The 288,358-nt window shown below is 38.2% G+C and overlaps 4 protein-coding genes across 4 annotated transcripts; all 4 read left to right on the top strand.

Annotated features, from left to right (window-relative positions):
- The first annotated feature begins 27,550 nt into the window (after nucleotides 1-27,550).
- Nucleotides 27,551-40,043, top strand: RBM24 (RNA binding motif protein 24). Its single transcript, XM_054591862.1, has 4 exons — nucleotides 27,551-28,530; nucleotides 29,666-29,789; nucleotides 31,284-31,338; nucleotides 37,907-40,043. The coding sequence occupies exons 1-4, from the start codon at nucleotides 28,363-28,365 to the stop codon at nucleotides 38,265-38,267; spliced, it is 708 nt and encodes a 235-aa protein (XP_054447837.1). The 5' UTR covers nucleotides 27,551-28,362; the 3' UTR covers nucleotides 38,268-40,043.
- Nucleotides 40,044-114,686: 74,643 nt separating this feature from the next.
- CAP2 (cyclase associated actin cytoskeleton regulatory protein 2) lies at nucleotides 114,687-246,561 on the top strand. The gene is made up of 13 exons (XM_054591859.1): nucleotides 114,687-114,984; nucleotides 136,208-136,329; nucleotides 140,106-140,206; nucleotides 163,857-163,934; nucleotides 209,551-209,694; nucleotides 210,025-210,110; nucleotides 213,641-213,746; nucleotides 234,400-234,589; nucleotides 235,853-236,028; nucleotides 237,111-237,234; nucleotides 237,315-237,397; nucleotides 241,857-241,997; nucleotides 245,238-246,561. Exons 2-13 carry the CDS (start codon nucleotides 136,209-136,211, stop codon nucleotides 245,319-245,321), a joined length of 1,434 nt encoding a protein of 477 aa, XP_054447834.1. The 5' UTR covers nucleotides 114,687-114,984; nucleotide 136,208; the 3' UTR covers nucleotides 245,322-246,561.
- LOC129085487 (phosphoserine aminotransferase-like) lies at nucleotides 203,191-203,876 on the top strand. Its single transcript, XM_054591860.1, has one exon. It carries the CDS (start codon nucleotides 203,311-203,313, stop codon nucleotides 203,656-203,658), a length of 348 nt encoding a protein of 115 aa, XP_054447835.1. The 5' UTR covers nucleotides 203,191-203,310; the 3' UTR covers nucleotides 203,659-203,876.
- Nucleotides 246,562-275,488: 28,927 nt separating the features above from the next.
- On the top strand, nucleotides 275,489-285,002 carry FAM8A1 (family with sequence similarity 8 member A1). The gene is made up of 5 exons (XM_054591858.1): nucleotides 275,489-276,275; nucleotides 277,516-277,636; nucleotides 279,182-279,305; nucleotides 279,977-280,116; nucleotides 281,601-285,002. The coding sequence occupies exons 1-5, from the start codon at nucleotides 275,588-275,590 to the stop codon at nucleotides 281,743-281,745; spliced, it is 1,218 nt and encodes a 405-aa protein (XP_054447833.1). The 5' UTR covers nucleotides 275,489-275,587; the 3' UTR covers nucleotides 281,746-285,002.
- The last annotated feature ends 3,356 nt before the right edge of the window (nucleotides 285,003-288,358 follow it).

The raw sequence follows: 288,358 nt of genomic DNA, 5'->3' as shown, positions 1-288,358 counted from the left end.
GATCTCAGGGTCTTAACACATTGAAATTTGAATTATTTTTATGTCTTTTCTGCTACATTCTTTCTGGACTATAGGTAGAATGTAGCATTCCTGGGAATATAGTATTCCTGGGAAGGAATAACATATATATTGCCTGCTCTCCTGCCTATATATACATATATATAGTCTTCTGATTTAATTCTACATAGTATTTTTGTTAGTTTGGGTAACACAGGTGTTACCCAAATCCACATCTAATTGTTTTCCTTCATTGCAATTTACTATTGCTCCCATTTTTAAAAAGTAAACACAGCTCTTTCCTTTCACTTAATTACCTCCTGTCCTGCAAAAAAAGTTGCTCTTCGAGTTTAGTCAAAGCACGTGTGGGATCAAGCATCTGTTTTCTGAGAGTATAAACTGAGAACATTCGAACACTTTTCATACCCCTTACCAAATCTCTTTAGATTTGGTCAAAACAACAGCTAGAATTAGTTAGGTAGTTATTCTTGATTCAGTTTTCTCCAGAGGAACAGGTTACAAAAATTCTTCTATATAGGTCTTTTTCAATAGTTACCTGCGGAGCATTGCACTGACAGCTCCAATTCTTCATTCCTTCCTTTAGCTGTGCCCTTTCCCACATGACTTTACAGTTCTTCCTATCAAGCGCAGAATGCGCGTACTTCCCTGTTCCGTGACTGGGAGTTCAGCCATGTGGCTTGCTTTGGCCGATGGGATCTTAGTGGATGTGGCATGAGCAGAAGCTTAAAAGGTGCTTTTATGCATCTGCTTACTCTCTTATGTTTCTATCACTACCATGAGAAGAACATTTTCAAGTGAGCCTGCTAAACCCCGGAACAGAATGAGAGACATGGGGATAGAGCCAACTCCAGTCAGCGCCACTGTCCCCTGAGTCCAGCCCAAACCAGCAGTTGGTTATTTTATTTGAGAATTTTGAAAATATCATCCTACTGGGTCCTGGCTTTCACTCTTTTGTTGAAAATGCAACTGTTACTGTTTCCCCTCTGGCTACCTGCAAGATTTTTTCTCTCTTCTTGCTTTTCAGCATTTTTCTGTGATATGCTTGGATATGGTTGGATATGGTTTTCTTTAGATTTATCCTTCCAGAAATTTTTAAGTGTTTCTTAAATTTGTGGCTTCATGCCTTCAGGGTTTTAAAAAAAGTTCTCAGCCAGTATCTCCTCATATATTGCTTCTGCCCATCGTGTCTCTCTTCTTCTCTCATAATTCCAATAATACCTATTTTGACATTTTTACTCTACATCCTATGTCTCATACACTTTTTGTGTTTTTTGTTTTTGCTACTGATATTGCTCTGGGATTTGGTATGTATTTTTTTTTAATTTGTCTTCCATTTGTTAAATCTCTTTCTATTGGAGCCTAATCTGCTAATAAACTTATCCATTGAATTGTTAATATCAGCTATTGTGTTTTTTTTACTTCTGGTATTATCATTTGGTTCTTTATATGTTTCCCACTCACCTGTCAAAAATTCTCTGCTTTGTAAAAATTTCCTGAACTTTAAAAACTTTATCCATTATCTATAGATTTATTTCTGTATTTATTACTTGTGTTGTGTTTTTGCCATGTTATGTTGTTTCCCCATGTAATTGATTAATTTTTATTGAGTGTAGAGCATTACATTTAAGAGATGGCAAAGACAATTTTAGGTTTTGGATCATGTTATATTCTTCCAGAGAGACTTACCATATTTTGCTGTGTATAACGCATACTTTTTTGCCCAAATTTTTTAGGGAAAAATAAGGGTGTGCATTATACATGGGTATAATGATTACATACCATAGATATAATAATGGGCATAATAATCTCATGTATAATTAGCACAAAAACATGGGTGTACATTATACATGGCAAGATACGTATATTTGCTTTATACAGGCTAGGCTAAAACATTAGCAATCCCAGGTCACCTTAGCTCAACTATTGAGTTAATTCAAAACTGGTCTATTTCTGGTTTATCCTTTCTCTTTGGATAGTTCTTCAGGGTGCCAACACAAAGCCTAATTGAGAGTAACCAGGCTATTGCCCATCCTTGACAGGCCATGATCTCCATTTTTTTGTGTGGTCTTTTTTAGATTTATGAATCAGTGGAGAGCTCTTCTCGGATTCTCAGCTGCCTCTGTGACCATCAACAGATACCTTGAAGACAAAGCAGTCACAAATACTGAGTTTAAACTTCTGGGTTTCTTTTTTCTTCCAGATTTTTGCCCTATAATTCTTCAATGTCTTGGTATTTATCTTATATCTTCAAAAAGATTTGCTGATATTCTGTATTTGTGTTCAGTGGTAGAAAAAGAGAAAAATTATCTCAGAAAGAATATTAAGCTGCTTCAGAAAATTGAAAACCAGAAAACAATGTGGTGATATTTTTCAAGTAATAAAAGAAAATAACTGCTAACCTAAAGTTTTATAGCTGTAAAAATATTATTTAAGGAGGAAAGATGAAATAAACAGATTTCTAGAGTGCAAATGGAGAGAAGTTGTCACAAAAAAAAACCAAAACCCAAAATATAAAAAATATTGAGCTGCAGCAATCCCATTCCTGGGTATTTATCCAAAGAAAAATGCTACCTCAAAGATATAGATATAGATAGATATATATATATATACACACACACACACACTCCCATGTTTATAACAGTATTATTTACAATATCTAAGCTATGGAACAAACTAAGTGTCCATCAAATAATAAATGATAGAGAAAATGTGATATATTTAATGAAATATTATTCAACCATAATAAAACAATAGATTTTTTTTCTTTTTGCCATTTGTGATGACATGGATGTACCTTGATGGCATTATGCTAAGTGAAATGAGTCAGACAGAGAAAGACAAATACAATATACAATATGATCTCATGTAACAGGGAACAGATGGATGAAGATGGGCAAAATGGGTAAAGGATGTCAAAAGGTACAAACTTCCAGTTATAAAATAAACAAGTCATGAGAATGTAATGTACAGCATAGTGATCTTAGTTAATAATACTGTGTTGCATATTTCTAGTTGCTAGGAGAGTAGATCTTAAAATTTCTCTCCGCAACAAAGAGAAAAATTTTGCAGTTATGTACAATAATGGATATTAACTAAACTTACTGTGGTGATTATTTCATAATATATATGAATAGTAAATCATTATGTTGTACACCTGGAACTATTATAATGTTATATGTCAATATAACTTAGTTAAAAACAGATAAGAATACTGAAGAAAATTCTTCTTCAGGTGGAAGGAAAATAATCCCACGTAGATACACATAAATGTAAGTAGAAATGAAGAAAAACAGAAGTGGGAAAATGTGGGTCAATCTAGGTAAACATTTAATGTGCAAAACAATAATTATAACAACATTTAATAGGACACACATATATACAGAACTAAAATGCATGACAACAATAACACAAAAAGCAGAGAGTGTAAGTGGAGTTAAAGAGCTCTAAGTCCTATCGTTGTCTTATGCAGAGGTGCAAATACCACTTGATGTTAGTACTATGTAAGTGGGTGGTGGTGGTGACGGAAGCCAGAAAGATGGAAGAAATACTAGATGAGTTGGAAAAAATGAAAGAAAGGAGAGAGTGGAGACCATAGAACAGGTATAGGATAAAGAGAAAACAAGTAATAATGTGGTGAATATAAACCTCAATATATCTGCATCTGTAATCACATTTAATGTAAAGAGACTACTCAATTAAAAATATTTTCAAACTGAATTAAAATAAAAGAAATCCAACCATATGCAACTTATAAGAGGCACACTCTAAATATAAGAATGTAAATGAGTTAAGTGTAAAAGATGTGAAAAGTAATATCATAAAACACTAAGCAAAGAAAGCTGGTACAGTTATACCAATATCTGGCAAAGTAGACTTTAAAGTAAGAAATATTAATAGAAATAAATAGGGACAAAAATATAATAATTATAAATATTTATGTATTCATTAACATGATTTCAGAATATATAAAGAAAATTTGACAGAAATAAGGGGGAAAGAGATAAATCCACAATCATAAGAAGAGGATTTAACCCCTCTCTTGGTAACTGAAAGATCAAACAGAAAAAAATGTTAATAAGGATATAGAAAGCCTGAACAACATGATTAACACACTTCAATCATTTGAGATATATAGAGCACTACAGCCAACACCAGCTGAACACATAACTCATGCATACATTCAAACATATAAGGAACATGGATCAAAATTAGCTATCTGCTGTTCCATAAATCAAGTCTCATCAAAATTCAGAGATTTTAGTCAGCAGGGTATGTTTCCTGACCACAGTGAAATTAAACAGGAAATAATAAAAATATAACTAAAAATGTTTTAATTTTCAAATAATTAATTTGGAAATTAATTTCAAAATTTGAAAACCCACTAACATAATTTACAGAAAAGGGAGAAAAATTATATAATTATGTCACAGATGCAGAGAAAATTAGTAAAATTCAATACACATGCAAGATTCTTAACAAAAACAAAAACAGAAAACCTTCTCGAGATGATAACGACTACAAAAAAAAAAAAACAACACAGCAAATATTATGCTTAAAGTGGAATAATGAATATTTTCTCTCTGAGATCAAGATAGAGATACAGATTTCTTCTATCAGTACCTACTTAACATTGTGTTATATTTCCCAGCCAGTGCAAGAAAAAAAAAAGGGCATAAATACTGCAGTAATAATCAGTTCAAGCAAGGAGTATTAATAGAAGGTAAAATCTTTGGGTAAACAATTGTTGGGGGACAGAATATTCACAGTGTCAAAGTATTGACCCCCAGACTCCTTTATTACTTATAAAAAAAGAAAAATATACAATGGAGAAATTTGGCAAATATCATCTTAACCAAGTGATCAGAATTAATATCACCAACAATAAATCAAAATGACATCATGTGCCTCCTGTTGTAATGCCTGAAATAGGCATATCATCACATAAAAATTATTCTGCCAAGCATATTGATTCTGAATATAAACATCAGGAATCCCTCAGATAAATCCATAGTAAATGACATTCTGCTTAACAAATGATCTTAAAATTGTGAATGTCATGAAAGATGAAAAATAGAAGGCTGGGAAACTGAATTTAGAGGTGAAGTGTCATAATGTATGCACCCAATAAAACTTTACTCAAATGATTCATTAAAATATAGGCACATATATACTCTATCTATCTATCTATCTACCTATCTATCTATTTGAAAGAGAGCAAAAGTGTGTAACCAAAAAGAAAATTGTCAAAATGTTAACAATTGAAGCACATAGGTCACAGGTCAGCAAACTACAACTCATAGGTCAAAGCAGTCTGAAACCTGCTTTGCAAATAAAATTTTATTGGAACACAGCCATGCCTATTCATTTATATATTGTATATTGTGGCTTTCACTATATAATGGCAGTATTGAATGGTTGCAACAGAGACTGTCTGGCTCATAAAGGCTAAAATATTTACTATCTGGTCTTTTACAGTAAAAATTTGTCAAGCCCTGTTTTAAAAGATTGCATAGACAAATATCTTCATGACTTTGTGGTAGTTCGAAATTTCTTACAGAAGACACAGAAAGTACCAACCATAAATTGAGGTACAATTAGAAATTAAGAACTTCTGTTCATGAAAAGATATCACTAAGAGAGAGAACAGAACTGGAGACGATATTTATAATACACACATACAGAAGCAGACACATGCCTGCTAGATATAAAGAGCTTTCTAGGAGGCAGTCTCTGAAATGGCTCCCAGTAACCCCAGACTCCTGGTGTCCATGGCCTTGTGTAATCCTCCATCCTGGACTCCGAACTGGTTTTATTGTTTACTTCTAAAAAATAGAATACAGAAGAAATGATGGATGTCATTTCTGCAAGTCAAATAAAAGACTGGCTTCCATCTTAGTGTCTCTCCCCGCCCCCCACAGCTCCCCGCCCCGCCCCGCCCATATTTGCTCACTCAGTGGAAGAGAACCTAACCACGCTGTGGATGACCCTATTGAGAGGTCAATAGCCTATGAGGACCCAAAGTCTGACAACAATCATATAAATGAGCTCAGAAGCAGGTTTTCAATATCAGTCAGATTTTGAGATGACTATAACCCTGGCCAAAGCCTAACTACAACCTCATGGAAGATCATGAACAAGAGGCACCCAACTAAGTGGCACCCAGATTCTTAACCCACATCAACTGTATGATAGTAAGTGCTGTTTTAAACTAGTAAGTTTTGGGGAAATGTGGTATGCCACAATATATAATTAATATATATTCTTTCAAATGAATAAGAAAAAATGAACCAACTAGAAGAATGGGCAAAAGTGAATAAAACATTTGCAAAAGAGACTATTCAGTGGCCAATAAATAATTTTTTAAAGCCTAATTTATTAATAACCAGGAAAACGCAGTTTAAAGCCATAAAGGCTCATCCCTATCTACTCACCAGTACAGATATTGTTTTAAAAGGTTAATTACACCAATGTTGGTGAGGATGTGGAGCTACCAGAACTCTCATGCACTGCTAGTAGGAGTGTAACTTGGTGCAACAACTCTGGAAAACTGTTTGGCAGTGTCTACTAAAGTTAAACATATGGGTACTCTATGACTCCCAGGTAAATGCATTCACACCTATTACAAGTACACACATACACACACACACACACCCCCAGAATTCAGTGGAAAAAATTACATTTACCAAAAACTCAACATTCTAGACTACAGAGCTTCAATAAATAACAAAGAATCAACATAAGCAAATTCTCTGACAAGCTTTCTGATCACAATGCAATAAAAACAGAATTCAAGAATAAAAAGATAGCCAGGCTCTCCACCAACCCATTGCATGTTTGTAACAAAAGAGAAAAAGAAATCTTTAAGTAATTCATTGGACAAGAAGAATTCAAACATAAATTAGATGTTTCAAAGTGAATGACAGTGAGAGCACTATATATCATAATTTCTAAGATGCAACTACAATGGAACTTAGAGGGAAGTTCATTATCTTAGATGCATTTATTAGAAAAGAAAAAAAGGTTTATATTCAGTAACTTAAGTGTTCAACATAGAAAGTTTGAAAAAGATTAGGAGAGTAAACCCAACATAAATAGAAGGAAGAATATAATTTATGATCCAAATTTAATTTAAAAAAATAAAATGGAGTTAACAATGGCAAATTAATTAATCCAGTTTAATTAATTAAATTTAAGAACTTTATACTCCTCCGAAAATCTTCAAATACTGAATTATTTTTGTCCTATTTTTCACATTGTTACCTAGTATGTTGTTTTCATCTTGCCAACAATCAAATCTCCAATGAATCAATGCTTACTTAGAATTATCAATGTTATCAATTTCTTTGCTTACTATCGTTTCTTGTATGTCACTTTTTCCTTTTGCATTCAATTTTATTGTTACTATTTAGGCTGTGTGCACACTGATAGCCTATTGTGTGTGTGTGTGTTTCTGAATATGCCTTCATTTCAGCCTTGGTCTTGGAGGATGGTGCAGTTGGAAGTAGAGTTCTTTTATATCCCCCACTCTCCTAACTTCTAATTTTCTCATGAAGAGCCTGCTATTAGTCTAATTATCATATATTTATAAAGAGTCTCTTCATAACAAGTACGTTGACAGAACAGAATGATATGGTACAGGCAGAAAATTACTTCATTAATATCCTCTTGGTCATTCAAAGCCACTCTGTGGAGCCAGTTCTTTCCATACCCCTCAGATGAAATCCTGAGAAGGTACTATGACTTTTTTCATCATCCTTAATTAATAAGCTTTTCTGGCTATTTTCAATTAATAACCTAGACAATCTCATTTCAGTAAATAAAATGTCCTCCTGTGCTGGTAAACTATTGCAAATTTATTAGAAGGCAAAGCCTTCCAGCTTCACACTAGATGCTTGCAGAAGGAAAGGGAGGGGTGACTTCTCTATTTTTCCTCCTTAAGCTTCTCTAATACTTGTCCCTGCTTCCTGATTTCCAGATCCTTGGGGTAGAGTCAGGGACTCAGTGCTAGTTTGCTAGGAAAAGAAGGAAAGTCTGGTAGGAAATATTTCACTTTATTGATTGTGTCATGATCTGGTTTGCATGCTTTCTGGGATTTGTGGATTTCAATACTGATTCTTTTACAGGGCATTTTGGGTCTTTGAGCCCCCCAGTGAGACTTCACATTGCATTTCTGACTTAGGCAATACACCAGTCAACCTCTTGCAACCTGTAGTAGCCTACTGCCTCAGCAGCTTATCACAGTCCTTTGATGCTGGGGTTTCCCTCAGCTGGCAGGCTTCCATCTTGAGCACGTTCCCTTCAAGATGGTTTCAGTTCAAGGGTCCAGACTGTCTATTTAGACCTTAGAAACCAATATATATTTCTCAAGCCAAACAGAGAAGTGTTCCAACTACCTCCACCTTTTTGCCTCACCTCGTCCTGTAAATGGTTACAGCCAAAGCCTTTCATTTACATTAAGGCTTCTTGAGACTGAGTGAGAAAACTAGTTCATTCTTGCAAATTCTTGGGGAACAATATTAGACTCTCCAAGTGATCTTATCAAAGCCCCTTTAGAAGACTTAAGATGAGTGTGCTTCTCCCCACCCCAATACTCAATTGCTAGGCATGGAAATTGTCACAATCCTTCACTAATTTTTCCTGAGAAATATTCTCCTGGTTTCTTCAACTTGAACCTTTATATTCTTGAAGTGAGTTTGGGCTGTTATAGTGGTTTTTAACACTCTCTTCCCACATCCTGCATAGGTAGGTTAGTATCTCTCTTTGTAGAAAGGGAGTACTTGCTCCTTATTTTACCATTGGCCTGAAGTGGCCTCTGCAAAAATTGAGACAGAAAGAGTCCCATTATGTTTTATTACATATCTTTTCTGTTTGTTTTTAAGATTTTCTATTTTTCTTTGGTGTGCTGCACCTTACTCTGATGTGTTTGTGTGGATTCATTTGTATTTTTTCTATTCATACCTTGGTATGAATCTGCGTGTCTTTCTTCAATGTAAGAAGTATATGTTTATTATCTCTTCAAATATTTCCCCTCCTCAGACAATGTTTCTTATATCTGGAACTCCTGTTAGTCATATGTTGGGCCTTCTGACTCAATCCTTCATGTTTCTTAACCTTCTCATTTTTCATTTCTTTACCTCCGAGAATTGCCCCTGCAATATCTTTTCTCTTTAGAAGAATTTCTGCTGTTTCTACTGGAACATTACTCCTCCATTCATCTGTATCAAACCTCATCTTTACTTATCTGCTGAGTTTTTATTTTAATTTTTTTCATTTTCTGAAGTTCTACTTGGTTCTTTTAAAAGTCCATTTTTTAATTCACAGTATCCTGTCTTTTAATGCATTCTTTTTTTGTAATGTCTCTTTAATAAGTTTAAACATACTTATAACATTTTTCCAACTATTTCTTATGTCCAGTACCTGGAGCACTACTTGTTTTATCTCTTGACTCATCCTTATATAGTTCATTTCTTTGTAGTCTGTAATTTTTTAGTAGGAGTTCACAGTCAGTTTCCCTCCCACCCCCAAGGGTACCCTGAAGGTGGAACTGCCCTGAGGAGCCATTTGCATTTCCTTCCGTCAGAGCCCCAGAGTTTTCACTGACTGTGGACTAATTTTTATATTTATTTGTAAGCTTCATGTTTGCTTACACAGTGGGCAATGACAATGTGGACTTCATATCTGCATTTGACACAGGTTTGGAATTTTGTGGGGTTTTTTTCTTATTTGGATTTGCTCATTTATTTACAAATGTCTTTGTTCACCATTGCTCTAAGAAGACAACAACCTCCCCTTTAGCTTTCGGGGTTGTTGGACAAAGTTTTTCTGGTGACTTTCACACACCAGGCAAACCTCCAACATTCCCAGCTTTAATAAGGAGATTCATTCCAAGCTCCCTCCCTGCACAGGTCCAAATTTATGTATCCAGTTCCCATGCAGACATTAAAGTCCTGCCCAGTTCTTAAGGTCTATATTTGGGTCTTATATTCCCTGGGGCTTTACTTCTTTAGTTTCTTCTTATGATTCCAATTTTGAGTTTCTTCCCTGTTCTGGTACCTAGGCTTTTCCCTTTCTATCATGCTAAGCAATGTATTATATCTTATTATGGTTATTTTTATATAATTTAATATCATATAGAAATTAAAAGTGTGAAATCAAACTACATGGATTCAAATCCCAGCTCTGCCACTTAAGGGCTATTTGACCTCGAGCTAGTTATGTATCCTCTTTAAACATCAGTTTTCTCATTTGTAAAATGTGAGTAATAATTTACAAACCTCATATGAGGACTGTAAGGCTTAAATAAGTAGAGTACCTAAAGTAATATGTGACAGCTATTAAAAGTTCAATAAGTTATTATCTATTATTGTTATTTTCTTGTTATCATCTCATGTATTCCTGTGTGTTTATACCAAACATAGGGCTGCTTTTTACGATATATTTTCCTTTCAAGCCTATTTGTTAAACTAAAAAGACTTCTGCATTTCTAGCTCACAAAGACTTAGAGGATGCAAAGCAATTTAAATTTAGTCTGTGTAAACTATAATTAGGAAGAGTAGGATGTTTCAAGAATTACATATATATTTCTGAGCTAATTATAAATAATTTTCATCTCCTCTATCTCTCTCTCTTGAATTATCTGAATCATGGCTTCCCCCACATCAGAGCAAGTAATTGAAAGAAGAGAGTTGCATATTAGTGATACCACCAATGGCTCACCTATCAAAGACATGCTGTTTTAGTTGAATACCCTGTTGTGAATCCCCTAGAGACAGAGTTCATCAGAAGTGAAGGCTTAGCAAAAATGAATGAAGTGGAGCATAATGAGTGAGGCTTTGTAGTAGATTCTAATGAGCGACTCCTTGACATTCTCTAATCTCTGACATGACAAGCATATGGTGTTTATCAATAAATAAAAAGGATATAATTACGGTGAGCCTGAAGCATTCAGGGCTTGGTAACATTTGGCGAGCTGGAAGGCAGTCTGCCCTGCTCTTTTTCCTGACAGGTGGAATAAAATAAAATGTCTCCATAAAAATCTATTCATAGTACATGATAGTGTTTCGTTGTCTTTAGTTTCCCCAAAGAAGCAGTAGGTCATGCTCTAATTTGTGTCCATAGATGTATGTTAATATATTATTTAAATGACACTTCAAGGAATCACCAATAGTTCTTAAAGCTTTCAATACATACCTCCTGACAAATACACTCCCATCCTGAAGATCAGAGCTTTTCATTGTTAGTAATTGTCTGGTAGTTGACACAACTAGTGTGTTACTTTTGTTAGGTGGACTCTACAAAATCCTAATGACAGGAACAGCTTTGTGCATCTCCCACCTGTGGCAAAGGTGAGAGATATGTCAACAAGGAAACTCCAGAGAGAAGGGCAAATGAAACAGGCTTTCTAGCTGCTTATTTTCTACATTTGGCTGTACTGCAAAAAACATTTTGTCAGGAAACAACTGCTGCAACTCAATCAATAGCACCAAATGAACTTTTAACTTATTTGTAGTTCACAAATTTGCCAGTTTCTTTGAGAGGAGCTACTGATAAAGCACTGGCTTAGGGTAAATTCCTTGCTATCACCCTTATCTTTTCTTTCTGTCATATCCCATATTCAATCTCCAGAAAATCTTACTGGTTCAACCTTCAATATATCTTCACGATCTTCAACATATCTTCAACCTTCAACTTCCATCACTTCTACCACCATACCGTAGTCTGAGCCCCATCCCCTCTCACCATGATGATTGCAATCACTTCCTAATAGTCTCCCTGCTTTTATACTTACTGCCCTACAGTCTAGAGCGATCCTTTAAATAGGTGAGCGAGGTCCCAATCACACCTCTGCTCAAAATCCTGCAATGACTCTAAAGTTCTTATAATGGCTTGCCAGGCCCTATGATCTGGCTTCCAGTTTCTCTCCTATACCTTGCTATCCCTCAAATATTTTAGACACTGTCCCTCAGCCAGGAACACTCTTGCCCTGAATTCTGGAGGGAGGCTTCAAGTCTTGCCCTTGATGACCTTTATCTCACCAGCAATCCCATTTAATGTAGGACCCGCCCTCCATATATATTCTCACCCACAGCTTAAGGGATACTACTCTCTTCTTTATTCCAAAACATTTATCTTCTAATGTATTATTATTAATTATGCTTATTGTCTCATCAAAACCTTCCCTCTAAAATATAAGCTCTATAAGAGTATGAATCTTCTATTAAGTGATGTGCCTTAAGCACCTAAGATTGCCAGATAAAATAAAGGATGTCCAGTAAAACTTGAATTTCAGGTAGACAACGAAAAATTTGATTTAGTATCAGCATGTCCTATGTAAATTCAAATTTACCTGGGCATGGTATATTTTTATTCACTGAACCTGGCAACCTTATAGAACAGTGCCTGACATCACCATCACGAGAAACATTACATATGGTCTATTTTTTAATTAACTTAATTTGGTTTTTCAATTTTAATGGTATTTTGAGCTAACTGGAGATACCCTGGACTGTCACGAGAAAGGTTTTATATTATCATTAAAAGTATTTTTAGGAAGAATACATTGTCAAAAATAAAACCACTCAAATGAAACAAGCTAAGTATACCATCTACAATTTAATAAAGCAGCGATGCAGTAAGCCAGTTTCAAGCATTAGGTTTTATAATATCGCGAAAAAGAAAATAGGAAGTCTCAAAACCAAAAGCTGAAAAATACGTTGGAGAAATTGTAAATTGTATTGAGTGGAATGCTAGAGTTTGAGATCAAGTGTAGTCTATCATTGAAGAAGTACCACATGGAGAATGGGAACAAGACCCAGATTACCCACATATCTGACCTCTAGTTGTCCTTTCCAATTAACTGTTGGCACTACATGTGTGACCTTGGGAGAGTCAAAGAATGACTCAGTGTCAGATATCTCGCTTTTGTAATAAGATCTATAAGATCCATTCTATTTCTAAAACATCTGTGATCCTATATAAAAGCATGACCACAAAGATACTATTTTTACAAATGTACAAGTCATGTATGATAATAAATATGATCAGAGAAATCACCATAATAAGCTACTCACTTCTCCCAATGATGCTACCAATGCTCAAAATATTTTTGGCATTTTATTTTGAATGTCTTTTGTAGCAGGATACTATGTAAGAAATATTAACAAATGTTTTTATTCCATCCAGTGATAGGCAGAGCTAGAACTTGAACCCAGGCAGCCTGGCAGCACCAACTATGCTATATGTTGGTGAAGTTTGCATTCCTTTTACACCTGAGTTTGTGGACTGGGATTGATCTACTACAGCTTTACAAGTCATGTTATAAATCATAAAAAAAATTGCCATTAAATTTCATTTTAAACATAAAATAGTTTTTTTTTCAACTTGATCATTTTCATCTCTCACTGTATTAATTAAACTGGCTATGAATAAAATTTGACTTGGTTGTAGAAAAACTAGTCAATGAAATGTTTTACAATACTGATGAAGACCTAAAGAATGTCCAACTGGCTCCTAGGCAACTACAAAAAAAAAAAAGAAAAGAAAGAAAGAAAAAGATGTTAAGAAATGTTGTTGGTAATGGCAACAACACTCAAATAAGCATATTGTTCGCTATCAAAGTGATGCTGTGATGGTTAAATTTGAGTGTAAACTTGACTGGGCTATGAGGTACTCAGATTAAATGTTATTTCTGGCTATGTCTCTGAGGGCATTTCCAGACCAGTTTAAGATTTGAATTGGACTCAGTAAAGTAGATTACCCTTCCCAACATGGGTGGACATTATTTAATTAATTGAGGGCCTAAATAGAACAAAAAAAAATAGAGAAAGGAAGAGTTCATTCTCTTCCTGCTGGACCACTGGCGTGGGAACTTTGGTCTTCTGCCCTTGTTCTGGAATTTACACCATTGGCTCTCTGGTTTCCTGGTCTTCAGATTCAGACTAAATTACACTAGTGGCTCTCCTTGGGTTTCCAGCTTGCCAGTGGCAGAAGGTGGAACTTCTCAGCCTCCATAATTATATGGGGCAATTACCCATAACACATTTTTTCAGCCCTGACTGGTGTAGCTTAGTGGATTGGGCGTCAGGCAACAAACTCAAAGATTACCAGTTCAACTCCTGGTCAGGACACATACCTGGGTTGCAGGCCGGGTCCTGAGCTGGAGGCATGCAAGAGGCATCCAATTGATGTTTCCCTTGCACATCGATGTTTCTACCCCTCTCTTTCTCCCTCCCTTCTCCTCTCTCTAAAAATAAATAAATAAATAATTTAACAATTTTTTTCTTTGGTATATGATATACATAGATGCATTTCTTATTGGTTCTAATTCTCTGGAGAACCCTGACTGATACAGGTTTCTGTGGGGACAATACATTCTTTTCTGTAAAATATTTTCAATTTCTTGTTTAAAAGAGCCACCTGAGGCTGTCAGTTCTGATTGTTATCCGAATCTCAACAACCCAAGTGGATCCCTTCCAAACAGTGGTCACGCTCATGAGGGTATCACTCTCTCAATATAATATTTTTTAAATAACAGATTAATCAAGGTACAATTTATATATCATACAATTCACCCCTTTAAAGTGTACCGTTAAATTGTGTTTAATATATTCACAGAGTTGTACAACTATCACCATTATCATATTTGTGAATATTATTTTTTATGCAAAGGGAACCTCAAAACCACTAGCAATCACTCTCCATTTCCCTCCTGCTAGCAACCCTTAATTTACTTTCTATTTCTATGGATTTGTCTCTTCTGCCTATTTCATATAAAGGGAATTGTACAACATGTAAGCTTTTACCTCTCACTTCCTTCACTTAGTTTAATTTTTTCAAGGTTCATCCATTGCACGTATAAGCAATTTATTCCATTAAAAAATTTTTTTTAAATCCTTACCCGAGGATATGTTCTTATTGATTTTGAGGGAGAGACAAAGGGTTGGGGGAGGAGAGAGGGAGAGAGAAAGAGAGAGAGAGAGATCGATATGAGAGAGAAACATTGATCAGTTGACTCCTCTACATGCCCCAACTTGGGATCAAACCAGCAACCAGGGCAGGCATCTGCCCTGATGGGAATCAAACCCACTACCTTTTGGTGTATGGGACCATGCTCCAACCGAGCCACCTGGACAGGGCAGTTCATTATATTTTATTGCTAAATATTTTCCATTATACAGAAATACAACATTTCTTTATTGTTCATTTAGTTGATAGACATGTGGATCATTTCCATGTTTTGGCTATCATAAATAATGCTGTTAAAAGTATGCATGTACAGGTTTTTTTCTTACAACTTATATTTCAGTTCTCTTGGATATATGCTTAAAAGTGAAATTGCTGGATCATATAGTAACTCTATGTTTAACTTTTGAAGAACTATCAAACTTTTCTAAAGTGGTTGCTTTGTTTTATATTACCACCAGCAATATGTGAGAGTTTAAGTTTCTCCACATCTTTGCTTACACAGGTTATTGTCTGTCTTTTTTATTTTAGCCACTTTAATGAGTTCAAAGTAGTATCTTATTGTGATTTTGAGTACATCTCCTAAGGACTTATGGTAAACATCTTTTCATGTGTTTTTTCTTCATTTGTATACCTTTTTTTTTTGTGAGAAATGTCCAAGTCCTTCTCCCATTTTTAAAGTTATGTTATTTGTCTTTTTGTTGCTGAGTTTTTAGAGTTCTTTATATATTCTCAGTGCAAATTTTTAATAACTATGTGATTTGCAAATATTTCCCCATTCTGTGAGTTGTCTTCTTACTCTGTTGATTGTGTTCTTTGAAGCACAAAAGTTTTTAATTTTGATGAAGTCCAATTTATCCATATTTCCTTTTGGTACTGTATATTTGGTGTTATAGCTAAGAAACTATTTCCTAATCTAAGATCATGAAGATTTACTCCTGTTTCCTTCTAAGAGTTTTATGCTTTTTCATTTTATGCTTAGAACTTTGACATATTTTGAGTTGATTTTAGTATATGATGTGAGATAGAAATCCTTTTTTTTTCTTTTTTTGCATTTTGCATTTTGCTATTCAGTTGTCTCAGCATATTTGTGAAAAGACCATACTTTTCCCACTTAATTTTATTGGCACACTTGTCAAAAAACAATTGACTTTAAATGTATAGGTTTATTTCAGAATTCTATTCTATTGATCTATATGTCTAGCTTTATGCCAATACCAAACTGTCTTAATTAGTATAGTTTTGTAGTAAGTTTTGAAATGAGGAAGTATGAGTCCTCGTGCTTTGTTTTCTTTTTCCATACAGTTTCGGTTATGCTGGGTCTTTTGCAATTCCATATGAATTTTAAAATCAGTTTATCAACTTACACAAAAAAGATAGCTGGTATTTTTAAAGAGATTGCATTGAATCTGTAGATCAATTAAGAAAGTATTGCTTTCTTGTCTCCCAATTTGTGAACATAGGATGTGTTTCCATTTATGTAGGTCTCTTTTAAGTTCTGTCAATGATGTTTTATAGTTTTCCATGTTTATCTCTTGCAGTAGCTTTGTTAAATTTATTCACAAGTATTTTATTTTTGATATTGTAAATGAAATTGTTTTCTTAGTTTTATTTTTAGACTGTTCATTGCAGTTGACTTTGTATTTTATTTGTCCTATATCACAATTGGCTTTGGCATTTGCAGTCTAACTATGAGATATGTATAGGTGTGGATTTCATTGAGTTCTCCTACTTGAAGTTTATCGAGTTACTTAAATGTGTAGATGAAAATACTTCACTAAATTTGGGAAGTTTTCAGCCATAATTTTTAGCAATATTCTTTCTATTCTTTTCTTTCTTTTTTCTTGGATTGTTATTATGCATATATTTGTATATCTGTGTTATCCACAGGTCTCTCAGTCTCTGTTCACTTTTTCTTATTTCATGATTCCTTCTGTTTCCCCAACTGAACAATCTGAATTTTAGTCTCAAGTTCAGTAGATTCTGTTGTTGAGACCTTTAGCAAATTTTAATTGCAGTTATTTAATTCTCAACTTCAGAATTACTTTTTGATCCTTCTAAAACAATTTACATCTTTTTATTGATAATCTATTATTTGGTGAGACTTTTATTTATTTATTTTTTTAGTTATGGTTTCTTTTAGTTCTTTGAAAATATTTATAATAGCTGACTTTAAGTACTTGTCTAGTAAGTTCAACTTCCCAGGGACAGTTTTCTTTTGACTGCTTTTACCCTTATGCATGAGCTTTCTTGTTTTTTTTTTTTAATGACTTTTTTTTTTAGAAATTTGCTAAAATTGGACTTTTAAGATAATATAATGTGGCAACTCTGGAATTCATGTTTCCCCTTTCCTCAGTGTTGCTGTTGTTGCTACTGTTCGTTTAGTGTCTTGCTGAACTATTTCTGTAGAGTGTGTTTCCCTTGTTATGAGTAATCACTAAAGTCTCTGCCTGGTTAGCTCATTTGTTATCTGACAATTGGACATAAATTTCCCATAATGCCTTGAACAAATACACATTCAGTGCTTCAGCTGTTTAAAACTCTGTTTAGCCTTTACTTCCTGCTTACACAAAACCTCACAGTGAGAGATTAGGGTCTTCTCAGGCCTCTCCTGGGCATGTGCATAGTCTTACATATGCAATGTGGCCTCCTGCATTCTCAGAAATATGATAGAATTATTCAAAGCTCCCAGTGACCATCTTATGCTCAGATCTTTCTTTTAAGTCTCCTGGTCACCGCTGGTTATCATGACCTCAAGCAACTACAATGTTAAACAATTGCCACTGAAAGTTTTTGACAAGTGCCCCAGGAAAAAGGTGGTTTGCATTGAGTTATGTGTAAGGTCAAATAAAGACAAACTGTATGAGTCGAGATTTTCAGGGAGCTGTCAGACAGGTCAAATAATGAGAATTCTCTGGGAAGTACACTTTTTGGAAATGCTCCAACCCTCTTTTTCTCCTCCAGTGGCTGCTAAGCTGCTGCTTTTCACACCTACTGTGATTGCAAGCCTTGCAAGTCTATAGGTTTCCAAGGCTACTATGAACGGGGAAGAAACAGATATCAGGTAAGGTAGAATGTCACAAACCTAATGGTTCTTATCAAGAGTCATTTTTTTCCGATAAACACTGCTCAAATTTTTGCAAGTGTTTGATTAATTTCCAGAACTCTGAAAACACCAATTTTGACAATATTTTTTTACAAATATTTTCATTACTCTTATGTAAGAGCAAATTGTCAAAGATCTATATCCTGCCATTCCTGAAGTACTTCTCTTCTTGTATGTTCTTAAACTAGGTGTTTAGAAACTTTGATTCCTATTGACCGCCCCCCTCAAAAAAATAGATCACATTTTAGAAGTTCTATTTATTTATTTTTTAAATACATGGCACCTTTTATATGGTTTACACTATCATAGGCAACTTGTCCAAATAGAATCGTTTTATAAGAGACCCATCCTTTGGTTTGACATGCGCAAATGGGTAATGCTGAGCAGGTTATTGTTTTCCAGCTTAGGAAAAAGCAATCCTTTCTTCCTACATTTTAGCTGCTCTTTATAATTAATTAAAATATTATTTCTTTCTGAAATCTTCACATTCTCACTCATTCCTCCTGGTTATATAGTTTAATAAGGTTTTGTTGTGGTAAAAAATAACTCAGGTATGTCCACCTAACTATTATTAATAAAAAAGTGGCAGAGAAATCAGAATACTGATACATGTCATATACACAATTATTTCTCAGAAAAGTTCTTCTCTGCCTTAAACCAAAAAGAAAAAAAATAGAATAATCTTTCCTCTTAACTCATCTTATCTATAGATCAATGTGATCTGAATATAATTTTGAAAATCTTTAACTAATAAGTTTTGGCATTTAGAGGGATTATGACAGAAGTATTCAAGATGGTTCCTGGAAAATAATGAGATTTGAGTTTTCTAACATTTCAAATAATCTCCAAACCTACAATATTTTACTAGTTTTAAATATTATATTCTTTCCAAACTTACCAATATGGCTGAGATGATAACGTCTCAACACCAACGGGGAAAAAAATACACACATACACAAAAACATATTTTCAAGAAAAAGTAAACATTTAATGCTCGTCTATGTAATATTTGGACCTGGTTTAATTTATTTTCATATCTTGTATTATGATATTTCTTGCAAAAAATAAGGCATCCAAAGAAAGTGTTTATTTGTTTTTTTATGTGAAATATTTGCTGGTTTTATTTTTCTAAGGATAAAAAGTGATAGATTTCTTTTCCCCTGTATGTAACACAAAGCAAAGGAAAAATAAATTGGAAGAAAAATACAACTGGCAAAAATCTGTTTTTAATGTTTTGAGGAAAAATATTTTATAAATGTCTTCCAAAAATTATAAAAATAACCAATTGTACAGCTAGTTAATGAAATTAAATAACTTACATACCACTGAATTCGTATTTCCAATTGTTTTAAGTTAAAAGAAAACTGCTTTAATTATGATAATCTGTATTGAGATGGATTCTTGATGCAAGCTGAAAATGACAACGTTCCATATGCAAATGTGGGCTAAGTACTTTCACAAAGTGTAATATAAATAAAAACAGAACAGATAAACCCCAATAAATTATTTTCATAAAATGTTTGGGTTGTTTCACTGTGTTTTTGTGGGTGTAATTAGATAAATCATTTTGCTTTGTAAAGAGAAATAGATATCTTAACAATTATATACATCTACATGTATATTAATCTTTATGACATTACTTTTTCACTGTTTATGTGATTTAAAATGCGGTGCAAAAAGGATTCTTGATTTATACAAAGTTCCCTTCAGAATCGCTGCCAGAGCCTGACAGATACCCTGACTGTGTTCGCCTCCTCAGTGTGCACTGTAGCTAATTTATTGGCACTTGTCTTCTTGGCAAAGCCTGATGAATTACTTTCTAATCGGAATACTTGAAGTATAGAGATAGACTGCCTGCCTTCTTTAATTGACACTCTGCAACTCCATCAACTGGTCGCTATGCTGTCTCTTTATTTCTCCTTCTACACTCTAAATTTCTTGAGTTACCTTTCACAACAAGGACAGATACCTGGTGTTATGCAAAAATATTGCTGGGTGAGGAAAAATCAATATTCCAGTATCAGAGAAAACAACTGGAATGGCATTTTCAGGTACAGAAATTTTCACCTAGCAACATAAAACCACGCCAGTATTAAGCATTATGATTTTCTGGCAAAACCACACATCTAGAAACAGATATATCCCCATTTTCATGCCCCTTCTCTGTGCAGTGGTTGTGCATGGTCTTGCCAAACACTTCTGTTTCCTCCTCCCTCCCATGCCCTTATAAAAAAAATCACATATGTACGCCTAGACAATGGTTGCAAGTGCTTACATCAATAAGCATAAAGTTCTTATGCTTGTAGGCCAAGAACTACATTTTTAAAGAACAAACCCACATATCCATGGAGAAAGAAGAAAGAATTCTGAGCAAGTGAAGATTTACATGCTGAGCCCATGGATCTCTTGAAAGATATATTTGAGTTATAATTTTGTTTATGCTGATCTTAAGTTATTTACACTCTCTCTGAGCATTGTGATTAATGCAAACATTTTCTAGGCTAAACTTTGAGATATTTTACACAATTTGCCCAGAAATTGATGGATAATGAAGTCGATCTGGAAGCTAACTTTGATGAACCCATGATTTTAAAATTTCTTCTGTATTCCAAAATCTTGTTTAAAATGAACAGTTTGTCTTTTGGTTAAGACAAAATTTTAGTGTAAAGAAGGCATTTACTCTAATAGATTTTCCTGCATGAAAGTGTACCTTACAAACAAAGAAAAATCTGCATTTTTGGTAAATGTTTGCTGATAATCCAGGTGTTGGTTGTTTTGTAGCAACTAACACTAGTTGCTACATAGTATGCCTAAAGATGAATTTTTTAAATGAATACATAAATATTTTTAGTGTAAAGAGGTTTTTACCACACCTCAGCACTCCAAGCTCCTTATGTCCAGGAACCAACAGAGAAGAAAAGGAGTCACCATCCTGACAGAGATAATTGACCACAATCGTCAGGAAGAAATAGGGCTTGTTTATACTATAGGGACAGGAATAAGTTTGGCACTCACATGGTCTACTTGGATGCTTCTTGGTACTTCCTTGCCCTATTTTGATAATAAATGGTCAAGAGTGGCAACCGTGTCATGAGAGAGCATCGTGACCAGGAACTCAACCCCTTGGGGTTGAGGGTCTTCATCACAGCCTGTAATGGTTAAGTTTATATGTCAATTTGGCTAAGCTCTGCTCCCCAGTTTTTGGACAAATGCTAGCCTAGACGTTACAGCAAAGGTATTTTGTAGAATGATTAACATTTACAATCACTTGACCTTAAGTAAAGGAGATTATTCTCAATGTTATGGGTGGACTTTAAGGCGTTGAAAGCCTTAAGAGCACACTTTGAGGTTTCCTAGAGAAGCAGCAATTCTGCCTCGAGACTGTAACATAGAAGCCTTGCCTGAGTTTCCAGCCTTCCACCTGTATGAGCCAATTTCTTAAAATCAGCCTATCTCTCCATCCATCCATCTATATGATTTTTACATGTCCTATGCTTTCTGTTTCTCTGGAGAACTCTAGAAGGCAAACCACCTAGACTAAGCAGCATGTTAGCTGAGGATGAACGGAATCTAGAATAGCAAAGAAAGTGAAGGTGAGAATTAGCGAAACTGAAGGCAAAACTAAACCATGATAATGAAAGTTAGAATAGTGGTTATGATTGTAATATGCGGGGTGGAGAAAAGTGTTATTGTTTGGGAAAGGGCACAAGGGGATCTTCTGAGTTGGAAATGTTCTATATCGTCATGTAGGTAGTGATTACATGGGTGAATATGTGTATACATTTAGATTGTGCAATTGAGTAGATCTAAGTTATATATAAATTTAGCAAATATTTTTCAAAGGTAAAATACAATTAATTTGAATCCCAGCTGAGTCTTTTGCTAGATGTGTGACCTTTTAGAAGCCATTTTTCTCTAGGCCTCAGTCTCCTCAACTCCAAAATGAGGGACTAGACTGGATGATCTGAGTTACATGGCATGGGTCTATCAAAATAGCTCTTTAAAGTGTTCTTAAAAATTGAAATAAAAAACAAACACCTTATTTGTTTTAAAAAAGGACAATTCTCACAAGAAAAACAAATGGTCTATTGTCTTATGGGAAAAAATGAACAAGTCAGCATTTTTACCCTAGAAAATACACATTTTAAAATTAAATGCAAGCCCCAGCCTGTGAACCAAAGTGTCGCCAGTTTGATTCCCAGTCAGGGCACATGCCTGGGTTGCGGGCCAGGTCCCCAGGAGGGTCCATGAGAGAGGCAACCACATACTGATGTTTCTCTCTCTTCCTTTCTTGCTTCCTTCCCCTCTCTCAAAAAATACAATAAATAAAATATTTTTAAAAATAAATAAATGCTAATATTCAACGTAGCTATTTATTGTTTCCAAGCATTCACTCTACCATTTCTTCTTCCCAAGAGAACTCAGAATCTCCCAACCACATTCGGTAGGGTTTACCAGTTCCAGGGATGGGCCATAATGGGACTGAGCAAATCAGCGTCTCATCCCTGCGCCCTAGTGATCTGTCCCATGATAGGAAAACAGAATGAAACCCAGGCCTAAGCAAACCTACAAATCGCATTACTTGGCCCCTAAGAGTAGTTCAAAGATGAGCTTGCAACCTAAGATGATACAATCAAAAGGAAGATCGGACTTTCTTTTTGATAGTTGGGGGTGGGGGGAATCTATTTTCCCCTGCATGCAAACAGGGAGACTCTGGCGGCTGCTGGCAGCCACCTTGTTACCTTGAAGGAGTGAACCAGCAGAAGCCAACCAGCAGCAGAGGACAAAGGCGGGACAGCCTCAGCAGATGGAGTCAGAGTCTCGGTGACACGACCCTTGTGGTCAAACCACGTAGGAAGCCTTTCCTGCCTCTGGACTTTTCAATTATAAGTGACCAAGAATTCCTTTTTATTACTGAAGTCTGGGTGAGTAAGGGTTTCTCTTACTTGCAAACAAAATTATTCTATCTTAGCAGCATCGATGAGACTTCTGGCGAACTGACATCAGTATGCTGCTGGTAGAAATAAAATCTGATATCACCTTTTGAAAGGCAATTTGATAATGTGTATCACAAGATCTAAGTATGGGCATAACCTTCAACCTAATATATAAACTTGTAAGATATTGTTCATTCATTAAATAAGTATTAAAGCACTTTTTATGTACCAAACACTATTCTAGGAGTCCCTCATCAAACCAACCTTAAGAAATAATCATGTGTAAAAAGATTTATCTATAGGGATGTTACTCTCACAACCCTTCATAATAGAGAACAATTAGATATAATTGCCCAACAAAAGGCAATTGCTTAAATAAATTTGCGGGCATTGGCATAATAAAATGCTATTTAGGCATTTAAAATGAATTGTAGAAACTACTTAATAATAGGAAAACATATTCACCTTATACCATTAGGTGAAAAAAGCTGGTAGTAAAAATGCAAAGGGTAGCTCATGTTTGTGTACTTACATGTGTGTATTTATGTTCAAGAAACACTTGCTATTAGAGACTCTAAAATGTTATGTTATTCTGAGTAAAATTGTGGGTGTTTCTGATTTTCTCCTTAATACATCTTTATGGTTTTTTTAATAATTTTCTGTTATTAAAATGTTTTCCCTTTATTAGCAGAAAAAAATATCAATCTTATAGAATGATCCCAAGTAGTTTAAGTTAAAAAGTAAATAAATAATACTTGATTGTTAATTAACATCATGCTGTCTCATTAATCCAAGATGACCATCTAAACACATCTGTAAATACAGTGTCAGACAAGCACCCTCCATTCTAGGTTCTGTCTATTCAAGGACGACTGTCGCAGGTTTTTCTTACCCCATTCCTACTTTTTCATGGAATCCAGCAAACAAGGTCTTGGAGCTGGTTAATGACCGCCTGGGCTGGGCCCTAGGTCTCTTGTCTTGGGATCCAGGGCTATTTCCACCACACTGTGTCTGTCCTCTGCCCAGCATTCATGCAACATCATTAGAGTGAAACTGTCATCAACAGTCATTCAGTGCTTTCGGAGCGTATCAAAAATAGCTTGGCAGCTCTGAGGATCATTATTTAAAGGCTTAAAACCAAAGTACACCCTAAGTTTAAAATGTAAAGAAACATGCAATAGGTTTAAAATATTTTCATTCTTTTCCTCGCCTTTCAAATTTATAGAATAGAATTTAGTGTGCGTACACTTAAACCTCTTTCTACAAGGGCAGAGTAAAACTGCAGGTAGGGTACAGTTGGCAGTGAACTTTTTTTGTCCCCCCCGCTTTACTTTCATTTTTGCCCTTCATTCTCCAGGAAACTCTATTCTGCTTTCTATTTTCTGGATGTTTCATGTAAAAAAGACATTATGACTTCAGTGATTGAATAACAGTTACAAATTTCCATTTCACTTTGCTTAGCAGCTCAGATGTGGTTTAATGAAGCATGAATAGAATTTTCTCAGAGGTGGATCTGAGCTGAACTGATGAGGTTTCTGACTGCCAACTCTTCTGTATATTAAAATAGCAGCATTACCTGTTACATGTATTTGTTACCTGTTACCAAGAGAAAATTACCAACCCACCCAGAGAAACGGAAATACAGATGATCATGAGACTTCTCAAAAGGGCAGAAAACCTGTTGGTTTACAGTAGAATGCTCACACACTCTCAGAAAAAGGTAAATGTTCCCAAACAACCAAAACAATAGACTTCACTGAAGATATATTTTTGTTTTTGTTTTTAAAAAAAAGAGTGTCTGGACTAAATACTCTTCAAGTGTTCAGTTCTTATCAACAAAGTTTTTTTTTTTCCTATCAAACTTGCAGGTAGATATCGTTAAGATATCAAATCTCTTCAGTCAATATTTCTTCAGTGTTCATGTGTGTAGAACTCTGCAGAGGATCTAACGGACCTGCAGGAGATCCGGTAACATCTAAGAGATCAACCTTGCCCACAGGAGGCTTACTGTCCAAATAATACTGGCTCTGGAGCAGGCACATTAGGAGCAGGAGTAGCGCTTCTTTGCCTTCATGAAATATTATTTTTTTTCTCAAAATTCGTAATAATCCTTGGGCATGGAGTTGATTTTCATGATTAACTGACGAGAAAGGAAGAAAATAGATAAATGAATGTGAGACTGTAAATTTGGTTCTGGCCTTTAATAGTCAGATTAAGATTTTGAACAAAGTAGACAATAATTTATTGTAAGTAAAATAATATTGATCTTGCCATGGAATAGGACCCAAGGATTCCGGGCCATCCATATGTACTAATTTGGATATGACAAACTTAAAACCTATTTATAACTTTTAAAGTATTTTACGGTTCTTTCTTTCCAAAGAAGCACACATCATATTGCACAAGGTCTGTAAATATACAAGTGTTCTCTGCCAACAGCAGCTGAGAAAGCAAAAGGATTACCCAAGTATTGTTTTTCCAACCTGAATTTGTAATGGGTAATTGTACAGAAATATTTGGTACTTAATAACCTTGAATCTTTGAATTCAAAAAGATTTTATGGCTCTAAGGCTACATGGCCTGATGGCTCAGGTTCATAAATCCACCAAGAATGTGTCTGGCTATTGTAACTGTACCCACCTTTGTGCTGATGTAAAACAAAACCCAGTGTCAATAATGTCTAATGCTAGCACAGTGCCTGCCTGCGGGGGGCGCTGGATGGCTTGTCAAGCTGAACTGGATATGAATTACAGCTTCTACTTAAAGTGCCTTGGAAAATAAGGAATTTCCATTCCTCTTAACCTTCATTTTGAGAAAACCACATGACACCAGATTATTACCAATGCTTTAATTATCCCTGGAATTCAAAATCAGGAATATTCAGGCATCATTTCGTACAAAATGAACAAAGTTTCCAAAAAAAGCTATCAAATATTGACTTTTCCTAAAAGCACACCAATCGGGGGTTATGTGGGGTGGCAGGGAGGATGGCTGCTTTATTTTCTCTGGGACTATGGCAGGGAAGCATCTAATTTCCAGAAGCCAAGTTTTACAACACAGGTGTCCCTACCTGGGATCTGAATTTCCTTGTAGATCTCACGACTGTACCTAATGAACATCCAAGATGCTGGCTGCACTCCCAGACACCCCCCTCCTTGATGTTATCACAGTCCTCTCCCCCTTCTGGTGGGCTCCCCATCAAGGTAGGAAGAGAGGTGAAACTGCCAAGTCACTCTTCTCTTTAAGGTTTCTCTCTAAGTAGCCTCCCCCCACAAGAGTTTTTGCCTGAGCCTCATCCAAATACAGTAATTTTTAAGTGACATTGTAAGATGGCTGTTGAATATTTAAAAACATGCCTGCTCTGTTTCACCACCCGCTTTGGTTTTCTAATTTTTAAAAATTATCTTTCATCATAGCAGTACACACAGTCTCTTTTAAACCTGTACTTGGATAATGAGAGGGTGTTTACAATTTCACTTGCTGGTTCTCATATGACTGCAAAATGCTTTATTTTTCTTCAATTGGGTTTTAAAAACATTTTCCAAAAAACTTTAGATTTCTTATTTCTCTGTATCTCCCATTGGGAGTTCAAATGTACAGAAACTGATGCCATCAGAAGGCCAACTTTATGCCAAAGTCAGCAAGATGAAAAGCAGAACTTAACATTTTGTACAAGAATAGTTGCATTTCCATTAGTTTTCACAAATGCAATATATCTCATCCTCTTGGGCTCACTGCAAAGGTACCCTGAGAAGAGAAACAGAAGTATGTACCTCTCTAATAGGTTAACATACTAAACCACTTGAAGGGAATAAAATGGTGTGGCCCAGGGGCAATTAATGTGTGGACTTCAGTGGACACTCCTGGTGGAAAAGACTTAAAAGCAAATTGTGTGCCATCAGTGGTGGGTGAAACATTCTGCTCTCATTAAACATCTTCATCCAAACCTCAAATATGACAATGATTTTACAGCCTAATTGAATGTACTCTTAATAAAAAGAAGTTGCAACAACCTGATATAAAAAATAAATAAAATTAGAGTGTACTAAAAAGTGTATTTTCTAAAGGTCTGATGGTAGAAACCAGTGGTTATGCAACAAGTCGATTTCAAAAGATTGCACCTTTTTACAGTTGCATCCTGATAAAACAGTTGAGTTCAAGTCACTAAACATTCTCGGAATTCAAGGAGGAGATACATTAATTCTTTGCTTAGGAGAAAAAAGAAAGAGAATTTATAATGAGAAATTTGTACCAATCTTCTCCAATAGTTAGGGAGGAATAAGTTAGGGAGGAAACACAAATTTGGTTTCTGTGGGGGCTAAAGTACTAATTTATGATCCTCTGAAACAGAAGGCGGTGCCTGATAAATTTAGGTGTCTACAGTTACTTAGCTTGGCTGGGCCTTGAGCAATTAAAGCTAATGGTTTTCCTCTGCACACTCAAGCCTAGACCTTTTTTTCCTTCTGGGTCTGCGGTCCCGGCTGGGGCTGCGCTGGGTTCCTAGGACTTAGACGGGTTAGAGCAGGCGACGCAGAGCAAGGCCGCCTCCAGCCGTCCCCAGCCTCACCCCAGCTTCGGCTCCAGAGCCCAAGCCAGGCTGCCCAGCGCCTCGCCGCGCGGGGAGAGAAGCAGCTGTTCCCAACAGCTGGGGGGCGGCGGCGCCAGGCGCCCCAGGTGCGGCCGCGGCCAATCGCAGGCGCCCGGCCCGCCCCTCCCCAGCCGGGCGCCGACCCCCGGCCCGCGGGGGAAGGGAGCAGAAAGGGGGAAAGCCGTCCTCGCCACTTGTCTTCCAGCTTCCGCGGCGGAAAGGACAGAACGGGAACCGAAGCCGAGCGGAGCCCCCGATCCCCGACCCTACCGCCGCGCCCTCCCACCCACCTCCGCGCCCGTCCGTGCTCCTCGCCGACCGTACTCACTCCCCACCCGAGACACCTAATTTCTAAGACAGAAAAATCTACCTCTAAACGCACCCCGTTCGTCGCTTGAGGACCACCCTCTCTCTTTTCAATTTTTGGCCTCTGCCGGGTGAGTGGAAACCGCTTGCACATTCTATTGAACCGGATCCTAACCCAGACGATCCGGAGAATTTGTACCGTGACCGGCAGGGGGGGCGGGAGGAGAGAGGCAAGTCCAGTCTCCGGGGCTGCTGGCGACTTCGGCAGCCGCCCGCCCGGTGCCCTCGGCCGCCCCCGGCCGCCCGCCCCCGCCGCGCCGCCGCCCTCATCTCCGGACTCGCTCTCGGCCCCCGGCGGCCGCGAAAGGGTGCGGGAGACGCGGAGCCGGAGGAGGAGGCGCAGCCGGAGCCGGAGCCGGAGCCCGAGCCGCGGGGCGGGCGCGAAGATGCACACCACTCAGAAGGACACGACGTACACCAAGATCTTCGTCGGGGGGCTGCCCTACCACACCACCGACGCCAGCCTGCGCAAGTACTTCGAGGTTTTCGGCGAGATCGAGGAAGCGGTCGTCATCACCGACCGGCAGACGGGCAAGTCCCGGGGCTACGGATTTGTAAGTTGCGCGGTTGAGAGGGGGTGGCGGGGTGGGAGGGGGTCGACTAAGAGCCTCGCTGGGAAACCGATGACCACGGGGGCGGGAGGGACAGTGACGCTTAGCCGGGGAGATTGTTGTTTGGGGCTCGGCGAGGCTGTGCGAGGAACCCCGCCGGCACGAGCAGCGCTGCCTCTACGCTCCGGGCTGAAATGAAAGCTTGCGCGCGGCGGTGCTGGGGAGGGTGGGCCAGCTTTGCCACCAGGGGTTCCGAGGAGACCGAGCGGGTTGCGGTGTCAGGGGACTGGCAGAGCAGGAGTGGAAGGAGAGAGCTGTAAAGACTGTTGGATTTGGGGGTGCGGAGGATTGGGAGGGAGGGGGCGCAACCCCACAGCATTGCACTCCGGGTTGGAGGCTGGTAGTTAAGCGCGCTGTTGCTTTGTAAAATTGCGTGTGTCTTCTCGCTCGTCGGCTGGGGCCTGGAGGGCACACCCCAGGAGGTCTGGGGCTCTTCCCTTATGCCAGCCTGCTCCTCCCCTTTTCTTTTAACTGCAAATGGGTTCTTTAAAAAGAGGATCCTACGGCTCTTTGCAGACCTGAAAGAGAGCATATTAAGCTTCCTGGAGATTTAAGCGTGTAAATTCAGCTGCCCAACAGCAGGGAGCCCCAGAGTAGGACAATAGCTATTGTCGTTGGGGAGTGTTTGCGGGTGGTTGGGAGCACCGGCGGATGTGAAGCTGGACTTTTTTAAAGCAAACAGCGCCTCTCAGGCCCGGTAGAAACCTGGGGCCCTCGGGGGAAGAGAATCTAGAGGAGTTCTAAGACAATTCAGGCTTCCCAATTTTTGCTAGGCCCTACTAGCACCCTTAAGACTTTGGATTGTGTGTGCGTGTGTATGTGTGCGCGCGCGCGCCGGAGAGGTGGGGGGATATATTTTTCTTCCTTTCTGTTTTCTTCTTTTACCTTTTTTTTTTTTTTTTTTTTGGACGGGGGATCAAGCAGTTAAGTTCCAGGAAGAAAAATAAAAAAGAAAGAAAAAGTTTGAGTCTCCCTCCCCCTTAGTTTTATCAAGAATAATTTTTCCAGTGCCATTCTGGTTTTCTTCAAGGGTTGATTTAGAGCTTTGTATGTATGTCTGTGTGTGTGTGTTGCTAAGGTCACCATGGCTGACCGGGCTGCTGCGGAAAGAGCCTGCAAGGATCCCAACCCCATCATTGACGGCAGGAAGGCCAACGTGAATCTGGCATACTTGGGAGCAAAACCAAGGATCATGCAACCAGGTGAGAAACAGGGGACCCTTAGTTACCTCTCCTCCCCACTAGAAACACCCATTACTGCATAGAATGAATCCCTGATTTAGAATACATTGGTTCTATGAGAACCTATAGATGTGTTTAGAAAAGTTAAACCATGGCTGGTTATTCTACCGAGGCATTAAAGATAAATAAATGAGAGTTGTAAACACTCCTTTCAGGACTTGAAATATACCTATGTACAAAAATAGATCTTGTAGGTCTGAACAGTTGTACACACCCTGACTTGGGCTTGACTCACCTTTTTTCTTTATGACATAGTCATAGTCCAATCTCCATTTTTGAATTTTTAGCCACTTGTAGATCATTCAGATGTGGATTATATGGGCCTCATTTTTCAACTCCAGCTGTTACACTTCCTAACATAGTGTTGTCTCTCCTTTTACCACCAGTTGCCCTAGCCTCAAAACAAGCACTCTGACTTGAACACTGACTCCAGAAAAGCATAGGGGTACAGGTGAAAGTGCTTGGATGATACATTTTTAACCTAAAATCACAGAATATTAGTAATTAAAGAAGACAGTGATTTCACATACTCCAGTACCCTCGTGTTACAGATGAAGAAACTGACGCTTAGAGATGAGAAATGGTTTACTCCAAAGTTACATAGCTATTAATCTCCAAGAGGGAGCACAGTTTTGTCTATGTAAAAACATGACCTTTTGCATTATTTACAACACTGCCCTTTGCATTGGCACAAATAATTGACAGTTGACTATTGAACAAATGTGATCTTTCCTTCACCAAGCAACTTTGATTAAATAATATACTCTTCACTCTTAAGTCTTTCCATTTGAAATTTTGGAAAGAGGTTGACACTTTCATCCAAATGAATTTACTAGGAAACTAGGTTGTCAAGAAACTAGGTTGTGGGAACATATGCAAATATCCATGAATATTCTTCAGAAATGTGTGTATATACTATTCAGAAAAGGAAAGGAGAGTTTGTTTTTGTGAATTTTTATACTGTAATCAGTAAAGTCCATAATCTTCCAAATCATTGTTCAAAGCATTCCAGAATATTCCAAATCACAAGAACTTTTTATAGATCATGATTCAGAATCTTAGGAATATTTGTGACATGTAACTTCATTATCATGTCCTATTGTTCTTGGTTTTATTCCATGAGAATTTTTCCCTGGACTAATTTTCTAAGGTCTTATTAAGTATCTGTCAACTAAACTTTGCAGATAATTTTTAGTTTTCACATTTAGCCTGTTAAGATTTTTATCTGGATCAACAATTACCATTAATAAAACTGACTTTTAAAATATACATAATATTTTCTCTGAAGTATCAAAGGATGATTATCTTTTGTAAGCAAAAGTTGTGATTACTTTTTATAGCTTTATATAACTTTATACACACACACACACACACACACACATACTCTATATAATTTTAGGAGTTATAATTGTCTAATCATGCACAAATAGAGAATGTGGTATGTTTTGTTGCTAGGTTTTGCCTTTGGTGTTCAACAGCTTCATCCAGCCCTTATACAAAGACCTTTTGGGTAAGTCAATTAACCAGGCCCTCCTAACTTTCAATATGGCTTTCATTTGTCAACCTGCTTCTTATGTACAGACAAGACCATCATGTCACAGAATGTTCCTGGTTATACATATTCATATATGTTTGTGTATTTTTAATGCTGATAATGTAAATATTTTTAGATGAGTCAAGTTATCTGACCAAGTATGCAGCCTCCAAACCAGACAAATTTTGAGCTTATGATTAACAAAACAAAACAAAAATACCAGGTATGACTTGTGTACAAGACAGCTGTGTCCCAACACCATTACTACTGTTCAACTTGACTCAATTTTATTTATCTCTTTCTAACCTGACAGGGCTCGTATACAGTTAAGCTAACTGATCAGAAGGATACGATGATAAGAGGTGGAATAGTTCTGTTTGGAATTAAACTGTAACCAGTAGACTCAGACACACAAGCTCAGATGGTGATTAACGATGCATGGATGTTGGTGTTGGTGTTTTATTTTTCACAATAGTCAATAGACCTCCGTGTGCTTTATTTTATTTATTACAGTAATGAAGTGGTGTTGATAGCTAAACTGTGTGCTTTTTACTTAATTGAAAAGAGCTGTAGTGAAAGTGTTTTCTTTTCCTCGGGGAAGGGGCTCTTTGTGTTTTGGTTTTGGTGGTGGTGTTGAGGAGTGTTGACTTTTGACTTTGCCATGGGAAGCAAAGGGCCTCTTTTTTTTTCCTTGCTTTTAAGCTGTAGCCTGTGACTTCCATTTAACCATACTTTTGTAGTGAGTGCTAAATTGTGTGATTTCCTTCTGTAAGAATACAGATACATTGCTTGCATGTCCTAAGTTTCTGTTTTACTGGGGAGTTTTCTGGGAATGGGGTTCTTTCTTTTGCAATGTGTATCCACTTTTAGACCTTCTAATTTAAAGGCTCAATCAGATTTTGTTAACACTAGCCAAGTTGTTGAGTAGAGTAGCACTAACTTTCACCTTTCAGACCTAACTCAGGTGAACAGCCTGCTAATGTTTGTGTTGTAGCTCTGGGTTCTGTGATCACCAGTTTTCCTCATTTGAGCTCCCTTATTTTCTTTCCATTCAGACATGATATGGGTGGGAGATCCCCTAACACCTAACTTTATTCTGAACACTTAAGAGTCTGTTTTGACTGAATTCTACATAGTCGACATCGCTGTAACTCTAATGCCAGAGATTTAAACTTCCTTTTCAAATATTTTAGCTGTTCAAGAAGTGTTTTATCCTCAGCAATAGTTTCTTCTTTAACTTAACACATAAACATCTCCATGTGAATGTAGCCTGGAAGGTTGGCTTCTATCCATGTAGACACCTACCTTATGTGTCTTAAAAGTAGAGCCTCCCCCCCCAAAAAAGTAATACTCTGTTGACTTGGAAGAGTCAAGTTTTATCTTCCATGAATACCTTCTTACAATCCTCCCTTTAATGTATCAATACTTCGCTCTTACTGCCAACTCTTACTTTTTTTTAAATCAGGGAAGAGTCTTCTGTCCAATATCATTAAAAGGGCCTCCATATCCACAGCTGTTTGTCAATGCCCCACCCAAACTATCTTGGATGCTGACAACAGTTAGTAGTTTTATCTGTCCATCTACTTCTGTAAGCCCCTCCCCTCTCATTGGTCTAGACTATGTTGAAGGAGGGTTTGAGAAGGAAAACCTACATCTTAGGAAGTGATGGTGAACTTAGTCATGATCTCATGCTAATCTTGAAATAGTTATACTACTGACTTGATCAAAAGGTATTAGCATGTGTTTATTTTTCTCTGTGTTAGGGGTGATACAAATTAAGGACATTGCACTTTAGTTGGAGAACTAAAACCCATAGGGAACTTGGTTGCTAAATTACTTGATACAGTTTTCAGTACAAAAGGAATTCACAATAGCAAAAAAATAGATGAGTTGGAGGAGTTGAACGAGGCTTTGTGGGGTCTTGATCTAGACTTGACCAATGGCTGTATCCTAGGCAGTAAAAAGAAGAACGGACATGTGTCAAGGGTGTAGGATGAGGAGAGCATAAACAAAGGCACAGAGGAGAAGACTCCGTGCATGAAGAACCTTTATAAAAGGTCTTGAGAGCTAGACATAAAAATACGGGCTGGTTTTCAGAGTCCCATAGGTCTTTGAGAAGGAAAGCAGCATGAGGAAAATAAGAACAACCCCAGAGTAAATTATGTTATATGGAAACTTTAAATCAAGCATGTTTTGATAGTAACCTTTTGTTTTTCATCTCTTTTAAATTAGCTGTCTTTATAAAGGATGGTGATTATTACTGTTTGCATAAATTGTTTGAACTTGAGATTCTTATTAAAAATAGATAGCATTCCAGATGAAACAAGCAACCCTTCTCTTTCTTTTTTAAGGGGTTCTCAGCACTGCTCTGGTTCCCAGAGTCTGTACCTAACAAATCACACCTGGTCATCCTAAATTCTGTTTGAATGCTACATGTTCTTATTTTAGGCCTGGAAATAAGCTTGAGAATTTCTTACTGTATTTGACTTGTTTTAAATTTTAGTAACTGAACTGTTTTTTTAAAATGTTGTCCTTAAATGGCCCCCAAGTTACTTTGGGTCTTTTAAAGAGAAAACCTTGGCCTAGAGGAACTTATGATATAACAGTGGGTACATATGTAGAAACTTGTAATTGTGCTGAACAGTATATCATAAGTGTTTTATGTCTGAAAGAAGCATTTTTCTTATTAAAGTCTTGGAGAAGAGAGAATGCAGATCTCTGAGTAGAAATTTCTAGGCTAGTTTAGGTCAGGTTGAAATGCATTTAAGCATTTACTCAATATTCCTTTAAGTGCTAAGTTTTAGGCTAGTTGTGTTATCGCTATACTAGGTAGTATACTGTCTGCTTAAAAGGGCAGGAGGGACAATAACTAACATTAACTGAACACATACCACATGCCTAGTACTGATAAGAGATTTAAATAAATGATATAATTTAATTCTCACAATAATTATTAGATGAAGACACTGTTAATGTCCTTTTCATGAGTGATAAAACTGAGATGGAAAGAGGTGAATTCACTCAACACAGGCCTACTAAGTGACAGAGTCTGGTTCTCGGCTCATAATCATGGTTTGCCCAACCTCAAAAGCCATGTTCTTGCCTCTGTTTCAAGCTGTATCTAATAAGACACAACTCCATTCTCTCTTGTGATTCTGTAAGAAAACTGAAAAACACCCAGAATGGCTGTTCCTGCATCATCAGATAAGGGGGAGAGACATCAGTTTGGTGGGATCCAGAAAGGAGGTAGAAGTTGATCTAGATTTTAAAATATGGTGGATGATAAGGAGCTCTTGTATTGAGTACTTACCTATATTTTTCATTGTAGGCTCTTTGCATAATTTTATTTCATGTACAACAACTCAGGGTTAGAAATACTAGGTTCATTTCACACGGGGTAAATATATGCAACTAAAAGGTTGAAGCAAATTCCTAAAGGCTTTACAAAGAGGGAGTGCGGGAGCTGGGGGTGGATCAGATTTGAATTTCAGCCGGTAGAAATGAAATGAGGATTGGCGTCTCTGGCAAAGGATGGCACAAGTGAAGGTGAGCACATAGGAATGTGTGGGATGGCCCAGAAGCAGTGAGGAGCCCAGTTGACTTGGGCTCAAAGAAAGATGGAAAGTGATGTTGGAGCAAGTATTTTGGAGCCAGAATCATGGAAGATCTAGCATACCAAAGTTTAAGAAATTTGTACTTAGTTCAGAATGATGTTAGGGACCATCGATTACTTGAGCAAACAAATGAGATGAAGACTTTCTAGTTCTGTGATAGATTGGAAGAGGAAACCAGTTAGGATGTCAGAAGTCACAGAGAGATGACAGAGGGACCTGAAGAAATAGGAAGAAAAGGAAAACGTAAATTTTCTTTGAAAATTGCCCAGAGTGTCTGCTGTGTTCTTGTGCTTTTGTAACTGCTAGCTGTGTGTATTCTATGATTGATTGAGGGAAAGGACTTTGAGGATATTAGTAGGAGGGAGAGTCTCAAACTGCCTTAATGGGTTCCTTAGACTATTAAAAAGGACTCCTAGTACAGGAATTCCTTCAGAAGTGCCACTTTATGTTTTAGTCCAATTCTGCCCTCCTTCCTGAACTGAGATATTGTAGGCTCTCTATTGTCTTCTGGGTTCTCCTTTCTGTAATCCTTAAAGGACTCTAGGGTCTTGTTTGTCTTCCAGATGTCTTCCTAACCCTTAGTAGACTTCACGTAGGATTCTGACATTCCCAGGAACTTTATATTCTCCTAAGTTGACATTATCTAATGAAAACTGTTCATGTAAAATAAATGTAGAAACAAGAGTCCTGTTCGCAACTCTGGCTGTCTTGTAATGCATTCTTCATATGTGCACGCGCACATAAACACATACAGTTTTAACCAGCCTTGTTGCAGGCTCCAGTTATTTTCAGTTAACGCCTTTATTTGAAGATAAAAACCTAGCAACCATGGTGTTGTCTTTAGAACTTTGGGAGTACAGGGGTTAATATTTCCATATCAGTGAGCTTCATACTGGCTGGCCTTTGCAGCTGATAGATGTTTTACTTTGGCCTTATAAAGACATTTTACCCACTGGAAACCCTTGTCGCATGACAGGATCAAAAATAGCCCGGCTGCAGCCCCTGCTGTCCATCACCACATGTAAACTGGCATGAGTGTAGGCTCTCTTAGCCATGTCCGCACATTGTGGACACAGTGGCCTCCGGGGACAGTGTTTCATAAAGCCACACCTGTCACTGTGAGTGAACCAGTCACCTGACCTACAGAGAGGTTTTGAGTGTGTGCGTGACCATGCGTCTGGTTTCTGACAAGCAATTAAGAACATCACTGAGTGTCCTGAGAAACCCTTGATGACGTGGTTTCTCCTGGCACTGGGAAAGATCTGCAAGTCTAGTAAAATTGGATGTATTTTTATCATTGGGGTCAAAGTTCATTACCCTCTGTGATAAATTCATCTTTTTTATGGATGTTCGTTAATGAGGATTTTCAGTAAAACTCTGAAAAGGCAAAGCAAAATGTTTTCAAATATCTAAATGTGAATTTTTCTGTTTTTAGTTCTTTAAAATTTAAAGGTTGTTATTTGTACTTCTTATAAGTTGGCTTTGCCAACAACCAGATGGCATTATACAATAGTGTCATATTTTTAGAAATACAAGGGGTTTTGTTGGAGATTATTTTAAAGGAAGATGAAATAAACCAGATGTTCATGGTAGTATTTTAAGTGGACAGTTATGAATCCCAAGAATGAGAACTGAGATGCATGGGTTTTTAAAAATACCTCTTGTGATTTAATTTTTAACAAAATTAATGTGTAAGTACGGTCATTGGAGTGTGTTTTGTAAGTGATGTCTGAATGTATAATTTTAAAAGGTATTTGCTTGTGTTTCACTTTCTTGAACTTTTGCAGGATGATATATAACAATAGACTTGATTCATATACAATATCTACTTGTAGGCAGATTTAAAGTGAATATGCTAATCTATTTCTGTGATTTGGAGGATAAAACAAGAGCTAGTAGATGTGCAAAAGGATTGTTTCCTTATTCCATTATGTAAACCTTTTAAGTTTTATTAATTTTGGAAGTATGTAGTTGTATTGCCCTGTCCCTGCCTTTTCCCTCAACCTCATCATTTCCCCAAAACCCCTTCTGTCTGTCTTGCATAGAGATAAACAAGCTGGCTGACCTTCAGTTGCCTGATAGTCAAACAGGTTTGATTGACCCTTGTGTCCTTATGAGTTTTATGGAGAAAAATAAAGAAAGAAAGGCAAAAAGCGTGCTGCACCTCTCTTTGGGAGTCACTGCCATGAGTGTTAATAGCATTTCTGTAGCTTCCCACAACAGCCTCTTGTGACAGAGTGAGCTGCACTACAGTTCGTTTGAGAAGTGTGATTCTGCTGTGTTTACCACACTTGTGAACTTTTAAACTCCTTTTTTATTTTGTCGCCTGCTTCTTTTTCATTATTATTTTTTAATAAGGGTGACTGAGGTTGCAAAGGGATTAATGTGTGCTGAGTCTGCATAGCAATTTCAAGTAGGGTTGCCATGATAATACACATACGGATTTTGTGGAAATTTTCATTTTGACAAACCAGCCATCACCCCTTGGAACTGAATGATCATGGATTACCTTTAGAGACGACTAATCACAGCTGAGACTTTTTCTATTGGCTAAACAGTTTTGTTTTCTGAACTTACTGTAAGTTACTAAAGTCCTAATTAAGCGTTTATTAAATACCTCTTATGTTCATAGCCCTCATGAACCTCGATTTACTTTCCAAAGTTTTGCTAAATGATAATTACTGGTTTGAAATGATCATTCACAAAAATTCTAGCAGGGAGGGTATCATATTTTTGTTGTTGAATTCCTTTGGGGGCATTCCCTCCTTTTGGCTACTGCCAGAGTCCTTTCACGGACCCCTGGAAAGCAGATATTGTGGCAACCCTATGCTCATAATAACCACTAAATTTGAGTTTGTCGTATCTCTGAGCAAGCAGTGCTACAGCAAGGAGGCAACTGCTGCCTGACTTTGTTTTCCGTTTCTCAACAGGATACCCGCCCATTATGTCTACCCGCAGGCCTTCGTGCAGCCTGGAGTGGTCATTCCACACGTGCAGCCAACAGCAGCGGCGGCCTCCACCGCACCTTACATTGATTACACTGGAGCCGCATACGCGCAATATTCCGCCGCCGCGGCCGCGGCCGCCGCCGCCGCCGCCTACGACCAGTACCCCTACGCGGCCTCGCCAGCTGCGGCGGGCTACGTCACCGCCGGTGGCTACGGCTATGCGGTGCAGCAGCCCCTCGCCGCCGCACCTGGGACAGCTGCCGCCGCCGCAGCCGCAGCTGCCGCGGCCGCCGCCTTCGGCCAGTATCAGCCTCAGCAGCTGCAGACAGACCGAATGCAGTAGACCAGCCACCTTGATCAACGTTGAATTGTTTTCTCTTTCCCTCCCGATTTCCCGATTTTTAGTAGCTAATAAGAGAGTTAACATTGACTTAACAGCTTTAAAAAAAAAAAAAGCTATGCCGTTGTGAAGCAGAATTATTATTTTTATACTCCAGTAGCGTTCTTGATGAGAACGAGGTGAGCGAGAGGGAAGTGGGCGCAGTTTTGGAAACCAATCCCAAAGAGCCTGAGTAAATGAAAGGCCGCTAGGAAATGATGGCAGGAGTTAACAATGGAACTTCACTTTTATAATGGGATTTTTATTTTTGCTCTTTTTATAGTATCAGGGAAGCAACCTGCCTTTACAAGTTAGAAAATGCTATTTGAATCTAGTTGAACCAGGGAATACAGAGTGAGCAATATGTAGCTTGAATTACATTTAAAAGCAGATTTTTAAAACAAAACAAAACAAAATGGTGAAAGCACTGATTGTCATTTTTAAGTTGCTATGGCCTATAGAACTTTTTCAAGTAAGAAGGTGATGTTCTTACTCTCTCAAAAATGGGCATCGAACAATCAATCTAGGAACGTGGCAGTGGGTAAAATGGTGGACAGGCACCAAAGCTATTTTCTCATCTATCCTGTGGATGAGCGGGACTGTGGAACAAGTGATGTGGAATTAATGGGTGCAACAGCTGTATGGACAATCAGTAACACACACAGTTCTGGAAAGAACACATCACTTGTGCTTGTTTGATGAGCTTGTCACATTCTAATCCCTCTCCCCATCCTGTTTCAATTTTGGGAAACTTGTATCTGCTGGTGTCAGCAATTCTGATTCTGAAATAGGATCAGGCTTTTACTACAACAGCCTTCTCTTTCTATTTATTGTGTCGACTTGTGGCTTATGATTAAAGGCAGGCAAAGTTTGCAGACTCTAAACCCTTAAGAATTGTCTTAAGGACATTTATTTTTTTTTTCCCTTTTTGAATAATTTTACACTTTTTAGTATCTATTTCAGAGTCCTATTTAAAACTATTTATTAGTGAATACAGTACATGAGACAACAAAGTTACTGAGATTACAGTTCTTCAGAGGTTATGATAATGTGGTTTATACTGTGCCTTAATAGTAATGCTATTTAAGATATTTATTTTTAAGTTTTACTATGCTGCACTCTAAAGAAAGGAACTTTAGATGTGACACTGTAAAATTATGTATTCATCTCATGGCATAAATTATTTAGTAGGTCTAGATGTAGCATATTAAATATTAACCTGTTCAGCTAAATATGTTGAGTTGGATTTATTTAAATTCATATGTGCACTGTATAAGAGAGTACTCTTACATTAACACATTTTAGCTTATTTTAGTTTTTAGGTTTTTAAAAACAGGTTATAGTGCTAGTTTCATGCTTCTCTAATTTTTGCTCGTGTAGATCTCATTTATTGGTACTTCATTAGTTTAACACTATTCTTATGTAGTTTTTAAATGCTGCTTTACATTTTTCTTCTGAAACTGCAATACTTGCAATTTTTATTCTTAAACTAAATTGAATACTATTTTACACTGTATTGGATTTTTATACTTGAACAATTTCATACAAGGGAAGACAGGTTAGCATTTTTATGGACTTTCTCCATTATCACTGGATTTACTTTAAGTATTCCCATACTAGACAGTGTTATGTAATGTAGACATGACTCTCCTTGCAGATTATTTATTCATTATGTATATTGCTTTATAACATTTCAGATCTTCTAATCTATTCACTTGTATTAAATATAATTTTTAAAAACTCCTGTCTCATTGATTGTTTCTAATTTTGTCATAAAGGTAGAATAATTTTTCTCCTTAATTAGAATTAATGGCCATGATTTACACGTAACAGTTTCAGTGAACAAAGAGAATTTCCTGGTCATTCCAGTGGTCTATCTTCTAAGTTCATTAACTCAGTATATATCTTTTATGTAGCAAATGATATAGGGCCTTCCCTAACACCGAACTCTAAACTACTAGTCACATCACTGCAAATTGGAAGGAGTGGGCTAGAGAGGAGGCTAGTCAGTCTGAAGCTGGAGTAGCACAGTGATGCTGGAGTCAGGAAAACTGAAGTTTGGCACCAGGCTGTACCACTTTCTAGCAGTGTGAATGGAATAAGTTGGTTTTTGTATTCCACTTTTTGGGTGAGGTTTTTATTGATTTCTCATCTGTAGTATTGGGGCAGTAACGCCTATCTCATATGGTTATTAGAATATTAAATAGAGTATATCAACTACTTGGCACAGAGCCAAATATATAGGAAGTCTTTGGTAAATGATCACTGATAGCAGTTGTAATGCCCAACGGTGAAAGCTAACAAAAAAGGAAGTCATGTACTAAGATGTCATCTTTTAATTTTTTTCTGCAATGACATGGCAGCATCCTAATAAGGTGCATATGAGAACACCAAATGAATGTCATATTGTCTTAAGGTGTATATATTATGTTAATCATTTAAAATGGTAAGTAAAATAATTTCTAAGCTATTCATTTAATGCATCAATGATTATTTCAAAGGGCATGTTCTATCTACATTTAACTTTTCAGATTTATGCAAGGTCACTTTTGTTCTCAATAAGCCATATATTGATTGCTGAACTTTAATATGAAACATTATTTATCAATTAAAAATAGGTCTTACAGTTCTGGGAAAACCTTGTCAAAAATAGCCATACTCAGGAAAGCCAGAAGGCTGTACCTTTTCTTTTTTTTTTCTTCAGTATTTCCTGATCTGTATAACATCAATATTAGCAGTTGTAGAGAGGGGAACTTTTTAATTTCATGATGCTAAACTATGTATTTCTAAACGTAAGTAAAATTTCTTAATATCTAACAAAGAGGGGAAAGGAGCCGTGACGTAATGTTTACATTCGCCAGGCAGGCTAACTGTACTTGGGATTAAAAAGGCAATGGGTCTGAGATCCAAGGAGCTGGCTGAGTACTTAACGGCATGGTGATCTTGAACCCCTCTACCCTGGTAAAATGTGAGTTGATAGTACCCAACATAGTTACTCTATTTACCTCTCAGATTGTACTGGTTAAATGAATTTTATGAGAGCATTTTAGAAATTCTAAAGTATTAGGCAAATGGAAATCATAGGAAATACAATATTAATTTGGAAATTGATCTCAATTATAAGTGACTTCCAAAAAAGATCAGAATTTTACCTCTAATAGCCAAATTTGCTGTACAGCAACAGCAGCACAAAAAAACAACATTGGAATATGGAGAGAGTGCTCAGATAGGGAGAGGAAGATTATGGAATGCACTTCCCTCACGGGGGAACTATATTTAGTTCCTTCCTCACTCCTGTCAAATATTGTTCTTAATTCCCTCTGAGGCTTGAAAGCATTCATTAAGAGGCCAGCCTGAGGTTCGGAGGGGCAGAAGTGAAAAAGAACCAAAAAATAATGCATTTTCATGCTTGCTTTCGTCCTCTCTTTCGAGATTCCAGGCTGTTTCCATGGAAATTCTAACTTGATTTGCTTAAGCATTTGTTCATTTTGGGTATTTGTTCTCAGTTGAATTTTAGACAGTCAATAATGATGTATAGCTAAGTCATTTAAATTCCAGGCTTTGAAATCCCAATCATAAATCAAAATGAGAAAGAAATTGGATGATACATGTATAGGCACTTTAGAAATTTTAGGTAAAAATGACATTGATAGCTTTGATGTCAAAATTAGTTCTGTCTTATGGCACAGTATTTGACTATTCTTTACCAACTTCTTCAGAGAAAATGTCTATAAAGTCCCTTTCTCTCCAGTCAGTTGTCTCCTGGAAGATGAATGCCATTGCTTTTTAAAAATCCAAGATGCTACCACTAAGCTAGTCATATATTTTAAGTGAGTTGGGGGGGGGGGGCGGTGTGCATTGTTTTCCGTTTTGCCACTGTTAGAGGAAATTCTGAGCACATAGTAAGAGGGATTGAGTGCCAATCTTTATTTCATCTCATTTAATAGTTCAGATAATGTGCTCATAAAAGGGCAAATATCTGAAACTGCCTTACAAAATGAGCTTTGAATACAAAAACATAATTTCGCCAAGTAGAAAGTTGTGTTTTAGCTCTATGTTTAAATTATGTACATCTGACAGTCTCAACCACTTAGGAACTTGTTTACTTTCTAAATACTCTGACTCCTGGCTCTGCCACATGTATTGCAGTTACCTCAGGTGAGATGAAAGAGAGCGAGCGAGTGACTGGAGAGTCTCAGGGTATGCATTTCTGTTCCGCATTCACTTCATACATTTGGAAGTTTGAGAAAAGAAAGGGAAAGGATGGAGAAGAAAAATAATGAATAGAGGCATGAAGATCAAAATCATCTCCTAAAAATAAGTGGAAGAGGAGAAGACGGAGTAGGGCTCACGTGGGCTAGATCCCATGAGGCAAGAGCTTGCCACAAAGAGGGTCACAGAGGGAAGACCGGGAGAGGTGGCTTACTGAGTGGCAGGAGACTTCATCTGGGAATGGAATGTAGGGGGATCATGTAAAGGACACCAATTAAACACATGTTTTTCTGTTGTTTTCTAGTTACAGTAAATAAAAGACATTGAGACAACCGCTGAGGTTTTGAACTTGCGAAGGTTTAGTTAGACATCTTAGAAAATGGAGTACATCCTTTGTAACTGAAAACATTTAGAAACAGACCATTGCAGTGCCTCCTTTAGGTTTAGATGGAGCTTCATCATGGACCTTGGACCTCCAGGAACAGGGACATTGACATTTTTTCTATCTTATCTACTGTCACTTCCCATCTTAGACAAGGGAGTCAAAAGTGAGAAAGGAAAGATTACAAACAATGTATTTACATGGCTACCCTGTATACATTCCTTCACTGTATTTAAATATCATTTGTGGCATTTAACACAGGAGATCTGTGCTGCTCTTTTCTCGACACCCGTTGACTCCTGTTGATGGGCCTCTGGAAAAATAATGAAAAGTGTGTGAAGTGGTGTGAGGGAAGAGACCTACGCCACTAACCACATACCATTTACCAAGTACTTGTTTTTAATCCTCACAACAGCATGAGGTAGGTAATAGCGTTCCCATTTTTCAGAAACAGAGTACAAAGGCAGTAAGCAGCCTGCCCAAGGTCACGGGGTCAGCATGGGGAAGAACCAGGATCTCAGGATGGTCTGAAAGCAAATCCTGTGTGCACACCATCTCACCCGAACCCTCCTCTTTCCAGTGAATCCTATGAGCTTCCCCAGAGTTCATTAGATAGAGCCACTGTTCCCTGTCCTCAATTTCCTGTTACATATGAGCACGGGACCACTGAACTAGTGGAGGGGAAATTCCTGCATGTAGGTGTGAATTATTGCAAAAAAAAGTGATAGAAGATTCTAGAAGGGTTAAAGAAGCCTCCAGTGTTGTCCTCAACAAATTTGCTTCATTCCCAATTACAGGTAAATCCACTGTCTTGACCCTCAGAATGACATCTAATTGTACTTCCAGTACATGCTTATCTCTGGGGTACTGTGTTAAAAATTTTTTCTAATGCCCATTTCCCACACTATGCCTACTTCCTTAATAATATTTTCAAAACATTCCATATGCTCTGTTATTGACCATGTTCGGCAATATGCTTGTAAAACAGTGCCCGATGGGAAGATAGTACCGTAGGAGAGCGTAATGGAGCAGATGTGAAGATGTGAAGATGTGTCTGAGGTCCCAGGAGAGCTCAAAGGAGAATTTCAGTAGGAAAGCTCACCGCACAGATCTTTTGTTCGGTGCTTTCCTGCAGCCCGTGCTTTCACTATTAAAGAATAATTTTGTGTCAGGTCGATACTAGAAAAGGAATAAGGAATATTGGTAATAATCAACATTAAATTGAACACACCTCTTTACTTTAAAAATCTAGATGTTTGGCTCCCATTTACTGGGTATACATTTATGCCAGAAGCTGCACACAGTATCTGAAATCCTCACACCTCACAGTAAGCTTGGCATTATCTTCATTTGACAGAGAGGTGGGTAAGTTTGTCTAAAGTCACAACTGAAGGTGGTGGAACTGTGGAAGAAACCCAGGTCTGGCTGATGCCAAACACTGACTGCCACTGGGTCATTTTAGCAATATCTTTCTGTGTCATTAGGAATTGTCTCAGAAACTTTAAGGGAAGCTTACCAAGCATGCCTTTGGTTTTACAGACTCCAGGATCAAACACAAATCTAAGTACCCTGAGGCAAGTTATATATACATGATTAAGACCCTTAATAAAAATCTCAGCATAAATGTCCCCACGCTCATCTTCTTAATTTCATTTCTTTGGTCAACATTTGTTTAGTCATAATATTAAAGATTATAATGATTATTTAATCATCTTGACCTCCAGCTACTTGTGCCTTTATGGGAAAAATATTATACTAATAGTGCAATTTGTTATAATAAACTACTATTAAATAAGAGTGTGTCTCAATTTGTGACAGAGGATGTCAAATAATTGTACAGTTTTAATGAACACTGTCAATTTTATAATGACATTGGATTTAAATGCAGAATAGAGTTATTAAAGGTATATGGTTCAAGTCATCTGCCATTGATAGCTTACCTGTCTCAAGGAAAACTGAGAGGTGAGTGAGGAGAAATGGAGAACTTGCACAAGGAGTAATGCCAGAAACAGGAGCTGTAGCAGCTTGAGACTGGCTGAGTGAAAAGTATGTAGTGTCCTCCCTTGGAGAGAGTAAAGAGGAATGAAACTGACCGGTAAAAGAAGCCACTGTGCCTGTCTGCCAAGCACACATGTTGAATGTCTTTATGTCCCGGGCATACCAAGAATCTTGATAATTCATGCTTCTATAACAGCTGCATGTCTTATCATCTTTGGCATATTTCTTCAGTGTGCACAAAGCCTCTTATCTCCCAGTCTCTCCCTGGACTGCTGTCCCTTTCAGCTGCTTAGAGGCCACGTCCCTTAAATCTGCCAGCTGTCTTTCTTACCTCTCGGCCCTTGATTCCTTTATCTGTATATATTTTTTTAATCTTTCCCAGCTGCCACTTTTGGCCCAGCGATTGTCTTTCCGCTTTCTCGGTATGAGGCATTTCGGCATGCTGATGTGGGGAAGGAACAGAAACATTGTAACAATGCAGTGACAAAATTAGCCTTGAAATCTATCAAGAAAAAATTTCATCTCAGCTTTTGTACAACCTGCTCTCCCGGAATCAAGCTGTGCATTTCTGAAAGGATGAGACACCCCAGAGGCCTGCACAAAGAAATGCGAGAGAGAACTACAGGGTGTTTAATTGTCCAAAATAAGAGATTTCTCCCCTTAGAGTGCAGATTCTCTGTGGCTGCAGCCTTACTGAGTTTATGTAACACCCTCTCAGTTGGGTAACATGTTAACTGGCATCCTGCTATGTACAGAAATGTAAATGCTACAAGCTGGTAAGAAACTTAATTTCATACTGGAAACTATTATATTTGTCTTCACTTACCTGCTACCAATATCTCTGGTTGATTCTAAGCTTCTATAATCAATGTGATTGTCGCTCCTCAGGGTAATTCTTTCCGTGGTTCTGTGGAGTTATCAGATTTTCTAAACATGATGGATTCTGAGTATTAAAAGAATAGCATTATCTTAGTTTGGGGGTAATTTTTTTATCCTCACCCAAGGACGTGCTTATTGATTTTAGAGAGAGGGGAAGGGCAGGAGAGAGAGAGGGAGAGAATTATCAATGAGAAAAAAACATTGAGCAACTGCCTCCTATAAGCGCATCAGAACTGGGGACCAAATCCACAACCTAGTCATGTGCCCTGACCGGCAATCGAACCCTTGACCTTTCTATTTATGGGATGATACTCTAACCAACTGAGCCACCTGACAAGGTAGCGGGAGCAGATTTTTTTTAAAACGATGTAATAAATGCTCAAGGACCTTTGCAAAGCAGAAAAAAACAATTTTCAGAAATCCACAGTAGTGAGCACAGTTAAGAGTTTCTGGCTTGGCAATTCTCAGTCTATTCCCACTCAAGAAAATGCACTAGAAGCACAGATGTCTTGAGTAATATTCTACTTCCCTTTGACATTAGCCAATATTGCTCTCTTCTAATTTAACCCAGGAAATTAAAACAAACTTGTTGAAGTATCTGTGTGTTCTTATTATGCTATTAAGATTATTATTCCAAAAATGATATGAATCAATATTGAAAGGTAAGCTCTTAATGGTATAGAAATACACACCTGCTATGCTTTGAAGTAAATGGGAATTTTTATATATCTAATTAATTCCAGGTTCTTCAGATAAGGAGAAAAATCAACAGGCAAGGTCTAGCCAAGCTGGATTTGCTAATTTTGACTGTCTTCTAAGTCAGAATCAGTTCCTTCATCTGAATGTATTCTGACAAATATAAGCACCCCTATGTTCATTGCAGCATTATTTACAACCTCCAAGATATGGAAGCAGCCCAAGTGTCCATCAGTGGATGAGTGGATAAAACAACTATGGGGCATTTACACAATAGAATACTACTCAGCCATAAAAAAGAAGGAAGTATGGATGGACCTGGAGAACATTGTGCTAAGTGAAATAAGCCAGTCAGAGAAAAACAAATACCCTACGGTTTCACTCCCTGTGGAATCTAATGAACAAACTGAACTAACAGGGAAAATGCGGACAGACTCATAGAGCGTAGGATGAGAGCTGGGGGAGAGGTTAGTGGGTGGAGGGATTGAGCACAAATGAAAAGGGACTCATGGACATGGACAAATCAAAATGATTTAACCTGAAATGTAAAAAATAAAAAATAGTAATAATAAAAAGAAATTTGCATTGATTATAGTCTGCCAGAAAGAAGAGCCAGACTGATACACACACATGCACACATGCACACATCTCCAAGTTACAAAGGGCAAACTCTGTCTAGCTATTAGTAATTAGATAATAGTCTGGATCCTGATAGAAATAGTTTGTGTTAGAAGAATAGAAGCTCTATAACTGTAAATGAATAACGCAAAGGATGTAGTGAGTAGATTTCACAAATTATAACTTAAAAAGTAAAGCTGAAATTCATTTTTATTTGTAGAGTTGTTCTTAATCTTTCTTTTATCATACTAGTGTTCCACTTACCTGTTCTATTACAATGATACCAACACTAAAATCAAATCATTAGTGGGCATTACTGGACATTTCCTATGTATAAGGCATAATTCAATATATGTTTATGGGATTTTTGCTTCTGTGTAACAACCAGTACATGGCAGCTAACATTCCCTTGACATTAATAATTTTTACCAGATCTTTGAAAAAATGACTTTTAAAATCCCTGATAGAATAAAGTAGGAGTAATTAAAATGGTAGAAGCTGGTTTCTTAAAATTAAAATTTTCACTGATTTTTATAGCTCATTTATCTTATAACTATTTCAGAAGAATTATTTCCAATGGTAATCATAAAATTTTAATCATTTTCATGATTTTCATCATGTCAAGTTAGATATACCTAGAACATGCTTATAGGTTTTTTAGACAGCTACCACGGATACGAACCCAAGCATGAAAGCTATGTAAGGACTACAGGTTCATGCAAGTGCAACAGGGGCGAGGCAAAGTATTCTCCAAGGATGACAAAATGAAAATACTGTACACTATGGTGTGAAAAATGGCAAATTAGAGCAAAGAGAAGCCTTGAACTATTTAACCATTCCAGTGTCTATTGAAGGCTAATAGGCCGTCCCAAAACAGCGACGTAAAATCAAAAATAACAATTTGTTTATACTTGCTGATTGTGGGTCAGAAATCCAGAAGGGCACGGTCGGGTTAGCCCTTCTCCACAGTATCTGCTCTACAGTCTGCAGGTGTGGTTCCAGTGGCTGGGGTAACTGGAATGCCTGCTGGACAAAATGCCTGGGACTTGAAGGGTCACTTCGAAGGTGGCGTGTCCAGCATGGCAGTCTCAGGGCCACGTGACCTCTTATGCAACAGCTCAGAACTTCCCACCAATAAGATGGGAGCTGCACGACCTCTCCTGGTGCAGCCTGAGAAGCTATGTAGCATCACTTCTGCCACATTCTATACATTCCAACTGAGTCACTAAAGCCAAATTCAATGACAGGGGACTTAGACTTCCATCTCTTGATCAGAAGGATACAAATTATTTGGTGACATGTTTTAAACTGCCACATTAACAAAAACTTTTTAATATAAATTTATTTACCTTTAATGCTTTTTTTTAATCCGATATCTAGTTTGTAAAAAGTAAGTTATCTCCTCTTTTTGTGGCTATATTTACTCATTTTTTAAATGTAGGGGTCAGTATATCATCAGTGGCAGAGCACCAGGCTGTGTCTGTGTAAGAGGTTACTTCTGACATATTACTGACTAGTTTTAATAATAAAATAGAAATTCAGAGTCAGTAGGATATATGACATCGTTAGCAGATATACTTTATCTCCGAGCTTTTTAGTGCACTGATACTTTTCTAAACCTGATAACCAACTTGCCAGTTGTTAAGATGTGGGTCCAAATTCCTAGGGCTTGTATATATACCACAGGAAACATAGCCAAATCGAAGGAGCACAGAGTGAATCATGACAATATAGGGCAAGCCACCAGGCTATACAATTAGAAGGAAGCTGGACTGGAGAGTCAAAGGTTGTAGATTTAATCTATGCTCCATCAGCAATCACCCTCATGTGTTTCTGTAGTGCCTTTACTTCTTTGTCTTTAGTTTTCTTACCTGAAAACAGTTTGGCTAGGCAACCTCAGGAGTCCCTTCCTTCCAGTTATAATAAAACTGTCATTTTAGCTCAAATTCCTCCTACTATGCTTGTAACGGATCAGCTCTTAATGCATCTATGGAAAAAAGGACAAAGTTAGAGGTATCATGTTACCTGATAACAACCTATACTACAAGGCAAAAGTAAGCAAAACAGCATGGTACTGACATAAAAAAGGGCATGTAGATCAATGGAACAGAATAGAGAGCCCAGAAATAAACCTATGCCTATATGGTCAATTAATATTTGACAAAGGAGGCAAGAACATACAATGAGGTAAAGACAATCTCTAGTAAATGGCATTGAGAAAACTGGACAGGTGCATGCAAAAACAATTGAAATTAGACCACCAACTTACACCACACACAAAAATAATTTAAAATGGATTAAAGACTTAAATGTAAATTTCAAAACCATAAAAATCCTAGAAGAAAGCCTAGGCAGTAAAATCTTGGGCATTTCTTATAGCAATATTTTTTCTGATATATCATCTCAGGCAAGGGGAAAAAAAAAGAAAAAAATGGGACTACGTCAACTAAAAAGCTTTTGCACAACAAAGGAAATCATCAACAAAATGAAAAGACAACCCACTGAATGGGAGAATATATTCGCCGATACATCTGATGAGCGGTAACATCAAAAATTTATAAAGAACTTATACAACTCATCACCAAGAAAACAAACAATCCATTTTAAAAATGGGCAGAGGACATGAACAGACACTTCTCCAAAGAGGACATACAGATGGTCAATAGACATATGAAAAGATGCTCGATGTCTCTAATCCTCAGAGAAATGGAAATTAAAACTACAAAGAGGTATCACCTCACATTTGTCAGAACGGCAATGACCAATAAGTCAGCAAGCAGCAAGTGCTGATGAGGATGTGGAGAAAAGGAAACCTCATGCACTGTTGCTGGGAATGCAGACTGGTGCAGCCATTGTGGAAAAGAGTATGAAGTTTCCTTAAAAAATTAAAGATGGAACTGCCTTATGACCCAGTGATTCACTTCTGTGAATATATTTGAAGAAATCTGAAACACTAATTTGAAAGAATGTATGCACCCCTCTATTTATTGCAGCATTATTTCAACAGCCAACATTTGGAAACAGCTCTAGTGCCTGTCAGGAGTAGCTAAAAAAGCTGTGGTACATTTATACAATGGAATACTACTCAGCTGTAAAAAAGAAGGAAGTCTTAATTTTTGCAAGAGCATAGATGGACCTGGATAGTGTTATGCTACATGAAATAAGTCAGTCAGAGAAAGATAAATACCATATGATTTCACCTATATGTGGAATTTAATGAACAAAATAAACTAACAAACAAAATAGAAACATACAGATACAGAGAACAGACTTACAGCTCAGAAGGGAGGGGATCTGGGAGGCTGGATAAAAAAAGGTAAAGGGATTAAGCAATAAATAAATAAAACCAGACACAGACAACAGTATGGTGATTACCAAAGAGAAAGTGGGTAGGGAGGTTGAAAAGAGCAAAGAAGGTAAAGGGAGAATATATGATGATGGAAGGAAACTTTGACTTGAGGGGGATGAATGCATGACACAGTGCACAAATTATGAATTACACCTAATGTATGCCAGAAACCTGTGTAATTTTATCAATCAATGTCACCCCAATAAACTCAATAAAAAGTTTGTTAAAGCATGTGTGGGAAAAAAAAAGAAAGGAAAAGTAATTAAACAAGCCTTCCTTTGGTAACCTACTTTATCTTCTAGCATTTTGCATATTTCAGTGCATTTTTATAAGTAATAAAATGCCTAAACTAAAAGAAGAAAGACATGAGAAAGAGCCTGAAGAGACAGTACTTTGGTACAAATAGGTTACAATTCAGATTCTGGGTTCAGAGAGCTTCCCTGTCAACTTGAGAGACATCCAGTAATGATGTCTATCTAGGGCAGTGACAATTGCCAATGCGCCTCCCCCTCCTTTCTTTGTTTACTCAGCCAGGAAGAAGTGTTCTTCCTTTAAGACGAGCTTGATTGACAGCCACCCTTACATTGCCTTGGGCAAGTATGGGAGTGGGCTGACAGGAAGGGACATCTGTGCCTGGGGCAGGGAGGCTGAAGAGCTGTGTCCTATTTGTCCAAGGTGAGAGGGGCTTGCCTAACACTGAGATCCATCAATAATCCATGGCCCAATGGAGAAAAAACCCTATTAATAAGACATGTTGTTGTTTGCAGAAGACAGAGCCAATGATGCCCTCGTTCCAGGGAAATAGAATATGCTCAGAGTGAGGCAGCACTCCCTGAACTTTCCAGTTACGTCACCAGATAGCTTAGATCAGAAGCAATTTTAGAAGACACATTCAACATATGACTCTCCTTTCAGCCAACCTAATTTGTTAGGGTCAAAGTCTGGTCAGAAACACACACGATTGATTTGTCAACTATACCTCAATAAGAAAGAAAAAAGGAATGAAGGAAGGAAGGGAGGGAGGGAGGGAGGGAGGGAGGGAGGGAGGGAGGGAGCGACGGACCAGAAGTTTGTTTGCTTGCCTTTAAGACTGATCAAGGACATGGAGTTACTTTGGAGCCTTAGGCTTTATATCAGGTCACTGTTTAGGTATAGAAATGTTATCTGGATGGTTTTAGATTCAATGTGGAAGACTGAAAATCAACAGAATTCCCAAATCTATTTTTTTATTCCATTTAAAGCTCACATTCTTCTATGTCTGTCTAGTTCTTCTTCATGGTAACTTTTAATTATTAATCCTTCCTTATTTTAAGGTTCTAATTTAAGAGTGCATTAATAGATTGCTCACTAGAGAGTTTGCCAAAATCATGGCCGGACAAGGTCATTAACGTATTACGGCAAGGAGCATGAAGTTGGAGGCAGACAGACCTGGGACTGAGACTGGGCTCCACCAGTTTCCAACAGAGTGACCTTAGGCAACTTATCCACCCTCTGGAATTCCCTATTCCTCCTCAGCAAGAGGGGATGGTGCATGGTACAGTACAATGATGTAAAGCAGAGAACAAGACAAGGAGTAAGCACTCAATAACAGGTACTTTAATTTGTGGTTTTCTTAATTATGCATCTGACAAATATTTATTGTGTTTCATATATACTAGGTATTGTTTTAGGCAATGGGGACATAGAAGTAAAGAAAGACAGCTTTGGTACTCATGGAGCTTACATTCTAAAAACAGGGGAGGCTAAAATAAATATACTTTTGGGGAAAGGATTGAGGGAGGGAGACAGGGTAGGGGGGCATGGGAAAGTGGTGGTACGAAGGCAGAGACAAATGTATTTGAACAAAAAATAAATTAAAAAAATAAATATACTTTTCTTGTAGGACAAAAGTAATGACACAGAATAAAGGAAACTGGATTGACCTGCAAACACCCCAAGGCAAGACTGTGCCTAAAGTCTTCAAAGAAGAGCAAATGAGAAAGTGCAGCAAGAATGGAGAAAGTTAAGAGGAAAGTGGTAAGAAATGAGGCCAGGGAGGGGAAGGAACCACCCAGGACATGTAGAGGTTTATAGGCCATGATGACTTCGGATTTTCCCATAGGTGTGATGGAGAGCCGCTGACAGGTTCTGAGCCCGGGAGAATCAATGGCAGTGTTTCAGGAGTGTGACACTGCCTTTTGTGTGAAGGATGCTACAGGGAGGCAAACAGAAACCAGTTAATAGACTGTCATAATCATCCATACAAGAGATGATAGCCGTTTGCACTAGGATGGTCATAATAAAGGGATAAGAAGAGGTCACATTCTGTATATATTTTAATTAAAGAACCAACAGAACTTGCAGAGATAAAGCATGGGGTTTGCGAAATAGAAAGTAGTCAAAGATGACTCCAAGGCTTGGCCTGAGTGGCAGATAGAACAGCGTTGTTACTTAGCAGTCAGGCAGAGTCGAACAATGACAAATTTGACAATGTGAGGTGGGGGTGAGAGAGAAATTAAGAATTTTGATTTGGACATACTAAGCTTCAATTGTCTGTTAAATATCCAAGACAAGATGTCAAGTAAGCAGCAGGCAGTTTGAAACAGCAAACTAAAGTTTAGCAGAAATGTCAGGGTTGGAGATAAAACTGTTAGAACTGTTGAAATCATTAGAGTACTCACCAATATTTCTAAGTCCATGGTGGGACTGTACTTCCTGCCCCTTTAAAGTTAGACATAGACATGTGGCTTGATCTAGCTAATGAAATGAGAGCAGAAGGATTATGTCACTTCAAGCAGAAGCTTTAAGAGTCCCCTTTTTGACCTAGATGATTGTGGTTGTATGTATTAGCTTGGGTCCCTGGGTGGCCACAGTGAGCAGCTGTCCCTGCTGATTTATGATGGAAATTTAGAGTGAAAGAGAAACAAACCTTTGTTATTCTAAAACACTGAGATTTGAGGGAAGTTAGCAGGAAAATCCGGACTATTCTGACAATTGTGCATGTGATAAACATGTGTGTAACTCCATGGAACTAGATGAGATCACCTATAGCCTGAGTATTCATGAGAACAGGAAGGGGACTGAGGGCTGAGCCCTGCAGTATCCCAACCCCTAGAGGTAAGAAGGAAAGGAAGTCCCAGGAAGGAGACTGAGAAGGAGCAGCTGCTGAGGAAGATTAAAAGAGGTCACATGAAGAAAATGCCTCAAAAAGAGGAAGCAATCAATTGTGTCCAGCGATGCGGACCAGCTAAGACAGATGAGAATTAGGAAACGCGTCATGGATTTGACAACGCTGAGGTTATTGGTGACTTTGACAAGAGAGATTTTGTGAAGAGTTGGGAGCAAAAGTCTGCTTGTGTTAGAATCGAGAATGAATGTGATAAAAGGAATGGGGATAAAATGCAAGTATAGGCTACAATCAAAACAGGTGAAAATTTTTCTGTTGAAAGAAGCAAAAAAATGGAGGAGGTCAAAGCAGAATGTTTTAAGATAGATTATAGGAATAAAAAGAATTCCCCAGTAGAGAGGAAAACATTAATGCTGCAGGAGAACAATGCCATTGCTAAGCAGTGGGGGTGATCTAACATCCAAATGGTGAGGCTGGAGTATGGGCAATCATCCATGGTAGGAGAAGACAAATTGTCAAGGTACAGGTGCAGATAGGTGTGGTGGCAGTGAGGTTATTAAAGTTCTCGTTTCATTTGTTTAATTTTTTTCCATGAAACTAGAAGACAGTCATTAGCTAAGAGATGGCGAAGGTAAGGATAGTTTCCAAGGTTCTCTGTGTTGTGGCTGCTACCTGCCAGCCTCCCTGACCTCATCTCCGACCACCTTCCCCTTATTTTTTCTGCTGTAGCTACACTTTGTTCTTCGCTTTTCCGTGAACACACCAAGCACACTTCTGCCTCAGGGCCTTTGCACATGCAGCTCTCTGTGCATGGAATGATCTTCCCTTGAATGTCCACATGGTTTATTCACTTATATCCTCTTCTTTCCTGTTTAAATGTTATTTTATCAGAGAAACGTCCTAGGCTAGCCAATTGAAAGCACAACCCCCTCCTTCCCAGCTCTGTCTCTAATCTACCCTTTTTACTATACTTTATTGCTTGTCATTATCTTTATCATCTCTCTGAAAAGTATATTTGCTTGCCTGTTTTTTTTGTTTTTTGTTTTGTTTTTTTTTTTGGTCTTCGTGCCCCCAGAATTTAAGCTCCAGGAGTCCCAACACTTCATGTTTTGAGGAGAAAGGAGAGGTCTAATATAAAAATCTAGACTTAAGTGAGAGACTTAAAGAAACACAGCTCTCAAGGCCTACTAAGGTTAATGGTCATGAGTTTAAAGTTCTGTACTGTATCTTTTAAAAATATGCCAGTATTTAGAATTATCTTGTTGTTTACCTGGAAGAAGATTCTACTTCATGAGCAAACAGGAGAGGTAAATAAATAAATAAATACATAAATAAATAAATAGGAAAAAGTCATGAAATGCTTTGGGTTTTCATTCAAGTAGAGTTGCAAAAAGTGTCCCAAGACCCCCAAAGTCTGATATTGCAGCTAACTTCATTGCTCCCAAGGTACCTTTTCACATCCACATCATCTGTCTCCTATTAGACACTGTAATTTTCTTTTCAGGAAAATCAAAATTGCAATCTGGACCAGGAAGAGGTTTCTTTACTCTTACTACAAAAAGCTGAAAAACAGCAAAAAAAAAAAAACCAACCCTGCCCTTACTTACAGTTTTTGAGTCTCTCTATATAAAGCTGAGAGTTTGATTTGAGCCTTTTAAGGTGGAGCCAATTTAGAGACAGGGGAGGTCTTTGTTTATAATATGTATAATTTATGCATAAGTTTAGTTTTGCAATAGTGGTACCTACCTAAAAAGGTAATATGACAGAAATTGTTTCCTCATCTCAATGAGAAAGAGAATGTATTCTCTAGAACAAAGGTGAACTATATCAAGGTAATATGCTTTCCTTCCCAGGACATGTCTGGAGTTTCCCTGCACACAACGGATATGGTTTTGGTGTTTCTGACCCTTGACACTTTTAGCAAATTACTGCCTTGCATTTCTTTGTGTGGAACACTCAGTCCAACATCTTTGATCAGCCCTCAGAGGGGCATAGCATGTGGCTTATAAGAACAAAGCCCGAATCCCACTCCTGCTGCATCATGGTTAGATGCCACCCTCTTTCAGGCCATCTTCACTCGAGGCCCCAGGATATGGCTGTCAGTGACAGAGGGAAATGTGTGGCAAAACACAAAGGGCTCTTAAACCTTTGCATGGGCTTGATACACATCACTTCTCAAAGTCCATCAGCAGAAGCAAGCCTTGTGGCCAAGCGTGGTTTCAGTGGGTTGGGGAAGTTGAGTTTTCTCCCAAGAAGGGCAAGCAGATATTAATAAACAGTAATATAGTCTATCAAGGAAGCACACTCCAGTCTTCCTAGCTAGAGTTCATCACTACTTCCTCTGTTTCACCTCTAGAACTTCTGTATGTCTCTATTATTACAGAAGGTATTATAACTATTTACATAACTTCCTCCCCAACTAAACCATGCAGTCTTTGTGAAGATTAGAACTATCTTTTAATCATCTTGTCACTTATCCTGTGCCTGGGACATAGCAGATGAACTGTGAATAAAATTAAATAGTATTGCATTGATTGATTAGAATTTAATAGAACTGGATAGACAGGATCAGATTGATGTAAAATAAAGTACCATATTTGCCTGCAGATGTTGCTGTGTGGTGTAAATAAATAAGCCTGAATAGAATATAGCATAAGGCAAATTACCCTAGAAGGGACTTTGGATGCAGAAATCTGTTTGCTCAGTAATGAGCCTTTACTGGTGAGAAAATTAAAACCTAAGTAGAAGAGATAACTGGACTCATGGCAGAAGTGAAGTCAGTGGGAACCCAGGTCTCCCCCTTCCTAGCTTGGTTCTCTTTCTATCATAGCCAGACGCCCTTTTAGGTAAAAAAAAAAACAAAACCCCACTACAACCACAATATCCTCCTGGGTATTTAAATACTTATAAAATGCATATTCAAAGTAAAATTTAAAATAATAAAAAAGGATAAGTAAAATTCATCCTGTCCATACCTTGCTTCCACTCCACCTCTGGACAAGTAACCACTCTTGACACCAACTTACGTACCTTCCAAAAATCCCCCATCCATGCACAAGCATATATATGTAATTATGTTTTTATACAAATTGTACACTATAAATGACATTTGCTTTTTTAATTTAACAATATGTTCTGAAACCTTTAGTATCAGTCTATGTGAATCTACACCCTTGTTTAATGGTTACATGATATTCCATTATAAATACCACAATTTATATACCTAGCTAGCTATTGTATACATTTAAAGATTTCATATCTTTAATATAAAGTGTGCAATATACCACCTCTATCCTCATGACTCCCTAATTGGCATCTCAAGCCCCGAACTCTCCCCCAGACTTTCATACTATTTTTTTACTTGGTGTCTTTAATATCCAATGGATACAAAAACTCATATTTCCTTAAACATTTTAAACATTAAACATATTCTTTTGATAATTCAAATACTCTTTTAGAGATATGTTTTTTCTGCTGGTTCTCACTCATGGCCTTTTATTTTCCTTATGTTCAAAGTGATTTTTTATTATGAGCTCATTATTCTTAAAGCTTTCCCTACGAGAATCCTTTGAGCCTGGGCTAAACTAGCATTCATTTTGCATTTGTTTCTCCCTATTGCATTATCAGCACTATCGACATAGGACCATTTAAATTAAATTCTTCCCTTGGGATACTATGAATTACTTTTTGCTTTCCATCTGCCATCAAAGTCAAGACAGGCATATTTGCATACTTTCTCTTTCTTTTCTTCTTTCCTTACTTTATTATGAAAACTTTCATTTTACTACATTTATTTTATCACACATCTACCTATGTATTGATCCCATTATCTATCCATCATTCCATCATGTTTTTGATGCATTTGAAAGTACACATCACCCATAAGCAATTCAGCATACATATATATTATTAACTGAGTTAATATTTGTTTACTGTCCTTTTGTTTTAAGAATAAAATTAAAGTGAAATGAAATACACAAATTAAAGAATTCTGTTTTATGTCTTAATACCAAGATACAGAACAGGACCATAACACCTGAAAGGCTTTTCATGCCTTTTCCCAGTCAGTCCATGTCCCTTGTTTCCAGCCCTGGAGGTATCAGTTGTTCTTATTTTTCCTCCTTAAATTAGTTCAGCTTGTTCTAGAATTTTATGTAAATAAAAGCATACAGTTTGTGTTTTTCATGTGAGGTTACTTTCACTTAGCATAATGTTTTTCAGATTTACCTATGTTTTTTAAGTGTATCAATAGTATGCTCCTTTTTATTGCTAGCTGTTGTTCTATTGTATACATATACCACAATTTGTTTATCCATTCTTGTGCTGATGCACACTTGGGCTCTATCCAGTTTGGGGCAATTATAAATAAAACTTCTATGAATATTTCCATACAAGTGGTTTCCATACAAGTCTCTTGGTTAAAGACGGTAGGGGGAGAATTGTCGGGTCATAGGGTAGGATTTATGTTTAGTTTCATAAGAAATTTCCAGACCATCCTCTGAATTGGTTATATGATTTTTGACTCCCAACAGCGTTCCCTTTTTGCTTTGTGGTTTTATTTTTTGTTCACTCTTCAAGATCCATCCTTTCAGGATCCGAGCATTCTGAGGGGGTTTCCTATTACACTCCCAGCTTGGGTGGGTCTTAGTCTTCATGTCCTCCTCTGTGTTCTATCAATCAAAACAGAGATTAAAGTTCACCAGAGCTGAGCAAATTCTCTTAGGAAAAAAGTCAGTTTCAGGGACGTACTTCTAGGATCCCTGTTTTTATTTCATTTTAGCATCTGCAAATTCCTTACTTGTTTGCAAGATCTTTAAAGCATTAAAAATATAAAATTATCTAGAATTCATAGTTGTTTTTAATGGGAGAGATTCATTTCCCATTTTAATGGAATTATATTTAGTTAGGAAATCTAGTCTGCAAGGTTAACATAATTTGAAGTCTCCAGAATATACTTTTTAAAATGTAAAGCAGATCACATGATACCTTTGATTAAAATTTTTCAACGGCTTCATATGGCACTTGGAACAAACTTCAACTTCCTCTTTTGACTTCCCAGGCCCTACATGATATAAGCTGTGTTTATGATCATGATTTCATTTTACAGCATTATGCTCTGACTGTATTGGACTTCTTTCTAGTCCTCAAACACTCAGCTTCTCTCCATCTTAGGTCACCGCTGAGACTTCCCCTGGCTGCCTCTTTCTCATCTTTAAGATCTCCGACAGGTTGCCCCTGACTTCACCGTTTGGAGTAACCCCCATCACCACCAATTACTCTTTATTCCAACAGCCTGTGTTATTTTCTCATAGTTCTTATCACCACAAAAAATCATATCAATATTTATTTATTTGCTTATGGTATGTCTTGTTCTGTTAGAGAATGTAAATACCATGGAAGCAGAGGTCTCTTTTGTTTCACTTTTGTTTTCCCAATGCCCAAAATTGTACTTGTAACCTAGAAGTTAACAGTTTAAGAATTTAACAATGAGGAGTTGTTAAAGGAATGAACAAATGAAGGCATTCTGCAGGAACTATGTGATTATTAAGTATTTATTTCAAAAGTAAATTGATTTTATTTTATTGCTTCTTTACCTGGTACTATGTGGATTTTCTTGCATGCAGTTGGAATCCATAATCATCCTTCAAACAGCTCAGCATTGCTTCACCATAGAGTTTGCCTCTCATCTCACCAGGCTGAATTGCCTGGGTCTTTTCTCCCATACACCCTTGTATCATTGCATTCACTGTGCTGTATTGTAAGTCCTATGTGCATCTTCCATCGGAAATACCAACGCCTCGTAAAAATTACAACCAGCCCAGTGCTCATAAAAGACTAGACACATTAGAGCTATACAATGAACGATTCCTTGAGTAGATTAATGAATTTTGCACTTGTATGTATCTTTCTTCTAAAGAGTATCATTTTCAATCTCTGGTTTATGAGCTTGAATTACTATTTCTCCTTAGTATTTCCCCATGTTACTTTAGGCCATCGTGCTCATGCTTCTTACGTAGGTCCTTAGAGTAGAATTTCATTAAACCATACTTACCCAATAGGAGTACTGCGTATCTACCATGGCAGAGTGATCAGGGCTTAAAAACAAACCAACAACATAAAAAAGACACTCCCTGTTGCGTGCTGCTCACAATCCTATAATGACTTGATCACATCATAGAAGTTTAGAGCTGGAAGAGACTTTTGAACTTCAATCAAGGCCATCATTTTACAGAAGAGGAAACTGACTGAGGAGAGGCCTCAAAGGCAGGTTGTAGCAGAATTAGACTAGAACTAAAATTTCCTGGTAGGAATAATACCACACAAAAACACACACAAAAGAGAATGCTCTAAGTACATGAAGCATTCATGTTTAGCCAGTAAATGAAACCTATTTTAAAAGTTGGAAACACTGGTAAAGAAAATCAATGAGACCATGTATAGCCTTGGACAAATAATTTAAACTCTTCATACCTTAGCTTCCTCCTTTATAAAATAGGGGTAATAATGACTACCTCGCTGGGTATTGCAGGAATTATAAATGATGTATATAAAACTTTTTCAGCTAAGGATGATTTGGTTGTAAGCAACATATAACCCAATTTTACAGTATCTTAAACAAATAAGAGATTTTTTTTTTCATATTAAGAGTCTGGAGATAGGTGGCTGCTTGCATTTGTCTGGTGGCATGTGTTGGTGAAATTTCAGGGATTTTTCTTTTTTTTTTTTTAATTTTTATTTTTTGTACAAATACATTTGTCTCCACCTTCCTGCCACCACTTTCCCCTGCCCCCTTAACCCACGCCTCTCCTTCAGTCCTTCCCAACTTTGGCTTTGTCCATGGGTCCTTTATACATGTTCCTTGACTTGACCCTTCTCTTCCCCTTCCCCACACCCTGTCTCTCCTTCCCTCTTGTCTCTATTGATTTCTTTTTTCTTTCAGTGTTGCTGGTTACATTGTCCTTGCTTGTTTCTTTTGTTGGTTAGGTTCCACTTATAGGTGAGATCATATGGCATTTGTCTTTCGCCCTGTGGCTTATTTTACTTAGCCTAATGCTCTCCAGTTCCATCCATGCCATCGCTAAGGGTAGTAGCTCTTTCTTTCTTTCTGCTGCACAGTATTCCATTGTGTAAACGTACCACAGTTTTTTGATCCACTCATCTACTGATGGGCATTTAGGTTGCTTTCAACATGTGGCTATTGTAAATTGTGCTCCTATGAACATTGGCGTTTGGGATTCTTAGGGTATAATCCCAGCACTGGAATCGCTGGGTCAAAAGGCAGTTCCATTTTTAGCTTTCTGAGGAAATTCCAAACTGTTTTTCCACAGTGGCTGCATCAGTCTGCATTCCCACCAACGGGGTACTAGCGTTCCCTTTTCTCCACAGCCTCGCCAGCACCTGTTGTTTGTTGATCTGTTTATGATGGTCGTTCTGACCAGTGTGAAGTGGTATCTCATGGTGGTTTTAATTTGCATTTCTCTGATGGCTAGTGATGCTGAGCATCCTTTCACATGTCTCTGGGCCCTCTGTATCTCTTCCTTGGAGAAGTGTCTGCCCAGGTCCTTTGCCCACTTTTTAATAGGATTGTTTGTCTTCCTGGAGTGGAGTCGTGTGAGTTCTTTATATATTTTGGAGATAAAACCCCTGTCCAAGGTATCATTGGCAAATATATTTTCCCATACGGTTGGCTCCCTTTTCATTTTGCTGATGTTTTCTTTAGCTATGCAGAAGCTTCTTATTTTGATTGAGGTCCCACTTGTTTATTCTTCCCTTTATGTCCCTTGCTTTAGGGGACATATCAGTGAAAATATTGGTGTATGGGATATCTGAGAATTTCCTGCCTATGTTTTCCTCTAGGACTTTTATGGTGTCGTGACTTATATTTAAGTCTTTTATCCATCTTGAGTTTATTTTTGTGTATGGTGTCTGTTGGTGATCAAATTTCAATTTTTTGCATGTAGCCGTCCATCTCTCCCAACACCATTTGTTGAAGAAGCTATTTTTATTCCAATTTATGTTTCTGCCCCCTTTGTTGAATATTAATTGACCATAGAGACATGGATTTATTTCTGGGCTTTCTATTCTGTTCCACTGATCTATGTGTTTGTTCTTGTGCCAGTACCAGACTGTTTTGATTACCATGGCCTTGTAATATAGTTTGATGTCCAGCATTGTGATCCCTGCTGTTTTGTTTGTTTTTCTTTCTCAAAATTGCTGTGGCTATTCGGGCTCATTTATGGTTCCATATAAATTTTTGAAATGTCTGCTCTATGTCTGTGAAATATGTCTTTGGTATTTTAGTAGGGATTGCCTTGAATCTATAAATTCCTTTGGGTAGTATAGACATTTTGATGATATTAATTCTTCCAATCCATGAACACAGTGTATGCTTCCATTTATTTGTCTTCTTTAATTTCTTTTTTCAGTGTTATATAGTTTTCTGTGTACAGGTCTTTTACCTCCTTGGTTAAATTTATTCTTAGGTACTTGATTTTTCTTGTTGCTATAGCAAATGGTATTTTTTTTCTGATTTCTGCTTCTTCTATTTCATTGTTGGTGTACAAAAATGCCTTTAATTTTTGAATATTGACTTTGTATCCTGCTGTTTCACCAAATTCACTTATTAGGTCGAGTAGTTTTTTGATGGAGTCTATAGGGTTTTCTATGTACACTATCATGTCATCTGCAAATAATGATAGTTTTACTTCCTCCTTTCCAATTTGGATGCCTTTTATTTCTTTTTCTTGTCTGACTGCTGCGGCTAGGACTTCCAATACTATGTTGAATAGAAGTGATGAAAGTGGACATCCTTGTCTTGTTCCTGATCTTAGTGGGAAAGCTTTTAGTTTTTGCCTGTTGAGTATGATGTTGGTTGTAGGTTTTTCATATAAGGCCTTTATCATGTCAAGGTATATCCCCTTTATTCCCACTTTGCTGAGTGTTTTTATCATAAATGGGTGCTATACCTTATCCACATCTTTGCTGAGTGTTTTTTATCATAAATGGGTGGTATACCTTATCCACATCTTTGCTGAGTGTTTTTATCATAAATGGGTGCTATACCTTTTTCCACACCTTTTGAGACGATCATGTGCTTTTTGTCTTTCCTTTTGTTTATTTGATGTATTACATTAATTGATTTGCGTATATTGAACCATCCTTGCTTTCCAGGGATGAATCTCACTTGATCATGATGGATGATCTTGTTAATGTATTGCTGGATACGGTTTGCCAATATTTTGTTGAGGATTTTAGCGTCTATGTTCATCAGTGATATTGGCCTGTAGTTTTCTTTCTTTGTAGTGTCTTTATCTGGTTTTGGGATTAGGATGATGCTGGCCTCATAGAAAGAGTTTGGGAGACTTCCCTCATCTTGGAATTTTTAGAATAGTCTGAGAAGGACAGGGTTTGGCTCTTCCTTAAATGTTTGTAAAATTGTCCTGTGAATTTGTCCAGTCCAGGGCTTTTGTGTACCAGGAATTTTTGATTACTGCTTCAATTTCCCCAGCTGTTATCAGTCTGTTCAGGCTTTTTGCTTCTTCTTCATTCAGTGTTGGAAGATTATACTTTTCCAGAAATTTATCCATTTCATCAAGGTTTTCAAATTTCTTGCCATATAATTGTTCATAGTAATTTCTTACAATCCTTTGTATTTCTGTGGTATCAGTTGTAATTTCTCCTCTTTCATTTCTGATATTATTTTTTGGGTCCTCTCCCTTTTTTTCTTGATGAGTCTGCTTAAAGGCTTATCGATTTTGTTTATCTTTTCAAAGAACAAGCTCCTGGATTGGTTGATACTTTGAATTGTTCTTTTTGTCTCTATGTCATTCAGTTCTGCTCTGATCTTGATTATTTCCTTCCTTGTACTTGCTCTGGACTTTGTTTGTTGTTGTTTCTCCAGTTCTTGAAGTTGTAGGGTTAAATCATTTATTTGAAATATTTCTATCTTTTTCGGTAGGCCTGTGTTACTATGAACTCCCCTCTCAGGATTGCCTTTGCTGTGTCCCATAGGCTTTGCACTGTTGTGTGTTCATTTTCATTTGTTTCCAGAAACATTTTGATTTCTTTTCTCATTATTGACCCATTCATTGTTTAATAGTGTGCTATTCGGTCTCCGTGAGTTTGCAAGTGTTTGAGGTTTTTCCATGAGGTTGGTTTCCAGTTTCAAGCCCTTGTGGTCCGAGAAAATGCTTGTTATTCTTTCAATTTTCCTGAATTTGTTAAGGCTTGTTTTGTGTCCTATCATGTGGACTAGCTTTGAAAAAGTTCCACGTGCATTTGAAAAGAATGTGTATTTTGCTTCTTTGGGATGAAATGTGTTATATATGTCAGTTAAGTCCATTTGATCTAATGCATCATTCAGTTCAACAATATCCTTGTTGATGTTTTGTTTGGAAGATCTATCCATTTTTTAAAGTAGGGTGTTAAAATCCCCTACTATCAATATGTTGGTGTCTATATCTTTCTTAAAGTCTTCCAACATTTTCCTTATATATTTGGGTGCTCCCATGTTGGGTGCATATAAGTTTACAATGTTTATGTCTTCTTGATGGATTCTTCCTTTGAGTATTATGAAGTGTCCCTCTGGGTCTCTTTTTATGGCCTTTGTTTTGAAATCTATTTTGTCTAAGTATTGCTACCCCTGTCCATTTGCTTGTAATTTTTTTTTCTATCCCTTTACTTTCAATCTGTGTAGGTCCTTTGTTCTGAGGTGGGGCTGTTGTACACAGCATATGTGTGGGTCATGTTTTCTTATCCATCAGCTATCTTGTGTCTTTTGATTGGGGCATTTAGTCTATTTACATTTAGAGTTATTATTGACAGGTACTTATCCATTTTTTCTCTTTGTACCGGTGTTCTTCTCTTTCTCACTCTTTTTCTTCACCTTCTTAAACCAGTCCCTTTAGCATATTTTGTAGTGCTGGTTCAGTGGCAATGTATTCTTTTAGTCTTCTTTTATCTGGGAAACTCCTTATTTCACCTTCCATTTTAATTGAGTGCCTTGCTGGGTAGAGCAGTCTTGGTTGTAAGCCTTTGCTTTTCATTACTTGGACTATTTCTTGCCATTCCCTCTGGCTTGCAGTGTTTCTATTGAGAAGTCAGTGTATGTTACTACCTGTTTCTCCCTTGCTGCCTTTAGGATTCTTTCTTTGCCTTTGATATTTGCCATTTTAATGATGATGTGTCTTGGAGTGGGCTTCACTGGGTTCCTCTTGAATGGGGCCCTCTGTGCTTCCTGGACTTGTGAGACTTTTTCTCTCCTCCAATTAGGGAAGTTTTCCATCATTATTTTTTCAAACAGGTTCTCTATCTCTTCCTCATCCTCTTCTCCTTCTGGTATCCCTATTATACAGATATTATTACATTTCTGTTTTTCCTGCATTTCCTTAAATTCCTCTTCATTCTTTTTGGGTCTTTTTTCATTTTCTTGCTCTTTCTGGGAGCTTTTTTCTACCTTGTCCTCCAGCTTGCTGATTCGATCCTCTGCTTCATCTAGGATCGCCTGCTTTTGATTCCTTCTTCTGTGTTCTTCAATTCAGAAATGGTATTCTTCATTTCCTCTTGTCTCTTATTGATAGTTTCTATGTTGGAAGATTTTTCTTATGTTTGTTATCTTATGGCGGTCACACACCTATTATAGGTCCAGATGTCACGTCTGCACTGAAGGTAGGAGTGAGAGGAAAGGAGATCTGTCCTGTTAGGCACACCAATCCTTGGTTTTTGGGACAGCAAACTCACCTAGAAGTGCCCAGCAGAATTCTGCTTATCTTCTGGGCCCTGTGCCATCATATCATCATCCCTAACTAGAAAATAAACAACTACAAAAAGCAAATGCTTGGCATTTAAGCCCCTGTAGTGCAGATTTCAAGGGAAAGGGAGTTGAAAAAAACTTTTTCATAACCAATCAACAGGACCTTCCACAAGAACCTACCATATAAGAAAAGGCTTAATAAATGGTAGTTATTGGAATTTCAATTTTTTAAAAATTTCTAGCCCCTTACCTCCCACCCCTTGGACAACCATCAGTGTGTTTTCTATATCTATGAATCTGTTTCTGTTTTGTTTTACTTATTCATTTGTTTTGTTTTGTTGGATTCCGCATGTAATAATTGAAATCATATGGCATTTGCCTTTGTCTGACTTATTTCACTTAGAGGATACCCTCTAGGTCCATTCATGCTGGTGCAAATGGCAAGATTTCATTCTTTTTTACTGTTGAATGTATTGAAATTTTTTAAACTTTATTTTTATTGCTGACACTATTACAGAAGTCCGCATTTTCTTCCCCTTTGTGCACCTTCACCCAGCCCTCACCACCCTTCCCTCCAGACACCACACTGATGTCTGTGTTTATGGGTTATGCACATATATTCTTTGGCTAATCCCTTCACCTTCATCCAGTACCTGCCTCCCCTCTGACAGTTGTCAGTCTGTTCTATGTATCTATGTTTCTGTTTTGCTCTGTATCCATGCAGTCAACTTGATCTTTGTGCCCTTTAGCAATGAACTTCTTATTACAAAGAGTGAAAAAGAAAGTATTATCTGGTTTTGGTGTGTCGTTTGTGGCTCCACTGCATCACTTGCTTCTCGCATCTTCTGTATTTCTTGAGATTGTCCTGGGATTATGGGAATTTGGTGACTTGGGTCATGACTCCACTATTTTGACATTAGCCTTAAAGATAAAGACCCAGTATTAAGTTCCTCTTTTGTTTCTATTTTTAACGTTTTGGCTTTGGAAGTAAAGGAGATTAGATGAAACCCCAAAACACACTGATGTTTGTGAAATAATGAAAATATAAGTGAAAGCATGAAAAATCAATGTGTTCTTTATCATTCTTTACAGCTTAAATAAAATGACTGACTACTCTCAGAGTCAAAAATAATTTAGGATTTAATTGGCAAAAGTATTTTAAGGTTCTGTCTTTTTCTATTTTTCTCCTGCCTTGGCAGAGCTATGCATTATGTTGCAAGCACTTAGCATTTTGGAATAGTAGTTACTAAGACAACGTCTTAAAGTAAGAATTAATTGGATTTTCTAAAGTTTTTCTGCATGTGCATACAACAATGTTGGTGTTGTGCTTCTCATTTTGCCTTAGCATAATGTCTCCTTAGAGAAGTCTGTATGTTCTTTAGGTTCTGAATATTAACATTTTCATAACTCCATAAGTAAGTAGAATCCTTCAAACATACATAATACAGGATCCCCTTCCTAAGGGAAAGCTACTTATTACATATGACAGAATCATATTAAGTACTTGTTAGCAGGTCTCCAGGCTGGCTTCCACTAAATTATGACAAATAGCTATTTTTATCTAAAAGTTGATCCCAGAGTTTCCATGTTTATTTGTCAGTGATGCCTGGGCTTGTTTTCTCTATGCTTCCCTTAGTTTCTTATTATGAGCTCATGAGTTTCCTCTAAAGTGGTAAATTATACATCTCAAATTTGAGCTATGGGAACATAATCCTTCCGATAGACATAGAAGTTTAGAGGAGAAGACACTGTAAAGAACACACAACTCAACCTACTTATGTTACTTTTAGAGAATCAATGCACAGATTAGCTGGTTCACTTTCCTAAGACTGTAAACTAATGGTAGAGGCAAATTCAATCCTAGGTCTTCAGAAGTGTGAAATGCCTTCACACCTTTTTATGGAGATAATACGGCAATGGTTCTTTCCCCATTAGCTTCACTACATACCTCTTGGCCAGGTGTCAGTTACTGTGCTAAGTGTTAAGGATACAAAAAGGACTGAGACATGATCTTACTCTTAACGACCTCACCATCTTCAGATTATTCAAAAGAAATCAGAAATCAGAAGGCCTTGATTTAAGTTGAGTCATTTCTGCCCACATAAGTGAGAGATTAGAGAGGATGGTAAAGCCTTTTCTCTTCCTGAGTCTGTCTTCACTAAACAATCTTTCTCAAAATGTCATGTAATGGCTTTGTGTCTAGAAAACTAAGAAAACAAATCCTGGCTCAGCCATTTACCTGTTTGGGTCTCAATTTCTTTATCTGTAAATAAAGATGATAATAATGTTTAACCACTAGAATTGTGACAGTGTTGTAACAGAGAGCCTTTTGGTCTGGTGACTTCTAAAGCTGTTAGCAATGCAAAAAAAATCTTAAAAATAACAAGAATGAAGAGTAGGAAAGGTATGGGGGCAAGAACAGCTTAGTAAGATATGTGGAGTCAGGAGATGGGAGGAAAGTTGTAGGCAGCCACTACACGCTCCTCTGCAGTGGTTGAAGTGTGGATGCCAGCTCTTCCATCCAGCCAACTCTAGAGCAGAACAGATCAATAGAGAGCCTTCAACCTCAGTGATCAGGATTTCTGTTCCATCCCCACTTCTCATCCCATCCCCCCATATAGGCAACAACAAAGGCTAGTTTAGCATGATTTAGGTAAACATCATCCCCTCAACTGGAAATAGCTGAAACATTCCTAGATTTTTTTAAATGAAAAATGATGGTTTTCTTCATTATAAAAATACATGTCATTTATAAAAATCAGAAAAAATGTTGAAATATAAACTCTTAATATTTTGAAATTTCATCTTTTAAACACAGCATGGCAGTGAATTGTTGAAAAGGGGTTTGCTAAATAAATATCAATATTTCATGACTGTTTTATGAAAAATACTTTTCTTGGCTTAGCTTTAAGGTGTCACAGTAATAATAAATATATTCAGAGGATACATCTGCATTTATTTTAGGCATCTTGATTGGTATGTAATTATTCTATATATTTAGTATACTATGTATATTTTGTGCTTATAAATTTGGAAAACATAAGTGAATATACGTTATGTCAAGGACATCTTTGATCTGAAATTGTAATAAATTAATATCTAGTACTCTATGCTTTCTGAACATTGTGAAATACAAAAATAAATGCCCTCAAAGAGCTCAGTCTAGTTAAGGAAACAACCATTTCATTGCTAGCAGAAACTGACCTCATTGTCTTGCTAGCAGCCATTGACTATGGTCCAATATTCTAAAAAAAGACATCTCAACTCACAAATCAACTCCAAATTACTGAAGAAATATAGTTGCATACTTAACACCAGTTCTACAGTCTTCTTTTTCTATCTCTAGTGCTATACCATTCACTGCCTACTCAAGGATAAGTGTAGTGTTGCTGATTTTATCCTACTGACACAATAAAATGTAAAATAGATGAAATTATTCACATGGGTCAAACCACTTGGGATTTAAATTATTAGATTATTTATCCACAGAAATTTTTATCCTGAATTACCTAAATATCTGCCTTAGTTCTTTCATTCATTTTAGAAGTAGAAACATAGGATAAGATTGAGTCATAGTCAAAAGAATGTTTGTTTATCCACTTACCTGGTACACTAAAAAAGGAAGCATATTTATCCCAATCTGAGTTGCTTGGCAACTGCATCAACTTTCCATTCTAGTTAACCAGCTGCAGATGGAGCCTGGTAAAGACCAAGGATTGAACTGACACTCACAGATTCACAAGAGGCTTAGAGCTAAGGTCAGTGACTGAGCTAAGACCTCAATAGAATCGATGCTTATTGCATTTTCAAGATAATAGGCTCTAAGATTTGAAGTCCCAAAATGTTACTTAATCGAAGTGTCATTTTGTCTTTAACTTCTCTACAGAAGTCTGGACCAACTGCTGTATGAACACCTACCAAGTGTAGTGAACTATTAAACTTAAAACTTGGAGATCCAAGATGGCAGAGGAAGTAAGTGGAAGCTATACTAACCTCCTCCCAGGATCAATCTAAAATTACAACAAAATTGTAGATAAATCATCCTGAATAATCAGCTGAACACTAGCTGGAGACAAGCCTTATAACCAAGGACAGATAAGAAAATACTTCACCAAAACGAGACTGATAGGGAGAGCAGAGGAGGCACAAGAGGGTTGACTGAGCTCCCATGGATGGCAGCTGAAGTTCTGGAGGGATATTTCAGTGGCCAGGAGTCCCCCCTGAAAAGTGCAAGGTCTATATCCCAAGCTGCACTCCCCAGCCTATAGCACCAGAGCTGTAAAAGAATCCAGATATATCCAGCTGTGAAAAGCAGCAGGGCCCTGTCTGCCAGGGAGGAATAGCTAGAGATGCAGAGAGCCTCTTAGAGGTCCAACGTACAAAATTTCATTTGCAGCCACTTACCCTAAGCTTTGGCAGAGGAAGGCAGAGTGGACCGGGACACTACAGGAGAGTCTGGGGCTGGTGGCTTTGGAGAGGGAACTGAAGGAACAGCCTCTAGGATCCCTGTACTGAGTTATTCTCCACACTGCAGAAGCCATATTTCTCAGGGAGAGCACTCTTCTCCAAGTGGCATCAGCCTGAGGGGAAGCAATAGCTCACCTGCAGTAATTACTCTGCCCTCCCCTGTGGAGCTTAAGCTGGCTACTGGTCACAGCCTTAGTAGTTCAACAACCAATCAGTTTAACAACTGATTAGTTAAATGGCTAAGGTGGAAAATACAAAGAAGCAGCCAATGGGAAGACAAAGAAACAGACCCTACATGAGAGAACAAGAGAATTCTTCAGAAGAAGAATTAGATGAGATGGAGACAAGCAAAATATCAGATAGTTTAGAGTAATGATTGTAAGGGTACTCAACAGCGTGAAAAAAAGACGTAGAAACCATAAAAAAGGACCAGTCAGAAATAAAGAATGCAATATATAAAATAAATAATACACTGGAAGGAATAAACAGTAGATTAGATGAAGTAGAGGACTGAATCAGTGATTTGGAAGACAAGGTAGGAAAAAACACCCAGAGTAGCAAAAATAAAAATGAATTTCAAAAAATGAAACTTACGCATTTTGGACAACATGAAGCATAATAACATCTGCATCATGGGAATATGCAGAAGGATAGAGCAAGGAAGGGATTGAAACCCTATTTGAAGAAATAATGACAGAAAACTTCCTTGGTCTGGTGAAGGAAAAAGACATACAAGTCCAGGAAGCTCAGAGAGTTCCAAACAAGTTGGACCCAAAGAGGCCTACACTGAGACATATCATAATGAAAATGACAAAACAAAGATGAGGAGATGTTAAAAGCCTCAAGAGAAAAGCAGGGATTTACTACAAGGGAACACCAGTTACACTGTCATCTGATTACACAGCAGAAACATTTCAGGTCAAAATGGAGTGGTATGAAATACTCAAGGTGATAAAAAGCAAGGACCTACAATCAAGGCTACTTCACCTAGCAAGGCTATCATTTAAAATCAAAGGAGAAATAAGGAACTTCCCAGACAAGAAAGTGCTGAAGGAGTTTGTTAACACCAAACCAGTACTGCAACAAATGTTAAAGGGCTAAATGCTTTAAGAAGAAGAAGAAGAAAAAGAGAAAGAAAAAACAAATGAGGAAAATAGTTTAACAATAAAATTTCACTACATACCTACCTATCAATAATCACCTTAAATGTGATTATTTCACAAAATATCACCTTAAATAAATCACCTTAAGTGCTCCAACCATAAACATAGGGTAGCTGAATGGATAAGAAAACAAGACCCACATATATGCTGCCTCCAAGAAACTCATCTCATATTGAAAGGTACTCAAGATACACATAGACTAAAAGTAAAGTGATCAAAAAAGATATTTCATGTAAATGGAAAGGAAAACAAGCTGGGGTAGCAGTACTTATATCCAACAAAATAGACTTTAAATTCAAAGCTATATTAAGAGACAAAGAAGGACACTACATAATGATAAAAGGAGCAATCCAACAAGAGGATATAACCCTAGCAAACATGTATGCACTGAACATAGGAGCACCTAAATATGTGAAGCAAATCTTGATGGACATAAACGGATAAATACATTCATGGATATGACTGTATTTCTGTATTTAACTGTATTTCTGTATTTAACTGTATTTAAATGTCAATGGGATGTTAACTGTATTTAACACCCCACAGGCTTTAATGGATAGATCTTCCAGGCAGAAAATCAACAAGGCAGTGGCCTTTAATAACACACTAGATCAAATGGATTTAATTGATATGTTCAGAGCCTTTCACCCCAAAGCAGCAGAGTACACACATGTTTCAAGTGCACATAGAATGTTTTCTATATAGATCACATGTTAAGATACAAAACAAGTCTCAAAAAATTTAAGAAGACTAAAATCATACCAAACACCTGCTCTGACCACAATGCTATGAAACTAGAAATCAATCACAAGAACACTGAAAAACAAGGAAAGGCATGGAAGCTAAATAACATATTATTAAATAATGAATGGGTCAGCAATGAGATCAACCAAGAAATCAAAAGATACCTCGAAACAAATGGAACTGAGGACACAACAATCCAAAATCTGTGCGACAGTGGCAAAGCAATTCTAAGAAGGAAAACATACCATTACAGGCCTGTCTCAAAAAAAAATTCAAATAAACAATATAAATTTACACTTAAAGGAACCTGGAAAAGAACAACGAACAAAGCCCAAAGTGAGTAGAAGAAAGGAAATAATAAAGATCAGAGCAGAAATAAATGAAATAGAGTCTTAAAAAAAAATGATACAGAAGATCAATGAATCCAAAAACTGATTCTTTGAAAAGGAAAACATGATCGACAAACCTTTAAGCAGACTCATCAAGAAAAAAAGAGAAGGGACCCAAATAAATAAAATCAGAAATGAAAGATGAAAAATAACAACTGATACCAAAGAAATTAAAGAAACTGTAAGAAAATATTATGAAGAACTATATGCCAACAAACTGGACAACATGGACAAAATGGATAAATTCCTAGAAACATATTATCTTTCAAAACTAAATCAGAAAGAATCAGAGAGTCTGAGTAGAGAAATTACACTTAATGATATTGAAGCATTAATCAAAAAACTCCCAACAAATAAAAGCCGTGGACCAGATGGCTTCACAGGTCAATTTTACCAAACATTCCAAGAACACCTCTCCTTCTCAAACTTTGTCATAAAATTCAAGATGAGAGAAGGCTCCCAAACTCATTTTACAAGGCCAGTATTATCCTAATTCCAAAACCAGATAAAGATGCTACAGAGAAAGAAAATTATAGGCCAATATCCCTGATGAATGTAGATGTTAAAATCCTCAACAAAATATTAGTAAACCAAATACAGCAATGTATCAAAAAGATCATACACCATGACCAAGTGGGATTTATTCCAGGAATGAAAAGTTGGTACAACATTTTCAAATCAATAATTGTGATTCACCAGATAAACAAAATAAAGGATAAAAACCACCAGATCAGATCAATAGATACAGAAAAAGCATTTGATAAAATTCAGCACCAATTTATTATTAAAACTCTCAGCAAAGTGGGAATAGAGGGACCATATCTAAACATAATAAAGGCCATATATGACAAACCCATTGCCAGCATCATACTCAATGGGCAAAAAATAGTAGCATTCCTCTTAAGATCAGGAACAAGTCAGGGATGTCCGCTTTCACCTGTCTTATTCAACATAGTACTAAAAGTCCTAGCCACAGTGATCAGACATAAAGAAGAAATAAAAGACATCAAAGTCAGAAAAGAAGTAGTAAAACTGTCTTTATTTGAAGTTCACACGATATTATACATAGGGAACCACAAAGATTCCACCAAAAAACTGTTAGAATTGATAAACAAATTCAGCAAAGTAGCAGGATACAAAATTAATAGCCAGAAAACAGTTGCCTTTTTATACGCCAATAATGAACTAACAGAAAGGGAAATTAAGAAAACAATCCCATTCACAATTGCTTCAAAAAAAATAAAATACCTAGGACTAAACCTAATCATAGATATAAAAGATCTGTACTCAGAAAATTATAAGACACTAAAAGAAATTGAAGAAAGATACAAATAAATGGAAGCATATACCATGTTCATGGATAGCAAGAATTAACATCATTAAAATGTTCATACTACCCTAAACAATCAATAATTCAATGTAATTCCTGCCAAAATTCTAATGATTCACAGACCAGACCAAATATTTCAAAAATTTATGTGGAACTACAAAAGGCCCTGCATAGCAACAGTGATCATGAGAAAAAAGAACAAAGTTGTAGGAATAATACTACCTAATATCAAAGCGTACTAAAAGGTTATAGTAGTAATCATAACAGCTTGGTACTGGCATAAAAACAGATACATAGATCAATGGAACAGAACAGAGAGCCCAGAAATAAGCCCACACCTTCATAGTCAATATTTGACAGAGGAAGCAAGCATATAAAATGGGCTAAATATAGTTTATTCAATAAATGGTGTAGGGAACATTGGACAAATATGTGCAGAAAAATGAAACTAGACCTCTTTCTTATACCACAAACAAGTATAAATTCAAAATGAATTAAAGACTTAAATGTTAGACCTGAAACCATAAAAATCCTAGAAGAAAACATAGGCACCAAAGTCTCGGACATTGCTCATAGCAATTTTTTAATCAGATATATCTTACCTGGCAAGGGAAATAAAAGAAAAAGAAAACAAATGGGACTACACCAAACTAAAAAGGTTTTGCACAGCAACAGAAATCATTAACAAAATAAAAAGACAACCAACAGATTCAGAGAACATATTCCCTGATAGATCTGATAAAGGGTTAATATCCAAAATTTATGAAATACTTACAAAAGTCAACGCCAAAAACCAAACAACCCAATTAAAAAGTGGGCAAAGGACCTAAACAGACACTTCTCCAAAGATGACATCCAGATGGCCAATAGACATATGAAAAGATGCTCAACATCACTAATCATGAGAGAAATGCAAATTAAAACCACAAGATACCATCTCACACCTGTCAGAATGGCTATCATCAATAAATCAACAAACAGTAAGTGCTGACAAGGATGTGGAGAAAGATGGACCCTTTTGCACTGTTGGTGAGAATGCAGACTGGTGCAGCCACTGTGAAAAACACTATGGAGTTACCTCCCAAAATTAAAAATAGATCTGCCTTTTGATCCAGTGATCCCAGTCCTGGGAATATATATGAAGGAACCCAAAACACTAGTTTAAAGAACATAAGCACCCCTATGTTTATTGCAGCGTTATTTACTATCACCAAGGTATGGAAGCAGTCCAAGTGTCCATCAGTAGGTGAGTGGATAAAACAAATAGAGGACACTTACCCAATGGACTACTACTTGGCTGTAAAAAAGAAGAAAATTTTACCCTTTGTGACAGTATAGATGGACCTGGAGAATATTATGCTAAGTGAAATAAACCAGTCAGAGAAAGACAGAGATGATATGATTTCACTCATATGTGGAATCTAATGAACAGACTGAGCTAACAAGGAGAATGGAGACAGACTCATAGATAGAGAGCAGGATGAGAGCTAGTGAGGGGAGGTAGGGAGGTTAAGTAGTAGGGGGATTGAGCAAAAAGGAAGAAGGACTCACGGATATGGACAACATTGTGGTGCTTCCTGGAGGGAGGGGAGTATGAGGGAACTAAATGGTAATGGACAAAAAATAAAATAAAGGTTAAAAATTTAAAATTTAAAAAAATAAAATAAACTCAAAACTTTTTTCCACAATGCACTAGCATGCTTGAGTTTGAGGAGATATTGAGGTTTCTAATTATTAACAATGTGTATATTAAAATATTTTTGTTTTCCGATCTTTATAAAGGCTATGCATTCTTTTTACACTGATGAATACTGCTATTGTTTGTCCTATCTTCGGACGATTTTTACTCATATACATTTTTCCTTATGCTGAGACAAAAATCTCTCTATTAATTCTCCCCATGAAAGACAGTTTACATGCTGGTACCTTATAGATCAAACCTAATTTATTGTATTTCCCATATGACAGCCTAGCAACATTTTATTCTCACCTAAGTTTTCCCTTCAAACTAAATTTTCTATTTCTTTAATCAAACCTCATAAACATAGTACTAGTCTCTTCTATGAGATGATCCTGATCACTCATCTCTAAACTCCAAATAGTGTTCATATACTGTTTTTCAACTGGGACTCTTAAGAGTAGAATGTAGCCTTTCAGTAACCGTATGGTAAATTGAAACCACACTCTCCCTGACTAGTATGACTCAGCGGGTTGGGCTTTTTACCGAAAACTGATAGGTTGATTCCCAGTCAGGGCACATGCCTGGGTTGCAGGCCCCATCTCCCAGTTGGGGGCATGTGAGGAGCAAGTGTTGGATGTTTCTCTGAAATATCTATGGTTCTTTCACTCTCTTTCTCCTTCCCTTCTCCTCTCTTAAAAATAAATAAATAAAATCTTAATAGAGACCATGCTCCAACCTGAGTTAGTACCATGCTTATTTGACACCATGCTTCCATTAATGCAACTAAGATCGCATGACCTATTTGATACAAACAATATTAGAAGTTGGTACATACTGAGTTTATTGAAAAAAAACAACCAAACCTCCGTGGTTTGTCTACATACATAGCTATTAAACAAAGTCTCCTCTATCATGTGCATATGCTTTAGGGGATTTTGGACCCAAATGCATGATTTTAATTTATCTTGCAAAATCTCACCTTATCGCTGTCCTTGATGTTAATCAATCAAAATCTCCTGATTCTTTCCTTCAGTATATCCTTTCTTTCAGCCTGGTGTCATGCAAAATATTTGACGAGCTACACCATTTATACTCTACCCAAGTAAATGATAAAAATGTTTAATAGGTAAAAAGAACCAAGTGTCATGGTAAGTCTTCAAACGCATCACCAGACTGACCGTGATTCATTAATCCATCCTTGATTATAGTCCTTGAAGTCAGTTCCTAATCTCATAATATCCATTACACACCACAAAGAACGTTGTCAAATGCCTTGGAGCTGCCAAAAGAAGAGATCGAAGATATACTGGCCACCTCCTACTTTCAAGTAGTTTATATTCTAACTTGATTCATCTGTTTATCCGACTAGTATTTATTGAGTAAGCCAGGTACTGTTCTAGGTTCTGGCAAAATACAGAAAAACCAAGTTTTTTGCATTATCACATATATTACACGTATTATCATCCTCATTTTGCCGAGTAGGATAGCGAGGCTCAGAGATACGAACTAACTCCCTAGGTGAACACATAATGGAATCAGAGCCAGAATCCAAGCCTAATTTTGACCATAAAAATATCTTTCTCATAGCTAGATGTTATTTCTGAAGTCCACAGCCATTATAACTACTTAACCTTCACTCACTCCAATTTCATTTTTTTGTCTTCTATGCCTAATGGTTTCCTCTTCATTACAATAAAACCCCTGTCCATAGAGTCTACACTCTAACTCTGAGTGAATAATGGTGAGAATTACAGGCATCATAGTTAGACTAATAAGAAGATGTTCGGGGCAACCAGGCTATCAGCTTATAAGGAATCACTAGCTTTCTGTATTTTCTTTGTGGTAACTCACTTCTGGTTCTATTGTTATCCCCTTAACATGGACCCGCTGGTTGCAAAAATGAATGAAAAGTCCTGAGTGGGGGTGGGCAGGCTGAAGCACATTCAGCTTCACACTTACAAGTAATAAAAGGTACCTCGGTTACAGTGAATATTGGCTATGTCATGTCCCAAATCATGCCTTGGAAAAGAGAATGAGAGTGAAGAATTTCCAATGCTAGTTTTCACTTCCCAAAGAAAACATTTCAGTGTGTTTAACACAAAAGACAATAGCAAAGTAGTTCAGAATCTCTTATATTTGTTTTCATGTTTTTAGGTAACAAATTTAAGTTCATGTCCTTAATCTTTCACAGTTATGTTATTTCCCTAAATATCATAATTAATTACTTTTTTAATGAAAAATAATTACTGAAAGTGGACTAAATTTTGTAGTACAACAAAAGAGTATATAATTTAAAAAGACCACTCCTAATTCCCACATCTTTCTTTGTGTCACTCAGAAATAACTGATTTTAGTTACGGTATCTGCATGTTCTTTTAAACCTCATTTTCTATGCACATACATATATATATATGTGGATTTTCTCCTTGGAGATCTTCCCATCTTCGGGAAACTTGCCATACTCTTCTTAATATTTGCATCATATACTCCTTTATTAATGTACTATATCTGATTTAACCAGTCTCCTATTGATGGATGTTTAACTTGTTTCTAGACTTCACAATTAAAAGCAATTATTTTAATTTAATTAATTCAAAATATATATGTACCAAGTGCCAAGCTGTGTTCTAAAGCATTTTACAAAAGTGAGCTCATTTAATCTCTAAAATAACCCCCTCAAGTAGGTCCTAATCTTACCGCCTCTATTTTATAAAGGAGAAAACTGAGAATAGAGATTAATAGAGACTTCTCCCAGGTCACTTGGCTGTGAAAACTAGAGCTGGAATTCAAACTCACACCTCTCTGGTTCAAGGCTCCACGCTAAGGTTTGGTGGGCTTTGACTCCTCTCCACTGCAGAAGCACAATTGTCTGTTCCTGAAGTGGACCAGCTGCTAGGCATACGAAATGAAAGATGCTTTTAGGAGCCAACATTAGCATGTGAAAAAACTGAAGAAGAGAAAAAATAGATGGCAAAATGCGTGGAGAGCTACTTCCATTCCACTCTATCATGCTCATTTTCAATGACCTCTGTAAAGCTTTTTGAAAGGCAGACAGATCAGCCCATCCTAAGTGATAAATTCCCCTGCAAGCGTGAAGTCATGTCAACCAGACACATTGAAGGAGGGGAGGTGACAGCCCAAAGAGCATTAGCTTTTAAATCCTGCAGAAAAACAGTAGAGACACTAATTCAATTTTGTACAAAACTTCACAGGGGGCACCATTTTAAGTTAAGGATAAACAATCTAATTGAGGCATTTTAAAAGAAGAATTGGTCTCAAGGAATCTTTTTTATCAGGCATACAATTATAGCTTCTCAGTCTGAAGAGAAGCAATTTTGTTCCTCTGAAAAGCTCAAAAGCCAAAATGCACTCAGTTCTTTTTCCCACAAGCAGAACAATGTGTTCGCTGGTGCCAGTTTTTGTATTTCTAAAAGATGACAGTGCATACTGCCAGTAGTAATACCGTTTGACTCTCAAAAGACTTGAGTAGAATCTTGTTGATGCATTGGGTTTTAAACTTGACAAACCTATCCTTCTATTCCCTAGTGGTAAACATCAGAAATACCTGAAAGTTTCTTTTAATATACACAATGCTAATTTTATTTCTGGCCTTTGGTACAGCAGAAGCTTTGCTGGCATATTAGTAACGACATAAATGTTTGCACATTTTTGAAAAGGTGAGACTATGAATCACCTTGAGAGAAACTGTTTTGATCAAAACATGAGAGCTATATGTGAACAATTTCTTTACTGCTGTACATTATTGGTGGTAAAAAGGCAGTTTGAAATTTAGGATAAAAAATTATGAAGACTAAATAAAGGGAGGGGGTTCATACAAAAGTGCATGCAACTCTTGGATCAGTTGGTCAAAAGGGAAAAACTCAGAAAATTAATGGGTCACCGGGGAGTCAAATTAATTGAATGTTCTGATTTTTAAAAGATATTTTGCAAGATTTAGAATTTTCAAAATTTCCAGAAATATTGAAAATTTTTGAAATGTTTCTTGACATTTTCTTTGATAACTCTAGAGGAAAGATCCACCAAATATTAAAAGCCAGCTGCCCCTTAACTTCTACCTCCCAGTTCTAATATCACCCCTTGCATTGAGCGTGATCTCATTATAAAACCACATAAGGTGCACACTCCATGAGAGGATATGAGCTCCAAAAAACTTTTAGTTTTTTGCTTCTGCAAATAAAAGATGAACCTTCATCATCCAAATATATATATATATAATTTCTCTATTTGGAATAAAATCATATTTGATAAGATTACATCTGTGTCAGAAATACAAACTACAGTAGTCACCCTTATCTATAGGGGATACATTCCAAGACCCCAAGTGGATGCCTGAAACTGTGGATAGTACCAAACCCTTTATATAGTTATATACTATGTTTTTCTTATACATGCGTATCTACTACAAAGTTTAATGTATAAATTAAGCACAGTAAGAGATTAACAACAAAACTAAAAATAAAATAGAACGATTATAACAATACACTGTAATAAAAGTTATGTGAATGTGGTTTCTTTCTCTGATAACTAAGATGGTTGTTACTAAGTTACTACCTGGCAGGGAGCATCTGCAGCGTGGAGACACTGGACAAAGAGATGATTCGCCCCCAGGCAGGACAGAATGGGACAGTTCAAGATTTCAGCATGATGCTCAGAACAGCACAAATTTTAAAATATAAAAAGTGTTTATTTCTGGAATTTTCCAGTTGATATTTACAGACCACAGTTGACCCTAGGTAACTGAAACCACGGAGAGGGACACCATGGGTTGGGGGACACAACTATAAGAACTTTCAACAGTCTTAGGGATAATTGGGTTTGAATTTTTATCATCTATGTAGGAAAAAATTGTGAAAGACTGAAATGTATCAAAAGATGTTTTCAATGAAAAACTAGGTTTTGCTTACAGCATACTCTCCTGGATTATCTGGTTCTTCAGGGCTTGTGTTTTATTGTCTTTGAAATACTTTATAACTCTGTAAGTTGTAGATAATAACTATGATGCAAATTTTTTTTGTCACTAGACCTGCAAATATATTCTGTTAGGTGGAAATACAATTGCTTTCTGTCTCCTATTCTGCAGAAATAAACAGTTTTATATCTATTCGTGAACTTGTTTCCTGGTCTACCTATGCATGCTTCCACTTGAAACCAGTTGTGACGTTTTACTGGTTCCTTTATTAATTAATGTGTTAAATAAGCTCTTCATTTTATATGTATATAAAAGTCATGATTTTATCTTTTATGAAAATTATCTTTAACAAATCACCATACATTTGACTTTAATTAATTTATACAAGTGCTCAAGTTATCACTTCATTTGGAAAGAGAAACTCTCAGTTTTCATTCCCAATAACGTAATATGGAAATATGGTTATTTCCCCCAGCTCGCCATCCTTACCTTGGAAGTAAATTTTTTTGTGTGTAATTTAGAAGGATCCTTTGTTTTCCCTATATATATGTTTCATTCACAGACTTCCTTGGGGGTTTACATCAGGAAAATTCACCAAATAAGGGCCATTACATCTCTTCCATTAGTAGAACAGGTGTGCTTCTCCCTTTTTTTGGTACATTTTTAATATATAATTTATATATCTTTGCTCTACTTCATTTTCTCTTATTTCTCAATATCTAAGCCAATTGAGCCAACAGAGTGAAGCTAACTAATATTTGTGAAGAAAGCATGTTGGTGATAGAGTTCAAATTCAAGAAATGCCACCCAAGAAGTCCTTTAAGTAATATAGGACTTGAATAATTGGTTTAGGTTCTCCTAATGCATAAATTATTGCTGAGAGGATATGGGACATTTGAGAAAACAGAATCTCTAGCTTCCAGGAAATCTTTTAATAAATGAGTATCACAGTTCTTTGAGCAATAATTACGAAGGTCTTGTACATTCTAATACACACACACACACACACACCATTACCCTCAAAGTACTGAGGAAATACAAATCTTTCACTGAGGCTGATTTCAAAGAGGACCGCGAAGGTAAGCTAACCCCAACAGTGAATTGCGGCGGTCCTGGCATCCATAGCGATCTCTTTACAAGGGCTGAGAATCATGAGTTTGTTTTTTCTTCAACTTACTCTTTTAGGAAATCTATAAATAGGAACTGTTGTCAACTCTGAGTTTAAGCTCCCCAGGAAACAGAGTATTCATAGGAACAAATAGCCCCAGGAATGTTATTTTTGTTTATAGATAAAGCAATCTTCTTTTAGTTTATATGTACTAACGCCATAAATGGCAACACTTTCTGTCATACTCTTTACTCAATAGTTAAAGGGTGCTTTGCATAGCACCATTGAGTAAAAGTCCTCTGCCCTACTGTGTCCCTTTCTGATCTTCCCAATAGTTCTGCTGGTCACCTGCAGGAGATACAGGGTGGAATTTAACAGTCAAGTCACATCATGCCATTTACTATCATTTATTCAATCCCCCAAATTCCCATCCTGGAAGATGACTAATAATGATATCTATATTACAGGGCCGCCTTGAGGTTTAAGAAACTTCATACTTATAAACAAGGTATCTAGGATGCAGTAGGCACTCAATAAATATTTATTAGTGGCATAGAAGTCAAATAATGACTCAGAAACTGGTGCATACAAAGTCATTTCAGGCAACGATTCAGGAACAATTCACTCCAATTAACAGAACTCTGCCTTCCTTCCATAAGAAGCAGGGAGGAGCTCTTTGCTTTGAGACACTGCAGGAGGCAGAGGACAGAGGGGAAACCCTCCTGAAAGAACCAACCAACCAAATGAACGTAGATGTTCCATGAGCATTTGTTAAATGATCCCCTGAGACAGTAGTTCTCAAGTGAGGCACACATATTTCTCATGGCTCTAAAATACCCTCGAGGTGGTCTGTCAATTCCCTATCGATTTAAACCCAATGAGAAGCTAGGAGAGCACCTCACTGCTCTAAATAAATTTAGTTCTCCCAACCCAGATAAATTATGTTCCAGAAAATGGAGGCGTCCAGCCAATGAATCTGTTAAATGAATGTAAATTATCCTTAAAGAATCTTGGAAAATGAAATATATGCCAAAAAAATTAGAAAAATGAAAATATTATCTTCTTATTCATAAAGGGTATATTCTGTGAATGAGCAATCTATGCATTTAGCAGAGATCCCAGACAAAAGCCTAGGAAATGCTATTAAATAAATCGTTTTTAAGTACTTGGAAAATAAAGGGGAATGGGCAAAATTAAGAAGATTGGTAATATTTTAGTTAGAGAAAGAATATATAGTGTAGTGCTTATCAAATTTTAACGAGCATGTGAATCACTAGAACTCTTGTTAAATGGCACATCCTGATTCAGTGGGTCTGGACGGGGCTTGGGAGTCCACATTGCTCATAAGCTCCCAGACGATGCCAATTCTATTTATTGTTGGGCCACAGTTTGCATAGCTAGGATACAGAGCACTCTTGATGGAAATATAAATTGGAAAAAATTTTGTAATGTTCATTAGGATTTTAAAATGTGCATGTCTTTTATCATAGCAATTCTGTTTCTAGAAATGAATTCTTTCTCATTTGCCTGAAGGCAAAAGGATGTTCATAATTGCATTGTTTATAATAGCAAAACTGGCAACAACATAAATGTCTATCAGTAGGAGAGGAGGAAAGTAGATTGTGGTAAACTGAGCATTATTTTGAAGCCATTATAGAGAATGTTTACTGTTATGGAAGATCCTCAAGTATTTTATTAAAAGAGAGAGATTTACTATTTTTAATGAGGCTCATTTAATGGAGGGGTGGAGCCTTCAATAAATGGGAGGAATGTTCAGGATTTTTTCCGGAGTTGAAAGGGCAGAGACTTCTCAGAAGAGCCTCATCAACCATTTTGTGCCCTTATATGGGCTTGTCGATTGCAATCGTGGTGGCTCAGGGTGTGGTTTAGTATGCTAATGTATTACAATGAGCACATAATGAGGTTAGGGGTGGCTGCAAGGTGAAAGTAGTCACAAGGTTGGATCCAGCTGGTCTTCTGCTGGTTCTAAGACATAAATTTATTGGGGGCTGGCCTTACTATCTCCTTCACCGTCCCTGTAGGCTTTATTGGTTACAGCCATCTCCCCCACATATCCTATTTCAATACTACTGCTGCTTACATTATTTCTGACACCAAATGTGTGGGTTTTCCACACCAAGCAATTCTGACACTAACTGCCTGGAGCTAACACAAGTCCCACTTTAGATGCCAGTTATAAGTTTGGGCCTCCAGTACTTCTGACTATAAATCAGGGCTTCCTAAGACCCTCTCCCCAGGTTTGATAATTTGCTAGAACAGTTCATAGAACTCAGGAAAACAGTTTACTTACTATTACTTTTTATTATATGTATAAAATAAAGGACTCAACTCAGAAACAGCCAGATGGAAGTGATGCATATGGCAAGATACGGGGAAGGGGTGCAGAGGTTCCATGCCCTTCCTGGGTGCACCGCCCTCCCAAAACCTTGACGGATTCACCGGCCCGGAAGCTCTCCGAACCCCTTTCGTTAGGGTCTTTTATGGAGGCTTCATTATGTAGGCATAATTAATTGCATCATTGGACAGTAATAATTAATTCAACCTCTGGTCCCCCCTCACTCCTCCGTGGAGGTCATGAGGTGGGGCTGAAAGTTCCAGCTTTCTAATCACATGCTTGATTCCCTTGGAAACCTGCACTCATCCTTACAGACTTTCCAAAATCCACCTTATTAACATAAATTTAGGTGTGGCTGACTAGGACTTGTTATGAATACAAAAGATACATTTTTTACCCTTTATTGTTCTGTAGCAATTTCAGGAACTGGGAACAAAAACTAAATATTATAACAAAAAAAGTTCCTATCACTTTATCACTTAGGAAATTACAAGGGTATTAGGAGCTCTGTGCCAGAATTTGGGGACAAAGACCAAAAATATAAATTTTTTATTATGTTACAATATCATAATGTTATCAATGGATTGGATCCAAGGATAATGAGGTAGGTTTGTTATTATTAGAAACAACCAAATCCAGATCATCATTCATCACCAAGAGAAGTATCTTGTTGTGTGCTCCAGGACTCTGTCCCAGATCCCATTTTAAAAAATACACTAATGTATATCTTTCATAGGAAAACATAAAATGCCTTTTATTAAATTTTCAAATGATGTGAGGCTGGGAAAATAGCTAATTTGCTGGATTATAAAACTAGGAATTCAGGAACATCTTCACTGTCTGGGTGTTGATCAAATCTAAGAGAATGAAATTGATTTGGGGGATTAATATAAAGTCCTACCCTGCAATGTAGACATCAAACAACACAAGTACAAAATGAGGGAAACATGATTTAATGAAATCTAATTTAACAAGACAGGGATTCTAGCTGGCTCACACTCCAAATAAGCAAAGTATAATTTGGTTGCCATCCACATTTGATTATGTAGATGTAAGAAACATCTAAACCTGTAAAAAAAAAATTTATGAGTTAATTTGAGCCAACCTGACAATATGCTGTATTCCATATGCTAGGGAGTAAGATCTCAAATGCTCTGGAGAATAAGCTTTGCAGTTTATTTTATGCACTTGAAATTAAGGAAGAAATTTAAGGAAGCTTACATGGAGGTGGGAGAAAGCAAGGCAGGGATGGGATTATACAGGATAGTTAAGGCTATGTGTTTTCTTGAGAGTGATTAAGACCTTCTTGAAAGGTGTGTTAAACTAAATGCACACTAGAAATGAAACAGGGGTTACTTAAGGTAATCATAAACCTTTTATTTAAAAAGGTACGACTGAGCACTGGCCAGTGTGGCTCCGTTTGTTGGAGCATTGTCCCATACATTAAAATGTTGCAGGTTAGATTCCTGGTCAAAGCACATACCTAGGTTGCGGGTTTAATCCCTGGCCAGGGTGCGTGTAGGAGGCAACCAATCGATCTCTCTCTCTCTCTCTCTCTCCTCCCCCTTCTCTCTCTTTAAAACCAATAAACATACTTAAAAAAAGAAGAACTTATGGCTGAGCGATTCCTACCCACATGATCTGCCCAGTTAGGAATTTTGGATCAGATCACCTTGTGAAGTTTCTTTCTGTAGGACCCCTTTTTTCATTCACAATGACATAGCTGAAGAAAAGGTTTCTCAGGTTTCAAACTAGGACCAAAGAGGGGAAATTTCATGAAGGTAAATTTCAAGTCTCTATAAAGAAGACCTTTAGTCTGCCCAAGCATAAAATGGATTGTTTTATTAGGTATTGTATTCCCTGCTGCTGGAGATGTTCAAGCAGAGAACTACCTCTTGCTAGATGAAGTGGATAAGCATCAGTTAGAAAGACTTTAAGGCCAATTATGGGATTCTAAAAATGTACCATTTCATGACAAGATTAATAATGAACTGTGGGATTTTTTTGAGATTTTTACTATATTTTATTTTATTGTTAATCTTAATTGTATTATTTTCCATTTTTAAAGTTTAACAAATAAATATTTTTATTTATTTGATCAATTCTATCAAGGATGATAGTCTTATAGTAGGCATAGGAAGAAGTGTAGGTGTTCTAAGGAATTTCTGCCTCAGTGACTATGGGGCATATACTTCTTTATTACAGGTACCTCCTTAAATTCCAAACCTGAAAGAGATGCCGAACATCTAGTCTAGACCGATCTTGTTGAAAATGGAGTAGAATTGTGTGCCCGAAGCAGATAGAATTCTTTGTGCTCAACCTTGGCCTCATCCCAGTGGGGCTGAGTAGAGATCCTTTTCACTCCTTCACGCTTCCACCCTGGCCACCACAATCATGCAATGTCACCTAGTGTCAAGGATGGCTGCTACCATTTGAGATGCTGGCAATAGGGGTGTAGCAACTCTTCCACCAGGCTAATATACTTCTCTGATGGCAGTTTTTTATGATACTTGAGAAACAAAATCCTTCACCTCCTAGGCAACGGAGACCAAAGATGTAGATAAATTTTCTGCCCTATACTTAGCTCCATGTGAAGGGGTATACTGTGTACTATGCCTGCCAACTTTACTGATGTTAATGAAAGCTTTTTTTTTAATCCTCAGCAGAGGATATGTTTATTGATTTTAGAGAGAGGATGGGAGAGAGAAAAACATTGATAGGTTGCCTCCTGTACACACCCCAACTGGAGATCAAACCTGCAACCTAGGTCTGACCCTGACCAGGAATCGAACCCTCAACCTTTAGATGCACAGGACAACACTCCAACTGACTGAGCCACTCAGCCAGGGCAATGGAAGCTTTACTGCCAAAAGTTGTCACATTGGCCTTATACAAAACTGCTGTGCCATGAATTTACTTTTTTTTAACCATATTCCCACCAAAAATAAAATCAAATTACTCATCTTAATATTTCATAGCCTAATTTTTGTAGGCCATAAAATTGCTTCTAGCTGCTTGGATTTTAGTGTTGGTATTGGTTTGCATGCTGTTGTCAATTAGGAAAAAATAATCCTTCAAAGGAAAAAGCAAATCCATTTTGGGGATTCATGTTGTGTATGAGAGGCAGAAATTTGTGTTGTGTATGTGTGCAGTACAGTCACTCTAAAATTGATGTAGGTGGGCAGAAGTATGCTAGTAGTTGTTTACTCTCAGAAAGAAAAGCAACAACACTGGTTTTTAGCATTTGCCAATGTCCATGGTATAAATATTCCCACTGCGTTTGTCAAGCTCCCAACATAGACACCACTTAACTTGGAGTTGGAAAGAGATATGTTTAAAGCCTCTGATGAGTTAAACAAGCCTTTCTCAACTGGAAGTGGGGGAAGAAATTTAGTTGGGTATTTAGAGTAGAAAAAAATGCCTATAACACTTGACCCCTGGAGTGACTCTTCCTTCATGAAAGATTTTACAGAGGAATTTAAGGCTGGTTGGGGCCTGGTACATTAAAATAAAGGAGTATTTGTTTCTTTTTCCTGTCCTTTCGCCAACTATTTTGATCAGCTAAGTTTGCATTCTTACTGAAAAGCATTTTAAGAATGAAAATTGCAGCTATTCTAATATTTATTTTGAAGTCCTTCCCATCTTTGTAAAGTTGAATCTGTATTTTTATATCACAAAAGATATTTTCATAACAAAGGTTTGTGGTTGTGAGAAGAAACAATTAGATTTCTTTAGAACCATCTCTATACCAGTGACACCACTTCCTCCAGAAAATATCTACACAAATAATTTGATACCATTCAATATAATGAAATCTATTATTTATTCCTTGGTAGAAGAGTGTCGGAAATTCTTGGTGGAATATCTCAATACCATGCCAATATCTCTTCCTTGCCTTCCTGAACAGAGGCTATAAAACAAAATGAACCGTGTTTAACAGGTCTCTCCAATAAGATGTAAGTTAGAGCCTGCTTAGATCTTATGGGGAAAAAAGAACAGATACAACTATCAGCATTCTCTTTCCTCTCCCTCCCTTCTCTCTGAGTTGAATGTGAATATAGCACCTACATGAGCAGCATGCTAGCTCATGAGGCAATGAGCCCGAGGAGGAGAGCTAATACCATTAGAATAGCACACTTAAAAGAGAAAAACATTGGCTGAATCCTGACAACAAGGCCAAATCATTTACTAGGTGTGCAGCGCCTACAGCTAGGTGTCTTGGTATATGAGGAAACAGTCCTAATTTTTAAAATAACTTCTTTGAAGTATCTTTTACATTCTATAAAACTTATCTATACAATTAGTATACAATTCAATGAGTTTTAGTCAATTATAGAGTTGTATAACCATCAAAATCCAGTTTTCCCCTCAAGCTCATTTTCAATCAATCCCCTTTCCCAGCACTAGCCCCAGGCAGACACTGACCAGCTTCCTGACTCTAAACTTAACTTTTCTGGACACTTCAAATAAATAGAATCATATAAGATATAGTCTTTTGCATCTGGCTTCTCTCACAACAATGCTTTTGAAGTTTTTCTGTGCTGTAGCATGTACTGTATTTTCTTTTTTAATGCTGAATAGTACTTCATTTATCTACACAGACCTTAGTTTGTTTATCCATTTGTCTATTTGTTGATAACTTGGTTGTTTTCAGTTTGGAGCCATTGCAAATAATTCTGGTAAGAACATTTATGTATAAGCTTTTTGTGGACCTATATTTTCATTTCTTTTGGCTAGATACCTAGAAGTAAAATATGGGAGTCACATATGTTTGCATCTAACACTTAAACTGCTAAATTGATTTCCAGAGTGGCTGTGCCATTTTACATTCCCACCAGCAATGTATCCACACTTTTGCCAATGCTCGGTATTGTTTGTTCTGTTTTAGAATACACATTCTTACTAGGCATATAGTGGTATCTTGTGATTTTCAATTCATTTTTCTAAGGACTAATGATTTTGAGCACTTTTCCATGTGCCAATGAGCCATTCATATGTCTTCTTTGGTAAAATGTCTATCAAGGCTGTTGTCCATTTTTAACTGGATTGTTTGTCCTCTTATTTTTCTTTTGTAAGAGTTCTCTATAGACCCTATATAACAGTCTTTTATCAGATACATGATTTACAAATATTTCTCCCAAGTTTATCTTTTCATTTTCTTAATCCTGTCTTTTGAAGCAATATTTTTAATTTTAATGAAGTCCAATTTATCGATTTTTTTTAAGTTTTAGATTAGAGCTTGTGCTCTTAGTGTCATGGCTGAATTCTTTGCTAACCCAAAGGAGTGAACCTTTATTCTTATGATTTTTTTATAGAGGTCTAACCATTAGCTTCATTGCAGCAAAATTTTTAGTACAGTGTGAAGCAAGATTCTATGTTTGTTGGTTTATATTATTTATATATTCCATGCTTTCCTTTTTTGCATAAGGATATAGTAGACTCATCACTATTGAAATGACTACTCTGTTTTCGTTTAACTGTCTTGGCACCTTTGTTGAAATCAATTTACCTTAAATGAAGGGTTTATTTCTGGACTCCCAATTCTCTTCCATTGACCTATAGCAAGGGTCACAAAGTATGGTCTGTGGGCCAAATCCAGCCCACACCTTTTTTTTTTTTTTGGAAGTAAAGTTCTATTGAACACAGCAATTTTCATGTGTTTACATCTTATTTGAGCAGTTTTTACACTTGACAGCAGAGTTGAATAATGGCAGCAGAGATCACAAAATTCTCAAATATTTACTATATGGCACTTTGTAAAACCAGTTTGCCAGTCCCTGATCTCTATGCTCATCCTCATGTCAATACCATATTTTTGGTTGCTGTAGCCTTACAGTATATCATGAAATCAGGTAGTAAAAATCCTCCAACTATATTTTTTTAAATCAAAATTGTTTTGCTAGCTTAGGTACTTTCTACTTCTATATAACTTTTAAGGTCAGTTTGTTAATTTCTGAAAAATAGCATGCTAAGATTTTAATAGGGAGTGTGTTGAATCTATAGATCAACACAATTTGGGGAGAACAACCAACCATGTTGACAATATTGAGTCTTCCAATCTATTAACATGACATCGCTCCATTTATTAAATATGTAATTTTCCTCAACTATGTCATTTACTTTTCAGTGTACATGTCTGATTTCTTTTATTAAATGCATTTCTAAGTATTTTCTTATTTGTGATGTTATTATAAAGGATATTATTTTTAATTTTATTTTCAGATTTTTATTGCTTTAATAGCTATATAATTGATTTTTATATATTTATTTTGTATTCTGTGAACAAGATAAGATAGCTTATTATCTAAAACAGTTTATTATCTGTGAATTTTTAAAAGGATTTTCTACATATAGGCTCATAATATATGCAAACACAGTTTTATTTCTTCTTTTCCAATGTGAACTGAATGCTTCCCCCTGCCCTCCCAAACTTTTTACACTGATTAGAGTGTTGGACATGATGTTGAACAATGTGTTAAGAGTGGGTATCTGGCTTTTTCCCCCAATATTAGGAGGAAAGTTTTCAGCCTTTCACCCTATAAGATTTTAGCTATAGGTTTTTCACAGATGTTCTTTATCAGGTTGGGGAAATTCTCTTCTATTTCTAGTCTGTTAAGATTTTTTTAAACTATGAATCAGTGTTTGATTTTTTTCACATGCTTTTGCTGAAACAATTGAGATAATCACATGGTTTTTTATTTTTATTATTTTATTAATATGGTATTCAATAATAAGTGATTTTTAGTTGTCAAACCAACCTTGCATTGCTGAAACACATCACTCTTTTTGAGAGTATATAACTCTTTTTATTTATTTGTGAATTCTTTTTTCTAATATTTTGATGATCATTTTGCATATATGTTGATGATATTGGTTAGTTTTCTTTCCTTGTAATGTTTCTGTCCGCTTTGTTATCAGCTTAGTATTGGTTTCATAGGATGAGCCCAGAAGTGTTCCCTTCTCCTCTATTCTCTAGAGTTTGTGAAAAATTGGTATTATTTTTAATTACTTAGTGAAATCCACCAATGAAATCACCTAGACCTGAATTTCTCTCTGTGAGAGATTTCTAACTACTAACTCAATTTTTCTTCTTGTTAGAGGTTATACAAATTTTCTAGTTATTCTTAAATCGTTGTTCAGAATTAGTGTCTTTCTAGTATATTTTTTTCATTTTATTCAAGCCTTCTAATTTGTTCACATGATATTGCTTATAATATTCCTAATAATCCTTCAAGTGTTGGTAGAGTCCGTTGTAATATCCCCTCCTTTGTCCTCATTTTGGTCATTTATGCCTTCTCTCTTATTTTCTTGGTCAGTCTAGCTTAGAGTATTAGTTTTATTGTACTTCTAATTTCACCTATTTCTCTCCATATATTTTTATTTTTTATTTACTGATATTTAGAGATAAAAGGAGAGACAGGAGGAAAGAGAAAGAGAATTTTTTTGTTCTAAGTATTTATGCATTTATTGGTTTATTCTTCTATATGCCCTGGCCAGGGATTGAATCCACAACCTTCACATATCAGGACAATTGTCTAACCAATAGAGTTACTTGACTAGGGCATCTATATTTTTTCATTTCAGCGATTTTCATTCTAATCTTTATTATTTCCTTCTTTTTGTTTGCTCTGGGTTTAATTTTTTCTTCTTATTATAGTTTATTAAGTTGGAAGTTCAGGTTACAAATTTGAGATCTTTCTTTTTTTCTCAAATTAGCTTTGTTGCAGATTTGGCGATGTTTCTTAACAAATTTAATTTAAAATTACCAGGCAAACCAGCCCTTATATGTGAAACTTATGCTGTAGTAAAGTAATTTTGATAATAACTAATGTTGTTTACAAGAAATGCCAAGATGCTTAGTATACCTCCTGTTCTGGCAAAAGTTAAAACAAAAAGGAAGATCTCTATTCACCTTCCAATTTTCAGTGATATATTTTATGATTTTAAACTATAAGAGATAAATCAAATCAAATTATAAAAATGTCTTCCAATAATAAATGTGATCTATTAAAATTATATGATTATAGTTTGTTTTAAATATTATCTGTATAAAAAGACATTTTCAAAGAAAATACATAGAATTCATTACAGAGATCAGCATTGATGGATGAACATTTGTGATTGACTTTGGTGATAGGAAACACTAAATTTAAACCCCAATTAAGGAATATGTTATCCTTTAAAAATAATTCCACTCTTTTTATTACTAGACTTGTCTTACCAAAAACATTATCAATTATTATGATTATATTTTGAATTTCATCAATTAAAAATGTTTGAAAATTTATTTTCTCATTTTACAGAAATATATACATAATATGCTTGATTTTTACCTGTTGGCCTGCACTACTTAAAATGTTTACTGTCTTGCCCCTCATAAATAGAGTGTGCCAACTTCAGTGTAAGAGGATACCTGCCTAGCAGATTAAAGATTTACCCTCTCTGGAAGAAGATAGTATGTCCAGAACCTCTAGAAGTTTTCATATACAAGGTCTTGCATTCAAAGATAAATTACTAGGCATACCAAGCAACAGAGCTAAATGATTGAAAATCAAGAGGAAAGCAGGTGATAGAAACAAAATGTATGTATTTCAAATATTAGAGTTATCATGCAAGAATATGTTTAAGAAAAAAAAAGGAATGAGGGAGAATTTCATCAGATCACTGGCATATATGAGAAAATACTCCAAATGTTACAAAATCTAGGGGAAAATACAATACTTCTTAAAATTCATATGTACACATTACCAAATCCTTTTTTCCCCCTACTTTTGGGGATGCTTACTCTTTTCTTGTCTCTTAACATAATATCAATTTATATTATTTTATATTGGAAACAATTGATATATGATCTAGTTTTTCCTCTAACATGGTTGATCATTTCCTAAATTAGTAGAAATTTTGGGTTCTGTTTTCTTAGAAAGCACCAGACTCTGTCAGGGCAAACTATATGAGATATGCTAAGACATAGTCCAATATATTGATGCACATAAAATTTGTGACATCTTACACAGACATACTGTTTGTTTCAGTGCTACAGGCATGTGTTTTACAAACGCATAAATTCGTGATAAATGTTATTTTACACAATTCTCATCAGAAAAAATGCATGGTACATTTATAATTATATGTACTGTGTTACTGAGTATATTCATAACAGAAGACAACTAGTTTTAATCAGATGTCAACGGAAACTAAATCCTGTATTTGTAAGTTAACAGGTTTGATGTTTGTAAGAATTTCCACAAGCTGTCTCTGACTCCACGCTTTTTACCCTGGCTTCTTCCCTCCGCATGTGTCCTCCTAGTGTTTGGTAAATTGTGCCGTGTCCCTGGGATGGTGCAGTCTCTGGCCCTGCACCTATGTGTCCTGAGGTTGGGAAATGCAGCTCAGTGGGCAGCAGGAAAATGTCAAGAATCTATTCCTACATTGGAACAGCCATCACTAACTTAACTGTACATGAAAATAACTATAAATCATATAAATATATCCATCCAAAACTAAATAAAATAGATACCCAATGAAACTTTCCTTTGGCTGGACTCCATAATTGAATGTATCCACTGTATCGCCACTCAAATCAGGGACAGTATTAACGGTGGAAAAGCTGGAGTGGAAAGCAAGAATGGTCTTAAATTATTAGAGTTGAAAATACCTTATGTTTTGCAATATTTACAAAAATATACTACTTTGTGAATACATTGTTGGGACCGCACCAAGGGCCTTGGAAGAAATCTAGACAAATAAAGTTTCCTCAAGCTTAAGCTTCATTAGATGAAAAAACAAATGAGGAATAAGTAACAATGATTAAGCACCAGAGGTTCCAGAACTGAGCTAGGAGACAGGGTAACAGAAAGACTTTCCACTATACATGTCTTTTTATCATTTGGACATTTGCATGCCTATTTAAAATTAAATTAAAATGTTTTAATTGAGGCCAAATATTATATATTGGAAGTGAGTGGCAACTGTTTTAAGTACTAAGTTAGCACTACCAGAAGACTAACTTTCTGATTTAAAAAGAGAAGAAAAAAAAATCAATCAGGAACCATCAATGTTTGTGAATAAAACAGTTTATCCAAGGATTCTTGGGGGCTAGCCATAGACCCCAAATACTGAGCAAGTAGTGAGATGGCCACTTCTTATGAACTCTCAGTCTCTCCCCCTTAGAGGGCCTTCACAAATATTATGCTTAGATATAGCCAGGTATTGCATAATGTGAATTTCATAGGTACAAAAAGTCTGCTATTGTAAATTCAGGAGATGTGGCACTCTCAAGTTCCACTATTGCTCTAGCCACAAGTGTCTAATGAGCACTTGAAATGTGGTTAGCACAAATTGAAATGTGCTGCAAGTGGAAAATACTGTATTTCAAAGATTTAGTACAATAATGATTTCAAAAATAAATTTCATGCAAAATTAATTTGATTACATTTTGAATGCTATTCAAAATATGTTCGGTTAAATAAAATACATTAAAGTAACTTTCCCCTTTATTACTATTTAAAATGTGAATACCAGGAAAATTTAAATTACGTATGTGCTCAAGTTGTATTTTGGGTGGAGAGCACTGCTCCAAAAGCACACCTGCCCTGCCCCTCCAATGTGTAGGGCTTTTGAGGACATCACTTGACACACCTATGCCAGCTTTACCACTTTTAAAAAGAAGGTTAAATTTCAAAATAGCAAGAACTAAAAAAACTCCCAGAATGAGAAAATTACATATCTATCACTACAATCGAATAGGTTTGTTGAAGTGTTATGTAATTACATTGTTTCACAAGTTTGAAATCATCTCAAGAATTTTCTTTAATGTAATAAGTAATTTCTTCATATACTTTATTCTAATTCTTTTACCAGTTCACTTTATGCCTCTTTAAAATATCTTAAGTTATATGAAATGAGAATGATGTACTTCCATAATCCTGAAAAACAACCTTATAAGAAAGAAATTATGAGCAAGAAGAAGATATACAAAAGCTGAATGATTTCTTAAGTGGTCAAAATTATTCATTACATTATATATTGTATTGGCTCACCCTTGAATATCAGCAAGTATACAGATCAAAAACTTATGTAGGATCATTCAGTATATGAAAACCAATCAGTCTAATGCACCACCTTAACAGAACGAAGGGAAAAATCTACAAGATTGTCTAATTAATGCAGAAAAAACCATTTGACAAAATTCATCACCTTTTCATGATAAAAACATGAACAAACTAAAAATAGAAGGAAAAAACCTCAACATAATAAAGGACTGTATGAAAGTAAAAACATAACAGACTGTGTAAGAAAATATCAACAACCAACGTCATACCAAAGATGAAGGTCTGAAAGCTTTTCCTCTAGGATCTAAGGTGCCCACTTTTGTCACTTCTATGCAACATAGAACTGGAAGTCCTAACCAGAGAGATCAATGAGATGAGAGGAAAAAATAAAAGGAAACCGAATTGGAAAGAAAAGTGAATTTATCTCTGTTCACAGATTACATGATCTTAAAACCCTAATGACTACATATACACACATACACAGTGCAGGAATACAGGGGTGGGCAAATGTAGGTTCACAGTTATAATACAAATAAGTAATACACTAATTAATAAATAATAATACAAGAATAAACTGTTCTGTGTACTCACAACTGTAAACCTACTCTTTCCTACCCCTGTATTGGGACTAATAAGCAAAGTTGCAAGATACAAAATCAAGACTCAAAAATCAGTTCCATTTTTGTACACCAATAATAAGCAATCTGAAAAGAAAATTAAGAGACTAATTCCCTTTGTAATACCATTGAAAAGATTAAAATACTCAGAAATAAACTTAACCAAAGGAACAAGAGACTAATTCCCTTTGTAATACCATTGAAAAGATTAAAATACTCAGAAATAAACTTAACCAAAGAAACAATAGACTTTTACACTAAAAATTACAAAATGTTGCTGAAAGAAATTAGGGAAAACATCAATAAATAGAAAGCTATCCCATGTTCATTTGCAATGGGGCACAGAGCATGGGTCCCTGAAATCAGGGGAACCCCAAATCGTGCAAAATGTCAGTGGAATGAATATCCAAAAAGCAGGATGTACAGTATTTAAGGCACATTGCATTAATAAAGACAGATGAACAGCCCAAGGCTTCCAAAGGGAGGAGCTGCAGAAGCTACAAATGGAGTATATGACTGTAAAAACGTGGACTGGGAGAGTGATTAGGCAGAGTCACTTGTGACATGGCCAGAGGGGAAGCCCGTAGGGTGCCTCATGAGCTGCGGGGGCAGATGCCCACCCCAGATGCCTGTGCATCACTGGGAACTCTTGCCCTGATTAAAGATGGCAGCTGAAACAGGGTCAAAGCCACTGGGGAGCTGACAAAAATGGTGGACACTAATGCACCGTAGGACGAACCAGACGTTTGGCCTCACAGAAAGTTCTGAGCTCAGTATTTTATTAGCGCAGGCCAAGTAACAGGGGTCTGCCACAAGGTCTGGAGGTCAGGATAAGACAGCAACAGAGCTGGCAGAGCTGGGGGTGCCCTTCCTGGGCAAACACGCAGACACGTGAGAGATGCTTGGAGATGACCTGTGACTGGAAATGCTAAGCAGCAAACTTCTGTTTTTCTGTAAGATGGTACTCCTGAGTGGTATATTCGGAAACTCATCTGGCAAGGCTGAGAGAAGCAGGGCTATTTGTTTTGGGGTGTTTTTAAAGGGAGCAGGACTTAACAGCAGAAATCTGCCATTATTCTAAATCTGTATAACCTTTAAATAAACAATCCCTTTCTTTTTTCACCAAACTCTTGTTTTGGGAGTCACGCTTTTGGTGGTGGGCAATGGAACCCCACAGTTGTTCCAGAACACCATCGGCTGGTTCTGTAACACACTGATTGGGAGATTAAATATTGCTAAGATACCAATAATAACCAAAGTGATCTATAGATTTAATGCAAACTCCATTAAAATTCCAATGATTTTTTTTCCAGAAATAGAAAAATTCATCCTACAATTTATATAGAACCTCAAGAGACCTAGAAAAGCCAGAATAAACTTGAAGAACGTAAAGTTGAACGTCTCAAACTTCCTGACTTCAAAACTTACTACAAAGCTCTGATCATCAAAATAGTGTTACACTGGCATGGGGACAGATATATAGGCTAATGGGATAGAACAGAAGACCCATAAACACATCCTCAGCATATGGTCAAATGATTTTATAAAAGGGTACCAAGACCAATCAATGGGGAAAAGATCATTTTTTTCAACTAACGGTATTAGCAAAGCTGGATATCCACATTAAAAAGTGGAAGTTGAACTTCCATGTCATTTCATATTGAAAATTAATTCAAAACTATCTAATCTTAGAACATTTTCATCAACCCTTTAAGAACCCAAGTTCATTAACAACTGCTTCTTATTATGCTCCCCCAACAGTCCCTGGCAACCACCAATCTACTGTCTGTCTCTATGAATTTGGTTATTCTGGACATTTCACATACATGTAATTGTATAATATGTAGCTTTTTGCATCTGGCTTCTTTCACTTAGATTATATTTTCAATGTTCATCTGTTTTGTACTCGGTATCAGTATTTCATTTCTTTCTAAGTAATTTCCTGTTGTATGAATATGCCATGTTTTATTTATCCAGTCACCCATTGATGGATATTTAGGTAGTTCCCACTTTTTGGATATAATGTTATCATGAAATTAGTATGAATGTTTTTACATGATCATATGCTTTTATTTCTCTCAAGTAGATACCTAGAAGTAGGATGGTTGAGTCATAAGGAGAATCTATGCTTAACATTTTCAGAAACTACTTTTCCAAAGTGGCCACATCATTTTGCAGTCCAACAGCAATGTGTAAGAATTCCAGCTTCTAAACATCTTCACCAATATTTGTTATTATCTGTCTTTTTTTTAATTTTAGCCATTATAGTGAGTTTGAAGTGGTATTTTGTTGTGGTTTGATTTCCCTAAAGACTAATATTGTGCATCTTTCATACACTTATTGTCCATTTGTATATCTTCTTTAGAGAAATGTCTTCATTTGAGTTAATTTTAATTGAGTTACTTGTCTTTTTATTGCTGAGTTGTAACATTCCTTATACATCTGGGTACTTGGCCTTTATCAAATATATGAGCTGCAGATATTTTCTCCTACTTTCTAATTTTTCTTTTCACTTTCTCACTAGTATTCTTTGAAGCAACAAAACGCTTGAATTTTGATGAAGTCCAACTTACCTATTTTTCTTTGGTTTCTTATACTGTTGGTGTCATAGCTAAGACAAAAAAATGTTCAATCTGAGATCTTAAAGATTTACACCTATGCTTTTCTAAAAAGAGTTTTATAGTTTTATGTTTTATATTTAGTTCTTTGCCTTATCTTGACTTAATTTTTATATATGATGTAAACTAAAGGTCCAAAATCATTCTTTTGTATAAATGTATCCAGTTGCCTCAGTAATGGCCAGTTTCAACTCCTTGTTGAAGACTGTTTCACTTTTATTCAATTGTCTTGTCTCTCTAGTCACAAATCTATTGCTAATAAATGTAAGAGTTTATTTCTGGACTTTTAATTTTACTCTATTGATCTATATATCTGACCTATGCTAGTACCATATCGTCTTAATTTCTCTCACATTTTTACTAAGATTTAAAATAAAAAAGTATGAATAGTTCAAAGTTGTGTTTTTAAAGGCTTTTTAAAAGCTATTCTGGGTTTTTTAGAATTGCATAAGACTTTTACAATTCACTTGTCAATTTCTACAAAGAAAGCTGAGATTCTTATAAGGATTATGTTGAATCTGTAGATTTATTTAGAGGTATTGGCAACTTAACAATATTAAGTATTTTAACCTAGAAACATGGGATATCTTTCCAATTACTTAGATTTTTTGTATTACTTTTAATAATGTCTTATAATTTTCAAATAAATCTTGCCTTAATTTTGTTAAATTTACTTCTAAATATTTTATTGTTTTTGATACTGTAGTAAATGAAATTGTCTTCTTAATTGCAATTCAGATTTTTCATTGCTAAAAGTGAAATCTATTCTTTTGTATGTTGATGCTGTATCCTTCGTCCTTGTTGACTTATTCATTAGCTCTAATAGTTTTTTGTGTTTATTTCTTAAGATTTCTATATTCAAGATCATGTCATATTCTAATAGAGATAATTTTAATTCTTTCCAAGCTAGATGCCCTTTTAAAAAAATTGCTTATGCCCTGGTTATAACCTCTAGTATAATGGAAAACAGAAATGGTGAGAGTATCTTAGGATTTTTTTTTTCTGATCTTATAGAGAAAACTTTAAGTCTTTCATCATTAAAATTAATACTCACTGTGGTTTTTTTGTAGATGACCTTTATCAGGTTGAGGAATTTCACTTCTATTCCCACTTTGTTAAATGTTTTTATTATAAAGGGGGCTGGATTATAAATGCTGGTTCTGCATCTATAGAGAAGATCATATGCTTTTTGTCCTTTGTTGTATTTATGTGGTGTATTACACTGATTTTATTATGTTGAACCGAGCTTGTATTCCTAGGATATATCACCCATGGTTATATATGTTGTTGGATACAGTTTGTTGGGATTTATTGAGGATTTTTATATCTTTATTTGCAAGGGATATTAGTCTGAAGTTTTCTTTTAGGGAGACACGTGTCTGCTTTTGGTGTCATGGTGATACTGGTCTCATGGGATGAGTTGAAAATTGTTCTCTCCCCACCCTACTATCAAAAAGAGTTTGTGAAGAATTTGTATTATTATTGTATGTGTACTTAAAACTATTTGATATAATTCACCAATGAAATGAATTTTTCTTTTTGGGAAGATTTTTAATTAATAATTCAATATCTCTTTTTATAGATCTATTCAGATTTTCTATTTCTTTCTAAGTCAGTTTTAGCTGTTTGTGTCTTTCAAGAAATTTTTCTATTTCATCTAGGTTATCTAATTTGTTGGTGCATAATTATTTGTACTAGTTTTATATAATTCTTTTTATTTCTGTAAGATAATGATGTCCTATTTTTCTTAACTCTAGTGATTTATGTCTCTTTTTTTCTTCATCAGTCTATCTCAAGGTTTGACATATTTTTTTATCCTTCCTAGGAAATTACTTTTGGATTTGTTGATTTTCTTTATTGTTTTTATATTCACTATTTTATTTATTTCTGCTCTAATCTTTATTATTTTCTTCCCTCCTTTTGTATTGCATTTATATTGTCCTTTTTCTACTTTCTTAACATTAACATTATACTATTGATTTGAGATTTCTTTTTCTTTTTTTTAATATGGCTGATTACAGGTGTAAATTTCCTCCTAAGAACTTCTTTGGCTTACACACTTTAAGTTTACATTGTGTTTTTCTTTTCTTTGATCTCAAAGTATTTTTTAATTTCCCTCAGAATTTCTTCATTTTATTTAGTTAGGAGTGGGATGTTTAATTTCCATGCACTTGTGACATATTCCCCCTGCTATTGATTTCTGGCTTCTTCAAATTAGCATGTTATATTTATGCAAACTTTTGTTTGGCGTATCACTAGTTCATTTCTTTTTGTTGCTCAGTAGGATTTCATTATACAGTTAGACCACAGTCTATTTATCCATTTTCCAATTGAGGGAATGTTTGGGTTGTTTCCAGATTTTAGCAATTATGAATGAAGCCACAATAAACACTCGTGTATAGGTTTATATAAATATGAGCTTTGTTACCTGAGAGTAGGATTGACGGGTCATATTGTAAGTTTATGTTTAACTTTAAGAAACTGCCAGACTTTTTTTCTAAAATAACGGTGCCATTTTGTTTTCCCACCACCAATATATGGGGTTTCTAGTTGCTTCTCATCTTTGTTAGTACTTGGTATTGTCAGGTTTTTCTTTTTATTATTTTAGTCATTTTAAAGGATCATATCATTATAATTTTAATTTATATTTCCTTATGATTGACATTGAACATCTTTAACTGTGCTTATTTTATTTAAAGATATTTGAAATTCGACCACCAACTGACACCATACACAAAAATAAACTCAAGATGGATAAAAGAATTAAATATAAGTAGCAACACCATAAAAGTCCTAAAGGAGAACATAGGCAGGGAACTCTCAGATATCCCACACAGTAATATTTTCACCGATATGTTCCCTAAAGCAAGGGACATAAAGGAAAGAATAAACAAATTGCATGGCTGAAGAAAACATCAGCAAAATGAAAAGGGAGGCAACCGTATGGGAAAATATATTTGCCAATGATACCTTTGGACAGGGATTTGATCTCCAAAATATATAAAGAACTCACATGACTCCACTCCAGGAAGACAGACAATCCAATTAAAAAATGGGCAAAGGACCTGAACAGACACTTCTCCAAGAAGGATATAGACAGGGCCCAGAGACATATGAAAGGATGCTCAGCATCACTAGCCATCAGAGAAATGCAAATTAAAACCACAATGAGATATCATTTCACACCAGTCAGAAAGGCCATCATAAACAAATCAACAAACAACGGGTGCTGGTGAGGTTATAGAGAAAAGGGAACCTTAGTACACTGTTGATGGGAATGCAGACTGGTGCAGCCTGCAGCCACTCTGGAAAACAGTCTGGAATTTCCCCAGAAAGCTAAAAATGGAACTGCCTTTTGACCTAGCAATTCCAGTGCTGGGACTGTACCCTAAGAATCCCAAAATACCAATTCAAAAGAACCTATGCACCCCGATGTTCATAGCAGCACAATTTACAATAGCCAAGTACTGGAAGCAACCTAAGTGTCCATTAGTAAATGAGTGGAACAAAACTATGGTACATTTACACAATGGAATACTACACAGCAGAAAGAAAGAAAGAGCTACTACCCTTCGGGACAGCATGGATGGGAATGGAGAGTATTATGCTACTTGAAATAAGCCAGGGAGTGAAAGACAAATACCATATGATCTCCCCTATAAGTGGAACCTAATCAACAAGACAAACAAGCAAGGAAAATATAGCCAGCAACACTGAAAGAAAAAAAGAAACCAACAGGTGAGAGGGAAGGAAGGAGGGGGGTAGCAAGGAAAGGAAGGGGAAGGGTCAAATCAAGGAAAATGTATGAAGGACACATGGACAGAGCCAAGGTGGGTAGAAGGGTCAGGGGAAAGTAGTGGTGGGTAAATGGAGACAAATGTATTTGAACAATTTTTAAAAAAATAAAAAAAGACATTTTTGATAAATACACACATCTCTTCATCATGACTGTACACAGTGACACAATGAAAATTTGAAGTAGCTGAGTGGGCAGGAGACTTTTACAATTACCTTCTACTCTTAGTTATGTACTATTTAAATTTTGTTAAAAGTAAGGTTATTTAAATTTTTTAGTTATTTTTTACTTTATATAAAACCATCTCTTTGTTTTATTAACCCTTTAATAGGGTTTCATATGCAAAATACAAAAATAGTAGATTATCCACTATAAGGTAATCCAGGTTTTAAAGAAAGTTGCATCTAGACCTATAAAAAGATCTCTCTTCTATCCTTTCTTTTTTTCCCATGGTTCAGACCTTATTATAAAGTAAAAATTGATGTTTTTTCATATATTTACAAAAAATCAATAACCTATAATTTTGGCGATTTAATTTAAAAAATAACAAGAAATCAATGTCATATTCTCAAACATGCTTGTCAGATGAAAAAATAAAAGCTTAGATGGGGATCAGTGGGAGTTTTTATTAGAGATCAGAATGTCTAAAATTGGAAAGACTGAACATACCAAGTGCTGATGAGGACTCAGAACAACTGGAACTGTCATACACTGCCGGTGGGAATATAAAATGTTACGACCAATTTGGAAAGCATTTTGACTATGTCCCTAAAATTTTCAAAATACTTGTACCATATGACCTAATCAGTCCATTCCTACATATTTACCTGACAGAAACTAAAGCACATGCTCATACAAAGACTTATACACAAATGTTCACTGTGTCTTTATTTGTATAACCTTAGGCTGTCCAATCATACTTCAGCATATGGATAGATAAACAAATTGAAGGATATCCATAAAATGGAATACTACTTAATGAAAATAACAACAAAAAAAGTATGGGTGAATCTCAAAATAATTATACTGAGTGAAAAAGAAAAGCCTGATGAAAAAGAAAACAAGCTGTTTGATTCCACTTATATAAAATTCTAGAAATTGGAAACTATTCAGTAATAACCAAATGCAGATGCATGGGTGCCTGGGAGTGGCAGGAGGGGCATGGAGAGGCAAGAGAGAAGGATTACAAAAAAGGAAGCAAAAACTCTTGGCAGTGACCGATACTCTTATTATCTTGGTTGTAGTGATGGTTTCTTAGATGTATATAGATGCCAAACCTTAACAAACTATGCAATTTAAACAGGTGTAATTTATTTTTATGTCAATTATCTATCAATAAAGCTGCTAAAAAAGTTGAACATTAGGAATTCCAGCCAAGACGGAGGCATAGGTAGACACACTTCACCTCCTCGCACAACCATAAGAAGAATCACAATTAATCTCAAAACAAAATATAATGAGAACTGCCAGAAAATAGAACTGCATGAAAGTCCAACAGCCAAGGATTTAAAGAAGAAATATTCATCCAGACGGTCAGGAAGAGCAGCGACAAGGAGCCGGGGTGAAGAGAGTATGGTGTGGTGGTGAGAACAAGGCAGCAGCAATGGCAGCCATTGGATTGGACAGTCCCACATTCATGTGTGGTAGATAAAAACCAGGAGGGACACAGGGGAACAACCCATCCCAGCCCCATGCCAGACTATACAGCCCAAGGTTCCAGCACCAGGAAAATAAAGCTCCATAACTTCTGGTTATAAAAACCAGTGAGGTTTGTGGCAGCAGAAACTGCTGATCTCTCAGGAGAGTTCATTTGAAGGACCTACATGGCCCTAGAAGGTATGTAAACCCACCCACTCCTGGATTCAGCACCAGGACAACAGCTAGAAGGGCACCAGTCACATACAGGAAGTGTGAGAAGTAACTGGAAACGGGGCAAGAGCCAAGCAAGAAGCAATGTTCCCTCTCAGACCCCTTCCGCACAAAGTAGCAAAGTGGTTGCCCCACCCTGGACAATACCTAAGGCTCCGCCCCTTACAATGTAACAGGTGTGCCAAGATGGAGCCAAAGCAACTCTACCCAATGCACAGAAGCAAACATCGGGAGGCTGTAAAATTGAGGAGACAAAGAAATATGGCCCAAATGAAAGAACAGATCAAAATTCCAGAAAAAGGACTAAGCAAAATGGAGATAGCCAACCTATCAGATGCAGAATTCGAAACACTGGTGATGAAGGTGCTTAGAGATCTCATTGAGTACAGCAAACACATAAGGGAAGAAATGAAGGCTACACTAAATGAAATAAAGAAAAATCCACAGAGAACCAACAGTGAAGGGAAGGAAGCTGGGGTTCAAATCAACAATTTGGAATATAAGGAAGAAAAAAATAGTCAACCTGTACAGAATGAAAAAACAAGGATTCAAAAAGCTGAAGAGAAAATAAGAAGACTCTGGGACATCTCCAAAAGTGCCAACATCCAAATCAGGGTTGCCAGAAAAAGAAGAGGAAGAGCAAGATACTGAAAACTTACTTGCAAAAATAATGAAAGAAAACCTCCCTAAGTTGGTGAAGGAAATAGACATACAAGTCCGGGAAGCACAAAGAGTCCTAAACAAGTTGGACCCAAAGAGGGCCACACCAAGACACATCATAATTAAAATGCCAAATGTTAAAGATAAAGAGAGAATTTTAAAGCAGAGAATTACCTACCAATCAGTTCCCATAAGCCAGTCAACTCATTTCTCAAAAGAAACTTTGCTGGCAAGAAGTACTCAAAGTGATGAAAGCAAGAACCTACAGCCAAGATTACTCTACCCAGCAAAACTATCACTTAGAATTGAAAGGCAGATAAAGGCTTCCCAAACAAGGTAAAACTAATGGAGTTCATCATCACTGAGCCCTTATTATATGAAATGTTAATGGGAATTATCTAAGAAAAAGAAGATCAAAACTATGAATAGTAAAATGACAACAAACTTACAACTATCAACAACTGACTCTAAGAAAGAAAAAACAAAAATGGAAAAACAAACTAAGCAAACAGCTAGAACAGGAACAGAGTCATAGAAATGGAGATCACATGGAGGGTTATCAGCAGGGAGGGGGAAGGGAGAGAATGGGGGAAAAGCTATAGAGATTAAGAAGAATAATTGGTTGACACAAAATAGACAAAGGGATATTAAGAATGGTATTGGAAATGGACAAGCCAAAGGACTTATGTGCATGACCCATGGACATGAACTAAGGCAGGGGTATTGCTGGAAGGAAGGTGGGTACTGAGCAGAGAGGGGCAAAGGGTAAAATATGGAACAACTATAATAGCATAGTCAATAAAGTATACTTTTTAAAAAGTTGAACATTAGCAATATCTGAAAAGTGTTTGACCTCATTATCATATAAATATATTACATAAGAAGACATGCTGATTTTCAACTACAGGCTATGGTCTCTAAAACTTAGAAGCAATAGATGATGGTGATGATGATGAGGAAAGTGTGTCAGAAATGGGCCGTTTAAGGGATAGAACCTCTTTCTCCTCTCAACCCTTTTCCTCATACAACCTACTGAATTTCCAAAGCAGTCACCCCTGGCACATGTGGCTATTGAGCACTTGAAATGTATCTAGTGAGGAACTAAATTGTTCAGCTAATTTTGTTGTAATTAATTAATATATTAAATTTAAATGATTATAGCCATACATGTCTAGTGACTACAATATTGGACAGAGCAACTCTAGAGAACTTGCTAGAAATTGGTTTCGTTGTCATTCTTCCACGGGTTGCTATTTAATTTTCCTGTCCTCACCAAAGGGTAACTGTTAAAGAAGATGATTATTGGCAGTGGTGGTGGAGGCTTTTGCTCTGGGAGATGAAGCAGGGGTGGGGGTGGGGAGAATGCACCCGAACTTTTCAAAGCAAATTTAAGTAAACACCCTCATCACCCCCAGAAGTTCTTTTGGACAGCACTGCTCTCTAGAGGGTTGCTAAAGATGTTTCAACATGACAATTTTGAAATAACGTGCAAAATGGAATTTGCCGTGTTCTTACTTCCGAAGCCAGAACATGGGAACATTATTGAACTATGCCCCCTGCAAGACTTGAAATACACAGAACAAATGCTACAATGAGTTCGCCTTTATCTAGTGGGTTCAGAAGACAGCCTGGTCACCATTGCTCCAGATACCAGGCAAAGACAAGATCTGGGACTTTGGGCACTGGATTTTATGTGGATACTTGAAAACCTACCTACAGAATGGCCTCTTATATAATGAATAAGGTTCCCTTACTGATGTATGCCAATTTTCCAGTGGACCATGGAAAATTGGCTATTTTTGGCTACTCTGTGGGAGGCCGTGGAGCTCTTACTTGTGCCTTGAAGAATCCTGGAAAATGCAAATCTGTGTCAACATTTGCTCCAATTTGCAGTCTGTTGTCTGTCTTTGGATGGGTACAAGGGCAAAAATCTTTAATGAGTATTTAGAATCAGATCAAAATAAATAAAAGGCTTATGAAGTTGCTGTTCTTAGGAAGTTTTTTCATTCAGTTTCTGGTTACACGTGATCAAGGAGATGATAAATAAACATTTCAGTAAGACAGCTACTTCCTGACAATTATTTTTAGATTACAAGAGAGTTATTACTACAGTTGATTTTCATTGGAATATTTATTAATGACCACATCAGACTTTATGCAAAATCCTGAATACAGGAAAAATCAGGCACAAGAATCTGTTCTGAGTTACAAAACTTAAGGGTTTTCACTATGCTAAAAGAGCTTCATTCTGTAGTTGAATCATCTCCTAAATAAGTGTACATAACACATAAATTTTGAAAGTTCAAGTGTATAATAATTTTAGAAGGGTTATCAACAATCAAACATGTTTGAATAGCACCGTACAGTTATTCAGGCTTTTCTGTAATTTTTTTGAAAAAAATGTGGGCAGCCTGGCTTACATGTCTCTTTGATAGTTTTGATGAAATCATAGTAAATCATACAAGACTTGTCTGAAGATCAAGTTCTGTTGAATGAAGAATGAATTTTCATTGCTATATCTGTAAGAAGAAATTAATCCCTTATTTTCCCTAATAAACTTAAGATTTAAGCTCCCAATATTATTATTCCTCTTCTTCCTCGTCCTCCTCCTTCTTCATGTCAGAATCTGGAAATATAAAAGGTAGGACAAAAATAAGTTTATAGCTGTGAGTATGCAACACACAGATTTTATTCTTGTATTATCATTTATTAATTATTATATTGTTTTCCATACAAACAACTGTAAAACTTTTGTGCAGCCCTGTGAACTACACCCCATTCTGGGCTGTAGAATTCTCCTCCTTCCTGTTGAAAGCTCTCTCCCCACAAGCATTTGCAGGGGTTACATTGATATTATTTCATCTACTTCTGTTTTCTCACAACGAGGGAAATCCATCAAAGTATAGTTAGGTACTTATTAAAGTTTCAAAAATGCAGAATTTTATCCATTCATGTTTTTATTACTCTTAAAACATGAAATCAAATATGTAGCCTCTTTAGGCTCTTTCAATTGAGATTCCAGACTATGTTCCGTGTTAAATGAGACCTGCCACATGGTCATAGACTGTGGACTTGAAACTGTTTATTCCAGCCCGGCCCTGGTCCCAGAACCCCTCCCAGCCACACCCGTCTTCCTTGCACCCCGACCCCTCGCCCAAGCACACCCACCCCAACCAGCCAGGTTTCTCACCGGTCCTGGAATGGCAGGCTGGCTCTGGCTCTGGCTCTGTCTGTCCTCTGAGCCCTATAAAGTGCCCCACATCTTTCCTGCTGCCTCTTCCAGGGTCCCCCTCCACCATGCACTGCCAGATGGATCCATGGGTATCCTTGTCTTTCTCCTTTCAGTCACTGTGCCTACAGTCTCTCCAGCTTCCAGCCCTTATTGATCCCTCAAAAGTAGAAGCCTGGGAAAAGAGCCACTGCTGAGGAAGACCCCAGCTCCTCCGTCAGAGCTGCTCCCTTCCTCCCACAGCCAGCCCACTATTAACAGATTCAGTAGGACCCAGAGAATTTCTGATATGGCATAAAATGAACAAGCCATGCTTTTTCTGTTATCCATGAAACCCAGCTGCTGATGGTCTAGTCCCACGTGAGAGTTCATTCCAAAGACCAATAATGCAGAAGCTAAAAGAATAACAAAAATGCCGAGTCTACTGTAGCTTCAGGTATTCTTCAGGGAGCTCTGGTGGGTGCAGACAGAGGTACGCTATCCCCACTACTACCAGCAGAAGCCTGGATTCGAAAGGGTGCATGTAAACTCTCCTGAATTCAAGAACTTCCCCCTGCATGACCAAGTTCTTTGTTGGCAGCTGAGAAAGCCACTGACAGCTGCGGAGTTATTTTCTCCTTTAGTCACAAGATGATGGAGATAATCTAGGATGGGAAGTGTAGGGGAGAAAAGGAGGAGACAAATGCTCACTGCTCTGACCAGAGTTGGGTAAGATGGCTCATGACACCTAAATAACTCATGATTCTCTCCCCTCCATTTGATGAAAAACAACTGGATCATATCAACAAAGCTCTTGAGGTGTCAAAAATAAAGACTAAGTTTTAAAAAGAGCCTTATTGTTTTGTTTTGCTTCTTTTTAAGGGTCATTACAAAATACTGAATCCAGATTGCATTTTTTCCAGAAAAGTGAGGACTCCATAAAACTCAATAGAATATTATTTTCCAAGTATGAGATTTAGCCAAGAAAATTATTTGAAGCTAATCCTTCCTGTTTAGTTGAGGACTGTTGAACTAAAACATGCAGAAACTTGAATACCTGGAGCTGTTCATTATAAAAAGTTTTCAGGTGCCCTGACTGGGAATATATCTAATTGGAAGGAGTTACTGTTTTGGAATTTTCCACTTTCTGTCTTAAAAATCCCAGGAATTTGCAGGTCAGCCACTCTTTACTTTATATAAATTAACCATACTCTGTATTTAATATATGTTAAGTATATAATACATATATATAATATTAAATTCATAATAGACCACTGATTATTATAGTTATTGCTTTAAAATATTTTGAACAATGAAAGCTTCTTCTAGGTAATGTATATTTTCCAGATTGTTTCCTGAGTGTTATTTATCACAATATTCAGTTCAACCAGTTCAACTCAGTTCAACTGAGAGCCATCTGTGTGCCAGGTGGATGGATATTTTAGCATTTCTGCCACTTGAAAGGGGGCTGTTAATACTGGCTAAGTTCTAGGTAAACCTCTTTACATCCCTCAGTTTTTCTTTCATCGTCATCATTAATTAGCTCCCCAGCTTATAGCACTAGTATAAGCCCATATGTCTGCATGATTAAATGAGAAAAGGAGTATGACATTTAATAAACATAATTCTATTTTAAAACCTGAAATCTAAATCTTCTTTTTAGCTATATATTATAGTTTCACTTTTAACCTGAAAATACAAAGTATATGACATAGAAGAAGATATGGAAAGAAATAGATAATATACTTATTTTTATCTGTTCTATATTTCCATTATTTTAAGATACTACAGTAAAATGAAAAATATATAAGCTTGTGCTTCTTACTAATTAACTCTTGCCGAACCACTGGTCTCAGGCAATATCACGTTCTCAAGTCTCCTTTAAACTCATATTAAAAGAGTTAAATACCATATTGCATTTTTTTCCTATACTCATTATAGGTTCAAATTGACCTCTTGGTTTCTTAAATTTTCTTAGATAATCCCTCTTCTTTAAGCTGTATCTAAACATTTGACTCTGACTTTTCTTTTATTAGAAAATAATAATTCTCTTATTGGCTGTTTTTAAAGCCATTATCTTATTCCATTCCCAAAATTGGAATCTGAAAATATATATATATATTAAACACTGTGGTAATAGTTTGATTTTTCTGAATGATTTTGGGCAAACTTGTCTATTTCTCTGAGCTCTGACTTTAAATCTGGATTTGTTTCAGTAAACACACCAACGAAACTGTTTACTGACCACTGGCTGCATGTCATGCATTGTTCTTGGTTAGAGCCACTGTGTACAGCTGTGTAGGTGTGTCCAACACAAGCACACCTATTTAACTGATGAATGGAGGTAATTTGTCAATATGTGCCAAGAACAGATTCTGGGCACTCTTTCATCAACATGGCACAACAATATAAAATAAATTTGAGACATGAATGGTCCTGCTTTTAGGCACTTAAATATAGACAAGGGAGACTTGAAAAACAAAACGAAAAAATTGAGAGTAATTTATGTTCATTTTAACAAAACTAAATTTCAAAGATATTCAATGAAGGAAGGACTAGAGTGTTTAGGGATAGCTCCAACAAGTCAGTGGAATATAAAAAGTAACCTTAGGTTAAGGACCAGTGATCTTATCCATTGCTATGCGGGGATGACCTTCTCCACACAGTGGGTTATTAGGGACATGCCCTGTGGGTTGAGCGGTGTCCGCCAGCCCCCTTCACTTTCTCGAATGCCTCTGAACCTGGCCACACGTCCACCTCAGTGCCTAGATTAGTGAGTTATCCCTGTGAGTTAAGGCATGGCCATCACAAGACACCCTTTAAAAGAAGAAGATACCCCTGAAAGTTAAACACACCAAACACGATCTGTCCGGATGATTCTGCTGAGCGAGGCTGTTTGCGCCTCTGCTCTGGAGAACCAGCGCCTGTGCTCAGCTGAGGCTGGGATGCTGGCTTTGCGGAGGGGCTCAGGCAGGAACCACTTTTCTCTGTTTTGCACTTCTATAAATCATTGATATCAATCAATTTTTAGACATAGATGACTGAAAAAATATCATAAAAGCTGTGGACTTTTTTCTCAAATAAATGTACAAAACCTAAAACATTACATACAGGGTGGGACAAAAGGAGGTTTACAGTTATTCATATGGAAAATAATACAAGGATTAATAAATAATAATACAAGAATAAATTGTGTTTCACATACTCACAACTGTAAATCTCCTTTTGCCCCATCCTATAGAATTCACAGAATTCACAGATTCCTGAAGCTTGTTTAGGGATCCCAGGTTAAGCATATCTGTTCCCTGAGCAAATACAGTGTCATTTTTAGTCTCTGTAGGACTGGGGAAACTGGTGTTTACCTTCCCTTTCATCTATTTATAGTCGATCCACTCAACTTGTGCTCATCCCTTCCCCTCCCCCACACCATTTGTGGGTGGATAGAGCCATCAAAGTAATGACCAGGGATCCTCACATTGAAAAAAAAAAGAGGGCTCAGTGCTGCTACCTCCAATTTGTTCCCATGTTCTAGAACTACATATGGAAGAGCAAGAGACAGGCAAAGAAAGCCAGGGGTGCTGGTGGGAGGGGGGCTGGGGAGGTGGGCCACAGAGCTGGAGCTGCAGAGGTGGTGTGATGCAGTCAGCTCTGCCATACTTGTTGCTGTTAAGTGGAAGCTCAGTATAATGTATCGGGGAAAATCAGACCACAGAGCAGAGCCATCAAACTGTTCTCTCTCTTATAGATTCTAGGTCAGGACATATGGAAATAAATAAGATAGAAATCCTTACTCATGGCTTTGCATGGTTAAAGTTTGGGATATTTTAAACTTGTTTTCAGGGCCTTTGACTCCTCTGACACAAGGTTCCAAGGCTGCAATGGAGAGAGGAGAAGGGTCAAGATGCAGGAGATGAGCTACACTGGTTTCCTCTTTGAGAAGAAAGAATGTAAAGAATTCATCTGCCCAAAGCAACCAGTGGCTCAGGGTTACCCCTGCCAAAGGAGTTTGTATTACAGAGATGGGGCACATTTAACTTATATATCTGTGTCTATATCTTATAAACTCAAGATAGTATTACTCATCTGACCCATTCACTGAACTCTGAAGTACAATACTGTAAAGTTCTATCACATTCTTTAGTCAAGCTTATTTATTCCTATTATATCAGCTCAATGGAAGCAGGATATCAGTTTTATTCCTAGGTATTCCTGGTGATGCATAAACATCAATCCTATCACAACTGTTTAGACATCTAGTCTAAGGTATTTGTGATTTTGACTAGTAGCTTTATAGCCATTCTTATTTGTTTTTCTTTGCTCTACAAAGTGTAGGGGTTAAGTGCACAAAATCAAGCCAAAATCCCACTACCAATGTTGCTTTGTGATCTTGAGCAAATGGCTAACCCTCTCTACGCCTATTTCCTGATTTATGGAGTGAAGATAAGAACAGTACCCATGTCATAAGGCTGGTGAGTTAATACATATAAAATGCTTAGAAAAGAGTTTGGCACATGGTAAGTGTTCATTAAGTCTTAGCTATGGTTGTGAGTTTGTTTGCTGAGAGTACTGCATTCTTAGCACCTACCATGTGTGGCTCAATCACTGGTACCATTGCCATTGATAACTTTCCACTTGACAGTCATTAAAATAAAACACAAACTCCCATGGCACACTGGGAGCAGGCTTTCGAAATCTTCTGACTCCTGAGAACGCATGTTTGTGAAGGCATGCCATCATTACCCCTTCTTTCTCAGGGTCAGGGAAAAGCCCCCCAAAAGAACATTATGTTCCCCGGGTGTTTTCCATTGGTCAGTGAGAGATCATACCAATATGGTAAAGAGGGCTAAGGTAAGACAGCACAGGGGCAAGAATCTGATATCGGTTGTCTCAGCAACCATGTGGGTAGAGCAGGCTTCACAGAGACCTGGGGCACAGCATTTAGGACACAACCTGAAATCCAGCAACCCACTCTCTCTTCGTACTTCATTGGGAACATGCATAGGAAAGAGGGTATATTTGGGTTCATTGCTTCCTACGCAATACACGCTGTTGGGGGAACAAGCCAATACAGAGGTGGTTAACCTCCTGCATGTCAAACTATACACAGGTGCACTTGGACCTCAGGAGCAGAATCTGGACAGCGATCATGAAAGCCTGGGTTCCCGCTGATACATGTATAAGCTTTATGGACTATGAATTTTTAGGTCCTGAGTCACCTACTTTCTGTCAAGATTCTAGCAAAACCCCTTCACATAAAATAGTTTAAAAGTTTTACGCTATATAATGAAAGACAGAAGAACGGTAGAACCATTCCAATGCCAAGTCCCTCGTTTCCACGTGTCTACCATATGATCAGCTCTTGGTACAGCCCTGGCTGGTTGCTATTTCGAGATAATCCAGGGGGACAAAATCAGTGGAGAGAAGGAGGCTCAGGTGCAAGAGTAGGGGCCCAGCGTGGAATGAGATAAGAATATTGTTGGGTTTGGCTAGGAAGGGGAAATCAATTCAAATGAAATTTAAGGCGCAGAGGAGAGAAGTTTTAAGGTAGGAGAAGTTTTGAGAAAAGTTGAATGCATGGATGTGAACATGGCAGCAGATCCTGTACAGCAGATGAGACAATCTGCTAAGGAGAAAGGCGGGTTTGGGGTGGAATCTCAAGGAAAACTGAAAGATTTAGGGGATTTTTTTTTTTTTTGCCTCCTATCTCTTTCCAATCTTGGATAGAATCACCAAATTAACTATTATCATGATTTTGCTCCAAAACTGTCAGTAGTCCCCCACTACCTGGCCCTTAGGCTTCAAACACCTATCCTTCCTTCTCAGACCTGGTCCCATAACTCTCCATCCCAGCTAAGCTCATTGACTGTCCTTCATACATATCCATCCTTTGTCACCTATCCCATTTTTGTCCCTGCTGCTCCTTTCATCTTGCATATTCTTCCCCCACTATCCACCCTTATGGTTTTATTTCTGCTTGAAGGCTCAGCTTGCACTTCCCCAGGATACATTCTCTGATCTCTGATACTAGAAGCAACCTGCCTCTTTCAAAGCACAGCCACAGAACTTTGTTCACATTTCTCTTAGGACATTATTTTTTCCCCCTGTCTTCCTTATACTGTGGTTATTTTTATACTCTCTTTATCTTCCTACTATATTATAGCCCGAAGGGCAGGATTTTTACCTCATTCACCTTTATACTCCATAATACTTTACACTCCAATCCAAAATATACTTAGCTAAAGGAAATGCTTTATTAATTTTTGTTGAAGTTAAAGCTAAGGAAAAAAATCATATTAGACTGGACATTTGGAAGTTTCCTGTGACCCTGCACAAATTGGTCCTATGGATATATTATTTTTTATATTCTTGAAACATAAATGTTCTAAACGCGTAACACTTCATTCATTCATTCATTCATTCATTCATTCTTCTGTATCAATGTATTGAATACCTACCAAATGCAAGGCATGTGCATAATAAGGATAGCACTGATTCTGGATATATGCAGTATATACCTTTATTTCTCAAGTTTGTGTCATTTTGTTTTCCTTCTTTCTAGACAAAGGGGAGCAAAGAGGACCTCCTCATCACCACTGTTAGCCAAGAGCAATATGAAATGGGAGTGGCTTTCATTTAAGTTGTGACTTACGGGGTCAGAATAAGCTCTTGTAATGCACAGAACTAAATAAGATGCAGTTTTATCATCAGCACAGAATATTGGCTTTTTAGATACTCATCTTTGTGTTTGTTTGGAAATTTCGTTTTAAAAATATCAAACACTGCCCCCCCCCTTTTCTCTTATCTGTAATTGTTTTCCTGGAATTCATTCAACAAAGAACTTCAAGTCCACTTTTGCAGATTGAAATAAACTGATGAAAATTGAAAAATCAATACTTTCCTTCTAATATTTCAAACAAAAAAGTAAAAAGCCTCACAATTTTGTAATTATAATCAATACATAGTGGGACAATGGCCACAAATACACACTTAAAAAGTAGATTGGTTTGGGGTACATTTGTTTTAAAATAATCAGGCACATTTTTTTTCTTTTAAAGATGTTATATGTAAAATGCATTTAAAAACACATTTAAAACTGTTGTTTCAAGGTTTGAGTGCATCTGAACTTGACGCCCTGCTAAAGCGTTAGATGTTCGCTCCCTCTCCTGTCAGGGTCTTTATCTAGGGACTGGGGTTGCCGGACATGCAGGTCTGCCTCTTCCTTCCTAAAAACCCATTATTTCTCTGCACAAGTCTTTTGAGGTCCAATCTGTCTGCGGCTTGTTCAGCCAGAGCTTCCTGGGTCTTTCCAGGCTTCTTTGCCACGCTGCCTGATGCGATGACTTCATTGCTTTCACAGCCTGGAGCTAGGCAGGCTCTTTCCCTTCCTCTTGTTTCCCCACTCCCTCTCTTTTCTCCCACGGCCCATCTGCCTCTCCTTCCCTCCATCCCCCTCTCCTCTCTGCTCCCCTTTATTTCCACTCTCCACCCGCGTAGCTTTGCTCTCCCTCTCTCTCCCCCTTGGCGTGTCTGTATTTGGAGCTCCCGGAAGCTGCCGGCGACTCTCCCCAGGAGCAGCGTGACTGACACCGACTCCCATTCACGGGGGAGGAGGAGGAGGGGAGGAGGGGTAGCGGGAGGAGGTTGCGAGTGACGGAACACGGATTTGCATCGCGGAGGACAAGACCCCAGGACGTCCAAGCAGGTAATCCCGGAGCGGATGGGCCCGGCGACGGAGAGCAGGGCCCTGGGTGCAGGTGTGGGCCGGCGCTCGGAAGTTGCGCTGAATGGGTGGGATGTAGAGGGGCCGGGACGCTGCAGCGGAGCGGGAGAAAGAAAGGCTGTGCGGGCGCCGGTGGGGGCAGGACGCCCGGGACCTGGGGCGGGGACGCGGGCGGGAGCCGGGGCCTGATGCTTGAGGCCCCTGCGCGCGGGTGCGGGCGCGAGCGGCCGCCCCAGCTGGGTCCACGTAGCAGAGCGCCCTGCCCCCGCGGGCGCCCCCTGCTCTAGGCGCCCCGGGCTTCTCTGAAGGCGGGTGCGGACAGGGAGCTGGCTGGCGACTGGGCCGGCGGCGGCGCTTGGCTTGTCAAACTTTGCGGGTGTGCGCCCGCGGGGTTCTGAGCCTCATGCGGGTAAGCGTGGGGGACGGTAGGAGGCTGTCTTTGGACTGGATCTGACTACAGCCACTTTGGATCGGAAAGTGCTGGGAAAAAAACCGAACCTGGCTTCTCTGCAGAACCTGACTTGAGGCAATGAGTCACTGTAAAAAAAAAAAAGCAAAGGCAACTGAGGCATTGAGGGACAGCTTGGAAAGGGGCACCTCACGGTTGGGTCTCTGATCGCTTTGGATAAAAGGTTGTTCATGGAAGCAGAGGCGCTCTTCTCACTTTTGGGGCTGGTAATCACATTTGCTGATGACCTTTCCTTTATTGTCACCATATATAGGCTGCAAGTTTTAGCAATATTTGAATTAATGCATTATTTACAATGAGTAAATATGGGTGACTGCATTTAGGATATTGAGCTAGAATCAGAGCCAAAAGTACAAAGCGGAGATGAACACGTAGCAAAAAGATCAAGAACCTGTGGTTCTAGAGTCATGGGAAAGCAGGAGCCTATGGGACTCATGCACCTTAGTTTACCAGAATTGTTTACTGCGAATAAAGATTTATTTTAATTTAAATAGCGTGCCTTAGAATCATGGAGTAAAACACTTAAGCCCACTTAATGTAAGATACAACAGTGGGCTGTTCTTTGAGGAAATTATTCTTATAGTTACTAGGGTCTGATTAGACTGCAAACCTCTTGAGGGCAAGGATGGGTTTTGGTCATTTTTATAGCACCAAATAGTATTTGACTCAGGGAATGTGATGAGCAGGCATAAAAGTTTGTTAAAATAATTAACTCACTAGCTTGAGTGTAGCTGGATCATGACTTCTTGAAATTGCATAATTTGCAAGGAAAGACTATTTCATGAAACCCCAAATCTAAAAATCCTTAATATTATTAGAATCAAGGTGTCATATAAATACTTATTAAAAGAAAAAGAATATGACTATGAAGAATCATGAAGGTGACTCTTAAGTTGGTCTTGGCTAGTCAGTTTGTTAATGAAAAAAGTTTGGCAAACTTTTTGAGTAAGAGTAGGCTTTCCTTACCTTCTGAGTGATAGTAGGCTTTGCTGGCCACATGGTCTCTTTAGTATAATTCTCAATTATACTATGTAGCTTGAAAGCAGCCATAGGCAATACATAAAGGAATGATATAGCTGCATTTCATTTTATTTATGGACACTGAAATTTGAAGTTCATATAATGCTCACCAGTAATGAAATATTCTTCTTTTCCCCCCAGGCTTTTAAAAATATAAAAATCATTCATGGCTTGGGAGAGGAGGGAGGAAAACAGAACCGGGAAGGGAAAGAAGAGTTTTGTCCTAGTCGTAGTAGTTTGCTACTCCCATCTACCATGTGACAGAGTTTGAAGAGGAACCTTTTGAAAGGACTAAGGAGCCAGATTCTCCTAGTGCCTAACTCACACCAAGGAGTTAAGTTAAAGGGCTTTAAAGGTAGCATGAACTTATTTGGGGCATTACAGTGTTTTGTTTTGTCTTGAATATTACCTGACAGACACCTTTATGCATGAGGTTTTGTCTTTAATTCATTAATTATTTAATATTTTATACATAAAAATAATATTCTCAGCTATGTAAGCTATAAACATTACATTCAAAAGACCTCCTGTGACCCTATCACGCAGTTCTAAAAACTAGGGCTTAAGAACTAGATATTTGTAAAAAGGTAACACAAAATCGAAGAAGACATTTTAAAATCATATCTGATAAGGGACTTTTATCCAAAATACATAAAGGGCTCTTACAACTCAATAATAAAAGATAAATAACCCAATATGAAAATGGTCCAAGGACATGAATGGACATTTCTTCAAAGAAATGACCAATAAGCACATGCAAAGATGCTCAGCATCCTTGTTCATTGGTGAAGTGCACATCAAAACCACAGTGAAATACCACATTGAACCCTTTAGCATGGCTACATTCAAAAAGTCACAAGTGTAGGTGAGGATGTGGAGGAACTGGAACTCTTATACACTGCTGGTGGGAATATCAAATGGTACAACTGCTATAGAAAGCAGTCTGACAGCTTCTTAAAGGTTAAACAGAGTTACCATATAATAAAACAATTTCTTTCCAGGTACATATATCCAAGAGAAATGGAAGCATGTGTCCACACAAAATCCTATATACAAATGTTTATACTAGCACCATTCATAATAGCCAAAAGGTAGAAACAACCCAAATGTTCATCAACTGATAAATAAAATGTGGTATGTTCATACAATACATGCTACCATGTATACGAAACTTGAAAACATTATTCCAAGTGAAAGAATCTAGTCACAAAAACCCATGTATTGTATAATCCTGTTCATTTGAAGGTGTTCAGAACAGGGAAATCTATAGAGACAGAAAGTCAATTCGTAGTTGCTTAGGGTTGGGAGGTGGGGTAACAGAGGGCTCTAGTTAAAAGGTACAGAGTTTCTTTTTGAGCTGATGAAACTGTTCTAAAATTGACTGTGGTGATGGTTGCACATATCATTAAACTGTATATTTTCAAATGGGTAAATTTTATCATATGTGATTTATATCTCAGTAAGTCTGTTCAAATAAACAGAAGGCTGAGGGGAAAAGGAACTAGATTGTCACCTGTGCTGTTGCATGTTTTTTTTTGGGCTTCTCCTATGCCATTCCTCAGGTCCCTTATTGTAAAACAGTTGTATGACATATGTGTGTATCCCTAAACAATATGTTTAGGTTTGCTTATTTTTGATTTATAAAAAGGGCATATATAATATTCTCACTTTTAAAAACTCAATATTATATTTTTAAGAATTATCCATATTGTTGTATGTAGATATGTAGTATTGTTAAATGTTCCACAGTTTATTTACCCATTCTGTTATTAATGTGCTTTTGGGTTGGGTCCCATGTTTTGCTATTACAAGGAATGTGATTTGAAAACTTTTTTGTAAATGTGTCTTGACACATATGTGCAAGAGTTCTTCCGTGTAAATGTGAATATACCATGTATTTTAATGACCAAAAAGGAAGGTTGATTCTTCTTCTGACTTATAGATAAATGGTACCTACCCAGCTTATTCACTCCTCCAAACTAAGACAAAGTGACTATAACTGAGAGCCTGATTTCTCATTCTATTTAAATTCTAACTGTAGTATCTATATTCTCATATCCTAAGAGGTATGGAAAAATGCTAATCTAAACCTTTAAAACTGAATTTCACAGCGAGACTCCTTAACCCAATCACTAAGAGCATCTTCATCCCCTTAAATGGCCTGGGTTTAGGATCAGACAGAGGATAACTTTATTAAATCAAAGAACATTAAGCAAGGTACATAAGTGGTTACTAAACTTCACTAACATTTTCCTTGTATGGCGTCCTGCTGGGCACTCCAGTGTTTCTAACATGATTAGTTTGGTTATTCTGGTAACATGCCAGTGGGAAATCTGGCATTTTAGCCCTGGACACTTTCTAGGTCTGCCGTGATTCAGGCTGTGAGCATTTTCAGTTTATTCAGGATGTTTCCACTTTACTTAGGAAGGGGAGAAGCACCCTCAGGTCAAAATAGGCCATAACGGGGTATTTTTTTAAAATTTCTTTTTTTAAAAGTTTCTTTTCTATTGTGGTAAAATATTCATAACAAAATTTACCATTTTAACCATTTTAAATTGTGTGATTCAGAGGCATTGAATACATTCACGAAGTTGTGCGGTAATCAGCACCATCCTCTCCAGAACTTTTTCGTCATCCCTAACTGAACTTGTGTACCCATTAAACAATGAATTCCCATTCTCCTCTCTCCTCAGCCCGTGGTAACCACCATTCTATTTTCTGTCTGTGAGTTTGCCTATTCTAGGTACCTCATATAAGTGGAACCATACAGTATTTGTCTTTTTGTTACGTGAGCTTTTATATCCAGAGGAATTCCATCGTGTTTTGTTTTTCTACTTAGGAAACCCCTTTTCTACTAGAAGACAATGTGGCTTCTTTTACTGAAAAAAATATGCAGTAGGATCGTATTCCTTTCAATATACAGCCTTATATAGACAGGGACAAACATAGGAACTTGTCTAAAACCAGAAGAACTTTCAGTTATTACGGATGGCACCTTTATCTGCCCTATTTAGTTAATTAGGCATCTAATAATCTTGATTTCTCATTAACCACTTAGCCAAGGGAGAAGGTGCTGTGGTCCTTAATTTTTTAAATTTTACACCTATCTGGTGAATGGATGAATTAGGTAACCTTGAGGTTCCTGTGAGCCCCAGCTTCTCAGAACTTAAGGGCCATTCTACAATATGAAAGTCTGCTCTAGAATTATTCTTGTTTTGATAGAAAGGGATAACAAAGAATAGCAGGAGGGTCCCGAGAGACTGAAAGTAGCCGTGAGGTGGTCTGAATGGCAGTACTGAAGAGGAGGATGGTTCCTGGAGAAGCTAGATGCTGGAGACACCAAAGACAGACCTTGTAGTACGTAGACAATATTGGTTTCCTTATGCCTATACTTGTACTCAGTTTCATGAGAAAATAACCTGTGTTACTTTGCATCTGCCCACATTGAAATCCTGAGAAACTCTTGGATGCCTTGATTATTCATTCCCCCATGATGAATGACTATTGTGTGCCAAGCACGGTGAGAATCACATGGGATGCAAAGATGGGTATCAGCGAAGGATCTGACCTAAGAACAGCAGATGACCTAAGCTGTGAACACAGGTCTCAAAGGGTCTGCTTAGGTGGTTGTCATCATTAGGTCCAACCTTGTTTCTATTTCATTTTATTCAGAGAGGAATCACTGGATTCTTATGAGATAAATTGATTATTTTACCCTAAGGCAACAAGAAACAGTCCAGTTGGACCAGAATTGTAATTTCCAGGATGAGCTAAAATAGGCTTCTCAGTGATGAATGCACATTTCAGTCTGATTATAGTCTGATATGTACTTGGGTTTCCATTTTATGGAATCTGATTTTAGAAGTCTCTGTATTGCCCAGAATGTGTAGGTAAGAGACTTGTGTGATACAAGGGCAGTCTTTTCATCTAAGGAATACGGTATGGTATTTCTGTTCACCTCTCTCCAGTGGCAGGAAGCTCAGATATTTGGCCCAGTAGGTAGGCTGATGGAAAACTCCATGTAGTTGGTTTGCTTGGCATTAGGTTAAACACGAACAGTCTTTTTTCCTGGCACCATCTTCTGGCATATTAGGAACCGCGGCTAGGTATTTTCAGGGGTACAATCTAGAGTCACAGGTATTTGGACAAAATTTTTAAAGTTACAATTTTGATTTTTCCTCCATGTCCATCTTCTTTGGGTCTTGGCACCCTCATGGTACCCTCTGGCCGGTCAAAGTTCCTTCCAGGGACCGCGTCCACCTCCCTTATTCCAGCCTGCTTCTAACGGCCTCCTCCTTCCTTAGGCCTCCTCTACCTTCAGTGTCTCTTCTGAATTGAAGGTGAACAATCACCTAATTCAAGTTCCTCAGTAACAGAAAACTTTAAAAGGAGACTGTTAATGGAAATGAGTCTAGGTAGTCGAGAATGAGGGGCAACACTCATTTTTATGCTTCCTACTTTAGGCCAGCAATTTTCACACTGTGTACATTAACTACATGCAGAGACTTCCAAAGATACATGCACACAGGTGTCTTCCACCTTCTTTTTTATGATTACCTTCCTCTCACTTTACATAAGAAAGGCCTATCTCTAACTTATCTTATTAGTCCACTTTACTAAAAGGCCTGTCTCTAACCCATTTTATTAAATTGCATTGTCCAAAGATGTAAAAATCTAGGGAATGGGATGGGGGCCGTGGGGTGTGCAAAAAAGGGGGACATTTCAAAATATCAGTTTTAAGGGTAAGAATGTCAATGATTCTAATTCCCAGACTTTGCAGAACATGCTTTCTATGTCTGATTAAAAAAATAAGAACAAAAGTAATCTAATGAATTGTAAACTGATGTTAAAAGAAAAATTTAGAAAAGGATGAAGCATGGCTCTCATACAAATTAAAAAATGAACATTTTTAAATATTAAAAAGGGAGAGAACCAGAAAGGTCTATAATCAAAGGGGACCACTGATAGGAATGCTGAAATGAGTTTGCTTAATAGATGTAACGCTGACTTTTTTCATAGGTTGAGAGGGAAGTCAATTGAACTTCCACATGATAAAATTTATTTGCATTCCCACAAAGCACAATTTCTTGCATCACTCTAAGTTTTCTGCAAGTTAACATCTTTGTGTACGGAGCTGTGAATTGCCTAGGCCAAGACCATCACGAATGGCTGAGATAACCCAGATGGGTGAATAGATAGGGTACTCACTAAATTTCAGTGTTCCCCAACTTTTTCTTCTACTTATGATTAAAATAAATTTTAATATCTCATCACCATGTTGTTTATTATATAACTCAGAAGGAGTTCAAAGAATTGAATAACATTTCTATTACAAAATCTCATCTATTCCCATTGCCTCGTTTATGTAAATAGCTCCTCAGCATTTTCATTGATAAACACAAAAATTGAGAATTAAATTGGTTTTCAATTTTGACTCATTCTAGTAATATAAATACTCATCCACATAGGCACGAAATAATTGAAAAATAAAAATGCTTAAAAGAGGGGGTTACCAATAAATATTTACCTTTTATTTACATTTGGTAATTATTTGTCAACATTCATAATATTTGTATTATTTTGATAAGTTGCTTTCTAATAATAATTACAATGGTAAGAATCAAAAGTGCATTTTTTAGCCATTGGATTTAAAATTAAGTATATATACATATTTTGATGTAGAAAAAAGTACAATAGGATAATGAATAAAAGATATTAAAGCATAAATACATAAAGCTGGGATAAGCTTTTATAAAGAAAAAAGAATGGAAATATAAGTCCAAGGGGGAAATCTACTTATGCAAAATTTATGACTTGCAAAGAGCAACCTGTTTATGTATTCCTTTGAAATGAATGGTGATGAATTTCAGTGGACATATTTCAGTGAATGATACAAATTTCACTTTTATATGTCAGTGTTTAAAGAGTGCTGGAAGTTACGTTCTTCACAACTATTTCCATTTTGGTGAAAGTTTTTATATGTCTATCTAAAAATGCAAAAGAATTTTACAAAGTTCTTTTAGTTTAGATACAAATAAAAATTTAAAAATCTTCTCGTAGCTCATCCTGCCTCTGTTTTCTGAGCCAAAATCAAGAGTCAGTAATGTGTTAAATACTTTCTGCAAGTATAGTGTTGGTAGAGGAACTAATTTATTGATTGACATAGTTGTAATAACTCCTTGTTCTGCTAGATTTATGGGAGACATTGAGAAGTAAAGGCCTTGGTACTTGGGACACCTCTTAAGAGGAGATGATATCACACCACATTTTTATTTATTTATTTATTTATTTATTTATTTATTTATTTTTGTAAGGCAGTTATATCTTCACTTTACTCATCTTTCTTGCTCTCTCCTTTGGAGGCACTCACTGGAAGGTTTAATGTGTATATGCATATATGTGCCTAATGACTAGGTGGACAGCACTGTCATTGAATCTGTAAACATGTAGCCTTCACCATGTTTGGGAAGTTTTTGGCCATTATTTCTTCAAATATGTTTTCTACCTAAATGTTTTTGTCCTTGCTTGGAATTCCAATGATACTATAACGTTAGGCTTTTTTAATATTGTCCCACGGGTTCCTTAGGCTCTGTTCATTTTGTTGTTGTTGAGCTTTTTTTCTTCTCTGTTCTTCAGAGTAGGTAGTATTTCCATCATGAAGTTCATTGACACTTCCCTTTCTCATCTCTGTTCTGCCACTGAGCTCATCCAATACGTTTTTTATTGTTATTGTATTGGGTTGGCCAAAAAATCCATATGGTTTTTTTCTGTAAAATAAAAGACACATTTTTCATTGTTACCAATAACTTTATTGATTTGGCTATTTTGAGTACGTTGGTTATCTCCTGCATCATAGAATGGTGATTGTTCTTATTTAATGTCTCAGTTTGATCACTATAAAATTAAACTGGTCTACCTGACCATGGAGCATCGTCCAGTGAGAAATCTCCAGCACGAAACTTCACAAACCACTTTTGACACATTCGATCAGTCACAGTACCTTCTCCATACACTGCACAAATCTCTTTTGATTTCAGTTGTGCTTTTACCTTTCTTGAAATAATAAAGCATAATATGCTGAAAATGTTGTATAGTTTCTTCCGCCTTCAATATTATAATGGCTACACAAAAATTCACCAATTTTGATGTTTTTTTAATGCACGCTGATATGACAGCTGTCACAATACAACCTAACAAATTGTTTTGAATGACATTAAAAATAACTAAGCACTACTAGAGCCATCTTATGGGAATAACCAAATAAATTTTCTGGCAAGCCCAATATTTTTCAGTTCTAAAATTTTCACTTGTTTCTTTTTTATAAGTTGTGTCTCTTCTGAGAACTGCTGTCTTTCCATTCATTTCAAGAGTGTTTACCTTTATCTCCTGGAACATAGTTAAAATATCTCCTATAAATCTGATCATTTCAACATCTGTGTCATCTTGGAGTTGTTTATTGTCTTTTTTTTTTTTAAGAATTGAAAACATTTCCCCAGTCCCTTGCAATTCAACCATTTTGAGGTTGAGTTCTTCACATTTTGAGCACTGTGTTGAGACTCTGGATCTCTTTTAGGTGCTGAGTTTTTTGTCTTACCAAGCAGTCAACCCAGTTCTCTCTTGCATTCTGTGGGCGGTGGTTCCAACGTCAGTTCATTTTTCAAAGCCTTTACTGTGCTGTTTTGGGTCTCATGACAGCACAGTTCAGGGGTTGGTCTGGGATGTGAGCAGTGGCTTACATCATAGTTCAGTTCTGAAAGCCTTTGGACCTGTCCCACATCTGCACAGTCCAGGAGGGAAACCGGGGTCTGCAGTCTTTCATGCGCACACTCTGGGGATCCCCTTCTTCAATTCTCTCCTCTCTGGGATTCCTTTCACAGTCTCCTCTCCCCTAACAGCCTTTGTTCCTGGTCTTCTGGCCAGAAATATTGGGTTTCTCTGGAAGTTTTAGTTTCTCACAATGCTGCAGTATAGACTAGAGTCATCCTCAAGGCAAAGCCATGAGAGAAAAGTGAGAGGAAAAAGAAAAGAATAAGAGATTCTTCCACACTATTTGAGCCACAAGAGCCCCTTTTCCCCGTTCTTTGGCAATGAGGCCAGGTTTCCTTTGGAGAAACTTTTCAGCTGCTTATGCCATATAGTTCTGTGGCTGTGGTCACTCAAGGGAGAAAAAATCGGGAAAAAGAGAAAACCTGGTCTTTTCCTCACATTCTTCAGTTTGCAGGGGACTCCTTTCCAGGTCTTCTGGCCAAAAGAGGAGGTTCTCTGGGAGTTCTTCCTGCCTGCACCCCCTGCATGTTCCAACCTTTGGGCCAACCCTGGAGAGAAATGAAAAACCCAGAAATGCACTCCTAAATGAGCCTCTTTTTCAAGTTTTGGCTGCTCTCCTCAATTTACCCACTGTTGTTTATCTTTCAGAGAGTTGCTTTTTGTGTTTTCTTTTTAAACTGTTGTATTGAATTTGTTGGGATGGCACTGGTTAATAAAATTTAGATTTTAAGTGCACAACCAATCATTGGATACATCATACGTATATTGTATTGTTCATTCATTGCCCCACGCTGCTTTTTGCATTTTGAACGCATGCCACAGTGGGCTTATCCCTTTGTGACATCACTGGTAGCTCCCTCCTCCTCTCCATAGCTTCCCTTATTCCCCTTTCCCCTCCATTTTCCTGTTACGCCGCCATTCTTTTCCCTCCATTTTTCCCTTCATCTGTTTCCCTTTTCCTTTGGGCTCCCAGATCTGAAGAGCAAAAGCGAAGAACCTCTAGTCTTTTCGTGGCTCACAGTTCTATTTCAAAACTGATTTTGTTACAACTAATAAATCAAAGTCAAGTCTGAAAGTAGACCCAGAGGCTGGAGACACATGAAGAGGCAATAAGGGGCTGGAGGAGAGCACCTGGGCCAAATCCATCAGCCGCTCTGTTAAATCAAATGACCACAGTCACACTTGCTGAAAACGCCCATGCGTTTCCGCGTGGCCCCGCTCTTAAGAACTGATCCTTAGGGTTTTTCTTTTGAGAGAGTTGCTGAATCCATTATTCAAGTGTGTATAAATCTTACAATAAATGCCAGAACTTTAAGATTAGAGAGAATTTCAGCAAGCCTCATTGCCTTCCTTATTCCAGAGAGACACAGCATTCTTAACACTGAAGTGACAGGGCTTAATAAAGAAAACTCTTTCTAGTTATGCTGTAAGAAATAACTTCCCATATGAAATGTTTTCCCCTGTAAGCTTTTGCTCACCAGTGTTTCCGTAGTTTATTTGTTCTATTGCGTGGTCTCAGAAGAGTGGCGTGTGAGATGTTATGGGCATTGTGTTTGGGGACAGGAGAGGTGATAACACATGCAGTAATAGTTCACAGACTGAGCACTCGTGGGGACAGATCGTAATGATGAGTGCTGTGGAGTGTTCAGAGATAAATTACAACACTCAAGCATCACTTTATAGTTCACAAAGTCGTCTTTAATCTTCCAAAGAATCCTGGCGCAGTTATTATTATTAGGTGGGTAATACTTATAATTCCGTTCCGCAAGTCCCCTGAACTTTGGGTTCCTATTTGCAGCTGCGAACTATCACCTCAGTATCACCACAGGCACTTGAAACTCACAAGTCTAACACTGAGCTGCTTCTCGTCATTAGCTGCCTCCATTCCCTAGCTGTGCGTTAACAGGCGCCACCCTACCACAGAGTAAGACATCTAAGACATCCTACCTCCTCCATTTTCCTCCTGACCCCATTTAGTCCTTTCTCAGATTTTCCCTATTCTATAATCTCCCAAATCTTCCATCTGCTCTCATCTTAGTAGTAATTCCATGGGTCCCTTTCCATCCTTAGCAACCATTCTTTCTAACTACCCATCAATCCCCTTTCTCTTAGATACCTCCTGGCACATAATGAATGTTCAATGAATATTTTCTGGCTGTATTGTTTCCCTGTCTTTGCACAAACTGGCCATAGGCTCAGGAATGCCTTTACTTACCTTTTCTCCGAATAAACACTTCCTCATCCTTTGAGGTTTAATTTGCTTCCTAATCAGACTTCAGCAGCCTGCCTACTTCCCAGGGCTCAGCTGAGGTCCCCATTTCCTGACCCTTCCATTTCCATTATGCTCTCACAGCTTTCCTGTGCACTTTTCTATTATTTGGCTTCTCACAGTGTGGGGCCTCATACTGTGATGTGTACTTATTAAAAACACAGATTCCTGGCAATACCCAGGACCACTGAATTAATACTGCTGAGAGTGGGGCCCATGAATATGCATTTAGGAGGCCCAACGCCTCCCCAATTCTTTTTTTAAAAGATTTTATTTATTTATTTTTAGACAGAGAGGAAGGGAGGGAGAAAAAGAGGGAGAGAAACATCAGTGTGTGGTTGCCTCTCACACGCCCCTTACTGGGGACCTGGCCTGCAACCCAGGCATGTGCCCTGACTGGGAATCGAACTGGCCACCCTTTGGTTTGCAGGCCAGTGCTCAATCCACTGAGCCACACCAGCCAAGGCCCCTCCCCAATTCTGATGCACGGGAATGAGAAGAGTAGTAAGAACAGCTGCTCTAGTCTATCCCTTGTCTTGGCCCCAATGATGAAATCTAGGAAAGAAGAATGTGACCCCTCAGAGCAGTATCTGGCTAAGTTTAGTTTACCACCTATCACTTTGCTGGGAGATGAGAGCATCAAGTTACTTATAAAGAAGAGCAGTTATAAAGAAGAGCAGTGCTTATTTTTTATTTGTTTTTGTAATGCTTTGTTGAGCTAAAATTTTGCATACCATGACATTCACTCACTTTACGTTCACAATTCAGTAATTATTTGTGCACTACAGCATTGTGCAACAGCCACCACAATCTTCTTTTAAATCATTTCTGTCACTTCAAATAGAAACTTCATGCTCATTTAGAGTCACTCCTCATTCCTTTCCCTGTCCTAGGCAACCACTAATGTATTTTCTGGCTCTACGAATTTACTTATTTCTAGATATTCATATAAATGGAATTGTACAACACACGGTCTTCTGTCTCGGGCTCTTTCACTTAGCAGAATGTTTTGGAGGTTCATCCATCTTGTAGCATGTACCACTACTTCATTCCTCTTTATTGGCAAGTAATATTCCATTGTATGGATATACCACATTTCGTTTATTTATTCATACACTGATGGAAATGTAGGTTGTTTCCTTTTCTTGGCTATTATGAACAATGACCATTTGAATACAGTTATTGTGTGTGTACATATGTTTTTGTATCTCTCGAGTAGATAACTACAAGTGGAATGTCTAGGTCATATGGCAAATATATGCTTAACTTTTTAAGAAACTTCCAAATTGTTTTTCACAGAGGCTGCACCATTTTACATTCCCACCAGCAACATAGGAAGGTCCCAATTTCTCTTTAGCTTCATCAGCACTTGTTATTATCTGTCTTTTTGGTTGTAGCCATCCCATTGGGCTATTTGTATTACACTAATGACTATTAATGTTAAGTATCTATATATGTACTGCTGCCTATTTGTACGTCAGCTTTGGGAAAATGTTTCTACAAATATTTTGCCCATTTTTAAATTGGAGTGTTTGTCTTCCTATTATTGAGTTTAAGAGTTCTTTATATATACTGGGTACAAGGAAAGAAATGCGTTTACTCTAAGGACCAAAGGTTCATGAAAAGCCTGCGCACGCTGTGGTAACCTGCCCAACAGGGTCTCCATGGCTTTTCTTTTCCCAGTGCCAGGATGAGGCCCTTGGGGAGCTCCTAGAAGCACCTCTCTGACCTCTACCTCCTCAGTGGCCCAAACAAAGGCAGACGGGCGGTGTGGGGACAGGAAGAGAAAGAACTTCCCCAACAGCATTGGAGCCTAGAAAAGGTAATGGTGACATTTGGGGAGGAAGCTCCTTTTCCGTGAAGAGTCCTTACTTCACACTTAGCTAAAGGAGTTGCCACTTCATGATAGGAGAGTGGAATAGGGGTCTGTCCTGGTCCCACTCAGCCTTCTGAGTCCATGACTTTATGGCTCTGTCCAGACCCAGCCCCACCACCCCAGAAAAGGCACTGAGCAGCCTTCCTGATATATATTTAGATTTCCTCAAGGTCTCAGTTCCCACTGGGTTCTTTCCTGCTGAAGTTACCCAGTGCCCTGCAGCCTGGTGTCCTAGCGCGCTGGCTTGCCCCCAACAGCTAAACTGCCCTCTCCTCAGGGAGATCACGGTGCCTTGAGGACAGCCTGTGTCCCGCCTACCTGCGTAGCTCCAGCAACCATCACGGAACACAGCGCACACACATCCATAAATGATTTTCTCAAGTCAGTGAACGGAGAAGGAATGAGTTTATGTTTTGGAAGTGAGAAACTGAACTGAGAGAGGTTAGGTAATCTGCCCGGTGATGTGGGCTGTCAATTAAGGGGCAGAGTCTCCAATTAAGATTCTCTGATATCAAAAAATGCTTTTTGCCTCTACCTCAAGTTATAAGCCCTTGCCTCCTATCTTCAGAGATTCCAACCTTGAGGAGAAACATTTGTTAAAAGGCTGATCAGAGATGGTTCTCAGGAGTGGTACCACCAGCGTCCGTGGAGCAAATGGAATAGGGAGGTAATTCCTATATATGGCTGTTTAATGTGTCTTTTATAGTCTGCTCTGGATTTGATGAAGATGTCAGGAAGTTAATAGCTCTAGGGAAGTTACCTTTAATTTGTGGGACTCACAGACAAGTTGAAGTTTGAAAAATGGGTGCATCGGTACCAGGAAGGACCCTCAAGACAGCACAGAGGAGGGACTGGGCGGCATATAGGGGCGGGTCATCTCTGTGCCTGGACCTCAGGAGCGTGATGATGTACAGAGAGCTGGGGTGAGGTCCTTTTCAAAACCCAGCTGACCATTTGCTTTTTTCTCTGCAGTGGGACTTTACTAGAGGCTTTAGAGGAATCAATTGACTAATCAAGATCTCACATATGTTCTCTCCAGTTTTGTGAAAAATTCAAAGTATTCTTTCCCTGTGTAACTCTCTGATCACTTATATTCTGTTTACACTGCTTCAAAACTCCTGGAACTTCTTCACGACAAAAAGAAAATAGTGGCTTTTTTTTTCCTTCTGGTGAGAATCTGGCTCCGGAAATGCTCTGTAGGAGGGTAGGCAAAAGATATGAAGGCGGGCACCTTGGCAAAGTGAATGTATCTCTTAGGGAAACAACTCTTTGGCTTGACTGAGCAGGGTCTGCTTCCAGCCCCCTCCCACCACAGCTGGGCAGGAAATGTATTTTAATCTCTCTTGATTTTCCAGATATGAGCATTGCACTTAGCAGACCATGGGGACTGAGTGAAACAAGTATATTCAGTGAGCCAGTCACTGAATGAATGAATAAATACCATGGTTTGTTTTTCTATACATACTACTACTCCAATTAGTAATAGTGAATTACAAGATCACTTCCCCCCAGTGATTGGTAGCTTCCTGAGAAAGGAAAGAAGGTAATTCATATAGTCATGGTAAAGGAGACTTTAACAATTTAGGACAGTCTGGTTTGATGGTAGTTTAACAAACTTTTTTTTTTTTTTAATTTGGGTGGAATTGTAAAGAAAGTAGTCTATTGCCACTTTATCATTCTCAGAGAGCTCACCTATAAGCCAGGGGCCCAGCCTCACCATGAGAAAAAGGTTGAAGAGTCTTCAGTTTCCTGTCACTACAGTTCTATTTCCTAGTTTAATCTTTGGCTCTTGATCTTTGGAATCTGCTGGGCCTAGGTCTCCCTTACAGAATCAGAAGAGAAACTCTCACCACTATTTTTTTTACACCTTTGGCATAGTAAGAGAGCTTTAAACCAGCAACCCGGACTCCCAGAAGACCCAGCTGTTTCATTAACATGAAGAAGTTACCAGAGTAGCATTTTGCCTTACTTGTCTTTAAGAACTTGCTGTGAGGAATTTACAAAACCCTTTAGATGAGGCGTAGTTTTAAAAATTTTGAAATCCTAAAAGATAAGGAGGAACTTTGGAAAAGCCTAAGGTTCACATTAGAGAGAGCAAATGCAGAAGAAGCCGCTGTGGTTTTAAGTGGGAAAAACTAATGTAGTGTCTTCTTTTAAATGGAAATTTCTCCTGTGAAAATCTGGCTTTCTGCCTGATCTGAGATTATGCCAGGATGTGGGCAGGCGAGGGAAAGACAGTGAGTGGTAGCCAATTAATTAGTCAATCAAAAGTATTTATAGAACTCTCCATGTACACAGCAGCACGCAGACTCAGTGGGAAATACAAAAAGTATCAGCCCATGAAGAGCTTGGAGTAATCTCCTTGGGAGGCAAGGTGTGCATGTGCTAACAGAAAAGATAGCATAAAGTAGTATTTTAATTGGGCAAAATGTCTGATAGAGACCAAGAATTTTATGCAGACAAACAGGCTATTATTCTGGGCTTTCACCATTTATTCTGGGCCATGGGGTGCCAATTTTCAAAGCCATTATGAAAGCTGCTTTTTATAACTGGTTAGACTGAGTAGGTAGGACTTTAGTAGACCCCTTACCACTAAGCTTAAGGTAGTTTGGATGAAATATATGAGGGATGAAGGAGGGTTATTTTCCGAAAGTGCTTCCACAGAGATTATGCTTGTGTCATTCACAAAGGACCATTTAAAAGCAAAATAATAGTAATAATAATCATTATAAAAATGTTTAGGGGGCAAATATGTGACTAAAAATCTAGTAATTGCATAGCAAAATAACCATTACACATAGACTTGAGAAAACCTCTTTTAGAGAAATGATATGTTGAAAATAATAACAATGTGTATACTGACTAAAATTTTCAGGTAGTCATTTTCCTTGGCCAGAACTTCTAGATGATAGCTGAACATTTCAGATCCATGAAGAGTTGAGGTAGTTGTACATAGCTTTAACTATGCACATAGACAGCAAAATGAGAGAAGATGTCTTCATAGCAGTAGCTAATAAGTTTATCACTGACCTTGTACCAGACTTTGTGTGTTTTCATATGCATACTTCTAGCAACCCTGTACACAGGTAGTAACTAAAAGAAAGAAAAATTAAGCTCTTCTCTGAAAGCCTCCCGGCCGTTGATTCCAAAGCCTCTATACCACCCTAGTTAAAGATGGGCAAAAAGCAATTGAGATCTTATAAAATGTTTGAAACTGTGGGAAACTGCTATGAGAAAAATAGAAGTGTGCTCTCTCTTAGCACTTTAAGCATTGTTGTGGTGCTGCTGGCATAACATTGGAGAGTGGACATGACATTGGACAGCTTAGGAACCAATTATCTCTACTTTGGGGATGGCTTCTATAAAATGACCAATGAAGCAAAAAAAATTTTTAATTATTGATGGCTATCTTTTCTGTTAGGATTATATTTCCAGCACACCTTATTATTCTCAGAGGTACCTCTGAGAATACTCACTGTCTATATTCTTGTTGAAGTATATGAAATATTTGTAAATGTATGAAATTGGTGTGAGAGATGTTTGAATTTTTTAAATATTTAGAATGCAAACTTCTTTATTTGGGAAAAAAAAACCCAAAACTTTGGTTGATAAACTCACCCAGAGACTTACAATATTCAATGCCTATTTCCCTACTTTTTCTACACCTCTTGAAAATCATTTATAAAGAGGCTGTTTGATTAACAACAAAGCATATCATCATGAAAGTTCCAAACAATGGGGACAAAGGGTAATCTCAAAAACTTCCTCCAGAGAGGAAAACACAGGTTATGTCACAAGGATGAAGAATGAAAATAGTTTGGACTTTTCAACAGCCACCTAGGGAACTAGACGACATTGGAGCAGTACCTTTAAAATTCTGAGGAAAATTTCCAGCCTGGGATTCTATACTCAGCCAAACCATCAATCAAGTGTGAGAGCAAAATAAAGATATTTTCAAGCTTGCAAGATCTCAAAATATTTGACATTTCATGTACCTTTTTTCAGAAGACAATGCTCTTTCCAGTTAAGGAAGTACACCAAGAAAGAGGAGGAGATAGAGTCCAGAAAATAGGTAGTGCCACATAAGGGGGGTAGGGGAGAGAAATCCCTAGAATGATGATTTCTCTCTTCACCTTCATTGACGATGAAGGCAGATACCAGGCTGCAGATGTGCAGCTGACCTGTGGAGCAACCATGCAGTTGGAGTAACTCTGCAGAAGAAGTACCTCTGAGGAGAAAGAACCAAGAATTCCAGATGTGTTTGGCCCCACTGAAAGAGGATTCACACAGCCAGGGAAAGAGTTTGCAGATGATTAATTTTTAAGTGTGTGGAAAACTGAGAAACTGAAAAACATGACTCTAGGAAAACAAGTTGTACAAAATATGAAAAATATTTGTCATGATTCAGCACTGATTAGTCATAATTGTGTTAACATTGATCATTTGTCACACAACAATTAGCATATAACACTATTGGGAGGATGAGATAAAAGGGAATATGTATCTATGTGCTGGTGGGGATGGAGCGAGAAAATGGGAAACCCTCTTGTTTTTTTCGGTGGAGGCCCAATGGATTATGCCTAAAAGTGAAGAAAACAAACAAGACATAGAGCTATAAGCATATTATTTAGAGATAAGGGGGAAATAACTAAAATAAACAGCTAAAATACTTGCGAATGTTGATTATCAAGACAAAGAGTGGAAGGGGCAGTCAGGAAACTGTTGTATTTTGTCATGAGCCTTGTCGAACTGTTTACTCCTTACATCTGTTCATGTTTGGATTTGATAAAAGGAAAAATTAAACTTTAAAGGAAAAGTGAAGGAGAAATTCAAATTTTAAAAAAGGACAAACAAGCATAAGTTATACTTCCCAACTCAAAAGAGAATATTTAAAAAATAATACCAAAGAATTAAGATTAACCTCAAGTATCCTTTCCTAAAACATTAAAAAGAGAAAGTTGTGAAATTCTGTGCTCTTCCACCTTTTTCTTTTCACCCACCCTCACACTCTAATCAAATCCTGGTGTTTATCCTCTGTAAGCGGTAGGTATTAGAGGACCTCAGCTCAGGGTTGGCTTCTACTTGATTAGAAAGTCTGAGCAGCAGCATCTAACCCAGCCTCTTGATTCTCTGGCTGCATATCTGGCTTCTCTTTTCTTCTCATCTGACTCTTAGAACATTTTCCATCCACCGTCTTGCCATTTTTTCCCTCCTTTGCTGGCTTCCTAATCTCAGCTCGTCCATCTGTCCCCTGACCCTGACCATTACCCATTCCCGAGCCTGATCTTGCTGTCTGCGTTTGCTTTGACTGCCCTATCCACTTCTTCAGCCCAATTCTTAATTCCTGGCTCCCCTCTCCTCTTTAAAACTAAGCTAAATCCATTTTGAAAAACTAAGGCGAATGTAACTGCCTGGGAAGAATTCAGAGAATCTACAGCTCTGCCCTCTCTTCATTCTTGAGAGCCAGAATAGCACCTGAGGGCATATGTAGGGAGAAGAGTGTGTGTGCGCATGTGTGTGTGTTTTGGAAGAAGATGGCACAGCCATCTTGGACCCCTTCATTTTCAGTGGGAACACTAACTTGCATGCTTTTGATGTCCTGGTGTGTTCTTTCTTTTATTTCTTCTTCTATTTCTCCTAGAAACTGTTCTAAAAGTTTAAACCCAGAGGCATCTTTCCAGGGTATTTTGGGGGTGGTTGTTTTTTGGGGTTTTTTTTTTTGACCTCGTAAGAGGCTGTGGCAAGACTTCAGTTCGTGGTGATTTTACATGAAGTGACATCTGATTCGCTTTTAGACTGCATTCCACACCAATCTGCCCAGCCCTGCAATTTATAGGCTAACTCCTGTTGTCTTTCAACATATGAAGCACTATTAGATAGCGTGCGGTTTGGGCCTGTCTGGGAGACTGATTAAGCCACAGTCAGGGACAGCAGTCCTACGTGTGAAATGTAACAGGCCTTCCTGAAACAGCTCTGGAGCTGCTGGGGGGTGCTTGGTGCATTTCTGTTGGGGGATAGGGAGCTTGCTAAGAAAACAAACACATTTTTTTTTTCTGGCATGGGCTTGGTCTATGGTGGTAACATTTGGCAAGTTGAGTAACAGGGAACATAGATAACTGTGAACAGATGGGTGACTATTAAAAGATTTGAGGGACTTTTATCATTTCTCAAATGGCCTTCACCCACCTACAGGATACCCAGTTCCCTTACAAGCTTACGTAATGGATTCAATTAATTTTCTCCTTCCTTTTTTTTTTTTTCACTTGCAATAGAAGCAAGAACTCTGACGTTAAGAGGAAAAGAATAGATGAGAAACTTCTAATTTTGAATCCCCTTGGGATTAGATGCTGATTTCAGCTGTGCAGAGAACACTGCCCCATATTTTGAAAGAGTAGCTGCTGGCATTTTTAGAGGAGATGACTTTCCAAAATAGACAGCGAACCTTCTTCCCTGTCCGTATCTGATGACCACCTGACATTTGGATGCAGAATTACAGAGCTATAGCCACGTGTTTTGATAAATATAACCTTGTTTTTAAAAAAGACAGTGGCATGTCATCATTACATTTAATCTCAAAGCTAACAGGCTACAAAATACAAAAGAAAAGTGCATTATCTGGTTCCTGGTAGAAACAGAAAAGTTACACCTCTTAGAGCAATAAAATTTACCCACGTTCTGGGGCAGGGTTGTCTCTGGTGCAGGCACGTGCCAGTCCTCCATGGCTCAGCACGGTGCTTGGGAAGTTCTTAACAGTGAGAAGTGACAGGTACTGCCACGAGGCCTGTTTTACTCTCTCTGGGACAGCAGCCTGATTTTGCCAAGAGCAAAATCATAAGTTACTATGGTCAGAGTTATGGTACCTAACATCTGGATCTTATGAATCTGGCCTAATGAGCTTGGGTTCCATTCCTCAGAGGTTGCGTTAGTAACATTACATTCCAGGGCCAGTAATGTTCAGGTATGTTGCTCTTCTTGTATGTACTCAGAGTAGCTCTCCTGCTGGGAAGCAAGGAGGATGGATAGATACCCAGCCTCACTTTTACCCCCAATGCCTTATTCAGCCTCAAAGCCAGTTTATCCCAACCAAGGGTATTGTGTAACTGAAGATGGCTGTCTCCGAAAACCACCCCCATCTGCAACTGAATTTTGTCTAAAAGTAACCAGCATCAAAAAGAAATAACCACCTTTAATATTTTAAATTAAAATCTCCACCACTCAGAATAATAGCAATTTAAAATAATTTAGCCACAAGCACTGACACAAGCTCATGGTAAGTAGAAGACAGTTCGCTGCGGAGGCAATGGCCTCTGTTGGCCTGCGAGATGATGCAGTTTCACAAACTCATAGTTCTTCTGTGCTGGGCTATTGGTTTAAAGTAATTGAGTAAATAAGGGCTATCCATGAGTTGACAACGTTAATTGCGAAATATATATTCCTGGGCTTTTAAGTAAGTGCTAGACATAGGTTGTATCATAGCTCAAAGAAGTACCCATGGAAACACTTCGTAATGGTACAAAGAGAGTGAATGTTTGTGTATTGCATGTGGGGCTTGTAAAAGTCATTTAATTGAGTAGAAATAATCTCAATAAAATTTGTGGGGGTTCTTGTTCCAAGTTTTACATTCTTTTGTGTTTCATGTATTTTGCTGACATGTGAAAATACTCACTTTCCATACTCTCTAAGTAATTCAAGACCTTTCAAGTAATTTCTATTTTCCTCCTTGTCGCTGTTAAGTGGGATGGTGTCAGCTTGCGAATCCTGCCTGACGCTCACACGGCCTTCATTCGTGCCTGTGTTCTTCCAGAATGGCAGAGATGCAGGGGCTGGTGGAAAGACTCGAACGGGCAGTCAGCCGACTGGAGTTGCTGTCTGACGTGTCACACCGACCTTCTGGGAACTGTGGGGAAATTAACGGTGTCAACGGAGGTAGGGCCCCAAATTGTTGTCATTACTGGTCTCTACGTGGGTCACTTAGTTTTGTCCCCGTCACTTAGTTCTCAAGAAGCCTTTCTGTCTCCGTTCTTCAACTTACCTACCCCTTCCTTTATATGTGACCATGACATTAACCAGATGCAAGCAATCCCTGAAAAAGAAAAAGGAAAAAAAGTTGTGCAAAAATTACCAGTATTCTGCCTGTTAAGAGCATAATCCATGCGCCAAATGTCATTACTCTTTCATTTTACTGTTTATACTGCTATTCCACACTCAGTGACTAAATATATTATCTAAGTAATTATCAAAAAAGAAACTAATGTTCTCAGAATGTAAACTGGAAGGATTTATTATTCTCTAGATTTTAAAGAGAACAAGTCATTAAATTTAAGAAGTGCAGTTCTAAAGGAAGTAAGCCTGATGTGAATTCAAATATGACTTTCTTGTTACATGATTACATCACATTGTTTTATCCATGTCTAGTCCCAACCAAATATGCTTTTGTAATTACATGCAAATACCACACTTTTAAAAAAATTTTAAAATTACGTAAGCAAGCATAAGAAGTTAACTACTTCTTTAACATGATACCATGTATGATAAACTCTCTAAGTTATCTACAGTAATTTTTTCAACTTCTTCTTGCCTGAGACTGCACATTTAGCAAAGAAAAATATAGGACATCCAGTGAAATTTGAATTTCAGATAAGCTGCTTTTTGGGGGGAGGTATAAATATGTTCCAAATACTACACAGGATGTACTGCATGGTATACACTTATTCCAAAAATTTATTCATTGTTTATTTGAAATTCAAATTTCACTGGGCTATCTGTGTTTAATCTAGCAACACTATTCTTGCCTCACGTAAGGTTCCTCCTTATCTGACCCATTTTGAATCTTGTCAGGCTTTTGGGGGCTAAGAAATGCCTTGTGGAAGAGGAGGTTTCAAACAAAGCTTTCACCAGGCAAGATCCACACTGGTGCTTCTAGAATGGCAGGCATATTTGGAGCTGTGCCTTGTGTTACATGCCCTGAGACAAAAATTACTGTGTGAGAACAAATGCACAGGCTGGTTTTTCTCCCTCTGAACATAATGAAAATTAAAATGCTCTGAATGAATTGAAAGGGGTGTTACCTAAAGAAAGTCTGCCAGGAGCCCGTATGTTGTTTCCGCATCAACTGAGACACATCTATGATTTCATTTTAAGCCTCTTTTTGTTAACTATACAGTAAACCTTATTTGTAAGAAAATATTTTTATGTTCTCTTCAGTAACTTTGTTTCCTTATTATTGTGGCATCGAGTGAACAAAAGACATTTCTCTAAGATTGCCAATCTCAAATATAAAGCCTGTGAATACGTAAAATGAAGCTAAAATCCAACTCCCAAGAGATTGTGTAGTGTTGTTAATGGGGGGGGGACCCCTCCATAATTTGAACTTCACTTACTCAAAGCGCTACTAGATTGTACTTTTTATTTTCTTCATAAAAAATATTCTGAGAAAATTATTAGGCTAAACAAAATTGGAAGGTATATAATTAAATTACGTAAGTATTTAAGCAAATATTTTCTCATACAGCAAATCATTCTGAAACAGTTACTAAAGTTAGGTCTTTTAAGACAACTTAGCCAGCAACTTATTATCCTGCTTGAAATAAAGTGGGGTAATTAGTAAGTAGAATAATTAGTAAAATGACTGAATGATATCCATCCTTAAGACATTTTCCTTATCCTAAACAACATTGTTACCATTTCTTCTTAATTAGTAAGCTTTGGTAATTTCCTAAATTCTGTTTTGAAAAAATCCTTAAGGACAACCTCTCACCTTAAATATAAACATCATCATTTCGATGATGCCATAACTGGCTTAAAAAATACTATTTTTTATTTAAAAATAAACTTTTAGAAGGAATCCAGTCATTACAAATCTATCTATGCACAGATCAAAGAACTGCCTCCTTATGATACTAGTGTTATGATGTGTTTTGATATGTTTTATTTCCCCCCTGACAATCAGGTAAGTTTGGCTCAACACTGGAAGAAATATTTTTGCATGCCTGCCAAGTGACAAGCACCATGGTAGGTGCAAGGAAGTCCAAGATGAATTATACACAGCCCTAATCCTTTAGAATATTTGGTCTCAATACATTACCATGCAGGGCCACACATGCTTCAACTGAGGGATGCTCAAAGGATGTGGGCTGGGGAGAAAGAGGTCATTAGAGGCTGCCTGGCGGAGGTATGAGCAGAGCTGAGTGATGAAAGACAATCAGAAAATATTCCCTTTTATCATCATGCCATCTCCACGTAGAGGCCTCCCTCAAATTTCTAAAACTTTCTACTACTTTAAATAGTCAGCAGATATCTACCTCTCAGGCCTCTCCCACAGCAACAAATAGGTCTGTCTGTTTCCAAATGGATCCATAAGGAACCTTTGGACTTGCCCTCCTTTTATGGTCTAGAAGTTGGTACACGCTGTGTTTTGAACTTCAAGATAACTCATCTTCAGCTTCCGGCTTAGACGTTAGACTGGATGCAGAGAGCTGTAAACAACTGTTTCCATCACACTTTGGGCCTGTGGAAATCTGCAACTGGGAAAAAGGGAAAAGAAAGAAAACTTTCGTCTTATAAATCTATGAGCTTGGATACTTCTGTCTAATATAGGAAAGGGAATCCTAGCTTTTGTTTTGGATTTTAGTAGCCTGAGGCACTGGGCTTCTAAATATTACCTTTCTCAATGTTAAGGATATAAAGTTCAGGACTTAGAAAATTTTTTCCTGTAAATTAAAAGATAGGGAGAGAAATTCAGACACACCAGGCTGAGCTGCTGTCACTTCAACTTTTACAATAATTTGACAGATCAAAACTTACTTTGGAGTAGCTCAGCAGTCATTTCATGCCCACCATCACCACCTCTCCTCCCCCCGGAAGTGAAGAAGGGACCAAATGTGTGACATCAGGTTTCTTTTCCTACTTGTCCAGAGTTCATATTACCTTTTAGTTGTCTTGGATAGCATTGGTAACTGTTTGCACAGTTGTTATAGCACCTGGTCTGGCCAGTATAGAAGAAAGTACGCTGGCAGTGGATTAGAAAAGCTTGTGCCTGTTTTTGGATGTGCCTTGTACTTGGCATATGGCCTTGGTCAAGCCACATGCTCTGTTCGCATCTCCATTTCCTCATCAGTAGAACTGTGATGGTGCTACTGTATTTTGCTGTGTATAATGCGCACACATATTTTTGGCCCAAACTTTCAGGAAAAAAAATCTTTCGTTTTAATTTTTCCATTCAATTATGTATGTATGTATGTATATATGTATTTATATTTAGAAACAAGACTGATTGTCATATTCCAGGGTATTACTTTGTATACGGATATTGTTAGTGCTTTCTAGGGTTACACTTTTAACAAATAAGCATAAACAAAAGAATTAAAAATATTTATATAGATACAGAGCTCACCCATGTATAATGTGCATCCTTATTTTTCCCTAAAAAATTTGGGCAAAAAATGTATGCATTACCTATGTGATTATATAATCATCAAAATTATATAGGTGAAAGTGCCTACTGAGGAGGATGAAAAATAAGAAAACATTGTTTTCTTGAGCCATTGAGAAGTGTTTAATAAATACAGACTGAAAGGATAAATGACTTCGTGAAGAGAATGAAAATGTCATGAATGATATTAAACTTTCATATCACCTATTGAAAAGCAGTACCAGCTTTTCACTAAACTCTCAGGGAATAACAACATGTTCTTCTTCCAAAGGTGTGGCACCCTCGGTGGAAGCCTTTGATAAATTGATGAACAACATGGTGGCTGAGTTTTTAAAGAAGAGTAGGATCCTTGCTGGTGATGTGGAGATTCATGTAAGTACTTTCCTCGCCTGTCCCCCATGGAAAAATACCAGGGTTAGCAAGGACAAGGAGCCGCTGGGACCTTTGTGCAATGCGGGTGGGAACGTCAAATGGCACGGTCAGTCTAGAAAAGACTGGTGGCTCCTCAAAAACAATTAGAATAGAATTATCATACAGTCCAGCAATTCCCTTCTGGGTATATTCCCAAACAAATTAAAAACGGGATCTCAAAGAGATATTTGAACACCTGCTAATAGCAGCATTATTCACAATAAATGCCAAAAAATGAAGCAACCCAAGTGTCTGTGGACAGATGAATGGATAAGCAAAATGTGGTATGTATGCACAAGGGAATATTATGAGCCATAAAAAGGAAGGGAATTCTGACACATACTACAACATGGGTAAACGTAGAGGATATTATGCTAGGTGAAATTAGCGAGTCACAAAAGACAAACACTCTATAATTCCATCTACGTGAGGTATCGAGAGTATTCAAACTCTTAGAAACAGAAAGTAGAGAGATGGCTTCCAGGGGCAGGGGAAGGGAGAAATGAGAACTTTTTAAGTGGGTATAGAGTTTCAGTGCAAACTTTTCAATGCAATGCAATAGTTGCAGTGCAAACTAACTTCAGAAAAAATTCTGGAGAGCTGTTGCACAACAGTGTGAATATACTTAACACTACTGAACTGTACACTTAAAATGGTTAAGATGGTAAATTTTGCACTATGAGTATTTTACCACAATTGTTTTTTATAAAGTGCAGCTTGAGGAAGACAAAATCATAGAATTTGATAATCTCTGGATTAGTAGAGCCCTTTAATGATATCCAGGCCAGCTTTCTAGTTTTAGATGCTTTATATACATTTCTAAATGTTTAGCATCCTCTCTAAGGCTAGTCATTAACTTGCATACATTTAGCGAAAATCTAATGTAATAGCCAAAACCAATTAAAAACCTAGAAGTTTGTCACCAGGTTCTTCTTTTTTATTTGCCTTGTTTCTCACAGGGGATTGAATTCCAAATCCATCTGCTTATGGATTTCTCAACAATGAGACAATCCTGGCAACACCACTTTCAGTATAGACTTAGATAAAATCTGATTCTTGAATAAAGTTGTGGTTTCGAGTTTTTAAAAAACAACATAAAAAGGGATTCTTTCTTCGCTCCTTCCCCAATTAGGCATTATATTCGACACCCAACACCGATCTTCAAGGGGATCTGGTGACTCAGGTTCTACCAGAGGTTCCAGGATTGTAATTAAACAGATGCTTATCTTACTGCATTTATAACAAATTTGTTTGCCACATCTGAGAAAAATGAAGATTCTTCTCATGACCTCTATTTTTATTACATATTCCTGTTGAAATACCCATTGGTGCCCTAACCAAAGTTGCTCATTTGATTGGGCATCATTCCCCTAGGCAAAAGGTCGCTGGTCCAATTCCTTGTCAGGATACATGCCTGGGTTGCAGGTTTGGTCCCAGTCGGGTGGCAGCTGGGGCACATACTGGAGGCAACTGGTTGATGTTTCTCTCTCACATTGATGTTTCTCTCCCTCTTTCTCCCTCCATTCCCCTCTCTCTAAAAATAAATAAATATTTTAAAATCTTAAATTAGAAAAAATACCCATTGGCTAAAGAGAGGAAGTTCTAACACACATGAGTTCTAGAAAAGTCTGCGTAATAAGACATGCCTGTTTCAAATATATCACAAAGCTTTATAATTACTCTGGACTGTTCTTAAGCTTGATATATTTGTTTGTATACAGTAAGATAGTACCTGAGCTTCTTATATTCTAAGGCATGATTTTACCTGAGAGCTAACATACAAAATGGAATATTACCCCAATATACTAAAAATGATTCTTTAGTAATTGACAGACATTTACTCTTTTGAACACAATCAAAATAATTATTGTATTGTTGTAACTATTAATGTTGACATTGTGTTTCTGAGGTACACAGTGTATTATAACTCTTCTTAGTAATATCTCACAAACTTTATATAGTTTTTTACTAGAGAATAATGAGGGCTATAAATAAGTATATTTAATTTTTATTTTTTAAATATAGAATGTGCACACTAAGTCTCTTGAATTGTACAGTAAACAGTTCCTTTAAAATCTTTTTACAACAAAGTTAAATTATAAATAAAGTATAGCTTGATTTATATGAACTTGTTTCCTCTTTCCATTCATTAGCCTGAAAACAGAATGACTCAAATAAAGAGACATTCTCAGAAATGAATACATAATGCTTTTTAAAAATTAAGAAGGGAATGTAGGGAGATAGAGAAGGAAAGAAGGAAGAAAGGAAGGAAGTAGGAAGGAAGGGAGGGAAGGAGAGAGGGAGGAAAGGGAGAGAGAGGTAGAGGAGAAAAAGAAAGAAAAACACTTGTTATCTGAAAATTTAGACTCTGATTCTACAAGACAAAGAAAAGTGCAGGCAGCTATCATCCATCTGCCCATTACTTAATGCATTGAACAAGTAGTTTATTTTTTCTCTCTTATAGAACCATGTGTCATTGACAGTAAGCTTGCAGCTGCTGCCTCTCACATAAGCCAGAAGTGGGGGTTGAACTTTGTTCCAAGAACACACCTGTTGCCTGGGGGAAAAAAAAAAGAAAAAAGAAAAAAGAAAAGAAAAAAAAGAAAAAAACCCCCCAAAAAAACCTTTCACATACCTGATTGTACATTTTGGAAATTTGAGAATGACACAAATGAGCATCATGTTAAATCTTATCCTGGTGCTTAAAAGCTATTTCACAGATACAATAATGAATAAGGGCAGCCAAGCTATGATTTAACGTCTGCCTTGATGTGTTGGCTGCTGGTTGGGCTTAATTTACTGAACACTCAATAGTCTATTGACAAAACAGACCACAGAAAAAGGGGAACTAATAGCTACAATTAGGAAGCTCTGCTGAACCGAAGAACATAACAGGTTTAGCAAAGATTAGATCTTGTAAAGCCTTCTTGTGTGCAACATACACCACAAGGCTTATTTGAATTACTTTTCAACCCAGGATTACATACAGAGCTTGCACTCCTTTTAAGAAAGAGTAAACGATGCATAATTTTATAGTAGATGTTTAGCGTAAATATAGCCCTCAATGTCACAGGAAAGGATTCTCTAGGAATTGGGCCTATGTAATATCAAGCCCTTGGTCAGACCTCATTTATCCCTAAGTGGACAAATGTGATTTTTTTTTCTTTTAACAAAGCTGTCCTGTTGTTTTTTATGGTATATGAAACTGATCCCAGGGCTATTTTTAAATGATTTGAAAATCATGAAACAACTGCAAATCATATGGTTCTTTCTAACTCAAACCCTTTTTGAAGATTTATAGAATTTACATTTGAAGTGTTTCTAGAAGCCTGAAACATTTATTTCCTATCTTGATTAAAATGGATAAAAAAGAAACAACTGAGAAGCATAACACATGAAAGCGTAGTACGACGAAATCACACTGCACAGTTCAGTTCCCTGACTTTATAAGGGATGATCCCTTTTAGACAATTATTATAGGTGCACTTCTGATGGTTCACTATCACCATTCTAGATGTTCCTAGTCTTTGTCATTTATTTGAACCCTTTACAAAATGCTTTGTCCATTTTATACCATGCTGGCTATGTAACAAGTTAAAACAGTGGCAAGATAAGGAGTATCTTCCTGTGACTAGCACTAGCAGTTTGTATTGGGAATTCAGAGCTGGCTCTGCTTTTTACAGCATGACCTTGAGCTAGTCCCTTCGCTTGCTCAGTAATAAGGCTGGAGAACCTCACAGCCAAGGGCCTTTCGGTTCTCACAGCCCATTTGAGTGACTCACCTGCAGTCTCAGCATCAAAGCATGAGGGAACAATTTGGTTTCCAAATTGAAAAGCTTGTGAGAGGGCAGCATAACCATCATTATAAAAAGCATTTTGAGCTGTACTGGGGAAAGTACCTCAGTCATCTGAGCATGCAAAGCAAGCAGAAGGAAACACGTGAGAGAAAGGATACGCAGAATACTGAAGATAAAATAGCATCCTGCTTTCTTATGCTGTAGAAGAAGATCAGACTCCCTTATTTGAAAAGACCTTGAAGCCTCCATGAGTCTGTCCTTCTTGGTCTGTGTGTTGTCACTTCTTCCTTTACGTGGATCCTATTTCTGGGATAAATAATAATCTTATCCCTGAAATAAATGATACAAAAATACACATTTGTTTTACCAATTCTATGTGTAAAATATCTATAGGTAATTTTTACTGATTTAAAAAGAGACCATTTACATTTTTGGTGCTTTGTAATCTGGGTCTTTATAAGGCCCCTCTTCCTTCTGCCAAAAAAAAAAAAAAAAAAAATCAGAAGCACAAGTTTTGACTCAACAAAACAGCCCATTCAACACAGATCCCCTCACTCTCCTGTGATTTAACACTGCAATTTTTATCTATTTTTTAAATGTTTGTTGTATTTTTTCCATTACCATTTAGTTTCCTTATACCCCCCGATACTGTAAGTTTAAAAACATGACATTATACATTTTATAACACATTGCAAGCCAACACTTTTTACTCTATCAAATGTAAGATGTTATAGTAATGTAAAAGAAAACTGGGTATTCAATGAATTACTAATTTATGTCTCATATGCATTGCATTTGCAATAAAAATCTTTCAGCTTTCAGAAAACACTTGGCAAAGTGAATCGCTTAAATAGTAAGGTACTTGGAATGCTAATACTTTCGATTGCTTTAGTTAAAACAGATTAATATGCAGTGGAGATAGTATGATTTATCTTTTGGGGCCCACTTGTGGAGTGTTGGGTTTTATTTCAAGGTTCCAGAAATATGTTGTTATTCTCTGGGCCTCTGAGTGTCTAGCACTCTGCCCACAGTAAGTCCTTAATAAATGTTTGCTAAATGAATGAATGAAAATGAATGTTCAAATGCATGAATCAAGTCTTTAATGAATTATTGTGTCTGTGCATATGAACATACTACAGCTGACAATTTGAATCAAGTAATGTCCTAGACTAGTGGTTAAAAAAAATCAAGGTCAGGTTTTAAGTCATGAAGTAGCATGTGAAACATGGAAAAACACAGACTCTATAGATTTTTATCGCACAAACAGAAGTCTTTAATTTATTATACTAGACAATTTATCTAGTACCTCCCTTATTCTCTTCATTCTCATTTCTATTCTATAGTTAAGGAAAGTGAGCCATTGAAAGTTTAGAGCTCTAAGACATCTTAAGAAAGCTAGATGAGAATTCGTGAGTGACGTGTAAATCCATCAATATATTGACATAGTCATTGCCAGTAGACATCCCAGGAGCTCTGTCTGAGACAGAATATTTTTCTGAACCTTACTATATAACTGTATACTGAAGGGCACATTTAAAAAAGAAATAGAATTTTGTTCGCTTCTGTTTAGTTTGGGTTTTGGCACGTTGCTTTCCCCTTTGATCGTTAACATTCAAAATAACAGTTATCAGGCAAGAAATAACTTCAGAGCCTAAAAGGGCCAGTGGGAAATTAAAATTTATATGGGACTTTACTGTTTATTTCCAATAATCACCTCTCCCTGGTTTCAAGACTCTTTACCTGTATTTATATAATTTTAAACATCTGGGTGAAAAGTGAAAAACCAGTAGCTTGTCTCAGTATATCCTAATACAGACAGTCCCAGGCTTTTACATGGGGACTCCCACCCTAAAGTTCATTTGTAAATTGGTTCTTAGAAACTGGGAAGGCATTTGCCAATAGACCTAATGTAAGCGATGGGTGGTGTGCGTCTTACGCAAAGATACAGGAAAGCATTACTCCACGTGTGGTACACGGACTGCCGCCATCCGCAAAATCTTTGCTAACAGCCTGCAACAAGTTCAGAAATTTTAAGACTTTGAACACTTTTATAATAATTCAACAGAGTAATTTTAAGTCTGTTAAATCTAGTGTTTGGTTTTCATTTCATGTTTCTAATGAGGCTCTTTATTTTATAAAAATACTAGTCTGTGATAGATGAGAAATTAAAAATAAAAACCTTCAGCAAAGGTTTTTTTGAACAGCACTTATGTAATGCAAAATGTTAAAAAAAAAATCTTCCACTATGCTTTTAGTTAAATGAAGCAGGAAGACAATAACATTAAATGAAAAGTAGTTATTTACCATGAATGCTGGTGCCTGGGGAAGTGTGAATTAAATTAGAGAAAGACAAAAAAAAATAGATGGAGATTTCTATGCAGGTTATTTATACTTTTAGCTAATGTCAGGCCTGATTCCTTTCTACGTTCACTATCAAATGTAGGATTTTTCTTTTTCTTTTTGAGTGTATATCATGCTCCTTTAATTATAAGGATAAGTTTGCAATTCACAAATGGGACACAGAAAAGAGGAAAAGAGATTTTCTGAGGAGAAATTGAGAGAAAGCAAAGAGATCATACATATACTTAAGAAAGTTTTGCCTTATTAAAAATGAAGTCTGGAACATTTCTCATGGAGTTGTTGACAATGGTCATTTTTGTGGGAAGACTTACTGAAAGCTTTGACTTCTTAAACACCTATGTCTTTTGAACTTTTTACAAGTATGCGTTAACTATTATCATTAGATGAAAGGGGAAGGAATATTTGGTACTTTAAGAAAAAACCTTGGAATTAACGTATTGCTTGAAAGGGAGTTCACTGAGCAGCAAAAGATAAGTGAGAAAATTTAGGCACAAGGTGATGTCATCCCACACTAATTGGCTGCAGAGCACCCTAGTGGTCAGGGGTCCAAGCTACCTGGAAATTCCTGGGGAATGGGGGGGCCTCTGTTTCAGCAAGGACATTTCATGGGTTGAGCATTAATAGTAAGATCTCAGTGTAGATGGATTGGTACTGGGTAGATATGATTGTTGAATGAACAAAACCTGGTTAATGGCTAAGTTTTATCATCACTAGAGATCAATTTTATTTCCCTGCCTTATTTTCCTGCCTTATTTTGCATCATATTAGTAAGGGGGGCAACTGTAAAGAAGGGGAAAGAAAATTAGCAATTATCGAGGGCCTGTTCTGTGTCAAGCACTTGGCCAGCTATTGACACACACTGCTTCACTTGATTATTAGGAGAACCCTTAGGTAGGTCGCATTCAAGGTAAAGAAGCCAACACTCAAAAAGATTGGGTAACTTGCTTATGACCATGCAACTAGCAAGGGGTAAAGTTGGATTCTATCTCAAGCCTATCTGAAAATCTAAAGCCTGCAGTTTCTCCGTTACACCACACTGCTTTCCAATCATTTAAGTCATTCATTACTAAGCAGTAGTTAGTGACCTTCTGTTGTAATAAAGCCCTTTTATAGGCACCCACTGGTCTAGTCCTCAAAAACGCATTACCTACGTGGAGATGGAGGACATATATATTCATGCAAAGACAGTTAAGTAAGAGAATGGCTTCAATAACACAAGAGGAATGACAATGCTTAGTGAATTCTACCATAAGGAGCACCTGTCACCTCTAGTATTTCAAAGTGTTCTTAGAAGAGCGCAACAGCCAAGTATCTTTTCCTTGTGTAGGTCCAAAGCTCATCAACCATGAAGCACTTCTGGCTTCCTAAATCCAAAGATTTGGTTTAAACATGTTGATAAAATGCTTTAGATTTCTTTAAGTGTTAGAAAACCAAGTTAGAGATTTGGAGAGGGGGCAATCTGCCAGATGTTTTATAGCTATGCAATGACTGAATTTGCAAATGAGTTAGTTTAGGAGAATGGTTTTGTTCAGAATAAAAACTTATAGCAATATTCATACCTGTCAGAAAATCCAATGGACGTATACAATAGTGTTTTTTTCCTATTCCTTTGCCTTAAGAAAAACTCACAGCTTTTAACTCATTCTAGTCTTCAATCTTTTTAAATATAAATTGTAACAATTAATTATTTAGAAGAGCTCTATATTGGGATTTTTAAATTACAGTGATTGATTTTATTATAGATTTTGCAAACTTTTCTGCACATTCTGTTTTTTGTACTCTGCTTGTTTAACTTAGATCCATGTATTCTGAGTGTCTTCCCATGTCAGTAAGTTAGGGTCTACATTGCCATTTTTAATGACTGCATATTTCATTGTGTGGTCACACCGTAATTGATTTATACAATCAAAATCATATACAAGTGATGCAATCATATGTAATGTACATACGCGAGTGCTGGGCCCCGACGAGGGGGAGACAAGTGAGGCCCCGAGAGGGAGCACGCCTGGGCCCTCCCAGCCTCAGCCTAGTCCTGTCCCTGCAATGATGGCCATCAAGGACTAGAGTCATTTTAAAAGTTTGTGAGACTTGACATTTTCCATTTTTCTACTATTAGAAATGAAATTGCAATGCCTATACTTCTACAAACATTATTTTATCTGGTACCATTATTTTCTCAAGGCAAATTCCTGGAATCGGATGTGTGCTAGGACGATGGCGAGCGCTCCCTAGTATCGGCTGTCCCCCCCGCCCTCCCTCCCACCACACATTGAACTACTTCATACTCTCACAGTGTCTAAAAGGGCTTTAGGCTATTTGGTGACAGTTACAAACTAGGAAAATAAGAGTTTTAGGGAAACAATGTGTGATTTGAATGCATGTTAATATTCATGTAATTGCTCGTTTAAAAATACTTTGTCCTCTGCTGGATGAGAAGGAAAATAAAGTCAAAGCTATATTTCCCAGTATAAATCTTCCTCCTCTTCTTTTTTTGGCAAAAGAAACCCATTTATCATTTCCACCTTTTATCAATTTGACTTACCAAGAAATTAGTTTAATTTGCCTCTTTGGGGCTGGATATGACAGGTTTTGGATGGAGGTGGTTGGGTGTTAAGGTCACTTGAACTGGGACCAATAGTGAAGCTGAGATCTGTAATGGAAGACTTCAGGCTTGGATGCAGAAAGGACACACTAGAGCTGTTCCTTAGCATCAGAACTCTGCACCGTGGTGCCTGTAAATACTTATATGAGCTGGAAGTTGCCAAGGCAACAGTCCTATTAATAAAGAATAAACCTCTTTTATTATGAGTTCCTGAATGATTATTTTTTTATAAAATGTGCCTAGTAGTCTAACATTGACATTCTCAATCTACCTACTCATCTTTCCTTTCCGGACTGCAAAACTATTTAGCTCTGTTCAATAAATATGCCTCCTTTCTCTGCCAATGTGAGGGTTATCATTTAAAAAAAAAAAGTCAACTGTAAAGGCAGAAAATATACTAATTTATAACAATTACCTAATATAAAATTATTGCCTTTTTGATATATGTTTTGGCTACAGCAGAGTCTGAAATTGACTGGGACTTGGCTGGTATTTGAACAGGCCAGAGTCTTTAAATTAACTTGTCTTTATGATTTAATGGAGCATTGCCAACATATTTTTAAGTAAGTGGAGTGTGACATTATTGCTTCCTTTCCCTAGTGAGACTGTAAATTTAGACTCTGTAAATTTAGACTCTGTAAATTGTGAACACACTGAATACTTCAAAAAGGCAACCATGGGCTGAGCCACAGGCTTCAGGGAACCCTGTTGTCTTGAAGAGCAGAGAGCCATATTAAAGGAAGCGATGGCTAGAAATGACTGGGTACCAAGCATTGTGCTTCCTGGGCTCTAGAAAGAAGGAATTTTTTTTCTTTAAAAAAAATGTATTTAAAAAAGTAAATAAATTAATTTTTAAAAAAAATTCCCTTTTTTATAAGAATGCTTCTTGTTTTCCTTGCTGGTGTGGCTCAGTGGATTGAGCGTGGGTCTGCGAACCAAAGAAAATGCTTCTTGTATTTTGCCAAGTCAGCCAAATGGGAAAATTTAACTTTTAAATCATGGTTATCAGCCATTAATTTTTTTTTCAAGATTGGATGTTTGCTTTCTGATCCATACAGCCAGCACTTTATCACTTAGCACTCACATTCACTAATCGTTCACTGTGTTTACAACCTGTTTCCCCTGATTTATATCTAGTAGCACCTAGGCAGAGTAGCCACTTAGAAAATACTTTTGTTTGTGAAATGAATTAATAAACTTCTATTTCACTTAGTTATATCTTTTAAATAATTTTTCTGATAATAAAATGTAAATGTTGATGTAGAAACATTGACAATAAATGTGAAGAAGCGGACAGAAACCACATATAACCCCACTACTCAGAAACCACTGCCACGATTCATGGTTTACTTATTTCACAGTGACATTGTTCAAAATCCTATTTTCTCCTTGATACAATAGAATCAATACCATAATATGTGTCAGCCGTATGTATGGAACAAGTGGCACATGGCAAGCCCTGGGTGGGTACAGGTATTCCAAGTGAGGTATTAAGATGCTCACTGAAATGATGAGGCCAATTATAGTCCAAGCGAAGGTGGACCTTCTCATGTGTCACTCTGACAATTCCAGGTTCAACAGCAAATAGCAGTCAACCTCCTTTCTCATTTCATAACTTTTAGCTTTAGACTATGTTGCTAACAAAACAGATTTTGCCCTCAGAACAAGTTTTAACACAAGCAGATGTACCAGCTTCTTTGCTAATGGTAATTCTGGCTTCTTGTGACCTTTTCTGTTGGCACATTGGGAAGAGAGAGAGCCCTTTCCCTAACCTATGCAAAATTGGCAAAAAGTCCATGGGACCTAAAGAAGTCAGAGTGGAGAAGCATTATGTACTTGCGTATTTTATCCGTGGCTGTGATGGCAGAGCGAGGCACTTCGGGTGTTGTGTACGTCCCCCGCCCCAATTATCTTCATAAGCACCTCTAAGCACCACCAGATAAATATAAAAATAACCATCACAAGCCCCAAAAATAAAATCTCATTTAGTGAGGATAAAAGCATCTAGAGATGCTTTTGCCATTTTTAACAAATAGAAACATTCCAGGTGAAAATAGTGTTCAAGCACAGAGCTTCTGAGTGACCCCCACCATCTCAGTCCCCCCGCCCTTCCCACCAGATAACTGCCCCAAGCTCCTTTCGCTTAGGTGTTCACAGCCCCCTCGCCCACGCTGCACCTTATCCACAAGTCCACACACGTACATCAAAGGCAACAAGTAACAGGAAGGTGCTCTGTTCCCAAGACGATAAAACTGGGATGGAAGTTCCAAAATGTCCAAAAATTAAAATTAAAATGAGAGTAAGTTTTCTCTCATTTAAAAAAGGTGGACAATATACAGATGATGTATTACAGAATTATACACCTGAAACCTATATGACTTTGTCCACCAATGCCACCCCAATAAATTCATTAAATAAATAAAATGTAAATTTTTGAAAAGTGGAGGAAGGACTTCCAGTTTTGGGTTCCAGGTGTCAGGAAGCTTGGATGTCACCGCTCCACCCTAACAAGTAAAAAGTTGAACAGACTGAAAAACCAACAACTCTTCTGGGACCCCTACAGAAGGGAAGACACAAGGCAAATTGCTGTCCCCAAGATCTGACTGACAGAAAAATGCAGGAATTGCAGCTTGCTGGAACAGAAACTCAAGAGGAAAACTGTCATAGGAACCACTGCTGGGTAGGAAACTGAACTGTAACAGATAAATTTCTGTCAGCTCCTGCAGGCAACTCTCAGAGTTAAGGATCCCAAAAGGATCCAGCCTTTGGGAGCCCCCACAATATCATGAGATTTACCTCCAGCAGCTTGATTAGGTTTCCACGGTAAGTAGTGGAGCAAAACCCCTTTGAGCTTCCAGCGGGAAAGGAGAAAAGGAAGTATTTTGAAATAAGCCAGAGAGCATTCTGTTCTTAACAAGACCTGTCCTTGGGGGAAACCAGTTAATCAAAGCCTAACCTGGTAGGATATTATCAAAGCCTAATTGGACTGAGGAAGGGAAATACTCAACTGCAACTGGCTCTAGTCTTCCTCGGGGGAAGGGAATTACTCAAATCCAGCCCACTGTTGCCATCCTCTCCGCCCTAAGGTGAAAGAAAAAAGTGAGAAACACTTGTGAAGTTTACAGTCCAGAGGAATAAGCTCACTAAAAGACTGAGACCTAATCATAGAACTAAAATTTGCTTGTTCTCTCCTCACATCTCACCACCACATGACTAAAGTTCCTATTTACAGCAGTTCCTTATACGTAGTGCATCATGTTTGGCTAACAAGAAAAATTACAAGGCATATCAAAAGACCAAAAAAAAAAAAAAAAAAACCCAAAACCCCACAATATGAATAAATAAAACAAACATCAGAACCAGGCATGGCAGGGATGTTAAAATTATCAAACTGGGAATTTAAAACAATTATGACTAATAGGCTCCAGGGTCTAAGTGGGTAAAGTAGACACCACGCAAGAAGAAATGAGCAATGTAAGCACAGAGATAGATACAAATAAAGAGCCAAAAAGAAGTGCTAGAGATCAAAAACACTGTAACAGAAATGGAAAAAAAAAAAGGCTTTGATGGGCTTATTAGTAGACTGAATATGGCTGAGAAAATTACCTCTGGGCTAGAAGATGAATGTATCAGCAGAATTTCCAAAAACAAAATATAAAAACAGAATATCCAAGGACTGTGTGAAAACTATGAAAGGTATTACATATGTATAACGAGAATACTGGAAGGAGAAGAAAGAGAAAAAGGAGCAGAAGAAATATTTGAAATAATAATGATTGAGAATTTCCCCCAAATGTATGTCAGACAGCAAAGCACAGATCCAGAGAACACCAAGCAGCATAAATCTACCCCCCGCCAAAAAAAAACACCTATAGCTCACCATATCATTTTTAAATTACATAAAATCAAAGATAAAGAAAAAATCCTAAAAGAAGGAAAAGAAAATAATACCTTACCTACAAAAGAACGAAGAAAAGACTTAATATCTGATTTCTTCTCAGAAGTCATGCAGAAAAGGCAGTGGAATGAAATATTTAAAGTGGTGAGAGAAAAAAAATGACCCACCCACGAAGAATTCTGTATCCTGCAAAATTATTCTTCAAAAGTGAAGGAAAAATAAAAGGCTTTCTCGGACAAACAAAAATTGAGGGAATTTGTTGCCAGTAGACCTGCCTTACAATAAATGTTGAAACAAGTTCTTTAGAAAGAATGAAGTTAGAAACTTGGGTCTATATAAAGAAAGGAAGAGAATTGAAGTAGGAATAAGTAAAGGTAAAATTAAAATTTTACTTTTAATATTCTTATTTGATCTAACAGATAACAATTTGTAAAAAACAATAGCAACAATGTATTTAATCATGTATGCTTATGTATATATAACATACATATATTTATTTATGCTTATATATACAAGGTCTGTCCAGAAAAAGTGCAGCCCTTGTTAATATAACAAGAACAGTTTGTGTGACATTGCGTAACCTGGCAGCCAAGGCGAGTGGACTGGAATGTGCATGTGTGAACAATGACAACTTTGCTGTACTAGTCAGTGGGGGCAGTAGAAGCCGTTGAGTGAGCATGTGTACAGTGTGGCCATCACATTCAAAATGACTGAGTGAGTCCAGCAATGAATCTGCATCAAATTTTGTGTTAAACTTGAATGTTCCTCCACAGAAACTATTCAAACCACTCAAAAATCCATGGCTATGGGCAACTGGTGATTGGCAGCTTCATCATGGCAATGCATCCATTCATGCATCATATCTTGTGCAGAGTTTTTTGGCAAAACATCAAATAGTCCGGGTGACAGCCCCCACTAGAAACCAGATTTGGTGCCCGGGGACTTCAGACTTTTCCTAAAACTAAAATCATCTTTGAAAGCGAAGAGATTTCAGACTGTCAGTGAGATTCAGGATATATGATGGGGCAGCTGACGGCGACTGAGAGAACTGTGTGAGGTTCTCAGGTGCCTACTTTGAAGGGGACTGAAGTATCACTGGCCTATGTATGACATTTCTTGTATCTTCATCAGTAACTGCCTCTGTTTTTCATGTGGCTGGGTACCTTCTGGACAGACCTTGTGCAAGTGAAATGAATGGGAGCAATGATACAGGGGCAGGAGAAAGGGATTACGATTATTATTATAAGACACAGCACTGTAAAGTGGTATGGTGTTATTTGAAAGTGGACTTGGATTAATTACATTACCTTACATTGGATTAGTTATATTACAAACTCTAAGGCAACAACTTAAAAAGTAAAAAAAGAAATATAACTGTTGTGCTGAGAAAGGAGAGAAAATGGAATCATATGAATTGCTCAATTAAAACCACAAAGGCAGAAAAATAGTGAAAGGCAAAAATAGAAACAAATAACAAAGGCAACACATGAAAAACAGTAATGAATATGGTAGATGTTAATCCAACTATATCAATACTACTTTGAATGTCAATGATCTAAATGTACCAATTAAAAGACAGAGATTGTCAGAGTAGATCAAAAAACACAGCCCAACTATATGTTCCTCAAGAAATCCATTTTAAAGATTTTACTTATTTATTTTTAGAGAGAGGGAAAGCAAGGGAAAGAAAGAGAGGGAGAAAAACATCTGTCTGTAAGAGAAACAACATTGACCAGTTGCCTCTTGCCCACACCCAACCGAGACCTGGCCCCCAACACCCAGGCATGTGCCTGACTGGGAATTAAACTGGCAGCCTTTCTGTTTGCAGGATGGTGCCCAACCCATTGACCTTCACCAGCTGGGGCAAAACCTAATGTAAATATAAAGACACATACAGATTAAAAGTAAATGGATGCAAAAAATATACCATGCTAACACTAATCAAAAGAAATCATGTGCAGCTGTATTAATTTCAGACACGGCAGAGCTCCATAAAGGAAAGTTATCAGGGTATTGCATAATAATAAAAGGATCAGTTTTCCAAGAAGACATCACAGTTCTTAAAGTGAATGTGCCAAGCATCGAACTGACAATTACAATAAGAAATAGATGAAGCCACTATTATATTTGGATACTTCAACACAACTTCATCAGAAATAGGTAAGTCCATCAGGCAGAACATGAAGTAAGGATATAGTTGAACTCAACACCATCAATTAACTGGCTAAAATGGACACTTGTAGAGTATCCAATAACAGCATGATACACATTTTTCTCAAGCTCACCAAGATAGATCACATTCTGGGTCATAAAACACACCTTAACAAATTTAAAAAAATGGATCCATATAATGTCTGCTTTCAGACCACAATGGAATTAAACTAGAAATCAATAACAGAAAGGTAACTGGAAACTTCCCAAATATGTGGAGATTAAACAACATATCTCTAAATGACACTTGGGTCAAAGAAGAAATTTTAAAGTGTTTGGAACTCAGATGTTAATTAGACTTATTGTGGTGATCATTTTACAATATATACAAGTATCAAATCATTATGTCATACACCTGAAACCAATATAATGTTATATGTTAATTATACCACAACTGAAAAATATTTTGAACTAATGAAAATGAAAACCTAAGATCAAAATTTTGAAGATACAGTGGAAATTGAAAACGGTGCTAAGAGGGAAATTTATAGTATTGAATGAATATATTAGGAAAGAAGATAGATATGAAATCAGTGATTTAAGTGTCAACCTTAGAAGACTAGGAAAAAAAGGAAAATAATAATAATTAGAACAAAAGTCAATAAAATTAAAAATAGAAAATCAACACCAGTAACACCAAAAGCTGGTTCCTTGAAGTGATCAATAAAATTGACAAGCTTCTAGCTAAGCTAAAAAGGAAAAATGAAGAAGGACACAAATATCAGAAATTATAGAGGAGACATTGGACCTCATGGACACTGAAAGGGTAGGAAAGGAATCTGTGAACAACTCTATGCCCACCAATTTGATAACCTAGATGAAATGAACCGATTTCTTGAAAGATGGATCTTCTTCCAAAACACGCAAGAAGAAACATTCTGAATAGGCCTATATCAACTAAAGAAATTGAATCAATAATTAGTAACATTCAAAAAGTAGAAAGCACCAGACCCAGATGGGTTCATTGCTGAATTCTACCAAACACTTAAGAAAGAAATTATACCAGTTTTCTACAATCTCTTTCAGAGGATAGAAGCAGAGGAAATATTTCCTGTCATTATATAAGACAAGAATTGCCCTAATACTAAAATAAGACAAAGACATTATAAGAAAACTACAGACCAATATATCTCATGAACATATATGCAAAAATTCTCAACAAAATGTTAGCAAATCAAATCTAAAAGTATATAAGAAGAATTATACACCACCACTAAGTGGGATTTATCCCACATATGCAAGGCTGATTCAACATTGAAAATTCAATTAGTGTAATTCATCACATCAGCAGACTCAAAAGGAAAAAAAATCACATGGACACGCAATAGATGCAGAAAAGCATTGACAAAGTCCAACATCCATTTATGATAAAAATGCAGTAGACTCGTACTAGAGTAGAACTTCTTCAACTTGATAAAGACCGTCTGCAGGAAACGTACAGCTAACATCAGACCTAATGGTGAGAAACTCAAAGTTTTCCCATTAACATCAGACACAAGGCAACGATGTTCCTTCTCACTATTCCTTTTCAACATCATATGGAAGTTCTTGCTAATGCAGTTGGGCAAGAAACAGAATTAAAAGGTATACATATTGGGATGGAAGATATAAAATTGTTTGTTTACTGCAGATGACATAATCATTATCTATATAGAAAATCTAAAAGAATCAACCAAAAAAAAAAAAAAAAGAACATTTTAGAACTAATGAATGATTATAGCAAATAGCGTTCGTTAGAGAATTTGTTAGAAACGTAAATTCTTGGGCCCACTCAATGCTACTGAACTGAAGCCCTGGGACTGGGATTCAACAATCTGTTCTAACAAATCCTCCAAGTGGCTGTCATGCACCACTGGTATAAGCCTCCTTCATGGTTCTTAATACGTCAACCCAGATGCCTTTCATAATCTGACTTAAGTCAGTGCTTATGTTCGTGTCTACAAAATTAACGTCTACATCTGAAGAAGTCTACATCTTCAGTCTTGTTTTAAGCACAATTATAAAGTAGGTGAAATTTGTCTTTGGTGTCCTATCACCTCCTTTTGTTGGCCCATTTTCTTGTCTTGCTTTCATCTATCAAGTTTCTCTTTATCTTTTTAGTGGCTGCAACTCAAGGGACTTCTCCATTAAGATAGATTAGAGGCCTCTATGGAATAAGATCTAAAAACACAATCTCTTAATTATGAAACGTGGGGCATTGACAGACTAATTGGTAAAGAATGTGGGGATGGCATTGACGGTGACCTTCCCAGGACCCACAGATTGCACCCGATGAGCAGATGCCCATTCCCCTGACTTTAGTCAGAGGGGGAGAAGCCCCTCCCCTTTGCGATCTGGTTCTCGTGAAGGGTGTTGACACAGTTTCAGAAGACCTGGAAATGCCTTCAGCACAGGCACACTGGCTGGATGCTTTTCCAAGTCCTGCCTGTGCCCTTCCCCCCATGGCACCTGTTCATTTTGTCATCTACATGGTACTTTGCAGCCCGTAGCTTTCCCGATAAAACCATGCAAAGCTTTGATAAGTGTTGAGAGATTCAGCCTCCCCAGGGAGCCAGCTCTCACCCAAGGCGATAACTGAAAATAAGTCATAGTTACATGGTGTCTGCTTGTCCTGAGTCTTATTTTAAACTAATTTCTGAAATTCATTCGCCTAATCTCTTCCCTAGGACCACAGAACAAGGTGGTCCACCAACATATCTGTCCGAGAACCTCAGTTACCCAAGTGGTAAAATGTAAGGCCTTGACACTTACCAAAACTGTCCCTTTCCTTTCTATACACACATGCTCACAGGCAGATAGATGTGCCTGTTGACCCATAAAAGTCACAGAGGCTCTCTGAACCTTGCACGTGTGTGAGGGACAAACTCAGCAAAAACAATTGTCATTCCTGAAAATCCCTACGTTTGGCTTTTTCTTTCACAATGTTTTGAACTGCCTGAGTGAGCCAAGTTCTCCCTTTCAAGTTACTAGAACTCAGCAGGTTCAGTAAAATTGCTCCTAAATAGGCTGCTGTCTTGTGCAGGGAACTCATGGAACTTTCTAGAAACAAGCTGGTGGATGAGAAAATCTCAAAGGTGAAATGAAAATCCTTTGAAACACGGACTGATGAAGTTTAAAAATGAATATGGTTTAGAGTCTGCTGGTTATGCCCAGAGTTCCAGGGAGCTGGAAGAAGCATACCACTGAATCCTCAGCAAGATGTCTACATACGCAAAGAGAAAGGGAAACTTGAAGCAGATGTCTAGATATTCACCCCTTCTCTGTTCCAACCTCCATCCCTATTACTGAGTGAGAGGCCATTTGGGGGAAGAGACTAATTAATGAAACTGGCCATCTTCGCTAATCCAACCCACCAGAAAATTGTTCTATTAGCAACAGGCTCAATGTTGTTTCCAGGGAAAGTAAAAAAGCCTAATGACAGTGTTCATCTTGGGATAACTATAAAGATATTGTTAATGTTATTTCTGAGCTGCAATTTTAACTACAGAAGTCAGGCAGTCCCAAATTACCCTTCCCACAGCAACTGTAATTCAGTTGACTCCGCAAAGCCTTTCATAGGTGAGAACAATACTTCTATATTATTGTTGCTAGGAGATGTGCAGTTATTTTATTTATATCCAAGCTATGGAAAGTTGTATTTCATAGTTTTATTTTTGGAATTGTGGTTGTTGTAGATGATAAAAGTTGTTCTGAACCACTGAAAATACACGTTTAGATACATGGGTAAATATTCATGCAGCTCTGAGCTTCACATTTATAGGGTCATAATGACCTCCAGTAAAATTAAAAAACCCTCTTTCCCTCCCAATGTAATCCCAGCAATCAACTACCAGGATAAAGAGAAGAGGAGGTAGTGTTCTCCAAAATGGAACATTTTAAACATTTTTGACACTTAATCTGTTATACTGATGATGATTGAATTTGTGATTTTCAAAGAAAGGATCTACTAATTTTGGTTTGATTGCAAGCATTTCTCAGTAGAAAAAAAAAATCACTGGATGAGAAATAATGAGAAAAGTTAGAAAGAAAATTTCAGTAAATGTTTTAGAAAATTTGTCAGATACCAAAACATGATAATGAAGTAGAATAACAAAAATTAGTCATTTCCCAGTTAGTTAACACATTTACCCTTCCAGGCCAGAAAATTGTCTGATATTGATTGGCACTGGGATGAAATTAAGCTAATCCTATTGCTTCTATTCTAGTTCTCTGTTTCAGGAAACATATCAAGCTTGTTCTTACCTGTCTCTCAGAGAAGTAAGACATTATCCACAGAAGCAGAGAGGTAGAAACTGACCCAAAACAGAGGTAAAGCTAACAAGGAGATTAAAGATGAAATCAACAAGAGTAAAAAGAATATAAATTTATGACAAAATACAACTAAATCAGATTTTTTTTCCTCCCCAAAAATGAGAAAAAAGATTTTTTAAAAATTCACTGATAGCAATGAAGCAAAAAAAAAAAGCCATAACCTAAAGCTATAACTCATGGCCAAGTAGCTTTAGGCTCCTAACTCTGTCTCTATTCCCCACCCCCTTAAAGACATCACTTTAAAAATGAAATTAGGAGAGGAAAATATGAAACAGGAAATGAAAAAACCATGGGGCTGCTTCTCTATGTATACGTAAAGCCTTTGTGTCTGGGTTCTGAATTGGAGAAATGATCTAAAATCTTCATCAGAATGGCCTGTGTTTCAAGTGGGCGAAGTGAATTAGGACGTGTTCCCAGAAAAATGAGCCCCCAAATTCGCAAATAAAGACAGGTCAGCTGAGCTCTCCCTTTCCTATCCCCTAGTCCATCAGACTCTAAAAAAGTAGATGGAGCACAAGGTAATTAGCCTTCGAACTGTCGCTTGAAAGGGAAAATTAACTGACCTCCAGTATGGTAGCAAAAGGCTCAAGGAATCACCGCGTGACAGCTACATAGTTTGTCAGAAAGGCACACAGCATGCGAAAGACAGACAGACTAGCCCTCCAAGAAAATGAAACTTAGGAAACAGATACAGATTCCTCACAAAGGTTTTGTAAGAATATAACTTATATTCTTAGAACTTAGAGTGTAATTGCATTTTTAAGCATAAAGCAAGGTGATAAAACAATAAGAATGAATTGAAAAGGGAAGCTGAAAGTCCAACAAATCAAGAACAAAAATAACATTAATGTAGTAATATATATAAATAGAAATGTTAATGTATATAAGAAACCCAGTTGAAAATCTGTTTCCTAACAATAAAGAAAAGTATTCGTATAATCACGTAAATACTGATGACAGACAAGGAAATTAAAGGCAGAGGAAGAATCTAAAGGATATGAAGATAGTTAAATATTATACAATCTGAGCTTATAATTGGAGTCCCTGAATACGGATTCTAACAAATGAAATGGAAGAAATATTGAAAATATATAAAAATATTTCCCAGAAATGAAGGACTAAGTCTGCCCAGGAAATACAAAATAGTGTTAAAAACTTAAACATCTCGTTTAAGCTATTAAATTCAAAGGATAAAGAAATAATTCTTCAGATGTCAAACCAGAAAAAGTCAATTTCCTACAAGGGGAAAAAAAACAAAAGGGCTTCAGATTTTTTCCATTGCCACATTAAGTGCCACGCTATCTGAAAATGGAGAGAGACCCCAGGATCTTATATCCGGCCAAGACGTTGTTAAATATAAAGATAACAGGGAGATCTGCTTAAACCTGAAGAACTAAAGCAACCTTGAGACTTGTTTTTTAATTGGACCATATTTTATTTGATTCTGTTACCACATTTTAGAACTGATGACAGCAAAGGAATAAAATGATCACCAAAATAGAATCAGCCTCGGCTCTGGTGAAGTGTACAGTCTGAATTCAGGAGGCAGCTATTAAACAAGTTATTTTTTTAACCCATCATATGCATACATGTGTGAACAAAATAATGATAAGAGCCATGAAAGAAAAGTACCAGGTTCTAAACCAGCATTTAAAAGGATTATATCCAAATCTAGAAGTTAGGGAGGAAGCAAGCCCCTACCTCTCTGAGAATTCTATCACTGCCTCTCAAACATTAGGAATACATGCACAGATACCATATTTCCTGTGTCTGAAATTAACCAGTGCTAAATGGTATTGAAAAAGAATGAAATTATAGATTCTATATGTGATTTAAGCCAACAGCATAGGAGAATTTGTTTTTTTACATTTTACCATATAGCCTTCCCAATAATTTACAGGATATAGTTGACCTTTAAAAAATCTCACTGAAATATTACTTAGCCATTTAAAAATATGAAATCTTACAATTTTCAACAACATGGATGGACCTGGAGGGTGTTATACTGAGGTAAGTCAGTCAGAGAAAGACAAAAGCATGTGATTTCACTTATATGTGGAAATAAAGGAACAAAATTGAAACTGACTCATAGAAACAGTGGGAGAAGTGATGGTTGCCAGAGGGGAAAGCGGGTTGGGGCACTGGGTGAAAGCGGGGAAGGGATTAAGTAGCAAAAATTGGTAGCAACAAATAGTCACAGGGAAGCATAGGAAATATAGACAATAATATGGTGATAACTATGTGTGGTGCCAGTCAGGGTGCTGAGAATATCAAGGGGAACACTATGTAAAGAATATATGTCTAACCACTAAACTGTACACTTGAAACCAATACATAAAAAAAAATTTTTTTTAATTTCCTGGCTGGGTGGCTCAGTTGGTTGGAGCATTGTTCCTTACACCGAAAGGCTGCTGGCTTAATCCCAGGTCAGGACACAATCCTAGGTTTTGGGTTTGATCCCCGGTCAGAGCGTATACAGAATGGCTGGGGGCACAGAGTCCGGGCAGCTGATGGATGTTGGTCTCTGGTTTTCTGTTGTTGTTGTTTGCATGTTTGCATTTTAAAATCATGTTTATTCTATTACAGTTGTCTCAATTTTTCCGCCTTTGAGACATTTTTTTTTGATAGTGAGAGTTCAGCCAGTAAAATCATCAAAGTAACTCAGAAGTGGAGAAATTATGGTAAAATGGCTGGTGAGAGCCACTAGGTATGTTTAAATGTAGAACTAATCCTAAGCAACTATGGGAATTGCAGGTAGAATATGAATGCTATCTATCAAGTGGGCTAAATGCAAAAAGATAGGGGACTAGAGATAGAAGTGAGGAAGTACATATTTATGTTTTTGTCCTTTCCAATTGGTTTCCAGTCAATAAGGTCTAAAATTATATTATATACTTTAAAATGTCATACATAGTTATTCTAATCTCATAATATTTTATCATTTTTTTACTTTAGAATGCTCATTTAGGGCATAAATGCTGAAACTTTTATTTGAAGTGTGTCAATTATTTCTCTTTCATCTCTACTATTCAATTATATTGATAATTAAATTTATACCTTTTTTAATGGCCCTAGAGTACAGTCTCATTTTCTCAAAGTCTACCTGTACATGTGTCTTAAACATTCAGCTGATACTCTGGTTTCTCTTCAGATCATATAAATCTTTCACCTTTTAAATGTTCAGCTGATGTTAATAATGGCTATTTCTAGGTTGTGAAGCATTTTTTAAAATTTTAATCTTTGTAACCTTCAGAGTTTAAAAACCTATTCAAAATCATCATGCTTTGTGTTATGAAAACAACTGTGCAAATTTTTTTCAAAACTAAAAAAAGTGCCAAAAATCTACAATTGTGGGTAATGTGAGTACTTGGAATTATTTTCTTCTTGGTACTCTCCTATAACTTTGTAAATTAAAAAAAAAAAAAGTGACTTAGTTAAAAGTGGGTAGAGGGTGAGGATAAGAGAATATGGCACCATGTGCTTGAAGACATTCTCACCCACTCAACTCCTTTTCGTGGGGTTGAGTCCAGGTAGCACTGAAATCTCTTCTGGGTCCATTTACGTAAACAATTTTGGAAGCCACTGGCTCTCCATGAACATATTTTTTTATGGGGCAGCTTAACGGACAATTTTCTTTCCACCAGAAGGTATGAACGCATTTGGGCATGCTATGAAAGAAGACAAGAGAGACACCCTTTGAAAACAGTTTAGGATGCAACCATTTTTAACAGTTTTTTGTTTTTTTTTTTTAGAAAAAATTTTTTTTTAAATTAATTTATTTACTTTTTAAATACATTTGTCTCTGCCTTCCCCCCCTCTTTCCCTCCTGCCTTGTTTTGTTGCTTTTGTTGAGATACAGTAATTTATATATCATAACACTTATTTTTTAACATGTATAATTCAGTGGTTTCTAGTATACTCACCAATTTGTGAATATATTACCACTCTCTAATCCTGTGCTTTTTTTAAAATTTTTATCACCCCTAAAAGAAACCCCATACTCATTCACAGTCGCTCCCTATTCCTCCCTCCCACCAGCCCCAGGCAAGCACTCTGTTGATATGCATATTCTGGTCGTTTAATATAAATGGAATCATACAAATGTGGTCTTTTGTGACTTGCTTCATTCACTCAGCCGAATATTTTCAAGGTTCACCCATGTTGTAGCATGCATCAGCACTTATTTCTTTTCATTACCAAATAATATTCTATTGTACGGGTATATCGTATTTCATTTCCTCATTCATCAACTGATAGGCACTCTGGCTGTTTCCACATCTGGGCTATTATGAGTAATGCGTCTATGAACATTTATTTACAAGTTTTTGTGTGGACATATTTTTTCCCTTAGGAAAAATGGAATTTCTGGATATTATGGTGGCTACTTAGGAGCACAAACATTTAAACTTCCCTCTTCCTCTTTGTCCCCAGGCGGAAATGGTGCATAGTGCTTTCCAGGCCCAGCGGGCTTTCCTTCTGATGGCTTCTCAGTACCAGCAACCCCAAGAGGTAAGAGTATATCCAGAGAGACAGGGTTGCCTAGGGAATGGGCCGTGTAAGATTTAAAAAAACAAAAACAAACAAACAAAAAACCCGAGGAAGTAATAGAACCCGTTACTGTGGGTGACAGCCTGAAAATGAGATTTATAGTACATGTAGGCTCTGTCTCTATGCCACATCATGATATGGAACATTTCTTCTGTCTTCATAATCTTATTACGGTCAAATTTGTAACAGTTGACATCACCAGTTTAAAAGGTCAACTTATTTATGTCATCTGTATCCTATTCTTTTTATTGGTCTCACAACTGTTTTATAATCAAGAAAGAGTTTACTACTAATTTTTAGTTCATACATTGTGTATTTTGTTACCAAAAGTGTCCACACCTATCATCACATACGTCAAGTCTGGCCAGAAAGTATCCAGCTATGTAAAAATGAAAAATAGAGACAGTTATTGAAGAAGACACAAGATACAAAAAAACATCGTGCATAGGTCAATGACACCTCAGTTCCCTTCAAACTAGGCACGTCGGGACCTCACACAGTTCTCCCGATCGCCACCAGCTGCCCCGTTATATTTTCCTGAATCTCGTCGACAGTCTGAAATCCCTTCCCTTCCAAAGATGATTTTATTTTAAGGAAAAGCCAGAAGTTGCAGGGCACCAAATCAGGATGTAGGGGGGCTGAGTCACGTGGGTGATTTGATGTTTTGCCAAAATCTCTGCATGAGACATGATGAATGAGAGGGCATGTTTTGTGGAGAAGCTGCCAATCACCAGTTGCCCATAGCTGCGGCCTTCTCATTACATTAATGATGGCCGGAATTTTTTCAGACAGACCTCATATATTCTATGTATGAATTTGATTGTCTTCTATTTCATAAGCAGTGTAAATAGGCTAAAAAGTAGATCCATTACCAACATACTTTGTTAAATAATAAAAAATAATTGTTCTTTTAACTACATATGCTGCTTCTGAATTTTGGTGACAACCATATAAATAAAGGGGATAATTGAATATTCCTTATAACATGATGGCTTAAATTTAATAGCTCACTTTGAATTCTAATACAAACTCCTGAAACTGAAAAAGTTGAGCCGAGAATCTTGCCAAAACTAGGATTCTGACTTTCGGGCAATGAAGTTCAGCTCCATAAAAGGCCAACACTTGAGACCCTAGAACCCCTACCCCCACCCCCAGAACAGTGGTTCCCAGCCCTGCCTGTGCAGGGGTATCACTCAGAAATTTTTTTTAAATACTAGTGCCTGGATCTCAGTCCAGGGGGTTCTAGTTTAATTGGTCTGAGGAGTGGTCTTAGCACTGATAGTTTTATGGGCGTATCCGGTGATTCTAACTTGTAGTCAGAGCCACCAACCCCACCTGGATAGATGGATGGATCACGTCCCTCTTAGGAAATGAGTGGCACACAGCCTAGCCAAACATCTTTATAGGGATGGAAATATTTTACGCTCCTCTGTGGATGCATTTTTCTTCCTTCGCTTTCTCAGTCCCTGATTTTTTTCTCTTTGCAAAAAAGAACAGTGAAAGTAGGAAATCACAATGTGATGCATTCTAGAGACATACTTAATCTAGCTTTCCTGTGATTAAAGTGAGAGGAAAGGTAACCTCAATGCATCATTGAGAGACTCAGGTAGAGGGAAGAACCATGACTTTCTTGGCTGGTGGCCCGCTCAATCCTGTCTGTCAGCACAAAACAAAAGGCTTCTCCATGGGCCTTGCAGGCCTTGCATATAAAGGTCACTCATTAAATATTGGGTGAAGAAGTGGACAAGTGAACAAGTAAGTGAATGCGCTGGGACGAGCAATGGCTAGGGATGATGTGTGCCTCAGCATGTGGCTATGCAGATTCTTGGGTGTAATATCTGTAGGTCCTCCTTCTTACTTGACTGCATTCTTGATCAAAGGAAGAGGAATGGACCTGTTCCAGGGGACCCGTACCCAGGAAGGGCACGGACCGCCAGCATTCCCTGTAGCGCCGTAGCCGTGCTCTGAGAGTAAACCCCTGCAGTATCAGGTGGTGAAGTGCAAAGCAGTTTTTTTTGATACCTGCCTCCCTTTTTGTCCTCTCCATCTTTACCCAGAGGACTGTCCTGGTACTTCCACTCAATAGGAAAACAGATTTTGGAGGTCACCACCACAGTGGTGAGAAAAGTCCATGGCCAGGCCTTTATTTTCTCCATGTACATTCTAAAGATAGATGATAAAGATTATCAGAAAGAAGGCTATAGTTTCTATGGGAACAATGTTATAACTCTTCTTTCGGGAGAATATTAACTCCTATAATTTCAACTCTTGTTGACATAGAGCAGTGGTTCCCAAACTGCAGTGTGTATGAGAATCACATGTAGGGTTGTTAAGACACAGATTTCTGGACTCCACTTACAGTTTTCAGTTCAATAGGATCTGGTTGCAGCCTGAGAATCTGCATTTCTCAAAAGCCCTCACATGATGGTGATGCTGCTGGTCCAAGGACCATACTTTGAGAACCTGTGACTCTCACAGTTATGCCTGTAGCACAGATTTATTCCAGGTGTAGCCAACTTTCATTTCCAGCTGCCTCTACAGCATTGCTTCGAAGCTCTAATCTTCATCTGAATCACCTGCTAGTCTTGTTAAAGTGCATGGTCTGGATCAGTAGATCTAGGGTGAGGTCCAAGAACCTGTAGTTCTAACAAGGTGATGCCGCTACTGCTGGTTTGTGGCTGCACTTTGGGCAGCAAGAATTTCGGTGTTACCACCTAAAATCCCCACAAGCATAAAATCCCTCAGTAGTCAAGTCTCAAACTGATTTTTTCCCTCCAAACATCTCTATATCAAAGCAAGTCCTGTTATGCCACGGTAACAAGCATCTTCAAAATCTTAGTGACTTCTAACTGCAGAGGTTTATTTCTTGCTCACATTTCATGCCTATATAAGGTGACTTACTTTCCAGTAGATGAATTATTAAATAATTCCTCATAAAATTATTGGCTTAGAGTTGTAATAGGGCCCAAAGATAAAATGGTAGAGAATGAGTCTTTAATAGGAGTTTCAAGCATTGGGAAGCGAAGATATTTTAGGCGGGAGGACCTCCTAGGCAGTGCTTCCAATCCTGATGATGAAGGGGACCACAGCTCTGTGGAAGCACGAGACCAGGCCAAACCAACTGTAGTGATCACTTTTGGTCAGAGGATTGTATAAGCTAGATGCCCAAAACTGAGGGTAAGCACCCTTGCCAGCTGGAAGCTAGCAACCTTGTAGAACACAGGCAAGTGCTGAGAAAATACAGAAACCCACAACAATGCAACCTCACAGTTCATCCGTGCACAAATATTTATCAAGTGCTTGCTGTGAGACAGGCGCTGTAAAACCAAACAGCTATGAGATGGGACTGGGCTTGGGGACAGGCACATATTAATTGTTAGGTGGAAAGAGCCCTTAGAAATCATCTCTTCCAGCACTCTCAATTTAATGATGAGCCAGGAGGTAAGACTTCCAGTCAAGATGGAGGAGTAGGTAGAAATGCTTTGTCTCTTCACACAACCATAAAAAGGACCACAACTAACTTCTAAACAAAAAAGAACAAGAACTGCCAGAAATTTAAACTGTATGGAAGTCTGACAACCAAGGATTTAAAGGAGAAATAGTCATCCAGATAAGTAGAAGGGGCAGAGACAGGGAGCTGGGGTGGAGAGGATACGGTGTGGTAGTGAGTGGCCAGCAGAACGGGTGGTCCCACATTCACCTGTGGTGGGTAAAAACCAGGAGGGACAGCTGGGGAGTGAGTGATCCCAGCCCCAGACCAGACCATGCAGCCCAGGGTTCCAGCTCTGGGAAAATAAAGTTTCATAACTTCTGGCTGTAAAAATCAGTGGGAGTTGGAACAGCGGAAGAAACTGCTGGTTTTTTCAGGAGAGTCCTTTAAAGGACCCACATGATTCTAGAATGTACACAAACCCAGGTACTCTGGGATTAGCACCAAGGAAGCAGCTAAAATGGTACCAGTCAGATACAGGAAATGGGGGGAGTGACTGGAAATGAGTCAAGAGCTGAGCAAGTGGCATTGTTCCCTCTCTGGCCCCTCCCTCACATACAGTGCTGCAAAGCAGTGAAGCAGGTTGCCCCACCCTGGCGAATACCTAAGGTTTCACCCATTACAATATAACAGGTGCACCAAGATGGAGTCAAAGCAGCTCTACCCAATACACAGAAGCAAACACAGGGAGGCTATAAAATTGAGGAGACAAAGAGATATGGCCCAAATAAAATAATAGATCAAAACTCCAGAAAAAGAACTAAGCAAAACAGAGACAGCCAACCTATCAGATGCAGAGTTCAAAACAGTGGTGATAAGGATGCTCAGAAAACTCATTGAGTACGGCAAATGCATAAAGGAAGAAATGAACACTTCCCTAAGTGAAGTGAAGAAAAATACATAGGGAACCAACAGTGAAGGGAAGGAAGCTGGGGTTCAAATTAATGATTTGGACTGTAAAGAAGAAATAAACAGTCAACCAGTACAGAATAAGGAGACAATAATTCAAAAAAAACAAGAAGAGAATAAGAGGACTCTGGAACATCTCGAAAAGTGCCAACATCCAAATCATAGGGATGCCAGAAGGAGAAGAAGAAGAACAAGAAATTGAAAATTTACTTGAAAATAATAATGAAAGAAAACTTCCATAATTTGGTGAAGGAAATAGACTTACAAGTCCAGGAAGCACAGAGAGTCCCAAACAAGTTGGACCCAGAGAGGGCCGCACCAAGATACATCATAATTAAAATGCCAAATATTAAAGATAAAGAGAGAATCTTAAAAGCAGCAAGAGAAAAGCAGAGAGTTACCTACGAAGGAGTTCCCTTAAGACTGTCACCTCATTTCTCAAAAAAAAACTTTGCAGAAAAGAAGGGATGGCAAGAAGTATTCAAAGTGGTGAAATGCAAGGACCTACAACCAAGATTACTCTATCAGCAAACCTATCATTTAGAATTGAAGAGCAGATAAAGTGCTTCCCAAACAAGGTAAAACTAATGAAGTTCATCATCACTAAGCCCTTATTATATGAAATGTTAAAGGGACTTATCTAAGAAAAGAAGATCAAAACTATGAACAGTAGAATGACAACAGATAACTATCAACCACTGAATCTGAAAACAAAAACAAAACTAAGCAAACAACTAGAACAGGAACAATATCGTAGAAATGGAGATCACATGGAGGGTTAGCAGCTGGGAGGGGGAGGGGAGAGAACGGGGGAAAAGGTACAGGGATTAAGAAGCATAATTGGTAGGCACAAAATAAATAAGGGAGGGAGGTGTTAAGAATAGTATAGGAAATGGAGAAGCCAAAAAAACACATAGGCGTGACCCATGGGCTCGAACTAAGGAGGGGATTGATGGAGGTAAGGAGGGTGCTAGGTGTAGGGGGCAAAGGGGAAATAAATTGGGACATTTGTAGTAGCATAGTCAATAAGATATACTTTTAAAAATGAAAAATAAAGATGATCCAGGAGAGTATCAGAGAGAGTAACTGCTTTACTCCTTAGTCCAAAGCTGATGGGTAAGTCTGATTTCCAGAAATCTCAGCCAACATGCTTTACCACGTGTCTCTAATGCTCTTACATTATTGCTTTAAGCTAGAGTACCAGCCTTCAAAGAGATTAAATTTCATAAGGGTGACTATCAAAAAGGAAAAGTATTTTATATTTATCAATTATAACTAAACTGCCTATCAACCAAGGTAGACCATTCGTGCTACCAAAATCCAGGGAAGTTGGGATCTTGTAAACAAAAGTATCAGCAAAGACATCATAGAGGAAATAAAATGACAATGCAAGAGCAGTAATACAGCTCCTTCAATGCAATAGTTGTATTACAGTAACATTAACAAAGTGGATTTCTTTAGCACACACTCAAAAAAAATTTCCTGGGTTAAGTATGGTTAGGAAAATCCCACACTCTTCAGTAAAGAAACATGTTAAACATTATTAAACCCATGTTTTTCAAACTTATTTGACTATGGAGGCTTTTTGTAAGATATCTGTTCAAGTCCAGCGGAAGACTAGTGCACCAGTTTGAAAAATACAGACGTGCGCATTTCTTTTAAGTTGCTTTAAATGCTTGATGGTTCAGGGGTGTCCAACCTTCTGACATCTCTGGGCCACACTGGAAGGATAAGAGTTGTCTTGGGCCACACATTAAATACACAAACACTAACAAAAACTGGTGAGCAAAAAAAAATTTTAAGTAAATTTACAATTTTGTGTTGAGCCGCATTCATAGCTCTTCAGGGCCATGTGTGGCCCACGGGCTGCACGTTAGACACCCTGCTTAGGTGAATTCTAAGGATTAGGGGAGATTCTCTAGTAAGCAGCATTCTCAGGTTGACCCCAAGATTCCCACCACTTAATATATAGTCCCCTCCCCTTGAGTGTAGATAGGACCTATGAATTTATAGGATATAACTCCTTTGAGTACATTATGAGTAGAGTGATAGGACAGTCACTCCAGTGATTATGTTGTGTCATATAAGACTGTCAAGGTGGCTGTCTTTGAGAGAGGGTCTTCTGCTGTCTTTGAAGACATGAGCTTCCATGTAGTGGGAAGACAGCTCCTATAAGCAGAGAGGGACCGTCCCTCTGCCAATAGCCAGCAATAACACAGGGATCTTAGTCTTACAACTGCAAGTAACTGAATTCTGCCAACAACTTCACAGCATCAAAGGAGACCCCAAGCTCCAGAGGGGAATATAGCCCTGCCAACCTTCATTTTAGCCCTGTGAGACCCTGAGCAGAGGCCATAGTTGCCTTTCCCAGATTTCTGACCTATAAAAACTGAGATGATCAACGGATACTGTTATCAGCTACTAGGTTTGTAGTAATTTGTTACGCAGCAATAGAAAACTAATAGAGTTTGCTTTGAGTCCCTTCTCCTACCAGAACCTAAAACAATTAATAATTTTTTTTAAAAGGCCGTGAGCCACAGACCAAAATGTAGAGCCACCCTGCCATTTGCTTTCTCTTCCCTGCCCCTCAGAGTTCCTCTGCCCTCACCTCTCCATTTATCCTGGGAGAGGCAGGATGAGGTTTGTCTCTAGGCTTGATTGACAAGGATGAATTCAATTTCAAATTTCATTTCTCATTTTGAACTAAAAAACATGTTTCTTGTATTCCATAATATAAGGGCTCTTAAATTTTCAACCATGACCCATATAAAAAAATATATTTTATTTCACCACCCAGTTTCACCACAGTTCCCCTTACCATGTGCACTGAATTCTGACATTTTCTTCTAGTCCATTCTATTTCTCTCTTTATTTCTTCTCCTTCCTTCTTTATCCAGTGAGATCATTATCCAGTGAGTAGATTTCATGATGTACTAATGGGTCATGACAACTTATATTTTGAAAGCACCCCTCTTGTGATAGATTACAAACTCATGACATAAAACAAGTTATAAAACATACACAGCACAGCTGAAGCTTGTCCTCTCTCCCCTTCTTGTAATTTAGAGAAATGATCTTTGGACAAAAGAATGGCCTAGTTCTTTCAGTGTTGCTGTCTATGAATTTTAGTGATAATCAAGCTCATCTCTTCCCCACTGATGGAAAGATTATCACATAGAAAATAGTCAAGAAACCCCTATTCTGTAAGTGCAGGAAATTTCAAGGGACCCCGGCATACCCAACTATTCATTTACTTTCACAACAGCTGGGTATAGAGATAATATGTTATTTCTAATTTACAAGAACAAAATGTGAAATTCGGTAACACATTAATGACCTGGCCATGGCATCTAGACTAGGGTCTGTCCCTTTACTCACCTTCCAAAGTCGTTTTCACAGACACTATGCATGATAAGAGTCACACTGCACAGTCATTTATAAGACTTGTATGTCAAAATAAAAGTGTAGAAAGTGTTTAGTTGAAGAGAGAGGGTAACACAAGTGTTTTTTTGGCAATGAGACATCTCATGTCATCTGGGAGAGATGTGAAACATAATCTTTAATCATCCCCATCATGGGTGACCCCAAAACTCTGGCCTGAGCTGAAAATGGAACCTCCAGTAGGTCAGTGTCCTGGGTGGGCACCACCCTAAGACGGCCATCACCGGGGATCCTGGATGGTCACTGAACAAGGTCCCCCTTCCTCCAGCCCCAGTTAATTTGTCAGGCAGATGGGAAGCATTGGTGTGGTGGGTGGGGAACGACCCCAACTACAGAAAGCATTTCCCTCCCCTCCCAGACACACTTACCATATTTTCTCCAACATTTCTTATACTGCTAAGTACTGACAGTGAAATGGTCTGTGTGCGCATGCGTGCATGTGCACGCGCTCGTGTGTTTGTGGCATTAATGTGTGCTGGTACACAGAGAAAAAGGTTAACCCGAAGTTTCTGACTTCAGAGAAACTGATTTATGGTCATTGACTGCCCTGTGGATTTTATTCCAAAGAAAAGACTGAGGGTCTGGGTTTCTTATTCCTCCGGAAGTAGGAGGTGGGTTTCTTCTAACTTCCCTCTCCTTTTCTGTCTTTACTTGGACTTGCATTTTTAAAGGAAATAGTGCCTTCCTGTCTATAGAGAAGAAATCTAAAACTGATTCTGGATCCTTTCATTTTTATACTGTCTGAAAAATTACAAAGGAGAGGAAGATGAGAGCTTCCCTCTGGCCGTCCCTCCATCTCTGAGTAAATATGTATGCCCAACACAGCGCCCTGCTCAAAGTACTCACCTCACAAAGACTTTTTAATGCATGGAGCAGTATTCTAATCTAATTTCCAAATAATTTGCTACTCTTAAACTAAGCCAGAAAGCCTAGAGGCAGGAACCTTAGGACTTCTGCTAATTACTTGACACATTGATAGATCCAGATTACTGATTACTACTGGGTGTAAATGTGTTTGAGATTTTTTATAAAACATAGTACTTTGTGAGGGTTGTCAAGAATAGAAACTTTGGACTTGGGCCCACCTGGATTTTATTCACAGGTCTTCTTATTAGCTCTGCTCCTCCGAATGCAAGGAAAACAAATTCATCTGTGTCTGCTGAATTTGAGAATCTTCCATATTTTTCAGGTTGACTTGTGGCAAATTAATTTGGTAAAGTCCACAATACATTTCCACTGAGCCATTTTAACCAAATCAACTTGCTAAGTTACCCACTTAAGGGAAGGCAGTTAAACTCTAAGCCCATGTTTTGTTATCTTTAAAATGGGGATAATAGTTTTTACCTCATAAAATTCTGGTGATGATTGAAAGAGAAAAGCAACAAGTGTCAGGGGACCAGAAAGTGTTCAGGATTAGCCAGGGTAGTCCAACTGCCTTAGAAAAGTCTTCAACTATCGAAGACTTCACAGAATAGACCTTTTTTTTTTTCTTGCTCTCATAAGGTCTGCTCTGCATATTTGGTGGACGGCATTCAGGGACCCAGACTTCTTCCATCTGGCAGCTCCCACCTCCTCTAGGTCTTCAGCCATGTAGTTAGGAAAGAGAATGCAGGGTCGTTCCTTCCAAGTTTCAGGGGCCAGGCCCAGAAGAGGCATGTGTCGTCTCCACCTTCACGCAGTCTCATGGCCATTCCCGGCAGCAAGGGAGGCCGAGGAATTTAGCCAGCCTGTGGCCTGGATTGCAGAAGTCACAGATCGGTGAGCATCCAGCCAATCTGCCAGAGTGGGCAACTTGGTTTGGCTAAAATAAGGTCTATTTCAGTAGAAATAGATTGTCTTTCTAAACCCTCATGTGGGTTTTTCCAGTTAATCGCCCATTCCCATCCAGAGAAAGACAGGAAAACTCTCAAATCTGACAGCTGGATTTGTTTGTATTACACTTGGGTATATAGAGAGAAATACAGACATAGATACATGTATACAAATAACTTAAGGTTTCTTTATATTAGAGTGAGTTCATCCTTTGTTCTCTGTAATGTTTTACCATAACTATAAGGTGTCAAATTATTTCCTAATATTTTAAAATGCCAAACAGAATGGTCATGTGACTTTGATCTCAGAGCATGGCTTGGGTAAATTAGTTGATGCTTGTGGCAGGTCTGGAAATTGTAAGGAAAAGCAAACGAATGAAGAAGCCAAAAACCTAAGTGTTCCTTAAGTCTGTGCCCAGAAAATGTCTCCGCGTTGCTCAGTCAGCGTTGCTGAATCTTCTTGAAAGATTTGGCCATGATTAGTGCCCCTCAGTTCTGTTGCTTGGGGGCATATGAAAGATAACACAATGCAAGAAAGTAATTCTGGCCCTGACAGAAAATGAAATGCCTATTTTAAAATATTGCTATCAAGTTTTTTCTTAATACAAAAGCATTAAGAAAATATTCTGTTGAGTAACTGGTATTAATTGTATGTGCCAAGCAAATGTTTTTAATGTATTTTTAAATATGTAATCTACATTTATCTTGAAAATAGAAAAAGGAAAACTGTAAGGAAAATAAAAAGTAAAAAGCTTTTACCCTTTGTATTATACTGTTACATTTTCATCAAATGGAGGTACTATATTTTGCCATGCCTAATATGCACTTTTTTGCCCAAATTTTTGAAAGAAAAATAAAGATGCACATTATGTGTGGGTATAATGATTACATGCATAGGTACAATAATGAGCATAATAATCCTGTGTATAATGCGCACAAAATGAGGGTGGGCATTATACACAGGAAATACAGTATTTCCCAGGGGTCTGGGTTGACAGTTTCAGAAAGACGTAGTAGCACTTTAGAATCAACCAGTGACCCACCTCATGGCCTTTTCTAAATTAACTTTTTAGTGTCACTTCATAAATATGCATAAGTTTCTGCTCTCCCTGAATTACTGAATGGGTTGCTTCTCTTCACTACCAGTTCAAAAGTACCCAAAGGCAATGCTTTTAATTTCTAGAGGAGAGTATAGGCTTAAGCCCCGCTAAAATATCTGCTCAAGTACACTCTATGAAGAGCATGTAAAACCTGATTGCTGTCTGATACCTTCAGGAGTGCTTCTGGGTAACCAGCAGCTTTCTGTGAGCATTTCATGTTGTAGGTGGAGAAATGAAGCTAAAAAAGCTTTTGCTTTCCCTATGAGCCTTTCCATGGCAAGAAAATTATCTCAGTAATTACACCCTGGCTAGCCCATAAAGGCTGGCTGTAGATGCTGGTTAACGAAGAGTAAAGTGCCAGGGAAGGAGAAGAAGGGGTTTGTGTGATATCATCAGGATCTGCTTGGGTTGACAGCCTGAAGCTACCCAGTCAGTGCTGAATCCCAACAGGAAAGCTAATCATTAGTTTATCAGGATGCAGAGGGAAGGGTAACAGGAGAGTAATTCTGTCATTCTTCAGCCCAGACTGTTTGCTTTAGCAACATAAAGCTGTGAATGAGCCTGTGAGCTGTGACCATGGTTAGTAGCTTTATAGGTATTTAGAAGCCCAGGACTGTGGAGGCGGCAGGGATTTGCTAAGATCCTGTCCTGTGGGCCATCACTCATGGGGACTTTTTTTTTTAATCTGATAAGGCACATTAGCTCATCTGTCTTTGTGTAAGACACGAATTAGATAATGAATGGCAGCCCAAAGGAAGTGAGGTCTTTATCACACACAGGGGATTTGGGGATTATTTTAGGGGTAACAGGTAATAAAGAAGGATAGTATCTTTCGCTTTATCAACTATTTCTCACGAAGTTTATTACAATTCCAGGCTGCCTTGGTGGCAGATTCTTCTTAAAGGCTGGAATTATGTATACGGCCAGGGAGTTTTCCATTCTGTCTTTAGTCAAATGTTGGGATCACTTTGTATATGTAATAAAATAATTATCACCTATTTATCATTCTCCACTGTGAAGTTAAATGTTGGCTCACTAGTGACCATTAATCTGATATTTTAAAAAAAACAACAAACAACTGGAAGCATTGCAAGTTCATCTCTTACGGCCTGAATCAAATATTAATTTTAAAAGGGGTCACTCATTGAGTCATTCAACAAATCTTTTTAAAAACCAAACATATTTTGGCCTTTGATTCGGATCTGCTACTTGTTCACTGTTCCCGCAGCCTTAATTTGCGTCCCCTTTGCAGGACATAGCTTCTATCATCTCTACAAAACTGTATATGTGAAAACAGCAGACAGGGAGAAGGTAATTCCAGCTGGCATTCCAGTCTGGATCCGCTGTCATAAATTACTTAGCAGAGGGCATGGTCCATTACTTTTTATGGTCATGTTCTATATTTGTGTGTGCTGGGGGATGGATCACATGACAAAACCATCATTTGATATTAGTGTTTGTGTGCTCCAGCTAGTAAGGGCAAGATTTAAGCTTCACTGTGCGGTACTTGTAATTTGTATACTTAGCTGTTAATTAAAAATGCAGATATTTCCCTGAGTTACTAAAATTACAAATAATCCAAAATAAATTTTACATAATTGTTTTTTAGGAGAAGACAAACTACTGTATACCCTACCTAACTGAAATGCACAGAGCATTCCAGAGATTTTAAAACATAAATTTTGAACGTGAACAAATAAACATTGCCAGATCAAGAAAAACCCAAATTCACAATTTTACACCTAGTAGCTCCTCTCCTAACCTGAACCAGAGGGCATCGCACTGAGAGCCGTTTATTTTAAAGGAAACACCTTTCCCGAGCTAATCGAGAGAAGAAAACACACGCAAGCCTTTCCCCCTTTATTCTCCACATCATGTCCCCCAGTGCAGCTTAATATTTAGCTTTCTAGTGGCAACACCTAGAGAATGTACTTCTTTGATGATTACTTCTTTTCATAAACTAAACAGGAAAAAAAAATGTCTTGTCAGGTTTGGGTGGATTAGCTAATAGCTGCTGGGAGGACTAGTGTTTCCATTTCTGGAATTGCTTATTAGATAAATTTGCCTGTAAGTAGTTGCTTGAGATCTCTGGTAGGCCCTGTTCACCTTACATATTCCAGCCCTCTTTAATTGCCTCAACTCCATTAATTTATTCCTAGGGTGTTTTTTTTTTAAAACAAAACATTTACTGGATGCCTACTGTATAGCACCCATAGTATTTGGCGCTCCTGCATCTACTATTATCTCATTTATATGAGAACATACGTTGGAGAAATAGGGTCTGGGTGATGTTATTTGTCATGATTCATGTTTTCTTGTGCTTTGCACTTATCTTAACTGTTCCCATCCTCATGCCTCTACCACGATCGCCGCTCCTAATTTTTCTTCTATTAAGGAACATATTAACCATGCCTTCTGGTGGTCTCTTTATAGCTCTGAACTTTATCAGCACCTATATAGTAGTCTCTGTCAAAACAAAAGTAACTTGTTTATGTGTTATTTTAGAAATATTCCACTGTTATTTTTTGTGCATACTTTCCACCCTCTCGACAAGAGTCCAAGAGCTTCAGAGATCTTTATAGTAGATGTGTCTTTGCTTTTCCGGTATATTGTGATCTTAACTGTATTTTATTTGATATCAAGTTTGACAAGAACAAGAGCTTGGGCTCCTAATCACTTTCGATTTGTTTGAGGAATAAAAGCAGGGTTAATAGATTACAGTGGCACCAGAAGGGAACAGAGTGAAATAACATTTTTGTTCAGTGATACTGTTATCTTTTATCAAAAAAAATAGAACTCAATATTTGGAGCAATATTTGATAGAGACTGCAATACCAAATGTTAAGTCATGGGTCAGCCACATGCAATTAACCTTGAAAAAGTTCTCCTTATGGGAATTTGGAAAAGGGAAGATTAGAGGAAGAATAAGTGAGAGTATTAATAAGGCATTTCATTTCAAAGATACCATTTCTTATAGGTACCCTTTTCCAAAATGAGTACCTTCAAGGCTACCACAGAGTGGTTCATTTCTGGCTGTGTGGAGCTAATGATGAGAAATGATCACAGGCAGATTTGGGTGACAGATGTAGCTCAAGCCTTCAGTGGTTCTAGAATATAGGTTCTGGGAAGAGTGTGCTGATTAAATTCACAGGAGATATGGAGATCCAGCTGGCCTGATATTAAGCACTGTTCGAAAATATTCCAATAAGATGGCTTTTTCCTTGTGCAGAGTTTTCATGTAAATTGTGAAAAACGGTACTTTCTTGAGGTTGTGAAATTGTTGTGAGTGTCCAGCGTCAGCCGCCTGAAGGTGGTAGTCACACAGCTAGAACCACGTAAACTGCGGTGCAGAGGAAGTCCAGGCTCCGTCCCACTTCCCTCCAGATGCATTCTCTGTATGGAGTGATGGGCAGCACATCACACAAATTGGATTTAAATGACTCAAACAGCAAGAGTGCCATCATTTTCTTTGCCTGCATATCCTATAGTTGAATGTGTTCCGGATTCCTCTTAAAAAGTCACAAATTGGATTATATTATCTCAGAGGAACAGCGATATAATTTGAAACTTCATTTTTTACCACCTTGACAGTCAATAAAGCCCAACTAGGGGAAACTATAAAAACTAAGAAATGCCCTGGCCAGTGTGGCTTAGTTGGTTCTAATGTAGTCCCATAACCAAAGGTTTGCGGATTTGATTCCCAGTCAGGGCATGTGCCTGGGTTGCATGTTTGACCCTCGGTCCAGGTGCGAAGGGGAGGCAGCTATTGATGCTCTTCTCTCATGTCAGTGCTTCTCTCCCTCCCTTCCTCTCTCTCTTCCTCTCTTTGTAGAAGCAATGAAAAAAGTCCTTGTGTGAGGATTTTTTAAAAAGTAAAAAAACTAAGATACAGCTAAAATATAATAATTATTTAAGATGGGAAAATGTGGCTCTGAGTCCTGCATAGTGGTTCTAAATATACTGTTCACTTCAATTATGAGTTTCTAATGAATTCTAACCGCTCATAACAGCTCATAAAGAGCCTATGTCATAACTTAGCTATCTGAAGCTGGTGATGGCTCTAGTAAATAGTCATCAATAATGATTTTACTTGACTTTTTAGAATTTGAAGGGACTTTTGGAGAGATGTACTGGATGATTCAAATCTGTTCCTTTTTAAGTCACTTTTTATATAACATGTAAGGCAGAATACTCATTTACCTTGAGGTAAAACCCACAGCTGATTTTGCACAAGAAAAGATAGAATTGTATAGAAATACCAAGTCTCTGACCTCAAATTAGTGTATACGATGCACCATACACAGGACATTCAAAACAAAACAAAACAAAAAAAAAAACCTTTCTACCCTCTCAGCTGTTTCTAATTATATCAGCTTAAATGACTGTTCCCTGATAACTGATCTTTTAAATTAAATTTGTTAAGATAACGTTGGTGAATAACATTACGTAAGTTTAGGTATACAGTTTTTTATTCCATCATGTGTATACTCCATTGTGTGCTCGCTACCCAAAGTCTGGTCTCCTTCCATCACCAGGTATTTGACCCCCTTTACCCTCTTCCCCTCCCCCATTCCCCTGTCTTTAAAATACTTCGTGTGGGAAAATAAGAACTCTTGCCCTTTCGTTCCCTCTCTTGACAGTCTTTCTCTGGTCTGGATAGAGACATTTTGTATTATTCTGTAATTGTCTAATAGTGTACTTGAGATTGAATTATTCTTTACTAATAACAACCAAAGATCCACAACATTCAGAGACCTTCCCAAAGATGTGTTTGGAACAGTTCTTTGGGCCCTGGTTTTCTCAATCAACTTTCTTTTGTTCTTCTACCTCCCAGGACTTAAAGCGGGAAAGGAGTCAGAGAAGAGAAACAGAAGGAATGTCAGGAAAGAGGCAGAGAAGGAAAACCATGTCCCTGTGGTTTATCAGCTCGTGGGGAGGAAGGCAGTTCTGAGCTGAGCCCCTGACTCTGCACCCTAGAACTTCTTAGCATATGATTTCTCTGTGCTCAAAAGGCGTCAAGTTTTATTTGCTCTTATTTTCTTCTTTGGGTCTTTGTCCGTCATGTGTAACCCCTAGAGCGGGAAGAGTGAGGTGCAGGTGTTAGTAACAAGGAGGCAGGAAGGAAGGCGTAGAGCTGTGACATCCAGGGCCGCCTGTGCTGTTACCCGTGTCACCGCAGCACTCGAATTTCCTTTGACTTGTTTTTAAAATCTTTATTTTCTGTCAGGTTACCCTAAACTTAGTTGTTTTCCCTCTATTAATGGACTCTTTATGCTCTTCTGTTGTTCCTGGCAACAAGTCAATTTAATTGTTGACTTAGGTAGTGAGTAATCTCTTAAATCACTACCAGGAAGTACCAGGGAGGGACTAATATACCAGAATGTGATTACTCAGTGCTTCGGAGCAATGAGCGCCCAGCCCTATGTCCAGTGCCTGCGGTAGGTGCCCCACAAGAAACAGAAGGAATAAACCATCCAAAATCAACTGGGCCCCAGATAGTCAAGATGATTAAGACCTTCTCCCAAGACCACTTATTAAATGAATCTCTGGGAACCGCCTCTTATATTTGTGTCTGTGGAAACAAATAGTACATGGAAAGCCAACCCCATTCACTTTTTAGAGTAAGAATCTTGGGGGTTCTGGAAGAGTAGAGACTTCCCCGTGCTAATGGGATGCATGTTTTCACATTCAACACGACCATCATGAAAGCCTTTAACATAATCATCTCCCGGCCTATGGACTGGTTGTGAACAAATATTATAGGTTTATGTATATTAAGTGCAACTTTGTCTCCCTTATGGAATAAGTTTGGGGAGAGATCTGTTTTGAATGGAAAAAATATTTTTAATTCCATCAGTTAGGTTGTTTCATATATCTTTTAGGTTTTTCTCAGTTATTGAAGTTTTCCATTTTGTTTCTAGTCTTTATCCAGACAGGTTTGGAAGACAATTTGTTATACAATTACTAATTTTACTTTTTCTTGAATTTTCCCCACTTTCCCTATGTGGTTTTTTTGTGTTGCTTAAACATAAATATTGACTACTGTAGATAGGTTGTGTCTCCTACAATCTTCATTGATTTTTATTCAGAATTTTTTTAAATCTGATAACATTATAAGTATACCCATTTGTGTGACTGCCCTCCTGATTTCTTTGGAACCTTATCCAATCAATTATTCCCTTCTTTCTCTTTCTACTGTCTCCTTGTGTTTAGTCTACAAAACAAATAAGGTTTCCCACAACTTAAAAAAAAACAAACCTTTCTTGCCCACTTAAGTCATCTCTTTGCTTCCCTTCACTTCCAAACTTTTTAAGCACACTCTGTCCTCCCTGATTTTGTGCTCTCCCTCCCCTATCACTTCTCAGTCTCTTGTTATCTGTCTTCTCTCCTTATCATTTTACAAGAAAAGACTTTTCTGGTACTGGTTATCTTTCTAATTGTCCTCAGTCCATTCAACCTCTTTGAAGAACCTTTATCACTGACCATTACTCTCCTAAGTTTTTCCTTCCCTGAGAATGAAACTCTGTTCTTTCTAAGTTGTCTATTGCATTTCATTTCTTCCTCTCACTTCTGTTCCTTTCTTTACCCTTGAAGTGTACATATTTCTTCAAGATTTCATTTCATTATCACCTGAAGAGGACTTTCTTGAACCTAGGCTTTCCCTGGTTGACTTCATCAAATTCCATAGTGGCATCAGTCACCCCTTTGCTAATGACACCAACTGTACATCTCCAGGCCCAGGCTCTTACTTCTGAACCCAGGTCTGGGTGCCAAAACATAAACCCAAATGTACTTTGTCCAGAGCCTCAAATGTACTTTGTTCAAAACCACACACACACCCCGCCGCTCAAACACCCCACTCACCCCCACCCACCCCTCAGTCAAACACTGTTCTACCTTCTGTTTCTTTCTCTCAATTGGTGGTTCCCCAAACACCCTGTCACATAAACTAAAAAGTCGTAAGTCCTCCTAACTCCTCCTTTTCCTTCAGCTCTCACACCTAGCCAATCTGTGAAACCCGGTAACACACGGACCACAAGACTCCATGGGATCTGTGCTCCATCCCCATTGTCCTAATGCAGAAGGCAAGAAAGGATGAGAGAGAGGAGGGGAAAAGGAAGGAAGGAGGTGAGAAAAAGAGGGAAGAGAGGGAAGGAGGGAAGAGGGATAAAAGAAGGTGGGAGGAACTTAAAAAGGAGGAAGAAGAGAAAGAGAAGAGAGAAAAGGAGAAGAAAAGAGATGGCCTGCTTTTTAAATGTTTTAATATAAAAATATTATAAGCTTGCTTTTTAAAACACTGTAAAATAAAGACATGAAAAGAAGAAATAATTCCACCATTCCCTGAAAAATCCTGTAGCTATGGCCTCTAACAGCTAGTCTCTCTGCCTCAAAGCTCTGTTCCCCATTCTCTCATTAAAAACAATGTTACCAAAAAAAGTGAACAAGCAGACAGCAAAACTAATTCTGCCTCATTGTTTCCCATTGCCTATGAAGTCAATTCCATAGACTCCACAGGATGACATTCAAGGCCTTTTGTAACTTCTTGTTTCAGCATGACTTCTCTCCCCAGAACCCCTCCCCACAATGAATCCAATGTCCTGATCATACCGGACAACCAGGATTCTCTGAACATGGATACTTTTGTACCTTTGTTCCTTTGCTCATGTGAAGTATTGATGGGCCTCTGATGTCCATCTTTTTCTTCCTAATCCATATATTTTTCATTCTGACAGACGTATAATATTCCATACTTTGATTAGCTGTGCTTGGAAAGCAAGGGCTGCTTTCTCCAGGAGCTCAAGGTCTAGTAAGGACAAAAGATAAATCTAAATGTGGTACATTGTAATAAAGGCTGGGCAGTCTTGAACATTGCCTAGGGAAAGTTGGAGAAGTCACAGAGAAGGGGCCTCTTGAACCCAGTCTTGCAAGATAAGCAGGATTCGAGTTTGTGAAATTACATCTAACAAAGGCAAAAGCCCAGAGTCTCTCTGCTCTTGTTTCTAAGTGGGTTAAATCTCAGACTGTTCTCTCCAGCCCCGGCTATCAGAGTGCCTTGGTGCTAAATATATTTTTCTTTTAACCACAGATTGTTGAATTTTATATTTAATCCAGTCAATTAATTTTTTGTTTTAATAACAAGTGTGGGCTGTTCACATTTATTTTTTAATACAGTTTGTCCTTCAGCCCAAGTAAATTTATATTTGTTGTTGTCATTTACTGCTTTTTCTTTTCATTTCTGTTTTACATGGTAGATTTTAAACTCTTCATTTCTTTTTGAGCTAGGCTAAAAGATAATCTTAAATGGCCCATTTGTTAACATTTTAACTATAACGTATTTCAGAAAATCCATTTTAATTGCTTCTATTTATTTCAATTATTAACTAAATAAACTTTGATTCCCTTTTGGAAGCAGAAGTCTTTTGCTTCCCCTACTACTGTTTATTTTTGTACTTATTAACTGAGATCCTTTTGAGGTTCTTCTAATACCTGATAGTTCCAAGAAGTTATTTTCTAATGTACCAACTGTTTTTACTATTAATGAAAGGATTATTAATTAATCCTGCTCAATATTGCAATTCATTTGTTTCTCAAAGTGGTCATTAAATCTCTGTCTAGCCTTACCTATCTCCTAGAATATCATAATGACTATGAGTCTTTGTGATCCATTATTTTGGTATTTATAGTTAGCCAATTGTTTTAAATCCTCTCAGTCTTAAAATGTTCCCCTCTGCCTTCAAAGAGCAAGGTAACCCTGGTTAAGTACTTTTTCTTGTCTTTGTCAGTTTCTCCACACAGCACTATTCTCCTCCAAAGTCTAAGGAGGGAAATCTAATTACATTGTTATTCTTACATCATTAAATACCAACTTCCTCTATTTGTGATCACTTTAAAGTTTTGTTTTTGTCTTGATTTTTTTTTTAAGTGATAGGCATACATGTGAAGGGAAATGTGGGCATGGAAGTCACCAACCACTGAGTAGAGGTATCTGAATTTTCATGATATCTATTCCCCCACAGTTCTGTTTCCATTCAGTAAATTTTCTACCTCTGTTTCTAATTTTGTGCTCATCACAACACTTTTCTCCTATTCTTCAAAGCCTAAGGTTCTTTATACTATTTCCTACGTATCTTACTTTGTTAGCACTGCTGTGACAAAGTACAACAAGCTGAATGGTATAAGCAACAAACACTTTACTGTCTCACAGTCCCGGAGGCTAGAAATCCGAAGTCAAAGTGTCACCAGGGTCCTGCTCCTTCTGAAGGTGCCAAGGAAGATCCTTTCCAGGTATCTCTCCCAGCGTCTGGTGATTTTCTGGCAAGCTGGTATTCCTTGGCTTGTCAACACACCACCCTGGTCTCTGTCTTCATGTTCACAGGACAGTCTCCAGGTGTGCACGTCTCTGTGTTCAAATTTCCCCTTTTCATAAGGATACCGATCATAACGGATTAGGGGCCCACCCGACTCCAGCATGACCTCATCTTAGCTAATTACATCCACAACACCTGTTTCCCAATAAGGTCACATTCTGAGGTACTTGGGGTTAAGATGTCGACATATAAATTGGGGAGACATAATTCAATGCTTAACGGTAGGTTTGTCAGGTACTCTTCCAATATTATTATCTGTGTGACTCAACCAAAATTTAGGCCAGTTGTCCTAGCACGTCATGGTAACACTCACCATCTGTGCTGCACCAATTCTCCTCTTTGTGTTTTTGTTGCTTTATAATATTCACAAGTTTTGCTGAGCTTCCTATCATTCCATATTCAAGTAGACAGCCCCAGGCCTATGGGGCTTTGCTCATTCCCTCTTAAACTGCAAAACTGTTACACAAGTCTCAGGCTGTTAATTACTGAATTCTGTTTGTTTGATTTATGTATTATTTATGAAGCATATCATACTGTGTTTGTTGTATCTTGTTGTTTCCTTATTTCAGATCATTTTACGGTGGGGGGAGTTTTACGATCTACAAAGTTCTTTCTTAAGAGTCCAGGGTACATAACATGCAGATCTTCGCTTTCTTTTTCCCCCTTCTATTGTTTCTTTTCTAATGCTCATGCCTAGTTCTGTGAGGATCTGTGTGACTTCCTAAGATACCATGTGTACACATGGAACACATGTAAATGTGTGTGGGTGGCCACATTCCAGGGAGACACAATCAGCAGTAGACAAGCTCTACAGGGTGCAGATAGGCGATGACAACAGATACAGTTTGACTGGGTTCGTTACCACAGTGAGATAGGGTTGGGCTTAGGCTCCTGTGTGAAAGAATCACATACCAGTCCATAAGGAGAAGGTATGGAAAGATGGGAACTCAAGCTTGGGTGGAGCCTAGGACCCCTTGATATAAACTGTCACATGCCCAGCCCCCTCCATGGGACCACAAGCCATTAGGAAGGCTGGCCGTAAAGGCAGCTTAGAGATCATTCTCTGGTATTACCGGCAGTACTTTTTTCACACCAGGAATGACCGGCTCCTTGCTTCAGAGGTAAGAAAAATGGGCCATACTCGTCAACTATGTGCAGGAGGCCCCTGATAAAAACCAGAGGAGCTTGCCCTAGAAAAGAGCCCTCCATGCTCTCTCTCCTGTGTCTCTCCTCTATGTCTTCTGGACACATGCAGGCCACTGCTATTTGGAGTGGTGCAGTTCCAGCGGGGAGAGGGATCCCAGCGGCCTGAGTGGGAAGAACCGATCCATTTCCATTCTTATGTCCAGGGAGATGTGTCTAGGCCGCTAGTCTGAGACGAAAGCCGTGTCAGCAGACCGGAATCAAAGACGACTGACTCCGTCCGCTTTCTTTCCAGAGCTCTTCCCTGACAACGCAGATGTGTGTGGGCAGGGAAAGGTAGAAAAGAATCATTTCTTTACCGCTCTCACAAGCCTGCCTCTGTGTATTCAACACTCAGGCGGGGGCCCCCTCTCAGCTCTGGTAATGAATTGTTGGAACCCACAGCCGGGCTCAAATGACCAGTGGGTGCCTCTTTGTCAGACACACGCTGTACATCTGGCGGCATCGCCGGTGGTAACACGATAGGTCTCACAATTTTAATTTTAACCAAAAAACATCTGTCAAGCTGATGGGATAAGTATCATATTTCTCTACCGATTTGTAAACACCTTGCTTTTCATCTCAATCTAACATGTTTCCTGGAGGTTAACAAACGGAAGAGTCAAGTAGGATACAGATGGGGCTGAGGTGTGTGTTGTGAGTGTCAGTGGAGTGTGGGGGCAGGCGCTGTCCGTGGGATGGCGTCCAATGCCAGCCACACCTACGTGCCTGACCAGGAGATCTGACTGTGGCGGCACCACGTAAGTGCCTCGAGTGAGAAAGCCCAACGGGCATCTGGTTTTGAGAACTTTAAGCCACTGCCTGTGGACACCTGGAGTTGTCCCCGTGACAGTTGAAGGATGGATTGTGTCATTATCTCGGATCCACATCCCATTGCTTCTCGGGACGCGAACTGTTCTTAACCAGAGACGGTTTTCTTTCACTGCCTTTGACAATTATTCTTTATGATTTCCTTGTGTGAAGATTCTTCTAAGTGAATCCAAAATACAAGACTGAAATGCTGTTGTCCAGCTTGCCTGCTCACAATGCTAATATAGAAGGGACAGTATTTGTTTTGCAACATTATTGATGAGTTCAGTGGGGAGAGAATTTGAGATAAGCAGAATGGCAAATAGAAATTACATTTTCCCCTGGTCCTGATAGAAATGACATAAATACTGATGGCATTTTGTGTGACTGTATATGAGAGACCTTTTAATTCAAGGATCTCAGAATTCTTTTTTCACCTGTTAATTTTCACAATGTCATGCCCGAGTGCGCGGGGAGTAATGTTATACTCACTCCGTCTCCAGATGGAGAGATCGAAGCTCACAGATGTTCAGTACAGAACCTGCCAGAGACTGCAGCGAACAGCAGGGTGTTTTCCGGCCCAGGGCACAAGCCTTTGGTTACCGGTACCACCTAGCTTTCCCCGGCCAGGCTTAGACACCAGTGACACTCCGGTGCAAGACAGCAAGTGAGCTGCCTCTGGGAGCCAGGCCTATGGCTGGCCCTGGGATCAGAGGGAATGGCGAGCGTGGGCTCACTCAGCACCCTTTTCCTGCCGTGCAAGCTCCCACCTCCCACCCACTCCTCCTCCTTTCTTGTCAGCTCCTTCATTGCTTTTGGTTGATTTCTACTGACCCTGGAAAAGCATTAATTAATATCAAAAGAAGTTAGTAATTATTAATAAGGTCACACCTTTCCAAAATATATATGCTTTAGGAAGGAAAATCTAAATGGTAGCCCTGTCTTCCCACCCTTACCTCTTTTTCCGTGTTTCAAATGCTCTGTCTCTTCATTGTCAGGAACCAGAGACACATGGAACCTTCTGTTAAAGTAGCCGTCAGACTCCACCTCTGTGGCAGGCTCTGCCAGGCCACTGTGCAGAGCAGGGCCTTCTGAGGATGAAGGGAACAGGGAGGAAGGAATGGGAGGGGACAACCTGTTATGTTCCCACCATTCACAGAGCCATGGCGCTGCCAAAGTTTGCAAACCTCAACATCCCTCTTGTATGACAATCTACTGTGTTTGCATCCAAACCTATTCTAAGAACCAATAAAATAGAAAAATCCTACAAAATAGTAGGAAGCCAAACTCCAGGAATTTGTTACTACTGATCATTTAAATTTTTTCAAGAGAAAAATATAGATAAATAACTTAAAATAATTGAAGTATGGTCAGGATCCATAAAAAGACCATAGGAGTATGTCTTATGAAAGAGCCCACATACCATCACATGGGATCATTAAAGGCTACAGATCTAAAAATGTTTTCTCTTATCGACCCAAAGGCCAACTGAAGTCACTCTTCCCATTAAGTTTCCCTTAAGACGGACTTGAATTCTCATTCTATGTCCTGTGGAAATCGCGGGATATCTGGAAGTCCTTGGATAGCATAGTTTTATGGTCACCTCTAGCTTCCAGGATGGGCTGCTGTGGATTGTGTGCGCCATCTCTGTTTCGCGCATGGAATCCAGTGGTTTTCTTGGATTTCATTAATAGAAGACAGTTGCAGTTTTAAGTAGCATCTTCCAAACGAGGAGCCTTGGAATCATTCTCTATGTCTTCCTCTGCCATCACTTTGCATACTCACCTCATTCAACTCAGCACTCAATTATTGTGTGCCTACTATGTGCCTGATGGTAAAAGAAATAGAATGCATCCTCATCCTACATTCCTCTCAGATCCATCGCCTTCTCCCAGTCACCCTTGCTACTGCCTTCCTCAGTCCTATATTAATAGCTTGTAAACTCCTCCTACTGGCTTCGCTGCCTCTGCTTTGGTGCTGCTTTGCTGCTCCTTGCTCCGAATTTCTCCTCCCTGCCAGACTGGTTATTTTAAGGTTCCAGTTCAGGCACTGGTCTGCTTAAGATCCTCCTAGAGCTCCTTGCTGCAATTCACATTCCTCAGCATTGCACATGGGCCTCCCCAAGGGCACATCCCCTTTCGGCTTGGCAGACTCATCACGCAGGACTCCGCCACAGGATTCGTATTCCATGCCGCCAGTAAAATCTGTCGTTTCCCCTAGGCCCTGAGTTTTTATGTTGCTGTGCTTTTTTCTTTTTTTTTTTTTTTTTTTTTTGTCTGCTATTCTCTCAGCATAGAATACTTTTCCCCCTCACATTTCTTCTCACCCGTAAACAATGAACAAACATGGTCCCTCTGGACTGGCCCACCTAACCCCGCCCATCTCAGACCTACTCACCTTCCAAAGGCTCAGTCATGTCACTGTTACCATGTGTTCACGTGGCCATCTCTGTTGTCTACGAATGGCACAGTGCTGGGAATGTAGTCATTGTGTTGATTAATAGCAATTGTTCAATGAATTTTATTCTCTATTTTTTTTTAAAAAAAACCATTCATACTACAAACCAACATTAATTTCAGAGATAAAATATTAAGTCTACCTAAATCTTAGTTTCCTCTGCCGAAAAATGGGAATAATAATACGTAAATTTCAAAGTCATTTGAGAACTAGCAGCTGTTGAGGTAAAAACCATAGTATCTGGCATATCATAGCATCTCAATAAATAGTAATTTGCATTAGTCACTGAAGTACACATTGAGTTAGCACAGTGACCTCAAATTATACACCATCCCCAGAAGTGTAAGGAGGAAAGGCATTAACGAATATGCAGCACCTGTTGATTCACATCTGCTCCGTGAGGTGGATATTATTCTCTCCATCAGTAAGGGGCAGAATCGAGACGAAAGCTCGGAATTGACTCTGGTTCCCATGGTGCATGGAAACTCCATTGTGTTGCCCCCTTAGTCTGAGGGGAAAGTGTCACAAACAGAACATTCTGCCATCAGGGGCTGATACATGTCTTGCCTGTGGCCCACTCCTGCACACACAGGGAAACACTTGCACCGGGGAGTCTAGAAACTGACATTAATTCCACGATTTTTAAAGCGGATGGCTACAAGAGAGATTCCCTTTCAAGAAAATCAGCAACACCATAAATTGCTATTCAGTACTGGTTTCAACAGGCAGTTTTCCGAGTCCAGCATGGTGCCAGCGCATCAGAGGAGATACAGTTATGCCTGGCACCAAACTTGGGCAGCCTCTCCGAAGAGCTATTCCTCAATGTGCCAGAGATTGTCAGGGCACCTCACCTGTGCTCCAGCTTGTCTAGTATGTACCAGGAGCATGTCAATAAATTGCCTGCAATTCTCAAGAAGAGATGACCCAAATTCCCACCCTGTCCGGGAGGGCCTGCACTGTAAGCTCATTCTAAGTGCATGTTGCAGGCACTCTGCTCTCAATTCTTTTATCAATTTTGATGTTTAACTGAGCAATCATTCAGTGACTTTGCTTGTCTATCAGTGACTTACTGTTTCTTCAATGTCCAAGGCCAGTAAAATGTTTGAGTAATTACATAAATAATGGCAGCTGCTATCTTTAGGCCTCTATTATATGTCAGACATTATGCACACATGATTTTATTAGTCACCACCAGAACCTTACAGATGAGTATTACATATATTATAGGAGGATACTTGAGGCTCAGTGAGAGGAATTAGTCCCAACTAGTGTGAAAGGTGAGAATTAAACCCAGATGGGGACTACTACAAAGCCAGTGCTTTCTCTGTTATGCCTATGAGTATGAGCTTTGGGAGCTAGACATATCTGGGTTCAAATCCCACTGCTAATCTGATCCTCGAATGAGGCACACTGCCAAAGGACTTGTATATACTTTTGTTGGGTTCCTGACATGGTCTACTGATAAGGACTAAATCCCACTGGCGACCTAACTCAGCTGCCCTAGTCCCCAGCCCATCCCTAGGTTCATGCTGGAAGGAGCATTTAATGTGCCAGAAAGAAGCAAAGAGTTTGACCTTTGGCCTTTCCTTTTCAGAAATTGTATTTTGTACTTTACAACCCTAATGTGTGATGCTGGAAAGGTACATCCTAGAAATTCAGAGAAATCTTCTAAAACCAAGTATGGAAAATGATGGTATAGTTTTTCTTTTTGTAAACTTTCTACCTTGTTATGATGTAGGGTTTTTTTTTAATTATTGTATTTATTTATTTTTAGACAGAAGGGAAAGGAGAAAGAAAGACAGGGAGAGAAACATTAATGTGTAACCACATTGCTTCTCACACACCCCCTACTGGGGACCTGGCCCGCAACCGAGGCATGTGCCCTGACTGGAAATTGAACCAGCAAGCCTTTGGTTCACAGACTGGCACTCAATCCACTGAGCCACACCAGCCAGGGCTAAATTTACCAACTTCTTAAGGTGTTAGCCAGTGATATAGTGCATGTATTCATATTTTAATTTTTTATTTAGGGTCATCAAAAAAGAAAAGAAAGGAACTGATTATATTTAACAAAGTCAGAAGGACCCAGAGCTGATGAGAGAAACCTAAAAGAAAAAATAAAAACAAAATTGGTAAAATACCAAGGTGGCCAAGCAGTTACTTGAAGCTGCAGCTGGTGGGTTTTATTCTGCAGTGCTCTTCGGCAGCAAGCATATTATCCTGTACTGTGTGCCAAGGTCAAGTGTGTCTGGAATTGACATTGAACTCTATGGCCTATGAGTGGCTGAATTCAAATTAGCCACTTGAGGCAGAAAGCAACTTTTATCCCCTCCTACTTTTTTTTTCTCACTGATACACCATATTCCATTCTCATCAGCTGCTAGTATGTGTCAGACCAGATACATCAAACAGAATTAACCAAATATTCTGTCAAATATTTTAGTCAGCCAAATAGTCTCACTTAAACCATTTTACATTAAATAAAAACTTCCCAGCACTCCCAATTCTTTTTTATTGCTCAACTCCTTTTTATTTTTATAGTGTGATATATTTATTATGTCCATTGTTTGTTGTCTGTTCACCACTTGTAAATCTCATAGGGGAGGTCTTTCTTTTCTCACTAATGTCTTCCAAATGCCTAAGATTATACCTGGCACATGATAGGTGTTCAATAAGTATATTAACAGATAAAGGAACGAGAAAGCATGATGAGGCCAGGGTAAGCGGACACCAAGCAGAACAAAAAGCTTTTGAAAGAAAACGGAAGAGCATAAAAGAAAATATCTGATGCCCTAACTGGTGTGGCTCAGTGGGTCGTCGTGGAAACCAAAGAGTCACCTGTCCAATTCCCAGTCAGGACACACGCCTGAGCTGTGGACCCGGTTCCCTGTTGGGGGCGTGTGAGAGGCAACCAATTGATGTTTCTCTCACACATCCATGCTTCTCTCCCTGCCTTTTTCCTTCCCCTTCCTTCTCTCTAAAAAATCCAATAAATAAATAAAAAACCGTTTAAAACAGTATTTGATCATTTTCTTCATTTATGATTAAAAAAATACACATACCAAAACAGGATAAACTGTTGCCATCTTTTAGGTAGATAAGTTTATTGCTGCTACCCAGATCATATCTCAGAATGTTCATTTTTGCCACTTCACATTCATTTGCTTATTCCTTCATTCATTCACCTGTTATGTGACAAGCACTGTATTTAGTATCAAAATGCAAGCTAGATAACCAACATACCCTCACATAACATGGTCAGGTCTGTCTCAAGTCAACCATCTTCATCAATGTGTCTGCATTTTCCACTACAGTTAGTTGAGCTATGGCACAGATGAAGCCAAATCCAAGGTTTGGTTTCTCTGCGAGCCACCTAGTTTCAAGATGTGATAAGCAGTTGACCTGGGAAATTAACAAAAATAGTTTTACCGCCAACTACAGAATTGTAAACAACAGTTCCACAGGACTCTTCTGAGAGAGAAAAGAGAGTTTTATTCTGATATGATTTGCAAGTCAGAGAATGTAGCTTTCAGCATAAACCAAAGGCAAGCTCTAAGGTGGTAAGAATAAGGCAAGGGTTTTAAAGGCCAGACTTTGAGGAGTTGCTGATCAAAAGGATGGGTTGCTAGGGAAAAAGACCATAAACTTCTATCTTCTGTTTTCTGATTGGTGGTGACGACCGGATTTTCAGGTGTCTGCTGACAAGTGGGGTCGCGAGGTCAGAACAATGGGCAGTTTTCATTGACTCACAGTCAGCATGTAGAGTCACGGGATACGGCACAGATGGAGCCATGAGACGTGCTCAGCAAAGCGGGTAGGGGAGACAAGGCAGTGCCAATGGCTCATTTTCTCTTGGAGTCAGTCACATAAACTAGCAAAACAGGTTTTGTAGTGAAAAAGACAGTGCAAAGAATGTCAGATAGAGTCAGAATTTAAACTGCAAAATGGCCTAGTCACTTAAGGAAGGTCACAGCCCAAGTTGCAGAAGGGTCCAGATATTCAGTCACAAATCATGATATCTGAATCCTCAGAATGCACACATCATCCAGCTGGCTGGCTCACAGACGTGCTGCAGCGCAAGCCATCCCCGGGACAGACACAGCACAGAGCTCAGCCCCTGATGATCATGGGCCAAATGCGCCATCTTTGTGTGTGAGAACCATTTGCACATTGTGTTGTACTCAGCTGAGAAGATGCTCCCAAGCAAAGGCAAGCTGAAGAGTGGAAACCAAAATGGGACTGAGCTTGGGGGTGGGGGGCGGGGAATTAAGGACATCAACAGCCACATTGCAAATATTAGTGAATTGTGGTCCCTGCGAACTGTGCAGTTAAGAGTAAACGTTGTGTCAAATCTGAACTCCTGTTCTTCCTGCTAAAACCTCTTCCTTCTGCAATTCCTCCTCATCAGGTGATGGCAACTCCATTCTTCCAGTTTGCTCAGGTCAAAAAGCAAAGAGTCATTCTTGACCCCCTCCTTTGCTTGGATAGCACCCATCCAATCCAGAATCTGCTCTTCACACTGTCCCGTATAGTCACTCCCGTCTCAACGTCCTTCATCTTCCATCCAAATTGCTGCAAAGTTTCAAATACAATCTCCCTTCTTCTACCCTTGCTCTCCCCGCACCAGTCTGTTCTCAGTGCAGCAGCCTGAGTGATCCTTATAAAAGAAAATTACATCATGTCACTTATTTATTCAAAACTAGGGTGATTTTCATGTCATTCAGGATAAAATTTCTTTAAACGGTCTGCATGATCTGTGCCCCTGCCTCGTCTTCTCCCACCTGAGACCTCCACCACTTTCCCCGCTTGTCTCAGCTCTACTTGTCTTCTTGCCGCTTCTTGAACACTGGGGACACAGTCCAGCCTTAGGACCTTTGCAGTGGTTTTTATCCTCTTGCAATGGTTGTATCTGCTTCCCCCAGATACCCACACAGCTAATACCACCTCCAAGCACTTATTCAAATGTCACCTTCCCAAAGAGACCTGCTGGCCACCCCATTTTAAATTGTAGCCCATCCTCATGAGTATTTCTGATCCCCTCCCCTTGACTCTACATTTTCCCCCTATGGCTTCTAATACCTAACATGCTATATAATTTTTGTTTTTTATTATGGTTATTGCTCTTCGTTTCCTCCTGTGATGGGATACTTGGTCAAATATTATTCTGGGCTTTTCTGTGAGGATGTTTTTGGATGAGGTTAACATTTCAATCAGTAGACTGAGTCCTAATGTGTGTGGGCCCCATCTGACGAGTTCAAGGCCTGGATGGAACAAAAGGCTGACCCTCCCCGGAGTGAGGGAGGCTTCCTCCCGCCTGACTGCCTTCCAACTGGGACGTCAGCTTTTTCCTGCCTTTGGACTCACAGTGAAACATCAGCTCTTCCTGGGTCTCACCCCTGGAGGCCTTTGAACTGGAGCCACACCATTAGCTCTCCTGGGCCTCCAGCTCACCGGTTCACTTGTCAGCCTCCAGAGAAACCTGTTTCTCCAGAATACCCTGACTACTATACTCCCCATCACACTTGAATGAAAGAGAACAGAGACCTAAGAGCCCCTATGTGTTTACTGCTGTAAATACTGCTCTGCCCCAGCACCTCTGACCAACCCAGGCACATAGGAAGCATTCAGTATGTTTGTTGAATAAATAAAGAAACAAACAAACTAACAGGTAACAAGGTGGCTCTCTTCAGACATATAATGAATGCAATCATGCCCATTTTATTACATACTCAAGAGCTATAGGCTTTATATCTAGTAACTGAGCCAAAAATCAAAGAATGATCTTCCTGCACATGCCTCATAGAAAGTAATCCTGGATGCGCGTCACATTTTATGCTGGCTTCACATGCTGCTTAGCCGCACTTTCCCTTGGGGGCCAGTGTGAAAAGCCAGGCACAGTAATCTACAAACACTGACAGACTTTGAGTGCATAGGATCCACGGCATAAGGATGCCTTAAATAAGGAAAAGCCATGGGATTCTTCTGGACTTGGAAGCAGTCAAAATCCATCTTGGGAAACCAAAAAAGCATCCATGGCCGCGGGCCATTCAGAGAGAACAGAGCTCAACACCTGAAGGCTACAGGCAAGTGTCATTAGCCATCAGTTTGCTCTGCCAAAGGAAAAGTACGTTGTGATTCAGTAGTGTTGCTTCTAAATGGCTTGCCTTTCCACACACAAGGTTAGAGATGTGTGAGAGAAGAAAGAGAAAACAAGGAAGATAAGGAGAAAGGAGAAGAGATTGTGACTGCCAATGGTGATTAGAAGCAGAGGGCAGGGCTGGCCAAAAAAAGAACAACAGAGAGACAGCAATAAGAGATAGAATCTTGGTGCAGAGGGGGAGGGCCAGGCCAACAGAGATTATTATAGCTTCTGAAAACAACCAGTACATGTGTGTGTGCGGGTGCGGGTGTGTGTGTGTTTGTGTGTGGGAGATGAGAGAGAAGAGACTTCTTGTCCTCCATTAAATACCCTTGAAAGTGTCTCCGTGGTAATGAGCAAGAACAACTGGAGAGGAAGAAGACAAAGGAACACACGGTGAGCAGCCCAGCAGATCTCTGTGAATCCCCAAAGTCACTCCTCATGCCCCTTAGCAACCTTTCCCAGTCTGTTCTACAGAATACCAGGGCCCTGGGAAACTGGGGCGGGGCCGGGGGAGGTGAATAAAAAGGTTAAACATAGCTAAATAGGTTTCTGTAGTACCCCCTTTAGTATTCTGAGATAAATCATGACGGGCCAAATGGGGGGAAGCAGGGCTGCCATGTGCAGAATTCCCTCGGCCCCACTGACCAGGAAGGACCATTTGTGTTGAGCTGCCCACCAAGCTGAGGCCGGTGCTCTGTGGGACGCACTGTTTCTGAGAAAAGCAAACACTGGTATCTTATAAAGATGGTGCTGACTTTAAAAGAGAAGCACATTTCTGATTAAAGATGATTGGGGCAAAGTATCAGCAGCTTGGTACAATGCTGCAGCACAGAAACTACCCTGTGGGATGTCTTAAGACTCACAGGCAGTTGAAATCGATCACATCCTTGAGTTTGAAAAGGAAACTGTAGTTGTCGTCTCAGCAACATTCTGCATAAATGAGTCTCCAAGAAAAGGTCTGGTTATCCCTGGGACATTTATCCAGGGGAAAGGCAGTAACCCAGGAAATGCAGCTGACTGGGCTGGGATCTTTCAGATGGTGGCTTTGGCAGTTTAAACAGAGTTACTGTGAGAAAGGAGACACAACTGGTGAAGAACAATCAACATGGTGTTTGACATACAGTTAATGCTCAGCAAAGGTTGGTAGGAAAAAGTTAATGGCAGTTTGGATTTTCTTTTCTGTTTCACATCACTAATTTCTGATCACCATATATTGTTTTAAATTTTATGTAGCTGGTGAATTTGAACGGTTTTGGCAGTTTTCTCCCATTTATATCCCTGGTGATCATTGGTTAGTGAAGTCCCCAGGCATTTAAGTGAGATCTACTGCCTTTCAGCTTTAATGTTCAGAATCCCATAAAGTAAAATTATAAGGGATTATAAAATTCATCATTGTCAGGATCCAGATGGTGCCTACCAGATAGAGGAAGAATTGCTATGTTCTCAGCTAGACCAATAAAATAAGCTGAAGCAATAACGAAGTGCAAGATCAGATTCCTCTTGGCCACCCAGTCTATTCTCGTATGCTTATTATGGATAACCAGGTTAAGCTTTTGATTTTCAGCGTAATTTTCCCTTCTGGTTTCTCTCTGCTGTGATTTTGTATGTCTTTATTTGTCATTGCCCATTATTGACCCACTGCTTCCTTCCTGGATCTCAAATAATCTAGCTAATCCCCTGTCCCTGCCATGAACCCAGCATTTTCTACAACTCATTTTGTCTAGTCCCGCCACACGGAAGGTTTCACTAGCACTTTGTGTGTGTCCCAGGTTTATTTGTTAGCCTGCGCATCAGTGCATGAATGGGAAAGAGGTTTTCTCAGACTGGCTATTATCTTTTTGCACTACCAGTAAAAGATTTTACCTATCAGAACAACTTTAATGAAAACTATAAATCTTAACCTGAGGGAACTATTAATGTATTTTTTTTCCCTGTCTTCTGACCCCTATTGCAGCAAGATTCAGGGTATAAGATATTGTACGGACACAAACTATTGTGAGTCACTATGCAAACATTTAGATTTTCATTGAACTTGATGTTTTATATCACCCTACCTTCCTGAAACATCTCCAACGTCGAGGGCTTAGAGAAAATAGTGGCCCACATATCACGCGAGCAGCACTGTGTTCCTGTTCTGATGAATAAATTGTAGGTTTTAGAGGGAGTGCTTCCCCAAATACTGCAGCACAGAAACTAGAAATGATGAGAGAGAGCACTCACACCTGTGAACAGTAACAAAGACCAAAAACAGTGGGAACTGACAAAGACATGTCCCTCGCTCATTGTGTCAATGGCCCCAAAACCGTAACGAAGGCTTTGCATGATTCTGACAAGTTAAACTATATTGATAGCAGCAGTGTAAATTATTATCTGAAAAGTAAGAAAATGACTTTGGAGAAGCTCTTTTGCCTGTGGTTTGCTGAGTGCTTTTGCAGAAAAGACTTTATGTTAAAAATGCCCAATTTACAACTGCCAGCGCACACTGTTCTACCTTTATGACAAAAATAGAGCAGTATCACATCAAGCTTCCGTGCCACCCCTGAGGTCTTATCTAAATCGTTCTATGTCCCAAGCTCCAGACCTCTGCATTCCCAGCTGATCTGCGGCACGTGTCAGTAAAGGGACATCATAGTGGTGACCCGGGGCCCCCGTGCAATATGAAATTATGTTTTGTATGCACGCGTGCCTGTCGTCATTATTTTCTATGCTTTTCTGCATGTCTGAAATTGTTTGGTTTTTTAAACAAGTTATTACTAAAAAATAATGCTGATGAGTATAATGGATTGTTGAACATTCAATTTAAAAGGTAAATAGGAGTTCATGTGTGTTACAAGATTCTCTCTTAGGTATGAGTACGAGGCAACTCTGCAAAGCAGCTCCGTCCCAGGGGGAACCAGGTCTCCTTGGTTTTACTCTTCAAGAATAATGTTTAAGGAATATAAGCAAAAGGCTTTAGGATCCTTAAGTGTATTTTTAAGAGAGTTTAGCAATCCAAAGTAAAAAGTATATGTGGAATGTAAAACCTTAAGATCATATAAAAAAAATTCCAAGGAACTTGTCATGCTGCAATATAATGGCAACTATCATAGTATCGTGTATTTTTGTGGTGCTCAGTAGGTTTTGTTTATTTAGGTTGACTTCTGTGACACATTGCAAATGTTTTAAATTTTCAATTTGTCTTAATGTACAAATGTTTCCGAAGTATTTCCATGAGGCGTATTCTAAAATCTCCAAAGTATTCCTGGATAGTGAAAAATATTTATATAAGAGAAACAGGAAGGGAATGAGCATCAGGAAATACCTTCAATTGCACCAAGCAAGTTAACTCAAATTAACATTTCTGATAAAACATAATTTGCTCCTGACTTAAAATGGTGAATACAATTGCTTTATTTATTATAATTTACCCAAATAATATATTTTTAGAGCAAACACTCTTTCTGATTGGGACAACCTTTGCCTGAGAAAATGTTAACTATTCTTCTTCATCTGAATAATTTATTTTGATAATTTCTGAACATGTTTTCCTAAAGCTACTTCCCTAAGAGTAAACAAAAGCCATGGGAAATATTTTCTACATTGAAGATTACAAAACTTAATTACAAAAGGAATGCATTATGTATTAGAAAATTTAGAATACATGGATAAGCCAATAAAATTAAATTAAATGTTTATATTAACACTTTGAGGTATATATTTCCATGTGTTTTGTATGCTAAAACTCACACACATTACCCAGATAGAATCAACTGCTAAAACTTTGCACAAAAAATACATAAGCCAAAGTAATAATGATCAATATTTGGTAGTATGGTTGGCTAAGAAGTACTGCTCAATATTAGGTTTCTTAGAATTTTAACTGTAGGTGGGATCCAATAATGAAAAAGTCCAATTTTTACTTTCGTGCCATTACGGTTGCCTGAGTGGCACTAGTAATGCCTTTGTAGCATTTATGTTTAAAACATTCCTTCTAAAATGACAGCGTTCTCATAAGACTTGCCAAGGGTAGATTGATGGGCTTTTGTTTTTCTGCTTGTTTGTTTTCATTGAACTGCTTGACTTATACTCTGAGGACTATTCTTTATGGACTTAACCATTATTTTAAAATCAATTATGTTATTTTTAAAGATATCTCTAATAATTATATCTACAAGGAAAAAAATCATTTAGCAGTGGTTCTTGATGTTGTGGAATTAAGAAGGTTTATTGTTTACTTATGTTTTCCCATCTGTATTTTTAAGTGTTTCCTAAAGAGCACATGACATTAATTTTAAAATCAGAAAAAAATTATTTAAAAACAAGTAACAATAGATTGATCTACTTTCTACCTGACATAGAACTGCAGTAGAACCCTGGATTCCAGAAATAACAGACTTATTTCATTTAATTTAATGACAAATCTTTGAGGTCAAATTCCCAGGGTTTGTTCCATCCCTTGCAAAACAGCATGAGTGGGGATTTGGTTTTCCTTTTTGGGTAACGTTTCTACAAAGCTTGCTGATAAAGCTCTTTAATTTTACTTTCTGCAAAACAATTATTTCTGGAGCTAAACTGAGATGAAGCTGATAATGGGTCTCAATTTTTCAACTTTAGAGCAGAAACTAAAGTCATAAAGTCCTGAAATACTCTCCAAAGCCCAGTCCCATCAAGCTAAAATAGCCCTTGGAACCATTTGCTGAAACTTGCAGTTTGGGCATTGGATCTCCTTCATTTTGGCCATTTTTCACCTTCTGTTAAAGCCATGGAAACCTGAGGAAGGCAGAGGAGATTTTTCAGCGAATCTTCACATGAACCTTGAAAAATGATTTTTTTTCAGGGGAGCACCTTCCAGAATAAAAGAAATATGACTGATAAATTTTTTAAAAACTCTGAGTGAGACTTATGTAAAATTAACAGATTTGAAGTCATTCCGAAGCCTGCTGGCTTTTAGGTGAGCCTCCCGGGCCACCGCCACCGCGTTCCATTGGAAAAACCCAGGGCGCCTCTTAAATGCATCTCTTCTACCAGTGAAAAGCCCTTTTGCTGTGTTAATTGACATTGGTACAGTTCCACCAATGTTTACTGAGGACGCCTAATATATGCTTAATGCTTAACCAAATGGAAGTACCTCTAATAACCTCCGCATTTGCTTTTCATGTGACATCCCACACGATCAGCCGTGATGGAAATCACACCATAACTCTGATGTTTTCTGTTTCTGATTCCAGCTGTGAAAGTTCAAGGATGAGCTGGAGAATGTAAGCCTATTTTAAAGTACCAGAGAAGTCTATTGGCACAAAATAAAAGCTGTATTATTTATTAAGATTGTGCAAATAGCTATTAAACTTAGTTCTCTCAGCATTGCTTTTTTTTTTTTAAATGAAGACAATTCTTCACGAAATTGCCAAACTAAGGCAGAAGGAAACTTTCTCAATCTTTATAATGCTTTCATCAGATAACCAGTATAAAACATCTTCCAGAATACTCTGTCTCTTCAGACTTTGGAGTTTGTTCTTGAGAAGTTAAAGATAAACAAATGTGGCCTTAATAAATCTATCTAACATTGTTAATACACAGTTTCTGGTTCTTTTTCCCATTGGGGCAATAGGCCAGGTTTCACCAACAATTCAGATATTCTGGCCTTTCTCAAAAATGTCATTGTGCCCTGGCCAGGTGGTTCATTTGGTTGGAGCATCGTCCCCTACATCAAAAGGTTGCAGGTTCGATCCCTGGTCAGGGTACATATCTAGGTTGTGGGTTCAATCCCCGGTCAGGGATACATACAGGAGGCAACTGATCGTGTTTCTCTCTCTCTCCCTTCCCCTTCCTCTCTCTCTAAAATCAGTAAACATATCCTCAGGTGAGGATTTTTTTAAAAATGTCATTGCATCAAGAATAGTATGTCTCGACAAATTGTTGCAGGAAATTAAGATACTTTTCATTAATTTTACTATAATTAAAAATCAGCTGCCTTTTGGGAAAACTGATAACATACCTTTGACTGAGTGTTGAATTTGGACTAAAAAGAACCCCATGAAGAGGGAAATGTTTGCCTTCTAAAGAGCAAGATTCTGGGGAGAGGAATTAAACCTGGCTTTTGTGTGCCCTTAGCAAACAAGTATGGAACAGTTGTGTTTGGGGGAGGAATATTTAGAGGGTTTCGTTTCTTTTATTGTTGTTGCGGGTTTGGGGCATCTGTTTGCTTTTCCTATACTGGCGTTTCACCCTTATGTTAGTTTGCTCAGGCTGCCAGAGCAAAGCATCACAGACTGAAGTGGGGAAGGGGATGTTGCGGGCTGGGGGGGGGAGGGGGGCTCTTAAACAATGGAAACTTGTTTTCTCCCAATTCTGGAGACTAAAGTTTGATATCAAGGAGCCAGCAGGTGTTGCGTGAAGCCCCTCTCCGTGGCTGTCTTCTCCTGGTGTCTTCCCTCTGTGTGTGACAGTGTCCTAATCTCCTCTTCATGTAAGGACAGTCATGTTGGTTAAGGGTCTACCCTAATGATCTCATTTTAACTTAATCACCTCTTTAAAGACCCTACCTGCAAATACAATCACATTCTGAGGTACCAGGAATTAGGGCTTCATCACAGAAATTTGGAAAGAACACAATTCAGCCTGTAACAACCGTGATTCAGGGTCCTTTGGCCAACTCCATAAGATCTTGTCTCTGTGATGGCTAGAAGGGAAAGTGAGAAGGTGGGAAACATGAATTTTTCACAAGATCTGGCTGTCTCCTGCAGCAAAAAACTTTTTTTGGTTTTCCCATCCTTCAATATGGAAGAATTAACAAGTTCACTGAGAGCTTTGAGCACACTTTGCTTTCTTTCCCTGTATTTCTTTTTGGTTCTCGCAAGTGAAAACATGCCTCTGCCCATCTGCATATCTCAGTTAGGAAGTCACTCTCTTTGTGTTTGCATATCAGTGATAGGAAAGAGCTGGCCTATGCATCTTGTCAGTCAGAGACTTTTTAATTGGCAGATGCCTTGGAGATCACCTACCATTTGCTGAATGCCCACAATGCACCTAACACCATACCAGTGCAGACCTGTTTTCTCATTTACTCCTCATAGCAGCCCTGGGAAGTGGGTGCCATGATAGCAACTATTTTGCAGATGCGATCATGGAATTATAGACACGTTAGGTAATTTGTGGAAAGCCCTACAGCTTAGTGCACTGGGGAGCAAGGACAAGAACCCAAGTGGTCTCATTCCAGACCTGAGCCCTTAATCTCTTCACAATACCTTTCCCAATCTTATTGGCATAGGAGAAACCTCCGTGTAGAAAGCTAGCTGTGTTTTTCTGAGTATCCTATAGAGAGAGTCATCTTCAGGCCTCACAGAAGATCTGGATTCTAGCTCCAGCTCTACTAACACTTGCTAGCTGATCTTGACTTAGTAAAGCAACCTCTCTGAGCTTTCTTCCTAGTTACGTAAAATGGGAGAATTGGATTAGAGCCACATTTCCTAAACGTCTACCCTAAAATTCATAAGAAGATATACATTGTCTTTTGCAGCCCAGCACACTCACTGCATAATGGAAACAAATGTTCATAAAACATTCACCCTTATTCCATGTGAATGCCTTCTAATATTTCTTATTTATTCTTTTTTTTTAAATACCAGTGTTACCTACCCAATTAAGTCTGTCAAAAAGCTAAACTAGAGGACCCACTTTAGATTCCTGTAATCCTAAAATTCTGTTAGCCTGCATGGATTTTATTTGGAGCCTCTCTTATTTTAAATACACAGTCATCGGAGAAATGCAAATTAAAACCACAATGAAATACCACCTTACACCTGTAAGAATGGCATCATCAATAAATCAACAAATAAGTGCTGGGAAGGATGCAGAGAAAAGGGACCCCTGGCACACTGTTCGTGGGAATGCAGGCTGGTGCAGCGACTGTGGAAAACAGTATGGAGGGTCCTCAGAAAATTAAAAATATCTCCCCCAACTTGCAGGAGGTGGGGGCGGGGGGTGGGGTGCGCCGCAGCACCGTGGACGCCCAGGGGCAGGCAGTCAGCTTCACCGTTGGGCCCGCTGACTTGCCCGCAGAGGGTGGGGAGGGCAGACTGCAAAGCTGCCATGCTCAGTATTGTTAGAGATACAAAAAGAATTATTAGACTACAAACGTGTCGGGATTAGTGTTGCTGAAATGAGCCATAGATCATCAGATTTTGCTAAGATTCTTAACACAGAGGATTTTGTTCAGAAACTGCTAGCTGTCCCCGACAACTGCAAGGAGATTTTTGTGCCAGGAGGTGGGTCTGGCCAGTTCAGTGCTGTCACCTTAAACCTAACTGGCCCAAAAGCAGGAAGGTATGCTTTGTGGTAACAGAAGCTTGGTCAACTAAAGCCCCAGAATAAGCCAAGAAATTTAGGACTATGAATACCATCTACCCTGCACTTGGGAGTTACATAAAAATTCTAGACCCAAGCCCTGGACCCTCAGCCCTGTGCCTCCTATGTGTATTACTGTGACCACAAGACAGTGTGTGGTGTGGGGTTTGACTTTATCTCTGGTATCAAGGGAGAGGTGCTGGTTTGTGCCATGTCTTTGAACCTCCTATTCCAAGCCAGTGGACATTTCCAAGTTGGGTGTGATTTTTGCTGGGGCACAGAAGAACATTGGCTCCACAGGGATCATGGTGGTGATCATCCACAATGACCTGCTGGGGTTCGCCCTCAGAGAGGGCCTCCCAGGCCGGGAGCACAAAGTGCAGACTGGAAACAACTCTTTACACAATGCACCTCCCTGCGTCAGCATGTACAACACGGTCTTGGTCCTGGAGTGGATTATAAACAATGGCAGTGCGGCAGCCATGGAGAAGCTTAGCTCCATCAAATCGCAAATGATTTACGAGATCATTGACAGTTCTCAGGGATTCTGTATATGTCCAATGGAGCCCCAGAATAGAAACACAATGAGTATTCCATTCCACATTGGCGACGCCAAAGGAGACAATGGCTTTAGAAAAAAGGTTTCTCCATAAAAACTCATTTTTGTTTATTTGCTTGTTTTGTTTATCTCCAGATAAAGCTGTTGGTTAAATATAACATCCCTGAAAGAGCATAGGTCTATGGGAGGCATCCAGGTCTCTCAGTGTAATGCAGTCTCACCACCAAGGACATTCAGAGCCTGCAGCCTACATGAGGAATTTTTTTGGAGATGCATCAGCTGTGAACACGTCCTAACCAACATACAGTCTACCCTTGAACAGTGTCCAGAATTTAAAGAAACTTAACAATGGCTTCAAAACTTGAACATGGTATTTCCTCAAAGAAATGTGCTTATTATAGAGTCATCTCTTTTTTTCCCTCCCAAAGAACAGCAAAACATCCACAGCTCTGCAAAGCAAAGTAAACAGTGCTTTAATTTTGACTTGAATTGAAAGCATTTAAAAAAATCTTCCCTTAGCTTTTCTAATGATTCCAGCTTATTTTGTCTTTGCTGCTGCTTTTTCTAGCTAGGTCTCAGCACTCAGACTTGCCTTGTACTTTATAGGCAAAGTGCAGCTAATATCTCTAGAGACACACAAACATGCAGCAGAGAGGGTGGGTGGAGCCCTCTAAGTGCCAAATCTTGATCCTTCCCAAAATGACAGCGGTGGGGAGCTGTTCATTCAGGTCGACACTGACCATGTGTTGCTTTACAAGATTTAGAAGTTCCCGGATTCATTTTACTTTCAGTGGGTAGGGAGAAGCGTGTGGCCAGAGCGATGCTGTGAGTTCTGGAAGATGCTTGCTGGAGTCTTTGCCCCCTATTGTTTAACCAATGTCAGTCCTAACACATCTCAAAAACATGAAAAATAGAACTAAGGTAGGACCCAGCAATCCCACTTCTGGGTATTTATCCAAAGAAACGCAAAACACTAATTTGAGAATATAAGCATACCTCTGTCCAAAGCAGCATTATTTGCAATAGCCAAGAGAATGGAAGCAACCTAGGTGTCCATCAATAGACAATTGGATAAAGAAGATGTGGTGCAAATATACAGTGGAATATTACTCAGCCATAAAAAAGAATGAAATCTTACCATTTATGACTACATGGATGGACGCCAACCTTTTGGCCTCTCTGGGCCACACTGGAAGAAGAAAAGTTGTCTTAGGCCACACGTTAAATACATTATGACACGTAATCACAGAAAGAAATCTCCTAATGTTTTAAGTAAATTTACTATTTTGTGTTGGGCCACATCTGCAGTCATCCTGAGCCACATGTGACCCTGAGAGGGCATTATGCTGAGTGAAATAAATCAGACAGAGAAAGACACTATATGATTTCATTTCTATGTGGGATCTAAAGAACAAAATAAATGAACAAACAAAATAGACACAGATTTAATAGACACAGGGAACAGACCGATAGTTGCCATATTTGAGGAGGGTTGGGGGACTGGGTGAAAAAGATAAAGAAATTAAAAAGTAAAAGTTGACATTTACAAAATAGTCCTAAGGACGTAAAGTACAGCATAGGGAATACAGTCAACATTGTAATAACTATGTATTGTGTCAAATGGCTAACAGACTTATTGGGGGATCACTTTGTAAGGTATATAAATGTATAACCACTGTGCTGTACACCTGAAATAAATATTGAATGTCAGCTGAAATTGAAAAATTTTAAAAAATTTAAATACATAGTCATTTATTTGAAGCAAGTGAATATTACATATTCATACATACAGGGAACATCTGTTTTACCTCCAGTCTGAGCTAATTGCTTAAGAGTAATAATAATGATGATGATAATCACTTCCACTTACTGTATATCTTCCATGTGCTAGAGGATGAATATGCTGTATCTCCTATAGTTTATAGGTTATAAGTATTATTATCTCTGATTTACAAACGAGGAGACCAAGGCTCAGATTAAGTAATTTGCCTAAGGCCACTTAGGTAGTAAGTGGCGGAGCTGACATTTGAATTACGATCATTCTAATTCCAAAGCCCTTACATACAACATTTCTTTTATGGGAGGGTATATACAGTAGTCAAGAAGGAAGAGTGAGGTCCAGAAGCTGAAGCAGCTGAACATAATTACCTCCTTAATGCTTTGCTCTCCCTTATGGAAACTTGGGGGTATTAAGCTACCACTGTCCATAGCAGTGATTAAAATCTTACCTGGGGAACTTTTCCAAACTCCCTCAGCCCAGGTCACCTCCAGATCAATTAAATCAGAGTCTCTGGAGTGGGACCCAGGCCTCTGTTTCCGAAAGCTCCCAGGTGATTTTTGTATGTAGCCAAGGCTGGAACCTGTGCTGTGAAGTCTCGGTTAAAGAAATTGAAGAACTTTAATGGCTTTTCTATTTTATTTCCTGCAAACCAGATTTAAAATCCTCTTACACTGCTTTTACAAAGCTGAAGTAAAAGACAGTTGCTATTTCTTTGGAGCACACACACACAAAATTCAGGTAACCTTGTATCTGGTCTTCAAAACCAGAGAAAATAGAGAATGCTAAGGGGATGTATGGAGAGATGTTACAAGCATCTATCTCTGTGATACTCCATAAGTCAGCTCACATAATTTTTTTTGCATTTTAAAATCTTTTTTTATTTTTCAGTTACAGTTGACATACATTATGATATAAGTTTCAGGTGTACTGCGCAGTAATTAGACACTTCATAACTTAGTAAGTGATCATCCCCATAAATCTCACACCCATCTGACACCATAGAGAGTTATTAAAATATTATCGACTATATTCCCATGACTACTACATCCCTATGACTGACTATTCTGTAACAACCCATTTGTACTTCTTAACCTCTTCACCTTTTTCACCTATTTCCCCGACCTCCCGTCAATCTGGCAACCATCAAAATGTTCTCTGTATCTATGAGTCTGTTTCTGTTCTGCTTGTTTATTTATTTTGTTTTTTAGATTCAATTGTTGTTAGATATGTACTTTTGCCATTTTATTGTTAATAGTTTTCATTTCTTCCTCTTAAAGAAGACCCTTTAATATTTCATATAATAATGGTTTGGTGATAACGAACTCCTTTAGCTTTTTCTTGTCTGGGAATCTCTTCAAATGCCCTTTGATTCTAAATGATAGCTTTGCTGGGTAGAGTAATCTTGGTTGTAGGTCCTTGCTTTTCATCACTTTGCATATTTTTTTGCCAATCCCTCCTGGCCTGCAAAGCTTTTGTTGAGAAATTATCTGACAGTCTTATTGTAACTCCCTTGTAGGGAACGAGCTGCTTTTCTCTTGCTGCTTTTAAGATTCTCCCTTTGTCCTTGACTTTTGGTATTTTCATGATTTCTCTTTGCATCCATCTTGTTTGGGACTCTCTGTGCTTCCTGGACTCGTGTATCTCTTTCCTTCACCAAGTTAGGGAAGTTTTCTGTCATTATTATTTCAAATAGGTTTCCAATTTCTTGCTCTTTCTCTTCTTCTTCTGGCACCCTCATGACGCCAGAGTCAGTATGCTTGAAATTGTCCTAGAGCCTCTTTATATTATCTTCATGTTTTGTATTACTTTTTCTTTTCGCTGTTCTGATTGAATGTTTTTTGCTTCCTTATATTCAAAAATCATTGATTTGATTCTCAACTTCATCTACTCTGCTGTTAATTCCCTGTAAAATATTCTTCATTTTAGTCAGTGTTTCCTTCATTAATGACTGGTTATATTTTTATACTATTGATGTTATCACTAAGTTTATGGAACATCCTTATAACCAGTGTTTTTAACTCTGCATCTAGTAGAGTGCTTGTCTCCATTTTGTTCCGTTCTTTTTCTGGAATTTTGTTCTGTTCTTTCATTTGGTACATGTTTCTTTGTCTCCTCATTTTGACAGCCTCCCAGTGTTTGCTTCTATGTATAGGTAGAGCTGCCATGTCTCCCAGGTTTGGTAGGGTGGCCTAATGTAGTAGGTGTCCTGTAGGGCACAGCCTTCCTGATCACCCAAGCTGGGCACTCAAGGTGCTCCCCCATGTGGGCTATGACACCCTCCTCTTGTAGCTGAGCTTTGATTGCTGTTGGCATGTCCATGGGAGTGATTTACCCCTAGACTGATCAGCTGCAAGGGCTAGCTGTAACCACCAACACTGACCTTCAGCCACACTGACCTCTGGCCACCGTGGAGGATCAGCTACGCAGGGGCCCATCCCACAGAGCAAGGCTTCCTTCAGCAGGGTTATGGTGCCCACCAAGTCTGGCCTTGGTGTGTCACTTGTAGAGGTGGTTGGCTGGTGCACTGGAATTATCTGAAGCTGTCCATGGGGTGCATTGACTCTGGGGCTTCCGGGGAGGTACAGGCCAAGGTCAGCCACCACCTGTGTTTTTCCCCAGAGCCACCCGGCAGTGGGTACAAGGGAATCTGCAGATGGCTGCTAATTGTGCTGGGCTTGGAGGCGCCCAGGAGAGGCCAAGCTGTGAACCAAGGCCAGCTGCTGCTAGTGCCAGGTCTGGGGCCACTTGGAGGTATGGGACTTTGATGCCAGATTCTGCTGGCTTGAGAGATTTTAGGAAAATCTAAAGTATGGACCAAGACAGGCCATTCCTGTAGAAAAGCCCCTGGAAACAGCTTGGTTGGGCCCACAAGTTGTGTGGGGCTGGGTCTCAGGGAATTACCAGGGCAGGGCAAATAGTGTGAGTCAGGTTGATAGGGTCTCAGGTATGACACCCACCTTCTGGCTCTGTGTGAGGGAAACTCATCAAAGGAACAATCACCTCTGCTAGCACTTCTGTCTCAGAGAAAGCTGCCCACCCCAGCTTTTGCCCAGATGCTGAACAATTTAGATTCTTCCCATATGTCTCTGGAGCCTTTCAAGCTGCTATCCCAGTGCTGGAACTCAGATGGAGTGAGTTTGAGTGAGTCCATGCACAGGCCCTTTAAGAGGGACTGCCTAGAACTCCAGAAGCCTGTCTCCCTCAGCCCCAATCCCTGCTGGTTTTTATAGCCAGGTGTTATGGGCACTTCTTTTCCTGGCACTGGAACCCTGGGCTGGGAGGACTGGTGTGGGAGTCCCTCAACTGTGCTCATTGCTCAGGGGGCACCTCTACAACCAAGATATCACTGCCAATTTTTATCTGCCACGTGTGCTCAGTCTGGGTCTCCACCACTCCTGCCAGTCTTGTTGTGGCTCTTCTTGAATTCCCTAGTTGTGGGACTTCCATTCAGCTCAATTTCAGACAGTTTGGAATGGTGGTGGTCCTGTAGTTTTGTTATAATTTTGATGTGGCTGTTGGAGGAGGTGAGTACCACATTTACCTATGCTGCCCTCTTGAACAGGAATCCATAATTTTGAAAGTCATTTTTTATATGGCTAGAGAAATCAGTTATTGAATTAATCAGAAGTAGTCATAGACCAGGTGGACCCAGGACATTATAGAAAAAAATCAAACCAGACTTTAAGGTAACTATAAATCTTGTAAGCCATCATTTATTCTTAAAAAGAGCTTCAATGAAATATTTCTGCTTTTTCACATGGATTGTGCTAACTCTGATACAAGAAAGGACCCTCTTTCACATCATTTTCCCACAGGAATAGAAAGGTACCTTTTTACTAACCTCTCGCCCACCTGATTTTAGATCTGTGTTATTACAGCATGTGATCTATGCATTCCATTGGAAAACATAGCTGATCCACACTCAATTTCACTCTGTTCTGTGCACGATTCTCTAAAAGAGCACTGTTTCACATGTTGGGGTTTTTCCATGTCTCGGGAGACATTAATTATTGTCAAAACTATGTGCGATTTTCATACTTCAGAGAATGAAAAGAGAGTATTATCATAACAAAAAAAAACACAACATTCTGTTTTGAAATGTTTTCACCAGCAAATGGCAAGTCCTGACTACAGGTTAGGCCAACCTGGAGGCGACCTGCGTCTGCCCTGCCTTTAGTAGTAACAGTACTCAATGTTTGCTTACAGAATGATGTGGCTGCACTTCTGAAACCGATATCGGAAAAGATTCAGGAAATCCAAACTTTCAGAGAGAAGAACCGGGGCAGTACCATGTTTAACCATCTCTCCGCCGTCAGTGAAAGCATCCCTGCCCTTGGGTGGATAGCTGTGGTGAGTCCAGATGGAGTGTCATGGGCACCTCCTCATACTTTCAGAGAGTGTAGCAGAATCCATAGCCCCTTCAGGTTCCTTCTTCCTTCTCTTACACTGAAGGCAGAGTCTATGCAGGCTGCCTCGTGCTCTTGCTTACGCTGTTTGAAGTTCAGTACCTTGTGTTCTAAGATGTGGAAAGTGTTCCATCAATCTCTACAGAGCAAAATTTGACTCCAACTTTCAAGTCAACATCTCCATTGCTTTACTTCTTCTTTAAGGCATTTCCTTTCTTATCCTGTTTTTTTTTTTTTTTCCTTCTATGCTTGGGTGATGGTCCTGTTCTCTCAGTCCCCCAAACCTGGTCCTTATGTCAAGGAGATGAATGATGCTGCCACCTTTTACACTAACAGGGTTTTAAAGGACTACAAACACAGGTAAGTACCTTCTTTTACTAACCAAGTTTTCAGTTAATCTCTTGTTAGACATTTGTCCCTAACATTTGTATAGTTCATTACCGATTCCTTCCAAGGGCTATTAATGAATTTACTATAAATGTTCATGAAAAATGCATCTTTGCAGGAAAAGCAAAATGGAAAGTGTTTTAGAAAGTCTGCCTCAGTTTTCTTGTAATGAATAAACTCTCCCACTTGAATGCATGTTATCTATTACATATTCTCACATTAATGCAAGAGCTCTGTGGTGTTTGTGATAGACCAGCTCCATATGGTCACAAAACTTTTACACTGATCAAAATAGAGCTGGTGGATGAGCAGAGAGAGGAAAGGAGGAATGAGAAAATGAAGTATAAATAAAGAACAGAAATGAGATGAGACAATAAACCAGGCCAATGAGAAGGAAAGTGGAGATTGTGGTAAGACTAAAATACAATTAGGGTGGACAGACTGACATTTATAAGAACAGCAACCACTCAGAGAGCTGTAGGAAATACAGACAAGTCTGAACCAATGGGTTTGCCTATAGAACCAACTTTTAAATTTTAAAACCATTGCTTTCTAAGCCCAATCATTGATCTTAGAGAGACCTAAATTAGGGTTACAAGTGAAAATGGGGCCAAATGGAAAGACACGAGAGCTGAATATCCATGAAAATGTCTCCTAAACTATAGTGCTACCTTCATACAGTTTTTTTATTCTGCATCAGCAAAAGAGATATGGTATCTTTTAAGAAGGGCAGCTTTAGGAGGCTTAAGAGCGCCTTTTTCCTATTTCACCCCATGGGAAATTCAAAAAAATTAATTATACCCAGTAATAGACTTTCTGCCCCCAGAAAACTGTGTCTGAGGCAATAGTGCCCATGATACAACTCCAAATGTTGCCATGTTGTATCTGAGACTACAGAACAAGGCAATATGAATGAGGAAAGGCATCAAAAATGCAAGATGTCTGCGCTTCTCACATAAAAATAACAGTTTAGGAGTCAGTTTTGTTACAAAAGCTGGACATAAAAATTATGTTGGCATGAACCTAGCCCATAGGGACTTCCACATCATAAAAGATCTTCCATACCTAGTCTTTTTTTCAGGATGGAACACCTTAGGCACCACCTAGGTCTCTGCCTTCTTGCATGTCACCCTTGGAGGCCATTTTTGTTTGATTCTCAGATCATTGGGTCCCAGCCTCCTCCCAGCTCCTACCTGAGTATATGTTAGGCCATGGATGTGAGTGATTCTCTCTAGGTGGCAGCATAGCCAGGAGGGTTGTGGACTTCTGCTTTTTTGTACACACGCAAATAGAACCCAGTGTTTGCCCCTCGATGTCAGCTATGGAGTAGAAAATGTACTTCTGGCAGCATCAACAACTCAGTTACACTTAGTGGACCACCTGAACACTGTGTCATATGCCAGGGAAATGCAGCCAGACGTGTGGATTCATCCACTTCACTTGCAAAAGTTGCCCAGCCAGTCCCAAGTCGCTGGTCAAGCTTCCAGGGGTGGTAAGCGGTCAGAGGCAGAACACTGCGCACCACTCACAGTACACCCACGTGTGGGTGCACCCAAGCCAGCTGGGCCTTCGCTCTGTGGGCTCAGTGCTGCTGCAGAACATTGCAGTCCCTTGTCACTCATGCTGCCTACCTGCAGACAGGCCGCGGGTGGAAGAGTTGAGTCAGGCTTCCTTGTGGTTTAAACATAAGTGCTGTGGGCAGTGGACTCTGCATCTGTGCAGCCCTTATGACTGGCTTGACTGGCTGTTTGGCTCTTTTTCAGTAAATGAACAGAGTAAGATAATTACTTTGACTTTGTAGAGGTGTGGCTTCTCTGAGTCATAATTATTAAAATCACAGGCTCCCACCATAGCTTCTTCCAGGGTAAATGAAAACTAAGGATGGGTTCATAGCTCCTGATATATAATTGGGTCCTACTTAATGTGTTGTCTGGTAGAGACTGACTTCAGGCTTGAAGACATCATATTGTTATTCCTTATAACAAGTTTTGCTAGAACTTTCTTCAAGTCGAAATCATGCTGTAATAATTAAACAAAAAATAAATTTGCCTGCACATGTTTGGACTTTATTGCTTTGTTAAACTGTTTAAATAGACACATGCAACCTGCTATTTCTAGAATGTCTATAGACAGGTGTTCTATGTACGTATACATATGTACATATATGTATAAAATAACCATACATGTGTGTACATTATATTTAAATGATTTTAGCACCCTCACAATAGCTGTTGCGTGTATTGCCTCCTCTGTGCAGGGCTCTGTAGTAAGACCCTCACACGCCCTGTCAGATAAGGAAACTGATGTGAGAGACATATGAAGCTACATTCAGCCTTTTAGTATTTGACTGTGAAAGTGTGAGAACGTGAAAATGAGATTTTTCACAGGTTTGATTAATATAATCAGTAAATCTTAAAATATAGAACAAAGCCATACTCACATGTTTCATCTTCAAGGAGTAGATAATTATGACTTCATTTCCCAATTTCACTTTTCTTAAATGGCATAACCCGATGGGATTCTAAACACATAGTGGGGCTTCTCATGGAGCTTTTCAAGGAGAACAAAACAAAATATGTCCAGAGAGAAGTCACCAGTGTCAAGAGCTTTAGTAACAGAGGTTTCCTTCAGTGATTGTCTTCAGATGAATGGCCCAGGCTCAAGATTAAGTTTTTATTAACTGAGACTTCCTCACTTTCTCATTTACCATGAGTTCATTCAAAGTGGAAAAAAATGTGTGGGTGAAAATTATCCTAAGGAAATGCAACTATTTTTGTCTATCTACACGTTTACTATTTCTAACAATCGTCTCAATCTTGTATGGTAATCCTGTTGTAAAAGGTAAGTATTAACTACATCTTGGTTCAGTAAATTTGGGATAAAAATACTGGTAATACCCTGCCTATCTTGCATTGCCATTATGAATATCAACTTAAGGTAATTTAAGTGAATCTTACCTTTAAAAGTATGGAATGATACCCATTTGTAGGAAGTCATTTTTCTTATAACAGCAACTTCCTTACCAGTCTAAAATTCTAAAATTTGGTTATATTTCAACTGAATAATTCAACCAAATTATTAGAGAACAAGCCAAAGGACTGGTTGTTTTTTTTTGTTTGTTTTGTTGGGTTTTTTTGGGTTCAGTACCACTCTTTCCTGAAAGCACATTGTTTTTCATTTTGCATTAGAAGCAGTACAGAAAGAAAGAGTCACCTCTCCACAGTGAGGACACACGGCCTGAATTGGCGTGGTTCCCTGGGGTCCCCGCAGTGGTCCCCTCTGCTCCACATCTGGAGCTCAGGGCACTCGGCTCCCCTCGGGAGACACCTGGGCCACCTTTCTTTCATGGTTCTTTCTGGAATCAGTTCACGGTAACTGGACTAGAACGATAATTGCTCCAGGGCCATCCAGCCTTAGTTACTGGATTACCATGGGTCTCCCTATTTTTTGAATCTGATTTTAGATCCTAACTCCATTCTTTTCCACTCTCTTTTATAACAAAGTGATTTACGCCATGTGGATTGGGTGAAGTCATATTTGAACATTTGGAGTGAGCTTCAAGCATACATCAAGGAACACCACACCACGGGCCTTACTTGGAGCAAAACAGTAAGTACCAAGCCCTCTTCCACCTGGATAACAAAACGCCATTAAAATATTTACTCCCAGTAGCCTAGAATTTCTCACACTTTAGAAGTTACCTCAAGGAAAGCATAAGATAAAAATATACATGTACAAACTGTTTATGACAATGTCATCTGTCATAGGAAAATCTGGAAACGGCCTCCATGACATGCAGAAAAAAAGTGGTAAAGTTGTCTGTGGTAAGAACATTTGACAGCCATTAAAAATAACATGATAATTACATGGGAAATTTAGTGATAGTTTAGTGATAGAGTGCAAAAGTTTATGATTACTAAAATGGCATCTATATGATGATACTGTGAGATAAAAACTGAAAGAAACAAAAGTTTGAAATTGTTATTAATTTTAAAGAGAGAGAATTATGGATAAAATGTTTCTTTTAATATTTTTGCTTTCTCTTTTGGTGTTTTAAAGTTTACCGAATAATATTTTTGAATATTCAAGTAGTTCTACTAGTTTGTGGGATATCCTTGTCCTAGGTTAAAATCCAGGCTCGGTCTGTTCCTAGGTTAATTCCCACGGGAGGGGTTGACCCGACCTCTGCCCTCATCTTCCTCCTGCTCTCGTACCTGTCCTTGTCTCACTGCGCAGCAGCACTACCAAACTACTCGCGGAATCCTGACCGCATGCAGTACTGAGGTCAAGCCGAATCAAATTGTTGTTTCAAAATGTGCAAATTTCATCTTCCATTGCAATGTCCCAAACATATATCGTGCTCTATGAGCTGAGTTCCCTGGAGAAAGTACCCCTCCTCCCTTCTCCAAGACTCCACTTCAACATCACTATTCTAAGAAACTTTCATTGATCTCCATCAGCTTTCCATCTGGAATTGGTGTCCTCCCTTTATGCCTCTTTGATCCTTTATTATACCTCAACCATAGCCCTTAGAATATAGAATTGTAATTTTTTGTGTGTTTTTGGTGCTCTCTCATTCGACTGGAAACCCATGTCTATCCCTAGCCCCTAATATAGTGCCTGGTACTGAGTAAGTACTCAGTAAACAGTTTGAACTAAATTGTGAATCGGGGGTCTTTTAGAATCTTCTTTAAGCTTTTAAGACTATGTACTTGTCTGAGAAATGCTTCTCATGGAAAATCCCTTCTGTTAGAAATGAATGTTGCCTTTCAGTGGTCCCAGTGGATGGTCTAACTGGGGTAATGCTGAGGTAAAAGGGCATATTTGTGAATTCTATTCAAGGGGAGAACCTCCACCCTACCCCCCACCCCCGCCGTAGCCATACTCTAGCACCTATCTTCAATTTTAATTGTTAATGTCAGCAGATTAGGCTTAAAACGAAGGCAGAGTTTGTAGTTTTCCAAGGGAGTGTGGGACTTCTGCATTAGTTCCCCAGCACTTGTACAAATGTTAACGTTGACTCCTAAAGACAGACACTTGTTTTTATTTTCTACTTTGCCTATTTTCTCCATGAGCTGAAGTGCACAGTGCAAGATACAATAGCTAAGGTGATTATTTATCTTCTGCTCACAACATTATGATTTCTAAGTGAAGAGCCCATAAACATTTGAAGGGTTTTAACACAGAAGGGTATGTGTAGATGTGATTGGGTGTTTTTGTAGACTAATTGGAATTATTTTTCATACATTTCCAATGAGATGTTGTTTATAATAGGTTAATTTGTCATAAAGGGAAATTGTCACGTTTGCCATTAAGATAGGTCATCATGAGAGAATAGCAAACTAAATGTCAAGGGTTGTTAGATGTCCTATTGTTTCATGGTAGATAAATGAAAAAGGAATAAGATTCTATTTGTAGAAAATAATCACATCAACAACTAGCCTATTAATTCTCTAATGGTGGCTATGGCAAATGAATAGAAAATTACTTTTAAATGGTTTGAATACCTTTAATGCAATGGGCAAAGCTGAGTAAATGTGCTTTGAATGTAAAAGAGAATTGATTATTAGCTATAGAAAAATAAATGTAGTTGTTTTGCTTTATTCTAGAGTGAATACTTGTCATTTCATATGTTTATTAGAAATATATACCTTGTGACAAGGACTTTCAAACTTTTTTTAAAGCAATCCATCATAAGAAATACATTTTCCATACACACCTTACACAATACTAAAATAAGTTTCACAAAACAATACTTTTTCTTACCACATGATGTGCATTCATATATTTTCTATTTTATTTCATTTTTTTATAAAATGCTGGATGAGATCCACTAAATTCATGACCCACTAAGGGTCACATTCCATATTTTGAAAATCATGTTATAAAACATAAATGTTATCCTTATGCAAAATATAAATGATCCTTAGAGCATGCATTGGGCAGCATGGGTTACCTCAATAAAAATGACAGCTATTATTTATTGAGCACGTATCATGCTACTGGAAAATTACATTCAAAATGGTGACCATTATAAAGCGGGGCATGTACTTCACTTCCTTAATAGAAAAGTAGTATGATAAAGTTTTGGCCAGGTATTAAAAGTGAGAAGTGATTATGGTAAAAAAAAAATGTCGATTCAGAGATAGCATGATACATACAAAACTTTTTTATAAGCTTTTAGACATATGGATAGAAACCTATTTCCTGATATTTTTGTCCTCTTCTTATAAGATTTGGGGTAAAACTGTTTGAAAGTTTATTATAAAAATTAGTTTTCATTTTAATCTAAATTTCTATCTAAGTTATTAAAAACTATTTAAACATTTCTAAAACATAATCCATAGCATAAATTAAATAAACTTTTGCTCACTTACTCTGGTCTGCCAACATACCAGAAAAATGAATGATAAACAATTATATCCAGAGTCACAGCATTCTTGCAAAGAGGAAAGAAAGGGCTCTTAGAATTATCTGATCAAATGACATTTGGGGAAAAAAATTAAATAAAAATCACTGCATTTATTTTCCCTCTGATCATAACTATGCTAAAAGTATGCATGTATAAAATAAGGATCAGGAAAGAATGTAGAAACATGTGGTATTGGTGTTCATTGATGCCACAATATTCAGGAGTTTTAAGAAATGTATTTCATCTTAATGGATAGTCCATTATGATACTCGAAGATGCACCACAAAAAGCCTATGGCATGCTATGGGAAATTCTATTCAAAGTAGTAATTGCTATAAAGCAAAACATTTACTTCACTGCTTTAATGGAAGAGTGCTACAATAAAATTTTTTCCAGATATTAAAAGTGAGGAATGAAAATGGATCTAGGGAAGATAAATGATGATGGAAAAAATACAGGTAAAAAAAGAGAGGGGCTCAACATCACTAACCATCAGAGAGATGCAAATTAAAACCACAATGAGGTATCACCTCACACCTGGCAGAATGGCCATCATCAATAAATCAACAAACAGCAAGTGCTGGAGAGAATGTGGAGAAAAGGGAGCCCCAGTGCATTGCTGGTGGGAATGCAGACTGGTGCAGCCACTGTGGAAAACAGTGTCGAATTTCATCAAAAAATTAGAAATGGAACTGCCTTATGACCCAGTGATTCCACTGCTGGGATTATCCCCTTACAATTCTGAAACACAATTCAAAAGAATTTATGCCCCCCTATGTTCCTAGCAGCGCTATTTTCAATAGCTAAGTGTTGGAAATAGCTCAAATGCCCATCAATAGATGAGTGGATTAAAAAACTGTGGTACATTGACACAGTGGAATACTACACAGCAGAAAGAAAGAAGGAATTCCTGCCTTTTGCAACAGCATAGATGGAACTGGAGGTTGATATGCTAAGTAAAATAAGCCAGTTGGCAAAAGACAAATACCATATAACCTCACTTATAACTGGAATCTAATGAACAGAATAAACTAATGAGAAAAGTAGAACCAGAGACATGGAAACAAGGAATAGACTGACAGCTGTATGTTCCTAGCAGCGCTATTTAAAGAGAGGAGGTGGCGGGGGTAGGGGGGACTGGAAGGGGAAGGGACTCGTCAAAGAACATGTATGAACGCCGCGTGGACATGGACAACGGAGAGGGGATTGACTGTGGGCTAAAGGGGTGGGCTGGGTAGAGGGGGACAAAAGGGAAAAAATTGGGACAACTGTAATAGAATAAACAATAAAAAATTTAAAAAGGAGTGATAATGATAAGAAAATGTTGATTCAGAGATATCATATGTACAAAATTTTTTGACAAGTTTTAAGACATATGCACAAAAACCTAGTTCCTCATATTTTTGTTCTCTTCTAAGACTTGGGGTAAAAAAAATAAACTGTTACAAAATATTTTTAATTGTACTTTTTAATTTAAAATCTAAATTTCAAGTATTTTGAGTCACTTGTTTTCTTCTTTCAAATTGGGTTTTGAGATTTGCACTCTGTGGGGTTTTAGTGACCAACTAGCTGCATGTGTGCTACTGGATACTGAGTTTCCAAGGGTACAGCTCCCTGAGAAAGACTCATTCCCCCTGAGTTAGCAGATGAAACTAACTAACTGTATTTGCCTGCTCCCGGCTTCTAACCTGTGAGTTCATACTGCAGCTGTGTCAGACAACTGTTGCTCCCTTCAGTTGTCACGGCAAAATGCAAAACGTTGAAGCCAGACATTTTTCAGGATGTGATTGGCAAGAGGGTCCATGTGCACAAGTGGGGGTGGCGGGTGCTTCCAGGGGAAGAAGCAGCTGGGAAGTAATCTGTCTGGAATTTCTCGTTATATTTACTGTGGCAAATGCAATCTTCTCGTTTCTGTCAGCTTGTCTTCAGCATGACCATGGCCTAGGACTCTACACCAGAAACTTCTTGCAGTTTTGAGGCAATTTAATTATTGGGGACTCTTTTGTGAATTAACTTGCATAGTTTCCTCTGCACTAGGTCTGAAATACACTTTGCGAAATAAATTGATCTTTTGGCAGGAACCCAACACTGTAAATTATTATCCCCTGCAATTGGTCAGGTTTGTAATAGTCATTGGTAGTTCCTGATAAGTGAATCAGCAAATCAGATAAGTAAAGGTGAAAAACTAAGGCCTAATCTTTACACTAATAATTACCAAAATAACTGACTTTTTCTATGAATTGTCCAGATCAACATTCCAGCTACTATTCTGTTCTGTGTGGATCTGGCCAAGAAAAGGGCATGAAAAGAATTTCATAAATAGGATAAAATGTGGTTGTTCTCTTAACTTTCTGGTGTTAAACTTGACAGATATTTGTCCTTTCATATGTCTTTCTGAATTACTTTAGTTGTGAAAACAACTATGATGTGATTATTTGTAACGCAGAATAAAACTACATACCGATGAATGTATATAAGGTCCTATGTAATGGTGATGTAATTCTTTATATTAATAACATGAATTTAAAAAAGAAATCTATCCTATACACAAATTGGCATCCATCCTATCCTCCCCGGAACCGCAAATATTAGTTGGAAATGGTTACAATATTACACAGGTGGGGCTTTATTTTCCTCAAAGCAGATGTTATGGTCACTCCTTTTTCTCCAGGTAGACATTTCTTTTCAAACTATTTCTAAACGTAAAGATGGCGTGTCCATTCACAAAGCCATAACTTAACAATTTGCTTGTGATCAAATTAAAATTCAGCCAGCAGGCACCCTGACTTGTAAATAATGTATACTCTGTAGCATCTCATTAAATATGTATATCATTAGGTTTTCAAGCCTGTCCTCCTGTCTTCCTCTGATTTTACAAGCAAAAATTCAATCTTTATATCTAAATTTTTATTTAAACTATAAACAGAATTATTTTATGCATTATTAAAGAAAAAAATAATACTCATCTCTACTATTGTTTGGCAGAGTGCACAAACAGTTATTTACAAAAGTCCAAGGTACATGCGATACAGGCTTTTCATACATGGTAGCGTAAAGTTTTCCCAAACCTATGCCTTAAGTTTATCAATCAAAACGAATGAACCAAACCTCAGGCGGCGTGCTGTTTGTCTGGGTCACAAGTACACCAGTCTCTGTGGCTACGGAGAGTGGCTCTCGGCGCTACCTGACCACAGCTGCATTCAGTCTGCATTAATTGCTGTTGGGTTTTTAGCTCCTGTTTTTCTCCTGTGGAAGAGATCCAGGCTGCTCAGAGGGAGAAGGAGTGTCATTGACTCACAAATGAGCTCCACATGGAGTTAGGTTGGAAATGGCTGTGAGTTCAGCCCAAATTAAACATTGCTTAAGCACCTACTTTGCCCCTCGTTCTGAGCAATGTGCTGAGAATACTAAGATGGATATATGACCCAGTAGACACAGTTCCTGTCCACTGAAACTCACGTTCCAGCTGAATATATAAACCATACAACATGATCGAATGGGGCGAGTGGCATGCTACAGATAAGCTCAATGATGAGTGGCATGGACCAGGAAAATATGAGAGGTACAGGATACCCAATCCTGTAGTGCAGCGTGGTTCTCGGGCCTGCGGCAATCTAGGAACTTGTTAGAAATGCAGAATCTCAGACTCTACCCCAGATCTGCTGAACCAGAACCTGTCTTTTAATAAGACTTCCCAGGGACTTTATATGCATGTTAAAGTTTGAAAAGCACTGCTCTTAGATATTTAAGTTGGACCAAAGGAGTCCAGCTTGAGGGAGATGTAAGGAAAATCTTTAATTTTTACTCATGCATTTATTTAGTAACTATTTATTGCTACCTACCATGTACAGAGCACACATCTGGCACTATATTTATGTTACAATTTCTGCCATCAAACAGCAAGTTTTAATTATGAAGCAAAAATATATGAGAACAATACAAGGCTATGTTGGAAATAAACCTTGCTAATTAAACTCCTGGGTGGGCGAGAAGGGCAACAAAGGGGCTGGCACTGGATGTGGGTCATGAAGGAGGAGCAGGCGTTCTGGAGGCGGACAGTAAAGGATGGGCAGCTCTTAGCAGAGAATCCAGCGCAGGTGCACAGGACGTGAACAAAGTGCTTTGAGAGGAAAACCGGTTGTTTCGCAGAGAGGCATGAAGCAAAAAGTGAGAACTGAAAGGCGAATTGGGGCCAGATGGTGAAATCCTTACGTGTTATCCTAAGAAGGTATTCCTATGTGGTGTGCAGGGCTTTGTTTATTTTTTCCTGCACCGTAGGTTTTTAAGCAGAAAGTTGTGCAAGACAGATGGAGAAAGGGAGAGATTAAAGGCCCTGAAACATGTTAGGAGGCTAGTGGATGGCCATGGGTGGGGGAGTTAGCATGTGACCTAGAGTGTGACAATGGCAACGCAAAGAAAGAGATGATGTGGACACTGAGTTAGAGGACAAAGGGGAGAGACAGAGAGAAGCAGGAGAGAGCGATTACCTCTAAACACTAAGTTTCCAACCTGGGAGTTTGGGAGAATCATAATAATCCATAAAAATAGGAAAATCAGCAGGAGGGGTTAGCAGAGGAGCAAGAAAAGCATTCATGAGCTTTCGCCATGTTGTTGTTAGGGTGCAGGTGAGCCACCCATGGAGGTGGAGAGGCGTGGCAAGCAGGTAAAATGCTGGTCTGCCCATCACTGAATGGGGGAGACCTAGTGATGATGGTTACATACATGAGAAGAGAGAAAGAGAATATGACGGAGGATAAAATCTTGGAGGACGCCATTATTTGGAGAGTGGTGTATATCAGTCAAGGAGTCAAGAGAACTAGAGAGCCCAGGGTCTCAGAGCTCTAAGACAGGTGGACTGGCTATCACTGTCACTGTAAGGACCAGGAAAGGGCTGCCCTCATCTGTCTTATTAGTGACCTTTAGAAAGCAGGGTTTCTGGTGCCCTGGCTGGGTGGCTTGGTGGGAGCATCATCCTGTATGCCAAAAGGTTGCCAGTTCGACTCCCAATCAGGGTACATGCCTCAGTTACAGGTTTGGTCCTGAGTAAGGGTGCGAATGGGAGGCAACCGATCTCTCTCTCTCTCGCTCTCTCTCTCTCTCTGTGTCTCTCTCTTTCTCATATCAAAAAGAAAAAAAAGTTTCTGGAGTGTTGGAGGGATGCAGGCTACAGAATTAAGGAGTATGACGGTTTTATGTAATGATGTCTTGGTTATTTATTGACCAGTTGTCTGATTTAATAGATTACTGCCTATCAGTTCAAAGTCCGTCTTTTAAATTTTGGGGATGATTTTATTATTATCTGCACTGTATCTTCACTAGAATAAGTGTAGGTTAAAAATAAATACCGATAATTTTATACACAATAGTTTAGAGTTAGCTCTACTATAAAGCTCTAAGTGAGCTTTTTATATTTAGAACTATTTTATTATCTCATAAATACTTTTGAGTTTTATTGTTAGTTGATAAGAACACATAAATGTTTTCTAGAATATTTCAATCTTCCTCTCCTTAAATCAAAACAGTAGTTACTTTTAAAACTGCCTACTTTAATGATCAAGATTATTTTATTTGCCAGAACTTCTTCATAACCAAGGATTTGAACTCTGTAATTTTTTTTTTCCTCACCTGAGGACATGCTTATTGATTTTAGAGAGAAGGTAAGGGAGGGAGAGAGAGGGAAAGAGCCATCAATGTGAGAGAGAAACAGCAATTGGCAGCTTTTCATATGCACCCCGACTAAGGACTGAACCTGCAACTTAGGCATGTGCCCTGACTGGGAATTGAACCCATGACCTTTCAGTCTATGGGACAACACTCCAACCAACTGAGCCGTGCCAGCCAGGTCAAGAATTTGAACTCTCTCTACCCAAGGGTCAGCAAGTTAATATACGTTCCAGATTTATTTAAACCATCACCTCAAGAGTATTTTAATTAAGGTGTGTTTATATGAAATTCTTCAATGTGTGATGTTGAAGGCGGTGATATAATTTGGGGTGTCCTGTTGCCCACTCTCTTCTCCGGCCCCTCAGGGAAATCAGGAAGTTGTGATTTAAGGGTGCATGCTGAGGTGCTTCCCAGAGCAGGTCTGGGGTGCCTGGGCAGGAGGACACCCTGAGTGAACTCAGCTGTCAGTTCAGCGCCAGGAGTGGAGCCGCCCCGGGCACCCCAGGCTCTTATTCACTGCCAAGGTACCATGCCTTTGGGCCTGCTCCCCCAGGAGCCCTGCGCACATGCACACGCACGCGTGCACACGCGCGCACACACACACACACACACACACACACACACACCCTGAGACTGGGCCTCCTGGTAATCACCTTCAAAGCTGAGTGGCTTCATCTGTCGCCCTGTCCCTCCCCAGTGAGAAAGGGCAGTGACAGATAAAGCCTCTGGCTCATCCTTTTTAGGAAACTAAGTGGTAGCAAGTCTTCCGTCTTTAAAAGTGACTTTTATCTTTTCAAATGGCCAGAAGCCACTGAGACCCTCTTTGGAGAAAAATTAATCCAGATAATACTCTTTTTAGTCAAAAGGAGCAAAGTGTGAAGGCAGGAGTGATTTTTTGGTGTGTATATTTTGGTAAACAGGCCTAAAGGCAATTCTAAAGGAAAATGTTGAATAGTGACACTTTCATTAAGCAAGTGTGTCACATCAGAGGTCGTGCTTTGAAAGACAGTACTAACGTGGATCTGTTAGTGTGATTGCTAAGGATTGGGCTGCATATATTTGTCTCAATGACAATACTCATGTCCCTGCTGTTGGAGTTCCCTTTCTCTTGCTTCCTTGGGTCAAAGTCGATCCTTTCATCCTTAAGAGGGATTGCAAACCGTCCGCTTTCCCAGAAGCCTCTCTGATGTCTGCCTATGACCACGTCCTCTCCCCAGCTGGAACTTTTCCTTTCCTTCCACAGAACCTCCGTAACACTTCTGAAAATCTGTGTTTCTTATATGATGCTTAGCACTTTCTACTTTGTAAAGCAGTTACTGACTCACTTCAGTAAACATTTATGAAGCACCTACACTGCTTCAGGCACTGGGCCACATTACTGGACAGTAAGATGACCGAACCTGACTTCGCAGACAAGTAAATGTGTTCCTAGCAGATCCTTATAATGGAGAAACAGGAAATTCCCTTGTAGGAGAGCTCCAGAAAATCTACAAAAGAACAGAACTTTGAGCTGAGCCTTGAAGGATATTTAAGAATTTTCCAGGTAGTAAATTGGGGAAGAACCTTCTAAGCAAAGGCACAGCCAGAGCAAAGACACAAGGCTGACAGCCAAGTGCCAGCTGCCTGAAAACACAGCAGTGTCTTCTGTCCACGCCGAGGCTGGGAGCTCACTGACGGCAGAGTCCTTTTCCCGGTCCGCCGACTCTGCCTCAGTGACTGGTACAGGGGCTGAAACACGCACAGTGTCCAAACACGTTTGCTAAATTGAACATATTAAGTTGTAATCACATAACTTCACAGTGAAATTTTTATAGTGTTATTCCATTAACTACACAGATTGTGTCCATTGTACAACAGCCACGTAAATTGAATTTCTTTTTTCTTCTATCAAATGATGGTAATTGAAATAAACGATGCATGTTAGTATAGGGACATATTAGTCATCAGTGCCTCCCCTGCACCTGTCACATGCCACCTACATGTCCCTTATTTCCAGTTGTTATAAACTCAGGAAATGCATGTGACATTAAATGAAGCAAAAGGGTTTTCTTGAGAAGGGATGGGAGAAAGGTGCAAATTGTCCTCTAAAGATGAAACGAACCCTTCATAGGGTTCCAAGCCCAGACCACAGCTTGTTGGTCCAGGTTGCACCCCTGGTGCAAGCTGAGCTATACCAGCTCTTTCCCCAGACCTAAGCACCAATTGACCTTTCCTGTGAATTTTGCAACTGAAACTGAGACAAGAGTTACTCTGTCTTAGTGTGCCTCGACTGTAAAGCTGAGCAGATACCGATGCTTCTATTTCTTTTATTTTTTTCCTAAGTAAAAACATATAATACCAAGCTAAATGCAAATCAACTTTGTAACAGCTATTGTTTGCCTCACCCCCACCTTTGCCATCTACCAAGTATGGATAATTTGAGCAATACAATAGTTGGGTTTTTTTTAATGACCCTCACATCTGAAAGAGGATCAAAAGCTTTAATTCAATGATAGTTCAGACCTAGGCCTTTCTGGCCAAATAAAGTAATTGTCCAGATAATTCAAGCCACATGTCAGTGGCTCTCGGTCTTCATAACTGTTGGCTATCTATAGTTTGTCTCTCTAATGAGTATACTCTGCTATCTTTAACTCTGGAAAATTTTCCCGTGGAAAATTTAATTTTATCTTTCCTTTTATTTTATGAGAAATTTTATCTTCAAGCTGCCAATGCTGGCAGACAAGAAGAAAAGACAATCTGGAAATTCCAGATTTCGTTCTGATAGCAGGAGCAAAGCAAGGCCAAACTAATAATCGAGGCTACTTATCAAGAGGATTTGTGCAAAATAGCCGGATCACTTCAGCAAATTAGAATGTGTTCAATATGTTCTTCTGGACTCTGCCCCGAGGGCTTGGTCTGCTGTTATCAAAGATTTCTACTCTCTGTCCAACAGAAATCACCACCTATGGCCTTTTTTTAAAAAAATTATTTATTTATTTAATTTATAAATCATGTTTATTTTATTACAGTTGTCACAATTTTTTCCCCTTTACCCCCCTCCACCCACCCCACCCCCGCCCCCCACTCCCACAGTCAGTTCCCACTCTGTTGTCCATGCCCATGGGTCACTCATTCTTGTTCTTTGTCTAGTCCCTTCCCCTTCTTTCCACCATTGTCCTCTTTCCCATTCCCTCTGGTCGCTTTCAGTCTGCTCCATGTTTCCTTGCCTGTGGTTTATTTTGTTTGTTATATATTTTATTGAATAGAGTCCACTTATAGGTGAGGTCATATGGTGTTTGTCTTTCATCAACTGGCTTATTTCACTTCGCTTAATATTCTCCAGTTCCATCCATGTTGTCACAAAAGGTAGGAGTTCCATCTCTTTCTTTCTTTCTTTCATAAATGCAGATTGATTTTATTTATTTTTTATATGTCAAAGTTAATTATAAAATATTTAAAAAGTGTAAAACCATTGTAAAGTCTCAGCAATTAAACCAACATGACACCAGCATAGAAATAATCAAGTAGATCAATGAAATATAATAGGCATTCTAGAGACAAACGTATGTATCTGTCTAACAATATATGATTAAGTTGATATTTCAGATCAATGGGTAAAATAAGGCTTATTCAACAAATAAGGTGCATGGACCACTATTACTTGAAATAAAACAAATATAGAGCCCTATTTCACACAGTATACAAGAAATATTCAGGTGAGTTAAAAAATCAATATGTAGAATCTAAGGAGTTTTAGAAGAATATAGAACTAATATTTTTCACGACCTGAAGTAAAATATGCAAACCCAGAAGCTATAAAGTAAATATTGACAATATGCCTGTATTAAACATTTAACTATATAGTAATATACATATAAAAAAAGTTAAAGGACAAGGAATACAATAGAAAAGTATTTGCAACACATCTAAAACATGGTTAATAGGTTTGTTTCCTTTTTTTAGGGAAAAAAGTTCTATAAACCTTTAATCAATAAATGGATAAAGAATACCAAAAAGCCAGTTAAAGCTTTTTAAAAAATAGAAATGGGCAAGAAATATACTAAAACAGGTTTAGTTTCAACAAATAGTAAAGGAACAATTAAAATAACATCATTGTCACAATCAGATTAATGAGTATTAAAAATATTGGTAATATCAAGTATTGGCAACTCTGAAAGGAACTGGGTATTCATAGAAACTTTTTCTTCATCTTAAAGCACTCCCTTTAGCATATTTTGCAATGCTGGTTTGGTGGAGGTGTATTCTTTCAGCCTTCTTTTGTCTGGGAAACTCCTTATTTCGCCTTCCATTTTAATGAGAGCCTTGCTGGGGAGAGCAGCCTTGGTTGCAGACCTTTGCTTTTCATGACTTGGACTATTTCTTGCCAGTCCCTTCTGGTTTGCAGTGTTTCTGTTGAGAGTGTGTTCAATATGTTCTTCTGGACTCTGCCTCGAGGGCTTGGTCTGCTGTTATCAAAGATTTCTACTTTCTGTCCAACAGGAATCACCACCTATGGCTTTTAAAGGGCCACATTCAACATATAATTAGGAAAACGACTAACATGATAACACTAAGGGACTAGTTTCCACAAGCTAATGTAGACTGCGTACATTATTCCCAGACTGTTTCCAACTTAAAACTATTATTCCTTCTCTGAAGGGACTTCGTTTCCTGTTCTGTCTTTTTTCATCTACTGCCCTAGCTCACGTCCCTCCCGGTCATCAAAGGCATGGCAGACAGACACCACGGGCAGGTGGCGAGCATAGGAGGAATGAGGCCATCAAAAGTCCTTGACGAAGTCATGAGACTTGGGTACTTCCTATCTTCCCTCTTTACTTGTTTCTCAGCATCAGGGTGTTTGGAGCCTTGCCTCTGAAGGGAAAGGATCCAAAGGAGCCCCACACGTCCTTCTTAATTGTGGGACCACCTTTTTATTTAGACTGCAAGTCTGTATAATGGTAAGATTGTGTTCTGTTACCATAGATGAAATGGGAAATATTCCCTACATTGATTTTTTAACAAATATTAATAAACATATGCTTAAAATATTACACAGCATTTCACTGTAGTATTTTTAACAATTCTGTTTTCTTGGAAAGGCCCCCAGAGCCTTTGTTTTCATTGGCAGAAGACATCTAAAAATTATCGGAAGTAATAAAAATGAGAGAATAGAGACTAAAGTCATAAATTCACTTTGGCTTACAGTTGGGTTGTACAGGATGATCATCTGTGAGTTTATGTGCGAGCTTTTTTCTTCATTATAGTTGTCTTCCAATAAAAGTGTGAAATAAATATGAATGTAAAATTCGCAAGTACTTATAGAAATTGACAAATTTGGAAATGTATCAATTTCACTCAGTTCTTAATCAAAATACATCTAGCATAAAATAGAAAATAGTTTTGGTGGCTAAAAGGTAAACAAACTCTAAATCACAAATTTATGAAGCATTTCTTGCTGCTATAGAAACTGATTCATGTATGGACAAAGTTAGTTTTTAGCTCTGAAACTGGTAGTTCTTTCTTCTAATCCCTCCCTCCTATTGTGGTATATGAAAGGGTAATTTTCTTATTTTATGTCATATTACACATTTGAGATTCTTTTTGTTTGGTCATATTAAGAAAACAGCATTTGAACAAAATGTTCTGTTATAAACCATTATGAATTCCCGTAGTTTTAGCATGTTAATGTAAATGTATTTGTGACTAAAATGGCTTGGAGATTTTTAAAGTGCTTTTAAAGAGCACAATTTGGCACAGGTAAGCTGTCACAGCTACCAGGTGATTAGTGGGCCAGGATGGCTCTGAGATGGGCAGCTAAAGAGAGAATCTAACGGAGAAACAGAAGACACCCATATGTGCATGTGTGTGTGTGTGAAGGAAGTTGGGGTGTTGGCCACGAGGGAAGGGTGGGGGCGGGGTAGTAAAACCACCGCACGTCAGCTGTTTAAGATTGCAGCTTTATCTATGATCTCCACAAATACTTAAAGACAGGTGGCTCAAAATATTACTGCCACTAAGCTCATTTTGTAGAAGAAACTTCTTAACAAAAGCTCTGTTATGAGGAACAGGATCCATTTGTTCCAAGATACTGTCACATGTTATTTGTATTTTCTTGGTCTCTGCTTCTTAAAAAATTGTAAAAACATGGGCCAAGATATAGGTTGCCTGACCTATTCTTAGAGTTGGAGATGAATGTTACTTATACGTGTCCCCTGGCTGAAGGCCCCTCAGCGTCTCTCGTCGGACCCCTGTCCTCTATGAAACACCCGATGGTATGGCCGCAGCAGCCCGTTCTCTGGCTCTGCTGAGCCCACTCTCCGGAGGAGACATGGCCACCCGCTCCTGTGTGCCCCAGTGCCCTTTGCTCACGTGACCCTTGACACATGTCAAACTGCATCTGAGTTAACTTATTGATGTGCTTGACACTCCCACTAGGTTATAAGCTTCTTAACAAATAAGACATCTGCCTCCTTTTTCATCATACGCCCAGCTCCTTGCAAGGTAGCCCTTGGTAAGTTTGTTGAGTGAGCTGACAAATGAGCTCCACTTATTCTAATTCACTTTCAATCCATCTATTAAAGAGTTAGATTCTATTTAAAAACCAGATCATCTGCTATCCTTCCGTTACTGGGTTTGAAAAATCTTAGAATTTAAAATGTGAAAGTTGAAAATGTCCAAACAATTTAGTTATTAAACAGAACATCTTAGATGGGTAACTTCTCTTTGTAACTGACTTTTTTTTTTTAACGTAACCAGCAATGTTCCACGTTTTGCTTAATTTTGTCACAAAAGACATAAAATCTCTGCCTAAAAGTACTATGTTAGTCCTGCTTTGTACGAATTCAACAAAATGGGTAATTGGAGTCCTTTTTGTAGATTATTTAGATCCAAAGCTACACTGTAGCAAAATTAACTGGATGACTAGTGCAGTGGTGTTTGTCATTGGGGATAGAAGTGAGGTGTTAAATATATATGTGACTGCCATGAGCAAAACAATGTAGAGATTTCATTGAAGAACTAGCAGTAATCAGGTAGCTCAGCTGGTTTTAGAGCATTGTCCTGATATGCCAAGGTTGTGGGTTTGATCCCCAGTAGTGCTCATGCAAGAATCAACCAGTGAATGCATAAGTAAGTGGAAGAACAAATTGATGTTTCTCTCTCTAAAATCAATGAATAAAACATTTTTAAAAAAGAACTAGAAGTAGTTTCCCTTTCAGAATAAAATATAAATTCTAAAATACTAAAATTAGTGATTATTTCAAGTAACATTTAATGAAAAAGTTGCACATTAGTATGTAAGTATATTATATATAATATATAATTTTATATATAGTATATATGTATAAAGCAAAAAACGTCAAGCTTTCCACATGCTGCATACAATGGTTTCACTATATGATACTTATAGTTCGTATATTTTAAACTAGAGGAGGCAGCTCTTTCCAGAACAGTAGAAATTAAGTTAGAGAAAGGGATTTGCAGACTTTTAAAAAAGTCTTTGTGCCCTGCTTCCCCCTCCCAAAAAAAGTATACAATCAAACATCTCTCAAAATTAATCTTAAAGGAGCTTTCAAAAACAGCATTTTTAGATTTTGTGCTGTGTTCTTGTAATATAAGTGAACTTTTGCCCTCTGAATATGGCCATTTAAAATAATAAATGCACTGCTTTTCTTTTTTTTTTTTTTTTTAAGTTGTAAGCCATTGTTAAAAGGACTTGAATAAATTTTTTGCTCAATTTTTTTCAGTCTGGGGCTCCAACGTACTTGAGGCTTATTTCATCACCCCATAAAGTAGTATTTTTGGGGGGTGGGGGAGGTCATTGCTGCTTAATTAAGGTTGTCTCCCTTCAGGCTCCTCACCTTTACTTTCCATTCCACGTGACCTGCGCCAGTCACAGGGTATCATAATCCTCTGGGTGCTGAGCTTTTAGATGTATATTTCTACACCTTAGAAATAAAATTAAAGTAATTGTCAGGTTAAAACACACTGCAAAATAATATTTTATCAAGAAAAGAGTTCTTTTAGAAGGACCAGAACTATCTGGATAATTTGCAAGTAGACGGCATCTTTGCTAAAACGTAGTTTTATTCTGCACGTGTAGGTCTGACCCCATACCACAGCCTCTGTTCCGAGAAATCAGTGCCGCCTGCAGGCTCCTTCAAAGCTTTCCCTGCGACTCCCCTCAGTTCCTAGAGCCCGTAGTGTTGGCTCAGAGGCTCTCCTCCACCCTTGTCTCAGCTCCCGCAGACAATTCCCCTCCTGAAGCCTTCCTTCCGATATCCCTACAGAGACCTAACTGGAGTGCAGGGCAGCCACACCTGCCCTCCCCCCTCCCCAGGGCTCCCTTCTCCACTTAGCTCTACTTCCCACAGGGCCTGCGTCCCATGAGAATGAGAAGTAGTGGACCACTGGGCAGGCAAGTGAGGCTGTGGGCCCTGAGGGGGTCCACTACTTCTCATTCAGTCTAGACATCACCTCTGCCATGAGAGTTTCTCTTAAAGGAAATGGCACCAGCAGGTCGTTGCTGCCCCAGAACGGTGATTAGGTCTCCGTCCCAGAACGACGTGAGCAATAGACAGGGAGCCAAGGTTTGGGTACAAGTACCCCATTACTGGAACCAGTGGGTACTCAGGATAAACAAATAAGGCAAGAGGCCAGTTTCTAGAACCAGAGCAGAGTTACAACAAACCAGCATCAAGGGTGACGATGCTGAGGTGCCACTGCCAGGACTTCTTCCCTCCCCATAGGGCCAGGCCTCGTTCCAGAGTGGCCGTAGGAGCGGCCAGCTGCTAAGGCGTCAGAGGGATAGAGCGAGATGTAGTGGAGATAAAAATGAAGCCAGTTTTACAACTTCAAGAGGCCCAAGAACAGCACTATAAATATCTTGAGGTAGCCCATACCTCTGGTTCTTTAATTTGACACGTGACTATTTAAAAAAATAAAAGTCTGAATATGGCATAAAAGATTTCCCCGAGGGAGGCTTTATTTTTTTTTAATAATTTTTATTGAGCTACCATTGACATACAAGATTATATTAGCTTCAGATGTACAACATAATGATTCAAAATTTGTATAGACTGCAAAACAGTCACCACTCTAAGTCTAGTTAGCATCCATCCAATGTGCAATTACAAGTTCTTCTTGTGATAAGAACTTTTAAAATTTACTCTCTTAACAACTTTCAAGTACACAATACAGTATCACTAACTGTAGTCAGCTTGCTGTACATTACAGCCCTAGGACTCATTTATTTGAGACCTGGAAGGTTGTGCCTTTGACCCTCCCCGCTCACCCATTTCCCCGGGACCCCACCACGGGCACCGCCAACCTGGAGGAAGGCTTTAGAATCAAGCAGGTATGTGCTTGAGTTACGTCTCTGTCACTTACCAGTCATTTTATGTTGGGTCAGCCTTTGTGGTTTCCTGCTTTATTTTCTGTTAAATACAGTTTAAGTAATATTGCTGTGACAACTAAGATCAATCTCAGCGCCTAGCCGAGGGGTTTTCCCAAGCCTGTAGGCACGCTGGAATCACCTAGAGAGCTTCAAAAACTACGATGTCTGTGTCCTGCCTCCCCAGAGAGCATTTCTGCAATTTGGCCCGGGTGTGGGAATTTCTAAGAGATCCCCAGATGATTCTAATGTCCAGACAAGTTTGGCATAGAGCCTCTCCTTTACTGAGCATTAAATATCAGTTAAATGAATGTAAACAATTAGTGCCTGGCCTATACGAGAGTTTCCAGAATTTTTGGCTTCCTTCCCTTCCCTGACCATCTCCCCTCTGTTTTTATTGGAATTCCTGGCGACTTAACGCTGGGCTGTGGTTCCAGCTGATGTGGCTGCCGCTCACGGCCAGGTCCACGTGAGAACGCAGAAGGCGCTGCAGTCATTGCTGTAGTGCCCTGCAGGAGGCGGGGAGGAGGAAGAGGCAGAGTTGCACTGCAAGGGGCAGCCCACAGAGCTCCTGTGAAGGGAATGTCTAATGAGTTTGCTTTTAAGTTCACTGTATACAGTAAAGCCCCTGAATGCTAATTATAAAGTCACCTTGGAAACCAGAGCCTAGTTTTGTGTTCTCACTGGAGCTGATACTGGCATGAGCCAGAACGCACAAAGGATAAATCGAAGGCAGAGTTTCAGCTGGTCCTGAGTTCTCTTATTTTTTGGCTTTTATATGCAACATTTGTTGCAGTAAATCCTTTGTTTAGTGTTCCTGGGTCAGCCATCTGAATGTATCAAAGTTCCAAAAAGTTGAATATGTGGCTTATTGGTTTCAGTGTCCTTTTATGGCCCTTGGAGAGAGGCTCTGAATCCTGAGAGGGAGGGAGCTATGTAAACCATCCCAGGATTTAGAAGCCAGTATCGGCTCCCTTTCCACGAAATAGGGTTGTAAAGCTACAGTGTTTCAGATGTGGGAGAGGGGTCTGTCCCGCACTGACTGCTTGAGTTATTATGTGCTTATGAGTAAAAGTAATACTTTGTGATTCTTGGTGCCTGGAACTGAGGACTGGACTATTATTTGATGTGAAAAGCTTATAGTTGATGCTCTTTATGACTCAGAGCAAGTTCTCAAATTTCACCTCAGTAACATAATTGAAACATTTAATATACTTAAAAAAAAAATTGGCCAGTCTCAAGAGCTATGTGAACATTTTCTGCTTGACCTGAGAATCCTGATGGAGTCAGGCTGGTCTTCCTTAGAAATAAAAACCATCACATATTATAACTTCAAGAGGTGAGATCTCTAGATGGCTCAGTTTTTAAGATACGCATTATGAATAGATAAAAATCTTTTATAATTTTATTTTCAATTATAGTTGACATATTTACAATATTGTATTAGTTCCAGGTGTACAACATAGTGAATAGACATCTACATACCTTATGGAGTGATCGCTCTGGTATGCCCAGCCCCCTCTGGCCCCATGCATAGTTATAATATTATTGACTATATTCTCCATGCTATATTTTACAACCCCATGACTATTTTTGTAACTGGAAATGTGTACTAAAAGAAGAATCTTTTATTTCAGGGTAATTTTACACTTAATAGGGATTATATAAGAATTTTGAAAATTGTGTGGAGTTTTTTTTTTTAACTAAAACCTACCACAAACTAAAAACCCGATATTGACACTTTGTAATGGTGAGTTGCTTAGGAAAATAAGGATATGCTGTCTTTCTTAATATTTATCACTCTGTAATGTTTTATATATTGCACTTGTTATTGAAAAGAATTGGGTCTAATCCACATTTCTATCACTCTCTTTTAAATTTTCTATTTTTTTCATCAAAAACATTGATCAGCCTCAAGAACTATGTGATCATTAAGATATTTTTTTCATAGCATAGAAATATAGTGTTCTACTTCAGGATTTAAAAGTAAAATGGTGTCTATGACAACTTTATTATATGTGTGTGTTTCTCTCCTACCAGTTTTAAGCTCTGTAACAACTGCCTCTTTGGGCTCCTCTCAAAATGTTAAATCCCTCTATTGCCATTTCAATCTGTTAGAACTTCATATGGAAAACAAAGGTTGCACTTCAGGTAGCAAAGAAGATAAGAACAAGCATAGACACTGCTCGGTAGGAATCCCGTTTTTAGTTGGCTCACTAACAGTCAGCCTCCGAGGACCCGAGTGCTGAGACAGGGCCTGGGCTTTGCCACCTGCACGCTTGACGGCGTCCAGGTCCCGCATGGTCCCTGCCTGGGGGTCAGTTTGATGCACGCCTGCTAGGAAAAGGAGTTCTGCATAAAGAATTTCAGTATTACTTTGTTTACACTTGTTTAGTTGCTCAGAGAGGTTTAAAAAAAATCTAATAATCACTGAATAATTTTCAACTCCCTCTCTTTGGTGGCTGCAATTTTCAGTGCACCCTTTTATCAGCTGGACCACGTTTTTCTTATGATTCTCAATTGGCCGAGGCTCAGTTCAATGCATATCCTGAGCTTTGGACATGAATTTGTAAATATGGCTTTGTTTGCCTCTGAGTTAGCAGCATCTGTGCGGCTGAGTCTTGCTCCATGTTCTCGAGGCGAATCCTCTCTCTGCCCCAGGTTGCCCCAAACAGACCCATGATGTACAAGTGTACCTCCCGGGTGCGCTTTGTGAGTCTTGCACCCCAACCCCTCACTGGCCACACTGGTTGTAAGTGATGTCAGCAAGGACATTCGTCTCAGTGCAGTGCCTTCCCTCTTCTCTCTCCCCACAGGGTCCCGTGGCATCAACTGCATCCACATTGTCTGCCCTCTCCGCTGGGCCTGGCCTTCCTCCACCCCCTCCTCCTCCACCTCCTCCAGGGCCACCTCCGCTGTTTGAGAATGAAGGCAGAAAGGAAGAGTCCTCTCCTTCACGATCAGCTTTATTTGCACAACTTAATCAAGGGGAGGCGATTACGAAAGGTGAGAAAAACCAGACCTGAAGCTGTTTCCCTGGGACTCCAGGCACACAGGTCCCCTATATCTCGCAATGGATGCATTGTTCCATCCCGGTCCCAACACGCAGGGAGCTGCTGCTGGGAAAGCAGGGCCTGCAACCCTCCGTCTCAAGGTAGATGGACTCAGTGGGCTGTTGCACAGGCCAGAGAGAACTCAGGGACTCTGGGCTCTCTCCACGGACAACCGCACACTGCCTCACCATTTCAGCCCCCAACCTTACAGCACCATCTACAACCAAGGCATCAAGATCAAGTGAAATAAAAATGACAAATGATGGCACCTGTGTCCTCAAGCAGTGTACAGTCTTGTCAAGGAGTTATGTCATTGAACTATTTTTTTCCTCACAGTAAACACTTAATTTTTTTTCAAAGTCATACAACCTGTAATAAAGTCACGTTGCTAAACACTTTATGCAGCTGTATTTCTGCTTTGCATGGGTTAATAGCAATTATGGTATAAGTGTCCCTACAAACTGGGCTGGGAGTTAAGAACCGAAAATTTAAATTTTTCTAATTTTTTCTCTGGCTCCAGTTAGCTGTACTCCCTCCTCATGTGAAAATAAGGGAATGGATTTGTAACCTTAAAATTGTTCCCGTACTCCGACATATATTTAATGGAATGCCCTTACCTTTTGGCTATGTCTGGGGAATGATTCAGCCATGGGAGAAGAAGTAAATCAAGTGATCCTTTTTTGGCCCAATGATTTGCTTTTAGCAGAATTTTTACCTATCATGCTTATCACCTTAAAGAAGAGGTTCCTCTGCCTTGGCCACATGGCTCAGTTGGTTGGAGCGTTGTCCTGTACATGAAAAGGTTCCGGGTTTGATCCCTGGTCAGGGAGCGTATGGGAGGCAACTGATCAATGTTTCTCTCTCACTGATGTCCCTCGCTCTCTCTCTCTCCCCCACCCCACCCCCCACCCCTCTTTCCCTTCCTCTCTCTCTCTCTGAAATCAATAAAGATATCCTCAGGTGAGGATTAAAAAAAAGAAAGAAAGAAAAAAGAAGTGGTTCCTCAAATTGAAAAAAAATGCTTATAGTGTTCCCATTAACTCTAACTTATACACATCTCAAATTCTGCATGTTAACCTTGAAAAAACACTAGACCGCTATGAAAATGGTATTAATCAGAATTCTTGTGCTGTTTACATCATGTCGATCTAAGAAGTTAGGGACATTTCCCTTCGCATAAAATGGAAAGCAGTGTGTCTGTGTGTTTCCTTCCCAGGGCTCCGGCACGTGACAGATGCCCAGAAGACATACAAGAATCCCGGCCTGCGAGCTCAGGGAGGACAAACTCCATCTCCCACCAAAAACCACACTCCAGGCCCCAATGCTCCGCGATCACAGCCTCTTCAGAAACATGCTCCTGTGTTCGAGTTAGAAGGAAAGAAATGGAGAATAGTGAGTGAAGGCCTTTAGCCTCCATTCGTGACGCGGTCTGACGAAGGGACTAATGGCCAAGCCATGTGCCAAGGTCTTAAGGATTTCCAAGTGAAATGACAGAGGCAAAGACAGCGAACGTAGAAGCCAGAGCCTTTCTGAATGCTCCCATAAACATTTTAAATTTTTCATAATTATTTTACTCTTATTATTTTCTTCAACTTCTAAAATTATTTTTTAATTGTAGTTAAAAAAAAAACCCACATAATACAAAATTGACCATTTTAACAGTTCAGTGGCATTAAGTGCATTCACATTTTGTGCCACCATCACCGCCATCAACCCCCAGAACTGTTTTCATCTTTAAAACTGAAACTCCGTACCCCTGAAATACTAACTGCCGGTTCCCCCTCGCCTCAGGCCCTGGCAGCCACCATTCTACTTTCCGTCTCTATGTGTTTGACCACTCTCCCCTTAAACTTTTAATCTGTGCCCCATTCTGATGGGTTGTAGGATGTTTCATTCTATCCCACTGACAGAGGTGCTGATATTGCCTACTGCTTCACCCGCCACCTCCACCATTGGGTGAGCAGGACAAGGACACTTTGAATGAAGCTAGTGCTGCTTGCCGACCCCAGGGGCTTCCCTAAGGATTGAGGATAAAAGTCCCTAGAAAGGTTGCCATGGTCTGAAAACACACTGAGATTTAGACCTCTGTAGTGACCCTAGTAATCTATGTGCCCAACTCCTACTTGACACAGCAGAGTTGCTGCAGCATCAGTAAGTCCAGATTCAACATCCAGATTCCACATAAAGCTCTTTCATCCCCGCTCCAGCCCTAACCCTCTAGCCAGGGGGCCTGATACCTGACTTTTTGCAAATCGACATCAACCCCCTTCCAAGCAGCGGTTCTACCTGTTCTGAACACTACAACAACAAAGTAAGACCTGTAGTTTAGTCTGTAAGAAAATGGTTCTAAAAGAAAGAACATATTAAAAAGCTATAATTGATGAATGCTGAACTCCATAGTAATTTCAGTATGCAATGGACTCAATTTATTTATACACCCTTATATTTAATATTTGCATATGTTCTAATTTTAGGAGTACCAAGAGGACAGGAATGACCTTGTGATTTCAGAGACCGAACTGAAACAAGTAGCTTACATTTTCAAATGCAACAAGTCTACCCTACAGATGAAAGGGAAAATAAATTCCATTACAATTGGTAAGGCAGAACTATGGTGTTATGGTTACCATGTGAGAATTAATATGCTGTGTATATTTAGTGGAGTTCTTTTTTCCTAGACAACTGTAAGAAGTTTGGTCTGGTTTTTGACAATGTGGTGGGCATTGTGGAAGTGATCAACTCTAAGGACATTCAAATGCAGGTTAGTCACCCTTTTAATCATGTTCTGCCCTCACTGTGCTTTGCACAGGTCACCCACTCTGCCTGCAAGGAGCTCTTTGTGTCCACCAAGAAAACTACTCCCTTTCCCTCGAGGCACGGCTCTATCGCCTCCCCTAGGAAGCCCTCTGTTACTGCTTAGGTAGCGTTAATTCACCTTTTTCAATCTCTTAGAACACATCCTGTTTTGCACTCCAAGTACTGGTTCACCATCTCTATTTGAAGAACAGCTAATTAATCTTTACAGCCCCAGACCTACACATGCTAAGTGTCCAGTAAACATTTGATAAGCAAGAGATGTAAATGAATCAACTAATGAATGAACAAAAATACTAAGAAATTCTCCTAAAATAATAGTGTCATCCCAAAGAAGAATTTTTTCCCCTCAGTAAAAATTGGTTCTGAGTAAGGAGGGGGAGAGTCTTCCTGAAGAGTCAATGAGATCAAATAAACAACCTGGAAAGTAGAATTGAAATTGAATTTGCAAAACAACAGAAAATCTGCATCCCTTTAATAATTTTGATTTAGCCAAGTGGGATTTTATAATGTGCAAAAGCTAAAGTTCTTCTTTCCTTTGGCCAACTGTAACTTCTTTCTTTTACTGCACTCTTTTCATATTGTTAATCACCCCTTATTATATGATGTTTCCTAATGATGTTCATTAAAAATTGTATTCTAGTTTTATAGATATTTCTCTTCTGTTTTACTGGGTTTTCCACCACGACCACTGTAAAAAAAAAAATTATTAAATTTGTTGAGATAACATTGGTTAATAACATTATGTAAATTTCAGATGTATAACTTTATCATATAACATCTGTATACTCCATTATGTACGCACCACCCCGACTCTAGTCTCCTGTCACCATGTATTTGACCCTCTTTACCCTCTGTGTCCTCCCCTGATCCCTCTTCCCCTCTCACAACCACCAAACTGTTGTCTGTATCTGTGAGTTTGTTTGTTTCTTTGTTTTATTTGTTCATTTGTTGCTTGGGGTCAATAAACACAAACTGTAAAGAAAAGGACAGATGAATCTAACCACATTAAAGTTAAAATTATCTATTCAATAGAAGACAGCATATATAAAACTGAAAGACAAGCCATGGATTTAAAAATGATACTGCAGATAATCAAAAAGGATTTTTAACCAGAATTTATAAAGAATGTAACACAAATCAATAAGAGAAAACCAATAACCCAACAGAAAAACAGTCAAAGAATATTAAGGCAACCTCGAGGAGAAACTGAAGTAATATATATATATATATATATATATATATATATATATATATATATATGAAAATATGTATGACCTACCCAATAGAAATAGAAATGCAAATTACTACTACAATTAAAGAGATCTTCACAATCAAAATTTTGCATTCAGGCTGTCCTTACTTTACAAGGAGCATATGAGCTGAGACTCATGTATATCATAGCTGTGCAGCTTAAGGACTTCCCATATATTAAAAAGTCTGATGGTATGAGGGTTGTTGAGTAGATGGAACAATGGGACCCCTGATATATCATTGTAGGGAGAGTAAATCTGTTGCATTCACTGTGCAGAGTAAATTGACACCATGTAATAAAGTTAAAGATATTCATAGCCTGTGACCAAGCAATTTCTCTCTTAGGTATATACACTAAAGAAGCTCTAATATATATGTCCATGAGATGTGTAAAATTACTTATTGCAGTTTCATTCATAATAGCAATAAAAACAAAAGAAATTTAAATGTCCACCAACTGGTAAGTGAATAAATAAATCCCACTAATAAAACACCGTTCAGTACTTAAAATGTATGAACTACAGTTATGTGTATAAAAACAGATAATTCTCAAAGCAATATTGAGCAATAAGGCAAGGTACAGAGTGGCAGGCACTATAGAACGTGTCCCTTTATATAAAGATTGAAAACATGCAAAACAATGCCCACATGTTAAATATGCTTATAAAGGCTCAAGGTCACTTTACCCACGGGACAGGCCTGGTATGAATGATAAACACAAAATTCAGAAGAGCAGTTACATCTGCAGAGGAAAGAAGGGAGGCAAATTGGTGGTGGATGGTACAGAGGGGGCTTCAAAGACACTGTAAGATTATAGTCCTCAAAAAGGAGCAAATAAGCTAAATGTTCAACTCTGATAAAGCTGTTTGACAGACATATCTGTATTTACATAATTTATAATATTCTTTCTATGTTTAAAATATATCATAATTTTTAAAAGACATGGTCAGGATTTCTAAAAATAACGTGGAAGGATAAACCATGGTTATCTGTCCAAGAGGGATAGAAACTTGGCAGTGTAGTTCAGCGACAAGAGACATTTTACTGAATCCTTTCTGAACTTTTGGATGTTCAAACTGAGTGAATGTCACTATCTATTTAAAACATTTACTACATTCTTTTAAAAGGGCCTGGGGCCGGGACACAATAGAGACAGAAAGCAGATGAGCAGTTGCCTGAGGGTGAGGACGGGGATTGACTGTCAATGGGCATCAGGGTTACTCTGAGGATGATGGAAATAGCTTCAGCCTGAAGTGAAGGGATAGCTGCGCTGCTTTGTAAATCTCCTGAATGTGGTTAGATTGTACACTTAAACTAGGTGAGTTTTATGTTTGCAGATTTTACCTCAATGCTGTTAAAAAGACTGAAAGGGAAAAAGGGCACAGACCAAAGTTTATATGATTTGATCCTGTAATTCAGTTTCTGGCAAACTATCCTAGAAGAGTGCAAGTTATAAGAGAAACAGACTAGGAGATTCCATGGAAATTTTGGAAATATTTATGGAGAAATAAGCTTTTGAAAAACAAAATGAATACAGAAGCATGTATTACATGCTAGAGGATTGGCCTGGCAAGGTCACGTATCACCTGTCACTCAGCAGAGGAGCGACTTTCAGCTCAGTTCTGCTGATAAGAAACAATCTCTGTTCTCAAAGTGTTCAGCAACTGCCAGGGGAAAAGGGTGTGTATATAACCTGTTCTAATGCAGTATTGACCAAAATGCTGTGGAAATGACAATCCTTACTAATTCAGGGCTATTTTTAAAATTCTGCTATTGCTTTTTTAGAGTTTTGGATACATAGGGCATTTCAGCATTTTTCATGTAACATAGCAATATGTAAATGTAATGTATTAGCATAAGGTGCTGGCCTCATGTGGCCCCACTCTATCTCATCAACAAATCACCTATGACTCACTGGCAATTTACTCCTTTTCTTTCCTTGCCTGCTATTTGTACAGTTCTGGTCAGTATGCAAATGCTCTTCATCATTATGAAATAAACAAATCTAGATCACCAAAAATGTTACTGCTGACACATTCTTGAAATACAGAGATATGTATTATTATTTTATTTTGTTTGTGGCAAAGCCCTGTGCTTACCTGACCTTGAACTACCTCTGCCTTTTTTTTTTTTTGTACTGGGGTTCACTTCCAACTCGGTGTCCAGTTTCTATGGAGAGAGGAGAAAACAGAGAAGAGTGGTGACCTGGCTAGACTCCCCCTAAGGAATTCTTTACATCACCTGCACCATCAACAGGAGTTGCTCCTTTGGTTTGCAATCCAGCCTTTTCTTCAGGGTGAAAGAGGAGATGTCTTTATCACTTCAATTACCATTACAAGAAGGAAAATTATAGAGTTGTAATATGGTCATTGGGGGAACAGTCTACCCCTATAGAGATTTGGGGGGATGTCTGAAAACTAACTGTTAAAAGAGAAATTTAAAACTGATTGAAATTTTTATAGCACTTAGATTTTTAAAACAATACAAAGAATCACCTCCTCTTGTGTATGGTACCTTTTACCTATACAATGAGCAGCTTGAACGAGGTCTCCAGTTTTCACCCCTGAAATTAATACATTTCAAAATACTTAGACGCTCATTATCTCATTTAAGCTTCACATTCAGCCAGTGAGTTGTTTTTTTTTTTTATGTGAAAAGAATTGTAGTGTTTCTTATTTATTTCTATTTAGGTTCACAAAAAAAATCTCAATTACGGAATAATTTATTTGCTCTTAAATGACAATATTAGCACTGTTTTCATCCAACTTTTATGGAGATTTGTCAAAACTAAAATTTTAAGCACATAAAGGGAAATGCATCTTGTTTCTTTTATCATGAAATCAAATATATGTTTCAAAGCCAATCACACGGTTGTAAGACTTTTTCTCAACATTAGCTGCTGTTTTCAAATTATCCCTTTATTTTGTCTCAGGAAAGAGACCCTGTGGTTTGAGAATCCCCTTGTGAGGTCCTTTCATTCTGTCCCCAAATGACACCTACCAATTCAGCCTAGAGACTGGGCTGTTAACCAGCCTCCAGCTCTGACCCAGCTGTTCCTAAAACTTGGTTAGGCCCATGAATTGTACCTATTTAGGAATATTATAATGCCGATCTCTTTGTTTTGGTCCCAAAATATTTTTTTTCAATTTCAGGTCATGGGAAAAGTGCCAACAATTTCCATTAATAAGACGGAAGGCTGCCACATATACCTCAGTGAGGATGCGTTAGACTGTGAGATCGTGAGTGCCAAGGCATCTGAAATGAACATCCTTATCCCTCAGGATGGCGACTATGTAAGTACTCTTTACAGGACTGTAAAGGATTTTTCTTGAGTCTTCACTATTAACATTCTTTGAGATTGACTAGCTACCAACTCATGACTTCATTTGTAGAATCATTCACAGGCAGGAGAGGCATTCAGAGACTCACCCTACATATTGTTTCCCTTCTTCATTTCTTTGATGGTGCTCACTCCTGCGTTTGTGACTCTCAAGGAAGGTCCCTGATGATGACCTAAAGGGGCTAAATTTTATCACGTAGTACAGCATATATCTGAGTTCCTATTAGTTAGGACTAAATATTGTCCTTGGCTATGGTGGAAGCAAACAGAAAAGAGGGAGAAATGCTTTGGGGGGGAAATGGAGGGGATGATAATAGTTAAGTAGGCCAATTTGTGTAAGTATTTTTACATCGGAGGCTCTCAAACCCAGATTTGAGGGGATGTCAAAAGAATCTTCTGAGAAGCTTGACGAACATGCCTGCTTGCAAAGCCTGCTCTCGGAAGTGAGATTCAGGAGGCTTGCAGCGGGGTCTGGGACTCTGTATTTTAATAGGCCCTCAGTCCATCCAGCAACCTTTCAGAGGAACACTAGCCCAGGCTATTTTGCCACCATTTATTTTCTTTGCCTCTTTTCCCCAACAAAGCAGCTTCTAACAGAAGCATGCAGATATACTCACACATTGAAAAGGAAGTATAAATAAATGTATCCTCTGCATCACACAGTGTGGTAGACCTGCCCGCAGTTACTGTTTGGGAGCAAGCTACTGCTTTTTACTAGTTATCACTTCTGAGATCATTCCCTCTGATTCGCACTGTGCGAGAGGGCAGCGAACCAGGAAGCATGGGAGAAAACATGACTTAGAGGCAAACCTTTGGAACAGGAGGCCCCCATCAGTCAATCACTCTCCGCACTCGGGTTAATCTCCTTGGGCAGGCAACATGGCTGCTCTCATGTTCTCCTTTCCTTGCAAGTCATCGGTTCTGTCCAAATGGAGACATTTGGTCAATAGTTAATATAAATCCTGCTCTTCCGTGAGATTCAAACCCCAACCCACCTACTTAACCCTGCGAGCTATTACCATCCCGGCTACCGAGGCAAGAAGAGTGATGATTGGCAATATGGCCACAGCACAATTATGGGACCAATAAAACATGGGAGTATTCTTTATTTATTAGTCCTGTAAACCCAAAGTAGAAATAAATGTTACGGGCTATTTGAACCCAGGGACATTTTCTAAGCGTTGATATTTTGGGCAGGACCAAATACCTGCTAATCTCCCCTTTCACCATCTCTCAGTAAGTTCTCCAGCACCACCCAGACACAGCCTACATGTTGCAGTCCACAATTTATCATTTAAGTCTAAAAAACAAAACCCTGCTAGCACTGGGCCATATTTCATGACTAGGTATGTGGCCAGCCTGACTCTGAGCTTTAGAGAAGAGTCTCTTCTCATATTCTCCACCAAAAACATGCTACTGAAGTGCTAAAGCCACTACAGGACAGGTCCAGAGAAGCGAGCCAGCAATTAGGGTGAGTCCTGGCCTTTGCAGCTATTTAAGCAGAAGGCTCAGCTGCATGGGAACTGGATCGACTAAGAAAAGCATTGGGGTTTGGATGAGTACTCCTGACTAATTAATCTATAATCCCCAAGCTTGGGATCCAGATATCTGTGTTTTTAAAGCTTCCTAGATGATTCCAATATGGAGCCAAGAGTAAGATCCACCGATCTAAGGAAGGGTATTGGTGAAAACCTGAGCATGATATCATAGTCTTCCCTCTATACGTAAATTATCTTTCACCCTCTGTCCTAGGCCCTCTTTGAGCTTTGTCCAGTTAAAGGTAACAGAGAGCAATATGGAAGTCCTGCCGTAGGCATTGTAATCTGGGAATGAATGGAGCGTAGGGACGGAGTCATCCCAAAAGAAATCAGTCCCCCAGAGAAGATGTGTCATCATATTACTATCACTTTACGCCCCCCAAATGTTTCAAATGGCTGTAGAGAAGTTACTATCTTCTCTACACTTCAGTACCTTCACTCCAGGGTATCCTCTACCTGGCCTTGTGTACTCATCAAGAAGAGCCCCAGGAGGGATATTAGCTACACACACAAGGTTATTAAGACTGTGGCTTCTTTGCTTTATCATAAAGCTTTGCATTGAAGGTTTCACTCAGGGAGAATTCATCACTCATGATAGAAAGGGCTATCCCTTTAAAACAAATAAGTGGCTTCTTCCAGAAGAAATAGTTGGATCCTACATGTAGGAAGATATGTACTCATGTGTGTATCCCATGAAACATCACATCTTAGCAATTGTGAGCACAGGCATCAGCTTATCAGACAGTTGTGGTTTCAACAGTGCTGTGTGTATAGAAGTCCAGGGAAGCCACAGGAGCCAGGGCCAAGACGGCTGCTCCACGCCTTCCTTTTTGATCCTCTTCTGAAATGACTGGAGAACCTCATGGGGAAAGGAGAGATTTCCAGCTACTTATATGTTGGCTATTCTGCATTTGCAGAGAGCGGGGCAGGGGGGCAGGTGGAGGTATGTGTGACGCACGGCGTGCGTGTGGTACATGTACATGTACTTTCCAATGGGAAGAGTAGGGTGGCTGGATGAAGGGTGAGAAATGTATATACAACCTGAAGCGCATTTTTATATTTCTTCAAAGAGTAGACAGATAACGCCAGATAAAGCTCAGTGCGACTGGGGATCAGCAGCCTTGTCATCCCCTGGGACCTTGCTGGAAGTGCAGATTGTCGTTCTCTCCCGCAGATCTACTGAATCCAAATCTGCCTTTTAGCAAGATCCCCAGTTGATTCCTGTGCATGTTTGAGTTTGGTGGTGAGTCATGGGTACGAGAGACTGTCTAGGTTTACACTCTGGACGCTTTGCTTACTAATGACATCATCTGGGTCAGTGGCTTAACCTCTCAGGCCTCTGTTTGCTGTAGATTGCATCTCAGTGATACTTAGCTCATGGGGACATAGGAGATTAACTGGGTTAACGTATATTCAGTGCTTTAAAAAAATGTCTGGTTCTTAATAAGTTCTAGCTTTAATGATGAGACTGGCAGACACTCACAGAACTGACACATGGCTATGCAAGTCTCCATGTGACATAGAAGTCTTCTCCATGATACAAGTTTGAGTTCCATAAAATGCCTGTGTCCATCATGTGACACTAATCAGCCTTCTATCTGTTTGCAAAAGGAAGCCTTGGTTTAAATAACTTTGTTCCTCTTACCTTTTTCCAGAGAGAATTTCCTGTTCCTGAACAGTTCAAGACAACATGGGATGGATCCAAGTTGGTCACTGAACCTGCAGAAATTATGGGCTAACCTCCAGAAAGACCCAACCCCCTGATCTGAATCTCCCAATTAAAATAAATAAATAAAAAGCAGCATTAAAGACCTAGAAGTTGCAGTAGCTCCTACTGCTTTAGCTGTGGCCTCCAACAATTCTGTGCTATAGAAACAGCATCATTTCTGGCATGCTTCCATGGGCATTTTGAAATAGTTCACATTTCTTCATGATTTGCCTTTGTGTGTGGTTTGAGTTCCACATTATACTTGTGAGCATTACACATCTAAAGGGAAAAAAAATTGTTTCCCTCTTACCATTAGCACAGTAGATTATAGGTAAAAATATCGCATGATTCATTTTTGCACTTATGTTTAATGGCTAGCTGGAAAATAAAACCTTTGAGAATCTAAGATGTACATTTTTACCCTTTACACAGTTTCAATATGCTGTAGTGGTAGTATGCTCTGAAAAAATCTGCTTTTTATTTTCTTATTTTTCCAACATGTTTATCAGCGTGGGTACACTGTCAGCATGAATACATATTTCAACCCATGTTTTCACAAAACAAAATAAAATTCCATACTAAGGACCATATCCAGGTTCTTGGTCCTTGGAAGACCTATATTCTTTACAGTTACTAAAAACCAAAAGTAAATGCTAATGATTTATCATAAATATTTTTCTGCCTTGTCACCTGGAAAACTTTTATTTTTCTGCATAAAGATTTTCATGCCAAAATATTGGTGGGAGGAAGCAGATACAATACCTCACAATTTTACTCTTAAGATCAAGCTCAATTTTTGTTTACCAATTTTGAACCTGTTAAATATCAGATGCCTTGTAAGTGATGTCTTTAATATTTTATTACAGACCACTTTCTTCTTTTCCACTTGCCAGAGTTGCTAAGCAGTCTCAAAAATGAACATGAAAAAGCCATAAATGTATTACTTCTTACAAAACCCAAGGAATTGTTTGTTGGTTTGGCCTGCCGCTCCTATTTTGTAGTATTGGTAGTACCTGCTTTTCAACATAATATGATACTCCTTTGTATCTTTTTAGAATATAGTGCTAAAAATCTGCAACTTCTTGGATCTTGTGTAATGAATTATAGTATAATGCTTGCATACTCAATACAAGCATATATATTGTGCCTATTACAGCCTTTGGAATACATCATTTCTGTTTTTTAAGTATCTTCTATATCCATATAGAATTAAAATTACTAAATGCTCATGTACCAAGGTTTTGCAATAAAAGTTTTGTCCATATAAATAACGTGTGGCTTTAATAAATCTCTTTTTTTCCAACTGTAAACTTACTCTAAAATAAAGTAAAATTCTGATTGTTTAAATGCCGTAATGAATTCTGGGCGTTAAAACTCTTTTTTTCTGCTTTGATTTGCTCCTTGCTCATCTGTCATATTTAGGAAAGACAACTGAGTCCTCTGGTTGAATTAGCTAATGTATCCAGCATGCCACCAGCTTCCCTGAAGAATGGCTTCTCTGAGACAGATGTCACATAAAGCCATTTGTAGCTGAAATAGCCAGAAAATTCTAGAATTGTTTTATAATTCAAGGGCTCTTCATTGAGAAAACCTCCCTCATTATCTGTTAATATAAACATCCCAGAAAATGAACTTAGCTTATAAGTATGATATAGTATTACATATAATATATATTTTTCATATATAATATAAATAACTTCTATAATAAATTTATAAATCAACTTACAGAGGAAAAATTTAACTGGGAAGAAAAACTCTAAAAAGGACATGCTACATACCCATAATTTAGTAATAATTTTATATTGAGAAATCAGTTCACTCAAAATTCTTACACTTTCTGTCAACTGGCCTTGGACTTAGTTAGCATCAGCCTTTCAAAATACTTCACCACAGATATTGAAAATCTGAACTTGAGGTTCAAACAATTATTTTACCAGCTCTGGTCCCTTAAGTTACCTACTGGTTTTCTGAGTAGATTAAATTTGTTGGAAAAGAAAAAAAATCTGGTAATGTATAGGAAAACAATTAACAAAGACAATACTGCATTTCCAATGTGTGTTTTTTTCTTGCACATTGTTGAATTCCAATGTTGACAGTGTTATCCCCTAATAAATATTGTCAAAGGGGTAAAAAATTCCATTAAAAAAAATGAAGTGCAAGGGTCTCCTGTATCTCTTTACCTTGTCATATGACAAAGTATCATTCTGCAGGACCAAAATGGTTTTTTTTAATTTATTATTTTATTGTACAATTACAGTTGTCTCCATTTTCCTGCCAACACTTTCCCCTGACCCACCCACCCCCACCTCCCACCCTCAGTCCTTTCCTACTTTGGCTCTGTCCATGGGTCCTTTGTACATGTTCCTTGACTTGACCCATCCCCTTCCTTTCCCCATTACCCTCCTTCCTTCTCCCCTCTGGTTACTGTCAGTTTGTTTTTTCTTTCAGTGTTGCTGGTTATATTTTTCCTGCTTGTTTGTTTTGTCAATTAAGTTCCACTTATAGGCAAGACCATATGGTATTTGTCTTTGACCGCCTGACTTATTTCACTTAACATAATGCTCTCCAGTTCCATCCATGCTATTCTGGAGAGTAGGAATTCCTTCTTTCTGCTGTGTGGTATTCCATTGTGTAAATGTAACATAGTTTTTTGATTCACTCATTTATTGATGGGCACTTAGGTTGCTTCCAATACTTGGCTATTGTACATTGTGCCTCTATGAACGTTGGGGTGCATAGGTTCGTTTGAATTGGTGTTTCAGGATTCTAAGGGTATAATCCCAGCAGTGGAATTGCTGGATCAAAAGGCAGTTCCATTCTTAGCTTTTTGAGGAAATTCCAACCTGTTTTCATAGTGACTGCACCAGTCTGCATTCCCACCAACAGTGGACTAACTAGGGTTCCCTTTTTTCCACAACCTCACCAGCACTTGTCATTTGTTGATTTGTTTATGATGGCCATTCTGACTGGTGTGAAGTGGTATCTCACTGTGGTTTTAATTTGCACCTCTCTGATGGCTAGTGACACTGAGCATCTTTACATATGTCTCTGGGCCCTGTGTATGTACCCCTTGGAGTAGTGTCTGTTCAGGTCCTTTGCCCATTTTTTAATTGGATTGTTTGTCTCCCCGGAGTGGAGTTGTGTGAGTTCTTTATACATTTTGAAGATCAAACCTTTGTTTGAGGTATCATTGGCAAATGTACTTTCTCATATGGTTGGTTCCCTTTTTCATTTTGCTGATGTTTTCTTTAGCCATGCAGAAGCTTCTTATTTTGATGAAGTCCCATTCATTTATTCTTTCCTTTATGTCCCTTGCTCTAGGTGAAAATATTGCTATGTGGAATATCTGAGAGTTCCCTGCCTATGTTCTCCTCTAGGACTTTTATGGTGTTGCAGCTTATATTTAATTCTTTTATCCATCTTGAGTTTATTTTTGTGTATGGTGAAAGATGGTGGTTGAATTTCTTTTTCTTTTTTCTTTTTTCTTTTTTCTTTGCATGTTGTTGTCCAGATCTCCCAACACCATTTGCTGAAGAGGCTATTTTTATTCCATTGTATGCTCATGCCTTCACTGTCAAATATTAATTGACCCTAGAGACATGGGTTTATTTCTGGGCTCTCTATTCTGTTCCATTGACCTGTGTCTGTTCTTATACCAGTACCAGACTGTCTTGATTACAATGGCCTTCTAATATAGTTTGATGTCAGGTATTATGATCCCTCCTACTTTGTTCTTCTTTCTCAAAATTGCTGCAGCTATTCAGGGTCATTTTTGGTTCCATATAAATTTTTGAAATGTTTGTTCTATATCTGTGAACTATGTCATTGGTATTTTAATAGGGATTGCGTTAAATCTATAAATTGCTTGGGGAAGTGTGTACATTTTGATGATGAAAATTCTTCCAATACATATACCATAAACATGGTATATGCTTCCATTTACTTGTGTCTTCCTTAATTTCTTTCCTCAGCATTGTATAGTTTTCTGATTACAGGTCTTTTACCTCTTTGGTTGCTAATTCCTAGGTACTTTATTTTCCTTGTTGCTATAGTACATGGGATATTTTTCCTGATTTCTGATTCTGATATTTCATATTTGTTGCTGTACAAAAATGCCTTCAATTTCTGAATGTTGACTTTGTATCCCGCTGTTTTGCCAAATTCACTTATCAGGTTGAGTGGTTTTTTAGTGGAGTCTATAGGGTTTTCTATGTACACTACCATGTCATCTGCAAACAATGACAGTTTTACTTCCTCCTTTCCAATTTTGGATGCCTTCTATTTCTTTTTCTTTTCTGATCATTGTGGCTAGACTTCCAATACTACGTTGAATAGAAGTGGTGAAAGTGGACATCCTTGTCTTGTTCCTGATCTTAGTGGGAAAGCTTTTAGTTTTTGCCTGTTGAGTCTGATGTTGGCTGTAGGTTTTTCGTATATGGCCTTTATTATGTTGAGGTGTGTCCCCTTTACTCCTTTTGCTGAGTGTTTTTATCATGAATGGGTGTTTTTTTTCATAAATGGGTGCTGTGCCTTATCAAATGCTTTTTCTGCATCCATTGATACAATCATGTGATTTTTGTCTTTTCTTTTCTTTATGTGATATATTACATTGATTGATTTTCGAATATTGAACCTTCCTTGCATCCCTGGGATGAATCCCACTTGAACATGGTGGATGATTTTTTTAATGTATTGCTGGATGCAGTTTGCCAATTATTTTATTGAGGATTTAGTGTGTATGGTCATCAGCGACATTGGCCTGCAGTTTTCTTTCTTTGTTGTGTCTTTAGCTGGTTTTGGGATTAGGATGATGCTGGCCTCATAAAAAGAGTTTGGGGAGTCTTCTCTCTTCTTGGATTTTTTGGATTAGTCTAAGAAGGACAGGGGTTAACTCTTCTTTAAATATTTTGTAAAATTCTCCTGTGAAACTGCCTGGTCCATGGATTTTGTGTGCCAGAAGTTTTTTGATTACTGCTCCAATTTCACCAGCTGTTATCAGTCTGTTCAGGATTTCTGCTTCTTCTTCATTCTGTGTTGCAAAGTTATATTTTTCTAGACATTTGTCCATTTCACCCAGTTTTTCAAATTTCTTGGTATATAATTGTTCATAGTAATTTCTTACAATCCTTTGTATTTCTGTGGTATCAGTTGTAATTTCTCCTCTTTCATTTCTGATATTATTTATTTGGATCCTCTCTCTTTTTTTCTTGATGAGTCTGCTTAAAGTCTTGTCCATTTTGTTTATCTTTTCAGAGAACCAACTTCTGGATCTATTGATCCTTTGAATTGTTCTTTTCGTCTCTATGTCATTCAGTTCTGCTCTGATTTGGATTATACCCTTCCTTCTACTCACTCTGGGCTTTGTTGTTGTCTCTCCAGTTCTTGAAGATGTAGGGGTAGGTTATTTGTTTGAAATGTTTCTATCTTTTTTAGGTAGGCCTTTATTGCTAGGAACTTCCCTCTCAGGACTGCCTTCACTGTGTCTTGAGGTTTTGAACTGTTGTGTGTTTGTTTTCATTTGTTCCCAGAAACTTTTTGATTTCTTCTTTGATCTCATTATCAACTCATTCATTGTTTAATAGCGTGCTATTCAACCTCCATGAGTTTGAATGTTTTTGAGTTTTTCCCTTGAGGTTGGTTTCTAGTTTCAAGCCCTTGTGGTCTGAGAAAATGCTTGTTATGATGTCAATTTTCTTGAATTTTGTTGAGGCTTGTTTTGTGTCCTATCATGTGGTCTAATTTTGAAAGTATTCCTTGTGCATTTGAAAAGAATGTGTATTTTGCTTCTTTGGGATGAAAGCTTCTATATATGTCAGTTAAGTCTATTTGATCTAATGCATCATTCCATTCTACAATAACCTTGTTGATATTTTGTTTGCAAGATCTATCCACTGTTAACAGTGGGGTGTTAAAATCCCCTACTATCAGTGAGTTACTTTCTATATCTTAAAGTCCTTCAAGATTTTCCTTATATATTGGGTGCTCCCATGTTGGGTGCCTATAGGTTAACAGTATTTATGTCTTCTTGATGGATTCTTCCTTTGAGCATTATGAAGTGTCCCTCTGGGTCTCTTTTTATGGCCTTTGTTTTGAAATCTTTTGTCTGATATAAGTATTGGTACCCTGGCTTTTCTTTCCTATCCATTTGCTTAGAATATTTTTTTCCATCCTTTTACTTTCAATCTGTGTAGGTCTTTTGTTCTGAAGTGGGTCTCTTGCATGCAGCATATGTGCGGGCCATGTTTTATTATCCATTCAGCTATCCCGGGTCTTTTGATTGGAGCATTTAATCCATTTACATTTAAAGTTATTATTAAGAGGCACTTATTCATTTTTTCCCATTGTACCTCTGTTTTTCTCTTTCTCACTCTTTTTCCTCATCTTCTGAAAGCAGTTCCTTTAGCATGTCTTGCAATGCTGGTTTGGTGGAGGTGTATTCTTTTAGCTGGCTTTTGTCTGGGAAACTCCTTATTTTGCCTTCCATTTTAATTGAGAGCCTTGCTGAGTAGAGTAGTCTTTGTTGCAGGTATCTGTTTTTCATTAGGTAGTGAAAATTTCTCGCCATTCCCTTCTAGCTTGTAGTGTTTCTGTTGAGAAGTCAGCTGCTACTTGTATTGGGGCTCCCTTGAATGTTACTACTTGTTTCTCCCTTGCTTCCTTTGAGAATTTGTTTTTGATATTTGCAGTTTTAATTATGAGGTGTTTTGGAGCAGGCCTCTTTGGGTTCCTCTTAAATTGGATCCTCTGTGCTTCCTGGACCTGTGTGACTTTTTCTCTCCTCCAATTAGGGAAGTTTTCTGTCATTATTTTTTCAAACAGGTTCTCTATCCCTTGCTCCTCTTCTTCTCCTTCTGGTATCCCTATTATATGGATATTACTACGTTTCAGGTTGTCCTGCATTTCCCTCAATGCCTCTTCATTCTTTTTGGTCTTTTTTTACTTTCTTCCTCTTTCTGGGGGCTTTTTTCCTACCTTGTCCTCCAGCTTGCTGATTCGGTCCTCAGCTTCATCTAGCCTGCTTTTGATTCCTTCTACTGTGTTCTTCAATTCTGAAATTGTATTCTTCATTTCCTCTTGCCTCTTATTGATAGTTTCTGTGTCCTTTTTCATGCTGATATAGTTTGCAGTAAGTTCTTTGTAGTTTCCCTGTAGTTTTTGGTAATTCTCCCAGAGCTCACTGAGCTCATTGGGCTTCCTTAGAACTGTTGTTTGAAACTTAGTATCTGATAGTTGACTTGCCTCTATTGTACTTAGTTCTCTTTCTGGTAATTCCTCCTTTCCCTTCAATTGGGGGGTGTTTCTTTGTCTTCCCATTATTTGTGAGACTCTTCTTTTTTGCTTCTGCTTCTTAAATTGATCTGTCTTGACTTTCTGACTTTGTGGTGTGAATTTCTATGGAAGGAGACTTGTGAGATTCAGTGGTGCAGTCGCCTTGATCTCCAGAACTTGCTGCTCTTTGGATGCCTTTTATGCCATTTATGTAGACTCTCTGGAAGTAATTGGGTTCTGATTGTTGTTTGATTGTTCTTTGGTGTGTCTTTCCCTCCAGCTGGTTGGCTGAGGGTCACTCTGTCCACCACATCTTGTGTGTTTTTGTGCAGGTGCTGCCAGAACAAAATCCCAAAGCCCAGGAAACAAACCCACATCTGCAAAAAGAACTCCTCCCTGCAATCCCATTATCAACAGCAAATTAACCAGTAATAATAAGGTTGTAAAGAGATTGAGACTATTATAAGAAAGGAAAGAAATAAACTATTAGTATAAGATCTAATGACTTAATATGCACTAACTTGATGGACCCGAAATGAATGTTTAAAAGCTATATAGTAAAGAAAATATCACAAATGATGGAGAAGACCAGAGTGGATTTCTTCTTGGTAGCCTTTATTATTTACTGTTGTTTTCTCTTTCTGGATCTGCCTCTGGTGATGTCAGATGTTGACCCTGTCTGACATTGGTCAGTCTGGTTCCTTCAGTTGTTAATCTAGTCACTCTGCACTCAGCAGTTAGGCTTAGGCACCACAAGGAGGGCAGAATCCCTACTGGAGTTCTGGTTATTGTTTCCCCTCATGCTGGTCAGAGGGGAGTGGTCTACCTGAGCACGATGGCTGCTGCCATATGGGGGATGACTCAGCACCAGTAGCCCAGTGGCTACTCTGTCAGTTCTCTCCCCAAAGCCTCTGTCTCCAGTCTCTCCTCAAGGGTCTCTAGTCCACTCTGCCCCCTCCCTTTGCCAGGGATCTACAATCCATGGCTGCCATTCTTTACTCAGCAGTCAGGCTTAAGCACTACAGGGCAGGGCTGTTGTTTCCTCTCATGCTACTGCCCCTCAGGGGAGTGGTCTGCCTGAGCAAGATGGCTGCTGCCGTATGGGAGATGAGTAAACACTGGGATCCTGCTGGCTACACCCTTGGTTATCTCCCCAAAGCCTCTTTCCCCAGTCTCTCCTCAGTGTCTCTAGCCTACTCTGCCCCCGCCTTTGCCGGAGCCCAGGGTAAGTGGCTACAAATAAAAATTTATGAGTTGGCCCTTTAAATAGCCCTTTACATCTCCAGCCACCTGTCTCTGGCAGAGAGCAACCCTGATGCTTTTTTGCAGCTGGCTGTTATCTGTGTACTTTTTGGTCTCTGGTACTGTAGGCTGGGGATCTCCACTTTTGGTTTAGACCTCACTCTTCTTAGGAGGATCCAACTGGCGATTTAAATATCCGTCTGGTGCTGCTGCCCATGGGCACCCAGCCCGCCTTCTCGAGTCTCCACTACACTCCTTACCAGTCAGGTTGTGCTAAAGCAGATTTTTTTTGTCTGTTTGAGGTTATAAGGTTTCTCTCTCGCTATTGTTCAGTTGTTTGTTCTGGGTGGTTTCTCCACAATATAGCTGTAATTCCAGATTGGTCCTGGGAGGAGGTCAGTGTGACTTCCATTCACTCCTCCCCTATCTTGCTCCTCCAAAATGTTTTTTTTTTATTATTCTTAAAGAGGCTTTGTTGTCTTGAAAATCCTTTCCTTGAAAATGCTGTCTCCATTAGATAATTTATTTCTTACTGAGTCTTCCTTCCAGAGCAAGACATCTTAAAGTGAGTAGTTGGTACTAACCACTTCTCCTTATCTATGGAAATTCATTCTAGAACTTGTAGGAGATACATATAGTTTAGTCATTCACTCTTTCATTCATTGAAAATGTCTACTTCAACTTCTTAGAATCTAGATGAGTTTATCTAAAAGAATCCTCTCATTTTAAAGATGAAATAGCTGAGGTCTGGTGACATTAGGCATTTGAAATTTGAAATTAAATGTTAGACAAACAACCAGTTAGAGGTAAAGCATGGATTAGACGACACACATGTACACACACTTTTTATGACTACTGTAATTTGGCTTCTAGTCTAACCACATTTTTGAAACTATCAAAATCCATTTAATCCCATGGTTTTATCTCATTCCTCATCCATCGAGATTGTTGATATTGCTTTTTTTCTCATTAAACTCCCTTTGACTTTGATACAAAAGAAACTTCTCTGGCTCCTCTCTCCCTCTACCTCCCCCTCCCAAATGCTCATTTGTCTCTTTTAACTTCACCTATCACCTCCCAAATCTCCATCCCTAACTCAAGTCCATCTCCCTAAATTCTTAACCACAGGTGTCTACAGAGTATTCTTGCCCATCCCAACTTCATTGAACGTGGATAAAAATTAATGCGCATCCCCCCCACATATCCACATTTTCCTCATATGCCTATCAAGGTAGTCAATTCACATTATTCTAATCATAGACTTAAAATGAGCCTTTTCCTATGATAGGAAACACAGGAAGCGAATCAGATTTGGAGGGAACAAGATCTGGAGGGAACCGTGGATAGGTCTTGAACTTGTTTAACTCAGGGCATCTTTGTAATATTTAATTGGAAATGGAGAGTAGGCAGTTGGATATGGGTCTGGAGTTTCCATTGTTTCTGATACCAAGTCTTAGGAATTATTTTGTAAGTTTAATGTTCCAAAAATGATTTTAATGAAACATGTTCATTTCAAAAGAATTATTTTAAACTATTGGCACTTTCTGCAACACTTCAGATACAGATGCAATTTTAAAGGCTTAATTATTTTAACTGAGGCTGATTTAATAATCTTTTAAAGTCTTTTGCAAGTTTAACCATTTCAATGTTTCTGTATGCAATGAAGCGTATATCTGTGCTGCAAGTGGAAAGTAAGTCAGATGAAACTAACCAGTGATAATTCATCCAGATTTCTTCAAATAGTTTTTGTTCCTCTACTGTAAGTTTAATAACTTGGCAGAGAATATGCAACTAATAAAGGGTAATATTTGCCTATCAGTAGAGAATTTTTTTCAGCTTTCCATCCAGTACAATGCATCATTTCATACCTAAAGATAATTTTTGTCTAAAACTACATTGTTCAATATTTGAGTTTTACGTCCACTTTATTTCAATACCTTGCTTTTTAGCATCATCATAGTCAAAAAATGATATTTTGTACTGACATGAAGAGCCAGATAAAAGATTGACCACACTTATTAAACAATAATGTTAGTTTTAAAATCCTATTCACCAATATCATAAAGGTTTTCTCATTAAAATTCAGTTAATAATTTCCATTATATCAATTATTAATCTTAGGAACTAATCAGAAAGTGTGCATTTAATTTTTTTTATTTTTAATAGTAACTCTGTGGCCTTATTTCTTCAACTCATAAGCCAATAAACTTATAATGGAGAAGTCTTCCCATGAACATACCAATTCTGTAGATCTTTTTGGAAGGAGTGAGATTTGTTTGGGAAGACTTTTTTCCTGCTCTGTGTCCCTATTGAGCAGGAAAAAGCAGTAACACACACATAACCAGTGGCACATCAATAGAAGGGCAGAGCTAATGACACATGTCCTGCATGTAGCTGATGTTATGACAAAACCTGCTTCAGATATTCTTTTTCAATTTAAAAGCTATAGAGAAAATATAAGAGTTAGTCTGATGCAGACTATCAGTTCCAGGGGAGTGATTGCCTTCTGCAATCAAGCGTAATAAAAATTTATGCCCCTTCATGGATACTTAAAAACATTGTCTGGTGGCATTACTAAAAGATGTATAGAGGTCCAGAGAGATGATATGTATCTTCAAAAAATGATATAAATTTATGGTAATATGTTATCTAAAGGAATTGTAAGTTGTATGCATTCTCCAGATTCTGAGATAGAGGAAAGTTGACTGAAATAACAAGGAATTTCCTCCACCACTATGAATCTCACTTCTTTAGCTCTGGCTACAATTGCAAACTGAAACAGAGATTTTTGTATTTATCTGACTAATTTAGGCAAAAATAAATTAATGATATATACTTATAGTATTTGAAAATCTAAGTCATCCAAATCACCCATCCAAATTCAACAAGTAAGGGGTCAGCACTTTCCTACTTGCCCGGTCACCACTGACATGCGAGTATCTGAGGAACAGAGAAGGAATATTTTAATATCAGCCCATCCAGTGGCTGTGGACTTTAGGGAGTGAAGTCCCATCACTAACAACTAAAATCGGGCCCTCTACAGAGTTGTCAAAGTGTTCTATCATTTGTTAGCACCTAAAATAATTATACAGCAATATCGATAACATTCTGCAGGCTGCTCTACCAACAAGCCAGACAACTATTTTCTAAATTAAATTAACTCCATACACTATAGTTTTCAGACATGTCTCTATTTAACACCTCAGGGCTTAGCTTCATACTTAACTTTTCAGGTGATTGGTTGTCTCTCTCATGCCCCTAACCAGGAACTTGGCCCGCAACCAAGGCTTGTGCCCCAACCAGGAATGGAACCAGCGACCTTTTATTTGCAGGATGACATCCAACCCACCGAGCCACACCAGCCAGGGCTTTACCTTTTTAACTTAAAAAAAAAAAAGTAGGTCTTGCAGTAGTAATTAGAAAAGGCTTTGGCTTAGGAGTCAGAAGATCTGGTCTCCATTCTGGATCTGCCACTAACCAGAGGTGTGTCCATTTGGCAAATACATGTGATTCTAGAAAACATGTAATTCTTTTAAAAACATGTAATTCTAGAAAAATGAGGTCAATGTGTACAATAAAATTTCAAATATGATTAAACAAATATATAATAAAACTGCCTGTGGCAGAGTCACTAGTTGTCCACCAAATTCTATTTTCTTTCCTTAGTAGACTACATTTCCCAGCCTTCCTTGTAGTCCAATGACTACATAACTAGATTCTCCTTGAAAGCGTATGAGTGTTAACTAATGTAAATCCTACTTCAGAATTCAGTCTATAAAGGGAATATATTTTCTCCATGTAACTTTTCCTTTCTACCAGCCAGATCCTGGAAATGACAACCACCCTCAATCATACAGATGACAATATGACACATTAGCCTGGGTCCCTGGGTCACAATATGGAAGATGGCCAGTCACGGACCCAGGCCTGCCCCAGGAGAAATAAACCTATATTGTGTTTATACTTGTACATATTTGGATTTATTTATCAGAGTAGTTTAGCCTACTGAAACTAATATGCCACCTAAGGAACTCTCTGATTCACTGGTTCACTCAACAGAAATATCACCCACAAATTTGGAAAGATGTACAAATTCATTAAGTAAAATGAGCATGTATCAGAAAAACAGAGTGTAAAAACATTTTTTAGTAAAACGTAGGTCAGTTAAAAGAACTATATTTTGTTTGTATATTAATTAACATTTAATGACAGACAGTTTAGTATAGTGGTTGAGAGAATAGATCATAGTTTTATCATTTACTGGATAAATAATTTGGTTGGAAATCACATAACCTCTCTGCACTTCAGTTTGTTCATGTCTAATACAGAGATGGTAATAATAGTAGTTACTGGGAAGTTTTGAGGACTCAATCAATATACATATACCACATAGAAACGTTAAATAAGCATTAGGTACTATTATTGCTATCATCATTATAACATAGAAAATAATATGGAAAGATACACTCTAAAATGGCAATAATGCCTATTTTTGGAGTATGGGGTTAGAAAAAAAAATCTTTATTATTTACTTCTTGAATTTGTCAGGATAAGCATTATAGCATGTAATTATTAAAATTCCCATAATTCTTTGTGATCACAATAATTTTAAAAACAAATTCAAAAGAAGATAATTACCTTTTAGTTTATCAATTTATTTTTGTTTTAGATCACAGGTTTCTGTTTCAAAAGAGTAAACATGGAGAAAGTGTTTTATAATAAACATAAAAAAATATGATCCAAAGGGAACAAAAAAGGTGGTAAAAACTATTTATCAGTATAATTGCTTAGAACCTAGGATAGCAATGAGCAAATTAAACATTTTTAAAACATTTCTATATGATTGGTACTGAGGATTCAAGGGGGACAGAGTCATAGTCCCTATCTTGAGGAAAAATAAAGTGGTTATACTTTCTAAAACACTGAAAAAGAGAAAACAAAAAGTAGTCCTATACCAAAGTACAGAAAATAAAAATAAAAATGAGATAGGAAAAATAAAGCAAGATGAAAAGTAAAACCAAAGATATTACAAAAATAGATATAAATGTGACAAATTTTACTATGAGAATTCAGAAACACAATTCAACAAGTGTATACAGTAAAACCCAGATCTCCAGTTTTGCTTTTGTGTTTCAGTCACCTGCAATCAACTGTGGTCGAAAAATATTAAATGGAAAATGACAGAAATAAATAACTCATGTTTTAAATTGTGTATCATTCTGAGTAGCACAATGAAATCTCACAGTCTCTCACTATCCTATCCTGCTCTGGATGTGAATTATCTCTTTGTCCACAATGTACATACAGTACACTAGGATATTTTGAGAGAGAGAGCACATTCACATAACTTTTATTACAGTATATTGTTATAATTGTTATTTTTATTATTAGTTATTGTTAATCTCTTACTGTGTCTAGTTTATAAATTAAACTTTATCATAGGTACCTAATACAAGAAAAAAACATAGTATACCTAAGATTTGGTAGTATCTGTGGTCTCAACATCCACAGGGGATCTTGGAATGTATGCCCCATGAATAAGGAGGGACTACTATACACTATTTATTAAAGCTTCGTCTAAACAAAGCATCACAAAATGATTAGAACTATAAGGATGTGAAAAAATATTAAATAAATGTGAAAACAAGAAAGTAGGAGTCACAACAATAATAATATATAATACTATAAAATTCAAAGTAAATATATTAAATAAGAAATTAAAATTTATTTTATTTTATAATGATGGACACAATTCACACTGAAAATATAACTCTCAGAAGTTGTTATGTGTTTGTATATTTTATTGATTATGCTGTTATAGTTGTCCCCTTTTTTCTTCCCTTTATCCCCTTCTGCCCTGTAACCTCCTTCCCTCCAGCATTACCCGCCCCAGACTTAGTTCATGTCCAGTAAGTTCTGTGGCTTCTCCATTTCTTATACTATTCTTAACCTCCACCTTTTTATTTTGTACCTACCAATTAATGCTTCTTATTCCCTGTACTTTCCCCCCATTCACCCACTCCTCCTCCCAGCTGATAACCCTCCATGTGATCTCCATTTCTGTGATTCTGTTCCTGTTCTAGTTGTTTGCTTAGTTGATTTTTGTTTTTGTTTTTAGGTTCAGTTGTTTATAGTTGTGAGTTTGTTGTCAGTTTACTGTTCATAGTTTTGACCTTCTTTTTCTTAGATAAGTCCCTTTAACATTCCATATAATAAGGGCTTGGTGATGATGAACTCCTTTAAATTTACCTTATCTGAGAAGCATTTTATCTGCCCTTCCATTCTTAACGATAGCTTTGCTGCATAGAGTAATCTTGGATGTAGGTCCTTGCCTTTCTTAACTTGGAATACTTCTTTCCAGCCCCTTCTTGCCTGCAAGGTTTCTTTTGAGAAATCAGCTGATAGTCCTACGGGCACTCCTTTGCAGGTAACTGTGTCCTTTTCTCTTGCTGCTTTTAAGATTCTCTCCTTACTTTAATCTTGGGTAATAAAATTATGATGTGCTTTGGTGTGTTCCTCTTTGGGTCCAACTTGTTTGGGACTCTCTGAGCTTTCTGGACCTATATGTCTATTTCCTTTGCCAGATTGGGGAAGTTCTTCATTATTTTTTCAAATAAGTTTTCAATTTCTTGCTCTTCCTCTTCTCCTTCTGCTACCCTATGATTCAGATGTTGGAAAGTTTAAAGTTGGCCCTGAGGTTCCTAAGCCTCTCCTCATTATTTTGAATTCTTGTTTGTTCATTCTGCTCCAGCTGAATGTTTATTTCTTCCTTTTGTTCTAAATCATTGATTTGAATCCCAGTTTTCTTTCCACCACTGTGGGTTCCCTGTATATTTTTCTTTATTTCACTTTGTATATCCTTCACTTCTTCCTTTATTTTGTTGCTGTACTTAATCATTTCTGTGAGCATCCTGATTACTAGTGTTTTGAACTCTGCATCTGCTAGGTTGGCTAACTCCTCATTGCTTAGTTCTTTTTCTGGAGTTTTGATATTTTCTTTCACATGGGCCATATTCCTTTGTCTTGGCACACCTGTTACATTGTAAGGGGCAGAGCCTTAGGTATTCACCAGGGATGGGCAACCCACTTCGCTGAGTTGTGGCACTGAATGTGGGGAAGGGGTCAGAGAGGGGACAATGCCACTTGCTGAGAGCTCCATTCTCATCTAGAGCTCATTTAAGGCTTGGGGTTCTCTTCCAAACTCATTCTGATTATTAGAAGAATTCAGTTTCTTAAAGTGGTAGGAGTGAGGTCTCTGTTTTCTTGCTGGATATTGGCTGGGGATTGTTCTTAGCCTCCAGAAGCTACCCTCAAGTCCTTGCCTCATGGGCCCTTCCATAGGCAGATCACAACATCGGTCTTTCCTTCTGCATGGCCAGTGTGAGGATCTCTCTCATTTCCAGTCTCTCTGACTTCTTCTATATCTGACCTTTCAATTCTCTTTTAAAGCACTCGCCTGATTTGATCAGGCCCACTCAGGATAATCTACCTTTTAATTAGCCTAAAGGTGATTGAGTAGGGACCGTAATTATATCTTCAAAATCCTGTCACCTTTGCCATCTAATGTAATCTAATCATGGGGGTAATATCCCAGTATAGTCACAGATTTCACACTCAAGAGCATGTACATCAGAGGGCAGAAATTTTGGAGACCATCTTAAAATTCTGATTGCCACAGTGCTGAAGTGTTTTTCCTGAAAATATATTAAGCAACACTGTTAAAAATACAAAAGGATGAGTTTTTAAAAATATAATAGTGTACTCTAATATGTATTTCTGTTTTGGACAGATTGAGTAGGCAAAATCAATGGATTAACATAAAAAATCTAAATTATATCATTAACAAGATTGATTTGAAAGATTATTAGAACTCTGAAAGTGGAGAATATTTTTCCAGTGTTTTTCCAGTATTTTATGGACTTCATCCTATGTTAGGATAAAATGAAAATCTGAGAATCTGAAAAGTAAATATTACGTGGGTCAGTCTTTGAGTGTAAGGCAATAAAGCTAAAACAGGGAAGAAACAATTTAGCAAAAGTAATCCAACCACTTAAAAAGTTTAATTACTCTTCTAAATCTTCAAGCAAAGAAAAAACAATACTGTAATAACAAATTAATGACAATGAAAGAACTGCATACAAAAAATGGTAGAGAAATGAGCATTCTAGACAAAAAGTTATGAAAAGAAAAAATCAAAGGACTATTAAATACATTAATAAAGCAAGTGCTAAAGAATTATAAAAATTAAAATGTATTTTTTTAATGTTTGTAAAAGAACAGAATGCAGAAACAACTACACTGACAACGCAGATGGTAATCCTTTGGGGATGTAAAGGTAGTTCTTTGTGGTTCAAATTTGTTATAATAATCATATTTTACTCTTGTAATTAAAAATAAGTGAGAAATAGGCATTTCTGGCTTTTTTGCAGATTAGCTAGAAAGTGCCAATTGCACTATTTTTCCAATATCTTATGGAACACATTTAAAAATTAGTCCTATAATAGTTTGATATTAATATGTCAAATTCCAAAAGGCAAAAAATACACAGGCATTGTTCCTGAGCTCAAGGCAATGAAAACAGAAAATAAGAATTAAAAAATAACTAAAAGATCAACCATTTGATGGATAGTTATTTGATTTTAAAATTTCTTCAGTGGTTATAAACATCTTTAGGTTTTTGTTTTCTTCTTGAATTAATTTTGGCAATTTATATTTTTCCAGGAAATAATACATTTCCTCTGGACTTTTAAAATTTGTTGGAATGAAGTTAAATATCATATTCTGTTTCACTTTTAATTATTTCAGTATTTTAAATTATATGTTTTTTCTCATTCTTAATATTCCATAGTTGTGATTTCTCCTTTTTTCTTAACTAACATTGCCATAATTTTATGTACTGTATTGTTTTTTTCTTCAAAGAACTAGTTATTGGATATATTGACAATTTATACTATCATCCTGCTTTCTAATCTTTTAATTTTTCATGGCTACATCATTTATTCTTACTGTTTTACATTTACAAATAATCCTGCAAAGAATATTGTGGGCTTGCATCTTCATACCTTAGTACTCATATTTCCAGAAGGTAGATTCCTAAAAGGGGATTAATTTGTCACAAGGCTCCAATATTTTTAATGTTGGTGGATGCTATCAAATCAGCCTTCAAAAAGTTGTGCAAACTTTCACTTCCACAAACTGTACGAGTGAACATGTTTCTCCATACCTTATCAACACTGAGTACCATCAGTCTTAGTAAGTTTTCCGGTTTAATAATCAAAAACATGATATGACCTATAAAATTGTACATAAAATTGATGAAGAATGCAGGGGAGCCTATTATATTAAAAGAAGGTAAGTTTTCATGGTTGGTTAGTAAGGACAAAATGGGCCATTAAATTTAGAATAGAGTGTACAGGTCAACAAAACCCAATGACAAGAGAGAAAAATGAAGAAACCAGGAGAATTGTGGAATTTTTCATTCTTTTGATTACAAGAAAGAAGGGGGGGTTGATAACAGAGTGAAATTTGATGAAATTGCATCAAAATTTCAGTCAATGTCCTGAATGCTTACAATGTCTCAACTAGCCTGACAGTGCTGTCTCACTTTATGATAATGATAACACAGTGTGGGGGAAATCATGCAAATAAAGTAAATAATCATGGGGAGGGAGAGAATAGTATTTAGGCTAGAGGACTCTGTCCTGGAAGGAGTTCAGGAGCATGTTTGGGAGGAGTGGTGCCATAGCCAAGGATGAGATTCTAAGGAAAGAATTTGACTTAGGCATATAAAGGCTAGATTGACGTGGGTGCTTAAGAAGTTTTCTGGCTTTTCCTTTGGGATTGGTTGTTTCTAGTGCTAATAAATAAAGCAGGAATGGGCAGAGGGAAACCAGTGTTTTTCACATTCATTTGTACCAACACTTTATATTTCATAAATATTAGTCCTTTGTCTTTCATAATAGCTTTTTATGGCTGACTAGGTCAAAGCCAAGCTTGTCCTCTCTCCCTTGACCTTTCTGCCCATCGTAATGCTAACATTTGATCAGGTCTCCTATTTCCGGCCTCTTTCCTCTCATGTCATAATCACTTTCTTCATACACCCTACCTATTTTCAGCTTTTAATCTCATGCTATCCATACCTAAAAGCTTTCACTTTACCCCCAATTCTCATATTTCACAAGTAAAATCTAATCTTAATCTAAAATAGTCTTCCCTTGTACCACAATTTAATGGACACTATATATGTATGTATGTATAACTTGGGGCTAGGCAACAGTCTGTAGTTTCTGTTAGTATAAACTGAAGAAGACTGGATCAATTATTTTTAAAGTCCTTAGGTTCTGAAGTTGGGCTTAATGTGGTAGAATTCTTAGCTTTGGAAATTCCTCCACCTACTGGTTGCCTCAAGTCAGTTGACTTTATGTAATGAGGTTCATTGTTGTTTTATGAGTTCTGGCCATTTTTAAGAATAACATGTGTCTTGTAAATGCTGATACATTTATAAGTCACTTTGGATTTGAAATATCAAAAATTCTGATACAGTGAAAACATATGCTTATAATATAAAATATTTAAAAACAGATGATAAGTTTCTTAATGATTTTTAACAACCACTGGAGGGCAGAAAAACATCATAAAGCAATTTACTCCACATTTGGCTAAAGAAAGGATACCTTATTTTAAGAGTGTTTCTAAAAGTACTGAAATCAAATTACTTTTAAATTTAATCTCTTCTTTGGTGCATTGGACAAAGTTTCAGAAGAAACCGTTCATGGTGGTTTTATTTTTTCACATTGTTTTCTATCAATTATCAAATCAGACAAATCTGTACTCTAAAACAGATCCTTTAAAGAGCAATGTGCTATATGTGTGTTGGGTTTGTCATATTCAATTAGTAAGAATAGTTGAAATATGTTGATGAACTAAATCTGGCTAAAATTTAGAGAAATTAATACTAAAATAACAGATTCATGGCTCCCCAATTTTCAGGAACTCTCTTTTCAGTCTTCCTAGCCAACAATGGACTCAAACATGGTTCAGAATTATTAGCTACTTCCCTAACACCTTAATGATTAGTATGCAATTATTATCCCCACTTCCTCACCTTCCATCCCCTCTTCAGTCAGCCTTTCACCCTTCACCCAATGAAACAACTCAGGCAAAGCTATCAGTGACCTCCTTAATGGCTAAATCCAGGTGATGTTCTTTAATTGGAAGGATCATAAACCAGGACTTGCTAACTTACACTTCAGAGGAATTTATTGGGAGGATATCACAGCCTCTGATATTATAAAAAAAAAAAGCAACACTGTACTTTCAGGGATCATTTCTATAGTTCATTAAAGAAGAAAAAGTGTAGATAGCAAGAAATAATCAACAGTCTTACCAGGGATCTCTGCTGCCATTATATTTATACCATCCCTGGATCACTCCCCTGGCACAACTTTCCAAGTTCCAGGTGAGTACATCCAAATGAGTTGCATGCCCACCCTGTGCCCTGGAGTGGAAGAGCAGGAGGACCTGACAGTCCTCCAACTGCACATATTGAGAGAGGGGTTATTCAATGAGGGGAAACTGGGGTGCTATTACGACAAAAGGGAAGAAATGTAGGCTAGCCCAAAAAGAAAAATGCCCACCACAGTTCTTGATTTCTTTATGATTTTGACACTTCATGGTTTTCCCTTCTCATGGAAAGCCTCTCCTCCTACTCAATCTTCCATTCCTCCCCATCTCAACATCCTTTCTCAGTCTTTCTCTTTCCTCCTCCTCCTACTCCTTTTTCTCCTCCTCCTTCTTCTTCTCCTCCTCCTTCTTCTCCTTCCTTCTCCTTCTCCTCTTCTTTCTTCTTCTTCACCTTTTTCTTCTCCTCCCCCCCTCCTTTCTTCTTCTTCCTTTTCTCCTCTTCCTCCTCCTCCCCCCTCTTCTTCTATAGTCCTTTGGCCTCTGTTCTTGGCTTTCTTTTCTTATTTCATATAGTTTTCCACCTCCTTGTCAAGTCAAGGAGTGCCTATATGCTTATGATTCCTCAACCTGTATCTTTACGATACAACACAGCCAGCGTCGGCTGGACATCTCAAAGGCACGCTATTGTTTGCCTCTTCTAGTATCTTGTGCTTCCTTTTGCCTTCTTTAATTTCTATGAATGGCATCACAATCCACTCACTCAGGCACCCAAGCCAGAGAGAATGCGGTGCTTCTCTCTTTTTCTCTTTAAACTCATTCAGTCACCAGACTGCAAATTGGGCTTCACTAATTTCAAATGCCTCCTCTTCTTTACATCCCGTTGCTCTTGGTTTGGTTCAGGTTTTCCTCTTAACTAGATTATAATCTCCCAACTGAAGCCCTTGTCTACAAATTTATATCATTTCAACCCATCTTCCACATGGGTACCAGAGAGATATTTCTAAAAAACAAATCTGACCAGGTTTATCTTTCTGATTACAGTTCTTCAATAGCTTCTGTTGTCCACTGGATAGAGTCCAAACTCTCTTGCAAGAGACAAAAGCCCTCATAATCCAGTCCCTCCCTACTTTTCCAAATTTATCTCTACTCACTCTACCCCGATCATAAATATCAGCTCAGGTATTTCCATGACCTTTGCTGATGTTGCACCCTCCCCCTAACATAACCTTCCCTACTATGTCCTTAAAATAAATACTTTTAAGACAACTCAGCTCAGAGTCATCTGCTAATATAAAGCCCTTCCCAATTCACAACTCTGTCTCCTTGCAGGTAGGTCTGACAACAACTTCCTTTGGGCTCACACTTTACCCTGTACATATTTACCTACCAATTACTCCCATCTATTCTGTAGTCCCTCAAGTACAAAAGACTTCGCTTAATTCACCTTTGTGTTCCTAGTATCTGGCGTAGTATCCAGCACTTAAAATGACTACAGGGGGTGAAGACAGTCTACATACTCAACTGAGAAACTCAGGGAGAACAGTTACAAACAATTTTTTGCTAGAACCAGCTAGGCCTATCTAGAGATGTAGTGTGTGCCGGCAGCTCTTTCAAATCTGGTTGCACAGTAGAATTGCTTGGGGAATTTTTAGAAACTATGGATGGCTGGACTCTAACCAAGAACAGGTACCCATGAAGATAAGAATCTTCACAGGTAGGGCACAGACATGGGTGTGTTTTAAAGGCTCCTCAGAGGTTGTAGTATGCAGCCCCTGGTGCATAGTACTCCTGAAATAACTGCAGCCAGACTGTGGGATAATGAAGAGAAGAATGTCCAGGTAGCAAATAGCTTCCCAACAAGGGAAGAGAGTGAACATCGCTGGCCTCTGACCTGAGCACTGGTTTGTAATCAATGAAGAGAAATGCTTTTAAGAGCAACACCAGATGAGACCATTTAAGTATTTTGCGACCCAGCTTTAAGGAAGTTTGTTGAAAGTAAATACTTGTAAAAAGCTATAAATAGTGATGTCAACCTATCTCCTTCTCATGGAAAAATGCTGCAGGAGCTGGAAGCTATTTAGTTCACTGACAAGGAAAAAGAAGAATGTGAAGAACGTTGAAACACCAGTCTGCGTTAGGATTCTTTTGTGATGAGTAACAGAAGCAAAGGAAAGAGGAATTTATTACCTTGAGCAACTCTAAAATTCCAGATGATGGTTTCAGACATAGCTGGATCTAGGATAGAAACATGTCACAAGAGTACATTCTCTGTTTCTCTCACAGTTTTACTTTTCTCCACAGTGGTTTCACTTTTAGGCAAGGTTAATTCATATAGCATAAAAAATGGTGGCCACCAGCAGCTATAGGCTCCTACCATCCATGCATGTAGCTAGCAATCTAATCAAAAAAGAGTATCTTCTTTCAGACGACGAAACTCCAAAGAAGACTTAATGTAGCCCAATTCCAACCACTTTCCTACCCCTGAACCATGGCTAGGCAATAGAATACTCTCATGTGTCTACTTTTAGGGATAGAGAGGTGGAGTCAATCTTATCTGAACCACATAGGTTAAGAATGGAAGGAGGCATAATTCTCCAAGAAAATGCTGAAAATCAAAAAATTAATAATTCTATTTTGTGTGTTTCAAATGGTACAGAAATTTGTGATTATTATCCTGTTACAGTTACTTTTCTTTGGTTAAAATCTAAAGAATCAGACTATGGCTAATAAGAAAAAAATAATTTATTTTGAGAATAATGTGGTCCTGACCAGTGTGGCTCATTTGGTTGGCATGTTGTCCCATACACCAAAAGGCTGGGGGTTCAATTACCAGTCGGAGTACATACCTGGGTTGTGGGTTTGATCCCCAGTCTGGGTGCATATGGGAGGCAGCTGATCCATGTTTCTCTCTCACAGTGATGTGTGTGTGTGTGTGTGTGTGTGTGTGTCTCCATTCCTCTCTCTCTCAAATCAATGAACATAATTTTTCAAAGAAGAATAATATGTCACTCACAAAATCAAAAAAGAAAAAGGAAAGGAGATCAACGGGGCCTTAAAGTCATCAGGAACCAGGAACAATCCTATAACAGAAACTCATGGACAGTCTTTTTAGAGTGATGGTTATCCAAACACTTGCAATCACCATTCAAGATTTAATTCTACTGAGACAAGAAAACAAAACAAAAAAACCTAGTGTTGCTGAGACAGAACCCAGATCCTGATGACATTATTTGTATCCCCTCTATGTAGCCATACCTGAAAGTCAGCCCCACCTTTCTCTTTTTTCTTCCTTCCTTCCTTCCATTTGTGTTGCCACCACAGTAAAATAAATACATATTTTTGTTTTTTAATAAAATATATATCTTAAATAAGTATAAATATATATAATACACACATAAAGAGGCATCTTATATTAACCTGCCTACCTCTGTTCTGTGTAACACAGACTCTCCTCTGCGCTTTGTAGATATATATAGATATATATATATAGTTTTTAAAAATAATACAGTTAAAGAAAAATGATAATCCCTGTCCCACCTTCCCCCCTCCCTGCCCCCATTCTGTTCCCTTGGGTTTTTTTTTTTTTTTCTTTTTCTGGTATTTTTTTAACTGTTTATTTTCCATCATCCTTATTTCAATTTTCTGTTTAAGAGTCTGTGGAACAGCAGCTTAAGACGACTCGGTGGTTGCTCCTGCCCATTCAGTGGTCTGAGCAGTGGCAGCTGAGTGCTCCAGTCTTCAGTAGGGGACTACTGAATAGGCACAGAAGGCACTAGCATACCTTCAGACTGGTCAGTGGCCTCAGCTTGAGTAGCAGTAACTTTGAAGCTAGAATCACACCCTTCTCAGCAGCGTCCTGCTCTTCCTTTTCAATCTCTTCAGGACCTCTGTAGAAGCAGAGATCAGTCATGACCTCCCACGAGTGGTCATGGGAGGTGGTACCTCAAAGGCACAGAGCTTCTCAGCCCAGCATCCATCACTTCGGACACACTCAGTGAGCTCACTTCATGTTTCACAGGATGGCAATGTCTTTCTAGTGCAGAGGAGAGTCTGCATTACACAGAACAAAAGGTAGGCAGGTTAATATGAGATGCCTCTGTGAGAGGCTGGTGCTCAGCCCTGGGATCAGAAGCCACTGGAAGTTGCAGCTCCCAGGAAGCTGGTTCCTGCAGCTTCCACGAGTGAAAAGCCCAGCAATAGGAGTGGCTCCAGCAAACTTCAACACAGCCCTCCGATCAGCATTCCTGCAGGAAATCACACTGACATCGTTAGGGTTTTCAGTGGTAACAATGGCAAAACTGCTAACAGGTTTCTCCCAGGTTCCCTTCAGATTTATAATGTAAAGTCAATGTTGGTGCCGCCTAAGTGGGTTCCTGCTGCAAGTAATCTGAGGACACCTTCCTCCTCCTGGAATCAAGGGCTCCAGACATTATGAAAGTTTCTTGTTAAGCTATAGCAGGCACTCAGAACAATGCAGTATGGACCACTTTCTGGTTGGCATAGGAGGCTTGCTTTTTCTGGTATTAATGACTGCCTTTCTTTAAAATTATTTTTGGCTTTCTGTATATATATATATGCAACTATTTTTTAAATTGATAAATGTTCATCAATGTCTTTTTCCACTTCTCTATATTATTTTGCATGTTTACAGGTTTCACTTTTGCTTTTGAAACTCCTTTCCATAAGCCTCTTATTTTTATATCCTGGTAGGCTTTATGGGAGAGTGATTAGCTGCAAACCAAATTTTTTGTTCTTGGATTCCCAAATGGCAATTTATAGAAGTTTTCTCTGCAATTGCTCAGTTTCTCAAAAGAAGAATATTTTAATATCTAACTTAGGAGGCATAGGTTTGGCTGATGGAATTTCAAGAACAGAGTTGGGGTAAAAACTGGAGATGAAAGCCACTATTTAGCATGTAGACCTCTACTTAATTTGCTTCCTATAAGCACTGTGCTTCCCTTCCACTTTCCAACTTACCTTATTTCTCCAAGTTCTGAGCCTCTCCGCCTTAGGTCAATGGGCTTCTTGCCGAACTATATCTACCCTGTAGGTTTATAACTTTATTCCTTTGTTTCTTTTCAATGGGTATTTTGGAAAGGTGATGAATACACATGATCAGTTTACCAAGGATTTAATTCATTAAATCCTTTCAGGATCTAATTTTCTTAAAAGTTTTTTTCTTTTTTTGTTTTTTTTGTCTTTGTTTTTGTGTTTGTGTCTCACTCCTTGCTTCTGAGTTCCATTTCCCTCTTACTGCAGTGTAGCAATCAGAGTTTAGATGTGTGAGTAAAAAACTCCCGATTTTTGCCACTTTCTTTGACAGCTTGATGGTTTATTATAAGGTGAGTATCTTTATACTCGCTTCCCAACAGAAGCCTGTCTGTGTGCTCCATTTCAATTACAAACCCCTCCCATCCTCAAAAGTAATCACTACCCTGACTTTGATAGTCATCATGTTTCTGTATTTCTTTAAGTGTATACATAGACATTATAATTTAGTCTCATTTTTCAATTCTGTATCTTTTAAGCCTCTTTTAATCTAATAATCCTCTTCATTTCTTTTTCTTGCAATTCATCTATTGAAGAACTCAGTTATTTGACTTGTACGGTTCCTCACAGTCTGCATTTTATAGATTTCACATTCACTCACTGTGTATTTCAACATGGTGTATTTAAATTGGCAACTGGATCCAGAGGCTTGATCAGACTCAGGTTTAATTCCTTTGGTAAGACTTCATATTATCATGAATGTAAACATATTTAATGGGTTTCAGTCCATCTAATTATTACCTTTATTGAACCTCAAAATGTCACGTTTGGCCAATGGAGCCTCTTTAGGTTGGCTCCTGAGTCCTTTGAACATAACCCTCAAAGTCTTGAATAGTTCCTCTGCACTTTAGTATGACAAGATATTTCATGTTCATTCTATATATTCCCTGTCCCAGATCTAGAATCACCCATATCTCCAAGAAGCCCTTGTTTCTTTTAGTGGGATTTGGTATTTCAAGACGAATGAAATGGCAAGGATAATTCTTACTACCGAAAAGATTCAGGAAAAAAGAAAAAAATACACACACACATATATGTGTATATGTATAGATGTATGTATATGTCATTCTAAGTGACATATGTCACTTAGCTATTCATTGTAATCATTCATTTTACACAGACATTCTCAAAATACTACTACTACCACCATCAATACACTGAAAAGTTTAAAAACTTTTGCTGACGTTCTCCCCACACCCTTTAGTAGTTTATAGCAGTTTTGTACCAATATTTCAGAATATAAATCCATCTCAGAGTATGCTCTTTTAATCCTGTTTTAGATGTCAATTTATTAATTCTCATCTCCAAATCTTTACTTGCTCTGCAGTAATGGAGCTGAACTCTGTAAATACTTCTCCCATGACAGATGGTTTGGCATTATGCTTGAACACTGGGGGGCCACTGGAGGAAAAGGCTTCTTTTTTGGCTTCTCATGTGCTTATCTCCGTTGGCTCCTGCAGAGCACAGGGTTCCTTTCAGCAGTGCCCTATGGCCAGCAACAAGCAGCAATTTCCCAGAGCAGCTTCCCCCAGTAAACTGCTTCTTGGATGGCTTTATGGTGTGTTGCTGGCAAAGCACTTTTCTGTAAGTGTCTTCTCTGGGCACTTTGCAGTGAATTCTGAGATAAAGTCACCTCCTTGGCAGTAGCTTTTTCTAGTACTCCAGAGAGAGAATTTCAAATGAGTCCTGCTGAGGCCACACCTCAGTGAACTTTGACAGCCAGTGAGCCACAGTCATGCCCTCTCCAGCAATGAGATGCCATGGGGTGTTGGGAGGGTGGCGTACAGTGGAGCTCTTCCTTGGCCACTCTATTTCAGTCCTAGGAGTGGCTGCTCCCTAGACCTACCATTCCTGTATTGCAGGAATTATCTCTGCCTCTTACTAGCTAACTCCCCTTTACTCTAATTCCATTAACTCTTTATAGTAAATGTTCTCTGTTCAAATTAGTGTGATTTTCTCCTCCTGACTGGACCCTGTCTGAAACCTTCATTTAGCCTTAGTTCAAAATATAATTAAATATTTAATGTTCACCAATTCTCCTGGCATTGTCTGTCTGTCATTTGTGTGACTGTGCTTTTTTTTTTTTGGTAGACTGCTCAAGAACTCAAGTGAATAACGTTTTCTGAGTTATCTCATTTGATAACAAATTAAGTCTATGCTTTTAAACTTGAAAATCAGTTTTGCTGAGTACAAAGACCTTGGTTCTTATTTTCTTTGAATTTTTAAATGTCTCACTGTCTTCCTCTCACTATCTTCCTTTTCTTTCATTCATAAGTTACTTTTTTGGCCTAATAACCACTTTTCAAAATGTGAAGTCCAGTAATTTTACTAGAATACATCTTGTTCATTCTCAGTGTTTTCAGACACAGTATGCTCTTTCAGTATGTGGCTTCAATATGTATATACATATTTATATATAAATATATGTGAGTATATGTAAATATTATATTTCAGGAAAAGTTCTCTTGAATTATAGTGTATTCAAGAACCAATGCACAAAACCAATGCAACTGATCTGATAACTAATTCTTTGTAATCCAAGACTATTATTTTGTGTAGTTGTATTTGTTCTGTTAGCTAGATTGGTGTTCTTTATCAGAGATTATACATATGCTGGATCTTTTTTTTTTCTGGCCCATTTCCAATATTTATCATTTCTTTCAAATCATTTCAATGTCTTTCTGTATTTCTTTTTGACTTAAGAAAAATCTCATTTTCAAATTCTAGTTCTCTTTGGGCATTGCCTATTGTGTTTCTTTACTCCTGTGTTCCTTCTAGTTTAGTATTCTTTCTGAAATCACTTTTTATTGCTATTTCTTCCCCAAATTCAATTACTTCATTTCTGAATTTTTCTTATTGTTTTTTTCTTTCATGTCCTATATCATTTTCTTAATATGCTCATAGTTTTTAAATGACTTTTTCAGTATTGACATTGTGAAAGCTTTGCATTTGTAGTTTGACCCCACCTTCTCGTATTTGGAGTTTGTGGAGTTATCTGTCATCCACAGTAGTTTTATTGTAAAACTATATTGTAAACTTTATTGTAAAATGTTTTTCCATGCATTTTTTGTTTCACTACATACTGTTTTTACGTGGGGATTCATGGATATTAAAAACTCATATTTCCGAACCCATTTATATTTTGACTCATGTATACTCTCTTTCTATATCCCTGAGACTTTAATCCTCAGCTGAGTGTGATGGTAAGGGGCTAAGGCTGATCAGGATATTGTTTGGATTTTTAGTGGTGCGTTATACCACATCCTCATTCTTGAGAGATGATTCACTTGATTATAACATTCTAGGTTGTCAATAATTCCCCCTCTGTAATATATATTTCCCACTATCTTCAGCATATATTTTTACTTTTGCAAATTTGGCTTCCAATTTAAATGTCATTTCTTTGTAGGTAGGATATATTTTAAATGTTGCTCTTAAGATCATTAAAATTTTCTTTCTTAAATTCATCATGATCTGTTGTTTTCTCAAGATTTTTCTTCAATCTAAAGAGTCATCTTTCTTCAATTCTAGAAAATCATTGACCAGTATTTCTTTGAACTTTGCCTCTTTTCTCTTTTGAAATGTCTATTAAATGTAGAAGCTCTGAAATTGTTGGTTATGTAAGGTAAAACAAAATTATTTTTTGTTTAAGCCAGTTGGAATGAAATTTATTACTGAAACAGAAACTCTTTTCTCAAAGGCAAAGTCAGAGGAAAAACAAAAACGAAATGATCCCTTATCATTTGATTATCTGTAACTAGCTATCCTTTAAACCTAAACTACTCCTGCTCTTTTTAGTTATCCAAGTCAGTAAAAAATTCACTTATGATTTCCTCTGTTAAATCAGTTGCAATTGAATTTCTGACAATTACAACCAGTAATCCTGATTAACTATCTACTATGTGGGTGGCACTGTGCCAGCTATTATATAATCAGTTATTCAAAACAAAGTCCATGTCTTCAGTAAGCACAGTATTTCCCATTTGTTCCATGCCATCTTCATTTCTTTGTTCCTGCTTCTGCTGTCTCTGCCACCCAAACTTGGAATGCTTTTTTGTTTAAACATTACAACTTCCTCACAGTTGACTTTAAAACCAAACTTGTAAGGGTAAACTTTCTAGCTAATGGCTACCATGATCTTTCCTCTACTTTGGATTCATATTATACTCATATAGTCTTAAATAGGTCTTCAAATGTTTCGTCCAAGTCCTTCCCTTTAACCAAGTCATCAGTTTTTTAAGGGCAAAAAATTACACCTTTTACTTTTATATCTCCCAGAACACAGTCAATAGGGATGTGACCTTTTTGCATCCTTATTAACAAGTACACACACAGTACTTGGTCCTTGTAGGTCTCCTGTATAGTACATATACATATTGCTATCAATCAACTTAAGAACATAGAAAAGTATATTAAAATATAAATGTAGGAGGTCTAAGGTGCTATACATACAAGGTCTGTCCAGAAGGTATCCAGCCATGTACTATGACAAATAGAGATGTTTACTGAAGAAGAAATAAGATACAAGAAACATTGTACATAGGACAATGAGCCTCAGTCCCCTTCAAAGTAGGCACCTCACACAGTTCTTCCAATCATCATCAGCTGCCTCGCTGCATTTTCCTGAATCTCAGACTGTCTGAAATTACCCCTCTTTCCTTCTCTTACAACGAACATATCTGCAGCTGAGCCACTCTCTTCACGTATGTCCCGGTTTGGTTATTAATTTCTTAACCTCTTAAGGGCGTATGTCTTATAGCACCTTGAGTACGAATGGATGAGGACGTTAGTTTGAATGAATGCAGGAAGAAATAAACAAGTTTTGTGCCCAAAGAACAAAACAAATGAGGCTCGGTAACAGAAAAAGGAAGAAAAACTGACGCTATTTCCAGGGAGCTTTCTAGGAAATTCTCTTCCAGCATTAGCAGCTTCTACCCTGACAGTCTGAATCCCGCTCCGGTGGGGTTAGATGATCTGAAACCGCCCCTCGGCCTTAGACTTCATTAAGACCTCAAGAGGTGGGGGTTGAGGGGCCGATAACCGTCTGGACCCAACAACCTAGAAGCCAAGGACTCCGAGCGGACAAGCCGCCAATCTCTGAAGCTTGTACCAGGGCCGCAACCCCACTATCCGATGTCTCCCTCCCACGCTGGACTCCACTCCACCCTGCGGCAGGCGACACAGCGTAGGGGCGGGGTTTCCGTTTCCGGTGGTGGATTGTTGACGCCTGTGGCTGCTGGGCTGCTGCGGTGGCTACAGGGCCGTTGGGGAGGGGCCAGTCGGAAAGGGAGAAGGCGCAGTGACGAGAGAGCTGAGGGTGCTGCTGAGGCGAAGATGGCAGAGGGGCCGGAGGAGGCCCGAGGCCGCCCTCCTGGGCAGGATGATGGCGGAGGGGACCATGAACTAGTCCCATCCTTCAGAGGCCCTCCTTCTGCCGCCACCCCACACCCCCAGGACGGACCGCAGGCCGAACCTCAGGCCCCGGGCCTCCAGCCTTCTGCGGCGGCCCCAGAGGGGTCAGAGCCACAGCGCGAGGAGGCGGCGTCCGACTGCGGCACGGGGCTGCAAGAGGTGGCGGGCTGCGAGGCGCCCGAGTCGGCGTCGCCGCCAGAGAAGCCGGCGCGGCTGAGCGCTCGGGAGTACTCCCGGCAGGTGCACGAATGGCTGTGGCAGTCTTACTGCGGCTACCTTACCTGGCACAGCTGCCTGGCCGCCTTCCCAGCCTACTGCAGCCCGCAGCCGCCCCCACCGCCACCCAGCTACCCCTCTGGCAGCGGGGCCACCCCCCAGGCCGCGGCGCCGCCGCCCCTCCACCTGGGCTATTACAACCCCTTCTACTTCCTGAGCGCCGCCACAGCCGGGCCTGACGCGGGGGCGGCTCCCGCCTTCAGCACTCCCGCTCCAGTCGCGGGCCCGGGACCCCGGGCTCCTCCTGTTCAAGGGTCCATCCGGACAACCCCAGCAACGAGGGTAGGATCCGCCGCCCCTTCGCGAACTCCGAGCGAGACCGGGCGCCAGGCAGGTGAGAAGAGCTAGCGAGCGGTTGGGTAGAACAGAAGGGTCTTGAGAGAACTATGTGGGAGGTGGGGTAGGCTCGCTTTTTACACGTGTAATTGCTGCTGCTCCTCCGATTGATGTCCCTCCGCGTGCTTCAGCTGTAGTTTGCCCAGGCCTTAAATTGCGAAAGTGTACAGAGAGGCTGTACAGTTTCTTCTTCTTTTAGACATGGCACTGCGAATTGATTGCCTTGTTCCCGGGACTAGTCGTTCCGAGTGTAAAGAAATCTCCGCCCCTCAAACCGTCCTTTTAATTTCACGCTCTGAAGAGTGAGAGCCAAAGCTTAATTATCAGATGGCATACCTACTTGGGGGTGGGGGTGGATGTCGGGGGGTTGATGGGTAATGCTGGGAATAATCCAGATGTAGATTTATTGTATTTTATCTATATATTATAGGATATATGGTAATATAGAATTAATTCTGTATTGCTTTTATATTAAGGACAGTGGAACTGATGGACATAAAAGGAGATTTACATGAAAACAAATGGAGTTATGAACATTTGTTTGGGCCCAGCTGAATGACCTTTATATTGTGTTTACTTCTGTATAAGAACTAAAATATTTTGCATTAGTTACACTTCTTAGTTTATCATTTAGAGTTTCTGTTTACTTTATTCAGCCACAGATGTATGAGACAAGAATTAGTTCTGAATTTGATCCCATTCAGAATTCAGTATGACAGACTGACGTATGTTATTATGTAGAAAGCAAGACAAACTAAATGAGTAAGAGGTAAAACGAACACAGGGATTTACTTTATACTAATTGTTTATATTTAAGCTTGATTTTTACTAAAAAATATCTAATTTTCTGTCATAGGTTTGTGATCATCTTACTCTTTTTAAGTCCCTAGTGAAATGCACTGAGGACCTTAAATAAATTTATCTGTGAAATCATTTTTTAAACATTGAGGTTAAAGCAAACTTTAAACTCTTCATAAACAGTTGAGTGATGTTGCTGTATTTTAATAGCATTGTACTATGGGTGGAGTCAATGCCAATGATTGTTGGGGGGGCGGGGTGTGTGTGTGTGTGTGTGTGTGTGTGTGTGTGAGAGAGAGAGAGAGAGAGAGAGAGAGAGAGAGAGAGAGAGAGAGAGAGAAAGTACCTTGACTTTACATTCTCCCTTTTTATACCTAGCTTGGGTTCCAATGTTCTGTGAAATGATTAGTTTTCCTAACTTTACTTTTTTTAATTTACAGGCAGAGAGTATGTTATTCCATCCTTGGCCCACAGATTTATGGCAGAGATGGTGGATTTCTTTATTCTCTTTTTTATAAAAGCAACCATTGTCTTAAGCATTATGCACCTCAGTGGAATAAAGTAAGTCAAGACTGTTTGCAGAAAGGCTTATTAAAACCTACTACCTAGAAATCTTATTTTGTTGAGTTCTTATTCATGGATGCAAGTGACCGTATGGATAATCAGCTTGCCAGTATCATTATTTCTTTATAGGAGCATCATGAGATTTGTTTTTTCCTGTTAGTTTTAAGAAATAACTACAAAAAAGAGAATGACATGTAATAAATCTTGCCAAATCTGTGCGAATCTCACCTATCAAAATGGGTAAAAGGAGCCCCCAAGCCTGGTTTGATTTTATTCAACCATTTTCTCAGGCAGAACTCATTTCCCTCTTACTAGGTATAGCTTTTGGTAGATGAACTATGTTAATTATCAGCTAGATGGCATTTCCAAATGGGATTGCTTATGTTATTAGGGAAGTCCCAAGTGAACTGCAAAGTGTACTATTTGAATAATCCACCTTTCGTATTAATGATCATAGTAGTAATTATCACTTGCTAAGTACTTTCTACATGCTAGGCATTGAGCTCACCTCTTTATATGGATTCTTAATCTTCCACCATTGTGAGCTGTAGAGGTTAATACCTCCATTTTATTGATATTGAAATTTGGGTTTACAAGAAGCCCAGAATTTACTAAATTGTGAAGATAATAAATGACAGACACAAACGCTTGTAGTCAAAATTAAGGGTTCTTGCCAGGAACCTCAGTGTTATTCTGATTCCTTTCTGCCTCTTCCTCTCCTAACCTGTCCAAGCACCAGCTCCTTTCTATTGAGTCCCCTGAATAACCTTCAACCCAAACCATTTTTTAATCATTGCCTCTCCTAGCTCAGTTACTGTCATCTGTTGCCTGCATTATAGCAAGTTTTCCAGCTGGTGTCTCAGTCTTCTGTTTTATCTCAATCTGGTCTCTGATACACAACCAGAGATCATAAATTGATTCTGCTCTTTTCCAGCCTTAAAACCCTTCCTTCCATGCTTCCTCATTGTCACCAAGATAAACTTTAAGATACCCTTATTTCTTAATCACTGTTTCCTCTTATACTTAATATTTGAGCCACTCCAAACTGCTTATACTTCCATCACTCTCTTGCTCTAAGGCTTTCTCCCTTGTTAGTTCCTCTCTCTGAATCTTCTCCCTTATTAGTCTGGCTAATTTCTGTTCATCCTTCAGATCTCAGCTTAAATGTCATTTCTAGGAAGCTTCTCAAGTTAAATGTACCCGGTGTGTGTTTCATTAGCACCCTGTGATTTCCTGACAATTCTCATCTCACTTTATTATTACTTACTGTTCTGTCTCCCTGCTTGGTTAGAATCTCCATGAAAGCAGACACCATGTTGAATGCACACGCCACTATGTCGCCAGGGCTTGTACAGTGCCTGCTCCTGATAGTGTTGCCTGTTTGTTGAGTAAGCTTATGTTTTATGGAACTGGTGGTTGGAAACCTAAAGATTACTTTAGAATTTCAATTAAAGTTTATGACTAACACTAATAGAAAACAAAAACCAATGCAGCTGATCTGCTAACCAATTCTTTATAACCCAAGACTATTATTTTGTGTAGGGATATCTCTAAGTTTGCTATGCATTATATAATAGAAGAAATAGATGAAGACACATCAATGGAAGACTTGCAGAAAATGATGGTTGTGGCTCTTATATACAGATTATTAGTTTGTTTCTACGAGGTAAGCTTTTGATTTCAACAAATACTAATATTTAATTTTAGATTATCAACCCAAAGAAAAAAACTAATGAAAATTTATAATTCTTTATGTATTTGTCAGATGTCTCTATTTTTTCCAAATATTTTTAACATAAAACTTTCCAAATTAAAAGAACTTTATAAGTGGAGACATTTTATAATTTCTTTATAGATTTCTATCTCATGGTCCAAAAAATGTACTTGTAAATTAGTTGTGGAACTTGAAATATATTTTTCCATACAAACAACTGGCTTATCAAGAAATACTACAATAAACAACTGGTGGTATTGAAGATGTTCTCTAACATCTTAAGAATATGCATTTAAAGGTTAACCTTTGAGTATTCTGGGAAATTCTTTCAACTTGAAATTTTTTAAACATCAATAATATGGCAGAAAAACTTACTTTTAAAATTGGTATGATTGAGCCCTGGCTGGATAGCTCAGTTGGTTAGAGCATCATCCCCATACACCAAGGTTGTAGGTTTGATCCCCGGTCAGGGCACGTACAAGAAACAATCAATGAATGCATGAATAAGTGAAACAATAAATCGATGTTTCTCTCTCCCCCCCTTACTCCCTCCCTCTCTAAAAATAAAAAATAAATTGGTATGGTTGAGCTGGTAAATTTTTAAATTATCCTTCTTTCCTTAGATAATCTGCATTTGGGGAGCAGGCGGAGCTACCCCAGGGAAGTTCCTGCTGGGGCTTCGAGTTGTGACATGTGATACATCAGTGCTTATTGCACCAAGTCGGGTTTTAGTGATTCCTTCCTCAAATGTTAGCATTACAACGTAAGTTATTTTGTTGTTTTACTATGTATTTAGGAAAATTAAAGGTTTTAGTTGTCAATATAGTTCATAAGATACCATTTAATACAGTATTTTTAGGATGTTGGTATTTTTTCTTCATGGTGTATTATAATAGGCTTACATTCATTAAAACAAAGTTTATTGTTTTTCAATTACATGATTGTAGACTGCTCTTCAGTATATATTTCAAGAGAGTCATTTTTTGAACTACAAGTCATAAGATGATGATGATCGGGTGTCATTGCTATCTGTCAGTGCCTCTTGTCTTGCCTAGCCTAGCTTTTTCATTCTCTGGACAGATATTGGGTCTGGTACTGATCTGCCTTGAGCCTCCACTTGGCAATGCATGTCATCATCCCATCTTTGAATGGGCAGTAAGAGTTTCGGTTAACTATGCATGCATGCATCAGGCTTGTAATACTCCCAGTACTCATGGTTAGCTTCCTCCTCTGGGACAAAGTACAAATGGTAATAATGGAAGTTGTGAAGGTGAGTAGGTGGTAATCATCTGAGCAAAACAAGGTACTGGCTGGAATTGCTGCTGGAATGATTCAGAGCTGAACTATAACTAAATCCTAATAACCTTCTAATATAGGTACTGTTATTTATAGATGTGGAGCACAACTTGTGATTGCCACAAAGTAGATCTGAAGCCAGCTACCTGGATCCAGAGTCCACTCTTAGCCATTGTGCTTTTCTATAGCCTTTGAATATACTAAGGGCAAAAATCTAATATTTGTAGGGTAATTCTCCATTCTATTTTTGAAAGGTTCCATTTTGGGGTTTTAACTTTTTAATCAAATCACAAGATCTCACAAAGAGAGCTGATAAGACAACACAGTAATTTAAAATGCCAGTGCTGCCCTGGCTGGTGTGGCTCAGTTAGTGGGAGCGTCTTCCTGTAAACTGAAAGGTCTCAAGTTTGATTTCTAGCCAGGGCTTTTGCCTGAGTGGCAGGTTCAATCCCTAGTAAGGAAGCATCCAAGAGGCAACTTCTGTTTCTCACATGTTTTTCTCCCTCCCTTCCCCTCTCTCTAAAAATCAAAAAGCATGTCCTTGGGTGAGAATTAAAAAAAATGGTAGTGCTTCATAAAAGGTAGAAAATGAGCCTGAAGTATATTCAGTTTAGATACTAAAAACTCACAGGAATGAATATTAAAAAAGGTAAGTAAAAGGAATTTTTTTTTTCTGGCAAAATACTAGGAAATACTCTAGAATTCACATTGTAAGACATAGTACTGCTTTTCATGTGAAAGATCTAGTCTTTTATGTTGATGAAATCTTTAGAACTAGCAGATGGTTTGGTTGTAAAGATACTTGAAAGTAACTCAGGTATCAAAGGTAAAAATTTTCAACTATACTTTGAATGTTTTAAATACATATTTTGAACTTGATAGAATAATCATCTATAAGTGATGTGTATACCATTTATCTGAATTTTTTTTTTTTGCTTTATTTTTTCTTAGGTCCACTATACGAGCTTTGATCAAGAATTTTTCTATTGCTTCCTTTTTCCCGGCTTTCATCACACTGCTCTTTTTCCAGCATAATCGAACAGCTTATGACATTGTAGCAGGAACCATTGTGGTAAAAAGAAATGGGGTCAGATGATGCCCACAAAAGCCCTGAATTCCATACTCTCTGGAATAATGACAAAACTAAATTATGTATCAAGGCCACCAGTATCCCTGGGCTCCATTAATTGGTAATTTATAAATTAAAGCAGTCACTACAGTGTGATACGGGTGACTATTCTGAAAGTATTCATTTTACTTGAATGCCAAGAACCTTTCCAGAAGAAAACCTGTTGAATTCAAGTGTTAAAATTTTAGATCAAAAAGGAGGCAAGTGGTTTCATAATCAACAGTGGACAATGTATACTAAGACCTGAGGCATAAGAATTTGCTGAAAGCATTTTTAGCTTTGAAATCTCCAAATGAAACTTTAAAAAATTATTTTGGTTTATCCCAAAATGATGGAAAATGTCCAGTTGTGTTTTGTAAACACATTATTCATCTTTTAGTGAACACTTCAATTGTCTTTACTTTGGGGGGGGAGGGGCGGGTAGTGAGGACACAAATTTGATAATCCACGTATCTCCTATCGCAAGAGGTGGTGAGTTAGCTGCAAGAGAAAGGGGCAAGTGAGGCAGGCCTGGCAGTTCCCTTACATAAGTTTTAAAATCTGTACTGCAGTTTACAATTATTCTTAATGCTTCAACATGTATTTTGGGGCAGTTTTGCATGATGATGAAAAAGTATTGTCATATTGCTATATTTACATTGACTTTTTAAAGACAAGTTAGTGATTGCTTTTTATAGGGGAGCAGGGGGATTTTCACTGTAAATTTAACTTGCATTTCATGTGCAGGTATTTTTAATGCCCTAAATCAAACTATAAATAAGTGAAGAAAAATTACTTCCACCACACTGTTGTATATTTACTTTAAAACAATATTCCCAGTATGTGTGCAGCATGAAAAAAGTATTAGTGCTTCTCAGTGTTCTGAATATAACTGCTCTTTATACACAGGATATTTTACACACTACTTTCCTTTTCCATTTTATATCATCTCATAACTTTTGAAACATCGAGTTACACAATCTGAATACTTCATGATTAAGTACTGGCAGCCTGTGAAATACTAGATTTTTATCTTATGGATGTTCTAAAACAAGGAAAAGGAGTATTCCAGGGTATTATCTTAAGTTCTTCGGTTCTGTGAGCCAAAATCTTCTATTTTGGGACTGCAAGGGATGACGACTTGAGGGAAATGTTAATAAGCAAAGTAACACTGCGTATTGCCATTTTAATTTATTTTTCTATTGAAGCAAAGTTAGGGAGTTGCAGGTGTATGTGTGTGCTTTTGTTAGGTGGCCCAGTAAAGCTGTGTTGAGATCTACCTGAACTAATAAGTTTTGTTTCTTAGACGTTTGCTCCAACTGATACTATTTAAAAAAAAAAAAGACCAAACAAACTCTAACAACACTAAACTGTGTTGGACAGTTCATAATTAGATTGTTTAAAAGGGTCGATCCAGGCTGTTTTTTTGGTCTTAAGTTTATTAGCAAATGTAAGACACATCTATATCACTATCAGTTTTAAAAGTGGGTTTTCCTTTGATATTTAAAACTGTGAAAATATCTACATTTGATGGCTATAGGAACCGAAACAGTGTCCTTATTAATGACTTTTTTACTGTAGAAATTCCATGTTTTTCAAAGTACTGTTATGTTAAACCCAACATCAGAAAACACCTCTCAGTTAAGTGTATCATAGTATTAAACAGACCACTGACTTTTAGCCTCTGGGAAAATGTTATGGCCCTTCACAGTAAAAATAATAAAACTAAAGTTTTATAAGGCTAGAAATCAGGTAATGTTACATAAACTTACCACTTAGTGTACACATACACTATTTTTGTCATCGATTGGGAATTCCAAGGTGAAATGTCCTTCAGTCACGTAACTCGAATTTAATGTACTATTTCTTCTCAGATATTGGATGGTTTATCATCTAGACTATTTTTATTTATATAGTAAAACAAACAAATAGTCCTGTTTATCTTGTTACACCTGAAAGAGTGCACATCTGTGTAGGTTCATTTAGATCCATCTCAGTATTCAAATTATACTATATAGCCCTATAAAATAAATATTTTGTCTGCTTTTACAACAAAAAACTCCCAAGTCTGTTTCAGTTTATGAATTCAGCACTTAGGAAAAGAGACTGTGACTCCCAAATAGTTTGAAATAAAAAGAAAGAATACTGAGGAAGGAGAAGCCCCTTTTTCTCTTGGGGTTGTGGAGAGTGGAGAATCCTTTTCAATGTTTTTCTATTTAGTGTTCTAAATACTAAAAATTCTAATTTTGTGTCAAAGTGTAATTCTCATGCTGAAGCTCTAGGCATAAAAGCAGAAAGTTGTCTTCATAGTACAAACATTCACCACTTTCACAATATAAGCAAATAATGGCACAAAAAGTAGTCAAGATGAGTGAGAATACTATTCCAATGAATGTGCTCTAAATAAAACCACAGAATGGTTAACTTTAGGCATCTAGAAAATCTCAGTACCCACTACAAAGGTAACCTCTGGCTGGTTCACCTTGAGAAAGTCTGACATTAATTCATGCTGGCCTAGGGTAAGCTAAGTGTGAGTGATGGCAAGCTTTGCTTTTAGACAAGTCCGTGACCATAGAGATAAAGTCAACACTTTTTTTTTTTTTTAAGACAGTAAGCCTTTAAAGTATTACCCGACTGGTTCAGAAGTTACTTCTTACTACCTAAACATTTACCTTCCAGTTTTACCCAAGTATTAAGGATTGGAAAAAAGTGTATTATATGTGAGGGCCACTTTGTCTACCAAAATGAATCTTCAGTGTTTTTTCTTTCAGGTGGTGGTAAATATTGTTTTAACTCTAAAAAAAAGATGTTCCCTTGTGTTTCACTAATGCTTAAAGCATTTCCAGCAAAAGGAAGGCAGAAGTTGAAAATTAAACAATTTGCTACTTGGGAATAAAGGGCTTTTTGAAGGGAATAGGGGCGTTTAATATTTTCATTCTACACCTATCCCAGGCTGTTGTTTCTTTGGAAGAATACTTTTAAATAACAGCAGTATTCCTAAAATCTGACAAGCATTTCAATTATATGCCATTCCCTATCCCCCATACCAGTGGTCAAAATCTTTACAATGTGTACTAGGCTCAGTTAAGTTCTTCATTTCGAACTAAATATGTATTTACTTGCCATCATATAGTTGGGCTTGACCTACAAACAAAATCTGATGTCCTGCCTATAAATAAAGCATTCTATTTTTATCAATTTGTATGCCACCCATTTGTATTCTTTTGTCTCAATAAATATTTGGTCACCAATGCTTTTGTGTTTTGCCCGTTCTTTTGGTTAATTACTTTAGAATCTCCTAAGGGAGACTTTCCTCCCATATACAGCTTTCTGCCTTCAGGAGAGTTACTATGGTAGTCAACCTAGAGTGTTTTCAGAAATACAGGTCTACCAAAATACCATATTTTGCCATGTTTAATGCGCACTTTTTGCCCAAATTTTTGAGGGAAAAATAAGGATGTGCATTATACATGGGTAGTACCTGAAATACCTGGTATCTGTTTTTTAATTATTTGTTATATAAAATTTCTTGCATCATTAATGTTAAAAAACAAGTACCAAAATTACTGTATAATAAACAAGTATCTAAATATAAATAAATGAGTTAAAAAATTAGAACGAAATTTTTTCCTGAAAGTTTGGGCCAAAAACGTGGGTGCACATTGTACACAGGGGCATATTATATGTGGCAAGATCCCATGATCATCCACTTTTTGGGATATATTCTTTTAGCAAATCATTCAACAGTCACCTGTAGATGATTATGCCTAATGTCAAACTAATCCCATCATTCCTTGAAGTTGTTAACTATCCAACTATCATGCAAGATGTTAATGACCCATATTACACGGGAGGAACCAGAAATTGGAAAATCTCATAGCTTGCCCTCGCTGGTGTGGCCCAGTGGATTGAGTGCCATCCTGTGAAACAAAGGGTTGCCAGTTCAATTCCCAGTCAGGGCACATGTGTGGGTTGCGGGCCAAGTCCCCAGTAAGGAGTGCAAGAGGCAACCACACCTTAATGTTTCCCTCTCTTTCTCCCTTCCCTTCCCCTCTCTCTAAAAATAAGATCTTTGTTAAAAAAAACAAAAGTCTCAGAAAATGACAGCTGGGCAGTTTCAATTTAGTTCTGGTCCTACAAGATTTCCTATTCTAACCTTTACAAACCTAGAAGACAGGATACAAAACAGGTTCTTCAAGGACAAAGATAGTGAAGGATAAATATACCTGAACTGTAGGCTGGTCTGAGTCATGTACACAATGTGCTGCTATGAGCTCAGCCACAAACTACACATGGATCTAGAGTGGACTTTCAAGTTTTTAAACGTTGCCCATATAAGGAAATAAAGGCACTGACATAGAAATACAGCTAGTGTATATAGCTAGACCCCAACACATTCATTTCCTCAATTTTACTATACGAAATGTGTCCGTTTTCATTAAACACACAGGCTAACCTTGGTAAAATTTCCATTGAGTTTCCAACTTTATGTAAGTAAGCAGGCCCAGGAAAAGACAGTCATGCCCTGCATAATGTGTCAGTCAACAGTGGTCCCATAAGATTACAAAGGAGCTGAAAAATTCCCATTGCCTAGTGACAACATAGCCATCATACTGCCATAGTACGATGCATTACAAGCGCCTTCAATGTTCAATACGATAACATGCCATACAGGTTTGTAGCCTAGGAGCAACAGACTATACCATGCAGCCCCCAGGTTTGTTTAAGTGCACTACGTGATATTTGCTCAATGACGAAATAACAATCATATCCCTGGTCAAGCAACGCATGATTGTACTAATACAATTAAAGCAAATACAAATTCTTCCCAGGCTAAAACGTTTAAGGCTTGATTATTTGTTAAAATTAGTCAAACACTTTTATTTCAAATAAAATCTTAACACAATTTCAGGGGAGAATTTCTAACAAATAATAAGCTTAAAGACAAGTTTTTCCATGGTCTGAATTGTACTTTTGCTTTCTTAATGCCTGAAATCATAAATTACTCAAAACAACCTAGGACTTAAAGTGGCAAGTCTTCCAGGTGCTTATTTAATGATGCAGATTTTTAGACTTTACCCAGACCCAGTGAATGAATCCCTAACGAGGAGGTCCTAGAACAACCATTTGACACAGTTAATTACACTGATGGTACATTCAGGGAGAACTACAAACCCTCTTTGTCAACCAAATTATATAAACATACCTGATTATTCTTCCTTTTTACATAAAGCATTCCTCTGTTCAAAGACTATTTTCAGTTAAAAACAATTCCTCATTGGTCCAGCATGGAAAGTGGGCTAATACTGTTTTCCTCCCACGTTTACCCCTCTTCCACAAACAGCCCTCAATTTTCACTTGCATATGGAGCATATAACCCTAGGCTGCTATCACAACCACAGGGAGTGGATCAGAAGTGGGCCTAGGGACTAAGCCTGTCTGATGAGAAGATAACCTCTGCTGAGCTTGAGCAGGGAGAGGTTGGAAGTCTGAGCTGCTACCATAAATAGACTCTAGAGCTGCCATGTGTAGCCTGAGAATTACAGCCACTGAGATGGAAAAAACAAGGGCCAAGTCCTGAATACAGCCCTGTATATTTCAGTTTAGGGGGCCAGAAGTGTTTATTTTTAAGAAAAGCTACTTTAAGTAGGGTTTTCAGTCACTCGTTTCTTAAAAAGTTGCTAAGCAGAATAAAACCTTCCTAGCACATTTCTTAGGAAAAATCCTTCCTGGAGAAGAAAGCCTGATGCTCCCAGCCAGACTGGCCTAGAGAATGGCGAAGAAGAAATGCACCTGTGATTTCACTACGCCCGAACTTCTCAGCAGTAAAACCACAAGTTTCCAGTTTACTTCTTCCAACATTCCTATCACTGTTTGCCTCCAAACTGGGCCGTGTCAAATGTATATTATAAATACAAAACTTCTACCCCCAAACCAGCACTGGATGATGGCCTAAGATATTTTTAAAAGAAAAAATATCTTTTCACTGTAAACATACACCAAAAAGCTAAACATTTTTGACGTTCTGAATTTACACTCCAACCAGCAGGTCAGCAAAACACAAGTCAGCATAACATAACTGTACATTCAAAATGGAGAATAAAATTATCAAATGCTACCCCACAAGAGCTCGTTTATGGCCCACGGAAATCTAGTTTTAAAAAAGCTGGTAAAATAATCTGAAAAATTACACAAAAGAAACACTGACGTTTTTGTGGGCTGCTCAGCCCATGTACATAGCTCCAAGAACTCAATCAAAAACCAGCGTGTAGCCCCGGTCAGATAGCTCAGTTGGTTAGAGCATCGTCCCAATACACCAAGACTGAGGGTTCAATCCCCAGTCAGGACACATACAAGAAGCAACCAATGAATGCATGAATGAGTGGAACAACAAATCGATGTTTCTCTCTCAAAAACAAATAACACTGGCTGGTGTGCTGGCTGGTGTGGCTCTGGACTGAGTGCCAGCCTGCAAAACAAATGGCCACCAGTTCGATTCCCAGTCAGGGCACATGCCTGGGTTGTGGGCCAGGTTCCCAGGGGACAGATGAGAGGCAACCACACATTGATGTTTCTCTCCTTCTCTCTCTCCCTCCCGTTC

This window comes from Pteronotus mesoamericanus, unplaced genomic scaffold (assembly GCF_021234165.1).
Source record: "Pteronotus mesoamericanus isolate MK-2021 breed Mesoamerican mustached bat unplaced genomic scaffold, CSHL_Meso_final scaffold_31, whole genome shotgun sequence".
Taxonomy (NCBI): domain Eukaryota; kingdom Metazoa; phylum Chordata; class Mammalia; order Chiroptera; family Mormoopidae; genus Pteronotus; species Pteronotus mesoamericanus.
This window is presented reverse-complemented; position numbering and strand designations above follow the sequence as displayed.

Excerpts from the sequence above, each read along its gene's own strand:
- FAM8A1 (XM_054591858.1), top strand. The coding sequence starts at position 275,588 with ATGGCAGAGGGGCCGGAGGAGGCCCGAGGCCGCCCTCCTGGGCAGGAT. Across the intron at positions 277,637-279,181 it reads ATGCACCTCAGTGGAATAAA|GGATATCTCTAAGTTTGCTA; the intron begins GTAAGTCAAGAC and ends TATTTTGTGTAG. Across the intron at positions 279,306-279,976 it reads TATTAGTTTGTTTCTACGAG|ATAATCTGCATTTGGGGAGC; the intron begins GTAAGCTTTTGA and ends TTCTTTCCTTAG.
- CAP2 (XM_054591859.1), top strand. The coding sequence starts at position 136,209 with ATGGCAGAGATGCAGGGGCTGGTGGAAAGACTCGAACGGGCAGTCAGC. Across the intron at positions 209,695-210,024 it reads CCCTTGGGTGGATAGCTGTG|TCCCCCAAACCTGGTCCTTA; the intron begins GTGAGTCCAGAT and ends CTGTTCTCTCAG. Across the intron at positions 210,111-213,640 it reads TTAAAGGACTACAAACACAG|TGATTTACGCCATGTGGATT; the intron begins GTAAGTACCTTC and ends TTTATAACAAAG.
- LOC129085487 (XM_054591860.1), top strand. The coding sequence starts at position 203,311 with ATGGTGGTGATCATCCACAATGACCTGCTGGGGTTCGCCCTCAGAGAG.
- RBM24 (XM_054591862.1), top strand. The coding sequence starts at position 28,363 with ATGCACACCACTCAGAAGGACACGACGTACACCAAGATCTTCGTCGGG. Across the intron at positions 28,531-29,665 it reads AGTCCCGGGGCTACGGATTT|GTCACCATGGCTGACCGGGC; the intron begins GTAAGTTGCGCG and ends TGTGTTGCTAAG. Across the intron at positions 31,339-37,906 it reads CTTATACAAAGACCTTTTGG|GATACCCGCCCATTATGTCT; the intron begins GTAAGTCAATTA and ends GTTTCTCAACAG.